This window comes from Trifolium pratense, linkage group LG7 (assembly GCF_020283565.1).
Source record: "Trifolium pratense cultivar HEN17-A07 linkage group LG7, ARS_RC_1.1, whole genome shotgun sequence".
NCBI classification, from domain to species: Eukaryota; Viridiplantae; Streptophyta; class Magnoliopsida; order Fabales; family Fabaceae; genus Trifolium; species Trifolium pratense.
This window is the reverse complement of record NC_060065.1, coordinates 28,959,184-29,240,090: the sequence shown is the minus strand read 5'-3', so window position 1 is coordinate 29,240,090 and position 280,907 is coordinate 28,959,184. Positions and strand designations below refer to the sequence as shown.

Sequence of the window (280,907 nt, the reverse complement as noted above, 5' to 3'; positions counted from 1 at the left end):
TGACACTTGTTAACTAAAATGTTTTTTTTTTCTTTTTTTACAACCTGTTAACTAAAACTTTAAGCCATCTTTGTCACAGATAAAAAAAAAAAAATGTTAAACACCGCTCCAATTTTGCATCCTAAAATCACCAGGATTGGAACATGAAAGATACTAAGTTGTATGATATCCAACAAAAGAAACACCACACACCAACCTATGAGAATGGAAATAAGCAACTTGAGGAATCAACTAATCTTCCCATACTCTTCATATAATAGACAGTGAGCTAAAACCATAAAAAAAATTTGGGATTCAGACTGCTATAATCGACAACTCTGCTAAGAGCAGGGATTCTTTTCATTTCTTAAAAGAAATGGAAACTACAATTACTAAAGTTTTGGTGTATAAATTTTCAAATGTCAACAATTCACGAAATACGTGCATTTATATCATTGGTTTATTTTAAAACTATAATAATAGAAAACATCATTTCTCTTTGGAAATGGAGAGAATCCCTACTCCTGGTGCTACAACTTGAAAATGCATTGTATTATTGGCTTTATTGCCAAGCACCATACTCGATGCTTCTCCCTCAACACCACTTATGTGTTGCTGTATTTAATTGCTATAATTTTCCATTTTATTATTTGGTTCAACAAATGCATACATCCTGGGTTAGGATTGTTGCCCAATTTCTATCTTAAAAACCTCAAACATGAATAGAGAAAAGTGAAAAAATAAAAATTGTTAATAAGAGGCATCAACTAACCATGAGAATTTTGGATCAATTTTGATCCAAAATCACCCCTCTTGATTATTTTTTAATTACGTTTTTATTTAAATAAGTGATTTTCACATATTCTTGAGTTCGTTTGAGATTTTCATCTCTGTGATTTATTTGTTGTTTGTTTTGAGTCCCGACTTGGTGCGGTGTTTGTTTTGAGTCCCGTCTTACTAAGGTGTTTGTCCCAAGGTTTTAAATTGCGGTTGCGGTCGTGGATGCGGTTGCGGTTGCAGGTATTGCGATTGCGGCTAATGCGGACACTGCGATGCAATTGCAGCCGTTGCGGCGTGAAATAATTTTTTATCCGCACAAACACAGAAAAAATACTATAATTATTGTAATTCCTTATATATCTTTTACTTATAATTCTATATAAATTTTAATTCATTTTTAAGTCATCGAGACATAAGAAGACAGAAACTCTAAAATGAAAGGACATAATGGAAAAAATAAAGGTGAGATTCTCTGAATTTTTACGAAAAGGAATATTGGATTGAACCGTTGCGGCCGTTGCAGTCAAAACTCCGTTGTGTTGCGGTGAAATGCTGTTGTGTTGCGGTTGCGTTGCGGCATCACGTGTGATTTGAGTTCACACCGCAATTGCGGTCCGATGCGGTTGCAGTGCCTACCGCATCCGCAATATTGCGGCCGCATCAGGTGATGCGGTCCGCAATTTAAAACCTTGGTTTGTCCTGTCTTAGTACGGTGTTTGTTTTGTTCTTTTTTGCAGATTTGTTTCGATCAAGATCCAATACAGATTCAATGACTCTAGCTTCTTCAACGTTGCAGATCCGGGAGCATGACTATTCCGGTCACTTGTATTTCGTCATATCAATTGTAGGCTTAAAGATAAAGCCGTTTTATGCTATTAACTCGGATGCTGCGAGATTGTTCGCAAATTCATCCTTTTTAGTTTTTAGAGATTTTGAATATGTAATAGTGATTTGTTTGTAAAAAAAAAAAAAAACTAACCATGAGAAGGATGATAAAAGAACCAGAGAAGATGAAGAAATACCACTATTAATTAGTCGTATGAATTTTAAGTGTTAAAGTAGAAATAGAAGGATTTCTATTTTTCATTTAACGACAACTTACAGTGGTTAACAAAAGGGAGGTTTATGTTATGTGATACTAATATAGAGGGGTGTTGGTTACATATAGATAGAGTTTAGAGAGGTGAGTGTATTTTTCCCTTTTCTAAAATTTATGTTTGTTTTACTTGTTAACGATGTGAAGGAGATTCTTAAAGTTTGAAGAATTGTATTGCATTAATTTCTATCTAATAATGAAAGTGACAACTACTTTTATTATTTTCAAAATCATATTATTTCTAACTATCATTTTATCTTCTCTTTAAAATTAGAATTGTAGATGGGTCGGACCAACTCAACTAACCCAGCCATATCGACTCGGATCAACCCACATAAATTGGGTAATCAAAACAAGAATGACATGTTGGTCACGAGTAAACTTGTATCTAAACCCAATCCACCCATCTAAAGAAGGAGTAAGTTTAAACCCAATCTACTTCTTCCTCTCTAAACCCAATCCACCCATCCAAACAATATTGATCTCTTTGTTGCGGCATTCACTAATGGAAATTAATAGTTTCTCAGCTAATATTTTGGTGCATTTTTTTAGATACTATTAGACACTAAATGTGAACAAAAGTATAATTTTGGCACGTTATTTTTTTTAGTAGAAAATAAAAATGCTATTGATAAATAATATAAATAGTTCATAATTATTAGATTTAGCAAAATAAACACGAGTCTCAAACAAAGTATAATTTAACAACCTAAAAATTTTATTTTTGTGACAACAACACACACACATATATAAAACAAGTAAAACACTTCAAATCCCCACGGCCCACGGGAAGAGTTTACACATAGAAACAGTTGAGCCACAACAATGCATATATAATACCAAATTCTCATCATTTGTATTAAGGATCCCTTCCATTTATTATAGATGTCTTCCTAACACGGCTCCAAATTCAAGTCAGGGAGTATTTGAGACTCTCTTTGGTGATTCTTGACCAATTTGAATCTCACTTTGAGCACCGCTCCCTCCTGCAACATTTTCCTCAACTATTGTTTAGTTCTTGATATGTTATTTAATCCTGATCTAACATTCAGATTTGTATTAGGTTCCACCATTTTAGTATTTTTCAGATCTGTATTAGGTTCCACCATGTCAGTCTTCATTGCTCATTAATCTACCTAAGTTGTGGTTTCGACAATCATCATTGCTTTTAGAATTAACACATCAGTTTCATTGCCAACAGTTGAATATGCTTTGGAGTTCTGCAAATTTGTTGACTCTACCAATTTATTTTCATTTTTTTTTGCATTGTCAAAATTCAAGTGCAAGTTAATTTCAAAATCACTTAACTCTTCGTAACATGTTCTTTGACTACAATCCCTAAGATTGTAGGCAATCTTCTTTGGTGTTGTCCCTAAAAGTGTATATCATACAATATGAATTTTATGTGTCAAAATATTTGTGACAAAATATTATATAAGTTGGTGTAAAAAATCATGTTTGTATTAGAAACATTTGCACAAACATTCATTACCATTTTGAAACTTGAATCAAATTCTCTACATAATTGTGTGATGCAATTATTCATTTCAATTGTCTGATCAAAACCAGTTGTCGAGATTATTTAAAATTAATTTGGTTAATGTATAATATGAATTTTTTCATCTCAAATTAATGGCCTAAAATATTTACTAGGCCATCTAATTGTAACAACAAATTTGAATCCTTTGAAATTAGAGTGAAAATACAACAAAATTCATTGGTGTTGTTACTAAGAAACATCATCTTAGTTATGAGTTCCCCATATAGTATTTGCCTACAACAATAAACAACATTGAATGTGTATGCCAATAATTTTCTCAAGAGCTCTACACTACAACATATACTAGCAGCTTCAACTTTTTAGTTGATTTCCATAGGATGCATGGTTCTTAAAAACAGGGAGGTCCATATCCATTTTGTAGACAATTCTCTAAGAATACTTTTCATTGATATAATATTAGACCCCAAGTGACACCTCCATTTTTTTATGTATCTATCACAAGACATAATGTTCAAATTATAAATATCATGTGAATAAATAAATCTTAAACACACAAATGTAATCTAGTATTTGCTGCACTTATCATAAAAACAACAATGAATACGTACCAATTTGCAATTTGGCTCCTAATATAATTCTAAACAGTTAATTATATTTGATTTACGAAATCTTTTTCATGAGCATGTAAACACTTCCAATGAACTACAAAATCATATGAAAAATAAAATTCAACTATGTCAATGGTTATCGTCATAAAAAAAAAGATGTTGGGGTGATAAGTTTCAATATATATAGTCAGATTTTTGCTGACAATATCAAAATTATTTCAAGTTGAGTTCGCAAATGTATAATCTGAGCCTGAAATCAAAACTATTTGAAATCAGACTCAGATTATACATTTGCGAACTCAATTTGAAATAGTTTTGATATTCGCAGCAAAAATCTGATTATATTGAAACTTATTCCTAATTCTTTTATTCTTTTATAACCATAACCCATTGACATGGCTGAATTTTGTTTTTCATATGATTTTGTAGTTCATTGGAAATGCTTAAGGGCTCATGAAAAAGATTTCGTAATCAAACGTTTCAAAATCATATTGTGAGCCAAATTGCAAACTGATATGTATTCATTGATGTTTTTATGATCAGTGCAACAAATACTTGATTTTATTTTTGTGTTTTTAAGATTAATTTGTTTATTCACATGATATTTATAATTTTGACACTAAGTCTTGTGAAAGATACTTAAAAAATGGTGTCACTTGGGGGCCAATATTATATTAATGAAAAGTATTCTTGGAGAGTTGTCTACAAAATGGATACCTCCCGCTTTCTAAGAATCATCCTATAACAATCAACTCAAAAGTTGAAGCTGCTAGAATGTTGTTGTATGTGGAGCTTTTGAGAAAATTATAGGCGTGCACACACTGGCATCAATGTTGTTTATAGTTGCGGGTAAGTACTATACGGGGAACTCATTAAGTAAGATGGTGTTTCTTAGTAACTACACCAATGAATTTTGCTATATTTTAACTCTAATTTGAAAGGATTTCAAATTTGTTGTAACAACCGCATGCAGTAGTAAAAGTTTCGACCATTAATTTGAGATAAAATAGTTAATATTATACATTAACCATCAATTTTAAATAATCTTTACCACTGACTTTGATCAGACAATCAAAATTAATAACTGCATCACATAGTCATGAGGAGAATCTGATTCCCAATTCAAAATGGTAATGAATGTTTGTGGAAATGTTTCTTATACAAACATGATATTTTACACTAGCATATATAATATTTTAAGATAAAATTGATATTGTATGATCCAAACTTTTCAGGCACAACACCAAAGAAGATTGCCTACAATCTTAGGGATTGTAGTCAAAGTACATGTTACGAAGATTTAATTGATTCTGAAATTGACTTGCAAGTGAGTTTTGACAATGCAAGAGAAAATGATAATAAATTGGTAGACTCAACAAACTTGTAGAACTCAAAAGCATATTCAACTGCTGGCAACAAAATTGTTGTATTAGATCTAAAAGCAATGACAGTCGCTCATAACACAACTTCGGTAAATCAAAGAGCAATGAAGACTGAAATGGTGGAACCAAGGTTTTAAATTGCGGACCGCATCACCTGATGCGGCCGCAATATTGCGGATGCGGTAGGCACTGCAACCGCATCGGACCGCAATTGCGGTGTGAACTCAAATCACACGTGATGCCGCAACGCAACCGCAACACAACAGCATTTCACCGCAACACAACGGAGTTTTGACTGCAACGGCCGCAACGGTTCAATCCAATATTCCTTTTCGTAAAAATTCAGAGAATCTCACCTTTATTTTTTCCATTATGTCCTTTCATTTTAGAGTTTCTGTCTTCTTATGTCTCGATGACTTAAAAATGAATTAAAATTTATATAGAATTATAAGTAAAAGATATATAAGGAATTACAATAATTATAGTATTTTTTCTGTGTTTGTGCGGATAAAAAATTATTTCACGCCGCAACGGCTGCAATTGCATCGCAGTGTCCGCATTAGCCGCAATCGCAATACCTGCAACCGCAACCGCATCCACGACCGCAACCGCAATTTAAAACCTTGGGTGGAACGTAACAGAAATAGACTGAAATTGTGGAACCTAATAAAGATATAATGAATACAAAAATGGTGGGTCCTAATACAATCTGAATGTTGGATCAGGATCAAGTAACATACCAAGTGGATACTCAACAACAGGTGAGGAAAATATTGACAACAGGTGAGGAAAATATTGGGAGGGGGAGGGGCGGTTGGGGAGCATTGCTCAAAGTGAGATTTAGATTGGTTAGGAAATTACCAAAGAGAGTCCCAATACTTTCTGACTTGAATTTGGAGCCACATCAAGGAAGACATCTAGAATAAATGGAAGTGATCCTTATTACAAAAATGGTGAATGTGAGTCTAGAATTTAGTATTATTTGGAGCCACGTCAATGTGTTTTTCCCGTTCCTTTTATAGAGATTTGAAGTGTCTTACTTGTTATGTTGTTGTTACAAAAATAAATTTCTTAGGTTGTTAAATTATACTTTGTTCAAGACTAGTATTTATTTTGCCGAATCGAATAATTATGAACTATTTATATTATATATCAGTAACATTTTTATTTTCTACTAAAAAAAACCGCGCCAAAATCATACTATGTTCACATTTAGTGTCCAATGGTGCATAAAAAAAACGCGGCAAAAACTTAGCTGAGAAATTACTAATTTCCATAGGTGAATGCTGCAACAAAGAGATCAATATGGTTTGATCGATGCAGCAACGACACAATTTGCTGCCTTTACATTATTTGTGCAACACAAACCTAGAAAATACAACTATTACAACAAGAACAAGCAAGCAAGCCTTATTGTAATAACCTCATTATATACTTGAAAATAAATCAGATTGATTCATGATACAATAATGAGATCAACCAAATTTCAGCACACAAACAAATCAAATTACAAGCTTATATACGGTCATTAAAATCAAAGTAACAGAAAATTGAAACCAAAATCTATGTACCTTTGTTAAAATTGAAGTCTACCAGCTTGCTTTGATGCTTCCTCAAATTTAATTAAATCCATAGTATGAATTTTACCTATGAAAGAGAAGTACAAATATATAAGTGGACATGAAATTCAAAATTGATGATGATGATGATGATGAGAATACATAGTGTTGGATGGTGCTTACTGATTACCGTTAGGTCTGGTGGCTGGTCTATCATGCAGAAACTTTGTAGCGGTGAAATTGCTGGAACATGGAAGAGCTGCAAGGAAGAGATGTGAGAACTACCACGTACGGTGCAAACACTTGGGTTAGAGAGGAGTAAAGGCAACTTTAGTGTGGGAGGAATAAATAGAGGCTTAGTGGATAACAAAAATTCAATTGAACCGATCATCCAAAATCAATTTAAATCGAAAAAAAAAATTGATTTTTACGGTTTGAATTCAAAACCGAACCGAACCAATCAAATCAAATCGAACCAAATAAAAATTGAACCAATATATTGTATAAAAAATAATACTCCCTCTGATCTTATATATAAGAAATATTTTATTTTTTAAGTTCATTGTAAAATTTATGTATTTAGACTATATTATTATCTGGATACATCAATTCTACAATGAATCTAAAAAGTCAAATATTTCTTATATATATGACCGGAGGGAGTAGTAGGGAATACAAAGCGCTGCAAATCGGTTAAAGTATCCGAATCAAACCAATTAGTTTGGTTCGATTTCATTTTTGAAAAATACTAAAAATTGAACCAAACCACACCAATCAATAATTCATTGATTCGGACATTGAATTCACCAAAAACCGATTCAAGCCGATCCAATTACACCCTTAGGAATAACACCGTAGAACCATGATTATTTGAATTTTATTTAATAAAGATTAAAATTAAAATAATGAGGTAGATATTGATAAGAATAAAGTGTTGACTCATTGACTGTTGTTTGCCACCTCAGCTTTTTTAAAAATGTCATCAGAGACCAAATGACCAAAAGTAAACAATTTTGACTTTGTCTAAAGTCGCAAAGCATAGAAAACTTAAGAGGGATTAAAACCAAATGTGGCTATATTTTTCAAGACTAAACATAGTTTAAAACCAAGTGTAAGTAAATAACGTTATATTTTAATATTTTCCAAAAAATTATTGTCTTTCAGACATCTCATTTGTTTCAAAAACTTAAAATACTAACCATCAGATTTGGCTAATTTACGCAGTTTATTTGATTCTTTTGACAGACATGGGTTTGACGTAAAAAAATTAATAAAGGACAAAATCGTTACTTGGAATAAAGTTAAATGACTAAAGATATAATTTGTCTAAATTTTACTAATCAAAACAAGATTATTGAAAATATAAAACATAATCCAATCACAAATTAGGCTTAAATTACAATGATGTATTATGGAGATCTGCCAAAACAGAATCTACAAAAACATAACAATTAACAATGCCAAAAAGACTAATTAAGAAGAAATATTATTCCAATAATCAAACTCTTATTTTCTTGCAACACTTAATCCTTGATCATCAATATGCTTTATCTTCATATATGAAGAAAAAGAGGCCAGAAGGACTACCATCAGGTAACAATACCAACCTAACAATCGGTTCGGCGCCTTCATAAGGTGTTAGAGAACCTGTACTACCATTTATATCTGATTTGATGTAGCCAGGACAAATAGCATTGATGCAAATTGATGTATACTTTGATAACTCCGTTATTACACACTAAAAGTGACATAATTCAAGAAATTTTAGAGGATGATTGGATGGTGTTTAAGGCATTAAATAAGAGGAAATTGCATGAATATAAGAGAGACTTGTCCTAAATGAAGGAGTATGTTTGATGTTTGAGGACTTAGTTTTGAGTGGCATGTATGCTATATTCATGTGGGTCTCTATAAAGGATATTATTTTGTTCATATTACTTGTTGGTTCCTGCGTGAAACATGAGAAAGCAAGAGTGGCACGCAGCTGCTTGTTTCTTTTCCATGTTTTGCTTCTGCCACTTGCGTATAATGCGTGAAATGTGAGGTATGAAGCGCAACATGCAGCAGGCTGCTTGTGCCCTGCATAGAACATGTGCCTAAGGTTTTAAATTGCGAACCGCATCACCTGTTGCATCCGCAACATGTGTCTAAGGTTTTAAATTACGAACCGCATCACCTGTTGCGGCCGCAATATTGCGGATGCGGTCGGCACCGCAACCGCATCGGACCGCAATTGCGGTGTGAACTTAAATCACATATAAAGCCGCAACGAAATCGCAATGCAACGGCGTTTTTCCGCAACGCAACGACGTTTTGACCGCAACACAACGGGTAGAAAATTAAAATCTAGATGAACATTTGAAGAAAAGAAGAAGATGAAACACATTGAACCATTGCAGCCTGCCTACTATATAAGCATGTTTTATCCCATTTTAGAGGGTTACGAAATTTTGGGAGCTAAATTGGTTCTTTGGAGCCGAGTTCCAGAGAAGGTGGATCCAAGCAAAGAATCAAGTGTGGAAACACATCGAATTCCTCTTGTCATAAAGCTTTTTCCCTGCATACATCACTGCTTATGTAATATGTTGTCTTATTTAGTTTGTGTTGTTTTAGATTTGCATCATTGCGAACGTGTGTATGAATACGAGTTCACTTATACTTTTTTTTATTAACCCTCTTTGGTTCTTAGATAAAAGACGTCCCGTAAATCCAGAGTTCGGTTGCAAGGTTAGAAAAATCTAATCAAGAATTATTTTCAGTAGAAAACGAACTCGAGTTCATCCGAATAATCTGACCTAGGAGGAGTTCACTTATACTTTATCGTAAGTAAAATTGATTTTAGAGATGCAGAATTAATTTTTGTATATATATAAAAAAGAAATGTAGAACTAATTTTTACATATTTAGTTTCTTAAATTGATTTTGCATCTAAATTAATTATTGAAGCTAAAACTTATAGCTTTCAATTCTATAATTGATTTTTATATTCAAATTTATTGTTCAAGTCACTTCTAATTTATACATTTGGTCCTTTATATTTATTTTCGGTTTCAATTTGGTCCCTTAAGTTTAGAAAGTTTCAAATTGGTCATTTTAGTCAAATTTTTGTTTAAATTGTCTACCTGGCTAATAGATTTGCATACGCGGATAACTTTAGGAGTGTACTATGTGAAAGTTTTAGAAAAAATTAACTAAAAATTTAATAAAAAGTTAGAATAAATTAACTCAAAATTTAACAAAAAGAATGAACTTACGTTGTGACTTCAATAACATAAGGGACCAATAATCTGAAACTTTTCAAACGTAAGAGACGAAATTGAAACTTAAAATAAACATAAATAACTAAATATGCAATTAAGCATAAATGTATCTATTAAGAATCATGAATCATGATATCAGAGAAGGATAGAAACACTTCACAAGTTTGTATTGAAATAGGAATGATACAAATGAAAGTGTGAGTGTAAAAATGAGTTCACCTTGTACCTTATTTATATACTAACTAACTAATTAGACTAATTATTTATATTTCACCGGTCTCCCACAAGCTATGGTGGTGGTGTTCACAACACTTCCAGTTTAGGATGAACATTACAGAAAATACAAACAAAGTAAAAAAATAATTAAAGAGGAATATCCAAATTGGTTGTAGTTGAGGTGCACGACTCATAAACGTCTTTGACCAACCATTGATCCTTGATCAAAATGGTTTCTCTTCTTTTCTAACGAAAAAGAGACCAGAAGGACTACCATCAGGTAACAATGTCAACCTCACGATCGATTCAGCGCCTTCATCAGGTGTTAAATAACCTATATTGTAGTTTAGATCCGTTTTCACAAAACCAGGACAAACCGCATTGATGCATATTAATGGATACTTTCTAGCCACAACCCTTGTGTAGGCATTTAGAGCAATTTTTGAGATATTGTATGTAGACGTTTCACTAATAGGCCAACCTTTGTTTTCTAATGAACCCTCTTTAAAATCCTTTAGATATTGATTCAAAACTTCATCAATTTTCTCCTCTGTAAGGTTTTCAACATCACTCAGTACTGCTTAGGCCATCCATCTGGAATTCCCTACAAACAAAATTGCATGAAAATAAGTATTATCTCACATTGCCTAATAGACCGCGAAGAGTAATAGCGTATACTTTAAATCCAATTCATGAGTTTTAAGAAGATGTTCAGAGTTCAAACCCACTCGGATGGTGACTGGTATCAACGAAAGAGTTTTCATTAGTTAAGTTTTCAAATAAGCTAGCAAAGAAACTAGCAAAAGTTATTAAGTGTTACATACCTCCAACTTTCCCATGGATGAAGAAACATTGACAACTTTTGGGGAGCTTGAAAGCTGGAGAAGGGGAATAAGTGCTTTGGTTAATTCCTTTGCTCCAAAGTAGTTTGTTTTAATACCTGCTTCAGTTTGTTCATCATTTTGAGAAATTAGTTTCCTCCAATCAATCTGGCCACCATTTGCCTACAACCAAAAAAAAAAAACTTTATTTCTTATGAATGAAGACACAAATGTCAGTGCATGAGTAATAAATTTGACTCATGTTAACAATCTGTTTCTTCTTAAAAGGGGGAAACAATTTTTAGTTTTCTTTTATTGTTTGCGTTGAGTATGGCTCATATGCAGTGTGAAGCGGGCAGGGATGAACGAGCAAAGTGAGCGAGACTGTTGTGAGGGGGTGATTGGGGTTGGAGGGCGATGGTAGGGTTGTCAATTTTGATCTGTAAATGGCGATTCTTGTGAGGATTGCCTCGTTTGGGGATCCGAAGGCAGAGAATTTTTCTCCGCAGGAATGAGGATGGGTAAGAAAGTCCTCCCGAGGAAGGTTAAGGGATGGGAACGAGATTTTATCCCCCACCCCGCAGATGTCCCACATCAAAAACCATGGTGTCCCGGTCCAAATTGCAATCACAGACCTTTTTTAATCACTCTCAAAATAAAGCCATCTTTGCTTGGACTACAAATACAATCAAACAAAACTTCAATTAAAATGTATTCATATATATAATTATTTTGAACTAAATGGACCATGCTTAAGTAATTAATCTTATTAAAGTAAAACTGCCTCAGCTTTTGGGGAAAAAAAATCATACCACTGTATTGGCAGCAGCCAGAGCCTCACCGTGGTCCACTTGTGCTGCAAAAATTCCAGCATTGTTTACCTAAAAAGAGTTTTGAGTTTCATATATTTGTAGTCATTCAAGATGAACCAGATAATATCCTATAACAATCCCATGTCTTGTTGTGATGTAACTATAATATCTATCTATGATTTATTAATTAACTGTCGATATTATTCATTTTACACTCTAAACTGAACCACTCACTTCGGAGGAGATGGATCCAAAAGTCAAACATGCCAAAACTATTTTAAGTCTTTAGTTCTCTCAAAATTGAAATTAAACATGCATTCAATTTAGTGTCTAAATTGATCTTTCTTACCAAGATATCTAGTTTTCCAAATTGGTTCTGAATAAAATCTGCAAATGATCTTATACTAACAAGATCTGTGACATCAAGTTGATGAAAAACCACAAGACCAGGCAAAGAAAGCTGTTTCAATTTCTCAATAGCTTCAAGACCTTTGTTTTCATCTCTTGCAGTAAGAACAACAGTGATCCCTTTAGAAGCCAATTGTTTGCATACTGCAAATCCTATTCCTTTGTTTGCTCCTGTCACAACTGCATACCTATGTAGAAAACCATCACAAGACATACATATGTGTACTTGATTAATGGATAGAGATCGCGGCGATCATTAAGGTGAATAAGTGCATGGTTTACAAAAATGTTCAAAACCATGACGAAAATGTCATATTACCTTTAAGTAAAAGTTCATGAATATTTTTAAGACCTAGATAATCAAAATTTGATGTGATCGACTAAAGTAAAAGAAAACGAACATATGTTTAATTTAGAGCACTGATATTCATTTCTCTTGTATTTTTACCAAACAACATCGATTCTGTCACTATCTCAATCATGATAGTGAATAACACTGAACTTTTTACATAAGGAGAACGACTTCGATTGCTTTTAGAATTTCAAACAATTTTCAAGCATTAGTTCGTCACAGAAGATATGCGACACTTCTCCACTAAAAGCCAATTCAACAAGGAAGTGCATTTTTTTCTTGTAATAAAAAAAAGAAAAAGACATCCACATTATGAAAGATGAAGAAACAATCACCTCTTTGTTGCCTCTGCCATTGGTTTTTAATTATTGGGGAGGGTGAAGAAATGATATAGATGATAATATGAAGTTTAATATTAAGACTTGATGAAAGGATTGAATTCCACTCTTTGGCTTTTATAGATAACTTGCTATTGAACATATTGCATTGATTTATTGTTATTTTCTCCAAATGGTTGGACTTTTGAATGGTGGATGGCCGGAACCCTATAAAATCGACTTTAAAGTTGAGGATTGTCCTCACTTTACAAACATATATTCAAATCATTGCAACCGATATGAAACTTCTTAACATAAAGTGACATGCATATGGAAAGAAATAGTTAGGAAGGGAGCTTGTTATATAGGATTAAAGCACCTGGACAAATAAAATAACATCCTAACGTAATCATATGTATCAAATAATCTTACATTGATTTAAATATTATGGAAGATATTATTATGCACTTTATAATAAAGTTTTTCCCCCTGCATACATCACTGCTCATGTAATATCTTGTCTTATTTAGTTTATGTTGTTTTAGATCTTGCATCATTGCAAGCGTCACTTATATTTCATAGTGATATTATGTTACAATCATCTATTCAACTAAATTAATCGCGTTTTTAAACGCTATTAACTAGCTACACAACAAAGCAAACTTTTTATTCTCTCAAGCGCCTAACAAGTAGAAATTTTAAATACAGTGTGATCGCTTTCAGCCCATGATTCGCTGTATATAATCCTTGATCAAAATGGTTTCTCTTCCTTTCTAATGAAAAAGAGACCAGATGGACCACCAATAGGTAACAATGCCAACCTCACGATCGATTCAGCGCCTTCATCAGGTGTTAGATAACCTATATTGTAGTTTAGATCCGTTTTCACAAAGCCAGGACAAACCGCATTGATGCATATTGATGGATACTTTCTAGCCACAACTCTTGTGTAGGCATTTAGAGCAATTTTTGAGATAATGTATGTAGACATTTCACTAATAGGCCAACCTTTGTTTTCTAATGAACCCTCTTTAAAATCCTTTAGATATTGATTCAAAACTTCATCAATTTTCTCCTCTGTAAGGTTTTCAACATCACTTAGTACTTCCTTAGGCCATCCATCTGGAATTCCCTACAAACAAAATTGCATGAAAAAAGTATTATCTCACATTCCCTAATAGATCGCGAAGAGTAATAGCGTATACTTTAAATCTAATTCATGAATTTTAAAGTGTCCAGAGTTCGAATTTTGGCTCGGTTGGTGAGCTATAGGACAACGGAAGACTTTTAAGAAGAATTTCCAAAGATCGGACCCTTTGACTTGGTTGGTGAACTAAGGGAAAATAAAGGAGTTTTAAGAAGATGTATCAAGCTCAAACTATGAAAACTAATTTACTATACATTTATTAAAAAAATATTAATGAACAATTGTCTATATAAAAAAAATTAATGAAGAATTGAGTTCACAGTTCAAATCATTGACTTGGTTGGTGAACTAAGAGACACCGAAAAAGTTTTAAGAACGATGTTCAGAGTTCAAACCCTAGAAACTAACATTGGGATAACCACGACTAACATTTGTTTATATAAAAGAACAAATCATTTATTAGATATTTTTCATTTGTTAAGTTTCCAAATAAGCTACCAAACAAAGAAGCAAAAGTTATTAAGTGTTACATACCTCCAACTTTCCCATGGATGAAGAAACATTGACAACTTTTGGGGAGCTTGAAAGCTGGAGAAGGGGAATAAGTGCTTTTGTTAATTCCTTTGGTCCATAGTAGTTTGTTTTAATACCTGCTTCAGTTTGTTCATAACTTTGAATTATTACTTTCCTCCAATCAATCTGGCCACCATTTGCCTGCAACCAAAAACAGGAAAACTTTATTTCTTATGAATGATGACACAAATGTCAATGCATGAGTAATAAATTTGACTCATGTTAACGATATGTTTCTCCATAAAAGGGGGAAACAATTTTCAGTTTTCTTTTGATGTTTGTGTTGAGTATGGCTCATTTGCAGTCAGGGACGGAGGGACATAGAAGGATATGGGGGCACCTGCCTACACTAATTTTTTAGATTTTTTTTTTATATTGTACAAGTTGACAATGAAAATGAAAATGATATGGGGGCACCACACACATAGCACACAATCACACATTAACCTACAATGAAAATAAAAAGTAAATAGTTTTTTGTTCTCATGTATATTCTTTCTTCACAAGAATTAGTAAATGTGAGTCTAATTTTTTTTTCCTAAGTCTAACCAGTACTGAACATTTATTTACAAATAAAAAGTTGGAAATTGGGATTATTACATATATGATGAGTTCAATAGTGTATGATATTTTAATTCTGTTTCTTTATTTATTTTATTTATAGTAAAAAGTAATAATAATTATTTTAAAATAAAGCCACGTGAGTTGGTCTGGTGATATTAACTTGAGACCTGAGAGTATGCTCCTTTTTAAGGTCCCGGGTTCAATTCTTTCTGATGTCAATTTGAGTATGCTAATTTAGCTTCTTCAAAAAAAAAAAATCTCAAGTGCTCGATGAATTTAGAAGTATAAAATTGGGTCCATCTATGAAATTTTTTTTTTGTGCATGATTGTTTTAGTTATATAGAAAGATGTTTTTATTGATATTCAAAATGAAAAATAATCATTAAACGTTTTCATATTATGAGTAAACATAATAACAATTAAAGTAAGTAATTGAGATAAAATGATTAATGAGTTTTCTCTAAGATGAATTTTTTAAGAAAACCTAAAATTCGATTTTTTGTTATGCCCTCACTGTTCAAAATTTCTGGCTCCGTCACTGTTTGCAGTGTCAAGTGGGCAGGGATGAATGAGAGAAGTGAGTGAGACTGTTTGTTGTGAGGGGTGATTGGGAGCGGAGGTCTATAGTAGGGATGTCAACTTGATCTGTAAATGGAGATATTGCCTTGTTTGGGGACCCGATGGGGGAGAAAGTCCCCCCGAGGAGGTTAAGGGATGGGGACGAGATTTTATCCCCAACCTCGCAGATGTCCCACGTCAAAAACCATGGTATCCCACTCCAAATTGCGAATACGGACCCTTTTTAAGACTTTGCTGATAATTATTCTAAAATTCATTTTTCAAATAGCAGTAATCACTCTCAAAATAAAGCCATTTTTGCTTGGACTACAAACACAATCAACCAAAAATTGAATTAAAATGTATTCATTTATATAATTATGTTTGAACTAAATGGACCATGCTTAATCATATTAAAGTAAAACTGTCACAGCTTTTGTGGGAAAGAAATCATACCGCAGTTTTAGCATCAGCCAGAGCCTCACCGTCAACATGTGCTCCAGAAATTCCAGCATTGTTTACCTAAACAAAGTTTTGAGTTTCATATATTTGTAGTCATTCTAGATGAATCAGATATTATCTCACACATCAAGAGCCATATAATATCCTATAACTTTTTTTTTTGTAAATTATTTAATGTAACTAGGTATCTATTAAGAATTCTATAGCGGTTGCGAGATAGCCTGAATATAAGTTTATAAGCGAGGGCAATCCTCACTTTACAAGTCGGTTTAGTAGGATTGAATAAGGTCGAACTCCAGATTCTAATATGGTACCAGAGTCTCCTTCACGATCCGTTGGCCACTTGTTATCAGGTTTCTGATCAGGCCACCCGCTATTTATATCCGTACACCAAACCCAATAGTGCCAAACATGAAGGGTGTGTTAAATGTCTCACATCAGTTGCAAGATGGTATAAATATATGTTTACAAGTGAGGGCAATCATCACCTTACAAAAATTGATTTTAATTGAATTGATTTTAAGCTTAAAGTGGAGCTGATGGTACAAACTTTGCCTTATAACCTTAAGAACTAGAGTTCAAATTCAATTGAAGAAAATCATAAAATGATTATCGGTGTCACTTTAGTTAACTATAATTTATGTTTGGAATTGTTCATGTGAAAATGAGTCAAACAATAAATCTTAGTGTAAAAATCATATTCAAAGACAAAAGCTATAAATCATAACTTCATGTTAATCAATTCCCAAGACAAAATCAAAATCAATATTAATCGAGAACCCCAATCAAACATACCAAAATTGAAATCAAACATTTATTCAATTCAGATATCTAAAAAATAAAAAATAAAAAAATAAAAGCACAAGACCAGAAAAATTTGAATTATCTTACCAAGATATCTAGTTTTCCAAATTGGTTGTGGATAAAATCTACAAATGATCTTATACTAACAAGATCTGTGACATCAAGTTGATGAAAAAGCACAAGACCAGGCAAAGAAAGCTGTTTCAATTTCTCAACAGCTTCAAGACCTTTGTTTTCATCTCTTGCAGTAAGCACAACAGTGATCCCTTTAGAAGCCAATTGTTTGGATACTGCAAATCCTATTCCTTTGTTTGCTCCTGTCACAACTGCATACCTATGCAGAAAACCATCACAAGACATACATACGTGTACTTGATTAGAAGTTGTATATAATGGATAGAGATCGCGGCGATTATTAAGGTGTATAAGTGCATGGTTTACAAAAATGTTCAAAACCATGACGACAATGTCATGCTACCTTTAAGTAAAAGTTCAGGAATGCTTTTAAGACCTAGATAATCAAAATTTGATGTGATCGACTAAAGTAAAAGAAAACGAATATATGTTAAATTTAGAGCACTGATATTCATTTCTCTTGTATTTGTACCAATGCTTTTAGAATTTCAAACAATTTTCAGGCGTTAGTTCGTCACAGAAGATCTGCGACACTTCTCCACTAAAAGCCAATTCAACAACGAAGTGCATTTTTTTCTTGTAATAAAAAAAAAGAAAGACATGCACCGTCATGAATATTGAGGCTTAACTCATTCTTACAAAACCGGCTTGTAAGGTGAGGATTGCCTCTCGATGTGGGACTAAATCCCACCGAGTGTTGGCCACTAAGATGCACATGATGAAAGATGGAGAAACAATCACCTCTTTGTTGCCTCTGCCATTGGTTTTTAATTATTGGGGAGGGTGAAGAAAGGATATAGATTATAATATGAAGTTAAATTTTAAGACTTGATGAAAAGATTGAATTCTCTTTGTGGCTTTTATAGATAACTTGCTATTGAACATTGCATTGATTTATTGTTATTTTCTCCAAAAGCTTGGACTTTTTGACCAGAAAAATAAGTTCATTATCAATAAAGTTTTGTAATCTACAGTTCAACCTAACTCATCATGGTCCGATCAGAAACCTGATAACAGGTGGCTCAGCAGATCGTAGAGGAGGCTCAGATATCATCATAAAATTGAGTATTGGGCCTAACTCAACACTACAAAACCGGCTTTTAAGGTGAAAATTTTCCTTATTTTATAAACATATATATATTCATGCTATCTCGCAACCAATCGATCCATGTTAGACTTCTTAACATAAGTGACATACACATATGGAAAGAAATAGTTAGGAATGGAGCCTGTTCTAGGAATAAAGCACCTGGACAAATAAAATAACATCCTAACGTAATCATATGTATGAAATAATCTTACATTGATTTAAATATTATGGAAGATATTAGTATGCACTTTATAATAAGGTTTTTCCCCCTGCATACATCACTGCTCATGTAATATCTTGTCTTATTTAGTTTATGTTGTTTTAGATCTTGCATCATTGCAAGCGTCACTTATATTTCATACTGATATTATGTTACAATCATCTTTTCTTTTTTGAACAATATGTTACAATCATCTATTCAACTAAATTAATCACGTTTTTAAACGCGATTAACTAGCTCACAACAAAGAAAACTTTTTATTCCCTCAAGCTCAGTACAAGTAGAATTTTTTCAATTCAAAGTGATTGCTTTCAGCCCATGATTCACCGTATATAATCCTTGATCAAAATGGTTTCTCTTCTTTTCTAATGAAAAAGAGACCAGAAGGACCACCATGAGGTAACAATGCCAGCCTCACTATTGATTCGGCGCCTTCATCAGGTGTTAGATAACCTGTATTGCAATTTATATCTGTTTTCACATAACCTGGACAAACAGCGTTGATGCAAATTGATGGATACTTTCTAGCCACAACCCTTGTGTAGGCATTTAGAGTAATTTTTGAGATAATGTATGTAGACATTTCACTAATAGGCCAACCTTTGTTTTCTAATGAACCCTCTTTAAAATCCTTTAGATATTGATTCAAAACTTCATCAATTTTCTCCTCTGTAAGGCTTTCAACATCACTTAGTACTTCCTTAGGCCATCCATCTGGAATTTTCTGCAAACAAAATTGCATGAAAATAAGTATTCAGAATTCGAACCCTTGGCTCGGTTGGTGAGCTAAGGGACAATGAATGAGTTAAAATGTCCAGATTTTAGACTCCGTAAACTAACATAACCACTGACTTATTAAATAACATTTGTCTGTATAGAAAAAATTAATGAACAATTGAGTTCATAGTTCAAATCATTGAATTGGTTGGTGAGCTAAGAGACAACGATGTTCAGAGTTCAAACCCTAGAAACTAACATAGGCATAACCACTAAAAGAACAAGTCATTTTTTAAATATTATTACTTATTAGTAAGTTGCAAAAGTAATTAGTAAGTGTTACGTACCTCCAACTTTCCCAAGGATGATGAAACATTGACAATTTTTGGTGAGCTTGAAAGCTGGAGAAGGGGAATAAGTGCTTTGGTTAATTCCTTGGCTCCATAGTAGTTTGTTTTAATACCTGCTTCAGTTTGTTCATAACTTTGAGTTATTAGTTTACTCCAATCAAACTTGCCACCATTTGCCTGCAACCAAAAACAAGAAAACTTTATTTCTTATGAATGTAGACACAAATGTCAATGCATGAGTAATAAATTTGATTGATGTTAACAATCTATTTCTTCATAAAAGGGGCAAACAATTTCCAGTTTTCTTTCATTGATTGTGTTGAGTATGGCTCATATGCAGTGTCAAATGGGCAGGGATGAATGAGCGAAGTGAGCGAGACTGTTTGTCGTGAGGGGTGATTGGGGGCGGAGGGCTATATTAGGGATGTCAAATTAATCGGTAAATAGGGATCCACAAAATGAGGATGGAGGAAGAATTTTAGATGGTGGGGCAGGGAATGGTAAAGTACTCCCCACTCATTCCCCTCCCTATTGACATCGCTAGGCGATAGTTCCCTGCAAGTACGGTTAAGTCGTATAGGTATACTTGGTTTTAGGTCCATAATATTTGCTATCAATAAGACTGAACTACAGTTGCTTTCATTGTTCGTGCTTTATCGTTTCTTTTATCTTCTGTTACAAATTGTTGTCCTAACAGTTTAGCATATATTTAATCGCAGTAAAAAGTCACAGTTGGATTGCAATTAAATGCAGGTACAGCAACTTCAGTCAGCCAGAGACCTTTTTTAATAGTTTGCTGATAAATATTCAAAATTTCATTTTTTAAATACCACAAATCACTCAGAAAATAAAGCCATTTTTGCTTGGACTACAAACACAATCAACCAAAACTTCAATTATATAATTATTTTTCGGGAAAGAAATGATACCGCAGCTTTAGCATCAGCCAGAGCCTCGCCGTCCACTTGTGCTCCAGAAATTCCAGCATTGTTTACCTAAACAAAGTTGAGTTTCATATATTTGTAGTCATTCAAGATGAACCAGATATTATCTCACACATCAACAACATATAATGTAACTAGGTATCATCAACTATCAATGATACTCGTAGATACAGATACAGAAAATGCTGAACTATTGATGACCTGTATTTATAGATCAACCTTAAGAAATAGACTTCAAATTTATTTGAAAACAATTTGAAAATGAGTCGAACAATAAATTTTAGTGTAAAAATTACATTTGGAGACATATGCTACAAATCATAACTTCCTGTTAGAAGCAATTCTCAATACAAAATCAATTTTATGTCTTTAGCTCTCTCAAAATTGAAATCAAACATGCATTCAATTTACTGTCTAAATTGCGTCACTGATTTTAGCTCAGGCAATAAAAAATTCAGATATCCTCAAACTACTTTTACAAAAGTTTGATGACTAGAAACAAAAAAAAAAAAAAAAAAAAAATTATGCAAAAGACAAGAAAAATTTGAATTATCTTACCAAGATATCTAGTTTTCCAAATTGGTTGTGGATAAAATCTACAAATGATCTTATACTAACAAGATCTGTGACATCAAGTTGATGAAAAAGCACAAGACCAGGCAAAGAAAGCTGTTTCAATTTCTGAACAGCTTCAAGACCTCTGTTTTGATCTCTTGCAGTAAGCACAACAGTGATTCCTTCAGAAGCCAATTGTTTGCATACTGCAAATCCTATTCCTTTGTTTGATCCTGTCACAACCAAGGTTTTAAATTGCGGACCGCATCACCTGATGCGGCCGCAATATTGCGGATGCGGTAGGCACTGCAACCGCATCGGACCGCAATTGCGGTGTGAACTCAAATCACACGTGATGCCGCAACGCAACCGCAACACAACAGCATTTCACCGCAACACAACGGAGTTTTGACTGCAACGGCCGCAACGGTTCAATCCAATATTCCTTTTCGTAAAAATTCAGAGAATCTCACCTTTATTTTTTCCATTATGTCCTTTCATTTTAGAGTTTCTGTCTTCTTATGTCTCGATGACTTAAAAATGAATTAAAATTTATATAGAATTATAAGTAAAAGATATATAAGGAATTACAATAATTATAGTATTTTTTCTGTGTTTGTGCGGATAAAAAATTATTTCACGCCGCAACGGCTGCAATTGCATCGCAGTGTCCGCATTAGCCGCAATCGCAATACCTGCAACCGCAACCGCATCCACGACCGCAACCGCAATTTAAAACCTTGGTCACAACTACATACCTACAGACAAGATTAACAAGGTCATTATGTGGTTGAAGAAAGATTTGGCTAATTAAAGAAAATTGTATACTATACCTTTTTGTTGCTTCTGCCATTGATATGGATAAAGATTGTTGGTAGTTTGCCTTTGATTTGATGCAGTTTTTGGTTTTGAAATCAGAGCACCACGCGGGACGTAGCTTTGGCTCACGTGGGGCGCAATTGATATGGATAAAGATGATATGCAAATTTGGGTTTGTAGTTTTTTTGTTGTTATGTTTATGTCAAATCAATAGCATTTGTCTTTAAATATTCATTGAAGACAAGAGTACCAATAACTAGAGCTCGGTATACGGACCAAGGTCCGCGGGCCGACCCGTTTAACCCGCAGTTCGCACGGACTTAAGACCAAATTTTTTTGGCTCGTTTACATTTTTGCCCGTGTGGGTTGGACCGTTAAAACCGCGGGTTATGCGGGTTAAATCCGCGGGTTCGCGGGTTAGCCCGTGGCCCGCCTGCTTTTTTTTATATAATTAATTACAAAATTTATCAGATATAAATAACTTGGTCCATGTCCAAATTCAACTTTTTTAACAGCAAAAAAAAAAGACTTAGTCTAAACCCTAATTATAAAAAGCAATAAGACACTCTAATTTTAATCAAGTAGACAACAACACAAAACATCAGGTTTCACTATCTTTTACTTTGTCTTAGCTGTATATACATTTGCTAGTATTTAAAAGATACATGTCCAAATGGGTAGTTATTTTTCTTGGGGGTATTTTCCGCTATTATATTTGAATAATTTGGTTACCTTGATGTGATTTAGTTAAGTTTAATCTGTTAATCTTTTTATGCTTTTTTGGGTACATGTAGAAAGTTTTTCTCACTAAAATGGACGGTAAAAAAATAACGATAAGAATCAGTTGAATTTGATTTTAGTTGCATTACTTACAAAGAGAAGATAGATAAACTCAATGATATCACAACCTTTATTTATTTTTATTTGTTAGTTACAATTTATATGTTATAACATAAAATTATTAATAATATATTTTTTTAAGCTTTCATTATATCAATATTTTACTAATTTAGTTTATTTTTTGAAAAAAATGATTTTTTATTTTTTTTGGTAATAGTCCGCGGGTTAACCGTTTAACCCGCGGGCTTATGCGGACCGGACTCGGACTTAATATTATAACTCGTTTATATTTGCCGACGGGCTTGTTCGCCCCGTTTAATATGCGGGTTTATGCGGGGCGGGTTAAACGGGGCGGGCTAGCCCACATACCCAGCTCTACCAATAACTATGTACCTTGTCGGTAAAAAATCAATGGTTACAATTTAAAAAAATTAACACGTCTTTGGTGGACCACTTACACTGTATCACATCCACAAACCAGTCAACAAAGACTAACATTTCTGTCAAAAAATTGACGGAAAGGACCTTTTTGCTATCAAATATGTTTTTAAGGGACTAAAATAGACTTTCTTTTTTTAATAGTTTGAATTATAACTTCACAATTCTTACCTCCTAGTTGATGTTAAAAAAATACTAGCAGATTGCATTGAGAGAAGATTGTGAAGTTAAGCATGTTGAATTATAACTTCACAATTCCTTAAAATTCTTACCTCCTATTTCTAAACTAATAGAAAATAGGGATAATTAAGAGTTGAGAGAAGATTGCAGCAAAGAATAGGGATAATTAAACTAACGGAAACATTAATTAAGTTAATAAGTAATTCTTTACAATTAACCTTAATTAAACTAACACTTACAATTACCCTTAATTAAATTAATAGAAACATCAACTAAGTTAATAAGTAATTAATTACAATATAAGATAAAAGGATAAATACTAGCATAAAGGGAGCACGACGGTGGATGAAATGAATGAATGAAACAAAACAACCCTAATTTTGACAGAAAAAGAAACGTGAAGTTTTATATGAGAGAAAAATATTACTGGATTGACATTTGGGCTCCTCATTCCAAGCCAAATTTTCAATAAAAGTAAAAAAAATATAAAAAATTAAAAAGCCTGTGGGCTAACCCGCCCCACCCCGTCCCGTTTTTTAGACGGGTTAGGCGGAGGCGGGCCACATTAAGGTAGCGAGCCGAAAACCTCAGCCCTGCCCGCCAAAAATGATGGGTCAAACGGGTCGGCTCGGCGGGTCCGGCCCGTTTTGCCACCCCTACTCTAAACTGAACCACTCACTTCGGAGGAGATGGATCCAAAAGTCAAACATGCCAAAACTATTTTAAGTCTTTAATTCTCTCAAAATTGAAATTAAACATGCATTCAATTTAGTGTCTAAATTGATCTTTCTTACCAAGATATCTAGTTTTCCAAATTGGTTCTGAATAAAATCTGCAAATGATCTTATACTAACAAGATCTGTGACATCAAGTTGATGAAAAACCACAAGACCAGGCAAAGAAAGCTGTTTCAATTTCTCAATAGCTTCAAGACCTTTGTTTTCATCTCTTGCAGTAAGAACAACAGTGATCCCTTTAGAAGCCAATTGTTTGCATACTGCAAATCCTATTCCTTTGTTTGCTCCTGTCACAACTGCATACCTATGTAGAAAACCATCACAAGACATACATATGTGTACTTGATTAATGGATAGAGATTGCGGCGATCATTAAGGTGAATAAGTGCATGGTTTACAAAAATGTTCAAAACCATGACGAAAATGTCATATTACCTTTAAGTAAAAGTTCATGAATATTTTTAAGACCTAGATAATCAAAATTTGATGTGATCGACTAAAGTAAAAGAAAACGAACATATGTTTAATTTAGAGCACTGATATTCATTTCTCTTGTATTTTTACCAAACAACATCGATTCTGTCACTATCTCAATCATGATAGTGAATAACACTGAACTTTTTACATAAGGAGAACGACTTCGATTGCTTTTAGAATTTCAAACAATTTTCAAGCATTAGTTCGTCACAGAAGATATGCGACACTTCTCCACTAAAAGCCAATTCAACAAGGAAGTGCATTTTTTTCTTGTAATAAAAAAAAAGAAAAAGACATCCACATTATGAAAGATGAAGAAACAATCTCCTCTTTGTTGCCTCTGCCATTGGTTTTTAATTATTGGGGAGGGTGAAGAAATGATATAGATGATAATATGAAGTTTAATATTAAGACTTGATGAAAGGATTGAATTCCACTCTTTGGCTTTTATAGATAACTTGCTATTGAACATATTGCATTGATTTATTGTTATTTTCTCCAAATGGTTGGACTTTTGAATGGTGGATGGCCGGAACCCTATAAAATCGACTTTAAAGTTGAGGATTGTCCTCACTTTACAAACATATATTCAAATCATTGCAACTGATATGAAACTTCTTAACATAAAGTGACATGCATATGGAAAGAAATAGTTAGGAAGGGAGCTTATTATATAGGATTAAAGCACCTGGACAAATAAAATAACATCCTAACGTAATCATATGTATCAAATAATCTTACATTGATTTAAATATTATGGAAGATATTATTATGCACTTTATAATAAAGTTTTTCCCCTGCATACATCACTGCTCATGTAATATCTTGTCTTATTTAGTTTATGTTGTTTTAGATCAAAATCATTGCAAGCGTCGCTTATATTTCATAGGGATATTATGTTACAATCATCTATTCAACTAAATTAATCGCGTTTTTAAACGCTATTAACTAGCTACACAACAAAGCAAACTTTTTATTCTCTCAAGCGCCTAACAAGTAGAAATTTTAAATACAGTGTGATCGCTTTCAGCCCATGATTCGCTGTATATAATCCTTGATCAAAATGGTTTCTCTTCCTTTCTAATGAAAAAGAGACCAGATGGACCACCAATAGGTAACAATGCCAACCTCACGATCGATTCAGCGCCTTCATCAGGTGTTAGATAACCTATATTGTAGTTTAGATCCGTTTTCACAAAGCCAGGACAAACCGCATTGATGCATATTGATGGATACTTTCTAGCCACAACTCTTGTGTAGGCATTTAGAGCAATTTTTGAGATAATGTATGTAGACATTTCACTAATAGGCCAACCTTTGTTTTCTAATGAACCCTCTTTAAAATCCTTTAGATATTGATTCAAAACTTCATCAATTTTCTCCTCTGTAAGGTTTTCAACATCACTTAGTACTTCCTTAGGCCATCCATCTGGAATTCCCTACAAACAAAATTGCATGAAAAAAGTATTATCTCACATTCCCTAATAGATCGCGAAGAGTAATAGCGTATACTTTAAATCTAATTCATGAATTTTAAAGTGTCCAGAGTTCGAATTTTGGCTCGGTTGGTGAGCTATAGGACAACGGAACACTTTTAAGAAGAATTTCCAAAGATCGGACCCTTTGACTTGGTTGGTGAACTAAGGGAAAAAAAAGGAGTTTTAAGAAGATGTATCAAGCTCAAACTATGAAAACTAATTTACTATACATTTATTAAAAAAATATTAATGAACAATTGTCTATATAAAAAAAATTAATGAAGAATTGAGTTCACAGTTCAAATCATTGACTTGGTTGGTGAACTAAGAGACACCGAAAAAGTTTTAAGAACGATGTTCAGAGTTCAAACCCTAGAAACTAACATTGGGATAACCACGACTAACATTTGTTTATATAAAAGAACAAATCATTTATTAGATATTTTTCATTTGTTAAGTTTCCAAATAAGCTACCAAACAAAGAAGCAAAAGTTATTAAGTGTTACATACCTCCAACTTTCCCATGGATGAAGAAACATTGACAACTTTTGGGGAGCTTGAAAGCTGGAGAAGGGGAATAAGTGCTTTTGTTAATTCCTTTGGTCCATAGTAGTTTGTTTTAATACCTGCTTCAGTTTGTTCATAACTTTGAATTATTACTTTCCTCCAATCAATCTGGCCACCATTTGCCTGCAACCAAAAACAGGAAAACTTTATTTCTTATGAATGATGACACAAATGTCAATGCATGAGTAATAAATTTGACTCATGTTAACGATATGTTTCTCCATAAAAGGGGGAAACAATTTTCAGAGCATCCATAATGGAGCACCCCATTTTTGAGTACTTAAATGGTCCCACATAGACACATCATCAATTTATTATTTTTTTTAATAATAGTACTTAATAGGTACTCAACCCCTTCAATGGAGCATTTCTTAAAAAGTTCTAAAATGAGTCCATCAATAACTCCACATCATTAAAATTTGAAATTTAATTTAAAATAATATTGCCAAATTAAATTTTTTTGAATATATTAAATAAAGTGGGTCCCATAAAAAAAAAGAGAGAGTTCTTATATTAGAAGTGGTACCTATTAGGTACTAAAATGTTTTGTGCTCCAATGGTAGTACCTAATAAGTACCATGAGTACCTAATAGGTACTACACCATTGGAGATGGTCTCAGTTTTCTTTTGATGTTTGTGTTGAGTATGGCTCATTTGCAGTGTCAAGTGGGCAGGGATGAATGAGAGAAGTGAGTGAGACTGTTTGTTGTGAGGGGTGATTGGGAGCGGAGGTCTATAGTAGGGATGTCAACTTGATCTGTAAATGGAGATATTGCCTTGTTTGGGGACCCGATGGGGGAGAAAGTCCCCCCGAGGAGGTTAAGGGATGGGGACGAGATTTTATCCCCAACCTCGCAGATGTCCCACGTCAAAAACCATGGTATCCCACTCCAAATTGCGAATACGGACCCTTTTTAAGACTTTGCTGATAATTATTCTAAAATTCATTTTTCAAATAGCAGTAATCACTCTCAAAATAAAGCCATTTTTGCTTGGACTACAAACACAATCAACCAAAAATTGAATTAAAATGTATTCATTTATATAATTATGTTTGAACTAAATGGACCATGCTTAATCCACTACAAGAAAATACGTGATTTGCTACCAAACGTTTGCTACGAAACGTTTTACTAGTTAATTTCAAGTATATTAGCCACCATTCGACTTAAATTAATTTTATATTACTTTTTTTAACAAATTATTACTATTCTTATTTATTTATGTTTTAAGGCTCTATCTCATTGTTATCTCAGAACACGACACCGCTTTTACTCTCTACGGTGAAACCGCTCCCGATCTCCTTCACACTGCGACCTCGCTCCGATCTCCTTCACACTGCGACCTCGCTCCGATCTCATTCTCGCTGCAATCTCGCTCCGGTCTTGCTCCGTTCACGATCTCGCTCCGATATGGACTCGATTCTCTTCGTTGTATTTCTCCTTCTCTCTATAAATTGTTGTTCGTTTTCTATCCCTCTCATGGTTGTTATTCTTCGTTGAAATTTGATGTTCTCCACTGTTTCTTCTCCGATTGTAGTGTATGTTAAATTTCGACACTCTAATTTAGTTCCTTTTCACTAATTGTGATTTGGATTTGAACCCTATGAATTTCATGTTTAGGTTTTGCATAAATTGAATTCATTAGGTTTTGCAAAAATTGAATTTAGGTTACTGAATTTGTTCACCAAATTGACAATTAGGTTTTGCAAAATTTGAATTCAGGTTACTGAATTCACTTTACTTTATGCGATAGAATTAGATGATACTTATTGGATTGATTCTATAATTCACATTTCCGGTGGCTGGTATTTAGATGATACATAATTCTTATTCTTACAAAAAAAATTTGTGTTGAGATAATAATCCCTCTGTATATTGATTGTCACTTTCTTTATATATGTTCATAATGATTGCCTTTTTTCTAGTGTAGGTGATTTGTGATATGGTTTAGTAAGTTAACAAATGCAGCTTTTTTTCATAGTTTATTCATATAAACCTTAGCAGCTATGTCTTTTGATAAAAAATGAATTGAAAGTTAGACGAAAGTCTTACATAGCTTAGAGGTATGCATGCCTTAGTATGAATATACTTATGTAGTTATAACTTATGACAGTATATAGATAGCTATCCAATGTATAATTTTCAGCGTTCAAAATAACACTTCTACAGTCAAGTCTTCATTGCAAACTACTTTATAGCTATACTTATTGTGAAGGGGTTATTTATATTTGATGGATTGTAATGAGTAGTGTACGGTGCCTGTAGTCTTTGATACTTTCAATTTAAAATTTGAGTTTCTTTTGTTTTTGTATGCTTAATTACTGTTTGGCAAATAAGCACGTGAAAATGCATTGCGGTGCATTGGTGATAATGATGTTCAAAAGCTTGGAAGAAGTGTTTTTCCTGAAAATTTGAAGGCTACTACTATCAGCGAGATTACTAGGCTCAGGAACGTTGCAATGACATCAATTACTTCACGCTTTGGTATATCTTCATCCGCTCCATTAAACATTCTTGCTAGTATTTTAGGTATTAATTCTACTAAATTAATTTCTCTAAAATCAAAAGGAATGCCTCTAATCACCATTCCTCTGACCAAACTTGACCTCAGTGGTTGATGAACGGACTATCCAGATGCCGGTAAGTCTACAACAAGAGACAGATACTTTACTTCAGTGGTCAGATACCAAAGTAGAGAAAGCTGGTAAGTTCATTTACTGGTGTTTCTTGATTGTGGATGCCACATTTATCTTCTGCTAATTTGCTTCCTTAATATGTTTAATCATTTTAAGATGTTTGTTGAAAGTTAACTGCTTCTAACTTCTAAATTTAGATTTAGGTGATGAAAGTTACTTTTGTTTTACTTGTTTGACCAGATTATTCCAAAATAACTTGTTTAGGATATCACAGTTTTTAATGGTGTTCTGTAGTTTTATTTAATGTACTTATTTCATATCGATCATCTGTGTATCTATGTGTGAAAGTTAACTCTGGAAATCAGTTTCTCCTTGATGTGTTGTGATTTTTCATAGTAGAAATTGATGTGTTGTGACTTTTAAGGTACTATGTGTCAAGATTTTATTGGATTAAGTTATATATGAACTTTCCTTCTCTTTGGATCTGTGATATATCTTGTGCAACCTTTGGATTACGCTAGTAATATTTGTCACACTTCATATATATGTAATGGTACTCGGTTGAATTGCTTGTTTCTTCTTTTATTTGTTTATGGTTTTGTGAATCTGTGCAACCACATAAAATGTCTAGTACCTAGGGAAGGATAGGTGTGATCAAGTACAATAGTGAATTTAGTTCTGTTTGTTTACTTCTGTTTACCTTAACACTACAACCTTGTCTTGTTTAGGTTCCTTGTATAAACGCAGTACACAATGCTATATTTTTGTGACTATTTTGAAATGCTTATAGGGAAGGTTAGTGTCTTATGCTTTTAATGTTTATGCTCAACTTGCCTACAAATATGGCTATAGAAGATATTGTGGCTTCAAGTTTTCCTTTACAATAACTCAAAATGGTGGCATAATTTTGTTGGAATGCGATCATATCAGATGCAGGTTGTTACTACCTTAATGTCACTATGATAATAATGTAGATTTTGTTGTTAGCATGACATATGCAATGTTATCCTTGTTAGAGAAACTAAATGTGGTCCATGGAGATATCTTAAAATTCTTGTTTTGTGATAGGTTGACCTTCTACTGGAGGTTCTTAATATTGTGTCTGGTTTTGGTCCAACTTCTGGTTCAGCTCTTACCAGTCATATGGATGTTGACAAGGTACTCCTTCAAACACATGCTTGGTCTTTATGAATTCATTATTAGTTAACCTTGAGATTCAGTTAGGCTTGTTGATTCCTATAATTGGAATTTGGTTTGTTCTGGTTGAATTATTGTGTGTGTGTGTGTGTGCACGCACGCGTGCGCTTTTAAAAGGAAAAAAACTCATGTGCTTTTAATTGTTTCTTGAACAGGGTAGGTTGCTTAATTTGTATCTGTTATTGATCCAGGTAATTAGTGTTTGCTTGCTTTGGTTTACTATTTAATTACTAATCTTCTCATTAATGTGTATATATTACTTATGAACCATCTTTGCATATTGTGTTTGTCAGCAAGGAATCCGTCAAGATTCTTCTCCAAAGACTCTGGATATTGTCAATCTACTGCATAATAATACTGAACCATTCTGCCTCCACGTCGCAGAAAGGTATGGTTTTAAATTTATTGAAAAAACTTGGAACTTGCATCTGCAAATATGGTTTACTTTCTTGAAGTAAGGTAGATTTAAGCATACAACCATGTTTATATTTGTTAGTTACCCAAGAAGAAGAGGTCATTATCATTCTTCATGGAGCTATAGGAAACAATTATTTTGATGTTCCACTCTTTTCTTATGAGGGAAAATTATATAGTCTCATTGAAATTTATATGAAACACGACACAATTTAAAAATACATAGTCTAGGGACTATACAACTATACATACTTGTATAGTTCTCAGATCTGTAATTATACTCAATTGAATTGAACGGATTTATCAAATCTGTAATTATACTCGATTGAATTGAACGAATTTATTACTTTTCGTTGATCTCGCACTATACATAGTTCATCATATGGTAACTATAGACTGGTCCCTAGCTTGAAAATCTTACATGCTACACAAAACTCAAAGGTTTAAGTTCTTTTCACAAAACTCGTCTGGTACTTGGTGTTTTAGTTTTTGTTGGATGATCATTGGATCCAACTGAATGATTTATTTTTTGTCTGGTACTTAGTGATTTAATTTTTTCTTTTCACTCTTATCTTTCTGCTAGTCTTTTTTATTACTTCACTCATGTTTTTGTTTGATGTGGTTGAGTTATCTTGGGATTTTCCTGTTAATAAATTCAAAGTAACACATCTTATCTTAACTTATGCTTCACAACTATATATTTGCACAATACTTGAGTTTCTTCTCTGTGCTTTTTCTGAAAATCTATTTAAACAATGCTTATATTCCTTGTTTTGATTTGCAGGAAGTTGACTTGGTTAAGGACGACATCAAAATCATAGACATCCCTGTGCACTTGGTTAAGGTATATTCAACAATGGAGTTTCTTTATGATGTTTCTGTGTGTGTCTGTATTCAGCAATGGAGTTCATTTATGACTTGGGTCAATTCATGGAAAGGGGGAAATATTGGTACTTCCTTTAACACTTAAAATCTTTGAAAATTTCCAAGTATAACATGCATATTTGCTTCATTTAATTTAGCTTTTTTCAAATTTGTAACGGATGATAATTAATTTATAATTAGCTCTGTTTTGGGCATGGCTTCATAATTAGCATTTTATAATTATAATTTTTTTTTTTCTAAAAAGCTTGAATTTAGCTTCGAAATCGCTAGGAAACATAAATTTTTTAACAATATTTAACTATGTATTTATTGGGAATTAGCTAGGATTCACAATATATTAGTTGCAAATTAGCTAGGAAATATTTTTATAGATGATTTGCCGCCCAATCCATGCTACGCCCATATGACAGCTAATTCACAACAAATCTGTAGCTAACTCTGTTTTACTAGAGATTAGCTACGCATTAGCTAAAAACGCCGTCGTAGCTAATCCCGTTTTTTCTTGTAGTGATCATATTAAAGTAAAACTGTCACAGCTTTTGTGGGAAAGAAATCATACCGCAGTTTTAGCATCAGCCAGAGCCTCACCGTCAACATGTGCTCCAGAAATTCCAGCATTGTTTACCTAAACAAAGTTTTGAGTTTCATATATTTGTAGTCATTCTAGATGAATCAGATATTATCTCACACATCAAGAGCCATATAATATCCTATAACTTTTTTTTTTGTAAATTATTTAATGTAACTAGGTATCTATTAAGAATTCTATAGCGGTTGCGAGATAGCCTGAATATAAGTTTATAAGCGAGGGCAATCCTCACTTTACAAGTCGGTTTAGTAGGATTGAATAAGGTCGAACTCCAGATTCTAACATGGTACCAGAGTCTCCTTCACGATCCGTTGGCCACTTATTATCAGGTTTCTGATCAGGCCACCCGCTATTTATATCCGTACACCAAACCCAATAGTGCCAAACATGAAGGGTGTGTTAAATGTCTCACATCAGTTGCAAGATGGTATAAATATATGTTTACAAGTGAGGGCAATCATCACCTTACAAAAATTGATTTTAATTGAATTGATTTTAAGCTTAAAGTGGAGCTGATGGTACAAACTTTGCCTTATAACCTTAAGAACTAGAGTTCAAATTCAATTGAAGAAAATCATAAAATGATTATCGGTGTCACTTTAGTTAACTATAATTTATGTTTGGAATTGTTCATGTGAAAATGAGTCAAACAATAAATCTTAGTGTAAAAATCATATTCAAAGACAAAAGCTATAAATCATAACTTCATGTTAATCAATTCCCAAGACAAAATCAAAATCAATATTAATCGAGAACCCCAATCAAACATACCAAAATTGAAATCAAACATTTATTCAATTCAGATATCTAAAAAATAAAAAAAAAAATAAAAGCACAAGACCAGAAAAATTTGAATTATCTTACCAAGATATCTAGTTTTCCAAATTGGTTGTGGATAAAATCTACAAATGATCTTATACTAACAAGATCTGTGACATCAAGTTGATGAAAAAGCACAAGACCAGGCAAAGAAAGCTGTTTCAATTTCTGAACAGCTTCAAGACCTCTGTTTTGATCTCTTGCAGTAAGCACAACAGTGATTCCTTCAGAGGCCAATTGTTTGCATACTGCAAATCCTATTCCTTTGTTTGATCCTGTCACAACTGCATACCTACAGACAATATTAACAAGGTCATTATGTGGTTTATTGCATGGTTGTTGAAAGATTTGGCTAATTAAAGAAAATTGTACTATACCTTTTTGTTGCTTCTGCAATTGATATGGATAAAGATGATATGCAAATTTGGGTTTGTAGTTTGTTTGTTGTTATGTTTAGTCAATATCATTTGTCTTTAAATATTCATTCAAGACAAGAGTACCAATAAGTAAAAACAATTCATTTTTGTCAAAATTGGTTTTTATTCGCCTTATTTTGTCATATTTTGTCAAAATTGTAATTTTATTCGCCTAATTTTTTATTGGCCAATTTTAATTCTCCATTTCTGAAATTTTGATCAAATAATGATTTTGATCATTCAGTTTGATACGTGAGAATACATTGCAACGATACATAGGAAATTAGCATGCCACTGCGCAAGGATGACAAAAACTAAATATAGGAGATTAAAACTATAATTAAACCAAATTTTTAATACTCTCTCTGTAATTTTCAAATTAATAAGGTTTTTTCTACACTACTCTTTGATAATTTGGAGATATTTACTAAATAATAAGGTTTTTTCTACATTACTCTTTGATAATTTAGAGATATTTACCCAACAATCAACGAGAACAAGTCATATGTAAACATTTGTTACAAATTAGTTGTGGGTACTACGTGCAATTAAACTTAAGTGGCATGTTCTCATTGGTAATTGCATAAATACCCCTAAATTATCAAGAGGAAGGGTATGTCTCACCAATTAATAATTGTTTACAATTTTCAATACAATATTAATTACTCTCTCTCACCTGTTATTATATGTACCAAGTGTAATTGATTTTTCTTCATTCTCAATGTTAAAATATAACTTTCGGAGTCGTGCATATCATGTCAAGAACATCACTAATCAATTAATTGCATAACACCACCAATATATTATGAAGTTTAAATTATAAAAAAAAAAAAACAAATTTTGGATATTAAGAAATCATACATATTGATTTTACCTCATTCTCATGTCTCAAATATGACTCTTAGAGTCATGCATTTCAACCACCATGAATACCACCAACCAACAACTACATGTATAACACCATCAACTCTCTTGGAGTATTGCATGTCATGTAATAATAAATATTATATATGTAAGAAATAGTAAAGTCTAACTCTATTACATTTATGTATATATTATATATCAAGGAATTGATTTTGTTTTTAATTTGTAAAAAAAAATGGATTTTGTTTTAAAAATTATTTGTTAAAGTAGCCTAGTAGCTAGAAATTCCACCCTTATAGGGTGAAGGGTGAAATTTCAATTGAGCTAAGTTCACGGGACATCACCACTTTAAACTTCAACAAAACTTAGATAAGAAATATTATAAACATTATTTATTTCTTTTATCTCTTAATTTTCTCCATGTATTCTTTTGTAGTTGTCTAATATTTTTCTATCTTTCATCAAACAAACTCTATTAGCAAAACACGCCAAAACAATATTAGCGAAAACGATAATTAGGCAAACCAACTCTATCTTTAAAGAAACCCTCTCTAAAACAATTTGGTAATTGATCCCATCAGACTAACCCATTAACAAAAAAACCTGCATTAACTAATCTGTCTGCACAAGTATTTTCTTCTCTATAAATATGAGAAAATCTAAAGCGGAAATTTTTAATGATATCAAGACAATTTTTCCATTTAACCTTAAGTTTCCAACGGACTAGATGTTTATTTGAGGTCACATGTCCCTTATTTGTAACTTGAGTGGTTTATTTTAAATGGTGATTGATCTGACACGCCAAATTCGACACCTATTGTTATGTCGTAGGAAAATTGAAAATAGTTGTATTATAGATCGGCTAAAGTCCAATAGACGTCAAGGCCCATTGTAATGAATAAGAACAGCGCGTGGCACGAACGACCACAGAGCCAATATACGAGCACAAATAAAAGACTCTATGTTCCTAACATATCCAAACATGCTGCCAAATAAAGGACAATTCAGACGTTATTATATGTGGCAGATCCTCTATACATGGGGAATTTCACTATACTGTAAACCCTAATATTCTACTGAAGATTAAGAAATCATCTCATCACCACTATTCATAACTTCTACCAGTTGAATCATCATCAACATCTAAGACATTCATTTCTGAACAACCAGTTTAAGTGGAATGTGAATTAAATTCAAAACATGTATATGGAGATATATTTTTCCGATAATAATAAACTCAAAACATTTCATTAACAAAGAATTTAGAGATATTAGAAAGTGATAATTGTAACGATTCAAATTGAAGCACTAATAACACTTGTTTATACAACAAAAATCTAGGAAACAAATTATAATAATTAAAGATGCGTGATAGCAAACTAAGCTAATCTTATGAAATAATTAAAGATACGTTTAAGATAAATATATCCGATAAATCAAACTAATAATGATTTATAAACAAAATAACTTAACTAAGCGATAAGGACTAACGTTCTCTTAAAAAAAGTGATAACCTTATAATTCTCTCTATGAGATAATTCAAAATATAAAGTGTTGAGATAATTCAAACAAATTTTCTAAGTCAACATGCAAATTTAAATTTGATCATTATGCAAAGAGGATCGTTTTGTTTTGAATGTTCATGGGTGTTACCGGCTTGATTAGGAGAAGTGATGATGGTCGTTGATTTGAGCAGCTTCTTATTAAGCAACACCTAAGGAGGACGAGCTCATGGCAATTTATATTCGTTTGCACACTTGTTGTGAATTCGATTAAATCACACCAATAATAATCTTGACGTGTGGAGAAAACACAGAAAATCACACCAATATATATATATAGGGCTGCGCAGGGCACATGCGCAGCACTAGCTGCGCAGGACGCAACCCACAACAACAATTCCCCAAATTCAGCTTTCAATTGCGCCATGCTCAGCCCCTATTGCGCCTTGTGCAGGGCACATGGACAGGACCAGTTTTCTGTTTTTCTGCATCATTGTTCAAGGCAATTCCAACAACAATAAGTCCAAATGTTACAATCATATTTGATTCTATTCGGATTCCAAGAGTGTGGTTGATCTTGTTTCCAAGATTATCAATAATTTTATGGGTATGCTTATGTTATTGTACGCTGCTTTCATTCAGGAGTTGTTACACTTGAGATTGGGTTGCGATTTTGCATCACTTGTTTAGGGATGAAATTTGTTTTATTTTTTCTGATTTAGCCGATGTTACAAAAAAAGAAGAGCATTTTAAAGAAGAAATTATTTCCTTGATTTACAAAATATGAATAAATGAAACACAAGAGATTGCAATGACCGAGTTTGCCAAAGTGAACTTTAATTTTCTCAAATGCAACTCTAAGTAGAAAATTTTCCATACAAACTAATTGTTTTAAAACCATAATTCACCTACATATATCTGCCACTTTTTGTTTTTCTAGCAACAATTAATCCTTGATCAAAACATCGTCTCTTCCTTTCTTATGAAAAAGAGACCAGAAGGACTACCAATAGGTAACAACGCCAACCTCGCAATCGATTCAGCACCTTCATCAGGTGTTAAATAACCTGTATTGCAGTTTATATCTGTTTTCACATAACCAGGACAAACAGCATTGATGCATATTAATGGATACTTTTTAGCCACAACCCTTGTATAGGCATTTAGAGCAATTTTTGAAATAATGTATGCAGACAAATTAATAGCCCAACCTCTGTTTTCTAGTGAACCCTCTTTAAAATCCTTTAGAAATTGATTCAAAACTTCATCAATCTTTTCCTCAGTAAGATTTTTAACATCACTCAATACTTCCTTAGGCCAGCCATTTGGAATTTTCTGCAAACAAATATATCAATGAGAATTGTAACGTACATATATACTCCCTTTGTAACATATATCAATGGAGCCGATGATCGAACCCAGAATCTTTAGCATATTATCTAAACCTCTCTCACCACTAGATCAAAGCTAGTGGCTTAATTTAATGTACTGTTTTATTTACATATTTTTCATTATAGTTAAGTTTTCAAATAAGCTTCCAAAGAAAGTAGCAAAAGTTATATTAAGTGTCACATACCTCCAATCTTCCACTAGATGATGAAACATTGACAATATTTGGTGAGGTTGAAAGTTGGAGAAGGGGAATAAGTGCTTTGGTTAATTCCTTGGCTCCATAGTAATTTGTTTTAATACCTGCTTCTGTTTGTTCATACGTCTCAGTTAGTATTTTACTCCAATCAATCTTGCCATAATTTTCCTGCAACCAAAAATAAAAAATAAAAAATATCTAATGAATGACTTGAAATTGTTAATAAATTTGACTCAAGCACTTTACAAGCACCACAATTTCTTCGACGGTAATAGAACGGCAAGCACCACAATTTCTAGAATACATTAGTAATTTATAGAATAGTTAAGTGATGATGCACATGTCTAGTTATTATTTTCTAGCAGCAGCCATAGCCTCACCGTCCATATATGCATGCCTCAGTTAGTATTTTCGGCGTTTATACCTCTCAAACTGTCTCAAAATATAGAAAAAGGAAAGAAATCAAATACCATAATATTAGCAGCAGCCATAGCCTCACCGTCCATATATGCACCAGGAATTCCAGCGTTGTTTACCTAAACAGAGTGTGTTTCGAATATTAGCAGTCATTCATAAAGAACTAGAAAATATCTCATATACAAAGAAAGAACCATATAATATCTTGTATATTCAGGTTTTGTTCTGTCTAAAAACATTAGGTTATGTTTTTGACAAATATAAATGGTTATGTTTAAGACACCTAGAGTGAGACAAAAAGAAAACGCGATCAAGCTCAATTACTTTCCGTTATGATCAATTGTAGTACCGATGGGTGTTTAATTTATGAAAGTGGAGCCATGGTGCAAGCAATCTTAATTCAACAAAAATGTGTAGATGCCTTGAAGCGTTAGACTTTGACGATAGTCACTCTAACACAATCAAAGAAGGCTGAGATGATAGATAAAATAGAGTGTTATTATCGTGTGCGTCAAATATAAAGTATTGAGGGAATTTTCAAGGGAGAAGACAGTAGAGGAGACGCCGATCAAACTAGAATCGTTGTATATAACAAAGTCACTGGTTCATAGGTTATGTATAAAACAACAACTCTACTCATTTAATTAAGGATGTACTTCTTTAAGTAAGAAATGCACTATCATCGTGTAGAAAGGTGCAATCTGCTATTAGGACCAATGAGTTTACCAAGTTTAACTACTTGAAGATTGAATCTAATGGTGAAGACTTTATTGCCTCAAGAGGAAGAGATATGAGAGTAGAGGAAACTTCAAAGGAACAAAATCTAGTCAAGTCCAAATCAAAGGGATTTGATAAACTGAAGTACGAATGCTTCATTTTGTTACAAAATTGGTCACATCAAGAAGGATTGTCCTGAAAGTGATTTCGTTCAAGGCTAAATCAAATTCAACACAAGGGGCGGTGACAAGTCAAAGTGTAAGTGCTTTAATTCTCAAAATTGAATCCAATTTTCAAATACATGGATGAAGTGTGAGTGTAGTTAAAATTTAAGAGCCGACAAAAATTTGTTTTGAATAAGTTTATCCTGCAAACTTTATTCTAGCTATACAAATGAGTTGAATGTAAAACAATTTATATTATGATATTTTCAATTAAAATGGACTAAACAATAAATTCAAGCTTAAAAACCAATTTTATACTCAAAAGCTCAGAAGATAAAATTGATCTTTCTTACCAAGATATCTAGTTTTCCAAATTGTTTCTGAATGAAATCTGCAAATGATCTTATACCAGCAAAATCTGTGACATCAAGTTGATGAAAAATCACAAGGCCAGGCAGAGAAAGCTGTTTCAATTTCTGAACAGCTTCAAGACCTCTGTTTTGATCTCTTGCAGTAAGCACAACCGTGATCCCTTTAGAAGCCAATTGTTTGCATACTGCAAATCCTATTCCTTTGTTGGCTCCTGTCACAACTGCATACCTACAAACAAGATTAACAATTTTGTTAAAAAAAAAAAATAGAAACAAGATTGAGAAAGTTAAATACTGAAATTATGAGTCATTATATATAGTGAAAATTGTAGTATACATTTTTGTTGCTTCTGCCATTGATCTATAATTTGAATGATATCAATTAAATGCTCTTGTACGTGGTTATGTTTATATCAATTCCGTTCAATATATCAATTGAGGTTTGTTTTTTGTTTTTGAAGTTTTGTTGGAATTTTACATAGTTAGTATCAACTTATCATTAAAATAATTTGCTGTTGGACCACTTTCTTGGTTGAAAATGTTTGAAATAGTCATAGATATACAAATTACTATATTATAACATATATCTACAATATGTACCTTTTTAGATTATAGAAACTGATGGATTATTTCGCAAGTGAACGAATTACCACGTAGTAATAAAAATATCGATCCACAGGGATTGTGTGATTAAACTAGTCGAACAGTGCTCATAGACATTATGCAAGAAAAACACATAAATTGGGGGTGTGTTGAGTAATGAATTGTTAGAAAACGTGCTTTGATATAATGGAAAGGCGAGGTAGAATCATCGGAATCGCCTAGTCTATAGCTAAACCACATGCAATCTACTATACCATAGGAATCTACTCAAGTGTTCACAACTAGATCGACAAATTAGTGAATCGCAATCTCTTGTCAAAATCCACTCTATTCGTTGTCGATACTCCCCCGATCTCTCGGGCGGAAGCTACCTACAACGAATGATATTAACGCGCGTCAATCGTTCGCTACACTCTATGCCTCAATCTCTCGACCGGAGACACTCGAGTGCTCAATGCAATTCAGTTCAGAAATTAAATCAATACTCTCGCACGTGACTTAACTCAAAATCATTACAACACTAATGAAGGATCATAAAGCATTAAGAGACGAATTGCATTAAGTAAACACTATGAAAAGAGTAGATTCTTACAATTAAGCAGATTACATGAGATTCATCTACATCCTAAGCTATCCTAGATCCTACCTCCAAAGAAGCTTAGCTCCTCATCTTCCTTCGTTCGCTTCCGAGCTTCAATGTCATGGCTTGTGAATCCATGCTATCGATGTGCTTGGAGCTATCCTCTGGAGTCTTGAATCCCAATCTTGAAGTTTCCAAACCCAGAATGTAGATCAAAGTTGCAGAATTTTCCAACCAAAACAGAATTATGCAGAAACTATATATACAGAATGCAACCACGCCGCGCGCCAGATCAACCACGCCGCGCGTGGTTGCAGATCCATCAACTACGCCGCGCGTGATAACGGTATCACGCGGCGCGTAATCAAGTCAGAGAGCAATCTTCTTCTTGAACAAGGCATCACGCCGCGCGTGGTCAGGCATCACGCCGTGCGTGGTCAGAGTGAAAATCTTGGCTCCCTGTGAGCTCCATCACGCGGCGCGTGATGGGCTACGCCCCCAGCGTAGTGAAAATCCTCCATTTCCTGCAATTTTTCCTGTTTTCTTGCAAAACAAGTAATCAAGCTTATGATTAGATTTCTCTTATATTTATTGCTAAAAACCTACTAAAATGCATCTAATGTTGCTAAAATAGGCATGGATTAGAGAGTGTGACGATTCGTCATCACAACCCCAAACTTAAACCTTTCCTTGTCCTCAAGGAAACAACTTTTACCTCAAGCTTTTGTGTCAAGACCTTGGCATTTTCCTTAAATTCACTCGAATCATACATACGTGAGAATCACCTGATGATCAATGATCCACCTGCAAACAATGCTCAATTGCACAATCGTTCCCGCAAGACATTTTCAAGTAGTTCACACTTTTCGACCACGGCTCTATGATTTCATCACACTACTCACATGCACTCTTCAGTTTGGGTAATTCACTCAAATCAACACATCAATGCAAGTCAACAATAATTTTGCAAGTAGTCTAAGAATTCATTCGGTTCACTTTGTGCACACACATTAGAGGTCTTTTAGGGTTATAACGTGGCTTGGCTAGGGTGGATGGTGATATTTTGGGATAAGTAGTAGAAAAACTTGGAGTTAGATCCCCCTATAAGTCAAAGAACATATTCATAAACCAAACCCCTTTTGAAATATAGTGGACTAGAGAACTTTTTCACATCATCAAACAAAGTTTTGCAATTCTTTTGAATTCAAGGCTATCACTTCTTTTCTATATTTTTTTTTGATTTTTCACATTCATTCATCTCTTTTTTTTTTTCATTTTCTTTCTTTTCTCTTCAAAACTTTTATAAGTTCTCTAGTACCCTCACCCCAAACTTTATTTGTTGCTAATTCCAAAGAGCAACCCCAAACTTAGTGGTGAGCAATGCGCATCAACCACTAATTAGGTGCCTAACCTCCAAGAAAGTCATTCCTTTTTTTCATCAAAAATTTCTTAAGGTTTTGCAAAAATAACATATTCTTTTTCAGCTCAAATTGGTTAAGCAAAGGATAATTATAAGTAAGGGTGGATAGAAAGGCTCAAAGGTACCAAGGAACATGCCTCGTGTGTGCTACAAAAGTACCAATCAAATAAAAAGACGACAAGCAAAATCGAGAGACAATACATGAGCGGATATCACACATAGAAGAAAAAGGAGTGTTTGGCTCAATACCTCTCGGTTGGGTCGAATCAAAGAACCGGTCAAAAAGTGTGCGTTCCCTTCCTTTGCCTCTTGATCACATGAGTGCAACAAGCTATTGCACTGCAAGTTTCACATATCACACACGGAGAAAATCAAGTAATTGATACTCAAGTAACTAGAAGGAACATGCCAAAGTATTGAAACAAACTCTAAAAGTAAAAACCATTCCACAATCAAACAAGAGAAGATTCAAATTCAGAGTACACAAATAAAACATCCAGCCAATATTCAAGCAACATCAAATATTATTACAAACCCAAGCAAATAAAAGACAATTAAGTAAAGATAGAGTAGTAGAGTAGTAGCAGCAGCAGCAGCAGCAAATCATCACCAACAATGTCAAACAGCGTCATCCGGTTGGCCAGTGAAGTAGTTTGTGAACGGGCTATTCAAGTTCAGATTCAGCCCATCCACATCCAGCATCTCCCTCTCCATAGCAGCAGCCTCATCCTGCTCAACCCGGCGTCGCCTCTCGATCTCGGCCAACTCAGAAGTTCTCAGACCCGAATTGTACGCTTGTCTGGCCTGAAAAGATGTCAGCTCCCTCGCCTGATGCGCCTCCCAATCAGTATCAACGGGATACAAAGTCCCAAAAGTAGGAGGAGGGAAAGTAGACCGGTAAGTCATCGCCTCGGTGTACATGGAAGAGGCGGTATCAAAGTAAAGATTAGGCAACCCGGAGTATTGTGAAATTTCCATCTGATGCAACATCGAAGCCAGCTGGTTAACATCATGAGAATAAGGAGGAGGAGTATGTGCCGGTATCTCTTGAGACTCAAATGCCGGATCCCCTTGTTGATCCGGATGATTACCTTCTTCAAACCGATTAATCTCTTCTTCTTCCCTCAACGCTTCCTCTCTTGCAGCATTCCCCTCACCACGGGGCACAATAGGACCTCTCTCAAACTTTTTGATGAAATACGATAATGACAAAGGACGAACAGGATGAAGATCGCCTTCTTGCACATTCATTGGAACATTATTCGCCCTACACAAGGCAGCGATGAGATTACAATGTGTAACACCCAAACCCATTATTTATATATTTCTTCCTTAGTAAAATCTTTTTCAAAATACGCAACGGAAAATCACATTTAATTTATTGAATGTCGGTTCGAGTATTACACTCCTCTACCAAAATAATACTAATGTTGTTAATTAGTAAAAATACTTGTTTATACAAATGTTAAATCAACTAATGTATTTATTAGCTATACAAAACAACCTTCTATATACATATAAAACCCCTTTTCCCGTGTCACAATCAGAGCAGAGCTTCACCGACGACTCGACATCGAATACCACAAAACCTGTAAATCTGGACCCCCAACGGTCCAGTACATAACACATAAAAGAGAGTTAGATAACATACTCAAAATATACAAGTGTAAGTAAATGGTACTTAAACACTTCTTCATAAAAACATGCATAATCATACATTATACATATACATCACCATCATTCATGCATATTCATATATCATGCATATACTTCATTTATCACCTAATCAAACATCCACAAAATACACCAAACATATAGTTTCACGTCGTCTCGGACAATACCAAAACATCAACAAATACATTGTTCAGATTATGGTCATGACGGACCCTGCGTTGTTCATTTTATAGTCATGACGGACTCTGCTCTTCACATACGGATTAACAATCAACATTTACCAAGTATGTGTCAAACATCATTTATTATAAAATGCACACATAATCCCTAATGCAATCTAATGCTTCACATTCATGTTATGTCCTCTAGACACCTCTAATGCATGTGGTACCATCGTCTTTATCAGAGTATTTCACCTCCGATATCCGTCTTTATCAAACAAATATAGTTCGATATCCTTCTTTATTGGACAAGCCAATATCCCTAAATATTCATGATGCATGCACTCAAAACTCATGAATATATTCATCAACAATTTTGGCATATAGCCCGTCAACAATAACGTGGAACACTATCCAACGTCCGTCTTTATTAAGATAATCAATACCTTAATATCCGTCTTTATTAGAATAACATAATTCTAATATCCTTCTTTATTAAGTTGATTAACACCTTAATATACTTCATTTATACTTCATACATGATTAACAATCGTTATAAGCATCAACAAGCATCAACAAGCATCAACAATCATGTAAGAATAAGACACTGATTGAAAATACATGCAAAGGAAGATATCAGATGAAAAATTGATGAAATCTGCAGCATTTTCGCCTGAGGCGCAAAAATTTACGTTTGAGGCGAAAGTTTCGCCTGAGGCGCAAAAATTTACGTTTGAGGCGCAGAAACATCTGAAAGGTTGGCTGCTCACTGTTTTTCCGTTTCAGGCGGAAATTATTGTGCCTGAGGCGGAAAAACATGCGTTTTCTACACAAAAACGCCCAAAAATCCCATTTTTCATGTTATAAATCCCAAAAGAGTTTGTATTCAAGTGCTACAAACATATCTAAACACAAAAGGACGGTTCATTTCACCGATCTACCATTTTTACTACGAAAAAGTAGAGATTTAACACTTTTACTCAAAACTCTCAAGAACACAAAGTTCTTGAGTTTAATCCATTAGAAAACTCGTTTTAACCATTATTTCCGTTCATTAATCATGTTAAAAGCATGTTAAACATATTAAGAACCTTAGGAACGATTTCCATCAAGAAAATCCATTCCAAACTAAAACGAAAATGGGGTGGAGGAAGTTCGGGTGAGGAGAAATCGACATTCTCCCCTTCCTCGAGTCACCCACGAATATGAAATCTACTCTCTTACCTGGATTCGAAGAAAACACGACGAAGATCTCGAATCCCTAGCTCTCCCCTTGCTCTAGCTCCCAAGCTCTCCTCTTCCTCTCTCAAGAACACAAAAGACATGAGAAATGAATTTCTCTCTCTCTTCCTTGCCCTTAATGGGCGCCCCCTCACACACACTCAAGGCCCATTGGGCCTCAAGTCCGATTGGCTTGGCCCAATTACACGTTAACTCTCACTACTCGCTTAATAACTAAAGTACTCGATAAATAACTCTAGTTATTAACTTAATTAAAATGCCACGTTAAATAAAATATTTTAACACATAAAAATAATAACATGAAAATTGGGTCGTTACAACTCTCCCTCACTTAAAAGATTTTCGCCCTCGAAAATTACGCAACTAAAACAACTCCGGATAACTCCTGTATCTGACCCTCCAACGAAACGTTCAAAACGCTACACATTACTAAGTTTGACAAAATTAGTTTATCCCATCCAACACAATTTTTGTCCATTTATCAACAAGAGATCAAGGACGGCCAGTTCCTCAATTTGTCGATAAATATTCAACAATCATGATATCGGCACAAAACAGTCTTATCAAACCGCTAAAACGTCCACTCCGCACGAAACATCCATAGATTCACATTCTACGGCCTCACAACGTTACCCTAAAACAGGTACAAACAATCGAACTCTCCGAAAGATACTTCCGTGGAATACTTCCACAACTCTATAATTCTCATAAATCTTTGATTCCCTCATGAATCACTTAACTGTGCTACATCACTTATTCATATTCGAATCTTATTCCAACTTATCACTCAATATTTCAATTCCAACAATCACTTGATGACCAACATTCTCAAACTTCATTGACACATGCTAAAAACTACCGTCTCTAACCGTCAAATTCCTTTTCTCACATTGAGTCGAATCCAATACGACTACTCTGTTCCCAAGTAATCTCTCAACCAATATTTGCATTCCTTAACGCAAACATTTTCCAATACCACTTCTCCTTAATCCCTTAGCAATTCGCTACTTCAAAATTAGGCTACCGCCTAAAATTGGTTCTCCAAACAATCATAACCTCTATCTCGTTGATTCCAAACGACATCTTCAATTTGCCCATAATCCATCTATCGATGTTCCTCATCATCTTGTATTGCAACAAGCACACTCTTCTCCGTTTATTCACTCATCGAATTAAATCCACAAAGCTCCAAATACTCGTCATACGATCTAATCCCATCCATTAAATTCTAATCAACCTTTGTCTTAGTATTCTTACTCATGACTCCTTGTCTAATCCCAATATGACATCTCTAGAGAATTTCCAAAATTCTCGTCCAAATACATTTTAAGTTATGCACCAAGTCACTACCGTTTCATCATCCATGATGAAACAATTTAAAATCCTTTACTTCATTGTCACCGATTACGACCATACTACATCAACATCCACGATGCATCTAACAAAACTAGTCTCTACCGACTCTTCCATTCCACAAATCCAAATTCCTTAGCAAATACTTACTCACTCTTATCTTGTGGGCACTACCAAATGCTCTCTGACACTTACCTTAGGCATCACCTTCAACTCCTTACTATATGTGCTCAAACACAACATCTACTCATATGTGCGGTAATCCTTTTCGCAAACTCTCACCTAACACAAGTCACTTCCAACATGACCTCCTACTACTCATTCTCAACACGTTCTCCAACGGCTAACTTTCTTATTCTTCATCATTCAAAAATGATACCTCTCTTTTAGCTTCATCTCCACCTCTAGGATCTCATTCAACTTCGACACAAATTGCCCTGTCATTATCCAAATCCAATTACCCTTTCTTTGGCAAGCCTCTCACAAAATCTTTCGAATTGTTATCCTACTTCCATCTTCGAATAAGCTCGACTACTCATACAATCCTCACTTCCAACGATTCAACAAACATACCAATCCTATTATGATATTTCTCAACTCCATTCTTATTTACTTTAAAACCTACTTCCCTTCATCGATTAATTAACACCAACGGTTCACTAATCTTCACATCTCTTTCTCTAAGCTTCTCAAATCTCTTCCGAAAGTCACTTCACACACTAGACTTAGAACTCCAAATTGTTCAACTAATTCATCCTACTACCATATGCACGACTCACATAAAGCTTCTTACTCAAGAATCCGGTACAACATCCGATCCACTTGGATGACAACTTACTTCGAAATCATCACCTCCTCAAGAATCTTAATCACTCCCTCTTCCTCATATTCGACTCCTTTCGATCAAACATGTACTTCAACTTTGGTCCACAAAACACGCCTCCATACTTTTAGTGCAACACACGATCTCCAACCGTTCTGAATACTCTTCATCTCACTTAACCAATCTCACTAACGCCTCACGGCGAAACACTTGGTCCGACAACTCCTCTTCTAATAGTTTCTCACAACTTGTTGCGCCCATTCATTCCACTTCGAACAACGTCGCCAATTCCTGAATATTCCGCTTCAAGAACATCTCTACTCATCTCCTCACGATCGAAACATCTCGGAGGGATATAACCTTCTCCCCCACTTATCTCAAACTCACTCGTACTCTTCCACTAGAACTTCCGGTGCTCACACCTAACGGTTCTATCGTCTCTAAACATATTCTTCCTAAGAAGAAACTAGTATCGACATCGTTTACACGCATGTCGCATACAAGGGACAAAACCTAACCCACGATACCTAAACACTTACACAAAATCATGCAAGCATCCAAGTAACCTATACTTCCCTCACTTCTCAAAGTTAGGAAATCAAAACAACATAAGAAAAATGAACATTGCATAGCAATAATTCATACTCACATTAAATCAACTCAGAACAAGACGTCAACAAAATAAATTTCTTGTCTGGCTCCCTCGCTTAGCAAAAGCTAGCGAGCTCCCGGCGAGACAAGTCAAAAACATTCACATGATTTAGCAAGACTTAGCGAGACTCAGCGAGGTTCATTCTTCGCCTAGCGAGCACATCCAAAAATCTGGGTGCTCTGCTACGGTTTTGAACTTACGCTCACTAAACTCTCGTTTTCTCGACTCACTAATCCACAAAATCCAAAACATCAAGCATATAACATCATTATAAACTTGAAAGTACAAATTAGAATCATGCATCACAATTACAACATAGGATTATGAGAGCTTCATGTTTTTACTCATAAAACGCATAGCAATTCAAATGCCTAGTAATCATCTAGCACATGTTATAAACAAACATATAACAAACACATACCAGGACACATTAATATCCTACTCTTCTCACCATTTTGAAAATTAATTTTCACTCACCCAAAAGAAAATAACTCTATATTTTCATCAAAATCTTCAAGAAATAATATTAGTTTTTAAAATTATTTCAAATCATTACCACATGCAGTTTTATATCATGCCGGATCGTCACATGCAGTTTTACATCATGCCGGATCATCAACAATTAGCAAATAAGCATCAATCCATCAAGTTTAAACTACAAAAAGGTTAAACTCTACGCATATACAACTATTATAAACATAGGAGTATAGCACTCACACCATTACTCACAAAAAGAACGAATAATTAATCCAATTCACATCACTCATAGTTCCTAAATAAACAACATGAATGATTTCACAAAACAAACACAACAATATTGTTAGACAAACACGACTGACACACAACACTCACTTGGTCTGACTGCACAGACCTGCTCTGATCGACACATAACCCACACAGTCCGAAGACAACGGGGCTCTGATACCAATTGTAACACCCAAACCCATTATTTATATATTTCTTCCTTAGTAAAATCTTTTTCAAAATACGCAACGGAAAATCACATTTAATTTATTGAATGTCGGTTCGAGTATTACACTCCTCTACCAAAATAATACTAATGTTGTTAATTAGTAAAAATACTTGTTTATACAAATGTTAAATCAACTAATGTATTTATTAGCTATACAAAACAACCTAGATAAGGAGATTCTATATACATATAAAACCCCTTTTCCCGTGTCACAATCAGAGCAGAGCTTCACCGACGACTCGACATCGAATACCACAAAACCTGTAAATCTGGACCCCCAACGGTCCAGCACATAACACATAAAAGAGAGTTAGATAACATACTCAAAATATACAAGTGTAAGTAAATGGTACTTAAACACTTCTTCATAAAAACATGCATAATCATACATTATACATATACATCACCATCATTCATGCATATTCATATATCATGCATATACTTCATTTATCACCTAATCAAACATCCACAAAATACACCAAACATATAGTTTCACGTCGTCTCGGACAATACCAAAACATCAACAAATACATTGTTCAGATTATGGTCATGACGGACCCTGCGTTGTTCATTTTATAGTCATGACGGACTCTGCTCCTCACATACGGATTAACAATCAACATTTACCAAGTATGTGTCAAACATCATTTATTATAAAATGCACACATAATCCCTAATGCAATCTAATGCTTCACATTCATGTTATGTCCTCTAGACACCTCTAATGCATGTGGTACCATCGTCTTTATCAGAGTATTTCACCTCCGATATCCGTCTTTATCAAACAAATATAGTTCGATATCCTTCTTTATTGGACAAGCCAATATCCCTAAATATTCATGATGCATGCACTCAAAACTCATGAATATATTCATCAACAATTTTGGCATATAGCCCGTCAACAATAACGTGGAACACTATCCAACGTCCGTCTTTATTAAGATAATCAATACCTTAATATCCGTCTTTATTAGAATAACATAATTCTAATTTCCTTCTTTATTAAGTTGATTAACACCTTAATATACTTCATTTATACTTCATACATGATTAACAATCGTTATAAGCATCAACAAGCATCAACAAGCATCAACAAGCATCAACAATCATGTAAGAATAAGACACTGATTGAAAATACATGCAAAGGAAGATATCAGATGAAAAATTGATGAAATCTGCAGCATTTTCGCCTGAGGCGCAAAAATTTACGTTTGAGGCGAAAGTTTCGCCTGAGGCGCAAAAATTTACGTTTGAGGCGCAGAAACATCTGAAAGGTTGGCTGCTCACTATTTTCCGTTTCAGGCGGAAATTATTGTGCCTGAGGCGGAAAAACATGCGTTTTCTACACAAAAACGCCCAAAAATCCCATTTTTCATGTTATAAATCCCAAAAGAGTTTGTATTCAAGTGCTACAAACATATCTAAACACAAAAGGACGGTTCATTTCACCGATCTACCATTTTTACTACGAAAAAGTAGAGATTTAACACTTTTACTCAAAACTCTCAAGAACACAAAGTTCTTGAGTTTAATCCATTAGAAAACTCGTTTTAACCATTATTTCCGTTCATTAATCATGTTAAAAGCATGTTAAACATATTAAGAACCTTAGGAACGATTTCCATCAAGAAAATCCATTCCAAACTAAAACGAAAATGGGGTGGAGGAAGTTCGGGTGAGGAGAAATCGACATTCTCCCCTTCCTCGAGTCACCCACGAATATGAAATCTACTCTCTTACCTGGATTCGAAGAAAACACGACGAAGATCTCGAATCCCTAGCTCTCCCCTTGCTCTAGCTCCCAAGCTCTCCTCTTCCTCTCTCAAGAACACAAAAGACATGAGAAATGAATTTCTCTCTCTCTTCCTTGCCCTTAATGGGCGCCCCCTCACACACACTCAAGGCCCATTGGGCCTCAAGCCCGATTGGCTTGGCCCAATTACACGTTAACTCTCACTACTCGCTTAATAACTAAAGTACTCGATAAATAACTCTAGTTATTAACTTAATTAAAATGCCACGTTAAATAAAATATTTTAACACATAAAAATAATAACATGAAAATTGGGTCGTTACACAATGTCCCAAAGTAAAAGTAGGATTCGGGTGATTGGCTATTTCATGAAGATCTTTTTGTAACCAATACCCCAGATTAATATACTTCCCTTCAACCAACAACCGGACCGCGTAAGCATTATCCAGCTGAATCTCTGAATTGTTACCAACAACCCTCACATTCTTCAACCAAAATTCACCCCAAGCTCGGTGAACCGGATTAAAACTTGTTAAGCTCAACCTTCGAGGGAGAGAAGCTGGTGAGTGGGCTAGCCACATTGCTCCCGGTCGACACACTATACTTTTCAGTTCTTCCCTAACTTCAATACCACTCTTGTCGATCCTCTCTCTATCACGCAAAAGTTCACACACACCTCCCGCAGCACAACCAAGCAGATTGTTTATAGTTTCAAAAGAATAACTCACCTTAACACCCCTAACCACCGAAGTATATTCCGGAAACATTGGTTGATCCGGCAAATAGGCATTTGCAAAGAACTCCCTAGCCCACATCTGATTGCCAGGATTCACTTCATCTTTAATCATCAATTTATTAAATTTCTCCCATCCCCTAGACTTTATCGCATTTCCTAACTCAGCTACACCATTCAGCAAATCCTCACCAAAACCCTTCTCTTGATTAATAGTAAAGGTTCGAATTTGTGAGTACCTTTTCTCATGAACTTCACTGATGAAGTGAGGGTGAACCTGTGGCCGAGTAACATTGCTCCGGCGAGGAGGAGATGCTTGAGCGGACCGCGAAGATTGCCCCTTGCTGGCACTCATCTTCGTCCTTGGTTTCTTGGGTGGCTCTTGTGTTGGATTAGCATCACTCTTCTTCTTTCCCTTTCCGGTTAGCCGTGTCAACATCTTGATATTGTGAAGATTGAAGTGGGTTAATTTGGAGAAATGGTGAAATGAGGAATTGGAAGTGGAATTGGAGTGGGTGATATGGGTGGTATGTGAATGTGAAGGAGTGGGATGATTGGAGGTGTTTAGAAATGAAATTGGAGAGGTTTAAAAGATGAAAATGGGTTAACAATGGAGTTTTTCGTGTGAGAGAACGTGTGAATTGATGATGGGACGGATGGAGTGGTTGAGAAGATGAAGAAATTCAAATTTTACACGCTTTCCTGTGCAGCCACGCCGCGCGTGACCATTCCTACGCCCCGCGTAGTACCAATTGTAACGGTCAAGAACTTCTTTCCTAAAGGCCACGCCGCGCGTAATCTCCATCACGCGGCGCGTAGCACTAGACAGAGAGCCCATACTTCTTCCAGGTTTCACGCAGCGCGTGATGCATCCCCACGCCGCGCGTAATAGATTCTGAAAAACCCCTTCCTCTGTGTTGAAGGATCACGCCGCGCGTGATTGTACTGCGCCCCCGGCGTAGTAGAACTCTGTTCTGCCCTGTTTTGCTTCCGTCCTTGCTTCTGCTGCACACCTACCTACATACTTCAAAACAAAACAAACTAAAACATTAGAAACCGTTGGGTTGCCTCCCAACCAGCGCTTGTTTAACGTCCCGATGCTTGACGTTCCATGCCCCTAAGGGTTACGGAGAAGAAGTGCCACCATGTGGCAAGTAGTGTGCATTCCAAGGTAACCTAAGAGCATCTTTAACAATATGATCATAAACCTGGATCTTAAGACATTGTGGGTCTCCATCATCACACTCCATCTTATCAAAGACATTGAATGTAACCTGCTGATCATCGGTCCTTAGCATGAGTTCGCCCATCTCCACATCGATTAGGGCTCGGCTAGTTGCTAAGAAGGGTCTACCAAGTAGCAAAGGTTCCCACTCCCTAGTTTCTTCTATGTCTAAGACCACAAAATCTGCGGGAAACACAAACCCAGCAACTTTAACCAACACATCATGGAGAATACCTTCCGGATGCACAATCGATCTATCCGCCAAAAAGAGACTCATCTTTGTCGGCTTTGCTACCGCTCCCGGTATCTTCTTCATCATTGATAACGGCATCAGATTAATGCTAGCACCCAAATCACATAAAGCCTTTTCAATAGTGAGATTTCCAATAGAACAAGGAATTGTAAAGCTCCCCGGATCTTTCTTTTTCTGAGGTAGCTTCCTTTGGATGAGAGCGCTGCACTCTTCCGTCATACTTACCATTTCATCATCTAGCGGTTTTCTTTTCTTTGTGAGCAGCTCCTTCAAAAACTTTGCATAACTTGGCATTTGCTCCAAAGCCTCCACTAATGGTATAGCCATCTCAAGCTTGTTCAACACCTTCATGAACTTCTTGAACTCCTTTTCTCGCTCAAGATTCTTAACTTTCTTTCTCCTAGGAAAAGGCATCCTAGCATATGGCGATTCATCAATTCCTTTACCTTTCTCAACCTTCTTGCTCTCTTTTTCTTTTATCTCCCTCTGTTTTTCAACTTCTTCTTTCTCATCCTCACTAATCTCAACTTCCTTAGACATATTTTCATTTTCTACTTCTCCTTCAAGTCTCTCCTTTTCGACTACAACCTCTTGCTTATTTTCAACTTCTCCCTCATTGACCTTCTTTTTCAAGGGCTTCTCCACAGCTGGCTTTTCCGGTATCTCTCTACTCCTCAAAGTGATTCCGTTGCAAGTTTCATTTTTCGGATTATCATGAGTGTTTCCACCGAAACCTCCTTGGTTTTGCAACATAGAAAACTGTCTTGACAGCTGACCCATTTGCACCTCAAGATTCTTTATAGAAGCTTCATGATTCTTGTTAGAGGTTGCTTGACTCGATTTCATCGCTTCAAAGTTGCTTTGGGTCATGAGCATGAACTGATTTAGAGTCTCTTCCATCCTTGATGGAGGCCTTTGCTGCTGTTGCGGTGCACCTTGACCTTGCATACCGTTCCCCCACCCGGAACCGTTGTTATTGTTGTTGTACGGCTTCCGGAAATTGGCTAAGTAGCGAGCCTCCTCTGAACCCTCCGGGAAGCATCCGCCATTTGGGTGGTCCTGCAAACAAAAATCACAGCGCACATTGTCAATTTTACCTATTGGAGAAGATTGAACTTGCGGATTGGACAGCAGCTTCATCATTGCTTCCATTTGGCTAGTCATGAGCTTTTGCTGTGCCAATAGTGCTGTTTGAGTATCCAATTCCAACACTCCGCCTTTCTTTTTGGCTCCTCTATCATTAGTAGCTCTATACTCGTTTTGAGCCATGCTTTCCACCAATTCTCTTGCTTCAGTTTCGTCACGGTTCTTCAACGAACCACCGGCTGATGCGTCAAGTATCATTCGCGTTTGAGCCCTCAAACCTTGGGTAAACATTTGCATCTGGTTGTGGCCATCGAAACCGTGATTCGGACACCTTTTAAGACAAACTTTGAACCTCTCCCAAGCATCATACAACGTTTCCCCATCTGCTTGCTCGAAGTTGCTAATTTCAGCCCTTCTTTCTAGAAACTTGTGAATGGGAAAGTAACGATCTAAGAACTTCCGCTCCAGCTGTCTCCAAGTCTCAATCGTTCCGGCGGGTATCGTGTCCAACCAATCTTTAGCACGGCCGGTGAGAGAATGCTTGAATAACCTCAGTCTTTTGTCCGATTCGCTCACCCCCGGTGGATCGGTATAGTCGCAGGCTTCATAGAAGTGAGACAAGTGTAAGTTCGGGCATTGAGCTTCCGAACCTGAATAAGGATTCTCTTTTAGGGCGGAAAGGACCGTGTTCTTGATGTCGAATGAGACAGGATTCGCCGGCTGAAACCCTTGATTTGCCAACGCGTCGTTGTTTCTTCTCCCATAATCACCGAGAGTACGTCTTGGTGGTTGAGGAACCGGTGGAACGTGGACCGGTGGAACCTGTTCTTCTTCCATAGTGGCTGAGATCTGTCCTTGACAGTCCGGTGTGCCACCTAGCAAAGCTTGTTCTCTTGACGCTTGAGCTTCCCTTGTTGCCTTCCGAATTGCGCGAGCTGTCTTTTCAATTTCGGGATCGAATTGTAGCTCAACTGGACCTGTTCTCCGCATGCACAAGGAAACACACAAGTAGAACGCTCCGATAGAAAAAATATCAAACAGAAAAATAAAGAAAACACAGAAAATATGAACACTATCGCCTTGTCGAATCAATCACAATCCCCGGCAACGGCGCCAAAAACTTGATGGATTATTTCGCAAGTGAACGAATTACCACGTAGTAATAAAAATATCGATCCACAGGGATTGTGTGATTAAACTAGTCGAACAGTGCTCATAGACATTATGCAAGAAAAACACATAAATTGGGGGTGTGTTGAGTAATGAATTGTTAGAAAACGTGCTTTGATATAATGGAAAGGCGAGGTAGAATCATCGGAATCGCCTAGTCTATAGCTAAACCACATGCAATCTACTATACCATAGGAATCTACTCAAGTGTTCACAACTAGATCGACAAATTAGTGAATCGCAATCTCTTGTCAAAATCCACTCTATTCGTTGTCGATACTCCCCCGATCTCTCGGGCGGAAGCTACCTACAACGAATGATATTAACGCGCGTCAATCGTTCGCTACACTCTATGCCTCAATCTCTCGACCGGAGACACTCGAGTGCTCAATGCAATTCAGTTCAGAAATTAAATCAATACTCTCGCACGTGACTTAACTCAAAATCATTACAACACTAATAAAGGATCATAAAGCATTAAGAGACGAATTGCATTAAGTAAACACTATGAAAAGAGTAGATTCTTACAATTAAGCAGATTACATGAGATTCATCTACATCCTAAGCTATCCTAGATCCTACCTCCAAAGAAGCTTAGCTCCTCATCTTCCTTCGTTCGCTTCCGAGCTTCAATGTCATGGCTTGTGAATCCATGCTATCGATGTGCTTGGAGCTATCCTCTGGAGTCTTGAATCCCAATCTTGAAGTTTCCAAACCCAGAATGTAGATCAAAGTTGCAGAATTTTCCAACCAAAACAGAATTATGCAGAAACTATATATACAGAATGCAACCACGCCGCGCGCCAGATCTACCACGCCGCGCGTGGTTGCAGATCCATCAACTACGCCGCGCGTGATAACGGTATCACGCGGCGCGTAATCAAGTCAGAGAGCAATCTTCTTCTTGAACAAGGCATCACGCCGCGCGTGGTCAGGCATCACGCCGCGCGTGGTCAGAGTGAAAATCTTGGCTCCCTGTGAGCTCCATCACGCGGCGCGTGATGGGCTACGCCCCCAGCGTAGTGAAAATCCTCCATTTCCTGCAATTTTTCCTGTTTTCTTGCAAAACAAGTAATCAAGCTTATGATTCTAATATTTATTGCTAAAAACCTACTAAAATGCATCTAATGTTGCTAAAATAGGCATGGATTAGAGAGTGTGACGATTCGTCATCAGAAACAATTGGTTAAATGGGAGAAAGATGAGAGGTTGAACCACCCTCATCGCCGTTAATGCTTGAGAGTGAGATTTTCACCGAATGTTAATTGTCTTTCTAATGAGATGACGTACAGTTATATAGCTATAATAGTTGAGGGCAGACAGACCTCTCACGAGGCTTGTGTGTCAAGAGTGGGACATTTCACTGAATAGTAATTAAAGGCGTGCGTAAAAGCTCAACTTGAAATTGGACACGAACACTCTTTCGTTCTCAGTGTAAACCCGTCTTAGAGATTGGACGGACATGCCTATCTGTGTACTGTTCTATTCTAAAACTAATACTTCATATCTAATGAAAAATCTTATCTTTAATTGTCACTTAACTCTCAATCGATATTTAATAGGAAATTGATAGTCTCTTATATTAGTTAAACAGTGTAGTTGCACAGTATAGTGCCACTTAATATATAGTTTGTGAAATTTAAAAATTATTTCACGCTGCAACAAACCTAATGCTTGTGGTAATAATTGTAATTAGCACACCGCAAATACATCTGTGACGGCAACAACAATTTAAAACCATGGTTGTTGATTTTTTATTTATTTATTTTTACGTAAGGGTTATTATAATGTGTAGAGTCCTTTTCTACTGGTTTATCTTGTTATTTTTTGTAGCAGCCAACTACTTGATTTATTCGGAGTAGTAAACTCAATTTATTCCTTCCTGCAAGTTCTCATAGAAATTGTCTGGTAGCTGTGCATCTGTATATTGCAAGTGGTGGGATTTATTTTTGTCCAAAATGTGTTGGTTGTGTTGTCCCTTATGTGGAAATGTACCATTTGTTTTGCTTTACTCTATTTTTTTGGACTGCAGCGTTTGAGTTTGTAATGTCCCTCCTCAGGGATTGGGATTAGATGACTTTGACCTGGGAAAGTCATCATGACTTTAGACTAATTTGATCCGTTCGATGAATCAAACTGTTTAGGACAGGCCACGTGTCTATTTTTCGTTGAGAAAAACAAATTTTAAAAGACAGTAACCTGTCCTTTCTAAAAAAACCAGTAACTTGCAAACAAGATGAAATCACTATGCTTTTGCCTTTTGGCTTTATTGGCTTGAGATGGTGGATTTTTTTTTTTTATTTATATTTTATAGTTTTCGATGCCTCTTTTGTATTTTAGTTTGTCTATCTTGTGAAGGAATAAAATTTGTACTACCAAACAATGAATTGGTCCACCAAATGTTGGTTCAGTGATGATTGATGTTGGACTTTGTATGGAGGACCACGGTTCGATCTCCCGCAACTGTATTTGGGAGGAGACTGGAGCCACTTGATGCTAGAACTCGCTCCGAACTCTGGACTACTAGGGCCCCTTTTTCGTAGGAATTAGATAGAGGGTGAAAACCAAAAACAATGAATTGGTCCAAATGATAAAGATGTTGGTCCCCTTAAATATGTGGTTAGTGGTTCGATTTCCTGCTCATATGTAAGGAGAAAATTTGGTTGCGAGGGAAAAATCCAATATTATGATAATAAAAAAAATTGTACTAATTCTTTAGAGCTCTTGTACGTAGTTGTCCTGTGATTTGAATTAGTGGGTCTTTTTTTTTTACTTGACACACTATTTATGGGATCTCAATTTTTTTTTGAAAGAAATAAGAAAAACCCCTTGGACTTGTACATGTCAACTTGATGAAAAATAAAAGTCTACGCCTTAATAGGTGACGCTCGGTGAACTGTGAATTGGTACATACTTGATGAAGAACTAACGCTTTAACATACTTGACGCTTGATGAAATAGGGACTAGTATAGGCCAACTTGATGAAAAACAAACATCTACGTCTTAACAGGCTTGATGGTTAGTTGACTGTGGACTGGTAAGGAGGACCGTATATCATATGAACTCTATTACACTTTGACTATCCATATCACATTGAGAGCTCCTCATGCAGTAAATCTAGCTCTTTTTGACCATGAATTCCACCTTCAACATGTCTATCTCGGCTTTACCATATATATAAACTTTACCTTCAGCGTGTTAATTAGCTCATATTGACCATGAGTTTCGCCTTCAACACGTCTAACTCAACTTGATCATAGACTCCACCAACATGCATAGCTAATTTGACCATCAGCTCCAGATTCAGCATGCCTAGCTCAGCTTGAACATCCGTGTCATGTTGAGCTCAATCTTCAGCACGCCAAGATCAACTTGACCATTCAGGTCATATTGAGTTTCACCCTTAGTTTAACTATGCAAGTCACTTGGACATCGAACTACTGTATAAGTGATAGTTTTGGTTCTTCGTCTTGGCTTGGCACACGTCTTGTACAAATATAGTGACATGTACTATGCTACTCCAATTCTATGTGATATGCATGGACAAGTCACGGGAGCTATGCGTGGTTGACCTCCACGTGTCTCTGTTATAACAAGGTTTGTTTCAAATATTATATAAAATATTAATTACTTTATCCATAATTTATCGTACATTGCACATGTAATATAATAATCATAATAATAATAATAATAATAATAATAATAATAATAATAATAATAATAATAATAATAATAATAATAATAAACAAATATTTCATTTTGAATGTATTTTTTTACGTCAAGCTCATTTTTTTTTTAAAGAATCACCTTTTTAAAATATCCACATTGCTTCAAGAAGAAAAAAATCCACATTATTATATTAATCTTTTAATTAATTTTGATTCTATTTTTCAATATTTTTATATTAAATATTAAACAAGTTTTTATGAAGAGCACTTTGAAGAATTCAATTATTTCCTTGATTTATCAAAAAGAAAATCGAATGAATTAATTTTATTGTTTTTTTCTAATATAATACAAATGAGTACAACAAATATACATAACCAGAAATTCAACATTCAAATAAAGCAAAACACAAAAAGCTATCAAAAACAACACACCAAAAAAACACAAGGAAAAAAACAAAGTAGGGACACCGAATCTAAAAAAATCAAAAACACCTCAACACCTCGCCACGAGAAGACCCCACTCTTGTTGAAGAGAAGAAAAGAATCTACCGTTGAGGCAAGATAGATACCAAGAAGACCTCCAACCAACCAAGACCACCGAGACCTAGATTCACACACAAATAACAAACTCTAACGATTCCAACACAAAATAGGGTGCATCCCCTACTCATTTATGGAACAAAGGGTGCAATCTAGAAACTATTTCTAAGAAATTTTACCCTATCCACCAGATACTCGACAGAAAAAATATCCGCTAAAAATATTACATTGTTTCAAAAATTTCAAATAATTCATACAATGACATGTCATATTAAGAGAGAGTGCCTCGTTATACAACACAAAGAAAATTTTCTCTAGTGTACTTTTATCATTTCTTGTGCAATATGTAACGACCCAAATTTATTATTCACTATTTAAGTGTTTAATTATTTGGTGACGTGTTTTTTTAAGTAAGATAGTAACTTTAAGTTATTTATCGAGAGTTTTAGTTAACGCGCGAGTTAGTGAGAGTTAACGCGAGTTGGGCCAAGTTAGTGGGCTTGAGGCCCAATGGGCCTTGTCTCATGAGAAGGGGGCGCTATATGAAGCCCATTGAGAGAGAAAGAGTTCATTTTTCATGTTCTTGTGAGAGAAGAGAGAAGGGAGAGCAAGAGGGGAGCTAGGGCAAGAGCTTGGAGGAGGGACTCGAGGAGCAATCGTGGAGCTTTCGTCGATCCAAGGTAAGAGAGTAGATTTCATATTCGTGGGTGACCCGAGGAAGGGGAGAATGTCGATTTCTCCTCACCCGAACTTCCTCCACCCCATTTTCGTTTTAGTTTGGATGGATTTTCTTAATGAAAATCGATTCTAAGGTTCATAACATGTTTAACATGCTCTTATCATGATGTATGAACGAATCTAATGGTTAAAAACGAGATTTATAAAGGATTAAACTCAAGAACTTGTGTTCTTGAGAGTTTTGAGTAAAAGTGTTAAATCTCTACTTTTTCGTAGTAAAAATGGTAGATCGGTGAAATGAACCGTCCTTTTGTGTTTAGATATGCTTGTTATGCTTGAATATAAACTTATTTGGGGTTTATAACATGAAAAATGGGATTTTTGGGTGAATTGGTGTGGAAAACGCAGGTTTTGAACTGTCCTGACAGGAGGCGTTCGCTAGGCCTTCGCTTAGCGAACGTGTGGCGAACAGCTCGCGACAGCTTCGCTACAGCTTCGCCACGAGCAGGTGATCCTCTGGTGAGCTTCGCTAAGCCTTCGCTTAGCGAACAGCTTCGCTAAGCCTTCGCTAAGCCTTCGCTTAGCGAACAGCACTGTGACAGCAACTTTTTGATAGTTGTTTTAAGTGCAATTAGGCACTTGTAACATGGATTTGAGGTATCCTAGCATGCAATTAAGTGTTTGTAACCATGATTGATTGCTTGTTGATGAATTGTTGTTGATTATGATGATGTTTATTTAAATGTCAAAGAAGTATATTAAGGTGTTAATCAACTTAATAAAGAAGTATATCGAATTATGTTATTCGATAAAGACGGATATTAAGGTATTGATTATCTTAATAAAGACGAACGTTGGATAGTGTTCCACGTTATTGTTGATGGGCTATATGCCATAATTGTTGATGAATATATTCATGAGTTTTGAGTGCATGCATCATGAATATTTAGGGATATTGGCTTGTCCAATAAAGAAGGATATCGAACTATATTTGTTTGGTGTTGTCCGAGACGACGTGAAACTATATGTTTGGTGTATTTTGTGAATGATTGATTATGTGATAAATGAAGTATATGCATGATATATGAATATGCATGAATGATGGTGAGGTATATGTATAATGTATGATTATGCATGTTTTTATGAAGAAGTGTCTAAGTACCATTTACTTACACTTATATTTTGAGTATGTTGTCTAACTCTCTTTTATGTGTTATGTGCTGGACCGTTGGGGGTCCAGATTTACAGGTTTTGTGGTATTCGATGTCGAGTCGTCGGTGAAGCTCTGCTCTGATTGTGACACGGGAAAAAGGGGGTTTTATATTGTATATAGAGTCTCCTTATCTAGGTTGTTTTGTATAGCTAATAAATACATTAGTTGATTCAACATTTGTATAAACAAGTATTTTTACTAATTAACTACATTAGTATTATTTTGATTGAAGAATGTATTACTCGAACCACAACTTCTATAATAACAAACTTTGATTTTCCGCCGCGTATTTTGAAAAAGATTTGTAATGGTAGAATTTCATTAAATAATGGGTTTGGGTGTTACAATTGGTATCAGAGCCCCGTTGTCTTCGGACTGTGTGGGTTATGTGTCGATCAGAGCAGGTCTGTGCAGTCAGACCAAGTGAGTATTGTGTGTCAGTCGCGTTTGTCTAACAATTTTGTGTTGTTTGTTTTCTGAAATCATTCATGTTGTTCGTTTAGGGACTATGAGTGATGTGAATTGGATTAATTGATCCACTCTTTTGTTGAGTGATTGTATGAGTGCTATGCTTCTATGTTTATAATAGTTGTATATGCTTAGAGTTTAACCTTTTTGTAGTTTAAACTTGATGGGTTGATGCTTATTGCTAATTGTTGATGATCCGGCATGATGTAAAACTGCATGTGACGATCCGGCATGATATAAAACTGCATGTGGTAATGATTTGAAATGATTTTAAAAACTAGTATTATTTCGTGAAGATTTTGGTGAAAATAAAGAGTTATTTTCTTTTGAATAAGTGAAAATTAAATTTTCAAGACAGTGAGAAGAGTAGGATGTTAGTGAATCCTAGTGTGTGTTGTTATATGTTTGTTTATAACATGTGCTAGATGATTACTAGGAATTTGAATTGCTATGCATTTTATGAGTAAAAACATGAAGATCTCATAATTCTATGTTGTGTTTGTTGATGCGTGATTTTAATTGTACCTTCAAGTCTATAATGATGTTATATGCTTGATGTTTTTGATTTTGTGGATTAGTGAGTCGAGAAAACGAGAGTTTAGTGAGCGTAAGTTCAAAACCGTAGCAGAGCACCCAGATTTTTGGATGTGCTCGCTAGGCGAAGAATGAACCTCGCTGAGTCTCGCTAAGTCTTGCTAAATCCTGTGAATGTTTTTGACTTGTCTCGCCGGGAGCTCACTAGCTTTTGCTAAACGAGGGAGCCAGACAAGAAATTTATTTTGTTGACGTCTTGTTCTGAGTTGATTGAATGTGAGTATGAATTATTGCTATGCAATGTTCATTTTTCTTGTGTTGTTTTGACTTCCTAACTTTGAGAAGTGAGGGAAGTATAGGTTACTTGAATGCTTGCATGAATTTGTGTTAGTGTTTAGGTATCGTGGGTTAGGTTTTGTCCCCTGTATGCGACATGCGTGTAAACGATGTCGATACTAGTTTCTTCTTTTGGGAAGAATGTGTTTAGAGACGATAGAACCGTTAGGTGTGAGCACCAGAAGTTCTAGTGGGAGAGTACGAGTGAGTTTGAGATAAGTGGGGGAGAAGGTTATATCCCTCCGAGATGTTTCGAACGTGAGAAGATGAGATGAGTAGAGATGTTCTTGAAGCGGAATATTCAGGAATTGGCGACGTTGTTCGAAGTGGAATGAATGGGAACAACAAGTTGTGAGAAACTACTAGAAGGGAAGTTGTCAGACCAAGTGTTTCGCCGTGGGGCGTTAGTGAGATTGGTTAAGTCAGATGAAGAGTATTCAGAATGATTGGAGATCGTGTGTTGCACTAAAAGTATGGAGGCGTGTTTTGTGGACCAAATTTGAAGTATTTGTTTGATCGAAATGAGTCGAATATGAAGAAGAGGGAGTGATTAAGATTCTTGAGGAGGTGATGATTTTGAAGTAAGTTGTCATCCAAGTGGATCGGATGTTGTACCGGATTCTTGAGTAAGAAGCTTTATGTGAGTCGTGCATTTGGTAGTAGGTTGAATTGGTTGAACAATTTGGAGTTCTAAGTCTAGTGTGTGAAGTAATTTTCATAAGAGATGTGAAGATTAGTGAACCGTTGGTGTTCATTAATCAATGAAGAGAAGTAGGCTTTAAAGTAGACGAGAATGGAATTGAGAAATATCATAATAGGATTGGTATGTTTGTTGAATCGTTGGAAGTAAGGATTGTATGAGTAGTCGAGTTTATTCGAAGATGGAAGTAGGATAACAATTCGAAAGATTTTGTGAGAGGCTTGTCGAAGAAAGAGTGATTGGATTTGGATAATGACCGGACAAATTGTGTCACATGTTGAACGAGAACGTAGAGTCTTAGAGGTTGAGACGAAGCTAAATGAGAGGTATCATTTTTGAATGATGAAGAATAAGGAAGTTAGCCGTTGAGGGACGTGAGAAAAATGAGTATATGAGGTCATGTTGGAAGTGACTTGTGTTAAGTGAGAATTTGCGAAAAGGATTATCGCACATGTGAGTAGATGTCGTGTTTTAGCACTTATAGTAAGGAGTTGAAGGCGATGCCTAAAGTAAGTGTCGGAGGGCATTTTGTAATGCCCAAAAGATAAAAGTGAGTAAGTATTTGCTAAGGAATTTGGATTTGTGGAATAGGAAAGTCAGTGGAGACTAGTGTTGTTAGATGCATCGTGGATGTTGGTGTAGTATGGTCATAATTGGTGATAATGGAGTAAAGGATTTTAAATTGTTTCATCATGGATGATGGAACGGTAGGGATTTGGTGTATAAACTTAAGATGTATTTTGGATGAGAATTTTTGGAAATTTTCGAGAAATGTCAAATTGGGAGTAGACAAGGAGTCATTAGTAAGAGTACTAAGACAAAAGTTGATTAGAATTCAATGGATAGAATTAGATCGTATGGCGAATATTGAAGCTTTGTAGATTAAATTCAAGAGTTTGATTTTGGTATCGAATGTACTAAGGAGCAGTTTAAAGATAGCTATCCAAAGAAAGATGATGATTGGTAGAGGTCGTAAGTGAATAAGAAACCGATGAGTGAATAAACGGAGAAGATTATGCTTGTTGCAATGCAAGATGATGAGGAACATTGATAGATGGATTATGGGCAAATTGAAGATGTCGTTTGGAATCAACGAGATAGAGGTTATGATTGTTCGGAGAACCAATTTTGGGCGGTAGCCTAATTTTGAAATAGCAAATTGCTAAGGGATTAAGGAGAAGTGGTATTGGGAATGTTTGCGTTAAGGAATGCAAAGGTTGGATGAGAGATTACTCGGGAACGGAGTAGTCGTATTGGGATTTGACTCAATGACTAGGGTTATGTGAGAAAATGAATTTGACGGTTAGAAACGATAATTTCTAGGATGTGTCGAGGAAGATTGAGAATGTTGGTCATCAAGTGATTGTTGGAATTGAAATATCGAGTGATAAGTTGGAATAAGATTCGAATATGAATAAGTGGTGTAGCACAGTTAAGTGATTCATGAGGGAATCAAAGATTTATGAGAATTATGGAGTTGTGGAAGTATCTTTCGGAGAGTGTTCGATTGGTTGTACCTGTTTTGGGGCAGAGTTGTGTGTACCGTAGAATGTGAGTCTATGGATGTTTCGTGCGGAGTGGACGTTTTAGCGGTTTGATAGGAATGGTTTATGTCGATATCATGATTGTTGACTATCTATCGACAAATTGAGGAACTGGCCGTCCTTGATCTCTTGTTGATAAATGGACAAAAATTGTGTTGGATGGGATAAACTAATTTTGTCAAACTTAGTAATGTGTAGTGTTTTGAACGTTTCGTTGGAGGGTCGGATACCGGAGTTATCCGGAGTTGTTTTAGTTGCGTAATTTTCGAGGGCGAAAATCTTCTAAGTAGGGGAGAGTTGTAACGACCCAAATTTATTATTCACTATTTAAGTGTTTAATTATTTGGTGACGTGTTTTTTTAAGTAAGATAGTAACTTTAAGTTATTTATCGAGAGTTTTAGTTAACGCGCGAGTTAGTGAGAGTTAACGCGAGTTGGGCCAAGTTAGTGGGCTTGAGGCCCAATGGGCCTTGTCTCATGAGAAGGGGGCGCTATATGAAGCCCATTGAGAGAGAAAGAGTTCATTTTTCATGTTCTTGTGAGAGAAGAGAGAAGGGAGAGCAAGAGGGGAGCTAGGGCAAGAGCTTGGAGGAGGGATTCGAGGAGCAATCGTGGAGCTTTCGTCGATCCAAGGTAAGAGAGTAGATTTCATATTCGTGGGTGACCCGAGGAAGGGGAGAATGTCGATTTCTCCTCACCCGAACTTCCTCCACCCCATTTTCGTTTTAGTTTGGATGGATTTTCTTAATGAAAATCGATTCTAAGGTTCATAACATGTTTAACATGCTCTTATCATGATGTATGAACGAATCTAATGGTTAAAAACGAGATTTATAAAGGATTAAACTCAAGAACTTGTGTTCTTGAGAGTTTTGAGTAAAAGTGTTAAATCTCTACTTTTTCGTAGTAAAAATGGTAGATCGGTGAAATGAACCGTCCTTTTGTGTTTAGATATGCTTGTTATGCTTGAATATAAACTTATTTGGGGTTTATAACATGAAAAATGGGATTTTTGGGTGAATTGGTGTGGAAAACGCAGGTTTTGAACTGTCCTGACAGGAGGCGTTCGCTAGGCCTTCGCTTAGCGAACGTGTGGCGAACAGCTCGCGACAGCTTCGCTACAGCTTCGCCACGAGCAGGTGATCCTCTGGTGAGCTTCGCTAAGCCTTCGCTTAGCGAACAGCTTCGCTAAGCCTTCGCTAAGCCTTCGCTTAGCGAACAGCACTGTGACAGCAACTTTTTGATAGTTGTTTTAAGTGCAATTAGGCACTTGTAACATGGATTTGAGGTATCCTAGCATGCAATTAAGTGTTTGTAACCATGATTGATTGCTTGTTGATGAATTGTTGTTGATTATGATGATGTTTATTTAAATGTCAAAGAAGTATATTAAGGTGTTAATCAACTTAATAAAGAAGTATATCGAATTATGTTATTCGATAAAGACGGATATTAAGGTATTGATTATCTTAATAAAGACGAACGTTGGATAGTGTTCCACGTTATTGTTGATGGGCTATATGCCATAATTGTTGATGAATATATTCATGAGTTTTGAGTGCATGCATCATGAATATTTAGGGATATTGGCTTGTCCAATAAAGAAGGATATCGAACTATATTTGTTTGGTGTTGTCCGAGACGACGTGAAACTATATGTTTGGTGTATTTTGTGAATGATTGATTATGTGATAAATGAAGTATATGCATGATATATGAATATGCATGAATGATGGTGAGGTATATGTATAATGTATGATTATGCATGTTTTTATGAAGAAGTGTCTAAGTACCATTTACTTACACTTATATTTTGAGTATGTTGTCTAACTCTCTTTTATGTGTTATGTGCTGGACCGTTGGGGGTCCAGATTTACAGGTTTTGTGGTATTCGATGTCGAGTCGTCGGTGAAGCTCTGCTCTGATTGTGACACGGGAAAAAGGGGGTTTTATATTGTATATAGAGTCTCCTTATCTAGGTTGTTTTGTATAGCTAATAAATACATTAGTTGATTCAACATTTGTATAAACAAGTATTTTTACTAATTAACTACATTAGTATTATTTTGATTGAAGAATGTAATACTCGAACCACAACTTCTATAATAACAAACTTTGATTTTCCGCCGCGTATTTTGAAAAAGATTTTACTAAATGTAGAAATATATAATTAATGGGTTTGGGTGTTACACAATACAAGTAGAGAACTTTAAATAAGTAATTGTTTCACAGTCAATAATTCCCCTTCAAATATGTATCATATATTTTGTTTCCTAACAACAAATAATCTTTGATCATCAAAATGGTTTCTCTTCATTTCTAATGAAAAAAAGACCAGAAGAACTACCATCAGATAGCAATGCCAATCTTACAATTGATTCAGCACCTTCATCAGGTGTTAAATAACCTGTATTGTTTGTATCTGTTTTCACATGACCAGGACAAACAGCATTGATGCATATTGATGGATACTTTTTAGCCATAACCCTTGTGCAGGCATTTAGAGCAATTTTTGAGATAATGTATGCAGACAAATGAATAGGCCAACCTTTGTTTTCTAGTGAACCCTCTTTAAAATCCTTTAGAAATTTATTCAAAACTTCATCAATTTTTTCTTCAGTAAGATTTTCAACATCACTTAATATTTCCTTAGGACATCCATTTGGAATTTTCTGCAACCAAATAGATCAAAGTAAAGTAACATATACGGCTTTAATTTCTCGTTCCCATTTTGTTTTTTTTTTGGGTTTTCACCACCAGTATCCGGTCGATTGGACCCCCCTAATCTAGTTCGGGGAGTCAGTTCTGGCATCAGGTGGTTTCAGTCCCCTCCCAATCGCAGTTGCGGGGGAACGAACCATGATCCTCCCTACCAAGTTCAGCGTCAATCACCACTGAACCATAATTTTGTTGCTTTTTATAGCTTAATAAAATATCAGAGGTTATGAAATTTCACATACCTCTAACTTTCCCATGGAAGCGGAGACATTGACAATTTTTGGTGAGTTTGAAAGCTGGAGATGGGGAATAAGTGCTTTGATTAATTCCTTTGCTCCATAGTAATTTGTTTTAATACCTGCTTCAGCTTGTTCATAGGTCTCAGTTAATACTTTACTCCAATCAATTTGGCCACCTTTTTCCTGTAACCCAAAAACAATGTTCATATAGTACTAAACACAAAATCAACCAAAACCTTGATTAAGATGTACTAATCAAATTGGTAATAGTATTATTTTGAACCTGGCTCAAAAAAAAAAAAATTATTTCGTGATAATATATGAGGAAATTCAACTTTTTAGGTTCATTGTATAATTAATATATATGGTCTATATAATATAGATCAAATACATTAATTATACAATGAATCTAAAAAATTGAAATTTTACTTATATTTTATCACAGAAAGAGTATATATTACTTTGAATTAATGGTCGGTGCTTAAACAAAATTTACCTCTAAAACTAACTTTAATTAAGGCTTTGTTTGCAAGTTTGGATAAATTATTTTGAAAAACAGAAGGAAACAAATGGAAGGAATTGAAGAATTTGAAACGTATAATAACTTTAGAAAATTCATATTTCTTCATAATACATATTTTTCCTCTCCCTTTCAAAGCTTAAGTAAAATAAATCATACCACAACATTAGCATCAGCCATAGCCTTACTGTCCACATGTGCTCCAGGAATTCCAGCATTGTTTACCTAAACAATGTGTCTTACAAATGTTAGTGGTCATTCAAGATGAACTACATAAAATATCTCCCACAAACAGAACCATTTAATAATAACCAATTCTTATAATTAAGAATTGGACATAATTCGAACTACAAAACTGGCTTATAAGGTGAGGATTGCCTCTTTATTATAAAAATATATTTAGGCTATCTCACAACCGACATGAGACTTCTTAACACATCCCCGCGCCCAACACCATTGATTTGGGACAAAGGATATAAATGGTGCACAAATATAAATGGTGGATGGCCTGATCATGATAGCAGACGTCTTAGCGGATCATGGAGAGAATAATATTGTCTCTTCTTTATAAAAATGCAGTCTCTTACAATGGTTGGTTCTTTAAAAACCAAATTGAATGTAATGTGGAACTTGATTGTCACGTATATGTTTTAGTGCATCCCTACTTTGTTTCTTGCTTCTCGATGATATCATATTCTCTCCAATAAGAACACAATATATCTAGAAAGTGAATCCAACCCAAGGTGATCCGACCCATCAGCATCAAAATAACAAGTGATTTTAGCATCGCTCTTACCTTCATATAATAGTCCTTTTCATGTATGAACTTTTATATATGCGAAAATACAAATAATTGTGTTTTGATATGTTCATGTAAAAGTACATTAAACAATAAATTCAAGCCTAAAAATTAGTAGTAGTGTCAAAAGCTCCAAATTGTAACTTCTTGGAGAACATCCAACTATGTCAAAATCAATATTACATCTCTCAAGAATCAAGTTTAGTACTCCTCTAAAATTGGAACCAAACATACACTAAATTGAATTACTTATCTTAAATAAAGAAAATTCAAAATTGAAACCAAACATACACTAAATTAAATTACTTATTTTAAAAATTTAAGGGAGAAAGAATGACAAGATAAATTTGAACTTTCATACCAAGATATCTAGTTTTCCAAATTGGTTATGAATAAAATCTACAAATGATCTTATACTTGCATGATCTGTGACATCAAGTTGATGAAAAACCACAAGGCCAGTTAGAGAAAGCTGTTTCAATTTCTGAACAGCTTCAAGACCTCTGTTTTGATCTCTTGCAGTAAGCACAACAGTGATCCCTTTAGAAGCCAATTGTTTGCATATTGCAAATCCTATTCCTTTGTTTGCTCCTGTAACAACTGCATACCTACAAACAAGATTAACAAGGTGATTTTATGATGAATCTTGTGTTGCAGTTAATTGTAGATATCCCTCTAGAACTAAGAAAAAAATTACTTTTTAGATTTATTGAATAACAGATGTATTATAGACCAAATACATCCGTTATAAATTAATCTAATAAATATAGACCAAATATATTTGTTATTTAATGGACCTACAAAATAATTTTTTTTCTTATAATAGAAAACGGGAGAGAGTATATATGTAAGTTAAACTAGCTTGAAGGAAAAAAAGGCTACGGAAAATTGTACTATACCTTTTAGTTGCTTGTGCCATTGAAATTTGATACTGTAAAAGAGAAATGCTAATAAATATGTGTGGAAGATGATATAAGTTAAAATGGGTATGTGGTTATGATTATATCAATTGATGTTTAAGCTTGATGCATGTATCTACAATTAAATATGTTAATTACCGGCCAAAGCAATACATTTTTGTTTTTATTTAATGTTTTGTTTTGAAGTTTTGCTGTTGGACACATTTTGTTGGTTAAAAATAAAACAAGTTGTCACATTTTATATGGGTGAACCTCATCATGTGGTAATTGGCATAACTCTGTCCTACAATATGCACTCTACCCAATCAAATAAAACGTTTATTTTCTTTAATATTTAATCCATAATTTTTTATTTGATTTAAATTTAAACAAAGTACTTTTTTTTTGACAAAAAATTTTAGACAAAGTACTTGCATAAGGCAAATGCTAATTAGCATAAAGAGGAGTCATAAGGTGGTTTGTTGGTTTGGAGGAGGAATATAAGGATATTGTGTTATAAGCAAACTATTGGTTCAAATTTTTGTTGACTAAATTTTTTATAATTTGTTTTTTTTTTTTTTTATAATCTTTTATGTGTGCAATCATCTATTTTGTCTCTACTTTTATGCAATCATTTGTTCTATTAAAAAAATTATTGACTAAATATATATGTTTGTCAAGGTTAGAAACGTCGCTAAAATAATCTCATTTTAATTTAAATTATATATGTTTGCCACGATTTTAACCGTGGATAAATTAATCTATCTCTTTCGAGAAAGAATACGCGCGATTTGTATTTTCATTCTTCCCCAATTTCTTACTCTGAGTTTTTTCCAAATTTCTTCTCTTAATTTCTAAACCTCGACTTTTTCTGTCAATTCTCTCAACATTTTTCATCTTCCGCCAAATTCTGATCTCAATTTCCAACAAGTCAATCCGCCACCGCTCTCTTTTCTCATAAACACTTTCGGGACCGCTATCTCTTCTCATATACACCTTCGGTGGCAACTATTTTGTTACCACGCTTTATATTGTCGTGGCAAAAACCAAAATTATCCGTGGGCCAAAATGCCGAAATTGTTAGGTGAACCGTGTTCGAACCTGGGATCTCACAATTATGTGAGTTTAATTTCAATGGATTATCACTTCATTTCATCTAAGACCAATAATAATAATAATAATAATAATAATAATACACTCAATAAACACCTGGTTAATTCAATAAGTCAAACAATAAAAATAGGTTAAAAATTTAATTAAAAAACTCTAAAAATAATGACTGAAGAGAAAAATATTAACATAATGAAAGAACTATTGAAAAACATAGGTTGTTGCAATATGCATGTTGATCACTACTTCAAGTGCAGCAGCTTCTTCTTCCACCCAAAGTAGGAGTTGGAAGCTTTTGATTTTTACCAACATATGATCGACCATATCCAATTTGTATTCCATGAGTTTCATCCAACACATTAAAATCTCCATCTTCAATCTTTTTATATATACTTCTAGCACTTTTTACAAACGCCTCTTCAACTTTCTCACCACTTTTCGCCGAAACTTCCATAAAGATCAAACCGTTCTCCTTCGCGAACCTCTCTCCTTCTTCGGTACTTACTTGGCGTTTCTTAGCAAGATCAGACTTGTTTCCGATTAACATAATGACCATATTTGAATTTGCCTGTTGTCTTGCATCTTCTAACCAAGAAGCCAAGTGATTAAATGTTTCTCTCCTTGTTATATCATAAACTAGCAATGCACATGCTGCTCCTCTATAATATGATCTTATTATTGATCTGAATAATTCTTGACCCGCGGTGTCCCATATTCGTAACTTGATTGGTGTATTATCGACGGTGATTGTTCTGACACCGTATTCGACACCTATTGTTATGTCGTGGACAGGTTGAAAGCGGTTGTCTGTGAATTGAAATAAGAGACATGATTTTCCGACTCCGCTGTCGCCTATTATTATGTATTTGAAGAGGTATGCGTATGACATATTTTTCCAGGAATTTTAAAATATATTAGAAACTGAGGGATTGTGATGACGTATTAAGTCAATCGGCTAATAAACCTATTTATAGGGATTATAAGATAATTAGTGATAACAAATTTGTTAAAAAAAATACTAACAAACTAGTTTTTTTTTTTTTTTTTTATCAAAAAATAACAAACTAGTTAATCTTATGAAATAATTCAAAAGATGACTCTTAAATAAAATATATCCAATAAATCAAACATAATAATGATTCAACAAAAAAAAGAAAAGAAAAAAATATTAATAACTACAAATGATAACAACTTTTTCTTTTCATATTTTTATCAAATAACATAGTGACTAAAATTGTCTCTACATATTACACGGTAGCGGAGCTAGGGGTGGCCTGGCTGGGCCATGGTCCACCCCAAAATAACTGGAAATTACTAAAATACCCATGATATTTTAATATAATTACACAAACTTACTAGATATATTAGTGTGACTCCTTACTAGATATATATAATCTAAAATTTATATTATAGGTTAAATTATATTTTTGTCACTTAATTAGTTAATCTTAAATTTCACTTTGATCCCTTAAATTATTATTTTTTTGGTTTTATTTTGTTTCTCTTAAATGTAAATATAAACGTTGCCTAATTTAGTCCCTTAAAAAAAATTCATTGCATTATGGTCCTTAAAGTTATAAATCTTGAATATTTTGGTCTATAGTAGAGGACTAAATTGTCTAAATTTTTTAATTTAAAGGATCAAAGTGTCAAACATTCATAAGTTGTGGGACTAAAATGAAACGAAAAAATTTCAAGTATCAAATACGTATGTTTGTAATTTAAGAGACTAAAATAAAACAAACAAAAACTTAAAGGATCAAAGTGAAACTTAAAATAAATTAAGGAACCAAAAGAGTAATTTAGCCTCAATTATATTATGCAATCACATTCAGAAATCTTTTGCAAGTACCATAAACAACAAATGCAATATGCCAAAAGCAAGGGCAGTCATATGGATTAAAAGGAAATAACTTCATCCCTTAAAAAAAAGAGACCAGATGGACCATCATCTGGCAACAATGCTAGCTTCACAGGAGATTCTGCACCTTCATCGACGCTTATAATGCCGGTATTCGCATTAATATCAGTCTTAACAAAGTCAGGGCATATACAATTTACGCGAAAATGAGGAAACTTCGTAGCTAGCATTCTTGTGTAAGAATTCAAAGCTGTTTTTGCCATTGTGTAACCAGAAAGAAAAGTTGGCCAATTTTTAGTTTCCAATGCTTCTTCTTTGTAATCTTTCAGAAATTCTCTAAGCACTTCATCGAGTTTTTGGTTTGTTAGGCTTTTGATGTCTTCAAACACTTCTCTTGCCTTGTCATTTGGCATATACTTATAGGACAAAAGAAGAAAAATAATAAAACTTTAGGTTAATTTCTCTAATGGGAAATATATAAATCTCTATTTCAATAGTTTAAAAAGTAGACTAGAGTTGAAAATGATGAGACTTTAGGTCATGGTTTAATTAGTTCAATGAGAGATGACATATAAATAGAATTGTAAAAATATTAAGAACTAAGAAAAAGAAAATCGGTTAAACCAACGACGATTTAATTAGTTCGACGTGATTTAATCCTAGTTCAATCAGACTATAATGTTACCAGGATCAAACTAATCAACAAATTGACTGGTTTTCAGTTTTGTGTTCACCCAAATTTCAATTCAAGCTTATCATTCAAAAAACAAATCAATTCGCGATAACACGAAAGCTATTCCCAGTTTTAAAAAGCAAAAGGTTGAGACGATTGCTCGAAATTTCGTGTAAGCTGCTGCAAAAATGCATTGACAGATACATTGCAATTGTGTGTGTCACAAAATTTCAAATTTCATGTAACGTTCGGTTCAATCTGTTGATTGAACCGTCCGTTTTTTTTAGCATCATTTTATTCATTTACAAGGAAAAAAATCATTTAATTGTTTACTTGTTTAAATTTGTGGAAATAGTTTTACCTTCAATTGTCCAGCTCTAGAGGAGACATTGACAATCCTTGGAGAAGTAGATAGTTGAAGCAGGGGAAGTAGAGCTTCAGTTACTCTTTTTGCACCAATGAAGTTTGTTTCAACACATTCTTTGGCTAATTCATAATTTTGAACCACTATTATATTCCAATCGGATATTTCACCCCTTTTCTACAAAACAAATCAACACCATTTAATCAAAATTTATGTTTTTTGTTTTATAATTTGACAAAAAAAAGACTACTCTAAGATTTAATAAATCAAACAATTAATCTTTATGTGGTTTCATGTATGTGTTCCATACTCCATTGGGAATTCTATTAATAAAGTAATATTAGAATTTGAGTTGCATCGAACTCAAATGGTGCGGGGATCTGGATTCCCTGTTATAGGAAATTACATAGTTTCACATTGTTTATCAGATCGAACGGATCAGAATAATTCATTTATAAAATTATGGAAAATGATCTTAGCTACACGATTGTGGTCGGACGGTTCATATCTGTTACAACGTCCTGCCGTAACAGTAGGATTAGGGGATTCAAAATAATAGGTGAAGTGAATTTGGTTCACAAAGGGGTTCAGTTGAATCCCCTCAATATACTCCAGCTAGCTTTGTTGCCGAAATTCAACCATATAAAATCGACTTATAAACTGAAAATGGTCCCCACTTCTAACCATAACTTATCCAATTGGAAGAAATCTTACTCTTCTAAGAAGATTCTCTCTATTCAGTATTCCTCCAGCAACACCAGCATTATTCACCTACATCAATGATCCCAAATGTGAAAATAAATTATTTTAATTAACTAAATATTTAAGAGAAATAAATTGGAAATGATCACATATACCCACCAAGATATCAAGTTTTCCAAATTGGGTTTTCATGAATTCAGCTAAAGAAGTAACACTTGTAGGGTCAGTGACATCAAGTTGATGAAAAACCACAAAGTCAGAGAGACCTAACTCTTTCAATTTTTCTACAGCATCCAAACCTCTTTTCTCATTTCTTGCTGTAAGCACCACCATAACACCACTTGAAGCTAATTTCTTACATATTCCATAACCAATTCCCTTGTTAGCTCCTGTTACTAGTGCATACCTAAGCAAGTAAACACATTGTTAATCAAAAAACAATTACGCAACGAATTTAGAAAAATGATGTGTCTCTAATAAAAATAACCGAAAACAATAATGCATATAGTAAGTTTTTGCTTTATTTGCAAAGATTTATATACAAATCTAATGGCTAAAGAATTTAGATTTTTTTTTCTTGTACAAATGTTTAAAATTAAACTCATATATACCTTAAGGAAGAGTTTCTGTAATGACCCATTATAAGCCTAAAAGAATAGAATATAAGGATAAAAATATATAGATAGATCCAATTTGATTAATCATGATTAGTTTGTTAGAATGCTAATGCTTTATATAAAACATTTAATGAATTTAAATTTTAATGGTTGTAAAAAAATTTTAATCAAGATGTTAATTTTAGTAGCGTAGTGTAGTTTTTAGTCTCTTTTAGATTATTATGGATCCACTAATGAACATCTAAATGATAGTTCATGACGTTATCCGTTGAGAGAACAACCTCTTAAATAGATATTAGTATTAGTTTCTAACTTTTGGAAAAAACACATCAAATTAAAATATGGGTTTTTTAGGTTCAAAATCAAACAATTTCAAGCCTTTATACTAATACTTCTTTCTTCAATAATGGATAAATAGCCAATAATGCCTTAAAAAAAATTAAAACTAGAGTATCATTTACCTGTACATTTTTGCTTCTTCTCCCATGTTGAAGATGTATGTTTTAAAGCTCTTCTTACTTTTTTTATCAGTTGTGAAATGAATGGTACAAGATATTTTTGATCTGTTTTCTTACTAGCTAGCCTATTTATATACAGAGTATAAGTATGTAAAATAAAATATTCATTCATAGTACTGTTACCGTTTTTACTTAATTTCATTATGTGCAATCTAAATCATTCGATTTCAAATTAACGACTGAAATTTTTTACTGCAACAAACTATGTGGTCCTGCTGATATACGCAGACAATAAAAATCCTGCTGATACGACTGAAATTTTTTACTGCAACAAACTATGTGGTCTTAGATTATTTGTAATTAATTTTGTCTGTGTTATTTGAGTTGTCCGATCTTAAAATCAATAGTTGCGATCTTAAACAGTGTGTTACTGCGTGATATGACAATTGCACAGAATTTTCATATCCATAGTCATGCTCCCTAATCTTTGATAAACAATCAACACATTGCCATATAGAAGTACACTTTTTTCAATGATATATATTCAGATCAGAAATGAAGTTTCCTCAATATAGAGGGAAGGTTTGACTTTAAAATAGAAGAATGCTTATAAAACATGGCATGTTCCCTCCATTGGCAGCATAGGATTCATGGGAATCTTAATGTAGACTCATTCCCACATTTTTTATAAGCATCATTGGTACTTTTTACCTATATTAATAGAATAACAATGGACAAATTACCAGTTCTCCAGAACTAGAAAATAAATAAATTTGAGAGGACTATTAAATGTTCTAAGATTGCTCAAGTCGAAGGATTCAGAAATATTATCATCGAATCATTCTAGCAGTTAATTTTGCTTCTCATGAAACTTCTCAACTTCATCCTTATGCACCGTTTGTCCAACAAACCCGCAATCTCCACAAGGGACATTCAAATGTCTCTTTTCAGCATACTCGTAGAGAGGATAATGAATGTGCTGATTATCTGTGGAGCTTCCTCCAATGATATTTTGAAGATTTGAAATAATTGTCTTCCTTAACTCAGTCTCTTTTGTTAATAGTTGATGTTGTGGACGTCGCTCGTCCACAAGCTTAGTTTATTTTTTTGTTCCTACGTTGTTTGTTTTATTTTCCATCTGATAAAACAAATTAATATTTAATTAAAAAATCACAATCCTACATAAAATTGATCTAAATCAAACCCCAATTAGACAAAATTTTAACCCCAACATCAATTCTACATAAAAGTTATAAGATATCTACCTTTTGAGTTAACAAAATCAATTGTAAAATTTCTTGAGTGGCAGTCATATACCTAAATAAAAGTTATTAGGATACCTTTTTACCTGTACATTAATTTATTTATTTATTTTATAATTTTACCTGTACATTAGTTGTCAGCTCAACGAGTGTAAAAATGCATCATTTTGATGAAAAAAAGAGAGAGCTCAGAGGTATATTTTTCATCCAATGTTTCAGATTTAGTGATGTTACCCAACACCATGAATATTTATCATCACATCACAGCTCACTCGAAATTGCACCAGCCGGGAATCGAACCCGGGTCTGTACCGTGGCAGGGTACTATTCTACCACTAGACCACTGGTGCTTTGTTGTTCTATATTAACGAAATATTAATATATAGTATGAAAGTTACTTCAACAATGTGGTTTTCATTTTCCTTCTTTGGTGGATTGATATATCCATTGTAAAACACCATTATCATTATGTTCTCTTTTGGTTAAAACTCTTCCAAATTTTTTTGAATCGAATAAAGCATAAAGATTAATCATGTTTTCATAAGATGATTTTTAAGATAAGAAAATTTATGCTATATTTAAATATGTTAGATTTTAAGTTTATAGTTTATCTTTAGTAACATTTTTTTGGTCACAAGCTTATAATTTATTTATAACTAATTCTATTAGCTTATAATTTATCATTTTTTTTCTCTCATTTTTATCTTTTTTATGTCATTTCATATTTATAAATTAGTTAATTTTATCAAACATTATTAATTTAATCATGAGTTTAATTGATATGCACCGACGGTGTAAAATAGTTTTACACAATCGTCCAATAAACAACCATTATTTAGTCATGTCATATCAAGAAAGTGGGGTGATGTGACGAAAAACATGGTTGGTATTAGTTGACAGTGTAAAATTATTTTATACCGTCGGTACATATCAATTAAATCCTTTAATCAATTAGCTTATAAATTATTCCTTATAAACGCATCCACTATAAACTACGGCTAATATTTCTCCTTAGGAAAGCAAGGTACATGAGACTATGCTCTATCTTTTGGATCATTGATCAAGGTTCCAACCAGAAATAATATTATATAAGCATGTGATATTTTAATACTCCTCCAATACAAGATTAAATTCAAAATTTGAATCCCAATTCAAAATGCAGACTTTAGACATAACCTGAAAATTTCAAGAATTCTTTGTTTTTGGTGTAAAAAAATTCAAGAATTCTATTATGATCGTCAATAGGAAATAGACAAATAAATGTCTTAAGTTATTATGCGATTGCATTTCTTGAAACCTAAACATAACATTACTAGTAATAGAGCAAATCAATAAGAAAAACTAAATTCCTTTCTGACCAACCTAATTAACTAATAAATCTAAAGTAATTAACAGACCAAAGCTCTATACATATTTAAAGAGCAATTCATAACTCAAACTATACATTGGTAGCAACAAGTTGAAACCATTGACTTTGAGGATCATCAAGACAAAGAGAATTATCATGTATGCAGATACATTTTGAAGTGACAATAACAGATGAATTTGAATCCTTATGCAAGCAAAGTTGTTTGCCATCTTGATCAATAGTAGCCAAATGAAGCCTAGAAATCGATGCAGTTTCCCATGAACTGTTCTTGCTATGGCAAGCATCAGTAACGGAAACCGGATGCCCTTCGCCGGAAGCAGTTAAGCACTTCTTACTGTCACTCAAAAGGATTTGAGAATCATCATATGTCCATCTCTTTTGATTTTCACAGCTTCCAAGTTCAAGTTGATTGTTTTTATTCACTTGTGCACATTTACCAGTAAGAGGATGGTACATGATATATGTTTTTGTTAGTTTGGAAGTAGGATCTGCATTAAGAAACATAAGGAAAATTCAAATGGATACTTAAATATCTTCATTTTCCTGCAAAACTAATATTAAATATGATGTTAGTCCCTGCTAATATAAATTTTTATGGTTTTAGTCGATGTAAGTTTTTTGTCTGAGTTCAGTCCCAATAAATTCAAAAATGATTGTTTTTAGTCCATGACGTCATATGTCGCCCAATATAATCACGCTACCTGGGCCACTCAGGTGGTGTTAGGGACTAAAATCAACCGTTTTTGAATTTGCATGACTAAATTCAAACAATAAAACCTACAGAGACTAAAACTAAAATGTGTTATATTTGCAGGGACTAACATCATATTTAACCGTGATCTAGGCCATGACACAATTGATTTTTGATATTGCCAAAACTGCAATGCAATCACGATTAAGGTTGCATCGGCTACATTTGACTGTGATTCTCAGCAATATCAAAGATCGCGTGCGACCACAACTTGGATGGAAACAGTTTTACTAATAATAAGAAATGGTCACCTTGATTTTTCCTTTGCAGAAGTTGGAACTTGTCAGTGAAATTGGGGTTTCTAAGATTATGCCAAGTAGCATCAACAAGACCAAAACTCTCATCAAGTTGAACTTGTTCTTCTCTAAAATAATAACTACCATGAAAAGCCCACAAACCCCAATCCAAGTCTCTTCCAACAAAATATGTTTGAAGACATGTCAAGAACCTATTATCTTCAACTGTAGAGCCTGATTGATCAAATCCAAACTCTGTAAAGATCAAAGGAAATGCACTCTCACCAATGGTAAGGAAACCAACTCTTTGATCTAACGCTTTAATGTTATTCTCGCAAATTCTATTCAACGGTTGCTTAGACCAAATCTCTTTCAATTTGAGTGTTCCAATTCCAGACCATGAGTATAAATGTTACTCAAACACCATTTTTCGTCCCAAGTCTATGTCCATTGGTTTGTTCCTTAAAAACTGCAATTCTGTGTCATAGTTTAAACCTGAGATAACCACAAGTACATTTGGATTTGCTTTATGGATTGCTAGTGCACCTTGGCTCATGTACTTGTACCAATCTTTTAGATTTTGTCTTGGTCCATGTAATTCATTCCTCAAACTCATTGCCACAATCTATTATTAATCAATAAAAACCAGTCAGATTGATTCTGTTCAAATTCGTAAGATTGTATTGATAGTTTGGTTCACAACAAAGAGTTGTATGATCTCTTATGTACTCAATGTGTGAGCCGCTATGCGGAGATTAATACTTGAGCCAGGTAGAACCACAATGGATGCCAAAACTCTTCCTTAAGAGACTTAACACTTCTGCATTCCCAGGCTGTATTCGAATCCAGGACCTCCGGTTAAGCAAGAAGAGATCTCTGACCATCTCATCCAAGTGCTCTTGGGTTCTTTTATAGACTAAAATTGAAGGACTAAACTAACAATTTATGACATTTATCTAAAACTCGAGAAAGAAAACCAAGACATTGGGCTCAAGGGGTTAATGAGCTCCCCTTAGGACGGAATGTTCGGGAGAACCCGAGTTCAATTTCTGATGGGAACAGTTTTTGGCCATACTACTTACCATGCGGCCGAACTCTGGACTACCGGGACCCCCTTCCCCTAAGAACGAGAGGGTTAATACAAAAAAAAAACTCAAGAAAGGAATAAAAAGAAAGAAGTGGAAAGCCAGTAATATACATACAGCATGATGTCCCTTAAAGTGTTCGGCTGCCAAAGTAAGTCCTTCAATCCATTCTTGAGGATCAAAATGTCTATCAAAAAAGAATCCATTCTCATCATCATCATTACAACACCATTTAGGTTCACTAACATGATTATCAAGCAAAACTTTAACATTCTGATTACCAAGTTCATTCACAACAGCATCAAAAGCTTCAATATGAGTCATTTTCAAAATTGAAGGATTATACTTAGTAATACCATACACAACTTCAGGTGCATCCAAATGACTAAAAGTAACATTCACAATCTCATGTTCATATCTTGTCCACATATAAATTGCATAAGTTAATCTAACACAATTGAATTTGTTTTTAACAAGCTCACCAACAAGTTCCTTTAAAGGTCTTCTATCAAGACCTTCAGGGATCATTGGTTGAAGATGACCTGCCCAATTTCCACACACAAGTTTCACTCTTTCATTTGTTGATTCATCTATGATCCATCTTGATTGTGTACATAAAGGATAAGCATTTGCATGTTGTGATGCTGAGATGAAAACGAGAAGAAGAAACAATGATTGAATGGTTTCTCTCAACATCTTGAATTTAAGTGGAAGAGAATTTCTTTTTTCTTTCATTTTTTGGTTGAAATTAAGCATGTAGACAGTGTTTATAAATAGAAAGAAAAATTAAAATTAGAATATAAATAAGGTGAATTCTTCAGTACACATATTATGTGAATATGTATCAGTACATTTGCTAAGATGGGTGGTTCTGATTGGTTTACAAATAATATTTATTAATTTTTCTATATTAAATAATATGTGTGAACCAATCACAATCATCCACCTAAGCCGTGTACCGGTACATATCCACATGTAGCAGAGTGTTAAATAAACTATCTTTTGTGATGTGTAAATCTCTATCCATAATTTTTTCTTTAATTAGACTAACACTTGTGTGATTGTTATATATATATTCCTATATTGAGAAAGACTTCAATGATCGCAAGCTCAAATCTAGAATGCTTAGGCACACTCACACAAATATAGAAAGTAAGAAAAAAGAAGAATCAATTTAATTGTTATTATTAAAATAATTAACTGTATTGTTTTCTTGTGCGCCAAAATAATTTATATTTGTGGTGTTTTTGTCAAAAAAATAATAATTTTTTTTTTTTGAAGAAGGTAAATTAGCCCACTCAAATTGACAAAAAAATAATAATTTATATTTGTGGTTGTCACCACTCACCACAAAAGAATTATCCTCTTATCTTTACCTGTTTCTTTGTTTAAAAAATATTATTTCTTTTTTTTTTACCCCTTTGTTAGATTTCCCCTTGCTATTTGATCCTGTATGTTCAACTTTTTTGAATTAGCAAACACTACACAACCGGGAGGTTTTGAGTTCAAACCTGGATGAAGGTGTAGTACAACCTAATAGAAGAGAGTGTGTTAGAGTGTGTTTGTTAAAGAGTGTGTTGCTAGCACTCCTCATATCAGTATTGTTAGTTGTGCTAGGACTTATGAACTCCCATTTGTTCAAATTTAACTTCATGTTTCAACAACCTTTTTTTTCGGTCAAGTAGCCTAGTGGCAAGACTCTCACCTATTTAATTGTGGAGAAATGTGGAATCCGGGGTTCGAACCCCAGCCACTCCAATAATGTCCCTGGGAGCTACCATTTGAGCTACACTCATGAGACTAATTTAATTATTTATTAATTCAACCATATTACAATACTTTTTTATTTATGAAAAAAATTTCATATTCAACCGTAGATTTTATAAAATTTATTTTTGTGTCTCAATAACATATCAAATTATCTTAAAATGGTGTAGAATTTTACATGGATAATCTACATAATGAATAAACTTTCAATTCAATGGTGAATTTTACAAAATTTATATTCGTTAAAATATTATTGAGCTATGTAATATTACTAAAATATTATGTAATTTTGTTCCTCTACTAGACAGTAGTTTCCTTAGCACCATCTCAACTGTGTTGAAACCATTGATTCCAGGTTCACCACTTCACCTGCACGTGAATTTGAAATCCTTAAAATTATTCATTCATGTAAAGAAAAAGTTGCCATGTCTCTGTGACAGGATTGTGGTCACATCATCCATGTTTGATAACAATTTTCGCAATATCAAGGACCCGAGTGCAACTATAATGTGGCAAATACACAAGCAGGGTTGATTGTTTCAAAGATTAATGAGATTACTGTCATCAATCTCAATGTGAATCCATATCAGGAAAAGCTGGACACAGTACTGGAAAAAAGGACTCAATCCACAGGTAGTGTTGATTGTTTCAAAGATTAGATTATGATAACAGATAAAAAATAAATTTAAGAGCACTGCCACAAGTCAACTGATCAGGCAGACATCCTAAAAACAAATGCAACTTTGCCTAGGGCAGATGAAACACAGACACAAAACACAACAGTGACACCGGTAATAATTTGATAAAATAGAATTAATTGAATGTAACCACATTGTTTCATTAAAATATCCATCTTCTATGAACCATACAAAACTCATCATTAGTTTTAGGCTAAATTGCATTTTTGGCCCCCTAACTTTCGCAAACATACGATTTATGCCCTTAAATTTAGCCCATTTTGCAAAAGGTTGGCCCCCACTGATTTTGACCAAGTCAACGCACATGCCACATCAACCTACGTGGCAAGACATGCTGACATGGCATGTGAGTAACCGTCCACATGTGCGTACACTTGGTCAAAATCAGTGGAGGGCCAACCTTTTGCAAAAAGGGACTAAAGTTATAGCGCCAAAATCGCAATTTTGTGAAAGTTAGGGGGTCAAAAGTGCAATCTTTTAGGATGAGGACATATTTCTCCATAGAAAAACATGGATCCAATCCAAGCCTAATTTATGCATGTCAAATTTTAACTTTCTTCAAATGCAAGATTAAATACAAAATTTTGAATCCCAACACAACTTGCAAATAATGCACACAAAATGAAAAATTTGATAGTTCTATTATAATCATCAATAAGAAATAGACAAAGAAAGAACTTAATTTATTAATTATTATATGTGATTTGTTTCCTGAAACCTATACATGATATTAAAAGCTCTATAGTGATAGGGAAATTCAATAAGAAAGAACTGAAAATATAAATTTTCTATACATTGGTAGCAACAAGTTGAAACCACTGGCTTTGAGGATCATCAAGACAAAGAGAATCATCATTGATGCATATACATTTTGAAGCGACAACAGACGAATTAAATGAATTAGAATCTTGTAAGCAAAGTTGTTTGCCATCTTGATCAACCGTAGCCAAATGAAGTTTAGAAAGTGATGCAGTTTGCCATGAACTGTTCTTGCTTTGGCAATTATCAGAAACTGAAACTGGAAACCCTTCACCAGCAGAAGTTAAGCACTTACTAGTGTTATTGAAAAGGATTTGAGAACCATTATAAGTCCATTTGTTTTGATTCGCACAGCTTCCAATTTCAAGTTCATTGTTATTATTTACCTGTGCACAGTTACCAGAAAGAGGGTGGTACAAGATATATGCATTGGGGAGTTTGGAAGTAGGATCTGCATTAAGAAACATAAGGGAAATTCAAATGGATATTGTTATTAGCATAATATATAAATAAATATCTACATTTTCTTGCAAAATTAATATTCATTTGTTTTAAACTTAATTGTATGTAAGAGTTTGGCTTTGTCACGTTAAGGGACAAAGTTCAAATCTCCTCTGGACAGCTGTAAAATGGTCATTAATGTAAAATTTCTCTCTTCCTCATTTTTTTTAGAAAAAAAGATTCAAACTATAAATAGAGGTCTACAGCTGCGACATAGTACGCGACATAATTGTTTTGATATTTTTCGGAAAATGTAACGCAACTGAGGTTAAAGGCGCATTGACCGCATTTGACTATGATTCTCTGCAATATCAAGGAACAGTCACCACGACTTCTATTTAAAACTCTGAGGGGTTTCTTTTCCTATATAAAAGATAGATAGAAACGTTGCGATGTACACAATGTGGATAATGTAACTTATGTTTTATTATTAATATTTAATAGTAAGAATGCTCACCTTGATTCTTCCTTTGTAAAAGTTGAAACTTGTTGGTGAAATTAGGGTATCTAAGCTTGAGCCAAGTATCATCTAAAACACCAAAAGTCTCATTAACTGGAACTTTATCGACATTAACATAATAGCCACCTTGAAAAGCCCACAAACCCCAATCCAAATCATTTCCAACAAGGTATGTTTGAAGACATGTCAAGAACCTATCATCTGCCACTGAAGAGCCTGTTTCATCAAATCCAAACTCAGTCATAATCAAAGGAACTGCATTCTCACCAGTAATAAGAAATCCAGCTCTTTCGTTTAACGTGCTAATGCTATTGGCACAAACTCTATTCAATGGTTGCTTAATCCAAACGTCTTTCAATCCAACAGACCATGAGTATAAATGTGTCTCGTACACCATTTTCTTACCCAAGTCTATGTTCAATGGTTTGTTCCTTAAAAACTGTAACTCAGTGTCATAGTTTAAACCTGAGATAACCACAAGTACATTTGGGTTTGACTTATGAATTGCTAGTGCTGCTTGGCTCATGTAATTGTACCAATCATTTACATTTTGGCGTGGACCACGTAATTCATTCCTCAAACTCATTGCCACAATCTGTTATTGAATAAAAACACATCAAAGTTATGTAATGAACTTACGTTGCATTAAATTTAGCATTATATCGATAAGAAAACAAACAAAAACGGGCTCTCGATTTAATCAATTTATCTTAGAACTAAACATGGATCTTAGCATGGATTATCGGGCCAGGGCTAATTTACATCGCGTCCTAACTGTGGATTACCGGGGGCCCCTTCCCCCGGAACCAGAGGGTTAAAAACCAAAAAACATGGATCTCAACAATTTTCATTTTATTAATTAGTCAAGTGAAAATAATAATAATATAATTAATTAATAAAGTAATAGTAATGATAATCTTTGAATTCTAAAACTCAAGAAAGGAACAAAAAAATTGAAATAGTAAGATAGTAATAGTAATACAATACATACAGGAGCATGTCCATTAAAGTGTTCGGCTGCCAAATTAAGTCCTTGAATCCATTCTTGAGGATCAAAATGTCTATCATTAAAGAATCCATTCTCATCATCACCATTACAACACCACTTAGGTTCACTAACATGATTATCAAGCAAAACTTTGATATTCTGATTACCAAGTTCATTCACAACAGCATCAAAAGCCTCAATGTGAGTCATTTTCAAAATTGAAGGATTATTCTTAGCAATACCAGCTACAACCGCATCAGGTGCATCCAAACCATTTAAAGTATCATTCACAGTGTGATTTCCATTTCTTGTCCACATGTAAATTGCATAGGTTAATCTAACACAATTGAAATTGTTTTTCACAAGCTCACCGACAATTTCCTGTAAAGGTATTCTATCAAGACCTTCAGGGATCATTGGTTCAAGGTGACCAGCCCAATTTCCACAAACAAGTTTCACACGTTCATTGGTTGAATCATCTATGATCCATCTTGATTGTGTTGATAAAGGATAAGCATTTGAATGTTGTGATGCTAAATTTAGTGAAGAGATCAAAATAAGGAGAAACAAGGATTGAAATTGAAAGGCTTTTCTCAACATCTTGAACTTGAGTGGAAGAGAATTTTTTTTAACTTGAAAATTTAAGGATGTGAAGATTGTTTATATGTAGAAAATTTAAATTTTAGAAAGATTTTTATGACATTATGATTATACAATTATTGTAATTGATATTCTACTACAAAAAAATTATTTTAAGTGATATTGCAATTATGTTAGGATTAATTTTAAATTTTAGAATATTTTGATATGAGCGTAATTACTTTCTTTGATTCTTTGTCTCCAATCTATAGGACCTACTCATTCTTGAAAAATACACAGAAAATATACACATATGCCTTTCCGTTCCATATTTTCCCGAGTTTCTACATGGTAGCTTAGGCTTTGTTTGGAACAGAGCTGTATGGGAAGGAATGAAATATGATTGCATTGTTTGTTTGGATAAATTAAAAATGGATGGTGAACGGAAGCTAGTGGTACCTATTATAATTATTAGACTACTTTCTGATCCGACATATCTTTTATCATATACAAGTATCTTCTGAGTTGAAAGTTTTAACCCTTAGCTAAAACCAGTTGAGCTACGTACCTACCTCTGCCATGAACAATATTGAACAGATAATTTCATGTAAAATGTAATATGCTATCCGGAAAGTTCTCAATAATAGTCTCCCTATCTACCACAGAAAACCTAATCAAAAGAGGGAGTTCATGTCCTATGCTTTGTCCAAGATGTAACCTATAGATCATATTTTTAAGGACTGCTCGTGGGCTCAGTAGTGTTGGTTTATTTCTCCTCTTGGGATTAAGTTTATCGAAATTAGTTCAAATTTCAAAGACCTGCTACATTACAATTCTTGATAGAGCTAATAATCAAATATTATTGATGATTTGATCAATTGAATAATAATGAATACAATGGATCCTATTTATACATATAAATCCATATGAAAATAAAGAACATACATAACAACTAACAATTGTAACTAACGTAACTAACTAACTCTAAACTGTTTGTCAAAAAACAAACATAAATTGAGTATCTAAAAGGTAAATGTTCTCTTATATTAAGGACTAGAGGGAGTAACTTTAAACTAAGGGTCTGTTTGGATTGACTTATTTGAGTTTATCTACAGGTATAAGTTTTGTGAGACTCTTTGGGAGAACTTATGAAAACAACTTATGACAATTTTAATAAGTTCTTTTCAGCTTATTTTCACAAATTCTCCAATATAGCTTATGAAAACATCTTGTACCATATATAGAACAATTTATCTTTATATTATCCTTTGCTATAAAAATAACTTATGTAAGCTTATACATCTATAAGTTGCAAATAAGTTGTTTATCCAAACAGACCTTAACTATTAACAAATTATTAACAAACTTATCTCTAATACAAATAGGCTAGAAGAAACTAACTTGTACTATAGTATCATCATATAGCACTATTTGCTGGACAAGGAATAAAATATGGTACCTGTCGACCATTTGCGGGCTTCTTTTCGCCATTGATCAATCATCGTTGGTATTCTTGAGGTATGATTGCCAGAACATTCATTTGGGTTCGTTGAAGAAGAAAAACTTCAGGGGTTTGGGATTCAATTTATGAATCTCAGTGATGAACAATCATTTGGTTCATTGAGTCTTTGATCTTTCAGCAGTTTTTCCTTTTCTCATGGTTTCTCATTCTACAAGAATTTATTAATTAGGAGAAATAGTCATTTTAGTCCATGTGCAATTTGCTGTCATTTTGGTTCTTCAGGAAAAATTATTAAATAGTTTCTGAATCTGTATTTCATTAGTCATTTTGGTCCCTGTTATTAAGTTTGGCCGTTAACTCGACAAAAAAGCTAACGTAACATTAAGGACCAACTTGACTAATAGATTGCAGGGTCAATGACTATTTTGTATTTTTTTTAGTCAATGACCATAATGATAGAGTTGCACATCCTAGTGCCAACTCAGCAAGCTGATGTGTGTCCAAAATAATGTCACGTCAGCTTTTTTGTTGAGTTAACGACCAAATGGAATGAAGATCCATGGACTATATATTTAGTACTTTTTCCTTAGTATGACAAGAATGACATCGAGTTACACATTAAGGGACCAAAATGATTATTTCTCCTTTATTATTTTATTGTATTTTATCTTTATAATATTAATAAAAAAATGTAATTTTTAATTTAAATATTTAAAAATCAGTCTCGTTGTGAGTTTAACTCGGTTAACAAGGATATATTGCATTGTATATGCAGGGGCCGTGTTCGAACCTTGATCATCTCACTTATCCACCTTAAAGCTAAAAATTCTAGCTGCTAAAATACTTAAAAACAAAATATTTAAAAATTAATTCAAATTAAACCAATTAAATTGGAACAAAACTTATAGGTTTTCTAAATTTGTCATATAAAATTGAATCTTGTATAACTTTTTCTTATATTAGATGCATTTTTTATTCAAACTAGTAACCGACCCGTGCGTTGCACGGGTTTGGCGGAACACCAAATATATTTCAAGCATGGATGATGTTAATCAAATGGGTTAAGCATCGCCATATATATGTCAATCATGGATGTTGTTAATCAAGCGGGTTAAGCATAAGCACAACGAAATTAGGATAAAGTATTCAAAAGACAATAGAAATCAAGTTGGATACAAACATAAACAACATAGAACTAAAAACAAACACATTTCATCGTAAAAATGATAGTTTGAACTCGAAACAAAGAATAGCCCACAACATAAAATGGCCACCATAATAAACTTAATCAAGTGAAGCATCACACTGAATTTTATAGTGGAGTCTTCAAAACCCGTGACATGTATAAAATTTAATTTTTGCATAAGAGCACACTCAATTTAATTTTATCATGGGGAAACAAACTTAAAACCAAATCATATTAAATATAAAAGTGAACCACCATATAATGGACAAATATCAATGTAGTTGACAATTTTTCCAAGATTATAAACCTTATATTAAGATTTATAATTTTGCTCATTATTTCAAGTGTTGGGTGTTATCACTATTTATTATACAAAGCTGAAAAAACTAATATGACATGTTGTATTGGATTGATATGCACCACCACCCAATTATATTCACACCAAGCATGCTCCATTTTTCTCCTTTAAATGGCCCTAAAATAACCAAATCAACAAATGTAATTTCTGATAGCCATTCTTTCTTTGTGACATTTCTAAATAAGACATCATTCACAATGCTTCATCACAAAAGACTATGAGATAATTTCTACTTACAATTCAATCAAATTGTGATGATCCAAAAGACTATGGTACAATTGAAGTTGTTCAAAATCTTTAGCATATAAGCTTTGATAACCTTTATATCAAAGAAAATGGATAATCATGATGATTTAGATATAGTGATACAACTTAGCATTATTAACAAATCCAAATTAGAGTTTACCTTTGTAAAATGCATCATATGATTATTATCAAGGTACTTATGGACACATGAATTGTTAGATTTAAAACCAAAAAATGAAATGATTAGGGAATTTAGATTCAGGAAAAAAAAAACCTTTAATATATAGGAAGAATGTTATTATTTGAGAATATATAGGTTACTATTCCTAATTTGGGACAAAGGAGTACTATTGAAAATATATGTTACTATTTGAAAGAAGGTTACTATTTATAATTTGGGACAAATGAGTGCTATTTGGGACATATGAGTACTATTCAAAATATAGGTATAGGTATGAGGAATGATTGCATGATAAGAATTTTGTGAAGGACATGATAGCAAGTTCCAAGAATACATGCAATCAATAGAATTGATAAAGAAGTCATGATTGCATATGTTGCCAATAGAATTCATAACAATGAAATCATTGCATCATGTGAATGACACATAAACAACTAACGTATGAAAGCTGAGAAAGTAAAGGAACAAAAGACAACATGTTTTCTACAAATTTTAGGGAATGAACATAGTGAAAAAAATTTAGTATAAATTGCTAAACATAAATTCAAATTTAAAAATGCTACATAAAAAAAATAGACTAATTACTTAAAAGAAAATTTAAAATATAATTTATTAATCATAAGTTACAATGATGGTAAAATTAGTGTGTGAATGTAGTTTTAGGAGGAGTTGGTTTACATAGGGTTGATGAATTCATCTATGAAGACACTTATTCATTGGCATACATGCATGAAGCCACTTGTCTCTTCACTTCTTTACACATGTCACATGAAGCAAGAAATAGAGATAATAGGTATAATCATGATATGATAGCTAGTAATAAGGATAATCATGATAGGAATAGCAAGTAATAGATATAATGATGATAGAGAAGCAATGATGGCATCATATGATCATGAAAGGAAGGTTGCATGTGATGTTAGAAAGATGTGGTAGATTAGTCACCTAATTATTGAATGAAGGATATCAAGATGGGATATTGAGAACATGTAAACTTGCTCACATTCTTTGTAGCTTCTCAATTAAGAAGCCTAAATTAGATAGTGTTTGGTTCACTTCATATTCATTATTTCAAAATTCATTAGTAAAACATACAAATACAAATGAAAATATGATTGGTACATTGATTGGGTTAATATATATATATATATATATGATTATAAACAAATTATTTCATCTTGCCATTTAAGAAAGTAAACAAAAAATTGGAATCAACACAATGAAGCTAAGTGAAAATATCAAAGTAAATTAAAACATTTCATATAATTGAAAACACTTTTGACAAAAGGAATCAAGATTATTCTTTTAAAATCAGTTTTTCTGCACAAACATAGCAACAACACCTTAACTTTCGCAGTTTAATTAAAATACCAAACGATATCCGTTTTGAGTAAACGACCACTCGTTGAACAGATTAGGATGTCAAGATTACAGATATAATTTTTGTTTTAAGTGTTAACCATCCAATTGGTCCAGTTTAACAAAAGATTGGGTATTGGTACAGAAACAGATTTTTCTGCACAAACATAGCAACAACACCTTAACTTTCGCAACTTAATTAAAATACCAAACGATATCCGTTTTGAGTAAACGACCACTCGTTTGAAAGCTTAGGATGTCAAGACTACAAATATAATTTTTGTTTTGAGTTTTAACCATCCAATTGGTCAAGTTTAACAAAAGATTGGGTATTGGTACAGAAACAGGACTGAAACTATTCTCAAACTTGTAGGTAGCTTTTCTCCTACTATACTTATGGGAATTTAACATTTTCGGTGACTAAATTGTAGGAAATTTTGTCTTCTTTGTAGTGGATTAAAAATATTTATCATATGACCTATATTCAGAGAGTTATACTAAATTTACCACATGTATGTCTACACAAATTTCGCATAAATATTTCTTCTTTTACATGAACTTGCAACCTAAACATATATTGTCCATTTTAACTTATAAAATCTCTTTTGTCCATCTTCTAGGGTCTTAGGGTTTGGTAGAAAAGAGAAAGAATAAAAAGAGAAGGTTGGTTTCTCTTACCTTAGTTTTTCCAACACCCAAAAGCTTGAATCTATTGAGAATTTCCTACATGCAAGAACTGAAGTTGAAGAATATAAATTTGAGAGATTGAAATTGGTTCATAAAACAAACACCAAACATAACAAAATAAGAGAAAAGGAAATTAGCACATTCTCAATCAAATTGATTTCTTTTACCTTAGTTTTTCCAACACTCAAAAACTTGAATCTAGGAGAATTTCATACATGCAAGAACTGAAGTTGAAAAATATAAATTTGAGAGACTGAAATTTGTTCATAAAACAAACACCAAACGTACCAAAATAAGAGAAAAAAATTAACACATTCTCAATCAAATCAAAGTAAAGAAAAAGTCTTCAACTCAATAAAATGCATATATATATAACATACAATTAAGAAAAGAATTAGCACAAATCAGATTCATCAAATGAACTTAAACAAATCAATCAAGAAAAACATATCAATCAATAAGAAATTGCATACCCAAAAAAATTATAAAAAAAAAAAGAATAAAAATTGACCTTGTTGTTGACTATAATCCATCAATGTTTCTTGTGATTGTGTTTAGCCAGATCCTCAAAGATTAAAGTCTTTGATGTTGAACCCATATTCTTTTACTACAAAATCATAATAATCATTATTGTTATTATTATTAATTAAATTAAAATTAATCATCACAAAATTAATCAAACAACCCATTCCCAAACCAAAACACAATCTTCAATCAATAGAATAAACACCAAACAGAACAACTAAAATAAAACAAACAAAGCAGAAAATTGATAGGGGAAGAACAGACAACAAAAAAAAAACGTAAAAAAATAAAGAAAGAAGCAAAACAGATCGAAGAAGGAGAAAGAAGCTCCGGCGGCGACGGTGGCCGGCGATGGCTCGCCGGAATCTGGGGATGGGTGGTGGTGTTCTTGTTGTTCTTCATGATGTTCATGAAGATGGTGAGAAAATAGAGAGAGATCGTAGGGAGAAAAGAGAGAGAAAGAAATTTGAGAAATAAAGAAAGTATGAGAAAAGGAAATATATATTAGTGATTTGCCAAACATATATGTGTCAAGAAGTGATTGGCTAGAAAATAGGATTAGGTGTCAAGAGGGACATGCCATGTGTAAGGAGTGTGTATGTGTGAAGGTTGAACCCTAAAAGGAAATAAAAACCTAAATATGAAAACCTAGAGGTGGCAATGTGTGGTTGGTGGATATGTAAAAATGTAGAAGATTGATTGGACAAGGATTTAGGGTTTCAAAATAGGGTTTGCAAAACCACTTATCCTTTATTATATTAAGATTAAGATTGCATTGAGATATTTTTATAAGACCCAAAAATTTGGATTTCTTTCTTGGTCACACACAAGAAAAAGTAAATGTAAAAAAAATAAGGTTGTGTCTATTATGCACCCCTTTTTTTTTCGGGTGTACCCATGCGCCCCTTCATTTTTAATGCATTTATTGTGGGCTCTGCATAATTTTTAAAGGGAAAAAATCTTACTCTTTTCCCTTTTGGATTCACTATCCATCTCCTTCTTCTCCTCAGAACAAGAACAAAGAATACACCTCTCAACTTCATCTTCTTCATCCATCATAATCCAGCAAATCTTAGGTTCACAAATAAATCAAAAAAATAATTTTTCTTCTTCCCCCTTATCTTCAACATCATTAACAACAAAACAAATTTTGGGTTCATCATCAATCAATAGCCACTACAAGAAAATTGTTAGTTAGCGAAATTGTTAGTTAGCTGCGGTTTGTGTCCATTGATTGATGATGAACCCAAAATTTGTTTTGTTGTTAATGATGTTGAAGATAAGAGGGGAGAAGAAAAAAAATAAAAATTTTTGATTTATTTGTGAACCCGAGATTGGCTGAATTATGATGGATGAAGCTAAGTTGAGAGGTGTTTTCTTTGTTCTTGTTTTGAGAAGGAGAAGGAGAGTGAATCCAAAAGAGCAAAAAAGTAATCATCATTTGTTCCTTAAAAAATTCAGATTTTTCTCTCTTTAAAAATTACGCGGGGCCCACGGTAAATGCAGTAAAATGAAGGGGTGCATCGGTACACCCCAAAAAAAAGGGTTCATAATAGACACAACCAAAAAATAATAATTAAATAATCTATATTTTTAAAATAATTATATGATTTGTTGTGTTATCAGTATGTGACCAAATGAGATTCCCTGACCATATAAGAATATTTCTGCTAATAGAGGTTTGAATAGGTCACACTGATTTAGGGCCTACAATATAGTCTATGTCAAGCTTATGATCAAACTTTTTAAATAGAGAAGAATAAAATGTTTCTAGAAATTTATTTAGCTAAAATGTCGGATCATGAATGAACATTTTAGGTATATTTAAGTAAATATGAATAATATTATTATTATATTAAATTTTGTATTTTTGATTAAATTATAAATTTGTTAATTAATTATTTTAGTAATTTAAATTATTAGTCTACGGTAAAAAAATTTGGGTTACCATTTTATAGATACAAAATTTTCACTATCATTTAACGATGATTAATTTTCGTCGAAAAACTTGTGAACAGGCAAGTGGATCCTCGCCTTCCAATTAAACGTTCTTCATGCATAAGAGCTTGAGATCGAAGTCATGACCACTTAGCGAAGAGGTCCAAACCCTTTACCACTTAACTAAATAGATCATTTAATCCTTCCTATGATAATTTTGAGGGACATTTTAGTCCACTGCCACGATGATTTGGTTTATGTTGCTCCCTTGAGTTGATAATCCATAGATGATTTGTTTGTCATTGAGAAAGCAAATATATCTTTCACCGATAAAAGTGATAATGCACCATAGCACCAAGAGGGCCAAAATGGGACCAATGATACCACAATGAAGAATTTCCAGAACCAGGTTCCAAACAAAAACAGCACTAAAAACATTTTTAGCCTTGGCGATTGAGTGGAACCTGGTTCTGAAGCATCGAGAAACATCCTATGTTGCATTTTTAGCGTAAAAGGGTGTCGCAAGAAAGGATGTGAGTGCTAGAGGTGTGCCTGTGGGAGAGGAGTCCAACCCAGAGTTTATCAGAATCTTGAAGCAAGTCCCAAACCAGCTTATCAAGAAGAGAAGTATTCATTTCTCGAGCTACACGAATACCAAAACCACCCTTTCTTTTGGGGCGAGCAATCTTTTGCCAACCAACTAAACTTATGCCTAAATTAGTTGAACCCTTCCAAATGAAGTAACAATGCAAAATAGGATGTTTCTCGATGCTTCAGCTAGAGGCACTACTAAAACTAAAACTGATGAAGAGGTTAAGATGTTAATAGAGCAAATGTGTCGGAATGAGTACAACAGCAACAACGAAAGAAGGCCAGGTATATTATACAAGAATCCCTTGATATATTATAGAAGATTGAATGTAAATAACCACCATTTGAAACACCAACAATGTTGTGAAGAAATGGGTAAAAAAAAATGCATCAAAAAAGACACATATCCTATAATTTCAACCTCCTTTAATATGCAAAGATTTTAACACAATGAAATTTATTCAAAAGCTAGACAAATCATGGCGAGCAAAGAAGTGACCAGAAGTCGAAGAACCACTAGAAACTAATGCTAATCTCACAACACTAGCAGCACCATTTTCAACAGATAAATCACCTGTGTTTCTATTCATATCTGTTTTAACAAAACCAGGACATACACAATTAATACACATATTTGGATGTCTATAAGCTAAAAGTCTTGTGTATGAATTCACAGCTGCTTTTGAGAGTTTATAGGAACATAGATAAGTTGGCCAACCATTGTTTTCAAGTGAATCTTGTTTGAAGTCTTTTAGAAACTCTTTTAGTACGTCATCTATTAGATCTTCAGTTAGATTTTCTGTATCATCTAACACATTATGTGCCCATTCATTTGATATGTACTGAAAATACAAAAAAAATAAAAATAAATTATGTTGTTTGAGTTGTATTGTGTCAAATGTAAAATTATATTCAAAGAGTAAATTCTCGAATTGGTACTCCCTCTGGTCTCATATATAAGCAGAGATTCTTTTTTCAAGTTCATGGAATAACTGATATATCTGGTTCATAATATAAACCAGATACATCAATTATTCAATGCACCTGAAAAAGGAATCTTTGTTTATATATGAAACAATGAAACCGGAGGGAGTACTTGAGAAAAAAAAAAAGAGGTCTATTTGGTCCCAAAATATTAAAAGTAGAAATTTGGTTATCAAAAGTCTCGAATATCAGCCAAATTAATCCTTTTTTGTGATAATTTTTAGGGGCATTTTAGTCATTATATGGGATTAATTTGACTGATAATTGAGACTTTTGAGGACTAAATCAAAACTTTTCATTTCTTAGGGACTAAATAGATAAAAAAAACTTCAAGCGGTTTCCATCTAAGCTGTTTTTATATAAGCAATCTTGAAGAACTTATGAAAATAAGCTGAAAACAACTTATAGAGGTATCAAAAGTTGTTTTCAGATGCTCTCTCAAACAATCTCACAAGTGTTTATGCCAACATATAAGCTCAAATAAGTCAATCCAAACAGACTTTAGATCTGTGAATTTGTTATCACGGACTAATATGGAATTTTACCTTTAATAGTCCTGCTGCAGAAGAAACATTAACAATGACAGGTGAATCAGATAATTGAAGGAGAGGAAGAAAAGCCTCAGTAGTTTCTTTAGCACCATAGTAATTTGTTATTATACATTTTTCAGCCATCTCATAAGTTTGACTTAATTCCCTCCAATTAATAATTGGTTCCACCTGAATATTCATGTACAAAAAAAATCAAAGGCTTATTAAGAGACTATATACATAGAAAACCAATATTATCATTCCAATGAGACATGAGTGTAAGAAAAACAAGAACACTTACAATCTCATCTGTGTTGAAACCATTGATTCCTGCATTATTAACCTGCACAGAGAAAAGTCCAAGTTGTTAAAACGAGTGATTCGTGTTAAGAAAAAGTCCAGGTTGTTATTATGGTCAGCAAAATCTGACTAAGAAACATAGAAAACAAAGAAGCCTAATTTGAAGCCAATTGACAAAATTTTGATTTTCAAATATACTATTAGTCAAGGTTTTAAATAAAAGTCCGCGATCACAATTATTGTCACAGCGTCAAAGTTTTTAATGTCTCTGAGCACAATTTTAGTAATATCACGGACCGAGTGCGACTGTGACGCGGTTATGATTTAATATCTGAAAATCTGGGCACAGTACTGGAAAAGAGGACTCAGTCCACAAACAGTATTGTCTACAAAAGTATAATAACTTAATTAAACTCTTAAACGTTTATAGCATAAGTGCTTATTATATAAGTGCTTATGTAAATAACCTTATGGAAATAAGCTGATAATAGTTGCTGAATATGGATCTGTTTGGATTGACTTATTTGAACACATCTACTGGAATAAGCACTTATCAGACTCTTTAAGAGAACTTATAAAAATAGCTTATGGACATGCTGATAAGGTATTTTCAGCTTATTTTCATAAGCTCCCCAAGACAGCTTATTTTATCTTTTATTTTATGAATAGCTTATACATAAGTGGCTAAGCGCTTATGCTATAAGCTACAAATTAAGTTGTTTATCCAAACACGACCCATGTCATAAGCTAATTCTATAAACTCTCTCAAACAGTCTCGGGAGTGCTTATATCGATCAGTACATAAGCTCAAATAAGTCAATCCAAACACGCCGAATTAAGAAAACAATTCCAAGATAAATAAAACTTAGTAAGGCATAGCATAACAAGTTTGCAAGATTAACATGCATTGTCTTACATCATAATGATTCATCAAATTAAATTTTAGAGAAAGAAGAAAAATGAAAACTAACAAAAAAAGTGAAAATCATTCTTACCAAGATATCAAGTCTTCCAAACTGAGTCTTAACAAACTCAACCAATGATGAAATACTAAAAGGATCAGTAACATCAAGTTGATGAAAAACAACAAAGTTACAAAAACTAAACTCTTTCTTCAATTTCTCAAAAGCTTGAATCCCTCTTTTTTCATTCCTAGATGTAAGAACAACTTTGATTCCATTTGAAGCTAATCTTTTAACAGTTTCCAATCCTATCCCTTTATTTGATCCTGTAACAACAGCATATCTAAAAAAAAGAAAAAAGATAAACAAATTAATTTAATCACTTTTGAAAAAAGGAATTAATTAAAAGGTTCTTTACTTCTTTTAACATTTATAGTACTATACTATGTACCTTTGTTTTGCATTTTCCATTGATGGTGAATAATTGAATTGAATTTGAGTGAATGGATGTGCACAAACTAAGGACATAATAATTAATTTATATAGTTCAGTTTTATTTTTTAGTTTTTGTTTGAAAGGTATGGTTCACTTTTATTATATAGAAGATGATAAAATGAGTTGTTATTAATTTAATATTATATGGTTTAGTCAAAAGAGTTAGGACAAGTTCGAGTACTATGTGTTGTATTTAGTTTGACAATTTTTTAATCATGTGATGTTGTCCTTTTTGTTTTTGTTACATGGTGTATTTTATCTTATTTTGTCACATGATTTGATTCTTCTTTTCAGAACAATTCTTCTTCTTCTTTTTTAGGTACAATAATCTTGACACGAGTTAGGAACATTACATTATGTTTGGTTGGGATTTGAATGTAGAATGATTGATCTTTTTCGAAGAATTTGTGGGATATAAGAGATGGATTCTATTTTTTCAACTGAATTTTGTTAGAAATAATATAAAATCTGACTCTATCCTAATAGATTAAGTTTTTGGGATAATCGGTTATGTGACATAGTATCAGAGCTTTTATGACTAAGTGGTCTAGAATTCGATCTCCGCTTCCCTCACTTTCTAATTAAAAAGTGAAATTTAAGCATACGGTAGGTGCGTCTATGCATTATCTACGCTTTAAGCCCAAGTGGGCTCTCTCATGAGGGAACATGTTAGAAATAGTATAAAATCATTGATGTGACTCTATCCTAACAACTTAAGCTTTTGCGATAATCGGTTATTTGACAAAAAAAATCAATAAAAAATGAACTCTAAGCACATACGTAAGAGGATTAAAACTATTACCACTTGAATTAGTTCATAATTATTTTATTTAATAACTCAACCAATTCATTGTTGACTTGTTTTTTATTAACATATTAATGTTACGAAGTTTAGAATTTTTTTTAATAAAGTAGTTTAGTGACTAAAAATTTCATGGTTTAAAATAAACAAGTGGAATGACCATACATATATAATGCAATATCTCTACCAACTGAACTAAACTCATAGTAACGCGAAGTTTACAAATCTATTTAGCTATATTAATTTTTCTTGACAAATCTATAAGATATGCATATAGATTTTTTTCATCTAATTGAATTCATACACAAAATTTAGAGATCCAACAAATTTTAACGTTTGTGCTGATTTATTGTTTTTTCCTTTTTTGAGAAAAATTCCATCTTCTAGATAAAATTCTATCTTCTAGATAACTTACCTATTGAAAAAAAAGATAGAGTAGACTAGAGACAATCGCACGCACGAGAACAACAATCAAACAAATTTGATTGAGAGGATTATTAGCTAACCTAATCATTAACAAAATTTCATAATTTTATTTTACTTTTACTAGCACACCTTATACGACTTTTTTGTGAAATAATACATATGCACAAAAATACTTATGTCAGAGCTTGTACAGTTGTCATTCTTTTATATTCTCTCTAACTATTTTTTATGTTTTTTTTCAAATAAAAACAAGTAAATTAGACAAGCTTAAGTTGCCTTTAAAGAATTAAGGCTATATAATTTACCTAACATCCAATAAAAAATAGTAAATTTAAGAGTGATCAACTAATTAAATTTTGCGAGGTAACTTAAAAAACAATAAATTATTACAAATTACAATGATATTTGACTTATTTTTTGGTACAGTAAAGAGGAATACTTGCATAATCACTGATATAGTAATATTAGATTACTTTATTTGATCACTCACATATAAGATATTATATAACAAAAAGAAACTTTATTTTCTATGTGTAAGAAAAATCCGTTTAACAAAAAGAAAGTATATAAACTAAAGTAATCAGTTAAATAAGTTTTTGATTCTTATAAATATTTTAAATTTTAGTTTTAATTCTTATAAGGGTAAGGCTTGAATGTTGAAAAAAAAGTTGGTTTGAATTCTTTTAAGGGTGTGTTTAGGTTTAGGATTCATGCATAATTGCAAAGCATTCAAGTCTCAACATTCAAGTCTTAATACTTGGTGAATTTCAAAGTTCAAGTCTAATAAGGGTAAGGCTTGAATCTGTTGTTTTTTTTCTTTTCTTTCCAACATTCAAGTCTTAATACTTGAAATTCACCAAGTTAAGACTTGAATGTTGGAACAAAAAACTTAGGAATAGATCACTTACTTTGATCATGCATAATTGCATATTATTGAATTTTTTTTTTATGATTCAACAAGCCCTCCCTTTCTCCTAACATCCTCCACCAACACTTCTTTAAAAGTGCGAAATTGAACTTCTTTAAGGGTAAGGCTCTATCTAAGGATTAATTGGTGGGGAGTATTAAAATGAGATCTTGGTGGTGGCTTAAGAAAAAAAACTTTAGTTATGATTGTTATCGGTGTTGGATGAGTTCCGCTGTTTGTATGAACATCTTATAGTTGGTTATTAATGTGCGGGGTATAGATGGTAGTGTTTCGGGGAATTTCTATCTTCTATACTCTTGATTTTGGTTCGAAGATATTGTTGCATTCTTTTTCTTCAAAAATATGATGTTTTGTGGCATGGCTAGAGATTTCTCATAGCCTTGAGCTTGTATGCTATATAGCCTTGTGTTCTGGTTTGAATTAAACTCATTTTATTTTTATTAGGCATCTCTTGTGCCTTTATTCTTTGGCTTCTTTATTTTTTTTCTTCATATTATCGTATGAAAAGTTTGGGATGCTAAAATTAGAGTTTAATTTCTTTTCATCTAGGGACCGAGTGCCTTATGTTATCATGAGTTTGTTAATAAAATATTTTTGTTACTAAAAAAAATATGTGTCTTATGTTATAGTCAGTTTGTTAATAAAAGATTATTGATGCTACTAAAAAAAATCAAGGGTATTATGAAAAGTCTACATCAAAACTCATGTATTCTCTTTATATATAATATAGATTATGAAAAGTTCACACCAAAACTCATGTATTCTCTTTATATATAGTATAGATATTGATAAATAAAACGTGTAAATATGTTTTTAGTCCCTATAAAATTGGGACCTTCTAAGTTTTGTCGTTACTTTATTTTTATAAATCCAAATGAAATCATGTTTGTAGTACAAAGACTTAACCTTACATTGGACCAATTGTACTGATAAGTTAGTCAACATGAATTTTTATTACAACAATGAGATTATTTAGTGGGATTCTTTGCAAAATTGCATTAGAAATAATTTTTTCCATAATAGAATTGAGCTCCCGAATTTGAGATTCTATTGATCTTTTATTGATGGGTTTGGTTTTGCCCCATCATTAATTTTTGTTTTTTATTTTTTTTTGGGTACCAATTTTTATTTTCTTTATTTATTATCAATGTTATCTTTGGAATGCTTTTGTTGGTTGTTGGTTGTTGGTTTGATGGAGTACCAACATATTAGTTGGGACGTAATCAAATCATTCTATTGATTCTGCTTTAAAAAGGAAAAACTCGCATGAGTGAATTGATATAAAAAACTTTTAGAATAAACAATATTCCATTAAGAATAAAGAGGATTCTCCTTCTGAAAGAAAGATCACATTCATATGTATGAGAAACCATGTGAGACGTAGCTTGTAGTCTAAGGACTAACCTCAAATACCTCAAATTAGTGTTTATAAGAATTGGTATAAAAGTTTCGATATGTCAAATTTACGACTATATGTATTGTAGTACATTAAGATGTTTAGTAAAAAACACTTTTTGAGCCAATTAAGTCTAATAATGTAAACACTAATTTTATATTTTACATTTATGTATAGGTCTAAATTTTAGTCTCTGTTTATTAACTTATAAAAGTTCCCCGTTAAAGTTCCCGTTGTATATTTTTAAAATAGGTTTAAATGCAGTTTTACCCTTTTATTTTGATTGAATTGAGATTTTATCCCCCTATTTTAAAATTCGGAATTTTAACCTTTTTATTTTGTAATTCTTTGGATTTTAGCCCCCTTTAATATTTGATTCATATTTTTTTGTATAAGCAATATTAGTTGTTATAGTATTACAATGTTATGTTAGTTTTTTCTCTTTTGCCAAGACTTGAACCTTGGACCTCCTGTTCCTTAACCCTTAGCTCAACTAGCTTGACCAGTTGATTCATATATTTTACGGTAATATTTGATTCTTATAAATGCCTATGATAAACACGTATTCAATACTTAATCTCATCCAAAAAGCAATCTTTACCCTAATTTCATTTTCCCTCTCTTATAATATGTACTGTTTATAGTAACTAGTCACCATACCTGTGCGTTTGCATGAGTCAAAAATTGTAGATCAATTATATTATATCTTTTTGGGCTAATAAATAAAGTAATTCACATGCGTAGAAACCAAAAATATTTATTGTCAAATTTATTTCCACCAACTTACATAAACATGAAAGTACAAACAATCCTACAAATTACGGAAAATTTCTTTAATTATAAACTACATTTGAAGTGATATTTGTAAGGTTGCCGTTATCATCAACGACTAAAATCTTCAAATCATTTTTCGATGTGACTCTTGACACAACAACGTATAACTGACCAACATCTTTCAGTGACTGACCCTGACTCTTGTTAATAGTCATGGCAAATGAAACAGCGATAGGAAACTGTCGACTTTGAAATTTGAAAGGAATTTTGACGTCAGATGGTGTTATGGATAACCTGAGAATAAAAACTTTGTCGCTTATATTGCTTCCTAATATTATCTTTCCTTCTATAATAAATTGTCTCATCCTTGTAACAATCAACCGAAATCCATTGCACAACCCCATGAGATTGATCCATATTTTATTAATAACATAGTTGAAACTCCAATTTTCAATTTTAACTTGTGATTTGGAAGGCTCGAACAGTCAATTGTATTTAAAAATTCGGGTGTGTATATCATCCACACCAGATTGATTCTGCCCAAATACTTAATTCTCCTGTGAAGTCTTTCTTATTTGATTGATGATAATTGATCAGGCAAGAAATATTGATCCACATTATAACCATTAACATGAGTCAAAGATTTGTTCCAAACTGTAATATTGTTATATGCTTAACACTTTGATGACATAATTTTAATCACAATTGATTGATATGTCAAAGTGGATGAAAGACTTTATTCTAAGCAAGTTATCCGGGTTTGATTCTTATGGTTGACAAATTTCTAATTTTTTTTTTAATAAAGCTACGTGAAAACAACCACTGCCAAGCAAACTTGACGCACGCAGGAGTCAACGGATGTACAACACCTAATTTTTATTTGTTTTAACTTAGGTTTTTTTTTTATAGAGCTAACTTAGGTTAAGCAACCTCCTAATCAATAGGTTTTTTTTGTTCAAAAAAGAAGAAAAGAAATCAATAGTTTTTTTTCAAGATTTGTGTTTTTTTCTTAGTGGCTGATAGAAAAATAAATCTACATAGGTTTAATAAATACGGGTCCGCACATATTTTCAAATCAATAAAGCACTGTCTACACGATTTTGTTTAATAATCCTGCTCTTTCAGTTCGTTTTTTTAATACTAATAATTTCATGTACAAAAAAAAAACTATAATAATTCTTCTTCTTTTTTTTGACGATAAAACTATAATAATTCTAATAGCTAAGAATTCCCTTTTTTTTTTTTATTATCATAAGCAAATTGACCCACTTAATTGTCCTTATATGAAATGTTGCGCAAAGGAAATTGATGGTGCTTAATTGTCATATGAAAACTTTCCTATTTGATTAATGATAATTGATTCCACAATATGGGTGTTTATTAACTTGGGGACAAAAATTTAACCACAATTGGTTTGCATATCATAGTGGTTGAGAGACTTTATTCACATCAACTGTTTCGGGTTAGATTCCTATGATAGACACATTCTATTTTTTTAATAATAAAGGTATTGAAAAAGTTCCCTCCAAAACTGCATATGCAAATTAGGGTTAACTTAGGTGCACGAGTCTAATTAGCCTAATATTTAACAAAAAAATTGTAATATTAAAAGGTATTTTAACAAAACTTTATTGTAAGTAAAAGATGTGGGTTTGACTCCCACTGTAGACAAATTTAATTTTTTTATATTTAAAACTGCAATAAAAAGATAGGGAAAATGAGCGGGAAAAAGATTAGGTTTAGTGTAAGCAAAGGATGCGGGTTCGATTCTCACTGTAGACAAATTAATTTTTTTTAATATAAAACTGCAATAAAAAGAGAGGGAAAATGATTAGGTTTAGGGTTAGCTTATCGGAATAATAAACTTAGAATATAAGAGAGATATATAAGAAGGATATAGCAATATATATATATATATATATATATATATATATATATATATATATATATATATATATATATAGTATAACAACAACAATAATAATAATAATATAGTAATGAAGGTAGATATTTAGGTTAAATAATTAAGGTTGATTGCATAACCAATACGATAGGGTTAAGCAATCGTTTCTTTTGCGATGGCTACTAATAAGAATCAAGGACAACCTCTTAATCATGTTGGGATATATTTTTCGTCGCCAGTATTTTCACATGGTCAGTTGTATGTAGAGATTTCAAGAATTACTTTTTGAGAATGATTAAAAATATTGATAATCGATGAAGACAGTGAAGATACGAATAAGACTTCAAATGTAGTCTACAAAGAAGTATTTCGTAATATTATCACATGAACATTTATTCAAATTTATTGTTGAACTAATATATGTTTATGACTAATTAGACATGTGCACCACACATGTCGAAGCTATAGTTGAGTACTTAATCTCAACATAAGTTTTAATGATTTCACCTAATAGAAGCAATAATTTCACTTGATAAGTGAACTGAAAATTTAAAAGTATATAATTTTGCCACTTGGAAACTCTACCGGTAACACTATGTTAAGCGTGTATTTGTCACTAGAGTTCCACATCGGTTACATATAATAAAATACGAGTTAAATATTATAAAGGGAGCAAAATTCAAAGAATTATAAAACAGGAGGGTTAAAATTCCAGATTTTAAAATAAGAGGGGTAAAATTTCAATTCAATCATAATAGGGGGTAAAACCGCATTTAAGCCTTTCAAATAATATTTTAATGATTAGTCATCGTTGAAATCTTAAAATATATTAACTTAATAATGTAACTATTTAATTTTTAATTTATCAATTAAATTTAAAGTTATAGATAAATTAATTAATATAAAATAATTAAATTATTAAACTAATATGAGTAATATTTTAAACTTTTGTAATGACATGTCATAAAACAATTATTTAAAACATGAGACGTGAATTTTTATTTTTAAGTCAAAAAAAAAAGAAACATGTGACCTGAATTTTTGTAAAAAAAGTAGAGAATAACATTGGTTACAAAGATATTAAAGGACCAAAATTTGGAAGAAAAAAAAATTTGAAGAGATTAAAAACAAAAATTGGACCTATAAAAAAATTGAAAAATTTAGTATATTTAAAGATAAAAACATATTTAACCTCAAATAAATTTATATTTGAGTGAAGTTTTTTTTTTATTGAGGAAGAGAAATGAAATATATTAACATCATCGGAAAGTCCTTACTAGCACAAAGTGTGCTAGAAATAACCTCAAAAATTTATGGTCAGCATGAAACCAAATACACTAAAAATAAAACACAAATTCCCTCACAATTTGAGTAAAGACTTATTCTAATCTCTCACAGTTTTCTTGCGGCTCACATCATCTCTTAACAAATTCCTTGACATTTTTAAATTGGAGACAAATTAGTTATCTATTATTATAACGAATCAAAGGACAATTAAATTAACTTGTCCCTAGTATAAAAATATCAAAGATTGTCCTGTGAGCTTATTTCAGTTGTTAGGACATTACATTATATATTAGGGAGGTTGGGGTTCGAACCCCGATCATCCTACTTATCCATCTTAAGGGTGAAATTTCTAGCCACTAAACTATTTGACGAAAAAATCAAAAGATTAACTTAAATTTTATTTTTTGACAAAGACCGAATTGAACGTCAAAATATTATAAGAGATGAGGCTGAGTCCTTTTAATTAGTCATATTTTTGGGAAACAGATTTCCTGCTGTCCATTATCACACAGTTTTCACGCAGTAGTTGATCAGGACCGTCCGATCTAAAATGAGTGGTTGAGACCTCAAACTGTTAAAAATCATAGAAATCTGTGCTGCATAATTACAGCCGTCTGATTAAAGATCAACAGTCGATATTTAAAACAGCGGCTAACTGTGTGATATTTTTACTGTAGGCAATCCAGATCCATATTTTTGTCTCTCCACCTGTCAAGTATGGGACTTACATTTTTGCTCTAAATAGAAAATTGATTTATTGTCCCCTCTCCATCTCTCCGTCCTATTTATTTTATGTGGTTAGTTAGGAGAGTAGACCAACTTGTAGTGGTGGGTTTAAATTTTAAATTTAGTCAGCCAAAAATGCGAGCTAAACAGGGACTTGGATTTGCTGTACGTTGTGATAAGAGACACAGCAGTACACAATAATTATTTTTATTTATTGATTTCATATCAGACAACTTACGATCACATGCATCAAAATAATTTGGACCGTTCATTAAAATCGGACCATTGATACTGTAACTGCGTTAACGCACTTACAACATATGATCCGTTTCCACTAAACAGGTCAATCTCATCAGTTAAATTTTTTTTTATGTTAATTCTCTGATTCTAAATAAAAATAAATTTATAATAGTGTAGAATTTAATTAAAAGATAAATAAAATATGATCGATAATTATAATTCCTCTCAATAATAATTTAACGAGTTTTTTGTTTTTTACAAATTTAACGAGCTTTCTTGAAAATGCATTTAAGTCACTTGTTAAATTTTTTGTTTTTTTGAATGGACTTTGTTAGATTTTTTTAGTTCTATAAGCTTGATTGAATTATTATTATCTATGATTATGATTGAGTTGTGAGTTCTAGAAGTGTAAAATTTCTTCTCCCTTGAAAAGTCATCAAGACACATTATGGTTGTGAAGTGCATGGGCCAGCTTGTAGTTGACTTAGATATTGGCCGGTTGTTACCCTAAATATGAACCCTCAAACCAAGTCTCTGCCGTTTTGTCAATCTTCCAGAATATTTTCATTCATCATCATAATCTAAAAATAATCCATGTTTCATTAATTTTTGTTCTAAACAAATTTGAGTATGCCTTAAAATATTCAAATTTTGTCCATAAATCCTATCTCAACTGGCAGAAATATCGAAATTGCTAGGTTGAACGTCATGATCGGGGTTCGAATCCGGTCACTCCACTTTATATTTGTGAGTTTCCAATATATGGCTTTGCCATTTTCTTCTATGCACCAAAAAAAAAATTTCAAATATTTAATCTACAAATTTTGGTTCTTCGAGAATATTTCTGAAAATCTTACTTTCGCTTAACGCATACTCATTCATCCTATTATGACTTATATTTGTCATATTTGATTAATTCAAACAAAATAACGATAATTTTTGCAACAGAAAATATGGACTAATAGGACTATGCGTCAGTTAATTCGAATTTTTTTTTTTTTATGATAAAAAATGTAAGATGAGGAAATAGTGTGTCGAAGTACAACGTAGGGAAAGATTAGCGCCAACGTGGATTATTTGGAGTTCCGTTTGAATATTACAAATCTATTCTTAATAAAAAAATATTAAAAAGTTAAAAAGAATCATTCTCTATTTAAATTCAGTTGGAAGGAGAGCAAATATATTATAGATCAGTCTCAAAATTAATCTATTGAGTCCATCTGTTATTTAATAAATACTTACAATATGTAATTATTATTATGGGATATCAAAATTTTGAGTTTTCCCTCAAAATTTTGAGAGCAGATGTTGTCGTTCACCCAGCACCCCATACAGTCGGGCTTAGGGAAGACTTTAAGACTCTTTTAGACCTTTCCAATCTAAAATCTATCTTTTTACCAATAGACCAAATCTTAAAGTTAGTCAATTCGAATTTTTAAAACAATATTTTAACAGTAAATATATTATTAATCAAATCACTATATTTTTAGTATATTTGTTTAACATTTTCCTTATTTTAAATCTATAAAAATATTCAGTTATAAAATAAAAATCATACAAATAGTCTAAACTTTAAACAATATTTTTTCTAGAAAATAAGAAAACAACATTTTTTTCTAGAAGGGAGGAGTATTTCTCTCACAGTCTCTAGAAAGATAAAATGTCAATGATTAATAGTTCTTCGATGTCAAGATTTGACATCAATTTCTCCGATAAATATAAAGTTCCACTTTTGGGGAGAATGGCTTTGTGAGACGCGGTTTTTCGTGGTTCAAATTTTCTTATTTTTATATGGTCTATAAAAAGTCCTTATCATTTTTAATTAATTATGACCATTAGGCATGACAATGGGACTGTAAAAAAAAAAATGCATGACAATGGAACGGGACGGGGACGGGTTTTGCCCTCCCCAAACTAAAACTCATAAAGTTCGGGTTTCCCCAAACTCATCCTAAATTCTAACGGGGATAAAAATAATAACCCCAAACCCATACCCAACGAGGATCGGGTATCCCCATCGGGTTTCGGGTATCCCCATTACGTCTCTTTCCACATGAATTTAAATTGTATTTTAGTATTTTTTTATTAAAAAAAAGTTAAATGTCCAAAATTATTTTCTCTCAACAATATTTTATTAAATAAAGAAGAAAAAAATAGAGAAAATGGTTTGTTTAATACTCAAATTAAAAATAAAAAATAAATATGTGAATGTAATTTAAGAGATTGTTTAAGCGTTTCTAATTTAAAAGAGATGAAATCTAATTTTTTGTATAAGCGGCGCGGGTTCGGGGACGGATTCGGGGTGGGTATCAATGTACCCATTACCCGCCCCAAACCCATCTTTCGAAATCGGGGAAAACCCAAACCCGAACCCAAACCCAGTCAAATCGGGTTTTCCCCGTCAAAGCGGGTATGATTTGGGCGGGTACCCGCGGGTATGAGATTTATTGCCATGCCTAATGACCATAGTTCTTGAAGGTTTTTTTTTCCTCTCTGATAACTAGAAATTTTATTTTAAAGGTGTGTTTGTTTCGGAGATTAAAATTATAATTTTAGAAATATTATTTTGAAAAATTTTATTACTATCACTGTGTTTGGTAAATAAATAAATTTCTCTAAAATATTTTTAAAATAACTTCAAAGTCACGTTCCTTAAAATAAATTTGTGATCCATGAAACAAAACACCCCTAATTAGATAGATAAGTGGGGTGTACGACATTTGAGCATCTGTCCTTGCATATATATATATATATATATATATATATATATATATATATATATATATATATATATATATATATATATATATATATATATATGTGTGTGTGTGTGTATGTGTGTGATGTCAATTTCAACTAAGTTAAATTCACAAGGACAAATCTTAAAATTCTATTTGAATAAAAAGTATACACCTATATATATCTATCATTTACGTGTAGCTGTAGATAGCGATCCTTCGAGCCGAATAGAGTTACAATATGTGTTGGCAAAATTTACTCTCTCTAGGATTAGATTAAAATCCACAATTCTCATTAAGAGTCTCTTTTAAGAGTCTTTTTGGCAAGGACTATATATAGTTTTATGTTCAGCTCATTTATTTAACGAACTTAATTTTTAACTTAAGTTCAGCTCATTTAGTTCATGAACTAAGTTCACGAGTCAATTATCGAATCGAGCTTCAAACTATTCACGAGTTGGCTTGGGTCATTGTCAGCCCTAGGCAATGTCAACAAATTGACTTATAACTTATGTCTTATAGCTTATAAGCTAAAAGATCTGTTTGGTAACAGCCATTTCATTATGAGCTTATAGCTTATTTTACTGACTTATAACTTATTATTACCCTTTTATGTCATTTTACAGTTATCATTTATTGAACCGCTAATTTTACCAAACACTTTAAATTAGCTTATCAGCTATCAGTCGTTAGCCATAAACTATCAACCATAAACTATCAACCATAAACCATAAACAAGCTTATCAGCTATACACTATTTTTGCCAAAGAGAGCGTAAGTTAAAACAAATCCTTTACTATCTATTTTTGTCAATTAAGAGCTCTCTTAGATTCATCTTTTATATTATATTATAAGCTTGTATACACAAGCAAACCCTAAACCTAATTTGTTTTCCCTCCACTTTTATCTTGCAATTTTTATTAAAAAATAATATAATTTTATCTTGACTAGGATTCGAACCCACGGTCTTTCGGTGCAAGGCAATATTTTTATCCATTATGAAAAGTATACAAATTGTAATTAAATTTATGTGCAATAATTGATAAGCACCATCGATTTTCATCTTATATTATAAGCTTGTATACACAAGCAAACCCTAAACCTAATTTGTTTTCCCTCCATTTTTATCTTGCAATTTTTATTAAAAAATAAAATAATTTTATCTTTACTAGGATTCGAACCCACAACCTTTCAGTGCAAGGCAATATTTTCAACCATTATGACAAGTATACAAATTGTGATTAAATTTATATGCAATAATTGATAAGCACCATCGATTTTCATAGGAAAGATTTCATACAACAATTAAACATCATCAAATTACATTGCACAATTTAAACAATTAAAAACCGATAATTAGAAATCTAGCAAATCATCAAATCATACATTTTCTTAGTGTTTTATTTTTCGAAAAAGTTTACATTTTTTAATCCTAATTCAATATTTTTTTACTAATTAACTAAACATGTTAACCATTTTCTTAGTGTTTTTTTTACGGAAAGAAAAAAATCATTGGACTTAAAAGTTACTTTTTTTTTAACTAAACATGCTAAGAAAAATATACTTTTTTTATGTCTTTCTGAACTTAAAAGTTTGTTAATGTTGAGGAGTAAGGTTGATCGTATTACTGCAAATATATATATATATATATATATATATATATATATATATATATATATATATATATATATATATATATCAAAGTGATATTTATGCAAATAGTAGTTGACTCCAGGTATATATCAACGTGACTATATTATTAATTATGAAAAAATCACTTATTCACATTTGTTTCTTTTGCTAACAATGTATCCTAACATTTCCGAATCAAAGAAGATTGTTTTCTGAATGGATTTTGGGTGTTGGCGATGAAGAAATTGAAGATGATGACGACGATGATTTAGAACTTGACATTCCATCAGATTTATTGATTCAAAATTCAAGTGATCCTCTTGCTTCTATCGTTGAAAGCACATATCCTCAACTTTTACAAAACATATGAACGATATAACGTGTTTTCAAAATAGAGCTATATTAGCTCCTAAAAATTCAATAGTCGACACAATAGATGATTATATGTTGGATTTAATTCATGGTGAAGAAAAAACATATTTGAGTTATGATACTCCACTTGCACAAAATGTAGATGATCAAATAGTGGATGATGTTCACACTCCCGAATTGTTTAACACGATTTCTACGCCGGGACTCCCAAATAACAAGTTGAGACTTAAAGTTTGAGTTCCTGTTATGCTATTAAGGAATTTGAATCAAAATTTAAGATGATTAATTGTCATATTAAAAAAAACACATAAACAGTCAATTTAAAAAGTATCTACATACTTTCAATCAATCATAATCAATCATAATCGTCATATTAAAATCACTTATAAAATCACACACATGATTAATTGTGATGTGCCGACAATATACAAAGTTTTATATTTATAATTCATAAAAATTAAGATTTTTATATTTTATTAAAATAGAACCATATAATTTGAAATAATATTTTTTTTATAGAAATAAATTATAATAAAAAATTAAAAATACAAATGAATTTAAAAAAATAATAAAAATTAACTACTCCAGAAATATATATATATATATATATATATATATATATATATATATACTAGATTTCCGACCCGTGCAACGCACGGGCAAGCATTTGTTATATATTTTAATTGATAGTACCATGATAAATAATTAGGCATAATATTAAGATATCAAACATTGACCTAAAAATAATAGAATAATACGAAATAGTATAATAATAATGACATAGGTTAATCAATAATACAACACATGATTTTTAAAGTAACTTGAAACTCATACTAATCAAAATATAATAAAACAACACATGGTTCAAACCATAATAAAACATCACATCGTTCTTAAAACATAAGCTAAACTGAACAAATGATAAATAGAGTTACTCATGTTGGTCGATGATTCCAACCTTCAAAATTTCTGGTGGATCTAAAAGAGTAATCCTAAGCCTGGAACCAATGTTGATATTAGCTTGTTTGACAAATGCAATCCACCCTTGACTTATATACTTCTCATTCATATTCCTTGGTGATGTATTAATCATGCAATTCACAGAAATGTTTGAGTTATCCAAAATCAGAAGAATCTGTCGTTGCTGAGGTAGCAAATAGTTAGACACGATTGTTCGGGGGAAATGCTGTCCAGTTGAATAATATATACGTGAATTAGTATACTGATAAAAAAGTATGTGAGGAGTTAAATATAAGTTCAAAACAAAATATGAATTGTCTATATTACCAAAACTGCTCTGCCCTGAACATGGTTAGCAGTGGTAACCATCTCCCAAAATCTTGGTGGTTCAACATTTTCTCCATGAATCACATTCATCTAACAATACAATATTTGTAAGATATAATGAGAAGACTAATACACCATGTAGATATATAAATTGGTAAAGTATACCCTAAAACCACTATAAAAATGCAGTATACAAATATCTGCATATTTTGGAGAATTTGCTTTGAATCTGTGCTTTTGATTTCATGAAAATAACTTTGTTAATGTAATATTTCACAATGAATCATAATTCGATGCATGTTAATTAGTGAGAGTATTGTTCGAATTAAAGATGGAATCTGGGATGATAAGCAACATACCTTTGTAAGAGTAGAAGCAAAGCCTTGTAATCTGATGCTTTTGGTTGGCGGCTGATGTTTGAAAATGCTTCCCAATCTTTCCTTGTTAAAACCCTAGCCGTGTTGTTATTTTGGAATGAGAAGCATGAGTTGTGATATGAGTTGGATATAGGCTCTGTCATGGGTCATGATTGATTTAGGCCCAAATATTTATCTTTGTTAATGGTCCATCATTGGGCTTGTAAATTATACTATAGTAGATAAAACCTTAACTACACAATTGAACCAAATTTGGGAAAAGTAAGCATATGGTTCATATAAATAACATAATAAAAGATGCAACATACAAATTTAATTGAACAAATTTATATTAATTTATTTGATATAGAAAATATTAAACAAATTGAGTAATTTTTACCTATATAAATAAATAATTATGGCAGGAACCATTAGTTCCATCAAAAAACATGCATCATCAAAATATAGCCAATTCAATCTTTTTTAAACCTGGACCAATATACAAACATTAAATATTATCATTATTTCGCAAAAAATAATAAACCACCAATACAATAATAATTTGTTAACAATGAAATGAAAAAAAATATTTAACTTACCATGTGTTGTCTATTGATTATGTTTAAACCTTCAAATGATGTAAAATTTCTGGAAATACGACATTGTTGGTTGTCGTGCAAGTCTCACCATCTTCATCTAATATAAGAAACTTTAGGCCTTTCTTTGTTGTCACTCTTGAAACTGCTACGTACAATTGACCATGTGTAAAAACCGGTCTAGGTAAATAAACCGCAACCTTCGAAAGAGATTGTCCTTGGCTTTTGTTGATGGTCATTGCAAAACACAAGGATATGGGAAATTGACGGCGACAAAATTTGAAAGGAAGCCCAGAATCCGAAGGAATTAGGTCCATCCTTGGAATATAGACAACTTCGCCGTCCATTTTTTCATTGATAACAACGGCTGTTATAATGTTTTTTCCCAATTCCTTGACCTGTAATCTTGTACCATTACAAAGTCCCCTAGCTTGATCAATATTGCGCAGCAGCATGACAGGGACACCCACTTTTAATGTTAACTGATGATGAGGTATCCCAGAACACTGGATATCATTTAAAAATTCAGACGTAAACCAGTCATTCTGAACCTCTTGATCCTCATCAGATTTACATGGTTGATCACAACTTAAATAATCTTGTGATTCACCTGGAATCATAGACAGCACAAAATCATTGACCTCTTTAACAGTCTCCAATGTTGGAGCAAGAATTGCTTCATCTTTAAAGAAATTATTTTTCCCAATATCGTTAACAATATTTGGGTAAACAAAATCAACCAAATCCATCAAAGGTTTGTCAGCTTGAACAACACACAATTCTTCTGGAACTTGAATTTCAGCCTCTCCATTTTCATCTCCATTCAATAGGCCATCTCCAATTTTCAAAATCCATTCAGCAAATTCTTTGAGGTCATTTTCTGAGTTGTCGGTAAAATCACCTCTCAACCTCATGTTTTTGGTCAGTTTCAAAACTTTGCAGTGCTTCCATAATCTTGATGAGCTAATTGTTGCCCGAACAACTTCACTTCTTGATCCTTTCCTAATTACAGGTAGTATTTGTCTAAAGTCTCCACCTAAGACAACAACCTTTCCACCAAATGGTTTATGTCGCAAATTTTTGTCAACCTTTCCCATCAAATCCTTCATTGTACGATCAAATGCTTCAAAGCAGTATCTATTCATCATCGGAGCTTCATCCCAAATGAATAGACTTGCTGCTCTTAAGAGTTCTGCTCTGTGACAATGTTGTTTAATATTGCAAGTAGATTTCTCATTTATTTCCAATGGGATGCAAAAAGTTGAGTGAGCTGTTTTTCCGTTAGGAAGCAATAAAGAAGCTATTCCGCTTGAAGCAACGTTGATTACAATCTTCCCTTCAGATCTAAGTGCGGCTGAAAGTGTTTTCCACAAGAAAGTCTTGCCAGTACCACCGTAACCATACAAAAAGAAGAATTGACCATTTCCAGATAAGACCGATGTCAAAATTTCTTGATAGACACCATGTTGCTCATCAGTTAACTTTTGAACCAAAGTTGCATGCATAGCAGCTAATTCAACTCTATCATAATTGAGTTCATCTGCTATGAGTTTATTATGAAACGTATTGACATCTTCAACTATAGGGACAGACATAGACGGGTAATCACCTAATGTTCTTCCATTTTCATTCAACAGTTTTCCAATCTCAATGAGACAAAGATTTTTCAACTCATCATCAGATAATTGTAAATCTACAATAAAATTTTCATTTAATAAGTACGAAGTTGTTTTATAATTTTAGATATAATATAAAAAATATTATAAGATTTCTAAGGTCAAATTAATTACCTGGAAGATTGAGTTCCCTTCGTTTTTTGTACAGAATACCATCAGACAACATTTTCCATGTACAGCACCAAACATCAAATGGATTAGTCATTGTATTCATGTTCAGTAATCTAACAAACAAACTCCTCATCTGACCTCCTGATGCTGTTTCATAAGCTTCCTTAATTGCATCTTTGAACTCTTGGTCATTTTTTAAAAGTCTTAATTCACTACATGCCTCTTGAAATGTATTGAGTACTTTGCCATTAACTGTTCTAATACTTTCAAAACTTGTGCATCCCTTTTGTTTTGTCAACAACACCCTTAAGTAGTATAACTGACCGGCTCCAACAGGCACATATGTTAATCTTCCAATGCTAAAACCTTTTTGCCTTGGTTGCCAACGATGTTCCTGAGATAGATAAACAAATTTTGTAGGAAATTGGGAATATGTTAAATCCCGACCTTCTTCATATTCCAAATTTGCTTTAAACCAAGCAGTAAACATTGTGTCAACCATTTCCCGGTAACGGACAACATTATGGAGTGAACTATTATCATTAAATTTGACTAATTGTTGATTTTCCAAGTGAATAGTCAATCTAATCACAGCTGGAAAATGTTGATGAATGTCAAATGCAAATGTCCTCCATACAGCCTCTGCCGGAGATAAATATCGGCAGTCATAAAATCGTTTTATCTCATCAACCGGCTGATTTGACTTGTCGCCATCGGAGATCTCAACATTAGAACGGTCAGGACCCTTATTCACATACTTGAATAAGTACTTGATGGCATTAGATTTATTGCAATACTCAACATTAATATGGGCTTGATACCTCATCAACAGAAAAGGATTGTAAGGAACAACATAGGCGTTGTCCAAGCTGGCTGCAGTCTTCTTGACAACAACTCCAGTATTACGTCTCCTGTAAGATGGGTAACCTTCATCATCAATGGTTGTGTTGGACTTGTACTTTTTTGGAAAGAACTTTGAGCAACGGTAAGAAACCATGCAAGGAGAATTGACATTTGCTTCACCACATGGGCCGTGCATCATAAACGATGATACAACACCGTAGAGTTTTGGATATAATTTAGGGTGAGGAAGCTCAGCAGATATGACCTTGTCAATGTCACGACCAGTCTTTATCTTGTTTTGCTCATCTAACCACAATAACATATGTGCATGCGGAAGTCCTCTTTTTTGAAACTCTACAGTATACATACCTATTATAATGCAAGTATATCAATATATCTAAAATTTTATGAGTTATTAAATAAGCTTCAATAAAATATAGGACAGATGAAATGAAGTAAAACTTGGATGATATTAATACTTGCATGCTATAACCTTGCCTCTCAAATTTTATGAGTTATTAAATAAGCTTCAATAAAATATAGGACAGATGAAATGAAGTAAAACAAATGAAAATTAATACTTGCCTGCTATAACCTTGCCAAATATTTGATCTTTTTTGAAATCTGCCATCATTTGATCCAGTTTCATTTTAAATACTCTACAAATAATGTCTGGTCGGTCGGAAGGTTGAAGTCGTCTTCCATCAATGAAATTACGGATTTCAGGCCAATTTGCATTACATGTAACAGTTATGAACAGATCAGGATAACCAAATCTCTTGCAGATTCCCATTGCATCTTGACAATTGTTAAACATATAGCGTGGACCTCCAGTAAAAGAATCAGGCAAAATAATGCGTTTTCCGACCGTTGATGCATCCACATCTCCTCTATCGACAGCTTCTTGTAGACCACTCAGAACATCACAACGAATTTTGTCTTGGTTCTCTCTTATGAATGACAACCGCTGGGCTTCAATCATAGTGTAACAATCTACCACGAATTGCTGAAACAATCTCTTTGAAAAAATAATGTTTCCAAATTCGTTATTTCTTTCTTGAATTCGAAAAGCCATGAATTCTCTTATTTTAACTCTGTCTTCCTTCTCATCACTTGGTACTTCAGTTGTCTTTCTATGTGGAATATCTGGTTCCCAACCATTTTCCCCCCAAGGAAACAACAATGGGTATTGCAGAGGCAAGAACAACACATGAGTTTCATGAATTCGAGTCAAGCCATATTTGCTATCATTGATAATAACATCTCTCCCAATCTCTGATTCATCGAAATCACCGACTATCAGACCAGCCACCTCATCAACTGTAGGTATATTATGCATTCTTGAATCTGCTGATCGTTTTCGATATAACTTTAAGGACAAATTATGAGTATGACCGGATTGAATAGCATCTCTGACCTTTCTAAAAGACTTAGCAAGAGGATTGCAATAATCTATCATTTCCTTCAAGTCTTTAACCAAAGATATATCAATGGGTTCCTTCTTGTTGTTCTCCGACCTGGAAAAAATAGAAATATCAATTATGTGTAATATACGTAAGTATAATAATATTTGAAGTAAACTTCATAAACTACTGACCTAAAGCATGCAGCTCGGTTCATGACTTCATTTTGAGTATCATGGATGTATAATTGTGCGAACTTAGGATTAGTTCCTGGTTCTGGCAATAAAGATCCAATTCTATGATAATTCTGGCCACTTAATATGAACTGAGGAGGTCCACCACCATTGTTAATGTTGTGGTTTATTTGTCCACCTAATGAAGTGAATGCAAACATACTGTTGTAAGCTCTATAGTTATCCTTAAAGTTCTTACTACGTCGATCATGGCCATTGATCAAAGCTAATAATAGATCAGGAGGTTTTTTAAGAAGAGGAAGTTGAACTTTTCCTTTTCCACAGCAAATTGAGAATCCTATATCAGGACCAGTCTTTGATTTATCCGCTCGTTCCTCAAACCATAATTCAGCGTGACACCACTTGCATGTAAATTCAGGCATGCCAAAGTTAATAAATCCTACATGTAATGTATTGTCTATTGTGACAATAAACGATACTTGAGAAATATATTAACTAATTCATTATTTCGATATATGAGTGAATTCAACACATACCTTCAATTTCAGAATTTGCATACAAAGTGGATTTACATTTATCAATGTCATTTTCCACATTAGAAGAATCTGGTTTGTCATGTAGCAATTAGTTTTTTCAATACAATGTATATCTAACACAATAGACAATTAAAACAGTGTTTAAAGTTAATACCATTGGTTTCATCCTCAAAATCTATTCTTTGAACACCAATGTATTTATTATGCATTCGAAACCTTTTTGAAGTATGGTTATTTGATCTTGATAATGTAGGATCAATAACTTTGGAATGAGCTGACTTTCTTCCTGTATATAACAAATGGGATAAAATAAGATTAAACATGAAAACAATTATAAAAAATAAAAAAACCAGATAATATAAAGTGTTGAGCAATAATCCATATTAACCTTGTTGTGTATTTCTGGACGATTTAGAACTGGACTCATTTGAAGAGTTAACTACACATGAGAGTGGAGAAAAATATTTAGGATTTGGAACTCTAATTCTTTTTGCTGGAATGTCAGGGTTGACATCACTTTCGATGTTTGTAGTCAATATGCTATCTGCACCAAATCAAAAATATACTGTGATATTATGGTACCATTTATCAACATCTTCAAAACATGTAAAATGAAATTTTAAATACCTTGAGTCAAAGGTGATAAAGGAGTCCTATTTGCTTTTCTCTTAAACACTCCTCCGGACGCTACATAGTTGGATTTTGATTTGGTCTCTGCTGGAGCGACATTTTCTGTTATTGAAAAAATACCTCCAAGTATTAAAAAGTATATCTAAATGAAATTTTCAGATTAAGATACAACTTAATGTAGTAAATTTATTCAAGGTAGTGATTATGGTGCTACCTGAAACATAGGGTGTAAAATTGCAAGAGCTTTCACCCAAATTTGGTTCAAAATTTTCTGTCATCAAGAACAAAAATTTTAGTGGTGAAGACTTAAGAAAAATCACAAAGATGAGAAGAGTAGAGAGCACAAACCTGAAGTAGACCCATTATTTTTGCTTGACAGTGTATGTAACCTTTGTTTTCTATTAAATCTGGCTATTTTTGCTTGGGAAATATCCATTGATTGAACTAAAACTTTTTTAAAAAAAACATGAGAATAAATTAAGTGACCAGCTTCATGATAACAAATGTTTGGAAATAATAGTTCATCATGGATTATTTTGTCACAAGATGATAATAAACCTCACCATTTCATGTACCTTTGGAAAATACCAGTTACCAAAACTTTGAACAAATATTTGTGAGACCAATGTAGTCAACGAAAAGGGAAAACTTTTTTATTCAACTTTTGAGCAAGCCATTCTTGGTTATCTTGTTTGTTCATCTAATAAGGTATTGGTGTAAGAAATATGAATCAAAAAGGCAATTGAAATATAGTGTTGTCTCTATCATAAACCTAGAATATCCAACTTTCAATGGCAATGTCTACTTTGTAGCATAAGTAACACATGCTATTGTCTTTGTCAACAAAATATTGTTAGACGAAAAAAGGAAAATACAAACCATAATAAGACAATGCAACTCATGTGCTTTGATCAGTCAACTTTTGATTTTGTTTTTATGCATTACATCCAATGGTTTATGATGGAATTCTTGTCCACTTATACTTGTTTTAAGGTCAATGTATTATATTTGATGGATAATATTATCTTAATGTAAAACATGTAAAAGTTAAGTTGTATCCATACCATACCCATTATACAATTATATACTAATAAAATTAATACAATAAAAAAGGAAGTAGTACTAAAATATTTTAAAAGAACTTGAAGAAAATAACAAATTAATATATTGCTTTAATATCACCCAAGTTTTTTTTTTAACGTCATTTGCTTACTTGGAATTATGTATTGGGTTTAAAGAATTCATGACCGGAGCTCTCTTTGCCGAAATTGCGATTATTTTTCGTATAAGTATATATATAAAAGTAATGGTTAAAAAAATAACATGATATATCTTTTGACAAAAATAGACTGCCGATTACTATATTAACATAATTTTGACAATGATAAAAAAAAATATTAAAATGAACATATAATATAATTTTAGGTGTGCTATTTATGAAATTTTTTGATATTAGTATTTGTTATTGAATGTCGTTAGAAAAAATAATCAATAATAAAATAAATATATGCATACAAAAGAGTGCATGCATAAGTTGTGTGTGGAATGTTCCAATTGGGAATTTATGCACACCATCCATCCATATATAATTGTAATATTGGTGCATATATATAGCAGTGGATGGTGATGCAATGACTATTATTTTCCAAACAACCAAACTAAGCAAATGACGTTAACCACTAAATAAAACTTAATACTTATAATGTAAGGGTGGGATCATAGTTAGAGTACATCAAATGGAAGGAATTCATAAGTTGTTCAAAGTACAAACCATTAAAAAACCTTAAACCAAAGGAACATTGACCAATTGTCTTTGAGAAGTCTGAATATAACAAAGCATGATTACGGAACGGCCTAAAACAAATTTTCAACATATCATTATATACTAAGCTATGGTGAAGCTGCACGGATAATCATGACATTCATGTTTTGCGGCGGGTTTTCAATTGAGCACTTCAAAACATCTCCAGGATTCAATTTCAACTCATCCTTGAATTGATACCAACCGTCACCAAGATATCTTTCATTTTTGTAGCGACTTGAAGTCATGATTGTGCAGCTAATCACTCTTCCTGTGCTGACATCCGTCATGGCAATGTTGTCCTGTTTTGCCGGAAGAACATGTTTTGATGTTTTGTTCGGAAAATGCTACAAAAAAATTAAACATAGAAAAAGTGAACTAAAATTAGTAAAATACAAATTCTTTAAAAACATTGCTAATTATAAATTGAACTTACCAAAACTTGCTTGGTATATGCCATAGACTCTGTGATCTTAATATCAAAGTTATAGTGACGAAGCGGATCGTCCTCATCAGCATACATTGAATTATTATTGCTAACATGTAAGAATTGTACCATATCATCATCATCATCCTCATTGTCATCCTCATCCTCATTATCATCATCATCATCATCATCATCATCGTCCTCATCATCATCATCATCCTCATCATCATCATCGTCATCTTCATGATCATCATCATCCTCATCCGAAGATAAAATTATTACCGGTGTTTTATCACCAACAGACTTAACAACAGGACTTGTTTTGCCACCTCTTTTTTGGATCATAACAAACTGATTGTCCTTAAACTGAAAATCCAGAAAAACATTTGTAGGTTTCTTAAATCCAAATATGTTGGCAACTTTGAAGCCACCGGTCAAATACCATAATCCTTTCCTACATTTAAGTAAGGCATCTGCTTGTCGATGCTTACTGTTTGTTATTGACACAGGCCTTGAGAAATCGATGATGCTTTCAAAATTTTTTACAAAAGTAGGACAAATGTCAATTCTCTCCTACATATGATATGATATAATATTAAAAAAAAATAAACAATGACATTCAATAAGAGTTGTTTTTATGTCTAAAATTAAAATACAATGTAATAACATATTTTGCCATATAATCAATACCTCATCAGGGGAAATAACAGTCTGGAAACGACTTTCCGGATTAAATGAGCAGTCATTAGGGCTGTTTTGATAAAAATAGCATGAAGATATACATCAATATTTAATTTAGAACTATTTCATTATTTTGATTAGCAATATGAAAAATTTAAAAAAAAATAAGTTACCTATTAGGATGGCTTGATGGAGAAGCTTTCGAAACTGAAGAACCGCCTTCAACTATTGGAGGCAACATGGTAAATCGGTTATCTTCTCCTTCGAAGTAGAGGGTGACAGAAGTTGGTTCCTTAAAGCCATTCCTCTTAGCAACTACTCTACCATCACTAATATAACACCGATCATTTTTACTCTTGAAAACAACCATAGTACGTCCTTTATTTTTACTTCTAATCCATCCATAGTATTTGAAGTTAATATTGGATGCATACTTCTTAGCAAAAACAGGACACATATAAATTTCCTCCTAATTTCAAAATGCAGTATACTTAGCATTAGCATGTGATGTCAAGGTTTTAAATAAATGAATTGAAATGAATTAAATAAACTCAACAAAGCATAATTGAAATATTTACCTTGTCAGGGTGTACTTCAGCTTTGAACCAACATGGAATTTTGGACTTGTTTCTTAAAAAATATGCATAAATCAATCAAAAAAAAAGTAACTTCATTAATTTCCTATTATGGCTTTTGCTAATTTTTAGACATCAAATAAGTACTTAAAATAGGAAATAGGAAATTCAAACCAAGATTAGCACACCTGTCTATGTGTTGAATTATAATTTTTTACTTGTTTCTTAAAAAATATGCATAAATCAATCATAAAAAAAGTAACTTCATTAATTTCCTATTATGGCTTGTGCTAATATTTAGACATCAAATAAGTATTTAAAATAGGAAATAGGAAATTCAAACCAAGATTAGTAGACCTGTCTATGTGTTGAATTATAATTTTTGACTTGTTTCTTAAAAAATATGCATAAATAAATCAAAAAAAAAAAATAACTTCATAAATTTCCTATTATGGTTTGTGCTAATATTTAGACATCAAATAAGTATTTAAAATAGGTACATGACTTTCAAAATTTTGAACATGCATAATATATATATACATCAAGTTTCAACTTTTGAGAATTTAAAAAAGAGATAAAGCACATATGCTGAATTTTTTCAATATTAATTTGGCAAACATTGAGAAAGCAAACTTTAACCCTAACCCTTGATATATATTGAAAACGACATTTCAATAGATAACAAAACAATCCTAATACTGACAAACAGGTATTAATTTATTTCCTTAAAGTAAATTATATTATCCACAATTAGATTCAGACATGAAAGCTGCATGTAATGGTCCCATATGTTGGCGGAAAGTACGCAAAAAAAACAACTGATAAGGACAGTACCTGACCACAGATGAAGAAGCCATAATGAACGGATAGGATTGGAGGAGATGATGGAGATGAATTGCCTGATTAGGCGACGACTTTGACGGAATTCCTCTCAATCGCGTGATTTTAGTTTGGAAAGGAGAGTATGTGCGGCTAGGGTTACACGATGCTTGAGGCAAGATACAATACCTTCTCACGTATGAAGAGATGGGCCAGGCAAACGGGTTGTCCTGCTCCAAAGCCCAATTGCTGAAATGCATCAGTTGGTTTTATATTCGAACCCCCCAAATTCTATCTATACAAATTCAATATATTTGAATGTTTTAATCATTCCATCCGGTCCGTAATATAAATCAAGATAGTTTTTAATTTATAAAAAGGTGTGAATTTAGTTTTTAAATTAAGATTAAGATATTAATGTATCTACATCATAATGTAGTCTAAATACACCTCTGACATTAATGTAGTTAAAATTTGCAGTCGATATTATATTAAGGATCAGAGAGAGTATACAATTATAATAAAATTCATTTGAGAAACAACATACATGACCACATACAAATATTGTTATAATATAAAAAAAAAAAATTATTATCTGTCAAAGTAATTTGAAACTCTTTGCGGTGTTTATGAGATTAAGACCAACAGTGATTTTTGGAAAATTCATATTCAGGTAGACCACTTGTACATGGTCTCCCAACCGTGAAGGTGGTCTATTGTAGCATTGGTCTACATAAAATCATACAGTCCCCGTGCATTTTTGGGAGATAGGAAATTTGAAATTTATTTATGGTAAAAGATACATCATGTTACACGCTGCCGTTTTGAAATTATAAATTAAATTAAAAAATGAATGTAATCTTGAATGGATAGACAAAAATGGATGTCCAAAACATAGACCGGATGATAACGTCTACATAAAATCATACAGTCCCCGTGCATTTTTGAGAGATAGGGAATTTGAAACATATTTATGGTAAAAGATATATCATGTTACACGGTACCGTCATGAAATTATAAATTAAATTAAAAAATTAATGTAATCTTGAATGACACGACAAAAATGGATGTCTAAAACATAGACCGGATGATAACCTCTACATAAAAGCATACAGTCCCCGTGCATTTTAGAGAGATATAAAATTTGAAATTTATTTATGGTAAAAGATATATCATGTTACACGGTACCGTCATGAAATTATAAATTAAATTAAAAAATTAATGTAATCTTGAACGGCACGACAAAAAATGGATGTCCAAAACATAGACCGGATGATAACCTCTACATAAAATCATACAGTCCCCGTGCATTTTTGAGAGATATGAATTTTGAAATTTATTTATGGTAAAAGATATATCATGTTACACGGATATCTTAATCATGAAATTATAAATTAAATTAAAAAATGAATGTAATCTTGAATGGATAGACAAAAATGGATGTCCAAAACATAGACCGGATGGTAACGTCTACATAAAATCATACAGTCCCCGTGCATTTTTGAGAGACAGGGAATTTGAAACATATTTATGGTAAAAGATATATCATGTTACACGGTACCGTCATGAAATTATAAATTAAATTAAAAAATTAATGTAATCTTGAACAACACGACAAAAATGGATGTCCAAAACATAGACCGGATGATAACCTCTACATAAAAGCATACAGTCCCCGTGCATTTTTGAGAGATATAAAATTTGAAATTTATTTATGGTAAAAGATATATCATGTTACACGGTACCGTCATGAAATTATAAATTAAATTAAAAAATTAATGTAATCTTGAACGGCACGACAAAAATGGATGTCCAAAACATAGACCGGATGATAACCTCTACATAAAAGCATACAGTCCCCGTGCATTTTTGAGAGATATAAAATTTGAAATTTATTTATGGTAAAAGATATATCATGTTACACGGTACCGTCATGAAATTATAAATTAAATTAAAAAATTAATGTAATCTTGAACGGCACGACAAAAAATGGATGTCCAAAACATAGACCAGATGATAACGTCACATAAAATCATACAGTCCCCGTGCATTTTTGAGAGATAGGGAATTCGAAATTTATTTATGGTAAAAGATATATCATGTTACACGGTACCATCATGAAATTATAAATTAAATTGAAAATGAGAAATATTACTTTTTTTTGATATTCACCTGTTTATGCGTATAATAATTAATTCGTAATTAGTCCAATTAAGCGTGAAATACTACTGAATTTCCTTGTGACATGAATTTAATTTAGTAATATTATTGGTAAATAGAAAACTAAACAAAAACTATTTGAAGACTAATTCATTAAAACAATATATTAAATGAAAAACTTACAATACGCATAAACATAAAATGGAATTACTTATTATACAACAACTGATTTTAGGCAAACCGATCACATGGTGGAGTAGTAATTATCATAGGACAAGATGAATCAGCAAAAACAATTATAACATATGCTTCAACACATCCTATTTTAGTTAATTCCTTACAACTCTATCAACATCAACATCAACTCTGTTGCTATTTTCAATATCAAAAAAAGTAAACTTGAGAAGGTCTCCAGCTGAGAAATAATTATCCATGTTGAATCTCAACCATTGTTGATACTCCAATTCTCGAAGTCCATTTCTCCTTGGTGTTTGAATAATTTCTACCAAATGAGGTTCAGCGACTGGTCCTTCAAGCACCAAATAATTATGAAAAGAAGTGATATAGTCACCTAACCACTTGTTGAAGACCTGTCAAAGATGGTTGAAGTAAAGCAACATGTGTAAGTAATAATGTGCAACAGTATAGATAAAGAAGTTAACTAACACGAAAATACTCAACTAATTCGTCTCTTGATCCATTTGAGTTATTTGATAAAACAATCTCAAATGTTAATGGTTCAGTGAGTTTAGTAGACAGGGAGTGAAATGAAGGAAAATCATTAGTTGGGACTGGTCCTGTCAAAGGAAGCAGCAGTTGGAACATACTATCACCGTAATACACCATATTAATTTCATGATACTGGAACTGCAAGTCAAAGTGTTCACGAAGTTCTGTCCATCCTTCTGTTATTAGAGGTTTTCCAAGAGATTGATTCCAAGTAAGCAAATGTAAGTGGTTGCCTGCATAAACTTTCCATTGTTGCTCCAACTCATCGGAGTGCTTATGAGCAAACACAGGATCAATCTCACCAAATTGCTGCAGTAATGAAAGAATAAACTGCTTTGAATTTCGTATAAATGTGCTTAAATAAGGAAAAAAATCAAAAACAAAGAAAACATGGAACTTACAACATCTTTGACATGTATTGTGGTGAAAAAGCATTTTTGCAACCTGCCACCAAGACTTGCATAGCTATCTGCATAAGAACCTCCAGCCATGTATGCTTTGCTAAAGTCAGTGCAAAACAATATAGAACAAATATTGAAATGAAATAAACTTGATATATAGATGAGTGGGTTAGTCCACCTACACTATGAGTAGTTGAAGGTTGGTCCAGCCAATTTAATGTTGCATTGTCTTTCCAATGAATGTGCTGCCAAACTATTTACCCATGCAATAACTTTCCAATAGGTACTTGCAGTAAAAAACAATAACATAAATACAAAACTACACAGCTTAATTAAAGCAAATATATATTAAAATTATGATAAAATGGCATGATAGTTCAAACTGAAAGCACCAAAGGACTGCAACAGTTGTAATTGATTACAAATTCATTCCCCTAATTAAAAACCATACTTAAAGGCACACTGCCATTAGGCCACAAAACAACAATATTTAAGCCCAATACTAATATATCAAAATGCAACTTAGACATAGTCCTAATTAAAGGCCCACTGCCACTGGGCATCAAAAAACATAACATAAAAATTACTAATTAAACATTCACTTATAGGATGACAACTTAATCTGAGGCTCAAATCTTCTCAATCTTGACCGCCCTTTTCAACAACTTGATAGGAGCATTATCATCTTCATCTCGATCTTCATGTTGAGGGGACACTCTCTTAGGAACAACTTTCTTTCGCTGTCCACATGGCCTAATAGAGGCTTTAGCTGTTAGGCTCAAATCCTCAACAGTAGTACAGTCAACTGGTTTCAGAACAGCAGCAGATTGTTGAGACTTCACAGCTCCAGCAGAGTTGATTTGATTGACGGATCCAGCAGAGTTGATTGGCTTTGCATTATCATCAGGTTTAATTGTCTTCACACCATCAACAACGGCCTTAGGGTTGACAACAGCAGCAGATGAAATTTGTTTCACAATGGATGTCTTTGGTTTAATACAAAGAGGAGTACTATCAAAGTCATCACCAAGATTAACAACAGCTGATGAAAACTTCGTCATCAAATCTTGGGAAACGTCAACAGTTGTCCGTCCAACAATCAAACCTTTTCCCTTGTCAGAATCTCCACTAAAGTTTTCAAACTCCTAATATAGATGCCACATGTTATTATTCTAAACTAACGTAATCAATATCAAAATATAGAACTATAAGTTATTAATCCTAAGTAAGTCAATCAAAACTAAAAAATCTAATTTAATGTGATTAATTTGCATACCATAAGTATTGTATCTTACTAACTACACTATTTTACCTCACAAAGGATGTTTGACGACCCAACGACATAATCATCTTTCCCTTTCTCCAGCAAAGTACTCAAAGATCCATCCTCCTACAAAAGTATAAATTAATAAATTATTACCCGTCTATTGCAGACCATGAAAGAAATAAAATTTTAAAATAGGATAACAGAATAAATGCATACATTTGTATTTTTAAGATACACAGCATCCTCATTATCCCACTTGTCCTTAAATTCCTTTATTATACTCTCATCGGTACAAATCTTCCTCACACGGAAAGATTGCTCAAACCTAGGATTCTGAAAAGGTTTAGCTTCAACCTTAAAAAGCCAGGTTTGATCAATCAGTGTTTCATCAATTTGAGGTGGAACAATTCTTTCACCAACATCCTACATAATAAAAAGTTGACATGGATTAAATTATCCAAACAGAAATTAATATTTAAAGTATAATAATATAAATTGAAACTAACATTTTCTCCATTTTGAATCATATCAGCACAAGTCATATTGAATATGGAACTTGCTTCCTTGTCAAAGATTACAAAAATGGCAGAATCAGTATCATCCATGACTCTAACCTTGACACAAAACCTGTGTAATAATCCAAAAGTAAGTATTATAAGTGCCTCATTAAATAATAAAATTGAATCAAGCAAACAAATTTCCCATTTTAATTTCCTTACCTAGGAACAACCTTTGAAACATGCCTGTTACACTTTTCACAATACCACATCTTTGAATCCGGCACAACAGCCTTGCCACACAAACATGATGTATACCAATAACTATTGGGATTTAAAGTCCTCTTAACAGTTGCAGCAACAACATGTGATGATTCCTATACAACAACAAATCAGAATCAGAGGCTTATAAACAAACAAAATATAGTTAATAAACAACTTCATTGCATGTTAAGTTTGTCAGAATGCTTACAGTTGTAGCATCCTTGAGACCTTGCAAGGTAATCCTTGGAGTATTGTGCAGAAACTCATCAAGTGGTTGAACACTTGACTCTGTACTAACTTGAGTAAATGTCAATGGAGACGGATTCTCATCAGAACCATTGAGACTAATAAAGAATATAACAGATAACCCAAGTTACCACAACTATTATAAATTATAAGATTATTAAAAATAAGCAAAAAATTAAAGATAATAAAGGATTGGGAAGTTGATGACACACCTTGCCCTTAAGGCTACACTTTCATCACAACTTGGGTTAAATATCAAAACAGAACAATTCATGCAATTCTGGATATGTATCTTGTCTACAATTTGCCAATCAATAACTTCAGATTTAAGAAGAAACAACATATATATACTTAGAAAACAAAAGTATTATTCTTATGAGCTACAAAATAAATAAAGTTATTGTTTATTATCACCTTGGAAGATCTTAGCCTTAGCAAGCTGAACAATAACCACAGCATTTGTCAGATCACCAGCTCCAACAAAGGTATTAAGTTCATCAACATATGGACCAAAAAGTGTACATTGAAGCTTATGCCTAATGAGAAAAAAATAAAATCCATTAAATAGAAACTTAATTAAATAAATGATATAGACACATTGAAACAGTTTATGAAAGTGAATCCTAAGGTAACATCATACCCATCAGCTTCCAATGCAATGACATTCAGCTTCGTTGTACTACCATTCTGATTAGTGATCTCACGTTCCTGCCCAATCTCAGTCAAGAAACCAATAACATCTGACATCAAGTATTTAAAAAAGTGTAGTGTTAATAGCTTAATAAACACTTCAAAACCTGAATTAAAATGTATAGAATGAAACTAACCAACTAAAAAATCAGTGTCATAACAACCCCCCAAAATATCAGCAATCGGAACAAAGGTAAATGGAGACTTCAAAATATCACAGTTGGAAAGCCTCTGAACCAAGGAGCCAAACTGAAAGTTCAGTTTGTAGGGATGATGTGTTGTCCTATAAGCTCCAGTATTAGATGCCACACCAAGATTTCAAAAGAATAAACTTTTCCCTCGATTATCTCATGTTTAAATTTGTAAATCAGAGTTTTTTTAATAGTGGCATGAATCTTAGCACCATCTTCATCCATTAACACCATTTCAACAGAAAAAGGAACATTAACTCGATTAAAATCACTCACTTGCCAAAGTTTTATGACCTTAGCCTTAAAATTCCAAGTTGCTCTATCAGAGTTGATTTCATCAATGTTTGAAAACATACTACGATTATCAACAGTCAAAGCCATTTCAAAAAATAAGAAGACAGTGCAGAATAAAGCAAATTTTTGAGATTAAAATTATTAAAAAAAAGAGAGGGAGGCACGTATGTTGGCTGCGGTGCAATTTCAACAATGAACAAACATCCATTTAAATAGGGAGAACACGGAAACCCTAAAAACATAAACAAATATTAAAACCCACAACATATTGAAGGCGGGGGATTTGAATTTCGTAATTACCTTAGGGTTGTGCCTTGAAATCAACACATTGGAGGGAAAATTGTTTTGCATAGAGATTTGAGTAGAAATCTGCATTAGGGTTTTTGATGAAGCACTGATATGGCAAGTTTTGAACATTGGAGAAAGGGTAAATGAAAAAGAGACAAACCTGAGAGCCAAGATTGGTGTAGTTTGAGAGATGAGGTGGAAGGATTTTGGTTTGAATTTCAAACCAGTGAGGACCAAGGATAGTATAAGCTTGCATCGATTTGGAATTTGATTTTGTTTTTGATTAATTTTTCTCACTGCTGCTAACCTAAAATGGGAGTGAACGGCACAGACGAGGAAAGCGACGCATCACTGATCCTCCTGCCAGCGATTTTTTTTTCCTTCCTTCGTATTGGGCCTAAATGAAACGGGCCTTGCAATTTCGACCCAATTGTGTGGCCCTTTGATCATTTCTTCACACATTTTTTCCCTCCATGATCAAATTTGAAAACTTTGCCTAAATGAGGATAAATTTTTGTCTAAACATGAAAGTTAAAATCCTATGTGGAGTTGCTTATAGGATGACACTTGTCTTTTTTTACTATTTGTTGGTTTGCATTTGTGTAGTTGTAGAGATATATATATATATACTCTATATTATTTTTTTCGCTTGACATGATAAATACAACTCACGTAGAATAAACGCAGACTACGATTGATATGATCAGGTTTATGGCTTTGTGTTAGGTTTCTTTGTTACCATTTTCAATCTTTCCAACTCCGAATTCAATTTCTTTCTAATTCTAACTGATCATCGAATCGATTCAACCCTAGTAAGAAACCCACATTGTCTCATTGCCTCCAATCTTTCGTTCGACCCAATTTTTTCTCTATTAGCGAAACTGATTCGTTCTTCCTGAATCTTGATTATTCGAACCCTAATTTTTTTTTTTGGAAGATCATGTATCGTCATTTTTGGGTTTCATGTTTCTGAACCCTAAAAATCTTGATTCGATTTGAAAGTGAAATGTAGAAATCGAAAAGAATTAAACGACGACGTTGGATTCACTTCACTCTCAACCCAAATTGTAAAGGTTCTAATTTTGTGGCTTTTTTCCTTAATCTATGTTTAATTGTTTGTTGTTGTTGTTGTTGTTGTTGTTGTTGTTGTATACTTATTACTATCCTGATGTGGAATTCGTAGGAACCTGTTGCTCTGAGACTCACATCCACTGGTAAAGTCACCTGATACTGGAAGACATTTATCTTCACTTGAGTTGCATTACCCTTCACAATGATAGTAAGTTGCTATAACTCACATGTAATTGATTTATGTATTTTTGGTTTGTAATGTTGATTTTATTTTATTCCCTGTTTTGATAAACAATTTTATCAAGAGTTTGTGCTATAAACCCTTATCATATTTCTATAACACAACATTCATATGGAATCAGGATGATATACATGGAAGTTTTGAAGTTCTAAATGCAATTTGAAATATGAATATTTATTCGATTTATTCGAAATGCAAGTTGAGACTTGATAACAATTTTCTTATTACGGTAGATTTGGAAAATGGTTGTGTGCCTTGGTGCCTTTGATGCAAAATTGAGTATATGTCCTTGGCTGTCCCTCAATGTCCCTAAATTGAGTATCTGTCCCTGGATGTCCCTAAGTCGATGCTTGAATGGAATTTCATATGCCCCTCAATGTCTCGAAATTGACTATATGTCCCTCGCTGTCCCTCAACGTCCCTAAATTGACTATATGTCAATGCTTATTCATAACTTCAAATGTAAGTGGAGAGGACACGTGGCACCATAGATGTGAAATAGTATATGTCCATGGATGTCTAAAAAATGAATGTCCCTCGATGTTCTGGAATTAAATATATGTCTCTCGATGTCTCTAAATTGTATTGGTTCTTCGATGTCCCTAAATTGATGACCTGAATGGAATTTCAATATGAATGTTTATTCATAATAACTTCAAATGTAAATGGAGATGACTTATGGTGCCATAGATGCGAAATTTGGAAGATGGTTGTGTGCCTTGGTGCCTTTGATGCAAAATTGAGTATATGTCACTCGATGTCCCGAAATTGACTATATGTCCCTCAATGTCCCTAAATTGAGTATTTGTCCCTCGATGTCCCTAAATTGAGTATTGGTTCTTCGATTTCCCTAAATTGATGGCCTGAATGGAATTTCAATGTGAATGTTTATTCATAACTTCAAATGTAAATGGAGATGACTTATGGTGCAATAGATGCAAAATTTGGAAGCTGGTTGTGTGCCTTGGTGCCTTTGATGCAAAATTGAGTATATGTCCCTCGATGTCCCGAAATTGACTATATGTCCCTCAATTTCCCAAAATTGACTAGATGTCCCTCGATTTCCCGAAATTGACTATATGTCCCCCAATGTCCCTAAATTGAGTATTTGTCCCTCGATGTCCCTAAATTGATGGCTTGAATGAAATTTCATATGTCAATGCTTATTCATATCTTCAAATGTAAGTGGAGAGGACCCGTGGCGCCATAGATGTGAAATAGTATATATGCCCATTGATGTCTCTAAAAGGAATATATGTCCCTCGATGTCCTGAAATTAAATATATGTCGCTCGATGTCTCTAAATTGAGTATTTGTTCTTTAATGTCCCTAAATTGATGGCCTGAATGGAATTTCAATGTGAATATTTATTCATAACTTCAAATGTAAGTGGAGATGACTTATGGTGCCATAGAAGCGAAATAGTATATATGTCCATCCATGTCCCTAAATTAAATATATGTCCCTCGATGTCCTAAAGTGAAATGTTTGTTTTCTGAACATTTTTTTTGAAGAATGCAATTGCATTTAAAATAATAATAAATTTATATACTAAAGAGTATTATGGTCTCTTTGCCAAGCATGTAACTGTTCGTAAATGGGACCAGAAAAAGGAAAGGCTAGTCAATGTGTATGAGGAAGAGGTATTCATTTATTTAAATTTTCTAAAACATATATGATACATGTCTAAGATGTGAAACCGTCGTGACTCATGATTGATATAATTTACATTATGTTAGTCAAGTTAGGTCTTGTTAGTATTTGGGAAAATTTTTCTGTAAGTTAGGTTCTGATCTGCCTCATCAGTTCAACCAAATCACTTTTTCCGATCTCCCTTTATCTAAATATTTTTGTATTTTCATGCAATGTAATTAATTTCACTTTATTGATTCTGTTCCTTTTTGTTATAGTGTTTGATATTGTTGAACAAAAGATAATATAGTGTTTGATATTCTTATTTGTATATTTCCTACATGATTTTACTTGCAACTTCTTTCTTTCTCCATTCACTTCTCTTCTTTGAGTTATTTCTATATTACTCTCTTTTTTTTGGCTTTCGAAGTTGCATTTAGTTCCATATGTGCTTCAGTCGGTAGAAAATTCACGATTAATCTAGAGCTAAATAAGAAATGTTGGCTTAAATGATTATATTTTATAGTCTATAGAGTTTTATGCCCTATTCTTCAATTTATGGTATATATTTATTTTCTTTGCTTTTCCTTTAGGAAGATATAGTCAAGCTGTTAAAAATATAGAATTTGACCAACATCTTGGGCCTTACAATCATAGTGACTATGAAGATTGGAAGCGATTATCTAATTTCGTTACAAAGAGCATCATCGAATGGCTTGGTATGCTATTTGCTTGAGTGAAGTGTCCTTTGTATTAAATTGGTTGTTGAATTTTATTATTAATTTGTGCGCAGAGCCCATCGGAGGAGAAGTCAGTGTTGATTGCGAAAATGATATGTTTAGAAACACTCCAAAACATCAATGGAAGAAGCACCAGACAAGCAAGCAGCAGCTAAAGGTTGGTAATTCTGAAACGTCTATTGGCACAAACCAGAGAAAAGGATGTTATTATACCTCGATTCCACGAGTTGTAAAACGCAAGGGGATCAGTGAACAGGAACTTCTTTGAATCATGACAAGGTACGCATACACATACTATTGAATATTTGGTTCGAAAAAGTCATTGTGAGAAAAGAGTTTTGAAATAAAAAATCTTACATCATTGAAACAAGTTATGACATGTCCATAAGTTGTTTTCAGTTTATTTTCATAAGCTCTCCATGATAACTTACGAAAACAACTTTAGCTCTTACGAAAACAATTTAACTTTATTTTATATTTTGTTAAAGAAATAGCTTACACACAAGCACTTATATGTAGTGCTTATGCTATAAGCGCTTAATTAATTATACTCTTTATCCAAACAGAGCCCTAGCATGTTGCTTTTTGTTGATATGTGCTCATGTTTTATGTTGGACTTCTCTGACACAATTGCTAGAAACTCTTGTGGAAAAAAATTATGGAGGTTCCGAAGACTTGCTCCTTGGAGAACTGCAGTTTGCATTAATTGCCTTTTTGGTATGGTCGAGAAAACACCGTTTCTTTATAATTTTGTTAGTCTTGTTGAATCCACTATGACATTTTGCAATGCTATATGGGTCAGTCGTTAGAAGCATTTCTCCGGTGGAAATCCTTGCTTAGCCTTCTGTTTGGCTGCACTGAAACAGTAAGTATATTTTTTCAGTTGTATTGGGTTTGAATAATGTATGCATAGATTATTAGATGTAAAAAAAGTTTCTTTTTGTATGCTGAAAATGGTTCATTTAGATGTGATAACATCGCTTTCTTATCAACATCTTTGGAGACGTTTATACGATGCACACATCATACACAACTGTAACATGATTAATATTATAATTTCCATGGATTAGCTATTCAATTTACTCAGAAGTGAGCCATTAGTATTCAGTTTTTTATGATTGTTGAACCAGTTCATGGGGGTAATGGGGTATTGATTAGCAATTAAGCATTAAGTAAAGTGGTTCTGTGGCATTTGCTTACAGTTCAATGGTTACTTGTGTTTTGTTAGACGCTGGTTTTGTCTATGCATCTGGCCTTTGTTCTTCTGCTGCTGTTTAAAGACGGTCAGTAGATTTTTAATGATAAGAGGCATAATTTTCTTCCTTTTTATGTAGAGTTTTGCAATATATTTTTTATATGAACAATTTTCACTTCTTAGGACATTTTATGGCGGTACGGCCTAGGTTATGATTCATATTGTGTTTTGTTAGACGCTGGTTTTGTCTATGCATCTGGCTTTTGTTCTTCTGCTGCTGTTTAAAGACGGTCAGTAGATTTTTAATGATAAGAGGCATAATTTTCTTCCTTTTTACGTAGAGTTTTGCGATATATTTTTTATATGAACAATTTTCACTTCTTAGGACATTTTATGGCGGTAGGGCCTAGGTTATGATTCATATGGACACAAGGCACTTATTGATTATGGTAAGGTGCATGATATTTAATAACTTAGGTTCTAATCAGCTTGAAGTTGTATTATTTCATTAATAAATATTGTTATTATATGTAAATGACTTTATGTAATCTTTAGCAGCCTTTCCACACGCGAACTCGGTTATTCACCAAGGTAAACTTTAAGAATGTTTTACTGTTTTTTTCTGTTATGTGCAAACAATGGAATTATTACATGTTTTGCTATTAATTCATCCTTCATTGTAATAATTGTGAATGTAGTATGGGTACAAAAGGTAGCTAAATCTGAATTAAAAGAATAAGCCACATTCTTATGGAGAATGCCAAGTCATTCATAAATTTTGTTTCAAACACAAAGTATTCCAATTATATTTAAAATATCCTATAATATTTTGATTGTATGATTTAGATTTTAGAGTATATATTTGGAGCTGTCAAACTCATTTAAATGATGAAAATTGGAACTTTGACCTTCACATACTTTTCTTGCCACGATTTAATATTTTTTACCTTAACTATTTGTAATGTAAGTTCAGTTAATGTTTTTATACGTGAATTTGATAGGCTCTTTATTAGGGGTGTACATGGGTTGGGCAAACCCACTTGACCCGGTCAAACCCACCCAACCCAACCCAAAAAAGTGGATTGGGCCGGGTAATTGGGTGGATATGGATCTCAAAACTAGAAAACCCACTAAAAAAATTGGGTTATGGGCAAACCCGGACCCGGACTCAAAAACCCACTTGACCCGGTTTTGATTTATTTTTTAAATGGAAACCCCAAAAGTTTTCCTACTTTTTAGCTCTTGTGCCGTTCTTTTCATTATTACTGATACAAAGAAAGAGAAACCCAAATTAATGTATTCCAACTTCCAAAATAAGAAGAGTAGATCGATGATGGCAATCAAAAAGGCAAAATCCCTAAATCAATTCTCTTTCTCTGACTATATAATAACAATACTCAGTCTCAGACTCTCACTCTCTCTAATTTCTGAAAACTTCAACGGATCACTATCTCTGAAGTTGATTGTCTCTCTCGCTCTCTGTTATAGTCTCCGTTCGATTCGATTCATCTTTCACAAATGGTAAGTATCTTATAATGTTTTGTTCTCAATATTTTGTTCTTACTCTCTGTTACTTTTTTTACTCTCAATGTTTTGTTGTAATATTTTACTCTGTTCGATTCGATGCATGTTTATAATGTTGTGTCTCTTTAGATTTGTTTTTCCTCAATAGGGTTTGATGATACTTAATGTCTTATAAACCTTCAGCACTGCTATATATAGCGAATGCAAAATCTCGCGATTTTCACGAACATAATTTTTTTGTTACTTTTTATATATGCAGACAGGGGCGGTGCTACATACACACCAGAGGGTGCATATGCACACCCTGACTTCTTAGCAATTACACCTACTATCCTATTGAAAACTAGGCTTGCACACCCTGATCTTTTGCTTTTGCACCCTGCACTTCTCATTTGATTTAAGTGGATGCATTACTTTCTCTGTCAGTAGTCCTATAATCCTATTCTATATTAATGTTTAAATTACAAAAATGATGACACTGATATTTAAATGAATTTTAAGTCTTCAAACTTGTTTACTAAACTAATTAATCAATTAGACTAATAAATCATTGGTTTTTAAATGACTATGGTACATAGAATTTAAATGACTGCTTATGGAATTGATGCCAAGTAGGTTATTCATTTTACTTATTTTTGTCATTGGCTTCTTTCAATTCAGTCTGTTAAAGAAAATGGTCAGCATTGTGTATTTCATAGTGAGTTGCCTTCAGTTCACACAACCCTCTAGCACTTTTTTACAATCTGTTAAAGAAAATGGTCAGCATTGTTAAAGAAAATGACATAGCATTGTGTATTACACCTACTATCCTATTGAAAACTAGGCTTTTGCACACCCTGATGTTTACAAACCGTGCTCTCTAATTAAATAGAGGGGATATGGTATAGAACAAGTGTATGTACAACATATATAATTGACAAATCAAATAAAAGTGAAGCTAACACATATTGCGTGGACAGAAATTCGTGGACAGAAATTCGTGAAACGCTCGTGAAAAAGAAATTCGCTATACTTAGCATTTTCCATAAACCTTTTGCATGAATCTTATAAGATATTCATGTTTTTAATGCTCATAATTTAAGATATAATGTTTAATATTGATGCTAAAATTAGCATAAAGTTCCTTTTGTTGATATAAGGTGAACCATTGTTAATGTAGGAGAATATGAATGTTGATGATGTTCCTAGAAATGTTGAGGAAAATCCAATTCCAATTGATGTTGATTCTGATGAAGACTCACAAGTTGAAGAGGCAGACAACGCTGGAAAACCTAGACGTTCTCATGCTTGGCTTCATTTTCAAAAACAAGGTAAAAGGGCAATGTGTAATTAATGTAAGAAGACATATGCTGCCGATGGTTAGGGGTGTACGTGGGCCGGATTGGGTTGGGTTTGGCCAAAACCAAAACCCGAACCACATAAGGTACTCCGGATTGGGTCCAAGAAAATAACCACCCGTTATAACATTGGGCCGGGTTGGGTAAACCCATTAATTTCCGGGTTGGATTGGGTTGGGTAGTGGGTTACCCAAATGATTTTTCTATTTTTTTTTAATATAAAATGATAGTATCAGAGTAATAAATTACTTGCAATTTGCAGAATTGCAGATGTTCATCATAAAATAATCATACCAAATGTTCAAGAGACTAAAATTGCACTAAGCAATTCAAAATTCATCAAAATCTTGCAAATATTCATCATAAAATGATAATAGCAAATGTTTAAGAGACTAAAATTGCAATAACCAAATTAAAATACATCAAATTACTAATATATAAAGAGTCCAAAACATAGTCCAAAATCCACTGGACTAAGCTCTGTTGCCCGTGAATCGAATATCTAAACAGCTTGAGCTTCGTTGCCATCTTGGTATTGTATGTATCTTGTCATTGATGTTGTGAATTTCTGCAGTAATGAGTGGAGGATCTGTGGACAAATCATAGTTCAATAAGTAAATGAGTGTGATAATTTGAAGAAATAAGGATGCAGAACTTGTTCAGAAAGTTGATAACACTATAAGCATAAATATAATACTAATACAATACTAAAGAACTACATGATAAAGGTAGAACCAAATTAGCTATATCAATATCTAAACTATTAGACAAGAAAGTATTACCTAGTTACTTTACTCATCAAGAGACTCAGCTGCAGGCTCCTTGTCCTCAAGACCAATAAAATCTGCCATTTCTTGTGACATAACAAAAGAAACAATGTTACAATAAAAATAAAAGATGAAATGAACAGCTAAAATTAAAAGCTAAGAAATAATTAATACATGTTTCAATTTCCACCACATCAAATGTTTTATTTTCATCTAAAACAAATCTGGTTACAGGTTTGATCCAACTTTGTGTGCATATCAAAGCCTCAATTGTTTCAGCTTTCAAAGAACTGCGATATGGATCAAGAACACGACCTCCAGTGCTAAAGGCAGATTCAGAAGACACAGTAGATATCGGAATGGCTAATATATCCCTAGCCATGAGAGAAAGAACAAAGTACTTCGTGGTCTTACTCCTCCACCATTTCAATAGATCAAATCCTTCATTATCATCTTCAACCTCATCTTCTTTGTATCTAACCAACTCACTTGATTTTTGTTCAATTTGCCTTTTTTTAACCCTTCTCTTGTGCAAAGCATCCATATCCACATTACCTCCAACACTCATAGTAACAACATCACTTTGAATGGTATTATTGGAGCTAGAGGTGACATCACTATCAACAAAACCAACAGGATGCAATGACTTATAATGATCAAACAATTTACTTATGAGTTCTTCAAGTTTAGCAACAATAGTTTTGGCCTTTTCAGCCCCATACATCCATTCAAAACATAAATCAAGATATTCAAGCTTGTATCTAGGATCAAGATAAACTGCTACAAACAATAGATAATTTATACTCTCATCACTCCAATACTTGTCAAATTTGGATTTCATAGTCACTGCCATGTTTTTCAACACAAGATCTCCACCTTGAATCCAAGAAGCCAATGCACTATGAATCTTCACCAACTTTCTAAAGAAGCAGATAGCACTTACATGCAAAGAAGAAGAAAAAGTTAGAGTGGCATCATAAAATATCTTCAAAAAATTGATAAACACGCGTGCACGGTTCCAATCATACGCATTTGGAGTTCCTCCTATGACCTGAAGTTCAGATACATATGAAGGATCCTCATCCTCTAAGCGGTTGAATGCCTCTGCATATTTAGAAGCTACCTCCAACATTAAATATGTGGAATTCCACCTTGTTGCTACATCAGTTATAACCTTTTTGGATCTAGAAATGTTTGCATCTTTCACACACACTTTAAACATAGCCAATCTTGCTGGAGAACCCTTAACATACTTGCAAGCAACCCTCAACACACTTTAAACATAGCCAATCTTGCTGGAGAACCCTTAACATACTTGCAAGCAGCCCTTATCTTAGATATAATCCATCAGACACAATCAAATTCAGGATGTGAGCGCATTAGCGTAAATGCATTAACTCACCTTTAAGCAAGGTATTTCCATTCTAAGCACTCATATTTCTAATCAAATAAGATAAAGCAACATTGTTAGAGCTAGCATTATCTACTGTAACTGTGCAAACTTTAGTAATGCCCCAATCTTTCAAACATTTTTCTAAGGTTTTACCGATGGTGTCACCCCTATGATTAGCAATCAACCCAAAGCCTAAGATCTTCTTTTGTAATTCCCAACTGTCATCAATGAAATGACCTGTCACACACATATAGTTCATATTCTGAATGGAGGTCCAAGTATCAGTGGTCAATGAAACCATTTGATGGTTGAGAGACAATAAAGATCTTAAGATCACTTTTTCTTCCTTATGCAATTGCATACAATCTCTAGCAATAGTAACACGACTAGGAATTTTAAAACGAGGTTGAGCACGACTCATAAAACCTTTAAATCCAACACCTTCAACATGTTTAAAGGGAAGCTCATCAATAATAATCATCTTAGCAAGCTCTAATCTACACTCTTGTTGATTAAATTCAACAAGCTTAAAAGACACATTATTATCACCCTCTACTTGCTTTCCAAGTACAATAGTTTTTTGTGCCTTGTCAATTACCCTATTTGGATTCTTTGGACAATTTTTAAAATGTTTGTTGAGATTTGTGGTTCCATGAGTATTACCATCGGTAGGGGTGTACATGGGTTGGGCAAACCCACTTGACCCGGTCAAACCCACCCAACCCAACCCAAAAAAGTGGATTGGGCCGGGTAATTGGGTGGATATGGATCTCAAAACTAGAAAACTCACTAAAAAAATCGGGTTATTGGCAAACCCGAACCCGGACTCAAAAACCCACTTGACCCGGTTTTGATTTATTTTTTAAATGGAAGCCAAGCATGAGAACGTCTAGGTTTTCCAGCGTTGTCTGCCTCTTCAACTTGTGAGTCTTCATCAGAATCAACATCAATTGGAATTGGATTTTCCTCAACATTTCTAGGAACATCATCAACATTCATATTCTCCTACATTAACAATGGTTCACCTTATATCAACAAAAGGAACTTTATGCTAATTTTAGCATCAATATTAAACATTATATCTTAAATTATGAGCATTAAAAACATGAATATCTTATAAGATTCATGCAAAAGGTTTATGGAAAATGCTAAGTATAGCGAATTTCTTTTTCACGAGCGTTTCACGAATTTCTGTCCACGAATTTCTGTCCACGCAATATGTGTTAGCTTCACTTTTATTTGATTTGTCAATTATATATGTTGTACATACACTTGTTCTATACCATATCCCCTCTATTTAATTAGAGAGCACGGTTTGTAAACATCAGGGTGTGCAAAAGCCTAGTTTTCAATAGGATAGTAGGTGTAATACACAATGCTATGTCATTTTCTTTAACAATGCTGACCATTTTCTTTAACAGATTGTAAAAAAGTGCTAGAGGGTTGTGTGAACTGAAGGCAACTCACTATGAAATACACAATGCTGACCATTTTCTTTAACAGACTGAATTGAAAGAAGCCAATGACAAAAATAAGTAAAATGAATAACCTACTTGGCATCAATTCCATAAGCAGTCATTTAAATTCTATGTACCATAGTCATTTAAAAACCAATAAGTATTATATTTATGACAGTTGGGAATTACAAAAGAAGATCTTAGGCTTTGGGTTGATTGCTAATCATAGGGGTGACACCATCGGTAAAACCTTAGAAAAATGTTTGAAAGATTGGGGCATTACTAAAGTTTGCACAGTTACAGTAGATAATGCTAGCTCTAACAATGTTGCTTTATCTTATTTGATTAGAAATATGAGTGCTTAGAATGGAAATACCTTGCTTAAAGGTGAGTTAATGCATTTACGCTGTTGCGCTCACATCCTGAATTTGATTGTGTCTGATGGATTATATCTAAGATAAGGGCTGCTTGCAAGTATGTTAAGGGTTCTCCAGCAAGATTGGCTATGTTTAAAGTGTGTTAAGGGCTGCTTGCAAGTATGTTAAGGGTTCTCCAGCAAGATTGGCTATGTTTAAAGTGTGTGTGAAAGATGCAAACATTTCTAGATCCAAAAAGGTTATAACTGATGTAGCAACAAGGTGGAATTCCACATATTTAATGTTGGAGGTAGCTTCTAAATATGCAGAGGCATTCAACCGCTTAGAGGATGAGGATCCTTCATATGTATCTGAACTTCAGGTCATAGGAGGAACTCCAAATGCGTATGATTGGAACCGTGCACGCGTGTTTATCAATTTTTTGAAGATATTTTATGATGCCACTCTAACTTTTTCTTCTTCTTTGCATGTAAGTGCTATCTGCTTCTTTAGAAAGTTGGTGAAGATTCATAGTGCATTGGCTTCTTGGATTCAAGGTGGAGATCTTGTGTTGAAAAACATGGCAGTGACTATGAAATCCAAATTTGACAAGTATTGGAGTGATGAGAGTATAAATTATCTATTGTTTGTAGCAGTTTATCTTGATCCTAGATACAAGCTTGAATATCTTGATTTATGTTTTGAATGGATGTATGGGGCTGAAAAGGCCAAAACTATTGTTGCTAAACTTGAAGAACTCATAAGTAAATTGTTTGATCATTATAAGTCATTGCATCCTGTTGGTTTTGTTGATAGTGATGTCACCTCTAGCTCCAATAATACCATTCAAAGTGATGTTGTTACTATGAGTGTTGGGGGTAATGTGGATATGGATGCTTTGCACAAGAGAAGGGTTAAAAAAAGGCAAATTGAACAAAAATCAAGTGAGTTGGTTAGATACAAAGAAGATGAGGTTGAAGATGATTATGAAGGATTTGATCTATTGAAATGGTGGAGGAGTAAGACCACGAAGTACTTTGTTCTTTCTCTCATGGCTAGGGATATATTAGCCATTCCGATATCTACTGTGTCTTCTGAATCTGCCTTTAGCACTGGAGGTCGTGTTCTTGATCCATATCGCAGTTCTTTGAAAGCTGAAACAGTTGAGGCTTTGATATGCACACAAAGTTGGATCAAGCCTGTAACCAGATTTGTTTTAGATGAAAATAAAACATTTGATGTGGTGGAAATTGAAACAGGTATTAATTATTTCTTAGCTTTTAATTTTAGCTGTTCATTTCATCTTTTATTTTTATTGTAACATTGTTTCTTTTGTTATGTCACAAGAAATGGCAGATTTTATTGGTCTTGAGGACGAGGAGCCTGCAGCTGAGTCTCTTGATGAGTAAAGTAACTAGGTAATACTTTCTTGTCTAATAGTTTAGATATTGATATAGCTAATTTGGTTCTACCTTTATCATGTAGTTCTTTAGTATTGTATTAGTATTATATTTATGCTTATAGTGTTATCAACTTTCCTTATTTCTTCAAATTATCACACTCATTTACTTATTGAACTATGATTTGTCCACAGACCCTCCACTCATTACTGCAGAAATTCACAACATCAATGACAAGATACATACAATACCAAGATGGCAACAAAGCTCAAGCTGTTTAGATATTCGATTCATGGGCAACAGAGCTTAGTCCAGTGGATTTTGGACTATGTTTTGGACTCTTTATATATTAGTAATTTGTTGTATTTTAATTTGGTTATTGCAATTTTAGTCTCTTAAACATTTGCTATTATCATTTTATGATGAATATTTGCAAGATTTTGATGAATTTTGATTTGCTTAGTGCAATTTTAGTCTCTTGAACATTTGGTATGATTATTTTATGATGAACATCTGCAATTCTGCAAATTGCAAGTAATTTATTACTCTGATACTATCATTTTATATTAAAAAAAAATAGAAAAATCATTTGGGTAACCCACTACCCAACCCAATCCAACCCGGAAATTAGTGGGTTTACTCAACCCGGCCCAATGTTATAACGGGTGGTTATTTTCTTGGACCCAATCCGGAGTACCTTATGTGGTTCGGGTTTTGGTTTTGGCCAAACCCAACCCAATCCGGCCCACGTACATCCCTGCTCTTTATATTGGGCAACAACAACTTCCTCTCTTGTTTGCTGTTCTTTTTGTCTCACCACCACCAAACTGATACTTAATATTTTGAGGATTCTTGTAGTTCATAAAAGTCATCTATTATCAACTAAAATATAGACTAGCTTTTTTTCAAGTTGTTTTGGAATTGCAGGACTTCTTTTCAAACAAGAAAATTTTAAATTGTAATCTTCCTCTTTTTGCAGACAAGGAGATTTAAGGAGCTATTAGAGAATTGTCTAAGGTGGGAGTCTGAGCAGAGCAGTGCTGTCGATGGTTTGTATTTTGATGAGAATGATAAGGTCAGTGTGTACTAGTTTAGAAAAAAAAATTAATAAAAAATTTGTATTGAAAATGACAAATTTTAAAATCATGAAAAAGTTGAATACATTATTGTTCAATTCAAGATTTCAATATTTGATTTCTTAATGTGTTCTAAAAATAATTTTTTAAGTTTTTAGCATTTTCTTTTAACAAATAATCTCTCTGTTATTTTTCACCTTTTTTTTTTTAAAACTTTTAACACATATAGAGACAATCAATAAATTTTGTTACTTTTAATACCATCATTTCCTAATTCCTATTGTCGAAAAAATTATAATAATTAAATATTATTCATCAAAAGTGTTAGGGAAACAAGATTACCAATTTTCATAATTTTTATTACACATAATAGTGATATTTTATTTGAATTTTTATTACACATAATAGTGAATATTGAATAATTTTTATGATAAAGTGTAAAAAAATGGTATAATGATTTTAAACAATGAAATAACTTTATTTTCTTTTGAAATGATCTTTCCTAAAATACAAAATCAATAAATAATGGTTTGTAAAAATAGGTGTTATAATTTATTGACATTTTTAGTTTTTTATATCCAATCGGAACATTGACATTTTCATTGAATAATTCTTAGAGCTTGAAATTGTTTTGAGTATGAATGTGGCAATCAAAGAAACTTTTTTTTATCAATATGTGAAAGCAAAAATCCGTGACCATAGAGAAATACCACATCGTGGGTCGGTGGGGGGGGGGGGGATTAGAAGAAATTAAAATCTTAATTAAAATCATATCTTTCTTATTTTAAGCAATAATTGTGTGTTTTATGGAACAAATTTGATTATTAAGTGAATAAACACAAATCTTTAGATTAAACAAATTAACGGATGTGATTTGGTGCCCCTGGTGTCAACGGATCCTGACTTTATATATATATATATATATAGATTGTTTTATGCATAGAAAAATAAGGATTAGAAGCAAACACTCAGACTATGGTTTATAGAGAATTCTCTTGGCAACAACACTAGGTTGGGATTGAATCACCATTGATTCACCTTGATCAAACACTATTGAATTGAGTTTCTTGGTGACAGAAATAGACTCGGGATAAAAAGTAGAATTAGGTTTGAAGACCGATTCTTGTAACTTTTGCAACTATTTTATTAGCTGAAAGAATAGCTGCTCTCTCCTCTACGGTAGTCCATTTAGGACCGAACTGGGTAACAATTTTCTGTGTGCTGTTCTCGCCGTTTATCTTTTCTTGTGATTATATTGCCTCTCTTGCTTTATTGGTTATTTTGCTCCACACATCAAGTTTCGTGCGATTCTTATCGAATTCACAACATCATATTAAATGGGTGATAAATGATGGCCACAAAACTCGCTTTTGGAAGGATTATTGGGTGCCAAATTGTGGTGTCTTGGAGGAGCAATACTCAGGTTCTATTTCCATGGGTGAAACTGAGTATTCTATATCAGTTATGTGATAGACGGGGACTGAAATTGAAATATGTTGGCCACTCAAGTCCATGAATCGATCTGCAACTTGATCTGTAGCTTGATCTGCAAAATTGAAAATATGAAGTTTTTTTTTTTGTTTTTGAAGGACAGACTTTCGTCATTGGATGGAACATGTTTTGTCATTGTTAGATATCTATGGTGTGACTTGTGCAATTACCGATGCCGAACCCGATGAAGCTGAAGTTGATCCCAAACTGGTCGAGCAATGGAAGCATGCCAATAAGGTTTGTCATTACACAATTATCGGTACTTTATTTAATGATCTATCTTTTCGATGTCTATTGTTTGTACAAGGCTGCAAAAGAAATTTGGGATAACATAACAACAAATACACTGCTGAGCATGCTACCAAACAAATCGTTTGTTGTTGGAAATGGCAAACGACAGATGACAAGGAAATCAACGAGTATCACAAACTCCTTGAAGAAGGACAAGGAAATCAACGAGTATCACAAACTTCTTGAAGAATTGAAGCGGAGAAAATCAATTTGCCAGAAGTGTTTGTTGCTGGCGCTTTAGTGGAAAAATTACCGAGCTCTTGAAATGATTACAAGCAGTAGCTGAAACATAAGCAGAGACAGATGTCCCTTGTTCATCTCATCAAGCCATCATCATTGAAGACACCAACAAAAAGGAATGTCTTTAAAGCAAACCAAGGTTGATGTTATGTGTGTGGAAAGCCAGGACATGAAGTGTATCACCGCAGATATTGAAAACAAACTAACATGCCTCCTAAGCCAATAGCAAATTTGACTAAAGGAGAAGATAAGAAAGATGGTTAGTGAGTGAAAAAATGGGTGGTAGACTCGGGCTATAAGACACAATTGTGCAAATAGAGATGCCTTTACCTCCTACACTTCTGTGGGAGACGATGAAGATCAAGTCTATCTTGATGAATCTAAAACTGCTGCAGTTAACTGCAAAGGCAAAGTAATTCTGAAGCTCACTTCCGGAGAGGAAGACATTGACTTTAAGTGATGCTACATGTGCCAACCTCAGGACCAATTTGATTTCGGTAGCACTGTTGAATAAAGTAGGGGTTAAAGTGTCATTCGAATCTGATAAGATAGTAATGACAAACAATGATATATTTGTTGGGAAGGGGTACTGTGATTAGGGACTCTTTGTTCTTAGTGTTTCACATTAGTTATGTTTTTTATTCTCTTCTGTTTGCGAGCATTATTTTGGATTAAATTTTCCGGTGACTCCAAAATCGTTGCTCATGCAGCATCACATTCCTTTTTGTTGGTGTCTTCAATGATTATGTGCTTGATGAGATCAGCAAGGGACATCTGTCCGTGCTTATGCTTTAGCTGCTGCTTGTAATCATTCCAAGAGCTCGGTAATTTTTCCACTAAAGTGCCAACAACAAACTCTGGCAGATTGATTTTCTTCGCCTTCAATTCTTCAAGGAGTTTGTGATACTCGTTGATTTGTGCCTTGATTTCCTTGTTCCCCGTCATTTGCCACCGTCGGAGATAGTTTCCACCAACAAACTTTTGTTTGGTAGCATCCTCAACAGTGTATTTGTTGTTCATGTTATCCCAAATTTCTTTCGCAACCTTGTACGAACAATAGACATCGAAAAATCATTAGATAAAGTACCGAGAATTGTGTAACGAAAAACCTTATTGGCATGCTTCCATTGCTCGACCAGTTTGGGATCAACTTCAACTTCATAGGGTTCAGCAGCGGTAAGTGCAGAAGTCACGTCATGGACGTATGAGAAAACACGTTCTGTCCAACAAAAAAAATTCTGCCCTTCAAAAACTTCAATTTTGGATACATCATGGAGTGGATGAAAATTTTAGTATTGACTCAGCCTATAAATTTTTAGTAAAAATGATAGATATTCTACTAATGTTCACCCTTTGTTTGATCAGGTTTGACATTGGGAAGGCCAGACTTGGATTCACGTAATTCTCTGGAAGCTAGCCCATGGATTGTTTGCTGACAAATGCAGTCAGGGCACACCACCAGATGACAACAGACGATACATGACCCAAATGTCAATCTCACTTGGATACCATCATACATAATTTTCGAGATTGGAAGGATGCTTAGAACTACTGGAAATCTGGAACCCATAAGTTAAGTGTGCCAAGTTTTTCGGTCTTGGATTGCACGCTTGGTTGGAGTGGAACATCACTATGACACATATTGGAGTTAACAACACATATTGGCTTACGTTTTTTGGTGTCTCGGTTTGGTCCCTTTGAAAAACCATAAATATTTATCGTATTGAGAAACAGATGAAGTTCCCTCTTGCCTTGGTCACTGACATACAATATTATACATTTTACACTGAGTCTTGTTATTACATCAAGAATAGGTAATATCACAACAACAACAATAACATTATTTGCATCTATTTGATTGTGTCAAAGGCTCCAAACTAACATCCAATCATGCTTCTCCCATTATTTCACAGAAGCTACAAAATCAAACTTCCATCATGATTTTGAATTAACATGCGAAATTCGCAGTTGAACTAAATGGAAACTTAGTATTGACAACCAATATAGAGTCATAACTGACAAGAAAAAGCAGCACAGTTTATCCTTAATCAATACAATGTTAGTACTAATCAAAAGGAAGACACTTCGTTCCGGAAAAAGAAGACGCCGGATGGACAACCATTAGGAAGTAGTGCTAGTCTCACAACACTAGTAGCACCTTCTTCAGCCGTAAATAATCCGGTATTGGCAGTCATATCTGTTATGACGTAACCAGGGCAAATACTATTGATGCATAAAGTAGGAAAATTCTTAGCAAGAATTCTTGTATATGCATTCATAGAAGCTTTAGAAATGATATAAGCACTAAAAGTCTTAGGCCAGCCATTGTCTTGATCTAATAAACCTTCTTTGAAATCTTTCAGAAATTTCTTCAATACTTCATCCACTTTCGCTTCTGTTAGGTTATCAGCATCACTGAAGAAGCTTTTTAGCCAGCCATTTGGTATACTCTGGATTTTACATGAATTAGTGTCAGTATTCTAGACCAGTATAAAAAATTTATCAGAAATTCTAATGAATGTTGACGATATTCCTAAGAAATAAAATCTCATGACCCTAATACTTTTTTTGGCTAAACGGTGACCTAATTGATGACGGTTCAATACTAGTTGCATATTTGTTTCCCGTTGTTTTACTCAAACCGATGTATGAATTAAGTCATTTTATCAATTATAAAAATTAAGAAGACTATTAACCTCTAGATCTAAGAGAACACATTTATTATCAATGATGTTTTGAACATTTTTACCGTGTGGACCATTTTTACCGTGTATAAAATAGTGTACCTCTAACTGCCCCAAATAGGATGATACATTCACAATTCTTGGTGAATCAGATAACTGAAGCAGGGGAAGAAGTGATTCAGAAGTTATTTTAGCACCATAATAATTTGTTTGCAAACATTCTTTAGCTAACTCATATGTTTGAGTCACTGCCTTTCTCCTATCATCTTCAGATAATACCTGCAAAGGATAACTCATGAATACTCAAATCCATATACAACTGTTGTCTAATGACAATCAGAGAATAACACTGTAAATTTTTTACAACACAGACTTTTCTCAAATACCTAACCCGGCAATACTTACCCCACGGTTGAGGATAGCTTGATTAAATAACTTTAAGTCATGAATTATAATTCCACCAATTCCTGCATTGTTAACCTGCATTGAACAACTTTTGTTAATTTAATATGCATATCAAAATGAGAAGTCATGAGATTCCCTTCAAAACTATCAAGAAATAGTTAAGGATATTATTGACAACTGTGACAAGTACGAAGCATGCATGTAAAACAACAAAACTAACAAGGAATATCAAATTTTGCAAGGAAAGCTCAAGAACCGCCGCAATTGACTATAGTCAAGATTTCTTGTACTTGTCGTAGTCATGCATTGCAGATCGTCCAATAATGATTAGGCAACTCACATTTCAACTATGTTATTTAACTCAAAATACACAGTTGAAATGAGCCGTTCAATATTTGATTGGACGGTCTGCAATCCTCATCTATGAAAAATGTCAAATCCTTAATCTCATTAACACACAATTAAATAAATCAAATGATTGTACTCATGTGGTTGATGAGCTCCACTTAAAGACAAATGATTCGAAAGAACCCGAGTCTGGATCGTAGGTTGGAACAATCCATGACTAGATTTTATTTACCGCCCAGTTGAACTCTGAATTACCAGAGCCCTTCTCTCGGAAACCAGAGTGTTAAGATAGAAAAAATCATGTGATAAACTTCTATTCACAACAAAAAACATGTTACCAGAATGTCAAGTTTGCCAAATTGGGATTTGACAAAATGTGCAAGAGAGGCTACACTTGCAGCATCAGCCACATCTAGTTGATGAAAAACAACAAAGTCAGAAAGACCAGAAGCTTTGAGTGTTTCCAATGCATGAAGACCTCTTTTCTCATCTCTTGCTGTAACCACCACTTTGATTCCAGCTGAAGCTAATTGCCTTACAATCTCAAACCCAATTCCTTTGTTTGCTCCAGTCACCACGGCATACCTAACAAACTCAAACCACCACCAGAAGAATCAATCTATGAAGAAGGGGCAAAAAGAGTGATAAAGGAAACAAGATTAGGAAAAATATATTTAACAAGATTTTATGGCATTGAAATATACGATTCTAATCATAGGTTTATAAATGTTGTTTTTCAGAGGATTAATTTTGTCATTCAAAAAGGGTTTGCGGCGCAGCTTGTGGCCTTTGCCTTTCATTCATGTAATTATCTTATATTTACTAATGAGAATGATTTGATATCATAGGTCTAAATTGAGTCATAAACTCAGAACTGCAATTTCAGTTGCATATAAAGATTTTATAGGTTTCTTCAACATCATTGCAACTGCAATTATGACCGCAACAGCTACATTTATTCGCAATTAGGCGCAATATCAAAGTTCATAGTGTAACTGCAACCGTGGCAGTAAGCACAATTTAGATTCATGATTGTAATGCTACCTTTGTGCAGTTTCTCCCATCTTAAGTCTCAACTATGAAGTTCCAAATGTGGTTGAAATGTTATTATGCAAGAAACACAACACGTAGTAATAGACTAAAATATTATTATGCATGTAATAATGTATTGTGGCACCCTTTTAGGAAATTTACCTGCTACTGCCAACTTGTTATTTGTCACTATGCAAATTTTGTCATTTGGCCTATCAGTCTATGGTCATGAATAGCATATATATTGTCTTTTAGGTAAGTAAAGTATGAACTGATCAGCATTACATTAAAGAAGATAATGTTAAATATTTGACTATACCATATATAATATTATTTTCTGAGGGAAAAGATTGTACATTTCATAAGCCAAGCTCTTGTACTCATTAGTATGAAAACTTTTTGTTATGGTCACTCTTAGAATAGAGAGCTAGGCCTAATATAATGCAATCTTGTAACCCCTCGCGCATAGCACTATTGAGTTTGGGGTCGGATATTAATGATGGATGGTGCGATCAGAAATCTGATAGCAGGCGGCCCAGTGGATCATGGAGGAGGCTCTAATACCATCTTAGAATTGAGATTTAGGCCTAACTCAATCCTACAAAACTGATTTTTAAGGTGACAATTAACTCTACTTTATAAGTATATATTCAGATCATCTCGTAACTGATGTGGAACTTCTTAGCGGTCACTTTGCTGATGAATGCTACAACAATAAAAGGCAGTAGAGAAAATCCAATAATGAAGCACATGTCAGTTGTCACATGATGATGATGGCTCAGATTCTGACAAGTTCTGTTGATTGTGGTGACAAGACATACCAATCAGAATTGGGCAATAACGAGGCTTGAGTACTATTTGGATAGTATAAGTGATTATGTATAAGTTTTTTATAATAAAAGATAAAAAAGACAAAGTATTTTTTATAAGTTATAGGTTGTTTTCATAAGCTATATATCTTAAAGAGTTAATGAAAATTAACCAAAAACAACTTATAAACGTAAGATATTTCTATAAGTTCTTCCAAACAGTCTCACGGTACCTTGATTCAGGCTGTTCCAACCACATAACTAGTCATAGAGAATGGCTAGTTGATCACGACAAAAGCAAGAACAAACGGGTTATATTTACTGTGGTGGAGGTGAATATATCTCGAGAATTTGAGGTGTATGTGCCCCTCCCTACAATAATGCTCGAAATGATTAAGAGCATGATGAAAGGGAAAATTCAGCCTCAGTTGTGATCCTTATTCCTTACAAATGATCAATTGATGAAACTATCAAACACAGTGGATGTGTGAAAAGAGAAACTCAATCACCATTGTTGGAGGAACAAGAAAAATCTATGCTAAAGCTTAGGCTCAATGTGAACCTTAAGCAAGAAGAAGAGAATTTGCATTAACACAAAACTTGAGTTTACACAATGTGCTTACACTTATTTATATTGCAAAATGTTAAACTAACTAGTCTAACTAACTAACCAATCTAAGCAACTAACTAACAACTACTTCTAACTAACTTTGTAACCAAATTAGTTAGAGAAGTTGAGTAACTTGTGTAGTAAGATAACTACTTCATTCCTTCTTGCCTTGAGTTTCAACATCCCACCTCAAGCTGGAATAGATATCAATCATTCCAAGCTTGGATTGCAGTGTATGAAAAGGACCAGGATGCAAGGATTTGGTTAGGATATCTGCCACCTGCTCTTTGGTATGAACAGATAACAAGTGAATTAGCCCAGATTGAACTTTCTCTCGAACAACATGACAGTCCATTTCAATATGCTTAGTTCTCTCGTGGAAGACAGGGTTTGCAGCAATATGAAGTGCATATTTGTTGTCACAGTAAATCACTATAGGAGTAGGGTGTGATATGTGAAGATCTTGCAGCAAGAACTTCAACCATTGACCTTCACAAGTAGTTTGAGCCAATGCCCTATATTCAGCTTCCGATGAGGACCTAGAAACAACATTTTGTTTCTTACTTTTCCAGCTTATGAGAGAGTTGCCAAGAAAGAAACAAAAACCAGTAGTAGATCTCCTAGTATCTGGGCATGCACCCCAATCAGAGTCAGAGAAGCCTTTAAGTGTTAATGGTGATTTAGAATCAAAGAATAGACCTTGTCCAGGACTATTTTTGACGTATCTGAGAACATGTAATCCTGCTAACATATGTTCATTGGTTGGTTTGTCTAGAAATTGACTTAGCTTGCTTACAGCATAAGCAATTTCAGGCCTAGAGTGTGTGAGATAAAGTAACCTTCCAATGAGTCGTCTGTAAGAAGTAGGTTCTGAGATAGCTTGACCAGAAGATTTATGCAATTGTAACTGAGGTTGCATAGGTGTGCTGCAAGGTTTGGCACCAAGTAAACCAGCATCTTGAATTAAGTCAAGTGCATATTTTCTTTGACATAGAGAGATACCAGCTTGTGTTCTTGCTACTTCAAATCCCAAAAAATATTTGAGATAACCAAGATCTTTGATACTAAACTTTTCATACCCACAGGTCCCTGGATCGGAACCAGGCTCTGATACCATGTGAAAAGAGAAACTCAATCTCCATTGTTGGAGGAACAAGAAAAATCTATGCTAAAGCTTAGGCTCAATGTGAATCTTAAGCAAGAAGAAGAGAATTTGCATTAACACAAAACTTGAGTTTACACAATGTGCTTACACTTATTTATAGTGCAAAATGTTAAACTAACTAGTCTAACTAACTAACCAATCTAAGCAACTAACTAACAACTACTTCTAACTAACTTTGTAACCAAATTAGTTAGAGAAGTTGAGTAACTTGTGTAGTAAGATAACTACTTCATTCCTTCTTGCCTTGAGTTTCAACAGGATGTGCAACTTAATAGTTCAAGACCTCAAAGAGCTAACATTTTGCGATCAAGGTTTGAAGATTATAAAATGTATCCTCACAATATGATTTCACCTGATAATAATTGGCTGTTTGGATGTTGAACTAGTGAAGCTGCCAATAAGCAAAAAGCCAATTACTATCAGATGAGTGTTAATGGTGAAACAAAAGGCTGATAAATCAATGTTTTAGTATAAATCAATATTAGTAGCAAATGATTTGTGCAAAGGCCAGACATATATTATTCAGAAGTATTTGCATCAGTAACCGTAATATAAACAATGAGATTAGTAATAACCCTTGCAAAATTTAAGGGATGGAAAATTTCCGATTTCGATGTCAAATTTGCCTTCCTCGATGTAAAGGTGAAGAAGAAAATGTGGTGATACTAAGAAAGACATTATCAGTGTGCGTATATGTGGGCGATATATTCATAAAAAGCAGTAATGTAAATGAGATTCAACAAATTGAAAAACAAGATAAAGTCATGAGTAATGTCGATTCTCTACTCTAGAGTTCATTTTATCAGGTAGAAGTTTAGAGTTCATTTTGTTGGAAGTTAATTAAAGGAGAAGTGTTTCGGAAATTCGGACTAGGTCAAGGCCCAATTCCGAGACATAAAAGCCCAATAAAGTACCTACTCCAGAAACCGATCACCAGAGCAAACAATTACACACCGGGTGAGGTGCAACTGTAAAACGACGCCCATTCCTACCTGGGAACTGCAACCGTCTATATGAAGAGTACATCACTGTAAAAAAGGTGTGCACACTCATTCTGAAAAATCCTCAATATACCTTGTGCACTCACTGACTTGAGCATTAAAGTGTCTTTGCACGGACACCACCCAGCTCCAGTGAAGAACAATCACATTCCGCCATGTGGCACCAACTCATGGCCATATCTCAGAAGAAATTAAGAGTTGAAATTTGTAATAATATTAAATAAGATTAGTTACAAGGTCTATGTGCATAACTCTCCATTAAGGCCTAAAAAAGGGATGGTGTTCTCATTTGTAAACAAATCCAAAGAACAGTCTTCTTCCAAATATCCTCTTTTGTTCTACTTCCAACAATCAATTAGTACTTTTATACATATTTTGAAATTTCATTACACAATAAAAGAAATTATAGTTTTGCAGATAATCACCTTTCTTGATCTAGAAAACTTGATGTAACAAAACAAACAACAATAGTAATATTAATATCAAATGCAACAATAATAACAATAATATTGTCCATATTAATATAACAGAAACTTTAACAATATAACAACAATAATATTGTCCTTAAACCACATAATTCCAATACTTATCAAAAGGAAGAAACCTTAGTCCTGATATAGAATTGGCCAGAAGGACTACCATTGGGAAGTAGTGCTAGCTTCACAACACTAGCAGCGCCTTCTTCGGCAGTTAACTTACCAGTATTGCCAGTTATATCTGTGATGACATAACCAGGGCAAATACTATTGGTGCATAAAGTCGGAAAATTCTTAGCAACAATTCTCGTATAAGCATTCATAGCAGCTTTAGATAAGACATAAGCACCACCAGTTTGTGGCCAGTCTTTGCTTTCCAATGAACCTTCTTTGAAATCTTCTAGAAACTTCTTCAATACTTCGTCCACTTTCTCTTCGGTTAGGTTATCAACATCACTAAAGACTTTTTTAGTCCATTCATTTTTTAGGCTCTGGATTTTACATGAAAAGCAATAGGCTTCATACATCATTCATATTATAGCCAAATTTTAAGAGACAATGATAAATTTAATAATATGAACTTTTTATAACCAAACTTATTTTTCTGTACTATAAATAACATATACTTTTTAGTATAATGGTAAGAGTAACACTCCACTTGTAACACTCTTTTAAACATTCTTTTTATCGGATGAAATTCCTGTAGGTCTGGTCGTGGCGAGACCTACCTGAATTCCACCCAATAAAAGAACGTTTAAAAGAGAGTTTTAAAGTGACGACATAACAAATTTTGACTTGTTGGCAAATTAGGCACAAACGTTTACGAAAAATCTAAGAATTCATTAACACAATAAGGAGTAAAACAGCTTACCCCTAACTTCCCTAAAGTGGATGAGACATTCACAACTCTTGGTGAATCAGATAACTTTAGGAGTGGCGAAAGTGATTCAGTAGTTATTTTAGTACCATAATAATTTATTTGCAAGCATTCTTCAGCTAACTCATATGTTTGAGTCACTGCCTTTTTCTTTTCATCTTCTGATAACACCTGCCATGGACACAAATCAAATAATATTATCAATATATTTTTCATAAGTCAGTTTCCATTAATTAAAGGTGAAAACACCTATAAACACTTACTCGATGGTTAGAGATAAGCGTAGTAGCTAAACCTGTGTCATTAATTACAGTTCCACTAATCCCTGCATTGTTAACCTGCATTCAACAAATTTTCTTAATGAAACATACTTATACTATACATGACAAAATGAGAAGCAAGAGTTTCCCTTCAAAATGTAACAAACTTTCATTTACACTATCATGCAATTTTTCATGTTACCAGAATATCAAGTTTGCCAAATTGGGATTTGATAAAATGTGCAAGAGAGGCTACATTTGAAGCATCAGCCACATCTAGTTGATGAAAAACAACGAATTCAGATAAACCAAAGGCTTTGAGTGTTTCCAAAGCTTGAAGACCTCTTTTTTCGTCTCTTGCAGTAAGCACTACTTTGATTCCGGCTGAAGCTAATTGCTTAACAATCTCAAACCCAATTCCTTTGTTTGATCCTGTCACCACTGCAATCCTGCAAATAAACATAACCTACATGGTTTGATAATTTGAAAAAAATCTATAAAAGAAAGTTTTCTGAACTTGGTATGTGACCATGATCTGAGTTGCAATTGCGACATCATTAATTTTGAGATATCATAGACTAGATTGACACATTTTCATATACTTTAAGATTAAATTGATGTTTGTGGCTGCAATGCAAAAGTTTGTGACACAATCGCAACCGTTACTGCACGAACGAATTCTAAAACTTTAGCAAAGAAAGTTTGTTACTATACCTTTCTGCAGCTTCTCCCATCTTTAGTTGGAATAATGCTTCACTTCAGCTAGTTCTGTGCTTCTCTGCTATGCATGTTGATTCGAAAGTACCGGTAGTATATAACAAGAGAAACGTTCTTGTTTTGGGAAATGGTGAAACTACACAGAAATTCTACTTTTCTGCGTGATTGATTATTGCCTCCTACCTCTCTATACATGTTTCTATGACTATTAATTTGAGGCAATTTTTTTTTATAAAAAATATTACTTATAATTAGAGTTAGATTATGGTATATAGAAATGGATGGAGAGTATCACAGTTGCACACTTTTAATTTCTGTCATTCTTAAATAGTCTTGTTACTTAATCAAGAATATATATGGTAATGTCACAATAACAATAGTTAATAATGAAATGATATTTTGACAACAATTTAAATAGTTAACATCGTTCAAATATGTGATAAATTACGTTCACTAAAGTTAATGAATGTAACAAGGTATGCACAACTTATAAACCATCCATTTAATCAAGATTTTTAGATGTTCAAATATACATGATATCTATTACAACTGTCCAATTTATGTTCAAATATATATGATTTGTGTTAAATATACACCTAAGAAAATTCTGATTAATCCTGTCAAAAAAAAAAGAAAATTCTGATTAAAGACATTCAAAATCGTGATTAATTTTGTTTTGTGAATGGTTAGATACCTTGTTATATTCATTAACCATCTATTGAACCAAATTAATTAACCATCAAAATTAGTTTGTCGAATTTTGTTGTCTCATTTTATATCAAAGCCTATGTTATGTTAACCTTGTTATGCATAGCCGGTCCCAAGCCCGGATAAAAGGAGAGTGTTGTGTTAGGCAGTCGACAGCTAAAGTAAAACTTAGTCGAATATTTATGACATGTTTCCAAATTTTATAATAAAATATACAGCTCATAATACTATTTGACAACCAATGTAGACTCATAACTAACAAGCAAAATCAGCAGTTTATCCTTATTTACTACTAATCAAAAGGAAGAAACTCCACTCCGGTAAAAGAATAGGCCAGATGGACTACTGTTGCGAAGTAGTGCGAGCCTCACAACACTAGAAGCACCTTCTTCAACTGTTAACAAACCGGTATTGGCAGTTATATCTGTTACAACATAACCAGGACAAACACTATTGATACATAAAGTAGGAAAATTCTTAGCAAGAATTCTTGTATATGCATTCATAGCAGCTTTAGAAATGATATAAGCACTAAAAGTCTTAGGCCAGCCATTTTCTTGATCTAATGAACCTTCTTTGAAATCTTTCAGAAATTTCTTCAATACTTTATCCACTTTCTCTTCTGTAAGGTTATCGACGTCATTGAAGAAACTTTTTGGCCATCCATTTGGTATACTCTGGATTTGACATGAATAAGCAATAAGGCCTCATGCAAATTAACAGAGAAAATTATGAGACCGTGACGCCTCAGATTACATATTCACTATATCAGTTTTAAATGATCTTGACCATTAATATAGATTAGACAGTCGAAATTAGTAACTGCGTGATGCGGCAGCGAGTCTGTTTCCTATTTTTAGGACTAAGCTTATTTTTCTATACTGAAAATAGCATTTGGTTATTGTTAAAAAGTCTCACATCGCCTGAATATATGTTTATAAGTGAGGGAAATCATCACCTTACAAACAGGTTTTGTAGGGTTGAGTTAGGCCCAACTCCCAATTCTAAAATGGTATCAGAGCCTCCTTCACGAGGCTCTACGATGGTATCATGTTTTTGATCGGACTATCGGTTGCAAGATAAGTGAGGGAAATCTTCACCTTACAAGCCGGGTTTTGTAGGGTGGTATTATTTCTCTTGTTTAACTTGTTGGAAAAGTCTGGTGCAACAATACTATCTTATCTATATACATATAGATACTAAAAGAGGGTTGATGGTAAATGTCACTACTTCTATTTATACTTAAGGTTACCTTACACATTGATTGCAAAATGACTCTATACCTAAACATTATGATGAGCAAGATTTCCTTTTAGTGTGTTTGATTCTGCAGTAAAAAAATAGATTTTGGCTAAAAGTGAGTTGAATGTAAGAGATTTGACTGTAAAAATTATGTTTGGAGGCCAAAACTCCAAATGATAGTTTCGAGTTAGAATCAATTCTATTCAGGAATTCCGAAACATGCCAAAATTAATTTTAAGTCTTCAGAATCAATTTTCACTCTCCTGAAATAATCTACGGATGCATTTATTAAGGCAAGGAGTAAAATAGTATACCTCTAACTGCCCTAAAGTTGATGATACATTCACAATTCTTGGTGAATCAGATAACTTTAGGAGTGGCAGAAATGATTCAGTAGTTATTTTAGCTCCATAATAATTTGTTTGCAAGCATTCTTCAGCTAACTCATATGTTTGAGTCACTGCCTTTCTTCTATTATCTTCTGATAATGCCTGCAAAGGATAACTCATGAATACTTATTGTTGAACGGTCGAAGCTCCAAGCAGAATTAATAGAAGTTTTCATTTCATTATCAAGGATAAAATATTGGAAAATTAGTAGAAATTTAGAGAGTATGTTAATAATCCATTTTCAGTGCATACTTACACCACGGTTCATGATAGCTAGATTAAATAACTCTTTGTCATGAATTATAGTTCCAATAATCCCTGCATTGAACAAATTTTGTTAATTTTATTAATTTAGCGCCAGTTTTGGAGTATGAGGTGCAGTTGCAGCAGGTGCTGCTGCCTTTTGCGCATGGTGCTCAAAATTCTGGGGTATGAGGCGCAAAAACCTGATAGTGTTGTCATGTTGTTGTGCAGCCGCCAGGAAGAGAGAGAAAGGGTTTTTCAAGGGTTTTTGCATCCAACATCAAGCTAGGTTTTTAAATATTCCTCCACCTCCCCTCCCCTCGCCTCCCCTCTCCTCCAAAACCCCCGAACCAAACAGACCCTAAGAGGGTTTCTCTTGGGTATAAATCTACCGTTGGGAAAGTGATTCTAACACCTTGTAAACACTTATTGATTGAATCTCTTGGTCACGGGGGGAGAGATTCGTAAAAAGGGTAGAATTTTGGAAAACTATAAATTCTTGCAACTTTTCGTATTGAATCTTTGTAATCAAGTTCTTTGATTGATAGTGGAACGGAGATCTCTTTCCCCCAGAGTAGGTTGGTTTTAACTGAACCGGGTAAACAATTATTCGTGTTCTTAATCGCTTTTACTTATTTTAGCTTTTGTGTGATTATTGTTCATTGATTTGTTTGGTTGCTTCAATTCATTTGTCCCACACACTAAAGGTTATTGATGTGGTTATCTTCGGATTCACAACAATTGGCGCCCACCGTGGGGCAAAGGGTTGATTGGATTAAGCACCATGGGTTCAAAATGGGAAATTGAGAAGTTCACCGGGGGTAACGACTTTGGGTTGTGGAAGGTGAAGATGAGGGCAATTTTGGTTCAACAAAAGTGTGTTGAAGCGTTAAAGGGATTTGCACATATGCCAGCGCATCTCTCAGCGGTAGAGAAGACCGAGATGAATGATATCTTGTGCCTCGGAACAACAATAAGTATGAAGCGTGCATGTAAAACAACGAATATTGCAAGGTACGAAAGCACAAGATTGCCATTACCTGCAGTCAAGATTTTTCAAATTTGTTGTAGTTGAGCTTTGCAGATCATCTCATCAAGATAAGACGCCTCACATTCCAACTATGTTATTTGACTTAAAATACTTAGTTGTAATATGATCCGTGCAATCTTTTTGATCAGATGGCCTGCTATCCGCAACGTCTGCAAATCCGAAAAATCTTGACTGCGGTACATCCAAATCCTTAAGCTAGTAACATGAAAAACTTATATTCACTACAAAAAAGTGGAAAGGAGAACCATTTTTTGCATGTTACCAGGATATCAAGTTTTCCAAATTCAGACTTGACAAAATTTGCAAGAGAGGCTATACTTGAAGCATCAGCAATATCTAATTGATGAAAGACAACAAAATCGGATAGACCAAAGGATTTGAGTGTTTCTAATGCTTGAAGACCCCTTTTCTCGTCTCTTGCTGTAAGCACCACATTAATTTCAGCTGAAGCTAACTGCCTTACTATCTCGAACCCAATTCCTTTGTTCGAACCAGTCACCACTGCATACCTGACAAATTCATCCCAAAAAACTAAAATGATCAAAACATGTAAGTTTATAGGGATGAGGAATACATAACAATAATTTAACGGCGTGAATTAAAATATATTATTCTAATCATAGGTCTAAATTGCCGTCTACAAATGCAATTACAGCCGCATCAGCCATATATTGCTGTAATACCAAGGATCACAGTGTAACTGCAACCGTGACCGCATAAGAACAATTTACGACATGTGATTCTAATATTACCTTTTAGTAGCTTTTCCCATCTTAAGTTTCAAGTTTAATGTTTGGAATGTGAATGGATGCTTATCATAACAATGAAACCAAAAACAATGTAGCTCCAAACATAATATACTAAATTACTATGCTGTTTAAGGTTATTTTCCTGCCAGCTTGTTATTTTTGTCACTATGCAATTTGTCATTTGGTCTTTTCCGTTGGTCTCTATGATTAGGTTCAGTTTATGTATATTGTCTTTTAGGTAAATAAAGTATGACCTGATCAACATTCCATTAAAGAAGATATTGATGATCCTGTTAAATTTGACTATGTCATATTTAAAATTACTTTGTGCATGTAAAAAATTGAGCATTTTTTTGGTTACCATGATATTGGTACGAAGTTTCTGCCGCCGTTAGCGATTAATAATTTTTGTCAGAAACCAGTGGAGCACACAAGGTGGGTTCTCCCCTCCCAGCTGAATGTTTTCCATATGCATGAGCTAAGAATCGCCCGACCACATACTTAAGGGTACCGAGACCCTTACCACTTGGAAAAAATTAAACATTTTATAAGCCAAGTTCTTGTACTCTTCAGTATAACTTTTTGTTATGGAAATTGTTTAATCACAAAATTTATAGAAGTTGCATTGTTTTAATTGTCATTGGTATGGTCCCAATGCTATCAAGAAAGGCCAATAGAGAAAATTCAATAATGAAGTTGTTGGTTATTAAAAGAAATGTACAAGGATGGAATAAGAATATTGAACCAAGAATTTTTTGAGATGTGGAAAGCACAATATTTTATTGAATATCAAAACATACATTTAAAGAGCAATAAGCAGACAAGACACACGTCCCTCCGAACTTAGCTCAGTTGGTAGAAACATTGCATTATATATGCATGAGTCGGGGTTCGAACCCCGGACATTCTACTTATTCACCAACAACAGAACCAAGAGTGAAGCAATAACCTGAGGTGCTTCAAATATATATCATCAACACAACACAACATGCCCAATCACTATCAGAAGACTGAAATTTTCCTTCACAGTGGACCCTAGTACACTGGAAGGTGAAGAACAAAATATACCAGTAAGGGACCCTATAATCCGGAGTCTTTCTGGATAAAGCCTAATCAATGATTGTTTCAACTAAAATTTAAGCTAAAGTTCTCCGAAACAATAGGTCCTTAATTTAATTACAGTAACCACTTGATTTAAACTCAAGCTCAAGTTTCTCCATCCAATAATATATATATATCAGCTTTATACATACTCTAAATTTGAAATTTCATTCCACAATATATACAATTATACTTTTGCAGATAAGCAACTTTCTTAATCTGACATACAACTTGGTACATCGCTTAATTAATAGTACAAGATGAATACACAGAATTAGCTAGTAATTTATCACGTGTTATTCATTAGATATATAATAAGTCTTGTTATTATATCTATAAAACATGATGCAACAAAAACAACAACAATAATAATAACAATGATAAAAAAGCAAAGTAACACACTTTGTCCTTAAATCACAAGTTCTAGTACTTATTAGAAGGTAGCGACTTCGGTCCGGTTATAGAATTGGCCAGACGGACCCCCATTGGGAAGTAGTGCTAGCGTCACAACACTTGCAGCACCTTCTTCAGCTGTTAACACACCAGTATTGCTGGTTATATCTGTGATGACATAACCAGGGCAAATACTATTGACGCTTATAGTCGGGAAACTCTTCGCAACAATTCTTGTATAAGCATTAATAGCAGCTTTAGATAAGACATAAGCACCACCAGTTTTAGGCCAGCCTTTGCTTTCCAACGAACCTACTTTGAAATCTTCGAGAAACTTCTTCAATACTTCATCGACTTTCTCTTCAGTTAGGTTATCCGCATCACTCAAGACGGTTTTAGCCTCTTCATTTAGTATGCTCTGGATTTGACATGAATAAGCAATAATATCTCGTCATTTTAGAAATAGATTCTACGAGAGTGTTAAAAAGTAGGTGCAAAAGGAGTAAAATTTCTTACCTCTAACTTCCCCAAACTTGATGAAACATTCACAATTCTCGGTGAATCAGATAATTTTAGGAGTGGCAGAAGTGATTCAGTAGTTATTTTAGTACCATAATAATTTATTTGTAAGCATTCTTCAGCTAACTCAAATGTTTGAGTCACTGCCTTGTTCTTTTCCTCTTCTGATAATGCCTGCAACGACGAATCAAATGCTCAATCTCAAAATATAAAACAATTACATCATTTTCTTCATAAGCAAAATCAGTTTCCATTATTTAAAGGTGAAAAAACATAGATACTTACTCCAGGGTTAGCGATAAGCAAAGTAGCTAAATCTTTGTCATTGATTACAGTTCCACTAATCCCTGCATTGTTAACCTGCATTGAACGAAAGTGGCAGGATGAGCACACAAACTTGTAAGTTAATTATTTAATTAATCAATTATTATGAATTATTATTAATATATGGTCAATTAATATTAACCACTAGTTATTTCATAAATATGTATTGGACTTCGATTTCGAATGGACCGTGATAGATCAGGGCATTCTATGCCCATTGAGAGGTTCATTCCCTCAGTTTAATCGTTGTTTCCTTAGACCGTTAACCTATATAACTGAAAACCTATACAAAGAACAATAAGGTAGTTTGCTCTCATACTGTCCTTTATGTCAACTACACAATTTTTTATAAGATCTAGAATGTGTGCAATCTCAACATTGTGACGGCATGCACACATTCACGCGCATATCTGCTGTCTGATCAAAATTGTGTGGTCTAGAATTCAAGTTCACTATTTTGAATAAAAAAAAAAATCAAAATCTGTTTTAAAATTTGGATCATTCAATCTTGATCAGACCGAAATGCATGCATCTCAATCACACTACACCTAATCCAAATCACTTGAATCCTTCAAGAATTTCATACAATTGATAGGTGCAAACTGTTAAAAAGGGCCATTTTTTTATGTTACCAGAATATCAAGTTTGCCAAATTGGGATTTGACAAACTCAGCAAGAGTAACTACACTTGCAGCATTAGCCACATCCACTTGATGAAAAACAACAAATTCAGATAAACCAGAGGCTTTGAGTGTTTCCAAAGCTTGAAGACCCCTTTTCTCATCTCTTGCAGTAAGCACCACTTTGATTCCAGCTGAAGCTAACTGCTTAACTATCTCAAACCCAATTCCTTTGTTTGCCCCTGTCACCACTGCATACCTGTAAATCAAACCAAATGACTTTCTTAAAAATGTTTGTGTTCCGATCTCAAATTCGTCATATCACCTTCTTACATATTGTCAGCTTTGAGTGTTAAGTCCTTCACGGATTTGTCCTTTATGAAAGAAGTCTCGTGTTGGGTTGAGGAGTGTGGGTGTTACTTGTATATGAACTACCCGTAGTCTCAACTACCAAGCATGAGAGACTTTTAGGTGTACCGAAACAATTTGTAACTGCAATCTGAGTTGGGACATTATTTTTTTTTACGTCTGTGCAATGCGACATCAGATTGATGATGTCGCATCCTATAAAGCATAGACACAGACACGAACACTAACACTTCAACATAGATAATAATTTGAGAAAAGAGAATAATTCAATGTGATCATATTTGTTGGTGTCGTGTCAGAAATGGATGGATGTCGGACAGTGGACAAGCCTAATCTGAAGAATGTCCGTGCTTGATAGGTTGCATCGGCCACATTTAGCCATAAATGTGACTATGTGAGCAATATTAAAGCTTGTTAAATTTTGTTACTACGTACCTTTCTGCTGCAACTTCTGATCCCATCTTTAGCTGGAACTGAAAATGGGAGAACAAGGCTTTACTTCAGCTAGCTTTGTGGTTCTGTGCTGTGCATGTTGATTTGAATGTACTGGTATTTAAGAAGAGGTGTTATCTTCTTTTTTGAAAGGGTGTACTACACACATTGTATTGTTCAACATTTACTAGTTATCATTAATTGCCTCCTAACTCTGTACCTGTTTGTATGACTATTAATTTGAGTAATTTTCTGGACTCTCGTTAAACAAAAAATGACATTCTTTTTTTGTCCTCTACACGGCACAGCAGAGACATTCGAAGTTACTATTATTTAATTTAAACTCATTATTTCGCTGAAGGATTTCTTATTATTTAAAGTCATTATTTGTTTTTTTTTTTAAAAAAAAACTCAATATTTTGTTGAAGAATGGATTAATTCGAGAGACCAGTCCCACCGTTCATTAGAGGGGTGTCCAATTCAAGTCATCACTCATCACAAAATTCTTAATGGACCGATCCCGATACATAAATTGGTACTGGAGAATTTGAATCTAAGATCTAGAGAGGAGTATACTAGGAGCATGATGTTCCAAATTTACACCATTAGACGAACTCCTGAATGTTACTATATTCACCTCTTTTGACATGTTTTTTCATATATACCTCGAAACTTGAACCAAATAGTTTTTTTTTTTTTTTTTTTTTTATGCAGAACCAAATAGTTAAAAAACTCGAATATTTATCATTTGTGTCACGTTATAATTTTACACTGTCAATTAATCACAACTATATTTAGAGACTCGTGCGCACGGGTCTATTGATTTTTATTGATATTTAAGTTTTTAATTATATTAAGTTGAAAAATTTATTTAGAATAAAATAATTAAAATATTGTCAATATAATTAAGTGAAGCTATTATTTTCTTTCTTGTAAAATTTATTTTTTAATAATTAAATCAATAATTTTATTTTAGTAAAACTATTTTTACTATTTATTTTATATTTTTTAGTAGGATAAATTAGTAAATTTGGTATCAATCAATTTTATTATATTAGAAGTAGATAAAGATGATCTCAACTATCTATTAACATCGTGAGCGTGAGTGTGTAACTCGAGTGAATAGATTGACGAGAGATGAAGGAAGGCAAGGATATAGAATTGAAAATCAATTTTATTTTATGGCAAAAAACATAAAATTTGGTAACATTATTTGATCATCATACACCACATACTTCACTTATGAATATTAGGATTTCTATATACCTATATTTTCGATTTATTATTACTACTATGACCATGTTTAAGGCCACCTCCCACCGAAAGTAACGTTTAATTTTAAGGCCATGTGAGTGATGACTAGCATGAACCTTCTTTCTATCTGTTTTCATAAATACAATAATTTTGGTAGTTGAAAAATAAGTGGGTGTCCTTCATAGCGATTACCAACTCTAGACACACAATAATGTTGTATGTGTTTCATTCTAGTTCTAGTGTGTAACTCTTCTACATATGGCGTAATGAACTTCTTAGTTCTTAGGAATGTTTTAAAAACCGGACCGGAGATCGAACCATTGAGATCATCGGTTCATGGTTCAATCGGTTCAATCGGTTGAACCGTTATTAAATCGGTTGAACCGTATAATAAATAAATAAATAAATATATACTTTTTTTTTGACTAAAAATAAATATATACTTATTAAGAATATATATGAGTAAAAAAAATTACATTACATCTCAATATATTATTTTTAAAGGCCCAATACTTATTTTTTAGCAAAATTTTAGAAGCCCAATACTCTAGCCCAATATGCTTAATATATATATATATATATATATCACTCATAAGTTGAGTAACCCTAATTCTTAATCTCTCTAATCTCACATCAGAAAAGCAGCAGCCACACAATATTATTATTTTCATTCTTTACCTTCTTTAACTTCAATTTCTCTAAATTAAGCAAACCAAGGTTCCTTTTCAAATGCACAGATCTATTTTCATTCTTCTCAAACTCATCTCTACCTCTCCTTCTTTCTTCTTAAATACCAACCTATTTTTCTACTTTTTCAAATACACAGATCTGTTGTTGTTCTTAAGTTGATAATAGTGTATTAAGGGAAAGAGGATTTAGATATTGTTACAATTGCAAGTTTTGCAAAAATAGAGAATAAAAATAAACTTGTATTTAACTGAGAAAAAAGAAAAGAAGTAAAAGATCTGTGTTTTTTCAAATCAAAATCACAACTATTGCAATTGTAATTGATATGGATACTTCCAACTAAAAATCAACAACACAACCATTTGAAATAATTGCTGCATAATTGTAAATATGTCAAAAAAAAAACGAAAAGTAAAAAAAAAAAGGTACGTTTTAAATACTGAAAAGAAAAAAAAATTAGTTTTTTTAATAAAAAATCTGGACCGGCCGGTTTTGTAAAACCGGGACCGGTTCTTCCGGTTTTCACCGGTTCAGACCTGTTCGTACCGGTTTTTTAACGGTTTTACGGACTAGCGGTTCTGTGATGTTGACCGGACCGGTACTAGGCCCGGTTCCCGGGCGAACCGGTCGAACCGGCCGGTCCGGTTTTTAAAACATTGGTTCTTAGTTATTTGAATGAACGTCTTCTCAAGGCTGGTAGGTCTGGCTAGTTTGTGTTATGGGCGCGCCTACTTGGGTGACAAGTATCAAGTTTTAGGCGCAGCTTAGGCTCCGGTTTGCTATAGCCAGGGATAATGATTTTACTTAATACAGTAGTCTAAATTACCAAAATAACATTTTATTCACCAAACATCATACAAGACAACAAGTTGTTCAATATCTTAAAAGTTTTGTGTATTGTTATCCGGTACTATTTACATTTTGCAAAGTAAATGGACCATTTAGGTTCGTATACTTCTAAATATATTTGGGGGTATTTGTGAACGAAATCTTAGAATTGAGAGTTGAGCCTAACTCAACCCTACAAAACCAGCTTGTAAGGTAAGGATTGCTCTCACTTATAAACACATTGTTAGGAGTCTGTAGTGCCTTTGGGCCTAGTGTGTGTGGGCTTGGCCCAATTAGCAGGTTACTTGTGCCTTAAGCTATGTTGGCTGGCCTTGTAACTGATACATGCCTTATAAACTCTATATAATAGGGACTTCCCATATTATATATGAATGCAAGCTAACACCATTACTCCTTACAAGTGGTATCAGAAGGGCCTTAATCCAAGGACCTATTGATTGTTGAAACGCAGTTTCAAGAGTTAGTTACGACGGTTACAAAAGTTTTTTCTTCATCTTTTTCGATTCAAGGATTCTGATTCTTGCTTATTCCTTAACTTTCTCCGATCAAAGGAGTTTTGGAGCGTTGTTGAAAATGGAGTCACTATTGCGCCATCAATGGCTACAGCTAGCAGAGCAACAACGTCTTGTAGACGAGAGTAAGCTTTGTGATCTCAAGGCTAAGAACTATTTGTTTCAATCCATTAATCGAACAATCATGGAAACGATTCTTGAGAAAGGAACTGCAAGAGATATTTGGGAATCAATGCGTGTAAAGTTTCAAGGCTCAGCCAAAGTGAAACGTGCTCAATTACATGCTCTGAAATGCGAGTTTGAGGTCCTTGCAATGAAAGAAAGTGAATAAATCAATGATTACTTTGCAAGAACACTTTCCATTGTCAACAAGATGACAGCTCAAGGTCAAAGAATGGAAGCTTTAGATGTAGTTGAAAAAATCTTGCGCTCACTTACACCAAGATTTAACTATGTAGTTTGTTCCATTGAGCAATCCAATGACGTGCTGGCTCTTTCAATTGATGAATTACAAATAGTTTGATTGTGCAAGAGCAGAGAATGAAATTTTAAAGTGACAAAGATGATGAACAAGTGTTGAAAGTCACTGGTGGTGGACGTGGTGAGCGTGGACGTAGCCGTGGGCATGGTGGTGCTCGTGGTAGGGGCAGAGGAAGGCAAAATAGTAGCAAGGAGAATGTTGAATTCTACAAGTGCCACAAGTTGGGTCACTACCAGAGTGAATGCCCCAGTTGGGGGGAACAAGATCCTAATGTCAACTATGCAGAGTTCAATGAGCCTGGGGAAATGTTTCTCATGACCAAACAAGATGCTACAATTCAAGCAAAAACTGAGGTATGGTATCTTGACGCAGGTTGTAGCAATCATATAATAGGAAATAAAGAGTGGCTGTTTAATTTTTATGGTGCTTTTAGAGAATCTGTGAAATTAGGAGATGATTCCAAAATGCATGTAATGGGGAAAGGAAAATTGAAACTGTATATTGGGGGAATCACTCAAGTTATGAGTGAAGTATACTACTTGTCTGGGCTTAAGAATAATTTGCTAAGTATAGGCCAATTGCAATAGAAGAATTTAACTATTGTCTTCAAAAATGATACTTGCAAAGTGTTTCATGAAGAAAGGGGCCTAATCATGTCAACACACATGTCTGCTAATAGAATGTATGTGATCAATGCAACTGTGTTTGTCCCTATGCGCCTGCAAACTACAGATGAAATAGATTCTCAACTGTGGCATAAGAGATATGGCCACTTGAGCTATAAAGGCTTGAGTCCTCTGGTTAAGAAAGAAATGGTAAAAGGCCTACCAGCATTGAAAGAAGCAATTGATGTTTGCTCTGATTGCTTATTTGGTAAACAACACAGAGAAGTGATACTTAAGAAAGTGAATTGGAGGGCAACACACAAGTTGGAATTGGTTCAAATACTGCACCTAAGAAAGTGAAATCTTGCATCTAATGGTGGTAACAAATACTTCATCACCTTCACAGATGACTTTACAAGAAAGACCTGGGTACACTTATTGTAGGATAAGGCAGGTGCTTTTGAAAGCTTCAAAAAGTTCAAAGCAGTAGCAGAAAAGGAATCAGGTTGTCAAATTCTTAGCTTAAGGACTGACAAAGGTGGAGAGTTTATGTCTGAAGCATTCAACAAGTTTTGCACTGAACAAGGCATCAAAAGACAACTCGCCACTACCTATACACCTCAACAAAATGGTGTCTCTGAAAGGAAGAACATGATTATCATGAATATGGTCAGGTGTATGTTGAATGACAAGAAAGTTCCAAAGAAGTTTTGGCCAGAATGTGTCAAATGGGCTGTGGCACCAGAAGAGGCATGAAGTGACATGAAACCTTCTGTGAAGCACTTCAAAATATTTGGATGCTTGGCATTTGTTCATATACCAGATGCACAAAGGAAGAAATTAGATAATAAAAGCATCAAATGTGTACATTTGGGAGTAGTGAGGAATCTAAAGTATATAAGCTGTATAATCCAATTGATATAAAGATAATAATCAGCAGAGATGTTGTCTTTGATGAATCAAAAGGCTGGAATTTGGGAGAGGCGGAGGCCTCTAAAACTCAGAAAACTCTCTATGACAATGATGGAGGTAAACATCAACAATGACAATGAAACTACAGAGACAACAGAAGAGGCAGGTACTGATGTGAATAATGAGGAAGATCCTCAAAATGTAATTGTGCTAGATAGTGAAAATGATGAACAGTATGAATCAGAAGATGAATTACCACCAAGGGTGATTAAAAGGCCTGGATATCTCAGTGACTATGTAACTGGTTAAGAATTAGAAGAAGAAGAACAACTACACAATCTAGCTGTGTTTTGTAATAACAGTGATCCTACAACATTTGATGAAGCAGTGAAGCATGAGGTTTGGAGAAAGGCAATGGATCATGAAATTGAATCCATAGAAAGCAATGACACATGGGAATTAACTGAGTTACCATCACGTAGTAAGAAAATTGGAGTCAAATGGATCTACAAGACAAAATTAAATGAAAAAGGAAAAGTAGAAAAATATAAGGCAAGACTTATAGCAAAGGGGTACTCTCAGCAATATGGAATATACTTTAAAGAAGTGTTTGCTCCTGTGGCTAGACGGGACACAATAAGAACTGTATTATCCATTGCAGCATCAAAAAGTTGGATTTTATATCAACTTGATGTCAAAAGTGCATTCCTACATGGAGAACTCAATGAAGATGTGTATGTTGATCAATCTCTGGGATATCAAAAGGGCAAGAAAAATCAAGTTTACAAGTTAAAGAAGGTCTTATATCGATTAAGGCAAGCCCCAAGAGCCTACTTCAGATTGAAGCATACTTCAGTGAAGAAAAGTTTGAAAAATGCTCACATGAGCATACTTTGTTTGTCAACCAGGTAGAAGGAAAGATACTTATAGTAAGCTTGTATGTTGATGACTTGATATACACTGGAAATGATGATGAATTGATCAGGGATTTCAAAAGATCCATGAAGAGAAACTTTGCCATGACGGATTTGGGAAAAATGAGATACTTTCTTGGTGTTGAAGTAACTCAAAATGACAGAGGAATCTTCATAAATCAACAGAAATATGCAGCAAAAATTCTAACCAGATTCAACATGGACTCATATAATTTTGTATGCAGTCCCATTGTACCTCGTACTAAACTGTCCAAAGATGAAAATGGAAAGTGTGTTGACTCTACTCAGTTTAAGCAGATGGAGTGATGCTTGATGTACCTCATAGAAACTAGGCCTGACTTGTGCTACTCAGTTTGCCTAATTGCAAGATACATGGAAAGGCCAACAGAAATTCATTTAGCTGCAGCTAAAAGAATTCTCAGATATCTCAAAGGAACTATCAATTATGGAGTTCTATATGATAAAGGAAGCTTGAATATGAAACTTGAAGGTTGGACTGACTCTGACTATGCAGGTGATAATGATGATCGCAAAAGTACATCAGGCTACGTTTTTAGGATTGGTTATGGAGAAATATCTTGGTCTTCAAAGAAACAACCAATTGTAACATTGTCCACCACTGAGGCAGAATATGTAGCTGCAGCATCAAGAGCTTGTCAAGGTGTATGGCTGGGGAAAATATTGCAGCAACTTGGGCAAAAGCAAGAGAAGTCAAGCACAATATACTGTGATAACAACTCTTCAATTAAACTGTCAAAAATCTAATCTTGCATGGCAGGTGCAAGCATATAGATGTCAGGTACAATTTTTTAAGGGATTTGACAAAACGAAGTGTGGTGGAGCTGGTACATTGCAACACAGATGAGCAAATTGCAGATATCATGACAAAACCTCTCAAGCTGGAATCATTTGTGAAGTTGAGGTCAAAACTTGGAGTGTGTGATGCTTTCAACTCCAACAATTAGTTTTGTTACATAGTTTTATGCTTTCTAGTTTTGAAATCTTGTATTGTTTGAGTCTTTGTACTGTGATTGTAATCTGTTGTGTCAGTGCTCAGATTAGGGGAGCATATCTTAGGAGTATCTAGTGTCTTTGGGCATAGTGTGTGTGGGCTTGTCCCAATTAGCAGGTTACTTGTGCCTTAAGCTATGTTGACTGGCCTTGTAACTGATACATGCCTTGTAAACTCTATATAATGGGGTCTTCCCATAGTATGAATGCAAGCTAACTCCATTACTCCTTACACACATGTGGCCCAATGGATCGAGAATTGCCCTCACTTATAAACACAAGTAGCCCAATGGATCGTGGAGATGTTCTGATACCATCAGAGAATTGAGAGTTGGGCCTAAGTCAACCCTATATAACCGACTTATAAGCTGATGATTGTTCTCACTTATAAACACACATTCAAACCATCTCAATCGATGTGAGACTTCTTAACATGAATAAGATAAAACATTGATGTAGTGAACATATGATAGATGAAAGATAAGTTCAGAAATAATTATGATCAAAGTCAAATGTTTTTACTCATCTTGTGATTACAATTTACACCCACAATATAGATGAATTAAATCATATCCATAATACATAAAATTACCAAATATTTAGGCTTAACTACACATTTGGTCCCTTACGTTTATTTTAGGTTTCAATTTGGTCCCTTACGTTTAAAAAGTATCAATTTGGTCCCTTACGTTTATTTTAGGTTTCAAGTTAGTCCTTTCCGTCAATTTTGTCACATGTGGCAGTCAATTTGCATATGTGGACTGACACGTGGCACTTGGACACAGTGACACGTGTACTGTTCAAACGTTGAAAGTGACAAAACTAACGGAAAGGACTAACTTGAAACCTAAAATAAACGTAAGGGACCAAATTGATACTTTTTAAACGTAAGGGACCAAATTGAAACCTAAAATAAACGTAAGAGACCAAATATGTAGTTAAGCCAAATATTTATAATATGATATCAATCACAATTAAGAGACTTCATTTCTGTTATAGAAGAGGCCAGATGGACTACCATTGGGAAGTAGTGCTAACCTAACAGGATGAGCAGCACCTTCTTCTGTTGTGTACAAACCAGTATTAGCAGTTATATCTGTTTTGACATAACCAGGACAAACACAATTGATGCAGAAAGTAGGATATTTCTTTGCAATAATTGTTGTATAGGCATTCATAGAAGCTTTAGCAACACTATAGGCAGCAAAAAACTTAGGCCAACCTTTTTTTTGTAAGGATCCTTCTTCAAAATCTTTCATAAACTCTTTCAATACTTCATCTATTTTCTCTTCTGAAAGGTTATCGACATCATTGAAGATTTCTTTGGCCCATTCATTTGATAAATTCTGATTTGACATTAATAACAGGTGTCATGATAATGCAAATTTAGTTAAAAAGTAGAGCGGGTAAAAACATTAACTAATTAACAAAGTATATTACCTATAAAAGCTTAAAATTACAAATTAGTTATATACATGTGACAAATAAATATACTTGTGCACATTTATAAAGCATTAACTTGTAATATAGTTAAATAACAAAGTACATATATATACCTAAAAATTACTATATCCCATTCCATTTAAATAAAAATCCGGAGTAAAACTCCTAAAAAAAATCTTAGAAATTTGGGGATTTGTTATAGCATTCATCTTCAATTGCTTTGCTCTTTGCATGGATTTTTGCTTTGTTCAGGTAGATTGTATGTTTCAAATATCAATTGACTAATGGAGATAGCATCACTCATGTATTGAGTAGGTCTATAGATGTATCAGCTAGCTTGTTTTATGTTTATAGTTTCTAGTCTTTTACTTGAATGATTATTTTTGTTTGTATTGTGTTTATCTATTTTAGTTTGATCTTCATGATTTGATTGATTCTCCATGTTTTTTATGATATTTGGTGTACCTAGCATATTTGAAAATTTCTTCATTCATGAAATCATTGTATGCATGATAACTTTTGGCTGTAGTAGCATAGGCTTTCTTCATTCACTTTTAAGTTTTTTTTTTTTTTTTAGTGTTACTAAAATATTCTAAGATATTACTAAAAACCTTTAGTAACATAGGCTTTTTTCCAAATGTTATTGAAGCTAAATAGTAACATTTTTTTTGGATTTAGTAACATTTTTTAAATGTTACTAAATTCCATATTTGTGGTAGTGTAATTAGGCTCATTAGATATAACATAGTCTATTTAAACTATTTAGTGATTGTACTCAAATAATGGATTCTAATGTTAGACATATTTTTATTCTACAATTTAATTAACATGATATCATGAGCTCCCGATTTTTGGGACGCGCTTCCGCATAAACTCTAGCCGCCATAGTTGTAATTTTTTTGTTCTTTCATTCTTTCTATATTGGGTTTCAAGTGTGAGTGGTTTAAGTTCCACATCGACTATGTATGGAAAGATAATGTTGGATTTATAAGAGAGGTGACCCATTAAACTAATGTAAGGTTTTCGGTGGAGATGTAGCGTCTTCCCCTCTTTGAGATCCTAGAGCATTGATCTCATTGTTTCTCCCCGAGCTCCCCTAGACAATCCAACGAGTGGTATCAGAGCCGTAGTTCGGCTTGGTGAACATATCAAAACTTCATCAACACCATCGTAACCGCCTCCAAATCCGAGTCTAACACCGTAAACATCACGGCCCTATTGGGCGCCGTTTTTTACGATTCAGGGGTCAGTTTTCTCGTCTCAACCTCCTTTTTCCGTTGGCGTGTTCAAAGAAGTTTTCTGAGATACTCAAAAATTATTTTCAACGGTTTCAATTAATTCGTCAAACACTAAAAGGTTGTGATACGATTGACCATCTTGAATGTGATTCTACTGTAGTAGTCACTGCTCCTAATTAATTTCCCTTCTTGGGATAAATATGATTATGTTATTATTACTTGGCTTTGGAACTCCATATCTCCAGAAATTAGTAGAAATTGTATGTTTCTCTCTACTACACGAGTAATTTGAGATTACCTCGGTTGCAGTTATGACTTAAAGAGGAAATCTTCTGGTCCCCAAATAAGGAAATCTTCTGGTCCCCAAATATTTTGGGGTTCTCAATGATCTTTAGATTAAAACTGACCAATACCAAAATTTGAAGATGGAGTGCAGTAAAGACACTGTCATTCTGAATGTTGTAGTTGAGAGGGGTAGGATATTTGATTTCTTGGAAGGTCTAAATGTTGAGTTTGACCCCATCCAGATCCGGGTACAGATTTTGGGAAAGGAAAAACTCCTTAACCCTTAGCTCAACTAGTTTAACCAGTTGAGTTATCCATCCCACAGACTCTGGTGCTACGAATCATATGACATTTGATTCCACCTTCATTTAAGTTGCAATCCGTGCTTCATGTTCCTAACTTTCCCCTAATTTAATTTCCATCCATCAGCTTACCGTGATCTAAATTGTAAAGTAACTTTCTTTGCTTTTCATTGTGTTTTTTAGGACTTGACCTCAGGACAGGGGTATACAGGGGTATACTACTTCTCTGATGAACCAGATGGTCCCAGGTTATTGTCTTCCTCTCTCCAGTCAGAATCTTCCTCTTGCCTCACAAATTTGGCTTCAACACAATCGTCTTGGTCATCCCCAATTTTCTATAATTAAGTCTATGTATCCGTTTTTGTTGAGTTGCTTAAGTGTGATGTTTGCGAGTTAGCAAAACACCATCATGTTTCTTTTTCTCCTAGTTTTAATACAAGTGATCAATGAACAATTTAATATTATTCACTCTCATGTTTGGGACCTGCCCCTACCTCTAATGCTTCTGGTGCAAAATGGTTTGTTTCTTTTATTGATGATTGTACTCCATTGGATAATTTATTTATTTTTTGGTGAAAATTAACTTGGGTAATTTTGATGAATACTAAATCGGAAGTACCACAATTATTTATTCAATTTTATAATATGGTAAAAACACAATTTGGTAAAGGTCTAAAAAGAATTAGTTCAGACAAAGGTATATAAAGAATTCGTTTCAAATACATATATTATTATGATCGGGGTTCGAATTCTGATACTCTCACGTGTTCACATTAAAAAGTAAAATTCTAGCTCTAATACACCAAAAAAAAATATTCTAGCTCTAATAGACTACTAGAAAAAAAAAAGTCTTCAGTTTTTATCGTTAAGTCATTTTTTTAATTATAATGGTTCGTTTTATTTTTTTGACAAAGATTGTAATGGTTCTTAATTTTTTTTGACAAAGTAACGGTTCTTAATTAAAAGCTATAATTACCAGCTTTTTAATCATATACTATCCTGTATTGAGAATACTTTGATTTTACGTTAAGAAAAGAATTTAGTAATGATGTCAAAATTAGCATACCTTGCTCAGTGCTGATGAAACATTGACTACTCTTGGTGAATCAGATAATTGAAGGAGGGGAAGAAGGTATTCAAATGTTGTTTTAGCACCATAATAATTTATTTGTATGCATTCTTTCGCTAACTCGTATGTTTCTGTCGCTGCCCTTCTCAACTCATCATCAGATACTGCCTACAAAGTAACAATAACTCAATGCTCAAAAGTCAAAACATTTATAGAAGTTTTTCTTTTTATTAATCATTTAATTATTAACCCGTAGTTAGAGTTCGACCGCGAGATAATAAAGTTTAATAAAAAATTATATCTATCAACAATTGAATTCAGAGTCTCCAAAAAAATTCAGTTGAAAAAAACTCAATAATCACTTAAGCTCAATTACTTAATATCCTAATTCTAAAATTCAGGACCGGTTGGTGATGGAATATCTTGAAATAACACAAAATTATTTGAGTACTTTTTTAAGTTAAGGGTTCCATTTCATGATTAGTGCATGGTCTCTAAATTATTTGAGATGTCCTTGCTAAAAATAACACAAAACTATTCAACATAATTAATATGATTAAATAAAATTTTGATCTTATAAATAATTGAATTTTATTTTTAGTCTCTATAAATAATTTCAGCAACTTTTAGTTTTTTAAATATTTTCTGTCACAATTTTTTGTCCTTACTTTTAATAAACTTTTATATACTTTTAAATATTTTAATGATTTTTTTATTCCCGTTGACAAGGCCTCTTCCATAAAAATTTAGAATTTTTTAACATATAAAAATTTAGAATTTTAAGTCAAAGCTTTGCTGTGAGAACCACTGAATCTCTGCAACTCACCGCCATGGGTTGCAAGAAGGTCTACGTGGACCACAGTTGGAGGCCACGACCGCTTTTACGAAATTTAAATATTTTTTAAAGTAATTGAAATTCTATTTTGAAAAAAAATCTACAAAAAAGTTTTATAAATTCTATTAAAAAAAAAACTATAATTTATTTTTACAGATGAATTGGATAAATATCCATCTATTAAAAATATGATAATGAATACATTAGATGCATGCATTTTATGTTCACAGATAGATCATTTTTTTTAATGAAAAATTTCAGTAAATTATGAACGATTTTTTATTATCTTTTTCGCTCCGGCTAAATTTCTCAAGCACTCCCTATGGATATGGACTGAGTGCATTCACTTTCACCATGCAGTCATGCATTCACACCATCTAATAGTCCAAATTTAATACTCATAAAATAAATAAAAAACATAAATAAAATGAGTGGTTGACATTCACCTGCAGTCACTTTTTGACGGCAGGGAATCCAAATCTCACTCCCTATACTTCCAATTTTACCTCTTTACACGTTAAATAGTGAGTGTGTAAATAATAAAAATAGGGAAATATGAAAATGTTGGTGCATTTGAAATGTAGGGTATTTTTGAAATTTTAACGCGAGAAAATTCAAAGGGTTTGGAAAAATATCAAGTGAAATAATAATGTTTGATGGGAAATATTAAAATTTGATGTTTTGGTTGGTAAAATTTCTTACTACAATTTTCAGTTTACGAGGAGTTTGGATCCTCTCCATTTTTTCTCCCAATTATCTCTCTCGATTACTATAATTTCGAATATGTTTCAAATATATATTAAATACTTGGACCCACAAAATGTCACATTATTGTATTTATATTTCCAAAACATTAATAATGGCAAAATGGAGAGGATAAAACATGGAGAAGATCTTGACTCGGATGTTCAAAATTGGATTTCATATCCTCTCTATTTTGGAGAGTAAATGACAATCTCATTTTCAATTCATAACCGGTCATGACATATTGCAAAATGAATATGAATGACAATCTTCTTTTTTATTCATCTCCAATTTGAGTCATTTATGCAAGTGTCTCTCCATTTTCTATTCTCATCATTTTTCAATATTGATCAAGAGAAAAAGAGAGATAGTAAATAAAAAGGATTCTAACTCCAAAGTCCAAACAGATGATTCATACGGTGTAGGATAGGATCAAGTTTAAAACGTTTAATGCATCTATATATTGACTAGATTCATATATAACATAACATGTGTTGATATATACTAACCCCGTTCGTAATGAGTATTTGGTTGACTAAATCACTGTCTTTAATTTCAACTCCGTTAATCCCAGCATTGTTAACCTACACAGTACAGTAAAGTACAACCTTAATTTGATGATGAAATTATATAAACAAACATCTATCACCTCTAAGAAATTTATCCAAAATAAAGTATAACAGTATGCATGTTTGGGAGAGAGAAATTTGGAGGGTAATGTGTATCTATATCTATATTGTAATATATTTGAGATTTTTTTAAAAATAGTCGAAAAAATACCATAATATAATATATGGATGATCTATATAATCCAACGATAGATTCTGTAAAATTCGTATTCGTTATAATTGTTTTTGATGACTTGTGCATCATATGCCACTTGAACCACTATTTTTTTTTTTTTTGGTAAAAGAGAGGGCAAAAAGCCCAAAAAAAAATTACAAAGCAATTGTTAGTCTATAGGGGTAGATATCACCAAACTATCATTAGCGACAATCTCATCAATTGGCCAAGACATCGACACACTTTTTAGCATCACGGTAAGTATGCAAAATTTCTATAGTCCAATCCATATCCAAAAGCTTCCAAATTTGTTTTGCCAAAGAATCACCTAGAGAACTATGAACATGTCTTTCCCTCGTCACTTGAACCATTCTTTCATTTTATACAAAGTCAAAATGATATAACAATTCATTAATTCTTAGAAAGAAAAAAAAAACTCTCCACTTTAAAATCCTCCTCCCCAAACAAACCTTAAGGAACTTATATTATGTGTAGGCTATTATGAAAAATGAATCATTTTTTTATAAATGATTTTATTGTTAAAAATGAAATAGTTATTTTGGTTAGCTATTGAAGAAAAATCATTTTAATAATAGATGGAAGATAAAAGCATTATTTATGTAATCTGAATTTATAATATATATATGTATTACACTCTCTCTCTCTCTCTATATATATATATATATATATATATTAGATACATCAATTGTTCGATAAATTTTAAAAAATGAACTTTTGCCTATAATAGAGAACAAAAGAAATAGGTAGGTTTTTTATGTCAAGTTAGTAACAAATGTGTCATACTACAATATATATATTTTTTTAGAATTATAATATATTTTTAGAATAATTATAAGATATACATGATTCATGTAACATGAATATAGAAAAATAGATTTTAAAAAGAAGAATTAATTTTGTGAGTGAGTAAATATAAGAAAATTAAAACAGAGTAAAATAAACTATATGAAAACAAATCAAGAGCTAGGAAACAAGAACAACCGTACAAAGTACCAAGCAAAAGTGTGCATGTAGAACAACAAAACTAACAAGAAATAACAAAAGTTGCATGGTAAGCATTTGTCGTAGTCCTAGATCGCAAATTGATCAAGATTAAACGACTCACATATCAAGTGCAAAATTTGATTCAAAATATATACTTGAAATATGATTCGTCTGTCTTAAACAAACGGTCGCAAAAGAAAATCAATTTTTGCATGTAACTACTTACAAGAATATCAAGTTTGCCAAACTGGGATTTGACAAAATGTGCAAGAGAGGCTACACTTGCAGCATCAGCTACATCTAGTTGATGAAAAACAACAAAGTCAGATAAACCAGAAGCTTTGAGTGTTTCCAAAGCTTGAAGACCTCTTTTCTCATCTCTTGCTGTAAGAACCACTTTGATCCCAGCTGAAGCTAACTGCCTTACAATCTCAAATCCAATTCCTTTGTTTGCTCCAGTCACCACTGCATTCCTGAGGAAAATGGATACAAAGGATTATGAAAATCTATGTGTTTAATGGACATAAGCAGATAAAGTAAAAAAACTTTACACACTCAATTAATGAGAATGCTTCAACCTTCGTTGTAATATCAAGAAAGTGTAAAGTTTATTTACTTTGTCTGCCAATATCCATTAAACTCGTATTAAGATTCAAAAACATGCATAGTTGGATATATGTTATTTTAAGGGAAGTTATTTGTTACTACGTACCTTTGTGTAGGTTCTTCCATGATTTTTAGTTTAATTTGAACTTAGCAACAACGTTTCAGTTATGGTATATACTAAACATGAGATATTTTCTTTTCTTGGAATTACTAGGCAACCACACATAAATTCTTCCTTCGACGGCACTTATGTTTCATTTGCGATAATGAAGATGTTGACTTCCGATAAAACTACACACACACACTCAAATTCCAATTTGTCCTCCGTTATCCTCCACACACGTGACTCGTACAAAACAAGATAAGGTTAATTAATTGTGACAATCCATCGGATAACATTAGTATCGTATTACTCACTCAGTTTGTTTTTAAGTGTTTTTTGATGTCGTATTCTGTTCTTATGATTTATCAATTATATTCATTGTTGATTAGTCTTTATCTTTTTCAATAAAACAATTTTTTTTTTGGTAGAGAAAATAAAATAACATTTGTTTAGTTATATAATTATTGTTATATATTGGAAAAACTAGATTGTTTTTTTTTTTTAAAGTGACAAGTCTAGCTAGCAATTATGCACCGGTTCAAAACATCATGCACCAGTGCATTTTTCTGTCGGGTTCCAATTTGAACTAGTTCATTATGGCTTGCACCGGTGCATCTTTCCCAGATTTTCTAAAACTACAATCAGGAAATGCACCGGTTCATGTAATAATGTACCGGTTCATCTGTGTCCAAAATGCATATTTTCCAAAACAAAGGAAATAATGCACCTTCGCTTCATCTATTAAATTTTTGTAGAAAATGGAAGAAAATCTCAAGTAAAACCAATTTCAACTTATGTGTCCGTTTCTCATATTAAATTCCACGAATTCCAATCAATATCAAAGTCCAAACAATGCAAGGGGCTTATATTAACATATAAGTTACTTAATTTCATGAATCCAAGTTTCATCAAAAGCTGCATAATTGACATCTTTATCTTCCCAGCTTGGACAATCACTTTGATAATGGCCCAATTTGTGACATTTGTTAAGAGTCCCACATCGGTTGAGATATGGCCTGACTAAGTGTTTATATACTAGAGGCAATCCTCACCTTACAAAAGATGGTATCAGAGCCTCTCCCCGATCCGTTGGACCACCTGTTATCAGGTTTCCGCTATCGGGCCACCTACCATTTATATCCACGCACCAAGCCCAATAGTGTTGGGCGTGAGGGGGTGTGTTAAGAGTCCCACATCGGTTGAGATATGGCCTGACTAAGTGTTTATATACTAGAGGCAATCCTCACCTTAAAAGCCGGTTTTGTAAGGATGAGTTAGGCCCAATATCCATTTCTAAGAACATTTAAAGCACTCAACTCAACATTCTCTCTGTTGATTCTTCCTCTCCCTCGACCACGATAACTACCACGTGTGCCTCCACCACGCCCAGAACTTGTGATCTTGAGAGCTTGTTCATCTTCTTTCTCAATCTGAGATTTGAACCTTTGTTCTTGAACTAAGAGTGAACTTTGCAATTCATCTATGGACATTGTTGTAAGTTGTAACATGGTTTGATTCTTCAATTGAGCAAACTACGTAATTGAGAATGGTTTCCATGATTTCATGGTCAATCGCATGGAAAAGATAATTCTTTACCTTCAAATCCTTCAATTTGCTATCCACCGCAGCTTTGCGTTGTTCTGCGTTTGCATTTGGTGCTGCAACTATATATGATTCCATCTTCAATTTGATTCCAATACTCTTTGGAACGAAACAAATTTTCCATTAACATGGCCCAATGATCATAGTAACCATTGAATTTGGGAATGGAAGGGTGCATGAAGTTATTGTTAGGTTCAGCCATGGTGAAGATGAGATCGAAAAAACCAAACAGAAAACGCAAGGTAGAAGATGAAGATAACGGTTTGTAACTTATTTTCGCGCCAAGAACTCAAACTGCATTTGAGAGCAGTTCAGGACCGTTACAGGACTTGATACCACTTGTAAAGGTAAAGAGTGTTCTCATTGATTATTATTCAATGGGGGCATGCCATATATATAGGCAACAACAATGAGTAACAAACGTAACAAGCTAGTCAAAAAACGAGACCAGATGTAACAGCATCGGTCCTAACATCTGTCCTAACAAGCAACTAGAAAACTAACTACAACATGATACTTAACAAAACTTAACAAAATGATCAAACTATTACAAATGCGAAACTTAAAGAACTCTGAATATATTTGGCCTAATTTATAATATTGAGGGGGTTCACCTGACTGAGTGAGATAGAGAGACAGAGAGAGAGATTGTCTAAAATGCACTTAACTCTCGAGTTACTTAAATATTAACACACAACTACTAATGATCAAACTTTGGGTTGTTACAATTTTGGTTTGTTACATTTGTCATCTTCATTTTCTAAATTAGTGACAAGATAAAACATTCATGTAGTTTGATTGAAAAAAAAAATTCATGTAGTGAAGAATTGTGATGGATAGAAGATGAGAGATAAGTTAAGAAATAATTATGATCAAACTTAAACGTTTTTAATGTGTACTTTTTTTTACACTAACAATGTAGATGGGACAATCATATCCATAATCCATACAATAGAAAAAACATTAGAATATTATAACAATATCAATCAAAATGAAGAGGCCTCATTCCGAATATAGAAGAGGCCAGATGGACTACCATTTGGAAGTAGTGCAAATCTAACAGGATGAGCAGCACCTTCTTCTGTTGTGTACAAACCAGTATTAGCAACTATATCTGTCTTGACATAACCAGGACAAACACAATTGATGCAGAAACTAGAATATTTCTTTGCAAGAATTCTTGTATAGGCATTCATATATAGAAGCTTTAGCAACAGTATAAGCAGCAAAAAACCTAGGCCAACGTTTTCTTTCTAAGGACCCTTCTTCATAATCTTTGATAAACTCCTTTATAACTTCATCTATTCTCTCTTCTGTAAGGTTATCAACATCACTGAAGACCCCTTTGGCCCATTCATTTGATACTTTCTGGTTTGACATCAATAACCATGATGCCAATTAGTTAAAGAAGATTGGGGAAAAACATTAACTAAATATCAAAATATTTACCAACATGTATATATTTATAATTATGTTACATTTTTTTTTGGAATACATAATAAATACTATGAATAAGAATAACTGGGTGTAGGGGATCAAATCCCGACCCTGCATATATAATATGATATTCCTACCGACTGAGTTAACCTCACCAGAACAACTCACATTTAATTAATACGTGAAAAAATTAGTTCACCAAATTTCTAAATTTTATTAATTACTTTTTATTCCTAAAGATATTTTTTTGTTTTTTTTACAATTTTTTTGTAACCATGTAAAAATGTAATAATGATGTAAAAATTTGCATACCTCTATCTTGCCCAATGCTGATGAAACATTGACAACTCTTGGTGAATCAGATAATTGAAGGAGGGGAAGAAGGTACTCAAATGTTGTTTTAGCACCATAATCTATTATTTATATATTTAGGAGTTTCTCTCTCATGATCTTATTCCTATGTGGCACCATTTCCTTGATCCATGTCTTATGTGGCATTCTAATATTTCTCCAATTCCTATGTGGCTAACTATGAAGGTCTTTGCAATTTCTCTAATACATGATGATATCATTTTACTTAGAATCTTTGGCTAATTTGGAAATTCAATCATTTTTCAATTATTGTTTATAAATCGAATTTAATGCACCTATTAAAAATAATTTTAAAAGGAAATATTTTACTTGGTTGAGACTTTGGTGGTTTCTTTATATTTGAAGTTGCATTACCACGTCCGTTGATGATCATGCATTCAATATATTCCAATTTTACGAGATTCCTAGCTTATTTAAAAAAAATTAATTATTAATTATTGTCTTACTATATAAGTTTTTGCATTAGCTAGATCAAAATGGTTAAAATAAAAAAAATAATTATAGATTATAATATATTATTTCAAAAAAAAAATCAATTTTTTATGAATTTCGAAAAATTACTAATTTCTATATTTTTTTTGTTTTCACCACCAATTTAATCTGGTTCGAGACAAGTTCAACGTCAATCACCACTGACCAACTAACGATTGGTCTAATTTCTATATTAATTAGTTATGCAAATTTAATATTTTTTTTATTCATGTACGTCCAAATAATTCATTTGTGTGAACTTTTTATTTTTATTTTGTGTAAAACATTGATATATTCCAAAAAAGGAATCAATATATTTTTAATTAATTTTTAGTAATGAATTTAACTACACATTTTGGGCAAATTACTTATATACCCATGTTTATTATTCTATATAAGAGGTCTTTTGATGAACATTACAAATCAGATTTCAGGTATGTCTCTTTGTTATGTCTCTTTGTTATTCTATAAGAGGTCTTTGGATGAACATTACACATGTTTATAATTTCGTGACTCTTCATTGTTTTATTTGTAGTAGTGAAGCCGACGATCCAAATTGCAATGTGTTGATATATATCTTTAATTTACATCTTTCTACTACATTTTTTTGTTGATATAAGTTTTGTACTTAAATGATGTTTATAAATAATTATAATCGTACTAATTTTGAGATATAATTTTTTATTTGCAGATCCATGTAGAAGAATGACAATATTCCTTATACAAATTAGAATTTAGTAGTATCAACTAATGTTATTGTTCTATTAATATAAGCAAAATAAATCTGTCTATTTTATATTTATATGCAAAATAAACCTGTTTATTATTCACATAGAAAAAACTTGATAAAAAAGAACATCGAAAAATGGCACGCTATGAGTCATCTATGGTTCTGAATTATTATTTATTTTGACTTTATGGTTCTGAAATTTTAAATTCAAAGTTAATGGAAAGAATGTTTTTTTGTTACAAGAATGAAAATTTTCAATTAATTAGAAAACATATTAATACCAATTTTGAAACACATACACTTAAATGAATTCAAATTAAATATCATAATGATTAAATATATTAATTATAAAACGTATCAATCTAATATTAACAGGGTCCATGATTTATTTCCTATTAGGTTTTTTCTTGGGTACAATGGCTATAAAAAAATTAAATACATTGAAGACATAACCAAAATGAATAATATTATATGTGAGAGAATATTTTATTTTAATAAAAAATATATTAGAGAATATTTTATTTTAATAAAAAATATATTAATGGCAATTTTGAAATATTTCTACTTAAATGAATTCAATTCTTTAGAAAATATAACATAATTTTTTTTGGAAAAGCAATTTTTTTAATTAAATAGAGAAAAGAGCACAAGAAGTGCTAAAACACGATACAAGCAAAGTCTGGTACATAAGAGCCTCAAAAAAACCAAAGCTCAACTTTAAGCATGGAGCTCATAAGCTCAGTCCTGCCCTTATATGATAGCAGAACATCAAAGAGATACAACATGTCCAGAATAAAACTAAAAAACACCAAAAAAACAATCTAGAAAAGATAACATTTTCGTTAATATTCATATTGTGTCAATAAAACATTAGTCAAAGCAAATATGAATTCACATAAAAGGAAAAAAAGAATGAAATAATTATCATTAAAATTATTGCACAAAATAATTAAGAGATCATTAAGATGGTCAATGAAAATTTGAATCCATCCAGAAAAATTCTTACAACAATTAATGGTTAGGCACATTCAATAAGATAATTACATGTAATAAAACCATAATAATAAACAAATATGTTAAAATTAAAAAGACAATAGACATAAATGCATTGTTTATCTTTTTTATCCAATAGCTCACTACTAACCACTCTTATTTTATTATTATTTGTTTCAAATTCAATTAAGCTCTTCTGTAATTTTTTTGTTCCAATTTTTTTTTAAATCATTAATTCTATATTTCTTAGCAGGCAATTCCAATCACACTTATATATTTGTTCTCTTTTTATACACAATTGAAAAAAATACCAAAAGAATATGTACCACGATGTTTTTTTTTTAGATAAAATAAAAATATATGCTTGACCAACAAAAAAAAAATATATGTTGAACTTAACCCAAAAAGAAAACAAGAAAAAAAAGAAAGAATAATATATGTATTGAACTTAACAAAAAAAAGAAAGAAAACAATAATATATGTATTAATTATTGAATTTCTAATTTTTTTAATCCTAAAATGAGTATGAGAGTCCATTTTTGATTTTAGTTTTACGGTCATCTTTTCTCATGAATGCATTACATATTATTAATATTTTTGGTAGAATTACACATTATATTAATAACAAATTAATAATAAATAATATGTTTAAAGGTCTAATTAAATCTAACCAATAAATAATATTTTTCAAGGTCTACATAAAATCCACACTCTATTAATACTAAATAATATGTTTGAAGGTATAGATAAAAGTTTCACAAACATTCTAACAAAAAAATATTGTATTTTTAAGCTCAACCTCCCTATAAAATAGGCTCATTGGTATTGTTGTAAGTTTGTCCTAGATTTCATCTATGATTTCATTACCCGTGATTATTTAGATTACACATTTATCTTTGTTTTATTTACATATTTAAAAATGTTCGATTTAGGTGTCTCAATTCTTTTCTCAAACGTGTATTTTTTCTCATTTTTTATTTAACTTATTACGAGTGATCAGAGGAGTAGCAACAAACTCATGCAAACGTGTCTTTGTTTTTTTATTAGTAAATATTTTCGTGATATTCATATTTTGTCAATAAACACATTAGTCAAAGCAAATATGAACTCATAAAAGGGAAAAAAAGAGTGAAATATTGTCATTAAAATTGCCACGCAATAATTAAGAGACCATTAAGATGGTCAATGAAAATTTGAATCCATAAAAAAATAGCAAATATTGTCACCAATGTCTTTGCTAGAAATATTTTAGGAAATATTTTGACATCTTATTCTATTTTTTTAACATGAATACATTTAAATTTTCAAAAGAAATAATTTTTATAAATATTATTAACTAAATATTTTAAACACTTTATGTATGGCGTTTAAATTTTTATTAGTAAATATTTTCGTTAATATTCATATTGTTGTCAATAAACACATTAGTCAATTATGAATTCATAAAAGGAAAAAAAGAGTGAAATATTGTCATTAAAATTGTTGCACAAAATAATTAAGAGACCATTAAGATGGGCAATGAAAATTCGAATCCACAAAAAAATAGGAAATATAGTCACCAATGACTTTGCTAGAAATATTTTAGGATGAAGGTTCATCCAAATTCTGATATATTTATGATGGGTGGAACATCCAAATTTTTATACATGAGATGAAATTTCTATAGGTTATATTAGTGACTAGACTCAATGTAGAGAAATAGAGAATTTAGGGTTTGAAGTTCGGTCCCCCTAATAATGTCAAAATTTACCAACTATATTCATAGACCACGGGGTTGAAACTTTTACAAGTATTTTTTTTTATTAAACTTTTACAAGTATATGAATGAATGACTGTTTAATATAAATTACTTATATGTTTAAAATTTAAAAAATTTAATTTTGAACGTAGAAAAATAAAATTTCAAGATTTTGTCCTTTGATCCTTGGTTAGGGTGTATAGAGATTAATATACACTTTCAATTTTTTGGTGGAACAATTATTTTATTTCTCATATGAACTAGAAGATTAACACACAAAATAAATATTATATACACTTTCAAAAATAGGATAAACAAATGTAGATTTAAATTTATTACTAAAAAATGTTATATTTTAATCTAATTATTATTAAAATACTATAAAAAATTGATATCATAATATAAAATAATTTATATTTTTATAAGTAAAAACTAACCCGTGCAATGCACGTGCAATGCACGGGTAATTTATACTAGTAATTTATTTGTATGCATTCTTTAGCTAACTCGTATGTTTCTGTCGCTGCCCTTCTCAACTCATCATCAGATAGTGCCTACAAAGTAACAATAACTCAATGCTCAATAAAGTCAAAACATTTATAGAAGTTATATAATTTTTTCAGTCACGGCCGAACTCTAAATTATCAAGCTCCTTTCTTGTTAAAACCAGATGATTAATACAAATTATTATATATTTGTTGTCTTAGGGCGGGTTAAGTTGATTGAAATTATCAAAACTAGAATCCAACTCATGGGAGATGGGTTGATTAAAATGAAATTAAAGTCATGCTTAACCGATGTTTTCTCTTTAGGCCCCTCATAGTTCTTTTTCGCCTCCTGGATTTTACTTTTTTGCCCTTCAATAAAAACTTCGGTTGCTATGAACCGAATTATTTTTGCCTTGAAAAAACAATTCGGTTTCTGTTAACCGAATTTTCCCTGAATTTGAACTAGAAAAAACTTCGGTTTCTGCGAACCGAAGTTTTTATTAGCAAGGGAAAAATTGGAATATTTGGGGTATAAAAGATACATGGAAAGTCTAGAGAGAAAACATCTGCTTACCCTGTTACCCAAACCGGTGTTACCCAAACCGGTGTTTGTGGGTTGAATTAGTTTGGTCAATTGGATTAAATGGGTTGACCCAAATTATGTACACTGTTAAGAGATTTATTTTTGCCAATTGCCACCCTACCAGTTAGTTGCGCGTCCTACGTCTTTCTCATTTTACCCTTCTGATACTTAAGTAGCAGATGTTATAACCATGAGAAATTTTTATATATGTCGTACGCTGAGAAATTTTTATATATGTCGTCCGCTACTTAAGTAGCGGACATTATAAAAATAGAATTTTTTGGGGTGTCCTCAACCTAAATAGCGGATGGTGGTAATTTTGTATCACGCGTGAGAAATGGATTAGGGTGGCAAAAATAAATCTCCACTTCTAATTGTCCTTTTTGTGATTGTGATTCAAGTAGAAACTACTTCCCCAACCACAATTATAAACAAAGTTTCTCTTTTTAAATTATTGAATAATAAAGTATTAAATAAGAAACCAGAGCACCGAAAATCGTTTTCTTTTTCTTTGTGTAAAAAAAAATGGACTACTTGATATTTTTATTGGTTATTGAAAAAGCCCAACGCAGAAACAAAAAAAAATGTCGGGTATTATAAACAATTCAAATCATTTTGATAATAATAGTTTGATTTGTTTTACCGTGAAGGTCTACATTTCGAATCCGTATAGCCCTAATATTACTATCGATACTACTTAGATTTCTATTTAGTATCTATTCGATTCGATATAGTACTATATACTGTTTACTACTTAAATTTTTACTTTTCAGATTTATTTAATATCTCATATATATTATTCACTTATATATTCACTTAATCTTAATCTTAAAAGTGAAGTTTTATTTTTAATTGTAGCCCTAGTAGTAGTTGTTTGGAAAATATTAAATAAAAAATAATGGAAAATGCTAATTAAACGGTGCCCCCGTAGTTAAGGAAACAAAAGTGGTAGGATCTAGGATTTTTTTAATGTACAAAATCCAAATTCGAGGAACCATCATGCAGGGTAGGATAAAGTTTCAAACTTTTTATGAATCTGATCTTAACTGTTGATCAGAACAGGTAGAAGGCCAGCTGGAAGTCCGTTGAGCAGGTGGTAGGCAGCAGGTCCGAGCAGATGATCCACGAAGGGGGGGGTTGTACCTGCAGGTGCTCCGATGCCTAAGTCAGTAAGGGTAGAGAGCAAAAGAGATACTAGAGAGAAGTTAGAGAGAGAGAGTAATTGCAATAATGAATTGTGTCTACCTTGCTCTCCCATGAGGGAGAGTATTTATAGCCCCCAGCTCTGGGCCAAAGGTCCTCTTAGTGGGCTGGACTAGCCAAGGCCCATTAAGAGGGACTGCCAAGATATTACCCTTAGATAGTGGGTAGAGTAGTAATTTTACCCTATCTTGGTGGAGAGGTTGTGCCATGCTGACATGGAGGTGGTTGGGCAAGCCATGTGGACTTTGTGAGGGTCTAGGTGGACTAGCATTAGTCTGGTCCAGAACAGGAGCCCCCCAAGTTGTTGCTCCTAGGCATAGGAGTGATGACTTTAGATATGTGCCCAAGTGCAGAAGGAAATCTCCTTGCAACCTCTCTTGAACAAAAGTGGACGAGGAAGTTGCTCGTCAAAGCCTTGCTCGTAGCAAGCATCTGCAATGTTTTGCTCGAATCGATTTTTCGAGGATGTTTAATATCTTGCTCGTAATTATGATTACGAGGAAGTATGTGTTGCTCGTATCTCCTGCGAGGAGATATTGCACAAGATGGAATAGTTGCTCGTTGCTATAGCGAAGAGATAACGACGAGAAGTATTGTTGCTCGCAACGATGACGAGGAGATGATTTTCAAGAAAGAATTGTTACTTGTTGATATGTTGCTCGTTGCTCTGGCGAAGAGATAGCAGCGAGGAAGTTTTATCGCTCGTTGCTATGACGAAGAGGCTAGCAACGGGGAGGCTTTATTGCTCGTTACTATGACGAGGAGGTTAGTAACGAGGAGGACCGTTTGTTGGGAATGTGAAAGGGCGCATTTACTGCTTTGATTTTTACGAGGGAGTGTAAGGACCATTGGATCAAAGCGTCTCTTCACTTGGCTTGATCTATATAATAGAGGAGAGTGAATTTCATTTTCACTTTTCACTCTCTCTCTTCAATTGTGATTCTGAATATTCTCTCTAAAGTTTCAACTTGCTTGTCAGATCGTTCTTCAGATTTTCTTCATATTCAAGGTAATTCTTCCAAATTTTGCTATTTAGATCCATTTTTTGTTGTTCCTGCCCAGTTTTGGGCGTTTTTATATGAAGAATGTTATGAATTTATGAACATTAGGATGAATGTGCCGGGCACCGTATGAATTTAGTGCCGGGGAGCTTTCCTCCCTTTTGAAACTCTAGGTTAGACAACTAGTGACGGGGAGCCTATCTCCTCGTTTCAAACTTTGGATAGTTTATTAAGTGACGGGGAGCCTATCTTCCCCGTTTCAAACTTTAGATAGTTTACATGCCGGGGAGCTTTCCTCCCCTTTTTAACTTGGGGAATTTTGCTGAAAATTTGTTGTTTAAATTTCATGCCGGGGAGCTTACCTCCCCGTCTTTGACTTAGAGAATTTTGCACGAAATTTCGTTGTAAAATTTAGTGCCGGGGAGCTTACCTCCCCGTTTTGCCTGCCTTACCCTCCTCGGTTTGATTTTGATTGCCATTTGAAAAGGGCTTTGGTCGGGGACAGCGTCCTCGTCCTATTTTGCGCCCTTTCACTTGAATTGCGGTGAAATGGTGGATTTGATCATCGAATTCACTTTGTTTTTACTGCATTTCAGGTTTTAAAATGTCAGATTCCGAGGAGGTTGTAGAAGTGCAGGGTACGGAGAAGTTTACGCTGGTCGACTGTATAACTGATCCTGCACTGGATTGGGTTGCTCCTGAGCCCCGAGGAATAGCTTCGGTGCTCACTCCCAAGGATCCTAAGTTGCACACAGTCGTCGAACAGAGGAAAGCGAATGAACCTGTTAACTGGTCGACCCGTCTACCCAGGGAGGATGAACGGGTGTGCTCGTCTTTTGACGGGCAGGATTTTGCTATGTATGAGTTCGTCTTTAAAGAGATGGGACTTAGACTGCCGTTCAGCCCTTTTGCGGCAAGTGTTCTCAAAGCCTTGCAAGTGGCTCCGTCACAGCTGCACCCTAACTCCTGGTCGTTTATAATGGCGTTCGAGCATCTCTGCGTGTATAAAGATGTTCGTCCCAGCCTTCCCCTCTTTTTTAGGATCTTCAAAATTCAACGCAAGCCGACGAAGGAAGTAGGACGAGCACCTCGTCAAAACTGGGTTTCGTTGAAGCATCACGAGGATGTCAAACTTTTTAAGATGTTCGTGGACTCCATTAAGGATTTTAAGGAGAGGTATTATATCGTCCGGCCAGAGTCTCCTTCTGCCCGGGAGAGTTTATTGGAACTTGAGGAGGATACAGACGAGCAGGGTGTGGCTCGTAAAGATGCCAGCGGGCAAGTCATACTTCAGGCAGTTCCTAAGTTCCCGTTGAGCTGGTCGTACACCCACTTCCATAAGGAGCCTAAGGAGTATACAACCGGGGATGCAGATTTGTCTCCCGAGGACCAGGCTGCCTTTGAAAGTTTGAAGGCCTTTGTGGCCGGTTTTACTCCAGGGGTCTGGACGACTCGTAAGGGATTTACAATAAGGGACGAACACGGGGAGCCGAGGACCTCTCCTCGATTTATTAATACTAGGACCCTCCTCAAGTGCAAGAATGTCGGGGAGGTTAAATTGTGTTTGGGTATTGTTTCCTTTCTTTTTAACTTAGAAAAATTTCTGTTATTGTTGTATGTATTCCTCGTCCTTTATTTAACTTGCTCGTCATGTGTTTGCAGACAAAATGGAGACCATTGCTGAGCGGATGTTGAAGGCTAAGCAAAATGAGGAGGCGAGCAAGTCTGGCCGGTCGAAGAAGAAAACTGTTGCTAAGACTTCTCCGCAGGTGAGGCCGGGGACCCCTTCCGTGCAGATTGTTGGGACCTCGTTGGGTGGTTCGGGCACTCCTACCTCAGCTGCCCGGCCTCCTCCAGTGAAGAGGATGAGAGAAGAAGACCCCCCGGTTGAGGAGACGAGCATGGGAGGATGCAGCAAGTTTCCAGTTCCCCGGTGCTATACGGTGGAAATTTTTTTTGAAAAATATCCTCCTAAAGTCTTTGATGCCGAGCGGTCAGCAATTCTTGATCAGGAGCCAGAGGTTCGTAAGCAGCAGCATGCTCGTGACATGGCTGCTGTGGTGCGAATGATCTCGAGCTCCCTTGTCCTTGGTGACGAGCGGGAATCTTTACTCGAGCAGCTGAACAATGCTCAGGCCAGGCACGAGCGGGCCAAAAGTCGGATCAACCAGCTCAAGATTGATGTGGATGACCTCAAGGAGAAGCAGAAACGCTGGGGTGACCAGGTGGAGGAGCACCGTAAAAGGAGGGAGGAGTTGGATGCTGCTCGGGCTGAGATTGAAAGGCTTACTGCTGCTATGGCGCCGGACGAGAACGAGCACAAGGCTGCCGAGGGCTTGACTACCCGAGCAGACTTGGTCAAGGTGATTGCTCAGTTGTCCCATGACTTTGTAGAGGGCACTGAGTACGCCTTTGAGAATGCCGTGCAGCAGATTAAGTGTCTTAATCCTGATGTGGAATTGGTGACCCGGGGAATGCATGTGAACGGGGAAGTCAAAGATGGCCAGATTGTTATCCCTGCTGGCCTAGACGTCTCTGATGACGAGGAGGATGATGCTGAAGTGGTGCACGAGGAGGATCATGAAGACGAGCAGGAAGATAGGTGCGAGGAGTAGATGTCCCTGGTTTTTCTATTTGTAATTTATTTTGTCTTTTTGAATTTTGGGGCCTTTGAGCCATGGTTTGTAATATTGGAACAAGTGGGCTTTTGTCCCCGTCTTTTATTTTATGACAATTCCGGGCAGGTGCCCGTTTATTTATCTATGCTTGTTTATAACTGCTCGTCTATACCTGCTCGCATGTATGTTTCCCCGTCTAATAACTTAGAAAATTTTGAGGAAATTTCGTTGTTTAAAATTTCAACCGGGGAGCCTCCCCGTCTAATAACTTAGAAAATTTTGAGGAAATTTCGTTGTTTAAAATTTCAACCGGGGAGCCTCCCCGTCTAATAACTTAGAAAATTTTGAGGAAATTTCGTTGTTTAAAATTTCAACCGGGGAGGTCTGGTCCCTACTTTTAACTTAGCAAAATTTTATGCTAATTTCTTGCTCAAAATCTGAGCCGGGGAGCTTTGTCCCCATTTTAAACTTAACGAAATTTGCTGTTTAAACTTCGTGGTGGGGAGCTTCTCTCCCCGTTATTGAGGTGCTCGTCTGGGCATGCTGGTATGCTCATTCGAGCAAGTTGGTGTGCTAAGTTTTGCCTGTTTATTTTTATGCATGTTTTGTATGCTTATCATATTTTTGCATGTATGAATGCTGCGCTCGTTGTTATTTTGCCGGGGAGGTTTCCCATGCTTGATACTGAGCATGTTTTATTGAGGGTAGTTTCCTCTGTTTTGACTTAAACAGTTTAGGGAACTGTATAAGCACTTAGAGTTGTTTCTAAGTTACGCGAATACGAGCACGCTAGTGTACCTTTCTTCGCAACCTGAACCTCCCATCGCGAGCTGGGTGCTAGGTCGTGGCACGGGGACGATGGGCTCGTTTCGAGAGTTATCCTCGTCTAGCAGGAGTTCCATTTCCCTTATGGTGAATTAGTTCCCCTGCTATGGTTTTAGATGAGCACGTGTGCCATGGTGCCCTCCGTTGTTTAAGGTGCTCGATTCGTTGTGTTCTGAAGTGCGAGCAGCCTTTTTTGGTGTGGCAATAACTTAGCTGTAATATTGTTTCAATTTCTGGGCATTCCAAGGTCGAGGAAGTTTCTTTCCTCGAAGGTCCTCGAGATAGTATGCACCATTTTCTGTTTTGTCAATGACGCGGTATGGTCCTTCCCAATTGGGTGCAAGTTTGCCATCCTGGGAGTCTGCATTGCGTCTTAGGACGAGGCTGCCCACCTCGAATTCTCTTTTGATGACTTTGGTGTCATGACGGGCAGCTATTTTCTGCTTCAGGGTGGCCTCTTTTAAGGAAGCTCCCGTTCGAATTTCTTCGACGAGGTCCAGCTCCTCTCGAAGTGCTTCGTCATTTTGCTCCTCGTCTAGAGGTTGCTCAGTCCGACGAGATGGTTCCCCAATCTCTACGGGGATAACTGCCTCCGTTCCATATACCATTCGGAAGGGGGTCTCTCCGGTTGTGGAGTGTGGGGTTGTTCGATAGGCCCAGAGTACATTGTCAAGCTCTTCGACCCATTTCTTTTTGTTTTGGTCGAGTCTTCTTCGTAACCCTCTCAGGATTACTCTGTTGGCTGCTTCAGCTTGCCCGTTGGTTTGGGGGTGCTCGACCGATGTGAAGTGCTGCTTGGTGCCCAGGGCAACAAGGAATGCTTGAAAATCTTTGTCTGTAAACTGTGTTCCGTTGTCTGTGACTACCACCTGTGGTATTCCGAATCTAGCTAGCACATTTCTTTTGAAGAAGCGCAGGATTCTGAGTGATGTGATGTCGGAGAGGGGTTCGGCTTCCACCCACTTTGTGAAGTAGTCTACTGCTACTGTTAGGTAGTGATTTTGATAAAGTCCTTTGGTAAAAGGACCAAGTAAGTCCATGCCCCACCAGGCGAAGGGCCAGGGGGAAGACAAAGATTTTAGTTCTCGAGGGGGAGCCAAGTGCATATCCCCATGCCTTTGGCATTTGTCACATTTTTTTACATGGTCTTTGGCGTCCTGTTGCATAGTAGGCCAATAGTACCCTGCTCGTAGAGCTTTCCTGGCAAGTGACCTTCCTCCTAGGTGTTGGGCGTTAATGCCCTCGTGGACTTCGCGTAGGATGTAATCTGCTGTGTCCTCGTCCACACATTTTAGGAGAGGAATGGAAAATCCTCTCCTGTATAATTTTCCATCAAGGATGACATAGGAGCAGGCTCTTCGTCTGACTATAGCTGCTTGTTTCTGGTCGTCAGGGAGAGTTCCGTGCTCGAGGAAGTTGTATACTGGAGTCATAGTCATCCAACAGTCTTTGTCGCCAATGACGTTTATGTCCACAACCTTGCTTGGTTTTTCTATGCTTGGACGAGGGAGTATCTCTTGGATGACCGATTTGTTTCCGCCCTTCCTTTTTGTGCTTGCCAGCTTGGACAGGATATCCGCCCTTTTGTTATGCTCGCGGGGAACATGTAATACTTCAACAGAGTTAAACTTGGTGATCTTTTCCTTTACTAGCACTAGATATTCAGAGAGGTTATCATTCTTGGTCTGGTACTCTTCTAGCACCTGTGAGGCGACCAGTTGTGAATCTGTGTAGATTTTTATCTCCTTGGCTTGTACGTCCTCGGCCAAACGTAGTTCAGCGAGGAATGCTTCATATTCTGCTTGGTTGTTTGAAGTTGGGAAGGATAGTGCTAGGGACACCTCGATTAGTAAGCCATTCTCATTTTCAAGAATGATGCCTGCACCTGCTCCTGTGGCGCTTGATGCTCCGTCCACAAAGATTGTCCATTTATCTGCTCCGTCCACTGTAGGGGAGGAGCTCGTCATCTCTGCGACGAAGTCAGCTAGGACTTGGGCTTTTAGAGCTTTTCTGCTTTCGTAACGAATGTCGAATTCTGAGAGTTCGAGGGACCATTTGAGCATCCTGCCCGCCATATCTGGTCGGCCAAGCAAAGATTTGATTGGTTGGTCTGTTCGGACCACAATTGTATGAGCCAAGAAATAATGTCTTAGTCTCCTCGCAGCATAAACTAGTGCAAGGGCTATTTTTTCAATTTGTTGGTATCTTAGTTCAGGACCTTGCAAGGCTTTGCTCGTAAAGTATACTGGTTTCTGTCCTTCGTTTGTCTCACGAATAAGAGCTGCACTTACAGCCTCTGAGGCGACGGAAAGGTACAGGTATAATACCTCCTCGTCATTTGGTCGTGAGAGGACAGGTGGCTCTGATAAGGCCTTTTTCAAATGTTGGAGAGCTTGCTCGCACTCATCTGTCCATTCGAAGACTGCTTCTTTCTTTAGTAATTTGAAAAAGGGAAGTGCATGTTGTGCTGATTTGGATACAAATCTGGAAAGCGATGTCAACATTCCATTTAGAGTTTGTATGGACTTCTTATCGCTCGGAGTGGGGAGCTCGGCAAAAGCTCTGCACTTGTCAGGGTTGGCTTCAATTCCTCGCTCGGTTAGGTAAAACCCCAGAAATTTTCCTGCTCGGACCCCGAAGGTGCACTTCTCTGGATTAAATCTCATGTTGTATTTCCTGGCCTGCTCGAACACCTTTCGAAGGTGCACGACATGGTCGAGTTCCTCGGGGGATTTTACGATCATGTCGTCCATGTATACCTCGAGCATGTCTCCTATTTGTCCTCGGAAGACTTTGTTCATCATTCGCTGGTATGTGGCTCCTGCATTTTTGAGACCGAAGGGCATTACGTTGTAGTAATAGTTGCCCGACTCAGTCATGAAAGCTGTTTTTCCTCTATCTGCCACTGCCATTGGAATTTGGTTATAACCTGAATAAGCATCCATAAAAGACAATAATTTAAAGCCAGAAGAATTATCAACAAGTCTATCGATGCAAGGTAAGGGATAAGAGTCTTTAGGGCAAGCCCTGTTAAGATCGGTATAGTCACAACACATCCTCCACTTTCCATTAGATTTTTTGACGAGTACAACGTTGGACAGCCAGGTTGTATACCTGGCCTCCGAAATGAAATTTGCCTCTAGGAGGTCTTTTACACATTTTTCTGCAGCCTCCGATTTCTCAGGAGACTGCCTACGCCTACGTTGTACAATGGGAAGTGCAGTAGGATCAATAGTCAGCTGGTGACATGCTATGTTGGGGTCCAAGCCGGGCATCTCGGAAGCGTGCCAGGCGAACAGATCAGCATTTTCCTTCAAGCAGGCTTCAAGTTGCTTCCTAGCAAGTTCGGGAAGCCCAGTCCCAATCTTCACTGCCCTGCTCGGGTCTTCTCCGAAGGGCATCAGCTCGAACTCCCCGTCTGGAACTGGACGACGGTGCTCTTGGCTTGCCTCGTCGTCTTCCTTCTTCTCTTTGCGGAGCTTCTTCTCATCCTTGTTTTCCTGCTTGGAGAAGCGGCTGTCGAGGTCGATGGAGCTGATTTCTGGCAAGGGCAAGGAAGTTTCTGCCTTGGACTTCTTGGACTCGGGGAGCTGCCCGATATATTCATTTCCTTTGGAGGACGCATTGAAGACTCTCCTTGCAGCTTCAATGTCTCCATGCAGTGTCGCAACTTGGCCTTTGTGAGTATAATACTTCATCTTGAGGTGGGCAGTTGAAGGGACAGCCATTAAGTCAGCAATAGCTGTTCGGCCCAGGATGCACTGGTAGAGAGACGGGCAGTCTACTACCAGGAATTTCACTTTGATGGTTTTTGAAGTTTCTTCAGAGCCAACGGTGACTAGCAGGTCTACATAGCCCCATGGCTTAGTTGTTGCTCCATTAAATCCGGAGAGATCAGATCCAAAGTAAGGAGTGAGGTAGGTCTCATCTAGTTGCAGAGTCTTGAAAAGTTGGGAATACATGATATCACAGGAGCTTCCTTGGTCGACCAGTACCCTGCGGACGTCCATATTTGCCATGTCCACTCTGATGAGCAGGGGTATCTGGGAGTTTGCAGTTCCACCGGGCAGCTCTTCCATATAGAAGGCTAAGGGCTTTGATTGCCCTTTCGGTTTATCCAAAGTTGCATTCAGGTTGGAGGAGCCATCTATCAATTCTTCAAATTTTCTCTTGATGGATCCCACAGTTTGTTTGTCAAAACCTCCACCAGAGATAACCATAGCTTGGGCAAGTGCGTCCCATTTGTTCAGTGTGGGAGCAACATAGGTGTCGTCCAAGTAATCAGGGACAAAGAAGTCTTCAGGTCTGAAGATGGCAAGGGCAACTGGCTTGTGCCCGGATTTTTCTGGTGCAGCTTCTTCAGTGTTGCTGGTCTCAGCAGCTTCTGCCCGGGGAGCATTGCCCCTCTTCACGTATTGTTTGATTTGCCCATTTCTAATCAAAATTTCAATGGCGTCTTTTAATTGGATGCAGTCGTCAGTCAGATGGCCGTAGCCTTTGTGGTACTTGCAGTATTTGCTCTTGTCTTGGCCAGGCTTTGAGGGTTGTTGTCTTGGAAATTTAATTCCTGCATTAGTGAACTCAGCTGAGTTGCACTCTTTCCAAATTTCTTCCCGAGTTTTACTAAGGGGAGTATAGTTGCTGAATGTGCTGGGAGGTCCACGGGGTTCTCTAGGCCTTTCGCCTCTTCGTCTTCCTCCTCCTCGGCTGGACTGTTCAGCATTTGAACGAGGAGCAGGCTGGTTGTTTCCTGCTCGCCCATAACGGGCAGCATCTGCAGCTTGTTGCTCCTCATATTGGATGTAGGCTTGAGATTTAAGGAGGAGGTCGCTAAAGGTGCGCGGTTTTTCAATTCCCACGGCTCTTGCAAAGTCACTGTTTGGCCTAAGGCCCCTTTGTAGCAGGTACTTCTTCATGTCATCAGTTGTTTCTACCTGGACGGCTTCTCTGTTGAACCTCTCTATGAAACTGCGGAGAGATTCATTATCAGCTTGGAAGATGGCGTCTAGGACTGCCTCAGTCTTTGGTTGCTTGCGGGAAGCAGTGAAGTGCCTGCAGAATTGGTCGGTCAGATCCATCCATGAGATAACGGAGCGAGGAGCTAGGCTGTGGTACCAGGCCATAGCTCCCTTTCTTAGTGTAGTTGGGAAGATTCTGCATCTAATTGCTCCGCTGACCCTTAAGAAGTTCAGGGTAGCATTGACTGATGCGATGTGTTCATCTGGGTCAGTAAGTCCATCATAAGCTGGGAGAGCAGGTGGTCGCTCAAATCCCTTTGGAACGGGTGCTTGAAGGATGTCGTGAGATAAAGGGCAGCGGGGATCCTCCTCGTCGCTCTCTTGTGAGTTTAGGGGAGGTGAGTCCTCACGATTAGGAGTTGGGCTCCTGGAGAATTGGTCAGTGTGATGGCTTCGGCTTACTGGCTGCCCTTGTTTGGTCATCAAGCTGAGTCCCTGGGGAGAATGACGACGAGGATGTGTTCGGTCCACAATTTTTCCTTTTTTCACATTTGGAGAAGATATACCCTCGCGGGGAGGGGAGACATGGTCTCTTTTCTTGCCAGGTTGCTCAATCCTCTCGAGGGCAGGTCGTCGTTGTCTGACAGTTTCTTGACGAGGAGGGGATTGAGAAGTAGGAGTTCTCCTCGGGGGAGAGTTGTTCCTTGAGAGTCGCTGATTCCTTTCCAAGCGATCGAGTCTCAGATTCTGCTCGTCCATTCGACGATTCTGGCCTTGGAGAGCTTCGGTGGTTTGTTTCAGGGCAGCTATGAGTGTTGCTAGTTCAGCATTGGTAACTGAAGCAGCGGACAAGTCGGTCTCTGCTGATTTGCCCTGCTCGGACTGAAGGCGTTTGCCTGCCTGCTTCTCAGTCAAGACGACCAAGTCGCCATCCTCAGAAGTCCAGGAAGTGGCCTGCCCGTCTCTAGGGTCTGACTCGGGGAGGGCCTGGAGGTCAGTGATGAGAGCAGGAGACAGACGGGGAGAAGATGGAGGAGCAGCGTCCTCAACGTCATTGTTGAAATGAGATGAACTGGCCATGATGAAAAAGTGATTGATTGGTTTTGTTCTTTGGTTTTCTTGTTCGAAATAAAGAAGGGGAGAACTCAGATCCCCACAGTCGGCGCCACTGATCTTAACTGTTGATCAGAACAGGTAGAAGGCCAGCTGGAAGTCCGTTGAGCAGGTGGTAGGCAGCAGGTCCGAGCAGATGATCCACGGAGGGGGGGGGGGTTGTACCTGCAGGTGCTCCGATGCCTAAGTCAGTAAGGGTAGAGAGCAAAAGAGATACTAGAGAGAAGTTAGAGAGAGAGAGTAATTGCAATAATGAATTGTGTCTACCTTGCTCTCCCATGAGGGAGAGTATTTATAGCCCCAAGCTCTGGGCCAAAGGTCCTCTTAGTGGGCTGGACTAGCCAAGGCCCATTAAGAGGGACTGCCAAGATATTACCCTTAGATAGTGGGTAGAGTAGTAATTTTACCCTATCTTGGTGGAGAGGTTGTGCCATGCTGACATGGAGGTGGTTGGGCAAGCCATGTGGACTTTGTGAGGGTCTAGGTGGACTAGCATTAGTCTGGTCCAGAACAGAATCTATTAACTAGATTCATATATAAACATGTATGATATATACTAACCCCGTTCGTAATGATTGATTGGCTGAATAAGTCATTGTCTTTAATTTCAATTCCGTTAATCCCAGCATTGTTAACCTACACAGTACAATACAACCTTAATTTGTTGATGATCAACAAGTGCAACTGCAGAAAGTACAAATCAAGTGTGCATATATATAAAACTAACTAACAAAAGTTGCAAGGTATAGATGTCTCCGACATCGACATGACACCGACACTTATGAATTATGATTACATTGAATGGAATTATCTAATTTTCTTAAATTATTTTTAATGTCGGCGCGTCAGTGTCTGCATCGTGTATGTGTCCATGTTTCAGAGTTTCCCACATTGAAATGGTCCCAAATTGCAGTTCGATCAAGATTAGACGACTCATATTTCAACTACATTATTTTAGTTGAAATATGATTCACCTGATCTTGAACAAACGAACACAAAAGAGAATCAATATTTTCATGTAATTACTTACTAGAATATCGAGTTTGCCAAATTGGGATTTGACAAAATCTGCAAGATTAGCTACACTTGCAGAATTAGCTACATCTAGTTGATGAAACACAACAAAATCAAACAAACCATTGGATTTGAGTGTTTCCAAAGCTTGAAGACCTCTTTTCTCATCTCTTGCTGTAAGCACCACTTTGATTCCAGCTGAAGCTAATTGCCTTACAATCTCTAATCCAATTCCTTTGTTTGATCCAGTCACCACTGCATACCTGAGAAAGAGAGACACAAGGATTAGGAAAATCTACAAGATTAAAAAAACATGCATGGTTGGAAATGTCATGTTAATTTAAAGAAGGTTAATTTGTTACTACCTTTCTGTTGGTTCAACCATGATCATGGAACTTAACTAAACTTAGACACAATGTTGCACATAAATTTGGAGGTGGTTGTATTAAACAAAGAGATATTTTCTTCTCTTGAGAATTACTAGTCAACTACACATAAATTCTTGAGGAGTGTTATCTAAACACAAAATTTGGGGACACAAAATTGACACATCTTTTTACCACTCACATGCAAAAAAATCGATGCATGCAAATAATATTAAAAAAACAAAAAATGTATATTTGTTGTATTTTTATTTAAAAATTGTGTCGGGATAACATTTTCCTAAATTCTTATTCGACTATAATGTGCTCCCAAGATGTTGACTTTCAAAAAAATTACACACCACAAATTTATTATCTATTATCCTGAAACACGTACAGCACTACTTATCATATTTTCCTTTGTTCACATTATAGTTGGTCTACAAAAATAAGAGGGACCAGTCTCATCATGGTAATTATTTTATGCGTTTTTTTTTCTTCTTTACCACCAGTTTTGACATCAAGTGGTTTTAGCCTTTCCTGATCGCTTTTGTTGTTGCTTTTGTTTGAGGTCTTTTTTTAAATAAAATAATTATTTTTTATTAAGGAAAATATTTTAATCATTTTTTTTTGTCAAAGTAGCCTAGTCCCTAACAGTAAAGACCAAAATATTGTGGGCATGTATGATAATTTTCTAGTGTCAAAAAAATATAGGTAATAAAAATCAAGTAAGAATTAAACTTAGGAGATTACCATTTCTTAGCGACAAAAAAATATATTTAACTTAAAAAATTTTAAAAAATTGTTTTTAACCTTAAAATGAAAAATTATCTTACAATAGCTTTTCTAAAATCTATATCTTAAATTTATTGTTCCTTAAAACGCAGCCTATATTTCCCTCCGATCCCTTTTATTTTTAAAATTTATTGTATAATTAATGTATCTAGTCTATATATTATAAACCAAATACTCGATAATGAAACACAACAGTAACAGATGAGGTATATTATTATTGATATTAGTCATTTCCATTTACATATTGTTCATTAAAAATTAGTCAGTAGTTTTTTTGTATAGTTGTAATTCATTAGTTTTTTTTTTTTTTTTTTGGTTTTTAACTCTATGTTTCTCCGGACAAGGGGATCCGGTAAATTAGAATTCGACCGCGAGGTAAGTAAAATTTGGCTAAGAGTGAACTGTACATGTTTGTTCAATTTATAACTTAGATCCTAATATTTCATTGATTAAACAGAATATAGGAGGAAAATTATGCAGAAGCTAGAAATCCATTATTATCTCAGTACATAATTGGTATACTAAAGTTCAAGGTATTAGGATGGAGAAAGTGAAATATGAACACACATAAAGTGATGAGAGTCAAAAAAATTATTCATTTAATTGATTACAATTTACATTGAGTAACTACTTATATAGCAAGTAATTCAACCATCAAACTCAACACAAAACTAACTATCAAACTGATTACTTGTTACACAAGTTACTCAACAAATAAGCAACCAACTAATCTCAACACCATCTAACTAACACGTGGACGGTGGATTACTTGTCAAGCAAGTAACTCAACCAATATGGATTACTTCACAACAGTTTGGCAGTGGAACTTTACTTGGAAGAGGTTACTTTTCCGATGGGATTTGAAGCATTTGGAAGATCTTATGTTAGTTATAAAAGAGGCAATCCCAAGAAAATCAACTTTGGACAAAGCATCCTCTAAAGCATGGTATGAAATGGCTCATCATGCTAGGAGAGGTTGGAGAGGACTTTTACCACCAAATGATGAAAATATTCATGTAGTTTATTATGCATGATAAATTGAACAAAAGAAGTAGATTAAAGAGGTTAAAGGTTCGGAGTGAAGAAGCTACTGTCATGTGCCCTTTATGTGAAAATGAGGAAGAAACAATTAGCCATGTAATTCTACACATTGCATACAGTCGAAACCTTCACCTCTCGACTCTGCAGCTTTATTCCTTTTAAGGTTTCGCCATGTTTCTAACATTTGTTCTTTATCATTTTGACAAAGTTAAATTAATGTATCTCTTATACTCAACCTGCTATATAATTTCTTTTCTATCAATTAAAAACTACAATGAAATGATAAATATGAAGTGATTTTAAGGGGTTCCAATGCAGTTTATTCATAATCCATAAAATTGAACATCATATATAATACAATCAAAATGAAGAGACTTCATTCCGGATATAGTAAACGCCAGATGGACCATCATTAGGAACTAGTGCTAACCTAACTGGATGTGAAGCACCTTCTTCTACCGTGAAGAAACCAGTATTAGCAGTTATGTCCGTTATGACATAACCAGGACAAACACAATTGATGTGGAAAGTAGGATATTTCTTCGCAATAATTCTTGTATACGCATTCATCGAAGCTTTAGCAACAGTATAAGCAACCAAAAACCTAGGCCAACCTTTTCTTTCTAAGGACCCTTCTTCATAATCTTTGATAAACTCCTTTATAACTTCATCTATTCTCTCTTCTGTAAGGTTATCAACATCGCCGAATACGCCTTTAGCCCATTCATTTGATACACACTGATTGACATCAATAATTAATATTAGAGATAATGCAAATTTAGCGAAAATCATAGAGTAAATAACATATAATTGCTTTTAGTTCGCCAAATTTCTAAATTTTATTAATTACTTTTTATTCCTAAAGATATTTTTTTGTTTTTTTTACAATTTTTTTGTAACCATGTAAAAATGTAATAATGATGTAAAAATTTGCATACCTCTATCTTGCCCAATGCTGATGAAACATTGACAACTCTTGGTGAATCAGATAATTGAAGGAGGGGAAGAAGGTACTCAAATGTTGTTTTAGCACCATAATAATTTATTTGTATGCATTCTTTAGCTAACTCGTATGTTTCTGTCGCTGCCCTTCTCAACTCATCATCAGATAGTGCCTACAAAGTAACAATTACTAAATGCTCAAAAGTTAAACAAGTTTTTCGGCAGATTTTATTTATCTCGCGGCCGAACTCTCAATTATCAAGCTTCTTTCTTGTAAAAACCAGAGGATTTTAATACAAATTATTAGATATTTGTTGTCTTAGGCCGGGTTAAGTTTAAGTTGAGTGAAATTATCAAAACTAGAATCCAACTCAGGGGAGATGGGTTGATTAAAATGAAATTAAAGTCATGCGTACCCATTAGCGGATGTTATAATTATGAGAAATTTTTATATATGTCATCCGCTACTTCGTTATAAAAGTAGGGTGTTTTTGGGGTTGTCCGCTATCTAAGTAACAGACGGGGGTATTTTGGTAATTTTGTAGGGTGTGTGATAAATGGATTAGGGTGACAAAAGTAAATCTCCACTTCTAATTGTCCTTTTTGCGATTGTGATTCAAATAGAAACTACTTCCCCAACCACAATTATAAACAAAGTTTTTCTTTTTAAATTTATTGAATAATAAAGTACTAAATAAAAAACCAGAGCACATAAAGTCGTTTTCTTTTTCTTTGTGTAAAAAAAAAAATGGACTACTTGATATTTTTATTGGTTATTGAAAAAGCCCCAACCCAAAAACAAACAAAAAAATGTCGGGTATTTTAAACAATTCAAATCATTTTTAATTGTAGCCGTAGTAGTAGTTGTTTGGAAAATATTAAATAAAAAATAATTGAAAATGCTAATTAAACGGTGCCCCCAGAACAGCAGTTAAGGAAACAAAAGTGGTAGATCTAGTATTTTTTTAATGTACAAAATCCAAATTCGAGGAACCATCATGCAGGGTAGGATAAAGTTTCAAACTTTTTATGCATCTATTAACTAGATTCATATATAAACATGTATGATATATACTAACCCCGTTCGTAATGATTGCTTGACTGTATAATTCACTGTCTTTAATTTCAACTCCGTTAATCCCAGCATTGTTAACCTACACAGTACAATACAACCTTAATTTGTTGATGATCAACAAGTGCAACTGCAGAAAGTACAAATCAAGTGTGCATATATATAAAAATAACTAACAAAAGTTGCAAGGTATAGATAAAGGAACGCAATTAGGCGTGTTCCGATATCGAACATGTGTCGGTGTCTCTGACATCGACATGACACCGACACTTATGAATTATGATTACATTGAATGGAATTATCTAATTTTCTTAAATTATTTTTAACTAGTCCCACACCCGTGCGATGCACAGGTGTTATGTAATATTTTATATTCTAATGTTGAAAAATTATTCGTATAAATTGTAACAATAAGTATTATAAAATGAAAATTATAATAATAATAATAATATAAAAGTGATGTACTTATCACTTCCTTCAACCAATATATATATATACCTATATGTATAGAGAATGAGTACAGACCATCAAAATTGAATGAAATATGATAATGCTAATAGTTATTATATATTTCAATCTCATAACCTAACTTTTTGCATAACCTTCACTCTTCTCTAAAATTATAATGTAATTAAGTCAATAATGTATACACTCTTCGTATTTTTTTTTTGTGACTAAATTATAAACTCTTTGTTGTTTCTATGAAAACGGTTGACATTTAAATGTGATAAATATTGAAAGAGAATCCAACTATGTTCATCTTCATTGTCACTAAGAAATGTTATAATAATGTAGAAGAGTGTAACATCTTGTGACATCAATTTTTGGATAATTGGAGAGGTAGAATTCAATAATAATGTAGAAAATTGTAACATCTTGTGACATCAATTTTTGGATAATTGGAGAATCATAATTCTTTATTATTTATTATGAGATTGATATAATATAAAAAAAAATAGAGATGAGAATGATATAATATAAGGAAGTGATGTGAAAAAAAAAAGAGATAAAAATGATATAATATAAGAAAGTGATGTGGCATTATTGTGTGATTTAATTGGATGTAAATGGGTGATGTGGATTAGGGTTAAGATGGATAGTAGGAGAACTATCTAGGAATTATATATATAGATGTCGGCGCGTCAGTGTCTGCATCGTGTATGTGTCCATGTTTCAGAGTTTCCCACATTGAAATGGTCCCAAATTGCAGTTCGATCAAGATTAGACGACTCATATTTCAACTACATTATTTTAGTTGAAATATGATTCACCTGATCTTGAACAAACGAACGCAAAAGAGAATCAATATTTTCATGTAATTACTTACTAGAATATCGAGTTTGCCAAATTGGGATTTGACAAAATCTGCAAGATTAGCTACACTTGCAGCATTAGCTACATCTAGTTGATGAAACACAACAAAATCAGACAAACCATAGGATTTGAGTTTTTCCAGAGCTTGAAGACCTCTTTTCTCATCTCTTGCTGTAAGCACCACTTTGACTCCAGCTGAAGCTAATTGCCTTACAATCTCTAATCCAATTCCTTTGTTTGATCCAGTCACCACTGCATACCTGATGAGAAAGAGAGAGACACAAGGATTAGGAAAATCTACAAGATTAAAAAAACATGCATGGTTGGAAATGTTATGTTAATTTAAAGAAGGTTAATTTGTTACTACCTTTCTGTTGGTTCAACCATGATCATGGAACTTAACTCAACTTAGACACAATGTTGCACATAAATTTGGAGGTGGTTGTATTGTATTAAACAAAGAGATATTTTCTTCTCTTGGGAATTACTAGTCAACTACACATAAATTCTTATTCGACTATATAATGTGTTCCCAAGATGTTGACTTTCAAAAAAATTACACACCACAAATTTTAAGATCTGTTATCCTGAAGTACAGCACAACTTATCATATTTTCCTTTGTTCACATTATAGTTAGTCTACAAAAATAAAAGAGGGACCAGCCTCATCATGGTAATTATCGTTGCCTTTTTTTTTTTTTTTTTACCACCAGTTTAATCTGGTTCGAGAATCAGTTCTGACATCAAGTGATTTTAGCCCCTCTCGATCGCTTTTATCGTTGCTTTTGTTTGAGGTCTTTTTTTAAAATAAAATAATTATTTTTTATTAAGGAAAATATTTGAACTTTTTTTTTCAAAGTAGTCTGGTTCCTAACTGTAGAGACCAAAATATTGTGGGCATGTATGATAATTTTCTAGTGTAAAAAAAAATAGGTAATAAAAATTAAGTAAGAATTTAACTTAGGAGATTACCATTTCTTAGGGACAAAAAATATATTTAACTTCAAAAAATTTAAAAAGTTGTTTTTAACCTTAAAATGAAAAGTTATCTTACAATAGCTTTTCCAAAATCTATATCTTAAATTTATTGTTCCTTAAAACGCAGCCTATATTTCCCTCCAATCCTTTTTATTTTTTAAATTTATTGTATAATTAATGTATCTAATCTATATATTATAAACTAAATATATTAGTTATTTGTTAATGAAACACAACAGTAATAGATGAGGTATATTATTATTGATTTTATAACATTAGTCATTTCCATTTACATATTGTTCATTAAAAATTAGTCAGTAGTTTTTTGTTTTTTTTTTTGGTTTTTAACTTTATCGTTCTCGGGACAAGGGGCTCCGGTAAATTAGAATTCGGCCGCGAGGTAAGTAAAATTTGGCTAAGAGTGAACTGTTTGTTCAATTTATAACTTAGATCCTAATATTTCATTGATTAAACAGAATAGGAGGAAAATTATGCAGAAGCACTACAAGAAATTTGTCATTTAGCGACGGTTCTGCAAGGGTGTAGCGGCGGTTTTGAACCGTCGCAAGCGTATATTACGACGGTTGTTGAAATGTCGGGAATCCTGGCGTCGCTAGTACTATATAGCGACGGTTTTCTGAACTGTCGCACAAACCGTCGCAATTTGTTTGGCGACCGGTTGAAACCGTCGCAAGATTAGTTTAAACCGTCGCGAAATCGTAGGTGTTGGCGATTTATTTCACCCTTTTGCAGCAGTTTAGAACCGTCGCTAGTGTGTTCGATATTGATTTACCGACGGTTTTGAACCGTCGCAACTCCTTTTTTTTATAAAAAAAAAATTATGGTCTTTTTTTTTTAGCTTATAGCTTTTCCTGATTTTTTAATTCTTCTTTTTTCATACTCAAAACTACTAAATTAATTCAAAAAAATCCAAAAGTATAATCAACAAAGAAAACATAATTTTAATTAAAATATTGCTTAAACATATAGTAATTAGAATTATACAACCAAAGTTTTAACTAAGATAAAATTTCAATACATAAGGATTGAGCCATCAGCTGCCACTATTTGCTGCTTAAGCTGCAATTAGTATCCACAAAAAAAAAAAAAAATTGCAAATCCAAATCCAAATCCAGCACATAAACTTCTCATAGGCCCTCCATCAGCACCTCTCATCTCCAAATATCTCCTTAGCCTGACCTGGAAAGAGTAATAATGTTTATGTCAATAGTAACACACTGCAAAAATGCGGCAAAACAATTGAAAAAGTAATAATTACCAGTCAAATTGTAAAACCAATAAAAACAAGGCTGTAAGCTAATTAAGATGACAAAAATATTAAGATAGAGAGAAACCTTGAAGCTCATGCCAGTACAGTCGATATATTTCTATTTTCGATTGACAAAATACATTGGAACTTCAAGAGCACAATCAACATACTGCTCAAACCTGCAATAACAGAGTTTGAAAACAAAATAAGTGGAGAAAGATTTACCAAATCACTGCATGAAATAAAATTGATCAAACTTTGTTTTTAAAAATGATGCAACATAATTCATCATGTAAGAAAAAAATAATTTGAAAAAAATTAGGATCAGAAAAAAATAATTTGATCTTTCCCGAAAGTATCATAAAAAACAAAAGGCAGCATGCTTGTGCGATCCTTATCAGTATCTGTCCAAAAATGACTTTTTCAAGTTTAAGAAAATGGGATAAGACACCTTAATAAAGAAAAGTTACAAGTACCCGTCTAACAGCTTACCAGTACCTCTTGTTAAGCTGTGGAGCAATAAACTCAAGTATAGCCATATTTATGGTGTAATCAGAAGTATATCAAGTTTAAGACTCCAACCAAAATAACTAAAAATTAGTTTTAATATATAACTGGTATTGGTATATGCGGATAAATTGACACCAGGATTCATCTGTCTGTTGCGCGTTGCAATTGATACTATGTTATCATGCTGCAATGCTTAACCAGTTCAAGGATGTCATGTAACAATGAAGAGAAATAAAAACTACCATTGGCATCATAGGCATGTCTTTGAGTTTAGACTTTGGCTGGAACCCTATCCCCAAAAATCCAATTCCCATTTCCTCAGCAACTGCTTTAACCTATAAATAGAAAATAGTATATAAGGAAATAATTAACATATCTAGAAGAAATATATAATGAATTAAAATTGTGAGTCTACGTCGATGAAGCATATTTACTTGTGAACATGATTTTAAAATGCGGATGCGGTCATTGCAATTACGGCCATCGTGGTTATTGTGACACGCATCGCATCTTTTGTGGCGTAAAATAATTTTAAATTTTCACAAAATTTATAAAGTGGCACCACACCATGCTACTCCACTATTTACCTATCATAGCAGAGCCTTAGTTTTCTCTATAAATACCGATTGGGAAGTGTTTGCAATAAACTAGTTGATGACAAATCGTCACACTCTCTAATCCATGCCTATTTTAGCAACATTAGATACATTTTAGTAGGTGTTTAGCAATAAATATAAGAGAAATCTAATCATGAGCTTGATTACTTGTTTTGCAAGAAAACAGGAAAAATTGCAGGATATGAATGATTTTCACTACGCTGGGGGCGTAGCCCATCACGCGCCGCGTGATGGAGCTAACAGAGAGCCAAGATTTTCACTCTGATCACGCGCCGCGTGATACCTGACCACGCGCGGCGTGATGCTCTGATCAAAAGAAGATTGCCCTCTGACTTGATCACGCGCCGCGTGATTCTGTTATCACGCGCGGCGTAGTTGATGGATTTGCAACCACGCGCGGCGTGATAGATCTGGCGCGCGGCGTGGTTGCCTTCTGTATATATATTTTCTGCATAATTCTGTTTTGGGGTTGGAAAAAATTGGAGGAATCTGATCTTGATCTCGGGAATTGGTTTCCAGGCACGATTGAAGGCTGATCCTGCGTTCCAGAGGCGAAAGGTGGCTAGATTGGAAGCATTCAACATCATGGGAGTGGAATCCTTGAAGTTGGAGCAAGAATCGAGCTACTTCACGATGAGAGGCTAGACCTCCATTGAGGTTGGATCATGATGAGGAACTAAACCAATGTATTTCATGTAATCAATTGTATCTGTACTGAATCTCACTTTTATGAATGTTATTCAATGAAATTCTATCCTTAATGCTTTACAATTTCTGATCAATCTTGCAATGAACTTAGATTTTAATTATGTACGAGAGTATGAGTTGAAATCAGAACTGAATTCATTGTGCATTTGAGTGTTTCCGGTCGAGAGATTGAAACATAGAATGTAGCATACGATCAACGCGTTTTCAAATACTCCGCTACCGGTAGCTTCCATCCAAGAGATTGGAGAAGTATCGGTAGAGGATAGGGTGGATTTTGACAAGAGATTGCGATTCACCATATTGTTGATCTAGTTGTAACATTCGAGTGATTCATTACGATACAATTGAAGTGCATGTGAATACTAGTGTTTAGGGAATTGTCGACGATCCAACCTCATTGTTAATCAATTGATTTCTCAACAATTTCGTACAAGCACATCTTTCAAACTAAACCCCCAAATTATGTGTATTCTCTGTATAATGTCTATGAACACGATTCGACTAGTTTGATCACACAATCCCTGTGGATCGATATTTTTATTACTTCGTGATTTTCGTGCACTTGCGAAATAAGTCATCAAGTTTTTGGCGCCGTTGCCGGGGATTGTGATTGATTCAACTAGGCAATAGTGTTCATATTTTCTGTGTTTCCTTTAATTTTCTGTTTTTACGTTTTTCTGTCGAGAGCATTCTACTTGTTTGTTTAATTGTGCATGCGGAGAACAGGTCCTCAAGAGCTGCAATTTGATCCAGAGATTGAAAAGACAGCTCGCGCAATTCGAAAGGCAACAAGGGAAGCTCATGCTTCAAGGGGAACAGCTTTGCTAAGGGATACACCGGACTGTCAAGGACGGACTGCAGCAACAATGGAGGAAGAACAGGTTCCACCGGTCCATGTTCCACCGGTTCCTCAACCGCCAAGGCGTACCCTTGGTGATTATGGGAGGAGAGACAATGACGCGTTGGCAAATCAAGGATTTCAGCCGGCGAATCCTGTCTCATTCGACATCAAGAACACGGTCCTTTCCGCCTTAAAAGAGAATCCTTATTCAGGTTCGGAAGCTCAATGCCCGAACTTACACTTGTCTCATTTCTATGAAGCCTGCGACTATACCGATCCACCGGGGGTGAGCGAATCGGACAAAAGACTGAGGTTATTCAAGCATTCTCTCACCGGCCGTGCTAAAGATTGGTTAGACACGATACCCGCCGGAACGATTGCAACTTGGAGACAGCTGGAGCGGAAGTTCTTAGATCGTTACTTCCCTATTCATAAGTTCCTAGAAAGAAGGGCTGAAATCAGCAACTTCGAACAAGCGGATGGTGAGACGTTGTATGATGCTTGGGAGAGGTTCAAAGTTTGTCTTAAAAGGTGTCCGAATCACGGTTTCGATGGCCACAATCAGATGCAAATGTTTACCCAAGGTTTGAGGGCTCAAACGCGAATGATACTTGACGCATCAGCCGGTGGTTCGTTGAAGAACCGTGACGAAACTGAAGCAAGAGAATTGGTGGAAAGCATGGCTCAAAACGAGTATAGAGCTACTAATGATAGGGGAGCCAAAAAGAAAGGCGGAGTGTTGGAATTGGATACTCAAACAGCCCTATTAGCACAGCAAAAACTCATGACTAGCCAAATGGAAGCAATGATGAAGCTGCTGTCCAATCCGCAAGTCCAAACTTCTCCAATAGGTAAAATTGACAATGTGCGCTGTGATTTTTGTTTGCAGGACCACCCAAATGGCGGATGCTTCCCGGAGGGTTCAGAGGAGGCTCGCTACTTGGCCAATTTTCGGAAGCCGTACAACAATAACAACGGTTCCGGATGGGGGAACGGTATGCAAAGTCAAGGTGCACCGCAACAGCAGCAAAGGCCTCCATCAAGGATGGAAGAGACTCTAAATCAGTTCATGCTCATGACCCAAAGCAACTTTGAAGCGATGAAATCAAGTCAAGCAACCTCTAACAAGAATCATGAAGCTTCTATAAAGAATCTTGAGGTGCAAATGGGCCAGCTGTCAAGACAGTTTTCTATGTTGCAAAACCAAGGAGGTTTCGGCGGAAACACTCATGACAATCCGAAAAATGAAACTTGCAATGGAATCACCTTGAGGAGTAGAGAGATACCGGAAAGGCCAGCTGTGGAGAAGCCCTTGAAGAAGAAGGTCATTGAAAGAGAAGTGGAAAATAAGCAAGAAGTTGTAGTTGAAAATGAGAGATATGAGGGAGAAGTAGAAAAGGAAAATATGCCTAAGGAAGTGGAGATTAGTGAGGATGAAGTAGAAGAAGTTGAAAAACAGAGGGAGATAAAAGAAAAAGAGAGTAAGAAGGTCGAGAAAGGTAAAGGAGTTGATGAATCGCCATATGCTAGGATGCCTTTTCCTAGGAGAAAGAAAGTTAAGAATCTTGAGCGGGAGAAGGAGTTCAAGAAGTTCATGAAGGTGTTGAACAAGCTTGAGATGGCTATACCGTTAGTGGAGGCATTGGAGCAAATGCCAAGTTATGCAAAGTTTTTGAAGGAGCTGCTCACAAAGAAAAGAAAACCATTAGATGATGAAATGGTAAGTATGACGGAAGAGTGCAGCGCCCTCATTCAACGGAAGCTACTGCAGAAAAAGAAAGATCCGGGGAGCTTTACAATTCCTTGTTCTATTGGGAATCTCACTATTGAAAAAGCTTTGTGTGATTTGGGTGCTAGCATTAATCTGATGCCGTTATCAATGATGAAGAAGATACCGGGAGCGGTAGCAAAGCCGACAAAGATGAGTCTCTCTTTGGCGGATAGATCGATCGTGCATCCGGAAGGTATTCTCCATGATGTGTTGGTTAAAGTTGCTGGGTTCGTGTTTCCCGCAGATTTTGTGGTCTTAGACATAGAAGAAACTAGGGAGTGGGAACCTTTGCTACTTGGTAGACCCTTCTTAGCAACCAGCCGTGCCCTAATCGATGTGGAGATGGGGGAACTCATGCTAAGGACCGATGATCAGCAGGTTACATTCAATGTCTTTGATAAGATGGAGTGTGATGATGGAGACCCACAATGTTTTAAAATCCAGGTTTATGATCATATTGTTAAAGATGCTCTTAAGTTACCTTGGAATGCACACTACCTGCCACATGGTGGCACTTCTTTTCCTTAACCCCTAGGGGTATGGAACGTCAAGCATCGGGACGTTAAACAAGCGCTGGTTGGGAGGCAACCCAACGGTTTCTAATGTTTTAGTTTGTGTTGTTTTGAAGTATGTAGGTAGGTGTGCAGCAGAAGCAAGGGCGGAAGCAAAACAGGGCAGAACAGAATTCTACTACGCCGGGGGCGCAGTACAATCACGCGCGGCGTGATCCTTCATCACAGAGGAAGAAGTTCTCAGAAGGCGTTACGCGCGGCGTAGGGGTATATCACGCGCTGCGTGAAAACTGGAGAAATATGGAGTCTCTGACTAAGTGATTACGCGCCGCGTGATGGTGATTACGCGCGGCGTGGCCTTGAGGAAAGAAGTTCTTGACCGTTACAATTGGTACTACGCGCGGCGTAGCAGGGGCCACGCGCGGCGTGGTTACACAGGAAAGCGTGTAAAATTTGAATTTCTTCATCTTCCCAACCACTCCATCCATCCCATCATCAATTCACACGGTCTCCCACACGAAAAACTCCATTGATAACCCATTTTCACTTTTCAAACCTCTCCAATTTCATCTCTAATCACTTCTAATCATCCCACTCCTTCACATTCACATACAACCCATTTCAATCCTTCCAAATTCCACTTCCAATTCCTCATTTCACCATTTTCCCAAATTAACCCATTTAAATCTTTACAATATCAAGATGTTGACACGGCTAACCGGGAAGGGAAAGAAGAAGAGTGATGCTAATCCACCACAAGAGCCTCCAAAGAAACCAAGAACAAAGATGAGTGCAAGCAAGGGCCAATCTTCTCGGTCCGCGGAAGCATCTCCTCCTCGCCGGAGCAATGTGACTCAACCACAGGTCCACCCCCACTTCATCAGTACAGTTCATGAAAAAAGGTACACAAAAATCCAAACCTTTACTATTAATCAAGAAAAAGGTTTTGGAGAGGACTTGTTGAAGGGTGTTGCTGAGTTAGGAAATGAGGTCAAGTCTAGGAAATGGGGGAAGTTTAATAAGTTGATGATTAAAGATGAAGCTAATCCGGGTAATCAGATGTGGGTAAGGGAGTTTCTCGCGAACGCTTATTTGCCTGACCAGTCGTCGGTTCCGGAGTTCTATTCGACAGTTAGGGGAATAAGAGTGTACTATTCCGCAGCTCACATTAATACATTATTGGGTTGTCGTGTGAGAGGTGCTTGTGAGTTGGTATCCGAGAAGGAACGAATTTCTAACGGTGGCCTTGCGGTAAGAGAAGAGTTAAAGGCGATTGTTTGTAGGCCTGGAGCTAGATGGCTGCCACACTCAGCCTCATCCCTTCCTACTAGGTTGAGTTTGACGAGTTTTAACCCTATTCACCGTGCTTGGGGAGAATTCTGGCTTAAGAATGTCCGAGTGGTTGGTAATAACTCTGAAATTCAGATTGATAATGTTGCTGCTGTTCGATTATTAGCTGAGGGTCGCTATATCGACCTTGGTCTTTGGTTACAAAGGGATTTACATGAAATGGCAAATAATAATAATCCGACTTTTACTTTGGGGCATTGCAACTTAATTGCTGCTTTGTGTAGAGCAAGCAATGTCCCTATGTGTGTGCAAGAAGGTGACTTACATCCCGTCCGTCCACTATCTTTATCATACTTTGAGAAGAGGTTTGAGAGAGGACCTATTGTGCCCCGTGGTGAGGCGAATGCTGCAAGGGAGGAAGCCTTGAGGGAAGAAGAAGAAATTAACCGGTTTGAAGAGGGTAACCATCCGGATCAACAGGGGGATCCGGCATATGAGTCTCAAGAAATACCGGCACATGACCCTCCTCGTTATTCTCATGATGTTAATCAGCTTGCTTCCATGTTGCATCAAATGGAAATTTCTCAATATTCCGGGCTGCCGAATCTTTACTTTGATACCGCCTCTTCCATGTACACCGAGGCGATGACTTACTGGTCTACCTTCCCTCCTCCTACTTTTGGGACTTTGTATCCCGTTGATACTGATTGGGAGGCGCATCAGGCGAGGGAGCTGAACTCATTTCAGACCAGACAAGCATACAATTCTGGTTTGAGAGCTTCTGAGTTGGCGGAGATCGAAAGGCGACGCCGGGTTGAGCAGGATGAGGCTGCTGCGATGGAGAGGGAAATGCTGGATGTGGATGGGCTGAATTTGAATTTGAATAGCCCGTTCACAAACTACTTCACTGGCCAGCCGGATGACGCGGTTTGACGTTGTTGGTGATGATGTTCTACTGCTGCTGCTGCTACTATTCTACTACTCTATCTCTATCTTTAATTCATTGTCTTTTATTTGCTTGGTTTGTAATAATATTCTGATGTTGCTTGGATATTGGCTGGATGTTTTAATTGTGTACTCTGAATTTGAATCTTCTTTTGTTTAATTGTGGAATGATTTTCACCTTTAGAGTTTGTTTCAATATTTTGGCATGTTCCTTCTAGCTACTTGAGTATCAATTACTTGATTTTCTCCGTGTGTGATTTGTGAAACTTGCAGTGCAATAGCTTGTTGCACTCATGTGATCAAGAGGCAAAGGAAGGGAACGCACACTTTTTGACCGGTTCTTTGATTCGACCCAACCGAGAGGTATTGAGCCAAACACTCCTTTTTCTTCTATGTGTGATATCCACTCATGTATTGTCTCTCAATTTTGCTTGTCGTCTTTGTATTTGATTGGTACTTTTGTAGCACACACGAGGCATGTTCCTTGGTACCTTTGAGCCTTTCTATCCACCCTTACTTATAATTATCCTTTGCTTAACCAATTTGAGCTGAAAAAGAAAATGTTATTTTTGCAAAACCTTAAGAAATTTTTGATGAAAAAAGGAATGACTTTCTTGGAGGTTAGGCACCTAATTAGTGGTTGATGCGCATTGCTCACTACTAAGTTTGGGGTTGCTCTTTGGAATTAGCAACAAATAAAGTTTGGGGTGAGGGTACTAGAGAACTTACAAAAAGTTTTGATTTGAAAAATTGAGAAAAATTTCAAAAGTTGCAAGGCTTTAGTCTTTATGAAGAAAGAAAAGTAAGAAAGAAAAAGAAGAGAATAAAAAATAAAAAAAAATAAAAAAACCAAAGATGAATGGATGTGAAAAATAATAAAAAAAAATATATAGAAAAGAAGTGATAGCCTTGAATTCAAAAGAATTGCAAAACGTTGTTTGATGTTTTGAAAAAGTTCTCTAGTCCACTATATTTCAAAAGGGGTTTGGTTTATGAAATTTTTGACCATAGGGGGATCTAACTCCAAGTTTTTCTACTACTTATCCAAATATGTCACCATCCACCCTAGCCAAGCCACGTTATAACCCTAAAAGACCTCTAATGTGTGTGCACAAAGTGAACCGAATGAATTCTTAGACTACTTGCAAAATTATTGTTGACTTGCATTGATGTGTTGATTTGAGTGTATTGCCAAAAACTGAAGAGTGCATGTGAGTAGTGTGATGAAATCATAGAGCCTTGGTCGAAAAGTGTGAATTACTTGAAAATGTCTTGCGGGAACGATTGTGCAATTGAGCATTGTTTGCAGGCGGATCATTGATCATCAGGTGATTCTCACGTATGTATGATTCGAGTGAATTTAAGGAAAATGCCAAGGTCTTGACACAAAAGCTTGAGGTAAAAGTTGTTTCCTTGAGGACAAGGAAAGGTTTAAGTTTGGGGTTGTGATGACAAATCGTCACACTCTAATCCATGCCTATTTTAGCAACATTAGATACATTTTAGTAGGTTTTTAGCAATAAATATAAGAGAAATCTAATCATGAGCTTGATTACTTGTTTTGCAAGAAAACAGGAAAAATTGCAGGATATGAATGATTTTCACTACGCTGGGGGCGTAGCCCATCACGCGCCGCGTGATGGAGCTAACAGAGAGCCAAGATTTTCACTCTGATCACGCGCCGCGTGATACCTGACCACGCGCGGCGTGATGCTCTGATCAAAAGAAGATTGCCCTCTGACTTGATCACGCGCCGCGTGATTCTGTTATCACGCGCGGCGTAGTTGATGGATTTGCAACCACGCGCGGCGTGATAGATCTGGCGCGCGGCGTGGTTGCCTTCTGTATATATATTTTCTGCATAATTCTGTTTTGGGGTTGGAAAAAATTGGAGGAATCTGATCTTGATCTCGGGAATTGGTTTCCAGGCACGATTGAAGGCTGATCCTGCGTTCCAGAGGCGAAAGGTGGCTAGATTGGAAGCATTCAACATCATGGGAGTGGAATCCTTGAAGTTGGAGCAAGAATCGAGCTACTTCACGATGAGAGGCTAGACCTCCATTGAGGTTGGATCATGATGAGGAACTAAACCAATGTATTTCATGTAATCAATTGTATCTGTACTGAATCTCACTTTTATGAATGTTATTCAATGAAATTCTATCCTTAATGCTTTACAATTTCTGATCAATCTTGCAATGAACTTAGATTTTAATTATGTACGAGAGTATGAGTTGAAATCAGAACTGAATTCATTGTGCATTTGAGTGTTTCCGGTCGAGAGATTGAAACATAGAATGTAGCATACGATCAACGCGTTTTCAAATACTCCGCTACCGGTAGCTTCCATCCAAGAGATTGGAGAAGTATCGGTAGAGGATAGGGTGGATTTTGACAAGAGATTGCGATTCACCATATTGTTGATCTAGTTGTAACATTCGAGTGATTCATTACGATACAATTGAAGTGCATGTGAATACTAGTGTTTAGGGAATTGTCGACGATCCAACCTCATTGTTAATCAATTGATTTCTCAACAATTTCGTACAAGCACATCTTTCAAACTAAACCCCCAAATTATGTGTATTCTCTGTATAATGTCTATGAACACGATTCGACTAGTTTGATCACACAATCCCTGTGGATCGATATTTTTATTACTTCGTGATTTTCGTGCACTTGCGAAATAAGTCATCACTAGTAACACGAGTTTGTTGTATGGTTTAGAAGCTTTGATGTATGGTTCATCATCATCATGTTCTCCGGTATGTATTAATCTTGCAAAGTTAATAGAAGTAAAGCTCAACTTATCCTTCTTCATGCCTCTTAAGGTTAGTTGTATTAGCCCATTCACATTTGAACATGACAATGGAAAAGCCACAATAGAAAAGCTAAAACATCATAAAAGGTTAAGGAAATGCTTCAGTAACCAGCTACAATAGTTATCTCAATAAGGTTAGCAAGAACCCGAAGCCGATTCAGATATCACATACAACTGAAGTACTTAGGGGATTAACTTAAGATTAATAACAGTCAATAAAATACAGAGGCACATTGACAATATTCACACACAATAGTTCTACTCGGGCACACAATAATCAGAGGTCAAACCACATACACACACAACTGGCTCATCTGGTCATATAATATGGGTAACCACGTCTACCTATACTATACTCATCTGGTCATATAATACACTTTAAACAGAATCAACAGGACTGTAAATTTGAACAGACAAAGTGTAAAATTTGTGATGCCTCTTTATTTCAAGACCTGTCACTAAAACATTTTGCATGAAAGCAACAATGATCAGATCAACTATGCACAACAGTTACAAAGCTACACTATAATTCAATTAAGCTTAGGCTATTTGACAAGCGTGTGCTTAATGAAAGTGGTGATGTCAAGAAACTTCAACAAGCAATGAACATATATCAATACTAAGACAACAAGTGATGACCACTAAGATCAGCTTTAACAATTCATGTCTTTTAGAAATTGCAACCATTATGTTCAATGAAACACAATTGTCATATGAGTTCTCATGATTCATGAACAATCAAAACCAGAACATGAACATAAAAAGATTGATATCTTAAGCTTCACATTCACAACATATTTATATCCACAAGAACACAAACAGTTATAATTCTCAAGAGAACTCATAAGGAATCCAAAGTTGAACATAGTAAACAATGTAAACTTTTTGAAATAGCATGGCAGCAATATAATAAAAAAATAATTAACCTTCAAGTTCAAAGAAAACAATCCCTGATTTATGTGCTCAAAGAAAACAGTGAGTTCTAAGTTTTGATCAATAAAATTCAAGAATCACATTCTAAAACAATTAAATCACCACTAATGCAAGTTAATGCAAAAAAAATTAACACATAAATGCATAGGCTCTAGACATTTCATATTTCTAGTGCATAAGTTAATGCAAGTTCTTTTCATTTTCAAGGCAGAGACATTTTCTCTGAAGATAACAAAAAGAAAGAAACCAAACAAATTTCAAATCAAAACAAAAAAAGATACCTTCTAAGTGCTGAGGTAACTTCAGACTCCTCAAAACTAGTTTTAGCAACTTTGTCTTGTTCAAGTATGAATTGGTAACAATCCTGTATATATCCAATATCAACAAAACAAAGTAGGACAAAGGGGTGAAAAATATATGCATATGCAACGCATAATTCATAACTGCAGCAATAAAAGATGCATCTTGCCTGTCACAGTTTTACAATACTCACCTCAAATCTAAACTAACTCTGTCACGAGATAAGAATTTGTACCTCAGGGATATTTTGTAGAGCAATAGCCAATGCAAGGTTAAGACCGGCATGAAGACCCTATTCAAAGAAACATAACACTGTCAATGCTAACTATAAACTAGTTTCAAATGCCTAAGTACCTATTTTCAAGTTTAGTTTTGCATCATCTTATAAATATATATATATATATATATATATATATATATATATATATATATATATATATATATATATATAACTATCTGAAATAGTCATTGCATCACATTAGGAATCTCAGTTTTTTTTTTTTTTTTTGGAACTACATTAGAGAAGCTCTTCAATAATTTCCCTCTTTCTCTAAATTTCAGTAAGCATAATAGATTGTAAATCAATAAACTAATTTCAAATACCTAATTATCAAATATATAAACAATAAACTAAATTCAAATACCTAATTACCAATTTATGAAACAAAATGATGAAAAAATTGGGAAAAATAACTAAAAAGTTTAACAAAATTAGAAATTGAACCTGGATCGATGGATGAACAAAACTGAATTAAAGCTATAGAGATTCTGAATCGAAGCTTTGCTTGAGAAGATGAGAAGGATTTCGTGGCTTTGCTGAGAAACTGAATCGAAGCTTGAGAGAACGATTCTGAAGTTGAACGAGAGTTGAACCGAATCAAAGTTGAAAGATTCAGAAGTTGAACGATCTTCAGAATCAGAGAACGATTCTGAATCGCTCTAAGCTTTGCTGAAGTTGAACGAGGGTTGAACGATACAGAGAATGATTTTCAGAAATTACAAATAGGAGATTTCATTGTTCTACGAAAATGAAACTAGTGTATCAAAACTTGAAATGTTTGGGTGGAAAATAAGAAGAGGTAAAAAAAGAAATGGGAAGCGCGCTTTTTCCAGATCTGAGCCGCGACGGTTTACATAGAACAGCCGCAATGTCCTAGAATTCAAATAGCGACGACTGTTTCAAGGAACCGCCGCTATCATTCCGCCGTTATTTCCAAATTATCTTGTAGTGAAGCTAGAAATCCATTATCTCAGTACATAATTGGAATACTAAAGTTCAAGGTATTAGGATGGAGAAAGTGAAATATGAACACACATAAAGTGATGAGAGTCAAAAATATTATTCATTTAATTGATTACAATTTACATTGAGTAACTACTTATATAGCAAGTAATTCAACCATCAAACTCAACACAAAACTAACTAACAAACTGATTACTTGTTACACAAGTTACTCAACAAATAAGCAACCAACTAATCTCAACACCATCTAACTAACACGTGGATGGTGGATTACTTGTCAAGCAAGTAACTCAACCAATATGGATTACTTCACAACAGTTTGGCAGTGGAACTTTACTTGGAAGAGGTTACTTTTCCGATGGGATTTGAAGCATTTGGAAGATCTTATGTTAGTGATAAAAGAGGCAATCCCAAGAAAATCAACTTTGGACAAAGCATCCTCTAAAGCATGGTATGAAATGGCTCATCATTGCTAGGAGAGGTTGGAGAGGACTTTTACACCAAATGATGAAAATATTCAAGTAGTTTATTATGCATGATAAATTGAACAAAAGAAGTAGATTAAAGAGGTTAAAGGTTCGGAGTGAAGAAGCTACTGTCATGTGCCCTTTATGTGAAAATGAGGAAGAAACAATTAGCCATGTAATTCTACATTGCATACAGTCGAAACCTTCACCTCTCGACTCTGCAGCTTTATTCCTTTTAAGGTTTCCATGCCCGGTTTTGGGCCAGGGCAAGCAGGGCCCGAGCCCAGGGCCTCCAAAAAACTGGGGCCTCAATTTTTTTTGCCCATCATGTTAAAATTAATTGGTTAAGTATTTGTGCTGAGATTTTGTTCATGTGAAGTGATGTAGCTCAGTTGGTTAGCACATGGCTTTTTTGTATTGTCCGAATCTGGTGGGAGTGGGTTCAATTCCCAGCTTTGGCAGTTTTTGGTTGGCAATTTTTTGTTTGTTTTATTTAAATAGACCAGCTTTCAACAAATCACAATCAATACCACCATAAAAATTATAAATCAAACTAATTCAAAAATTATTTCATGATTTTTTCTATAAATAAAATAACTTTATAACTCATAAATAACTTTACTACTTTATCTATATAAAAAAAAAAACACATTTTGTTATTTCTTTGAAAAATTTCTATGAAAATAGAGAATTAATTTATAAAATTAAATTGTAATTTTTATGAAAAAACACTATCAATTTTTTTTAGATCATCAAAACACTGTCAATTTTTTTAGATCATCAAGACACTATCAATTTTGTTATTTATTTTATTTGTTGTGTAAATGTTAATTTTATTTATTAATAATCGGTTAATCTTTTATTTATCGTTTCAATTTCAATGTTGCTGAATATAACTTTTTTTTTATGTCAGTTACACATATAAATAACTATTTTTGATGTTATTAATATTATTTACAATTTAAACAAATGATGTTCTTTTTATAAAAAAAAAAATTGCATTTTTTATTAGGATCCATTTTTATTATTTGCCCCGGAGCTCCAAAATTTCGGAGCCGGCCCTGAAGGTTTCGCCATGTTTCTAACATTTGTTCTTTATCATTTTGACAAAGTTAAATGTATCTCTTATACTCAACCTGCTATATAATTTATTTTCTATCAATTAAAAACTACAATGAAACGATAAATATAAAGTGATTTTAAGGGGTTCCAGTGGAGTTTATTCATAATCCATAAAATTGAACAACATATATAATATAATACAATCAAAATGAAGAGACTTCATTCCGGATATAGTAAACGCCAGATGGACCATCATTAGGAACTAGTGCTATCCTAACAGGATGTGAAGCACCTTCTTCTACCGTGAAGAAACCAGTATTAGCAGTTATGTCAGTTATGACATAACCAGGACAAACACAATTGATGCGGAAAGTAGGATATTTCTTTGCAATAATTCTTGTATACGCATTCATCGAAGCTTTAGCAACAGTATAGGCAGCCAAAAACCTCGGCCAACCATTTCTCTCTAAGGACCCTTCTTCATAATCTTTGATAAACTCCTTTATAACTTCATCTATTCTCTCTTCTGTAAGGTTATGAACATCGCTGAATACGCCTTTAGCCCATTCATTTGATACACACTGGTTTAATGACATCAATAATTAATACTAGAGATAATGCAAATTTAGCAAAAATCATAGAGTAAATAACATATAATTTCAAGCTTATTCAATTATTAAGAATTTATTGATGTAAAAATTATGTTACCTCAATCTTTCCCAATGCTGATGAAACATTGACAACTCTTGGTGAATCAGATAATTGAAGGAGGGGAAGAAGGTATTCAAATGTTGTTTTAGCACCATAATAATTTATTTGTATGCATTCTTTAGCTAAATCATATGTATGTGTCATTGTCCTTTTCAATTCCTCGTCAGATAGTGCCTGCAATTTAAGAACAACGTGTTTCAATCAGTGCAGGGTTGCATCAAGTTTCAATCTTTCTCTGCATCTAAGAACATGTTTTGATATATACTAACCCCGTTCGTAATGAGTACTTGACTGTATAATTCACTGTCTTTAATTTCAACTCCGTTAATCCCAGCATTGTTAACCTACACAATACATTACAACCTTAATTTGTTGATGAAAATATATACAAACAACACGTATCAACTCCAAGAAAGATAGCCCTGCCAGATTATCTATCATAAAGAAAAGAGACGGTCACAGAAACCACCAAGCGTATTTGGGAGCAAACATATGGAAGGATCCTCTATCCACTCAATAAAGATGCACGATTGTCCCGACGACTTAGCCAAAAAACACTTTCAAGAGGAAAACAGAATCTAATTCATCACATGTGCAACTTGCCGTTGTATATGACTAGGGAGGACAATTGGGGTGAGGACTACCAGTACTCCCCACTCCGGGTCGTCTACCTCATGTCATCCTGATTTCATTTTCTGTTGACCCCTCAGAATTTATTTTGATACCCAAAAAATTTATATAACATAGTAATTAATTGGAACTAAATAAATAATGAAATATCCTTAATTACAAGAACCAAAGAAAATCCAAAAAACAGAACATTGGAACTCTAGTTTCCCTGACTTAAGTACATTCATTACTAACAAAACAAAATATAATTGTTTTAAAGAATTTGGATATAGATTGAACAAACACAGAATTTCCGTGGAGAATGATAAAAATAACTAGTCTTAATTGCAACTTTACTATAGATGCAGAACAACAAATTGAAATTAATCTAAACTATGTTAAATTCAATTCTTTTATTTTTATAATAAGTTAACTTCAATTCTATAAGCTAAGTAACATGCAATGAAACATGTGACAAAAAAAAAGAAGGAAAAGCAGATTCAATTTTTGGATGTTACCAGAATATCAAGTTTGCCAAATTGGGATCTGACAAAATCAGCAAGAGAGGCTACACTTGAAGCATCAGCAACATCAAGTTGATGAAAGATAACAAAATCAGATAAAGGAGAGGATTTGAATGTTTCCAAAGCTTGAAGGCCTCTTTTCTCATCTCTTGCAGTAAGTACCACTTTGATTCCAGCTGAAGCTAACTGCCTTACAATCTCAAATCCAATTCCTTTGTTTGATCCAGTCACAACTGCATACCTGAGAAAGAGAGACACAAAAATTAGGGAAATCTATAAGATTCAAAAACATGCATGGTTGAATGTTAATTACTACCTACCTATCTGTATGGTCTCCCATGATCTTTAGTTGGAACTTAGCAAAAATGTTAAATTTGGAAATTCCAAGGTGCTATTAAACAAGAGATTTTTTCATCCTTTGGCAAATTCCAAGAGATAAATATCATTCTCCTCAGATGGACAAATTTTATGAACTCTAAATATTATATTATTTTCTTGACAGCTGGATTTTGAGTGCACTTGACTGAACTGAGAAAAATTACTCGAGGGTCCTTATTGAAAAATTGATACATGATGACGTTTCGTCACACTATCATAATCCATGCTTATTTGAGGAACATTAGACTTATTTTAGAGGTTTTTAAGCAATAAACCAAGAGAAATCAACTCAGAAGCAAGGTTACTTGGAATACAAGAAAGCAGGAAATTATGCAGGAAATGATGCATTTCAACTACGCTGGGGGCGTAAAGCATCACGCGCCGCGTAATGCACCTCACAGAGAAGAGTTCATCCTGCTTTAATTACGCGCGGCGTGGGGACCTGTCCACGCTGTCGCGGTGAATTTTGGACGCCAAGCTATTGGTTAGCTTTGGTTCTCAAAAAATGATTCACCACCGAACTTTAATTTATCCAAGGGAAGGGAAAAAGATCGAATAAACCCAAAATTAAATATTTAGAGATTAAAAGGTTCGGGGGTTAGTTATACAAAGGGAAGGTATTAGCACCCTTTGTATCCGTAGTACTCTACGGGAACCTCTTGTGCTACGTGTATTTTGTGCTAAAAAGGATTTGCTTGTAAATAATTGTTTATAAATAATTGGGATAATGAGAAGAAAAAGAAAATATATATTTTATTAATTTTGATTTGGGAAGACGCAAGGTCTCTTGCACTACGTACCCGTTAAGGATCAAAATCCCGTAGTTCGGGGTAAAAATTGTAAAATGGTTTGTTTGGTTGTTTTTTAGGAGGAAAGACGAGTTGTCATCTTAAATTTTAAACTCCTTTTAATCCACCACAAACATGCTAAAAAAAGGGGATTTTTGCTTCATAATAGGGAAGTGCTCTTGCTCGGGATTCATCATCGAGTATGCCACTAACTCTCCTAAATGAAGAAGAAATCACATTTTCCATTGTTTTAATGTTATGGGGAATATTAGAATTCTCGACCATAGAGATGACTCACGTCTAAACTCTTTTGAGAAAAGGTTTAAAAAAATTAAAAGCCAAGCGGCAAAAAAAGTTTGAATTTGTTTTTATATTTTTTTATTATTTCTTTAAAAAAATATTTAAATATGCTTAAGTGTATTAAGGCATTTATTTGGAAAAAAGAAGTTGAAAAAAGTCTCTCGACGAAAGTCGAGGTTTATTAGAAAAAGATTCTTTTTTGAAAGTATTTTTGATTTATTTGAAATTTTTTGTTTTGTTATATAAAAAAGGGTATTATCATTATTTAAAAGGGTATTATTTTTTAGCGTCCATTACTCAGACCGCAAGCCATCCGGCAAGAAATCCAAAGTAACCGGGGAGTGGAAAGTCATCCGTCCAACCACTCCATTTCAAATCCTCTTTAGAACAAAACTTTTTATTTTGGAGGGACAAGTAAAAAAATGTACCGCGAGGTTAACGAAAAATATTTATTCCCTTGGATAAAAGATAATCATACAACACACATATTTTTTGCATTTTTGTAATTGAATAACAAGTTAAAAACAAAGGCATGTATTTTTTGCATCTTTCATGTTCAAACAAACTAATAAAACAATAAAAATAAAAACATGGCATATATTCTTTGACATTTTGGTATATTAAACATAGCATATAGTATGTAAATAATTGACAAATAAATAAAATCAAATGACATAAAAATGAAATAGAATAAATAAAATTTGAATAAAACAGGGAGGGATAAACAGCAACCTAGGGGTGTGCTGATAGCAGATCTGGGCTTAAGCCCAAGATCCAAAAGAAAAAAAAGGCAAAAAGAAGTAAAAAAATGGTGGAAACATTTGTTTTTTTTTAGTTTTTTTTTTAAAACCTGCTATAAATAGCAATTTGTTAACAGAGAAACATTTGTTCAAATCATTTCCTTTCATTCCTCTCTTCTCTCTTGCGCTCTGCTATGGTTCCGTTCTTGGCACGTCGCCGTCGCCCAAACCACCCCAAAAAGAAAAAAATTTACATCAAACCCCCCTTTATTCAACCCCTAGAACACGAAATGAGCATGAAAAATTCGAAAATCTCACCCAAACGTAGATCGGAGAAGGCAGTTTTCAAAGTTTTTTCTTCTTCTTTTCGCTCCTTCCTTCTTCTCTTTTGTTTCGGTTTCTGTTTTGTTGTTTTTTTTTAGATTTTTCTTTTGGTTTTGATGATTTGAGGATATGGTTGAAACTGGATGGAGGTTGAAGATTAGTTGGTGGTTTCTGTGTGGTTTTTGGCTTTTTCTGTGGTTTTGAAGTTTGGTTTCTGTGATGAAAAATTTTAGGGTTTTGTTGTGGTTGTACTGTTGGGTTTGTTGTTGATTGTTTCTTTGCAGGTGCGGCTGTGGCTTTTTTTTTCTTTTTTTCCCCTCCCTTTTCTGAGTTTCGGTTGCTTTATTTATACCCAAAAATTAGGGTTTATGTTCGATGGAAAAGGGAAAAAGTTGACTTTCAAATTTTTTCTTGTTGGAAGTAATGGTCCGAATGGGAAAGAGGACAATCCTTTGAGTTGGCTGTGCAGGTGTTGCAGTGGTGGTTTTAACATTTTGTTCTTGTCTCTGTTGTGTTGCAGGAAAAAGAAAGAAGGGAAAGGAAAATCCTTTCTGGGTTCAAGGATCATGTGCCTGACCTTGCTGTTCTTGGACAATTTGATTTTTTTGATTTTTTTAATAAAAAAGATAAATAAAATAAAGTGAATAAAAAAAAGCAAAGAAAAACGTAAAGAAAGAAAAAGGAAGAGAAAGGGTTTAGAAAAATAAAAAAAATAAAATAAAAAAAAAATAAAAAATAAAAATAATTAAAAATAATAATAATAATAATAATAATAATAATAATAATAATAATGTTAATAATATTGATAATAATAAAAAAAAATAAGAATAAATAATAAAATTAAACAAAAAGAGTACTTGAACAAAAAATGAGGTATTTTAAAATACCTCTCTGCCGAAATTTCGTTTGAAAAGACAAAGACTATCCCGGACAAAAATGTGGATGACGTGGGATCTTAGGTCAATAATTGGGGTATGACACACGCGCGGCGTAATACCCTGATCAGAAGAAGGTTCGCCACTGACATCATCACGCGCGGCGTGAGAAGGACCACGCGCGGCGTGATGGAGGAGTTGAACTACGCCGGGGGCGTGGAACCAATAACGCGCGGCGTAATAACTTTACTGAAGATCAGTTCTCCTCTGACTTAATCACGCGCGGCGTGGAGCAGTTACACGCGCGGCGTAGTGTGAAGAAGAGCAACCACGCGCGGCGTGATGGATCTGACGCGCGGCATGGTTGCAATCACTATATATTGAAAAGTCAGTTTTCTGTGAAAGGGTTCGAAAATTCTGAGTTCATCACCACATTTCAGAGATTCTGGGCAAGAATTGAGGTCCGATCCTGCAATCAAGTGGATAGCTTCAAGGGATTCAGCTGCATGGAAGCATTTACCATGAAGTTGGAGCTTGGAGTGAATCAAGAAACTATGTATAACGCCCCAAAAATTAAAATTATTTTATTTAAGTATTTAGGGCCCGTTTGGTGCACAGGATAAGAGACAGGATAAGATAACAGTATCATATCCTGCCGCAATCCAGTGTTTGATGATACAACAAGATATGATAAGTTAATCCTGAAGCTTATCCTATCCTGTCTCTCTAGTTATAATTCTTATCCTGAATTTGAGCTGGGTTACCAGCAGGATAGGATAAGAAGAAAAAAAAAATTACTGATTTATTTTATAAAATATATTTTAAAATACATAAAATAAAATTAATAAAATATAAATAATAAAATAATTAATTTTTAAATATATATGTGATTTTCTCACAGGGATAATTTTGTAATTTATATATTCTAAAAAATCAAAATTTTACTAAAATTACAATATTTTAAAGTAAAATGATTATTAAAAAATTGACAAATAGGGATATTAATTTAAATTTTATAAAAAATTAAATATAATTCTTTTGCGATAGTAGTTTTATTATTTACGTATGAGATATATCATATATTTATTTGGCTTATCTAACATGTATATATTATTGAGTTATTTATTTGATCATGATTCATATAAAAAATTAAACTTGATTATTTTCTCATGATTTTTTATTTTAAATTATATAAAGTTATTTGATTACTTATTTATATTTTTTATTTATAAAATTCAAAGTATTACAAAATAATTTTTAAAAAATAATAATTGTTTTACAAGAGTAATTTTGTCAATTAAATATGTTATATATCTTATCATATTATTATGAGCAAGTATGTATTAAAAACAAAATATAATAGTTATCATGTTTGTTATCCTGTGTGCACCAAACATAGGATATGATAACTGAGTATAATTGTTATCCTGCTGTTATCCTATCCTATCCTTATCCTGTTTTATATCCTATCCTGTTACTATGCTATCCTGCGCATCAAACAGGCCCTTAGTGATTTATAATATACTGTTTATTCTATCCTATGTTAATTAATTATTAGTGAGTTATATTGTGAGCATGATAATAATCAAGATTAGGCACTATTACTAATTAAATTTCTATTAAGGATATGCGACATCTCAATCAATGCTCATCAATTCTCTCCAAATTGCCAAAATTACTATATTGTAACTCCACTCTTCAATTGATAATAATAGAGGTTCATGTCAATCCTTTATTCTCACACGGTTTTGACCTCCCAATATTCATGCTCCAAATTCCAAATCCATGGAAATTAATGGTCTCTCACTTGCCAATCATTATGCTGATCCCATATTCTACATTGCCTCATATGTGCTAAACGATAAATCATGAAATGCCTTTCACAATCTACATCCCAAGTGAATACATCCTTTATCACCGTCGTCATTCCTTTTGTTCAAAGAATATATTTACTTTGTCATTTCAAGTGATCATCATGATTTATTATAAGCTTCATTCTCCTTAGTTCAATTTGTGTAAGTTCTCTTTGACGAGTCTCTCTATTTTATTTTCTATTTGTTCCATGAAAACTCCAAAAATAATCCATTTTCGTTTTCCTTAATGTTGTCACGATAAAATATCGACTGCGCTTTCGTTAACCGTCGGATCATGCTCAATTTTGGACGGTGGGTTCACGGCATTTGGCTTTCCATTTCCAACCGTTGGATCGTCGAAACGAATTTTGAAGCATGAGATATCATGTGTGCACGGTAGCTGCGAATTTAGGCTAGTTTTGTGCTCGGAAGGAAGCGGTCAAGGTAAGGGCTTTTTCTCCATACATTCATACTACGTAAGGATTGTGTTGTGAAGTGGTAATAGGGCCTTTATCTTTTAAAAGAAAATAATTAAAATAATAGAAAGAAACTAGTTTTGCTTGAAGTGTGTTTGTTGTTGTTTGAGAAGTGAATTGGTGATGAATTGGTAACTTATAAAAGTAAATAAATAATTAAAAAGAGAAAACAAATAAAAGTATAGAGAGGATTAAGTTTTTTGTTCTAGTCGCTAGTTATATTGGTTTTGTGTAAAAAAGGACTATACTCAAAATATTTGATTTTGAATTAACATACTTGAATCAAATTTAATTGAGTTGATGCTTACAAGGTGTGTGATTATGTCGTTGTGTTAATAATAAATTGTCATTGTTACTGTTGATTGTTATGGTGGTCGTTGTGTTGCCATTTGTCGTGTTGCCGATGTCGTTATAAACTGTTGTTTATAAGCCGTTGTTATAAGTTGTTGTCTTTAAGCCGTTGTTATAGTTGTTGTCTTTAAGCCGTTGACTATTGATGTTGTTTCGTGATTAAGCCGTTGACTATTGATGTTGTTTTCGTGATTAAGCCGTTGATTATTGAGATTGTTATAATGATGATGAAGTTGTTAAATGATGTTGCCTATTGACGTTGCTTATTATAACATGACATGCATTCATTCACGTGTCCAATGACGTTGCCTATTGAAGTTGTATAAATGACGTTGCTTAATGATGTTGTTATTGGTGTTTCTCAATGAAGTTGAAAATAATGACGTTGATCCACCATGATGTAAAACTGGAAATGACGTTGATCTAAACTAGAAATGACGTTGCTATTGGTACCAAATGCATTTAGCGAGTCTAGGCGCATTGCATGCATTTATTTATTGAAGTTGTATCATATTTGGAATGATGAAATTGTGCTTTACCTATTGGGTGTGTTTCCTCGTTGTGTGTTGTTGCTATTCGTTGATGTTCTGATGATAGTGTGTTTCTTTATATGATTGATGACGAGTTATCCACTTACTTTTTGGAAAATAAATAATTATATATATATTTTTGAAAATCTTTTGATTGGTGAAGTGTTTTGTTATTATTTTATGATATTTTTCTTATGGTGAATATGATTCAATTTGGATAAGGAAATTGACCCTTACATGATTATTGTTGTAGGTACTAAAGATGATATGTGAAGTTGATATGTTGCTTGAAGTGTGTGCGGGGCAAAAATGAGTTTTTATAAATTTAAAACTTTATGTAGTGAATAGTCCGTTGAGAAACCTATTTTATTTTAATTATTTTGTAAATTAAGTTTTTCTTAAATAATTTCTTTATTTGAAATTTGGGCTGTTACACTATGAGGAGCTAAATCCCTCATAGAGGTTGGATCTAGGATGATACTTAGGCTGTAATCTAATGTAATCTTACTTATTGAATTGAAACTCTCTTGTAAGTGTTATTTCATGAATGACTTTACTTAATGCATTTCAAATTCTGATCAACTTTGCAATGAACTTAGATTCTAATTATGTATGAGAATATGAGTTACGATCCGAACTGTATTCATGAAGCATTTGAGTGTTTCCGGTCGAGAGATTGAAACATAGAGTGTAGCACACGATCAACGCGTTTTCAAACACTCTGTTGTCGGTAGCTTTCATCCGAGAGATCGGAGGAGTATCGACAAAGGATATGGTGAATTTATCAAGAGATTGAGTTTCACCATATTGTTGATCTAGTTGTAACGCTTGAGTGATTCAATTCGATATAATTGATTGCATATGATTACTATAGCTTAAGTGGTTCCGATGATCCAACCTCGCTTGTTTACTATTTGAACTAGAAACGTTTTCTTACAATCCAAACTACTCAAACAAACCCCCAAAATGTGTGTTAATGTTAGTATGTTTATAGACACAATTACTTTGTTACAATCGCGCAATCCCTGAGGATCGATATCTTTTTTATTACTCAATTGACGAAGTTGTACACTTGCAAATAGTCAATCAAGTTTTTGGCGCCGTTGCCTGGGATTGTTGATTGATTCGACAAGGCAATTGTGTCTATTTTTCTGTGTTTTCTTTACTTTTTCTGGTTTTTATTTTTCTGTCAAGAGATTTCTACTTGTTTGCTTTCTTGTGCATACGGAGAACAGGTCCTAGTGAGCTGCACTTTGATCCCGAGATAGAAAAGACAGCTCGTGCTAATCAGAAGGCAGCAAGGGAAGCTCTAGCTTCAAGAGACAAAGCTACATCAAGTGGTGATCAAGACTGTCCACCACAGAATTTTGTTGATATGGATTACGAACAATACCCACCGGTCGATGTCCAACCACCTCCTCCACCACGAAGACGTACCTTAGGTGATTACGGAAGAAGGGACAATGATGCATTGGCAAACCAAGGCTTCCAGCTAGCCAATCCAGTATCATTTGACATCAAGAACACGGTGTTGTTCGCATTGAAGGAGAATCCATACTCCGGTTCAGAATCGCAGTGTCCGAACTTGCACTTATCTCACTTCTACGAGGCGTGTGACTACACGGATCCTCCAGGGGTAAGTGAGTCCGACAAGAGGTTACGGTTGTTTAAGCATTCTCTGTCCGGAAGAGCCAAAGATTGGTTAGATACGATCCCAGCTGGTACAATAGAAACTTGGAGGCAACTCGAGAGGAAATTCCTTGACCGTTACTTTCCAATTCATAAATTTATGGAAAGGACAGCGGAGATAAGCAATTTCGAACAAGCGGATGGTGAAACATTATATGATGCTTGGGAAAGATTCAAGGTGTGCCTCAAGAGGTGTCCAAACCATGGGTTCGATGGACATAACCAAATGCAGATGTTTACGCAAGGTCTTAGAGCTCAAACCCGCATGATCTTAGATGCATCAGCTGGAGGTTCTTTGAAAAACAGAGATGAAGCCGAAGCGAGAGAGCTGGTGGAGAGTATAGCACAAAATGAGTACCGTGCAACCAATGATAGAGGAGCAAAGAAGAGAGGAGGAGTGTTAGAGCTTGACACACAAACTGCACTCTTGGCCCAACAAAAACTGATGACAAGTCAAATGGAGGCCATGATGAAATTTCTGTCCAATCCTCAAGCTCAAGCTTCTTTGGTAGGTAAAGTTGACAATGTGAGATGTGATTTTTGTTTGCAAGACCATCCCAATGGCGGCTGTTTTCCGGAAGGTTCAGAGGAAGCCAAGTACTTGGCTAACTTCCGGAAACCATATCCCAACAATAACAACGGTTCCGGATGGGGAAACATGCAAGCTCAAGGATCTGCTCAACAACAACAAAGACCTCCCTCAAGAATGGAGAAGACATTAAATCAATTTATGATGATGACTCAAATCAATTTTGAAGGTATGAAGTCAAGCCAAGAAACCTCCAACAAAAACCATGAAGCATCAATCAAGAATCTTGAGGTACAAATGGGCCAACTTTCAAGGCAGTTCTCTATGTTGCAAAACCAAGGAGGGTTTGGTGGAAACACTCAAGACAACCTAAAGAATGAAACGTGCAACGGAATTACCTTGAGGAGCCGCGAAGTTCCGGAAAGACAAGTTGTTGAAAAGCCTAGTAGGAAGAAGGTGAATGAGGGAGGTGTTGAAAAAGAGATAGATGATGATGTAGTTGAAAAAATGAGAAAAGAGGGAGAAGTTGAAAATGAAAATTTGCCTAGGAAAGTAGAGGTGAGTGATGATGAAGAAGGAGAAGTCGAAAAACAGAGGGAGATGAGAGAAAAAGAGAAAAAGAAGATTGAAAAAGGTAAGGGTGTAGATGAATCACCGTATGCTAGGGTACCATACCCTAGAAAGAAGAGAGTGAAGAACCTAGAGCAGGAGAACGAATTTAAAGAAGTTCATGAAGGTGCTGAACAAACTTGAAATGGCGATCCTATTAGTTGAAGCATTGGAGCAAATGCCAAGCTATGCCAAATTCTTAAAAGAACTTCTTACAAAGAAAAGGAAGCCGTTAGATGATGAGATGGTTAGCATGACTGTATAATGCAGCGCTCTCATTCAAATGAAGTTACCCCAAAAGAAGAAAGATCTGGGAAGCTTCACTATACCATGCTCCATTGGTAATCTAACCATCGGTAAGGCCTTATGTGATTTGGGAGCAAGTATTAATCTGATGCCTTTGTCTATGATGAAGAAGATACCAGAGCGGTTGCTAAGCCAATTGTGCATCCGAAGGGGATTCTACATGATGTGCTTGTAAGAGTGGCTGGTTTTGTGTTCCCGGCAGATTTTGTGGTGCTTGATATAGAAGAAACTAGTGATTGGGAACCATTACTTCTTGGAAGACCATTCTTGGCTACAAGTCGAGCCCTAATTGATGTGGAGTTGGGTGAACTTATGTTGAGAACCGAGGACCAACAAATTGTTTTCAATGTCCTCGAAACTATGAAGTGTTATGATGGAGACCCATAATGTTTCAAAGTTCAGGTGTATGATGACATTATCAAAGAAGCTCTCAAATTACCTTGGAATGAACATTACTTGCCACAAGGTGGCATTCTTTCTCCATAACCCTTAGGGGTATTGGACGTAAAGCATCGGGACGTTAAACAAGCGCTGGTTGGGAGGCAACCCAACGTGCTACTGATGGTTTAATTTTTCTTTCTTGATGTGTGTAGGTAAGGTATGCAGCAGGAGCAAAGACTGAGACGAAAACAGGGGAAAACAGGGTTCTATTACGCCAGGGGCGCAATACAATCACGCGCCGCGTGATGCTACAGCCAAGAAAGGAGTTCTTCAACTTACAATTACGCGCGGCGTGGACTACATCACGCGCAGCGTAATTACTAGAGAAAATGAAAGGAGCTCACTGACTTAGTCACGCGCGGCGTGATGGATATCACGCGCGGAGTGACATCTGGAAATTTTTTTGACCGTTACAAATTTTGTACTACGCGCTGCGTGGAAGGGTATCAAGCGCGGCGTAGGTGCACAGGAAAACGTGTAATTTCGAATTTCTTCATCTTCCCCAATACATTCAATCACATTTTCACTACTACCACTCGTTCTTCACGCGTCCTCCACCATTATCAACCCCTATTTCATCATAAACCTTCTCCAATCTCATCTAAAACCTTCACAAATCATCCCAATCTTCCATATATACATAACCCACATCACAACTACTCCAATTTCCATTTCCATTACTATTTTCATCTTATCCCAAATTCTACCCAAATCCAACCTTCATCCATCAATCCTTCATCCAAAAATTCGAAATTACAATGTCTTCCATGTTGACAAGACTCACCGGAAAGTCCAAGAAGAATGACAACACTCCACCACAAGTGCCACCCAAGAAGAAGAGGTTAATGAAGATGGGTGCTAGGAAGGGTTCATCGTCGAATTCCCAACAAGTTCTACCGGAAGTTTCTCCTCCACGTCCAAGCAATTCTTCTCAACCACCGATTAACAACCGCTTCTTGAGTGAGGTTCATCAACAAAGGTATACCAAAATCCGAACTTTTACTATTAATCAAGAAAAGGGTTTTGGGGAGGATTTGCTTAAGGGGGTGGCTGAGTTAGGAGATGCCATTAAGTCTAGAAAGTGGGGAAAATTTAATAGATTGATGACTAAAGATGAAGATAATCCGGGTAATCAAATATGGGTGAGGCAATTCCTCGCCAATGCTTATCTTCCGGACAAACCACTTCATCCGGAATATGTTTCGATGGTGCGAGGTGTTAGAGTCAATTATTCTGCTGAACATATCAATACTTTATTGGGCTGTCGTGTTAGAGTTGCTTGTGAGTTCTATCCGGAAAAAGAAAGACTTGATAATGGTAATCTAGCGGTTAGGGAAGAGTTGAAGAACATTGTGTGTAGGCCGGGTGCTAGGTGGTTACCACACTCGGCTGCTTCTTTCCCTACAAGGTTGAGCTTGACTAGTTTTAATCCTATTCACCGTGCTTGGGGTGAATTTTGGTTGAAGAATGTAAGAGTTGTTGGTAATAATTCAGAGATTCAACTTGACAATGTTGGTGCTGTTCGTTTTCTGGCTGAAGGAAGATTCATTGATCTTGGGTTGTGGTTGTCTAAGGATCTTCATGAAATGGCAAACAATCTGCATCCTACTTTTACTTTGGGGCATTGCAATCTGATTGCTGCTTTGTGTAAAGCAAGCAATGTCCCTATGGCTGTGCAAGAGGGTGATCTTCATCCCATCCGTCCTTTTTCTTTATCTTTTTTCAATAAAAAGTTTGAAAGAGTTCCTATTGTGCCTCGTGGTGAGGGCAATGCGGCAAAAGAAGAAGCGGCAAGAGAAGAGGAAGATATTAATCAGTTTGAAGATAGTATTCATCCGGACCAACATGGTGTACCGGTGAATGAACCACAAGGGGTGCCGGAGCAGCCCCCTCCTCTTTACACTCATGATATTAATCAGTTGGCTTCGATGTTGCATCAGATGGAGATCTCTCAATACTCCGGTCTCCCGAATTTATATTTTGATACTTCCTCTCTCATGTACTCCGAGGCGATGTCCTACCGGTCCACCTTCCCTCCTCCCACATTTGGCACTTTGTATCCGGTTGATACTGAGTGGGAGGCGGCGAGGCGCATCAGGCGAGGGAGATGACTGATGACGGATCGTCACACTCTCATAATCCATGCTATTTGAGGAACATTAGACTCATTTTAGGAAGTTTTAAGCAATAAAATCAAGAGAAATCAACTCAGAAGCAAGGTAGCTTGATACACAAGAAAGCAGGAAATTATGCAGGAAAAAGTGCAAATGAACTACGCTGGGGGCGTGACTGACCACGCGCCGCGTAATTACACACCAGAGAGACAAGAAAACCTGTTTCTATTACGCGCGGCGTGGGGACCTGTCCACGCGCGGCGTAATACCTGGACCAGAGAAGGGTTCTTCACAGTTATCATCACGCGCGGCGTGAGAAGGACCACGCGCGGCGTGATGGAGGTTTTGTACTACGCCGGGGGCGTGGAAGCCATCACGCGCAGCGTAATTAAGTGTTGATGAAGACCAGTGGCCTCTGTTGTGATCACGCGCCGCGTGATGCAGTTACACGTGCGGCGTAGCATGAAGATGAGCAACCACGCGCGGCGTGATAGATCTGACGTACGACGTGGTTGCGATTATTATATAAGAAAAAGCCATTTTTCTGGTTCTGGGTTGGAAAATTCTGCAGTTCATCACATTTTCTGAGATTTGGAGCGATCAAGAAGTTCCGATCCTGGAATTAAAGTGGAAGCTTCGAGATATTCAGCAAGATGGAAGCAATAGTGTAACACCCTTAATTTACCCCTTTATTTTATTTTTCGAAAAAGTTAATTTCATTTATTTAATAAGGATGTCACACTTACTCCAATTAACTAATTTCTCAAATGATTCAAAATCATGCAGCGGAAAATACAAAAATAATATAAGTTTCAAAGTCCGAATTGAAAATACTGAATCAAGTGACATAGTTCAATTGTTATAAAAATTTAACAACATAATTAAATAAAAGTTTCTCCCAACAACATCCTAACAGAGCGACTCCAAATAAATAGCAAAGCAACAGCGATCCGAACACATCATCTATGATTCGTATCCTACCTGAAAATCTACGGTTGCACACCGTAGGGCCAAGCCATAAGGGGGAATGTAAAGGTGAGTCAAAATACATCAAGAAAGTAACTGAATTAAAACAACGCAATAACTAACAACATCATAAACAACAACAACAAGACCACCTAAGCGGATGGCCACACACATTCATCAGTCAACCACAATCATCAATCGTTAATTAACTAAAGAGAAATAACAACAATATTTAAATAAATAAATATAATTAAAATGTATGCAATGCGCCTAGACTCGCTACATGCATGTGGTACCAATATCAACGTCATTTCTAGTTTTACATCATAGAGGATCAACATCATTATAAGCAACGTCATTTTCAACTTCATTAGGCAACGTCATTTTCAACATCATTTATACAACTTCAATAAGCAACGTCATTAGACATATGAATGAATGCATGTCATGTTATAATAAGCAACGTCAATAGGCATCATCATTTGACAACTTCGATAGACAACTTCATCATCATTATAACAACATCAATAAACAATGTCCATAACCAACTACAACAATAACAATTACAACATCATAATTTCGGCACAACTCCAACATCATTAAAATAGATAATTCAACATCGTTATAACCACGTAACTCAACATCATTATTCAACGAAACGGCAATTCAAACAACACAATTACTATCAACGAGCAACGACTTAAAACAACACCGATACACAACAATTATTAGCAACTTCGATTACAACACCAACTAAAACTTCATAACTCAATTAATCATTCACTCCTCTCCAAAACAACAACCTATTACTCCTTTTTAACAGTACTCATAACCCAAATCATCTTGATTTAGTTTACCGACGAAACGTATGAATTTTAAGTCAATTTAATTAATAAAAATTAAGAAATAAATTCAAATCTTAATAGCATATAAAACCAGGGAGAGTGAGGTATACCAGAGGGTTCCAAAATATTTAAAATACCCTTCATAAAATTTTGGGAAATTTTCACAAGATTATAATATTTTTAATCACCTTTTTACTCCAAATAATTAATTAAAAATAGCTACGAGTGTCCAAAAATTACCAAAGAGGTACCAAAATTTCAAGAAAAATATTTAATATTTTATGGAAAAAGAATAAAAATATTTCGAACTCTCCTGAGCTCTCACGCGCCCTCACGCGCCGGTGCTGCGAGCGGGCGAGGCCACTCGCGCACTGTTCATCATCTCTTTAACCCGTTTTTCTGCAGAACGGGTCGTGCAACCCGCGGTTTGACCCGACTCGTTCTCCCTCAATATTCATCGAAACTCGACGTATTATATATCGTTTTGATCGTCATTCGATTTAGAAAGGATATATGGTATTAGTTTTAATATTCGGTCATCGAAACGAACGTTTTAAATACGACAAAGGTTCATACTGGTTCTTGGTAAAAACTCCATTGAAGTTGTTTGAAAGCTTCGATATTTGATATTCTTTTGACTCATAAACATTCCAAAAAAATCCGTCCTAATTATCCTAGGACCTTACAACATCATAACAACATCTCTTTTAATCTATTAGAGTTAAAAAAAATCATTTTATTTACTTTTATTTCAAAAAGAAAAACTCCAAACTACTCATTGATGAATTCAGAAATTCATCTATCCTCAATGACAATCACGAATTTAGTTTAACAACGTCACACCAATTCAACCACTTAATAATAAGGCACAAGAATTCTGATTTAATCAAACAAACAACACACCACAACATCCACAACAATAACAACACGTAAAACAACATAGGAAAAAGGAAGTATCAAACCAACAACTTAAAACACAACAAGTATGCCTATTGAATTCAGAGTTTCAAGAGTATAAAGCTCCCTTACATGGATTGCAGTGAACTCCCTAAATTGAGGTTAAGCTTTTCCTTCCTTTGCTTCTCTTCACTCTCCCATGAGCTATTTCTCTTTTCTCTCACCCACTAGCACTATATATTTTTTATGTTTGTTTTCTTTTGTTTGTATGAGTATGCCAACTCTTCTCAACTTCACCACCCTTTAAACCATTTAATTACAAGGGACAATAGCATTATTATTTTTAAAATGATTTAATGGGAATTAAAATTGTGTTTCTTCTTCTTTATTCCTTTCTCTATCATTTTCCTATCTACACACCCTCTATGTTCTCAACACCTCTATATACAACTTTCTACTTCTTTTTCTTCTTTTAATTTTTATTTAACAACATCATTATTTTTATTTATCAATTATTTAATTATTCGCCACAAAATAATTAAATAAACATCGTCAATCAACAGTACATAAACATCGTCAATCAACACCACAACAACTAAATAATTAAATAAAATGAATCCTAATTTTTGGGGTGTTACAAATAGCCATGGAGTTGGAGCTTGAGGTTCAACTAGGAGCTATGAGGAACTAACTTCCTCATAGAGGTAGGATCTAGGATGAACTAGGATATAGTTTGATCATGTAACCTTGCTTATTGATTTGTAATTACTCTTTTAAGTGATTATTCAATGCAGTTCTTTACTTAATGCTTTATAATTTCTGATCAACTTTATAATGATCTTAGTTTTTAATCACGTATGAGAATATTTATTGAAAATCTGAACTGAATGCATTGAGCACTTGAGTGTTTCCGGTCGAGAGATTGAAGCATAGAGTGTAGCGAACGATCAACGCGTTTTCAAATACTTCGGTGTCGGTAGCTTTCATCTGAGAGATCGGAGGAGTATCGACAACGGATAGGGTGAATTTGTCAAGAGATTGAGATTCACCATATTGTTGATCTAGTTGTAACACTTGAGTGATTCAAATTGATATAATTGGTTGCATGTGATATCTATAGACTAAGTGATTCCGACAATCCTACCTCTCTTTTCCATCATTGAATTAGCACGTTTTCTTACTAAATCCCTCATAGAGGTTGGATCTAGGATGATACTTAGGCTGTAATCTAATGTAATCTTACTTATTGAATTGAAACTCTCTTGTAAGTGTTATTTCATGAATGACTTTACTTAATGCATTTCAAATTCTGATCAACTTTGCAATGATCTTAGATTCTAATTATGTATGAGAATATGAGTTACGATCCGAACTGTATTCATGAAGCATTTGAGTGTTTCCGGTCGAGAGATTGAAACATAGAGTGTAGCACACGATCAACGCGTTTTCAAACACTCCGTTGTCGGTAGCTTTCATCCGAGAGATCGGAGGAGTATCGACAAAGGATATGGTGAATTTATCAAGAGATTGAGTTTCACCATATTGTTGATCTAGTTGTAACGCTTGAGTGATTCAATTCGATATAATTGTGAAGGAAAATTGATACGATAAAAGCAGCGGAATTTTAAAATTTTCCTTTTGTGATCCTTACGAATGGTCATGAATTGTGTTTAGAGTTTTACCTTTTGGTTCGAAAACTCCCTTTAAATCACGAACGGCTATCGAACACTTCGAATCACGAACAAGGTCACGAACAAGAACCTCGAACCGTCACGAACAAGGTCACCACCAAGTCACCAACGAATTTGATCACAAGCGTTAAAGGTATAACGCCTCTAGCCAGTCCACACGAACAACAACCTTCAATGGAGTGCTAGCTCCAATGGTTTGAAGGGTTAGGAGAAAGGAGGCACAAAATAAAGATTAGGGTTTTTCACAAAAACTCTAGAAAGGTGATTAGGGTTTCTCAAGAGAGGAGAGAACAAAGGCTCATGAGAATGAGTAACAAAAGTGTGTAACTTTTTCTCCTTACCACAAGGGTTCTATTTATAGAACCACTTGCCATGGCAAAATTACACTAAAGCCCTTTTAACTAAATGGGCTATAGTGGGTGCCATTCTCATGTAAATATGTCTAGTACATATTTGCACCCCCTTCTTGCTACATCATACCATATGATGTAATGCTCATTTTAATTACCATAATACCCTTATCATATTTCCTTATTTCTCCAAGGTGCACCGTACCTTACGGTGTTCCAATCTCACTAGATTGTTCTTATGTGTGTGACCCTGTAGGTTTCCGTAACATTGACAATTATAATAAATCACTATTTATTACAATAAACAGTGAGCGGTATCTAGCAACACATCACTGCTACTCAAGTTACGAGAAATTAACATGTGATCTAAACATAACCTCTTGTGATAATATCAGTGTGTATAATTACCCCTTTGCCCTTTATGTCTATATTGAACACAAAACATACTTGGTGTCATCTTTGTCCAGTTCAATATTGGGCCCATGACATTTATCCTGTTATGCAGGATTGGCAAATTCCATCTAGGTCACTACTGTCCCTCAGCATGCTTTGTGAAGTACCCATCAACTGCCTTTATGGTTATCCTGTTACGGACAACGTTAGATCAGCAACAAAGTACTTGACTCCACATCTAGGGTACAAAGTGGTTTCAGGTCCAAGGGCGGTTTACACCATTATCACCATGAGAGTAACTTATGACACTTTGCATAACTTTGCATGTAGTACTCTCATAGCGGGTCAATCCAGTATAAATATTACTCCTAATATTTATACCTACGTCAAGACTTGATAACTCCTTATCCCATGATCCATGAGATGTGATCATCAGTCTATCTTCATAATAGTCTTTATGCTTTAAGGTTATCCCCTTTACCTTAAAGCTCGACTACGGATACTTTAAGAATAGTGTCCTTATGTTTAATATTATCTCATGATTAAGTCACACTTAATTATTAAACGGACTTTCTATTCTAGGGATTTCATTATTTTGCAACCTTACAAATATAATAAAGAAATGCCATATTTATATTCAAACTCCTAAAGCAAATACTATGAAAATAGATTGGCTCTTAGGGCTTACTCCAACAATCTCCCACTAGCACTAAAGCCAATCTAGGTTTCTCTTAATACCTATAGACTTAGTATGCCCATCACGCTTCAACTGCGCAAGAGGCTTTGTTAGTGGATAAGGAACTATTTCCTATGTTGGTATCTTACGTATCTTCCAACGTTCTATTTCGATCTCTATCGAAATATATAAGTGTCTAAGTATATTCATGAATCGTCGGTGAGATCTATTTTTCAAGTGTTCTTGCAAGATTAAACTATTACCATCACTAATGTGATTAATGTGACTTGTAACACCGGAAACATATCTTTAGCTCAATCATGAGCCAAACGATCCAATCTTAAATACTCAACTTATTTAACTGAAACAAACATATTACGAAGCTTATCTTATAGCTTTCAATGCTTGTATTCAGCCATGATATACAATACATTGGTATGGAAACTTCCTTCATTATAACTTCCTTATAATGATCCTTCCCATACCTATCTATTTCAAGAAATAGGCCTTAGTTCCTTTAAGGTCCTTAGGGATATTCTTGAAGGTAAGTTAGTGTCAAACACTAATTTCAATTTTGGTACATAGGTTATTCCTAACTCTTTAGGAATTCTTGCCTAAGTGTTTCATCAAGAGTTATTTTCCTAGTCATGTCTCACATGTATAAGAAAAATGTCTTGATGATTAATATGATATCAGATATTATCACTCCCACTAAAACTTTGTATGCACAAGATTTATATTTGTCCTTCATTTGTTTTCCACAAAACTTTCAAAAGGAACAAATATTCAAATTTATTCGATCTAATCAAAGTTAGATAGGTTTGTCCTTGTTAATTTGTTTTCATAAAACTTCATAAAAGGAACAAACAATAATTTAATTTTCTGAGAACTCTATCTAATCAAAATTAGATAGCTACAAGTTATATACCTTTCTAGCATCATTTGGATCAACAAAACCCTTACGTATATGTCCAACGCATATATATGAGGTCATTCCAATTAAGGAATGCAACTTTGTTATCCATCTACCAAAACATGTAGTACAACATTTAGCAGAAGCAATCAAATATTATAAGGTATTCTTAATACCATCCATATCAGTGTTCAAAAAGAATACTCACTTTCATCGTATGAGTCTTACTCATCTTGAAGACATAACCATTATCTACATAAGGTTAGTGTATATGGATTCTGTATGAGATTTCATGGCATTTAGCCACTTCTCATAATCTAGATCGTCTTACGACCTTTTAGAAAGTCAAAGACTCATCTTCCATGAGAATCATATCACATTGCTGAGTCATGATAAAACCATACCTTGTAGCCATATGTGATATGTTAGACTTATCTTGGATTTGTGCAACTTTAAAACAATGGTTCTTCAACAACCTTGAGGAACCGGTTTGCATTCCCTTTTAAATAAATATGTTTTGTGGTACTTGAATTTATTCAAGTTCTATATCACTCCCACTGTCTCTTTTAGAGACACACTCCCACTAGAGGAATGTTTCAAACCTAGCAACAAAACAACCTTTTGTCCTTAAGAGTGATATAGGACCAATATCCCTTTCTTTAGGATATTTCCACTTATTCATTCATTCATTTGGAATTAGATTTATCTAATAAATTTTAATCCAAAATTCTCATAAAGACAAACTTGGTACTCTTACCTCCATATCGCATATGGTGTCTTTATGATCATTTTAAAAGGGAACTAATTGTGGGTGAAGATTAATTATAAGTAAAGAGATTTATAGAAAGAGTCAATATATAATTAAACTATCCTTAAATCATGTCAAACATGATGTGATAAAATAGTTATTATAGTCTTTTAATTAAGTATTTACTGATATGACTCATTCATATAACTTAAATACTTTTGTCGAGTTCTATTTTCTTCATTGTTGAATTTCTTTGACAAATTCAAAGATTTCTAATTGGTGTCATACACCTACCAACATCTAATGATTTTAATCATCAATGTTAATGAAGTAAAATAAACTCAATATACAAAATATGTTTAGTGGTCGACATACATCTCATGTATATTGTTCAAATAGGTCATGCGTTATTTTATTGACACATCGAATATTTGTACTAAACAACAATGCTCTTGATATATTTAAGGTCCAAATCATATTTGGCTCTTATCACGATTGTTATAGATAACCCTATCAAGACCATGGAACCCTAGTCCATTACTTGACTTGGAGTAATAGTATAGAAAACTTTGCTTAAATGATAGGACCATTACTTGTCTTATCATTTAAGGCTACAATTCATATATTGTCAATACAAGATATACAATTGCTACTTCTATTACTAGATGGAATTCAATAACAATTATTGTGTTCCATTTCAAACTCGATTTTAAGTCATTGCATAAGCTCTCATTATCAATGAAACAATTTTCATTCTAGATATGGGTTGACTTAAAATTATAGCCAATGTTCTAATTCTTTAAGCATCTCTATTTTCGAAAAATTGAGATTCAACATCTTGTATCATATACTTTTGATGTAGAAATAGAAATTTTGACTTTCTATAACAATATGTGCATTATTGAAGTCTCACTTCATGCTTTTGGTTTGACTCTTCCAAGAACTATTTACGTCATTTTTATTTAATGGTCTAACCATAGCCGTTCTACTTTGACAACCATTTTGTACTATTCAAATAAGAGGAATATAAATCTTATTTATATTATATCTCAAATCTTTGATAGTGCAAATTATTTCTCATTCAACTCAACAAATTCCGGTAGATATTCAAAACAATTTTGTCTATATCTATTCCATTATAATTTGTTAGATTGATCCTATGACCAACTTTTTGATCCATTGAGAAATTTATCATACTCTAAAGTTCTTTCAAAAGGATCTTACTTGAGATTAAATGATCACATCATTTATTATATATTCTATATCTAGACGTCAACTTGATGCTTCTAACAAGTATCCCTTTTCCAATCTAGTTATGGTAGGTTGTTCACAGTTTATAGTTCAAGACTTATAGTTTTCTCGCATTTGAGAACAATTCTCAATTTGTACCAATACAGAAACTCCTTTCTGAAAATCTTGTCCTTCATAAGGACAACTTAATATGTATTGTATTTCGAAATTCTAATTACAAAGATATGTAAGATATTATGACTAAATCATATTTAATTTGGTCTTTAATTAAATACGCTCCCACTATTTTACTCAAAACAAATGACCCTCGACATTTGATTCGGAAAATCCCGTTGAAAATTTTCTAGTGAGAATGAGATCCATATTTCACTTTGTTTTAAGTCAGCGTTGGGCTGATTACACAAAACGTAGTTATTTAGGTAGGAAACTGTTTCCAATTGTATCTCATACAACTCTCATATCCTTTCCGTTGGGTGAATAACACTTATTTTAATCCATCATATGGAATAACCCAACATTTGCTTCTAAAGTCATATAATCATATTATATTTTTCTTTAGTTAAGTTAAACCCAATAAATAGCAATCGGATAAACTGGTTATCTCACCGCAACTTATCAATATTGACAATGCACTTTACGTTGGCAAAACCTACATTAATCGATATTGATCTTGAAGGGTGCTATTCTTTGGAAAACATAAAACTTAATATAGACACATCTTACTAGTATAGAAAATGCACCTTGCGTTGGCAAAACCTACATCTTCAATATTAGTCTTTATGAGTACTTGAGGGATTTTATTTAATTTGATCTCACCGGCTTATTTATCATATAAATCGTCACTCACATGCATCAACATACATAAATAAATAAAATGAAACAGTTATGGCCCATAGCGCATTTGTTCTCCCAAGCCAATGAGAGAACCTAATCTAACCTAAAACGATCTATACTTCTCCAAGCATGATCTCCAAGGTTGACCTCCATTGTTCTTCTTCTTCATAATATTACATAATAATATAAAAGAATACTCGTTTTACATACGAGGGAGTGGATGAGAAGAGAATATAGAGAATAGAGATAAGGCACGACACGCAGGCCGTATTTAAAAACCAAATGCAATAAAATAAATAAACTAAGGCCATAACCGATCATCAAATATAATAATAACAAACAAACTTTATTATTATTAAAGTCTCATAATTAATTAAATCCGGCGATTGATCAAATCAGGTAAGTTTGATTCAAATATTTAATTCACAATTAAATATTTCGAATCAAAATTTGCTAAAATAAATAACATTATTTTAAAGTAGAATTAAATCTTTTGACAATTCTCCAAATATGGAAAATTATTTAATCAAAACCTTTTGAATAAAATATTTCCAAAATTGGTAATATTATCTTTTAAAACAATTTTAAAAGATATTTCTAGAGATTTGAAACGATTTCATAATTAAATATATTTGTCAAATATGGAAAATTATTTAATCAAAACCCTTTTGAATAAAATATTTCCAAAATTGATGATATTATCTTTTAAAACAATTTTAAAAGATATTTCTAGAGATTTGAAACGATTTCATAATTAAATATATTTGTCAAATATGAAAAATTATTTAATCAAAACCCTTTTGAATAAAATATTTCCAAAATTGATGATATTATCTTTTAAAACAATTTTAAAAGATATTTCTAGAATTTTGAAACGATTTCAAAATTAAATATATTTATCATCTACTTTTCGCATCAACACTTGATACGTTTTGCAAATCCTAATTTTAATGACACAACATTTGTGCAACCCTTTCATGCCGTCAAAATTCCTTATGACCAAATTCAATCCAATTGATCAACATGTCATTGTTTCACCATACAAATGTCGGATTCCGAAACAAATGAACACGGCTCGCTTTAATTGAATAACTTTCATAATAATTTTAACGAAATTACTAACGGTATATCACATACACCATTTTGCATTACGGTTACTTATATCATATATAAGTTTATGGCCGTTCTTGATTGTGTAACCTTAGGACAATTAACATATCGCATGCTTCACCATACAAGTGTCGGATTCCGAAGCCGTTTCAATGTTAATTACCCAATTCATACACAAAACTTACATCACATGTAAGTATTGACCGTTCTTGTTCGTGTAACCTTAGGACAATCAACATATCGCATGCTCCACCATACAAGTGTCGGATTCCGGAGCCGTTTCAATGTTAATCATCCAATTTATACACAAACAACCGTCAAATTTTAATTACTCGATTTTAATCTTTTATTAACTGTTTTAATCATATTAAAACTGAATTCATGAATTTAAACAAACATCAATTCATGGTTTCGTAAGTGGCTCTGATACCACTGAAGGAAAATTGATACGATAAAAGCAGCGGAATTTTAAAATTTTCCTTTTGTGATCCTTACGAATGGTCATGAATTGTGTTTAGAGTTTTACCTTTTGGTTCGAAAACTCCCTTTAAATCACGAACGGCTATCGAACACTTCGAATCACGAACAAGGTCACGAACAAGAACCTCGAACCGTCACGAACAAGGTCACCACCAAGTCACCAACGAATTTGATCACAAGCGTTAAAGGTATAACGCCTCTAGCCAGTCCACACGAACAACAACCTTCAATGGAGTGCTAGCTCCAATGGTTTGAAGGGTTAGGAGAAAGGAGGCACAAAATAAGGATTAGGGTTTTTCACAAAAACTCTAGAAAGGTGATTAGGGTTTCTCAAGAGAGGTGAGAACAAAGGCTCATGAGAATGAGTAACAAAAGTGTGTAACTTTTTCTCCTTACCACAAGGGTTCTATTTATAGAACCACTTGCCATGGCAAAATTACACTAAAGCCCTTTTAACTAAATGGGCTATAGTGGGTGCCATTCTCATGTAAATATGTCTAGTACATATTTGCACCCCCTTCTTGCTACATCATACCATATGATGTAATGCTCATTTTAATTACCATAATACCCTTATCATATTTCCTTATTTCTCCAAGGTGCACCGTACCTTACGGTGTTCCAATCTCACTAGATTGTTCTTATGTGTGTGACCCTGTAGGTTTCCGTAACATTGACAATTATAATAAATCACTATTTATTACAATAAACAGTGAGCGGTATCTAGCAACACATCACTGCTACTCAAGTTACGAGAAATTAACATGTGATCTAAACATAACCTCTTGTGATAATATCAGTGTGTATAATTACCCCTTTGCCCTTTATGTCTATATTGAACACAAAACATACTTGGTGTCATCTTTGTCCAGTTCAATATTGGGCCCATGACATTTATCCTGTTATGCAGGATTGGCAAATTCCATCTAGGTCACTACTGTCCCTCAGCATGCTTTGTGAAGTACCCATCAACTGCCTTTATGGTTATCCTGTTACGGACAACGTTAGATCAGCAACAAAGTACTTGACTCCACATCTAGGGTACAAAGTGGTTTCAGGTCTAAGGGCGGTTTACACCATTATCACCATGAGAGTAACTTATGACACTTTGCATAACTTTGCATGTAGTACTCTCATAGCGGGTCAATCCAGTATAAATATTACTCCTAATATTTATACCTACGTCAAGACTTGATAACTCCTTATCCCATGATCCATGAGATGTGATCATCAGTCTATCTTCATAATAGTCTTTATGCTTTAAGGTTATCCCCTTTACCTTAAAGCTCGACTACGGATACTTTAAGAATAGTGTCCTTATGTTTAATATTATCTCATGATTAAGTCACACTTAATTATTAAACGGACTTTCTATTCTAGGGATTTCATTATTTTGCAACCTTACAAATATAATAAAGAAATGCCATATTTATATTCAAACTCCTAAAGCAAATACTATGAAAATAGATTGGCTCTTAGGGCTTACTCCAACAAATTGATTGCATATGATTACTATAGCTTAAGTGGTTCCGATGATCCAACCTCGCTTGTTTACTATTTGAACTAGAAACGTTTTCTTACAATCCAAACTACTCAAACAAACCCCCAAAATGTGTGTTAATGTTAGTATGTTTATAGACACAATTACTTTGTTACAATTGCGCAATCCCTGAGGATCGATATCTTTTTTATTACTCAATTGACGAAGTTGTACACTTGCAAATAGTCAATCAACACACATAAATTTTATGGTCAATTTAAGGAACTGTGCACCAATATTTTATTAAATAACAATTCTTTATTACTTCTATATTGATTGTATGTTATTTTTTTATAGTAGTAATTTTTATGGGAGTCTATCCTATTTCTAATTATATAGTAGTTTGTATGAGATTCTAAGATTATTTGAATTATAGTGGTGAAGGACTCAATTTATGGGCTTGGATCTGCGCGCCCATCTGAAGTGTGTCAAAATTTGAGCACAAATTTAACTTGAAATTTTTTATCAAAATTTGTATCTTAAAAATTATGAAGTCTGTAGAGTCGTTCATTTTATTGTATTGTATTGCTTACACCTCTGATTGTATAAGTGTAAAAACAATTCTTTCTTTATTTGATTAAGATAGAGTGTGAAATCTCTTGCTTGTGTACTTGAACATTGAGAAATCTCTTGTGTGATGGTGGAAATCATTTGGAAGTGCATAGGGACCGAACTACTCTCGGTTTGCGAGAGAAAACAGTATAAATTACTTTGTGTCCCACTCTTTATCTCTTCTCTTTGTGTTTTGTCTTTATCCGCTGCAAACTCTTTTCTTAACTTGCTCAGACTCTTCTCTTAGTTCAGAGTTTGACTTAACCAAAACACGCATATTTTAGAAAAAACTAACATAGTTCAACCCAACTTTCTTGTATTTTTCTTATCTTCATATTCCATATGATTTGCATTAATCTAGCAAATAGTGAAATATTTTCAAAGAAGTTGAATATCATAGTTTGTTTTTTATGACTTCTCGTCACACTCTTAAATCCATTCTTATTTGAGGTACATTAGACTCGTTTTAGAGGTTTTCTAGTCAATAAACAAGAGAAATCAGCTCAGAAGCAAGATTACTTGGATTACAAGAAAAGCAGGGAATTATCACTAGTGGAAAATACACATTTTAAATCAGGGATTTTAAATCAGGTACAGAAAAGCCGATTTAAACACAAAACGCGGTGGCAATTTTGTAAATAAGGGACCAATTCTCAATTGATGTAGTCAATTTAAATCGGCCTAAACGATTTAGGAGGGTGTATTGGATTGAGATTTCATGGGATTTTAAAAGACTTTTTTATGACAAAAAAATCTTGAGGTATTCAATCAAGACTTTTACAAAAGTTAAATAAATCTTGTGGTATTCAATTAAGACAAACATGATTTTTTTTTCAGGGCAATAAAATTCGTTGGTATTCAATTGAGATTTGGTACTACTTTTAAAATGTCTACTGGTATTCAAAAGTCTACCGATTTTGATGGATTCTTCTATTGAATGGATTTTGAGAGACTTTTTAGTTGAAAATACACTTGATAGACTTTTTCAACAATCTCACCAAAAGCCTTGAGACTTTTTTGAAATCTCCAAGACTTTTTATTTTCATCATCACTGTATCAAATTTTTTTTTCTTTATTTTTTCATAGTTCATCATCACTGCACTCCTTCTTCTTTTCTTTGTTCACTTGTTCAAGAATCTCACCAAAAGACTTGGGAGGGTGTATTGGATTGAGATTTCATGGGATTTTAAAAGACTTTTTTATGACAAAAAAATCTTGAGGTATTCAATCAAGACTTTTACAAAAGTTAAATAAATCTTGTGGTATTCAATTAAGACAAACATGATTTTTTTTTCAGGGCAATAAAATTCGTTGGTATTCAATTGAGATTTGGTACTACTTTTAAAATGTCTACTGGTATTCAAAAGTCTACCGATTTTGATGGATTCTTCTATTGAATGGATTTTGAGAGACTTTTTAGTTGAAAATACACTTGATAGACTTTTTCAACAATCTCACCAAAAGCCTTGAGACTTTTTTGAAATCTCCAAGACTTTTTATTTTCATCATCACTGTATCAAATTTTTTTTTCTTTATTTTTTCATAGTTCATCATCACTGCACTCCTTCTTCTTTTCTTTGTTCACTTGTTCAAGAATCTCACCAAAAGACTTGAGACTTTTTCAAACTCTCCAAGATTTTTTACTTTCATCATCATTATATCAGTTCTTCTTCTTCTTCTTCTTCTTCTTCTTCTTCTTCTTCTTCTTCTTCTTCTTCTTCTTCTATCAAATATGTTTTTTTGCAAAAAAATATTTTAACAAGTTCTACATCTTTTTTACAAACTTTTGATTCAATACAACTTTTTACGGCAAATTTTTTTTCGTTACCTTCATCTGCTTCTTTTCCCATCAATGGTGATAATGGTTTTTATTTGTGATTAGAAACATATACGTGAAAAAAATGTAAGGCTTTTTTTTTTGTTTAAAAATTTGGATTCCCAAAAAAATATAATTTCTTTTATTAAAATTTATTGATTCTTTTAAAATTTGCCTAATATACAAAAGTTTCTTAATATATAAAGTATTATGAAATCTTGATTGTAAAAAGTTTTTTGAAAAAAATCTCTCAAAATCCATTCAAATCATGTGTTAAAAATCTTGATTGTAAAAAAGTCTCTGTAAAAAAGTCTTTAAAATCTCACAAAATTAATATAGTCCAACAAAATCTCATAAAATCATCAAGATTTTTTTTGCCAAAATTGTCTCATGAAATCCCAATCCAATACACCCCCCTTGAGACTTTTTCAAACTCTCCAAGATTTTTTACTTTCATCATCATTATATCAGTTCTTCTTCTTCTTCTTCTTCTTCTTCTTCTTCTTCTTCTTCTTCTTCTATCAAATATGTTTTTTTGCAAAAAAATATTTTAACAAGTTCTACATCTTTTTTACAAACTTTTGATTCAATACAACTTTTTACGGCAAATTTTTTTTCGTTACCTTCATCTGCTTCTTTTCCCATCAATGGTGATAATGGTTTTTATTTGTGATTAGAAACATATACGTGAAAAAAATGTAAGGCTTTTTTTTTTGTTTAAAAATTTGGATTCCCAAAAAAATATAATTTCTTTTATTAAAATTTATTGATTCTTTTAAAATTTGCCTAATATACAAAAGTTTCTTAATATATAAAGTATTATGAAATCTTGATTGTAAAAAGTTTTTTGAAAAAAATCTCTCAAAATCCATTCAAATCATGTGTTAAAAATCTTGATTGTAAAAAAGTCTCTGTAAAAAAGTCTTTAAAATCTCACAAAATTAATATAGTCCAACAAAATCTCATAAAATCATCAAGATTTTTTTTGCCAAAATTGTCTCATGAAATCCCAATCCAATACACCCCCCTTAAACTTTAGTTATTAATTTATAATATTTTTTTTAATAAAAGAAAAAAACTGTATTGAAATTTGAAACCCTAGCGTGCCTCTTTTCCTTCACACTCCCTCCTCACGATGCTCTACAGCGCCTCCCTCTTCATCTCCGCCACCATAAACCTCCATCTTCTCCTCCTTGATTAGGCATCGAGACTCTATTTTCCCCTATAGCCTCTTACCATTCATGACCTTTTTCCCTTTTTGCAACAGCCCCGGCGTTCGTTTTTCACATCACAAGTGAGAACCAGTCACCACACACAATCTCTATATCGTCCCTCACCGTTATCTTCTTACAGCCTTCTCTTCCGTTGTGGCATCTCACTTTTCAGGTTCGCTATTTTATCCTCGAACCCTACGAAATTGTGTTATGCTATTTTCTTTTGTTTTTTCCTAAGATCTAAAGTCGATTTTCATCCTTGAAACCTATAATTGCTTCTGTTGTGTTCGGATCTATGGTTTATTTCCCCTTTCTTTCTTGTTAATTTGACAGTTGAAGTTCATTCAGAGAACCTCTAATTCATGTTAAACTGATGCTAATTTGAAAATATGTCTAATGCTTAGTTCAGATTTATTGTTGATTGCTCTCTAATCAAATGATTCAATCTTAAGATTGTATGTGTGAAGAAAAAATGAAACTTGAGAGGTGATTTTATCCAATTTTTGTTGATTCGGGTGGATTCTTATTTGACAATTCTTATTGTTTTGTTTATGTTGTTTTGTAGCTACTGAACAAATAAAGGGGACAACAAATGAATGAGGTTTTAACCATTAACAATAGTTATATCCTTTAAGTTGTATGATAAGGTAATTTTCTGCTGAATTGGAACTGGATTTTTCGATAATTTACAGTGTTTTAAGGTTTGCTTAGACCTATTTTGGGTTTAGCTGATGTTGTAGTTCAAGTTTGTTGAACTGGTGCAGGTTTGTGTTTTGTTTTGGTTTGTGGGTTGCTGTTCTGTAGTAGAATTTTCTGGTTTTGGGGTACGGCAGCTGCAGATGAGTCGGATTACTAGCCTCGTATCAGGTGTTTCTCTCATTGTGTACACATTTTAGGTGACTTTGTTGATTATGTGGAATTGCATATCCCTGACTCTTAAGCATCAATTATAAATATTATAGTATGTGACCAAACCTTCTAAATTAGTAATTGTCCTTTTTACCTCTTTTTTTTCCCTACAATGTTGAACTGTGTGTTTGATTTTGATGCAGGGTGGTGGAAAGGTACAGTGGTCCTATGAAAACTTCCTAATTTTTCTTATCGTTTATCTTTTGTTTGGTTTGTGGTGTATTATAGGCATGCTTATGCAACAACTTTTCTTCTTTTGTTTAAATGAGAATAGGTTGCAGGTGACAGCATAAACTTACTGAGGATTCAATTGATGTACTTCATGGGATATTTGGTTGGTAGAGGAGTGGAGTTAAAGCCATTACTTTATTATTTATTATTTTCCTCTGCAGGAGTAACTGGACTGATTACCTTTGGTATTTAATTTAGATTTGAATCCCTTGAATAGAGTTGATGCATGTAGAAGTTTATTGGGTAGATGAAAAAGGGAAAAGGAGTGTTGCGTGAACGTCAAACGTTGAAACTCGCTCTGAAAGATGAAAAAGGGCAAAGGCTGTAAGATTGATTGTAAGTATTCTGATCTATGAAACTAAAATTGACTTGTGGTTCTGCTTTATCAATTTGATTAAAATTATGAAATTGAAACAGATCTATGTGAACAGAACTGCAATGTGAAATTAATGGATTAGTTTTTAATGTGTTCATAATTAAAACCTTTACTAGAAAAAACTAGCATAATTTGTATTGGTTAATACACAATCTACTAAGCATAATTCACCAAAATCTGTTTGTTAGTTCACATGCTAATAGATTAATTTTGTGCATGCCATTCACATGGTATTAGAATAAAAATCACATGCTTTCACTTGTTATTAGAATTATGTGCTTTTAATTTGTATTACTTGCAGTTTGGTAATAGAATAGAAATCATTTGGTTTCACTTGTTCTTTAAATTATGTGTTTTCACTTGGTATAGTCTGTACTTTGACACGTGCAATGTATGGGCTAGTTAATTGTGTTCTTTAATGATGATACAATATTCTAATATTATTTAATATTTATTTAGGTATTTGGAGATTCAACACCATTTCATGAGGACGAAGTTTCGAATGTTCAAGAAAGTTTAGCAAATTCGATTCTTGAATTTATATGAAGTAGCCTAAGATTGTTTAGATTTAATTTGGTTAGGCGTGTTTTGGTAGTAGTCTAAGATTGTGTAGCTTTGCTTAGGCTTGTTTGTGCTTTTGTTTGGAGCATAAGATTGTTTAGTTTTAGTAGGAGATATTTAGATCCGATGGTACTTTCGGAATAGTATTTCATGAATATTTTGTAACTTAATTTAAGTACAATTTGGTGGTATGATATTTGGTTTTATGATATTTTTTATTGAAGGTAGTGATGAAGTTTCGATTTATTATTTATAATTTGGTGGTGTGTATATATATATATATATATATATATATATATATATATATATATATATCTGTGTGTGCGGGCGCGCAATATTGTAGGAGAATCTGGGATTAAAAAAGAAAGAAATAGTATATGCTTTTAAATCGGTTGAACTGACTTAAAATAAGTTACTGAGTCGGTTAAACCGATTTAAATTTGATATTTTAAATCGGGTACACCCGATTTAAAAAGGTAACAGATTTTTTGAATTTTTTTAAATTGGTCTAACCGATTTAAATAAAACTAAATAAATCGTGCTACCCGATTTAAAAACTTTTTTTAAATCGGATTGACAACTGATTTAAAACAAAAAAACTTACTAAATCGATCGATTTTAAATCGGTTGTTGAACCGATTTAAAAAGCCTCCAGGAACCGATTTAAAAAGTGTTTTTTCCACTAGTGTATGCAGTAAAAATGCATTTATACTACGCTGGGGGCGTGGAGTATCACGCGCAGCGTAATGGCCTTAACAGAAGAAGTTTTTCCCTGCTCCTATTACGCGCGGCGGGGGGACCTGTCCACGCGCGGCGTAATACCCTGATCAGAAGATGGATTTGCCACTGCCTATATCACGCGCGGCGTGAAGGAAGAAAACAACTACGCCGGGGGTGTGAAGTAACCTACGCGCGACGTAATAACGTGTGCTGAAGATCAGTTCTCCTCTGCCTTGATCACACGCGGCGTGATGCAGTTTCATGCGCGGCGTAGTGGAAAAGGAGCAACCACGCGCGACGTGATAGATCTGACGCGCGGCGTGGTTGTGATCTGTATATATTGAAATCTCATTTTCTGAAAAAGGGTTCGAAATTTGGGAGTTCATACTTGATTTTCTGAGATCTTGTGGTGGAGTCTGATCCTGCATTCCAGTGGCTAGATTCAAGTAGTTCAACAGCATGGGAGCCATTCTTGTGAAGTTGAAGCTTGGATTTGTGCACATCACCATGAGGAGCTAAACTCCTCATAGAGGTTGGATCTAGAGATGAACTGAACTATGTAATTGCTTGTAATCTATCTTATCTGTATTGAATCTCTCTGTAACAGTGTTATTTCATGAATATCAATGCTTAATGCTTTTCAATTTCTGATCAACTTTGCAATGATTTTAGATTCTGATTATGTATGAGAATATGAGTTAGAATCCGACATGAATTCATGGAGCACTTGAGTGTTTCCGGTCGAGAGATTGAAACATAGAGTGTAACACACGATCAACGCGTTTTCAATTACTCTGTTGCCGGTAGGTTCCATCAAAGATATTGGAGAAGTATCGGTAAAGGATAGGGTGAATTTATCAAGAGATTGAGATTCACCAATTTGTTGATCTAGTTGTGACACTTGAATGATTCAAATACGATATGATTGATTGTATGCGATTGCTATAGTTTAGGGAGTTTCGATGATCCAACCTCACTCGTTTATCATTTGATTTCCAAACGTTTTCTTACAAACCAATTACTCAAACAAACCCCCAAAAATGTGTTTTAATTTTAGTATGTTCATAGACACAATCACCTTGATTGAGCAACGCAATCCTTGAGGATCGATATCTTTTTATTACTCAATTGACAAAGTTTGTACACTTGCAAAGAGTCAATCAATTTTGATTGAACACTTAAAACATTTGTAATGAATTCAGTTCTGTAATGAGTTCAATTTATTTGGTATGAACATCACAATTTAAATATAAGAGTCGGGGTTTAAACCCAAACATTTCATTTATTCAATTTAAAAAAGTGGAATTCTGATTGTCAAAAAAAAAGGTGGAATTCTAATATTATACTTGACCCAAAAAAATATAACTAAAACCATAATAATTTTGATATTTTAGACGAGTTTCAAGATATCTTCACCATTAAGGGGTCATTGTTAACAAGCAATGCAATTTATTCATAATCCATCAAATTGAACATCATATACATTATTAATCAAAATGAAGAGACTTCATTCCGGATATAGAAAATACCGGATGGACCATCATTTGGAAGTAGCGCTAACCTAACAGGATGAGCAGCACTTTCTTCTGTTTTGGAGAAACCAGTATTGCCAGTTAGATCTGTTTTGACATAACCAGGACAAACACAATTGATGCGTAAAGTAGGATACTTCTTCGCAATAATTCTTGTATACGCATTCATCGAAGCTTTAGCAACAATATAGGCAGCAAGAAACCTAGGCCAACCTTTTCTTTCTAAGGACCCTTCTTCATATATAATCTTTGAGAAACTCCTTTAAAACTTCATCAATTCTCTCTTCTGTAAGGTTATCAACATCACTCAAGACTCCTTTGGCCCATTCATTTGATACTTTCTGACATGTCATCAATAAAATCATAACTTTTAAAAACATATCAAATTTAAGCCTGGAAAAAAATTACTTTCAAGCAATCTATTTTTACTGCCGTTTAGTAGTGACTAACTACTCTTTGTCAGGAAAACCTTGGGGCACAATATGGTAGGTTTTCCCCTACCAATAGAATTTTTTCCATGCGCAAGATTAAGAGATTGGACCCGTAACCTATTGCTTAAGAGGTCAAGTCTCGCACAACATCTAACTAATCCATTGTCGGTATCTATTTCTAATTTTACTAATTATTAATAGTATACTAATCAAAGCATGCTCAATATTTAAGTAATTTGTGCTAATACATGTTTATTCATTAGTCAGTAAGAATTTATTGATATACAAATTATGTTACCTCTATCTTGCCCCCTAGTGATGAAACATTGACAACTCTTGGTGAATCAGATAATTGAAGGAGGGGAAGAAGGTATTCAAATGTTGTTTTAGCTCCATGATAATTTATTTGTATGCATTCTTTACCTAACTCATATGTTTCTGTCATTGCCCTTTTCAATTCATCATTAGATACTGCCTGTTGCAAGGTATGAACAACTCAATACTAAACCATTACAGAAGTTCTTCATACAAAACTAATCATTTAACATAGAAAAGCTTTCAACATAGTTTCAACTTCACAAGAAAACTTAATGGACTAGTACTTCACATATATCATGACATTTTTAGCGCAGATTGAATCAAGTTCAAACTTTTTCTCCGCCGATAATTGACAAGATTCAAACTTATACGTACTAACCCCGTTTGTAATCATTACTTGACTGTATAAATCACTGTCTTTAATTTCAACTCCGCCAATCCCAGCATTGTTAACCTACACAAAACACAATAATTGTTCATGAGTTATATACAAACAAATCACATACTAAAAATGAAGTTTTAAACGCTGAATTAAATTTTTGGATGTTACCAGAATATCAAGTTTGCCAAACTGGGATTTGACAAAATGTGCAAGAGTGTAGGATATTTTATATGTAATTTATTTTTAAGTTTAAGAATCATTATTTTTTAATTATTAATAATAATGCACGTTTCATAATTGGTTATTCAAGTTAGCCGTTTCTATTTAATTGGTTGTATTACTCATTAATCCATATTAATAAGATTTATTGGTTGGCAAGTGAATGCAAGAGGTATCCTATAAATTCTTATTATATAAGGGACAGGATGGTTGAAATGATATAGGAGTATAAAGAATAAGGTAGACAACAAGAGTTATATTAGAAAAATATAATAATAATAATACTACAAGTTCCCTTGAGTATCCAAAAAGTAGTTCTATGAGACCTTGTTAATTCACGTGCAGTGCTAGCAAGATGTGACTGTTGTATCCTGGAGGGTATTAGCTATGAGACCAACTGCACCGGGTAATTTACCTGTGGTGGCGAAATACTCTTAAGCCCATCTATAATTAATTGCACCGGGCATTGCACGCCTCAGTCAATAATGCGATAAGTTATTCTTGTTCTATAATTTTTATTTTATTATGTATCTTATTTTATTTCTTCTTGTTCAATAATTCGATACTGTTATTTTATTTATTTTAATATTTTTTTGATTTATATTAATGAAATAATTCTATGTCTCATATTTTTCCAACAAGGCTACACTTGAAGCATCAGCAACATCTAGTTGATGAAAGACAACAAAGTCAGATAAACCAGAAGCTTTTAGTGTTTCCAAAGCTTGAAGACCTCTTTTCTCGTCTCTTGCTGTAAGAACCACTTTGATCCCAGCAGAAGCTAACTGCCTTACAATCTCAAACCCAATTCCTTTGTTTGCTCCAGTCACAACTGCATACCTGAGGAAGAGAGACACACAACAAGGATTCAAAAACATGCATGGTTGGATATGTTATGTTAAAGAAGGTTAATTTGTTAGTTACTACCTTTCTGTTGGTTCTACCATGATCTTGGAACTTAACTTAGACACAATATATTGCACCTGGGAAAATTTGGGAACTACCAGTCAACCACACATAATTTTCCCAACCTTCGACTATATAATGTTCCCAAATTTTACACACCACAAATTTTAAGATCTTGTTGACTTTCAAAAAAAAATTACACACCACAAATTTTAAGATCTGTTATCCTCAAACACGATCCTCAACCACGTACAACACAACTAATCATTTTCCTCTGTTTGGGGTCTTTTTTTGAATTAAAATTAATATTTTTATTAAGGAAAATATTTTAACTATTTTTTTTTGGGAGCTTCTACGGAATCTACCGGTATATCAAGTCAGTAAATTGATAAATTAACGATTATTTTTATGAATTAAAAAACTATTAACTGATTATTTTTTTGAAAACTTGGTATCCGGCCTTAGGACCGACTAATTCAAGGGGACCAATCCCACCGCTCACTTGCGGGGCCCCATTTAAAGCCAGAGTTTTTTTTGCTCTGTATGGACTTAGCCCACCGAAATTGGCACCCGTGAGAATCGAACCTGAGACCTTGAAAGGAGCATACTCCAAGGGCCCAAGCCAACACCACTCAACCAACCCCAAGTGGGTTAACTATTATCTAATTATATTATTTTAAAAATAATAATATCATAAGAAAAAGCACAATATATTGTTTATAAGCATGATACTAATTTTTCTAATATTTTCTTAGAAAAAAAAATTAATATTGACTATAATGATGAATAAAAATTCAAAAAATATCAAATTTTATATTTTTGACAATTTTGATGAATAATATTTAGTTACTATAATCATTTTAATGATAAGAAAAATGATTTCCTTTAAAAAATATTCATTTACATATTAATTTAATTACATGATATACCAGTACATTAAGAATTATCACATGTACCATAAAATTTGCCTTTTTTTTGTCAAATCCAGTTCGTACGTAGTCTCTAACAACTGAGCTATATGTTCACAGGACAATCATTTTTATAATTTTAATAGTGTCTGTCATAGATTTTTGAGTTAAATATCATGTTAATAGTTTCATAATATTTTCCTATTATCAATTCCTATGTTCCGGCATATTCAACAACATGAATATAAAGATGCTTGAAGAAAAATACGCCTATCCAACAAACAATCAACACAAATCAGACATGAGGATATCCAGAATAAAATCATTAAAAAAATTCAGTTTGTTGGGAATTGCCTTGAAAATGTGGAAAAACAGCAAAAGCTGCTGTTTTGGTGCCCCGGGCGAAATTCTGGTATCCAGGCGAAATTTCAGTAGAAATGGAGCTTACATTCTGTTTTCGTGCCTCAGGCGAAACATTTCGCCCCAGGCGTGAAAATTGGTGCCTCGGGCGAAAATTGCTGCAAGGTATTTAAAGGGTCACGTTTTCTGTTTTTTAACAGCAAGTTTTGAGGGTTTCTTTCACCAAAACGGCAGTTAGGGTTAAGAGGGTTACTCTTGGTTCATCTCTAGGTTTTGGGTGTTGATTCTTTCATCTTGTAATCACTTATCATTGAAATCTCTTGGTCACGGGAAGAGATTTGGGAAAAGGGTAGAATTAGGGTTGAAGTCTAATTCTTGCAACTCTTTTGTATTGAATCTCGTTGTAATCAAGCTTTTCATTGATAGTGGAACGGAGAGTGGCTCTCTCCCCCAGAGTAGGTCGGTTTTGACTGAACTAGGTAAACAATTGCTTCGTTTTCTTTACAGTTTTATTGCTTATCTTTTGTTCGTGATTATTATGGCTATTTCCACGTTTTGATTGCTTATTCGATTTGCTCCACACATCAAGATTATTGGTGTGATTCAATCCGAATTAACAACAATTGGCGCCCACCGTGGGGCAAAGGATCAAACGAATTAAGTATCATGGGTTCTAAGTGGGAGATAGAGAAGTTCACCGGTAAAAATGACTTCGGTTTGTGGAAGGTGAAGGTACGGGCAATATTAACACAACAAAAGTGTGTTGAAGCATTGTTGGGCATATCGAATATGCCAAATACTCTCTCGAATGCAGAAAAGAGCGAGATGAATGATAAGGTTTTGAGCGCCATTATCTTGTGCCTCGCGGATAATGTGTTGAGGGAAGTAGCTAAGGAAAAAACTGCGGCGGCTATGTGGACCAAGTTGGATGCGTTGTATATGACGAAGTCTTTGGCACATAAGCAGTGTTTGAAAGAACGGTTGTTTTTCTTTCGAATGGTGGAGAAAAAGCCTGTGGTAGAGCAACTTTCGGAGTTCAACAAGATCACTGACGACTTGGCGAACATTGACGTGAATTTGGAAGACAAAGACAAGGCCTTTAATTTGTTGTGTGCTTTACCCAAGTCACTTGAAAATCTCAAGGATGCGTTGCTTTATGGCAAAGAAGGTACTATCACCTTGGATGAAGTTTAATCGGCTTTGAGGACCAAGGAGTTGACAAAGTTGAGAGACTTGAGGGTTGATGATAGTGCAGAAGGGTTGAATGTGACGAGGGATATAAGTGAGAATGAAGGTAGAGGAAAGGGGAAGAAATATGGGTCCAAGTCTAGGCCAAAAGGTGATAATGGTGGCAGGTTTAGATGCTTCTAATGTCAGGATCCAGGTCACTTCAAGAAGGACTGTCCTCAGAGAAGGGGCGGTGGTAGTTTGTCAGCTCATGTTGCCGTTGATGAGGAGGAAGGCTATGAGAGTGTGGGAGCACTCATAGTCACAGTTGACACCCATAGTTTGCTGACCAGCCTGGAGAGGCGGTGGCAATAATAATCAACATCAGCCTGGAGAGTCGGTGGTAATAATACTCAACATCAGCCTGGAGAGGCGGTGATAATAATACTTAACATTGGCCTGGAGAGGCGGTGGAACAATACTCGGGTTACTTGTGAAACAACAACTTCATTGTGAGAATGTGGAAGTGCTAGTGTGGTGAAGTTGAGAATCAGTGGAGTTTAAGTCGTGGACTTTTGAATGCTCCGATCACATGTGTTTTTGAAGAAGGAGTACTTTTGAATCCTAGAGCTAGTTGGAGGTGGAGTTTGTTCATCTTGGAGACGGGAAAGCTTAAGGTTCAAGGTATAGTTTTCAATTTGTCTTACAAGGTTTGACAATTGTGGTTGTTTCTTTGTTACATGATGTGAGGTATATTCTTGAACTTAAATGCAAAGATAGTTGGTTCTACTATTGGTTATGCATTTATTACTAGTTGTGATTCTCATGGTGTGGATAAGTTGTGAAACTTCGGTTGGTTGTTAGTGACATTGGTTGGTTTTAGTTGTACTAGTGAAATGAAGTTTACTAGCTGGTGGAACTAAACCGGGAAGTGTTGGAGACTAACAATGACTTGATGTGTGTTTCGGAGTAGTTGAAAAGTTTTACGTTACAAGGTGGAGGACATAGTGGATATACCGGTTTGAGGCTTTGGTGGATGAAACTCGGTTTGAGGTGGAGGTACACCAAAGTGGTATGACTATGGAGACCTTGTGTGGAAGCAACGGTGATCAAGCTTGGTAACTTGTTAGACTACTGGAGGTAGTTGAACACAAGGAGAGTTTAAGGTTGTAGCTTGTGAAACCACCTAAAAATTTCAAGGTTGGTTGGAGGCAAGCATATCTTCAAGAGTACGGAAAGCTACAATCCGGGGTTTGAAGAGGGTACGGTGTAGCTTGTGGATTGCCCTAAAAATCCAAGGGCAATTGGAGGCAAGCATTTTTCGGGAGTACGGAGAGGTAGACTCCGGGGGCCGAAGAAGGTGTGGTGTAAACAAGTGGAGAGAGCAGCACGGTGGTTGATGGGAAGTTGACATCACCATCGTTTTAAAAGCAAGGTGGAGATTGTTGGGAATTGCCTTGAAAACGTGGAAAAACAGCAAAAGTTGTTGTTTTGGTGCCCCGGGAGAAATTCTGGTGCCCTGGGCGAAATTTCAGTAGAAATGGAGCTGACATTCTGTTTTCGTGCCTCAGACGAAAAAACTGATGCCTCAGGCGAAAAATTTCGCCCCAGGCGTGAAAATTGGTGCCTCGGGCGAAAATTGCTGCAGGGTATTTAAAGGGTCACATTTTCTGTTTTTTGACAGCAAGTTTTGAGGGTTTCTTTCACCAAAACGGCGGTTAGGGTTAAGAGGGTTACTCTTGGTTCATCTCTATGTTTTGGGTGTTGATTCTTTCATCTTGTAATCACTTATCATTGAAATCTCTTGGTCACAGAAAGAGATTTGGGGAAAGGGTAGAATTAGGGTTGAAGTCTAATTCTTGCAACTCTTTTGTATTGAATCTCGTTGTAATCAAGCTTTTCATCGATCGTGGAACGGAGAGTGGCTCTCTCCCCAGAGTAGGTCGGTTTTGACTGAACTGGGTAAACAATTGCTTCGTTTTCTTTACAGTTTTATTGCTTATCTTTTGTTCGTGATTATTATTGCTATTTCCACGTTTTGATTGCTTATTCGATTTGCTCCACACGTCAAGATTATTGGTGTGATTCAATCTGAATTCACAACACAGTTCAGAGTAATAAACCTTTGACTTTGCTTGAATATTTTTTGAAAGCATAATCTTATACTAATATGGTTTGAAAGCTATAAAGCACGGACACCAGACACTGATGACATAATTCAGTTTAATCAAAAGTGTTGGTGTCATGTCCAACATCGGGACACACTTAATCTAAGGAGTGTCCGTGCTTCATAGTTTGTAAAAAAAAAATTCATAAAAGTGAGTCTTTTTACTGTGCCACGTGGCCTATATTGATTGGGCCATGTGGCACTCCGTTTATTTCTAACATTTTTTTAACATTTTGAGTAACAGAGGGACCAAAAGAAAACTACTATCAAATTGCAGGGACCAAAAACAAACAAAAAAAAGTGCAGGGACTAATACCAAAAGTTGATATAATTGCAGGGACTGATCACATATTTAAGCCTTCAGTTTAATCAAAAGTGTTGGTGTCATGTCCAATATCGAGACACACTTAATCTAAGGAGTGTCCGTGCTTCATAGTTTGAAAGAGATGAAACATAAGATCTACAAATGAAATAGTGTGTGTGGTCAAGATAGTAATGATAATGATATAGTACAGACGAGTTTAGGATACACATTTAAGGTAAATGAAAGAAAGTTTGTTGCTACCTTTCTATATGTTCTCCCATCTTTAGTTAGATTGGAACTTAGCAGCAGTCAGATGATTAATGAAGATGTTGACTTTCAAAAACAAACAAACAGACACACAATAAGCAAGGTCAACGATGTCTTTTTCTTTTAAGGGTCACACTCACCTCCTTATTTTCTATTTTTTTTCTTCTCCTTAAAAATAGTAAAGAGGTAAAAATTTGTGTTGGACCCAATTTCTCCTTATTTTCTATTTCTTTACTTTATTTTTCTAATTTTTTTAAAGAGAAATAGCGTCAAATACAATTTTCCACTTCTTTATTTCTTTTAAGGAGTAGATAAATAGAAAATAAATAGGTCAAACGGGGCTAAGTACAAAATCAACTATGTCTTAAAGAATATCCTAATATATATTAGGAATGTAATTAAAAGTTATACCCTCCGTCGTAAAATAACTGAATGTTGATTAATTCACAGGAGGCTTGTTCTTGTGTTGTTGGATGATGTGGTTGTTGATGAGTCGTTATCTCATCCATTTTTTTATTGTTCTTGTTTCATAATTTTTTGAGGTTTTTTTTTTACTTTACTCTTTGATAATTTGAGGTATTCAACCATCAACCAACGAGAACAAGCTATATGGAGTAAACAGTTACTTTGGTCCCTGAAAGTGACACTCGTTGTCATTGTAGTCCCTAGATCATCAAAAAAACATTTTAAAATTCCTGAATATAACTTCCGTTAGTCAGAATAGTCCCCGACGTTAATTTTTAACAAAGAACCGTTTGATAGTGTTGACGTGGACGGTTTGTTGACTTTGTTGACCAATACATGTTGAAGGTGTGAAAACACAAGAAGGGGGGGGTTGAATTGTGTTTTAGCTAAGTTAAAACTTTTTCAAGTTCTTAACTCAACTACGTTAGCAGCGGAAAAATAACACAATAAATAACAAGATAGAGAGAGAGAGATCACACAAGCAATTTATACTGGTTCCTCTCACAAAACGAGAGTAGTCCAGTCCCCTTGCACTTCCAAGGGATTTCACTATAATCACACAAGATTACACCTGCTCAAGCACACAAGCAAGAGACTTCTCAAACAATGCTCAAGCACACAAGCTTAAGACTTCACACTTAAGCACACAAGCTTAAGTCTCACACTTAAGCACACAAGCTTAAGTTTCCTCAAGAATAATAAAGTATATAAAAATATACAAATGCTCTTAGATGAACCTAAAGAGAGCAAATACAAATAGTACAGAGTATTTGGCTGAAGTGCAAAAACACTTTGAAAGGTTCAGAGCTTGTATATCAGAGTTCAGAGTTTGTTCAGCGCACGTTCAATTCTTGATAATTGTTATATTTGTTGTAGCTGAATCTTCTAGTATATATACTACTAGAAAAGAGTCGTTGCAAAAAGAACCGTTGGAGATGATAACCTTTTGTCTTCAAGCAACCTGTCTTGATGCAGTTTGGTTGTATCCAAAACTAAGAAAGAGTTTCAGGTACTTTGACTACTGCAGAGTGGACTTTCCTTATTCAGCTAACAAAACTGAAAACCCACGTTCTCAAGTTAGGACAGACAGAACAGAGGTAGCTGAACTGATCAGGCTTGAAAGGTCCTTTTCTTCATTGGTAGAAGAGTTGACTAGCAAAGGGAATCTTCACAGCTTTCAAAGAGATCTTCAGAGTTTGATGAAGCTTGTAGACAGACAAGAAGTTCTGAAGTCTTCATCCTCTGAACGTTGTAACCTCTGAAGTCCAACATCTTCTGAGCGCTTGTGAACTTCTGAGTTCACATCCTCTGAACTTCACTCAGGACTTATATGATGCTTATATCTGCGCACTTAAAATAAATTTTTAGTCCTTCCAATTGTTTATTAATACTTTGTTATCATCAAAACCTTTATAGATTTAGGGGCAAACATTTTTAAATCAATTTTGTTCCAACAATCTCCCCCTTTTTGATGATGACAAACATAAGTATTAATTGACAATTGTTGTTAAATTAACTTATCATGTTTCTCTTAGGTTTATGAGGTTTGCAAGCTCCCCCTAAGATTGATACTCCATAAAGTCTGAACTTTATGTTTTATCCATGATATTTTAATTTAGTATAAGATTAAGATGTTTTGAAATAAAACAAATTTCATATCTTTCTTCAGAGTGAGAGGTTTGCAAGCTCTCCCCCTAAGTCTCATAAGGCTAAGTTAAAATTGCACTCTTAACTTATCCTTACTTATGAAATTTATTTCAGTTTCAACTAACTTAGTCTCCACCTTGAAATACGTAAAACAACTTAAAAGTAACAACTTTTAACTTAACAGATAAAAGCGAGATAAAAGGCGTGGTTTCAGTTTTGGAGCATATCAATTAATGCGTAACTACTCCCCCTTTTGTCATTATCAAAAAGTAAAACAAAGTGATATAACCAAGACAGTCAAAGAAAGAAGAGTGGTTGTTACAAAGGTGAATTAATATCAAAAACAAAAACCAACGCGCTCAAGAGTTTATAAAAGGTGAACGAATAACATGCCTGCTTCACGTAAAAACAAGAAGAAACAAGTGAAGCAAGAGAAAGTTGGAATAATGAAAAGATTTAGTTTACGCATCGCAGAGTTTAAGAGAAAGAAGAACGAGGAGAAACGCGAAGACGAAGAGAAGGATAAAAAGGACAACAAGAAACCACAAGATGCTGAGATAATAATCATCTCATCAGACTCTGAAGCTGAAGAGAATGAAGATGATGCTGACTATGTTGAGTTCTTGGCTAGCTATGTTCCAGAAGAGGAACAAGAAGAAGAAGAACAAGAGCAAAACCCAGATCCCATTGAAATTTCATCAGAGGATGCTGAGGAGAAATCAGAGATTTCTTCTGAGTTTTATCCATCTGATTAGGATTAGGTTGTCTTTTTCTTTTTCTTTTTACCAATGTACTCAACATTATCAGATCATTAATAAAAAATTTGTTTTAGAAAGCATCTTGTGTTCTTATGTTCTAATTTAACAAAGAAAATAATCACAAGCAAAACAAACAGAATATAAAACAAACCACATAATTAAGAAAACAAATATAGCTTAAAAAGAAAATTGTTCAGAGGATAAACAGAGAATAAAGAAAGAAAGCATAAAACATGTGCAGAGAATCCTAGGGTTTCTTAAGAAAGGCTAAGAGTTGGTCGAATTTATCATTCAAAGATCCCACATTGGAAACTAAACCATCCACCTTGGTTTCCAATGTCTCTTGAGCAGCTCTTTGACGCTCTAAACCTTCTTGCTGTTCCCTCAGGGCTTCTTGAAATATTCTCAACTGATCTGCCATAACCGGAGCTTGATCTTCAATCACAGGTTCTGGTTCTTCAACTAAAGGTGCCTTGCCTTTATCAGAGGGTTCACCTTCCTCTGGATAGTCTATCATCAGCACATCCTCTTGATTCTGAGAAGCAAGCACATCCAGTACATCCTCTTCTGTGGCATCTTCATTCTGTAGCTCATTTGCCAACTCAGCAACTCTAGCAGCAGCTTCTTCCAGACGTTCATTCTCAGTCCGTTGATCCTCAAGACGTTGCAGAAGTGTAGAATCAACCCAGCAATCTTTGAATTCAGACATACGCCTTACAGCAGCAGCTATAGCAACAAGCTTAGCACGCTCATGCTCTTCATGATTGAACGGCGTTAATCTTTTCAACTCAGCCCTAGCCAAACTGTTCCTCATGAAACTTATACCGTCCAGATCCCGCTTACCAATAACAGCCTTAACCTTTGCAGCAGCAACATCCAAAGCATTGCAAATCCTTGCCTTAATGCTTGATACTTCGAGGTCCACATCAGAAGGACAAACTAAGAACCTGTCCTTTATTGTAGATAATCTAAGCAAATCTTCATGAAATTGAGTGGATAGATTACTAAAAGGGTTGGATGATGAGGGTGAGGGATTGGGAATGGTAGAGAGAGTAGATGTTTCAGTAGCAGGCTTGGGAGCACAAGTGTGAATACGCTCAGGAGAAGCATGTTCAGCACTTGGGTTAGGATGGGGTTCAGGGGTTGGTTCAGGTGATGAGATGTCAGAAGTTGATTCAGGGTAAATATGGTCAGGAGATGGTGCAGGAGATTTATGTTCAGGTGTTGGTTCAGGAGCAATTTGTTCAGGGGTTGGGTCAGGAGATTTGTGTGTAGAAGGTTGTTTTGTGGGAGAGGTTGGTTTAGTGACAGGAATATCTGGTTGAGGTTCAGAAGATGGAATGTCAGGTTGAGGTTCAGGTTGAGGTGATGTAGGTTTAGGAGGTGAGCTAGATTTGTGTTGAGTTTCATGAGAAGGAGGGTGATTATTTAGAGGGTCAGGACTTAGATGTTTTTCTAGTTCAGATAGGGGGTTATCAGAGGTTGGAATATCAGAGGTTGGTAAGATGGTGTTGAGAGGTTTGGTGTAACCTATTCCAATCTCATTTTCATTAAAGACAAACTTAGTAGACTTACCTTTATCTTTGGAAATAGGAGCAGGTCTTCTACGAAGTCTTTCAGCAATTGTCTCTTCATCAGACTCAGTTTCATCTTCAGAGTCAGATTCCTCAGATGAACTTTCAACTTCAACAACCATAGGCTTTTTGGAAGCTCCTTCAGCAGCCTTGTTTGCAGTTTCTTCATGCTTCCTCTTAGTTCTTTGCTCAGCCATAGATTGCTCAACCTTAACCTTCTTTTGAGCCAAAAGATCTGGCTTGGGTAGATCATCTTGAGCTTCAGCCTTTCTCTTTGGTTTCCTCTTAGGATTATACAGATTTACAGGAGCAGGAGGAACCATACTCCTATCAACAACAAAACCTTCTTGTCTGAGCACTTCTAAATAGTCCTGAATTACATGCTCAGCATCAGCTTCAGAAATAACAGGGTAGCCTTCAACATACAGACGATTTTCAAGCCTAACAGACAATTCTTTAGGAGGAGCAACAGGCTTAGATGCAATCAAACGCATCTTGGATAGAAAACTAGCATTCAGAATCTCTGGATAAAACTTCTTCTGAACTAGTTCTGGGTGGAACTTCTGCAGATTCTGAATCACGTGACCTTGATATAGAAGATCTGACAACAGCCTGGGATAAACTATAGTAGTTTTCCTCTGAGATTTACTGGCGAAAATTGCTTCACAGATTCGTTCAAAAAAGTAATCACCAAGATTAACTTTCTTCCTTGTCAGAAGGAAATATAACAAGTGACGATGCGTCCAGGAGATTGTATCAGTCCCTCCAACTCTTGGACTGATAGAAGCAAGAATTATCTTGAACAAAACTCTGCACTCGTCAGTCAATCCTTTGACTTTCCCTTTCAGCTTAAAGTCAGTGCAGATGAGATGCAGAAGATCATCTCTATATCTTGTATCTTTTTCAAAAACATCTAACTCTATCCCAGAGTTAGGTAGACCAAGAAGAGCATTAAAATGAATTGGTGAGAAGGCCATATTCATCCCACAGATGTTAGACCTAATCTGAACACCTGTAAATTCCAGCAAGCCCATTTCCTTCCTAGTTTTACCCTTCAGACTAGGATTCCTCTCAATAGCAGCAATTTCTTCCTTCTTTGCTTCATGTTTATCAAACACTCTTGCTTTCATCCAAAATTTCTTAAGCAAGTCTGGGTAGATAGGACCGTTAAGCATGTCGAAGTACTTATCCCATCCTTGTGATGTAAAGTACTGCTTAACTTCAAAGCCGTTTGCAGAAAGACTACCAAAGTCCACAATCTTCTCAGACAGATATGTGAGTTCAGATTCTGGAAACTCCATCTCGTTCCCAACAATCTGAAGATTCTTGAACATAAAAGGAGGAATCTTTGTTGAAGAAGATGACGAAGGTCCAGCCATGTTGGAGATTAGGGTAGGGTTTGGAAAACTAGCGAGAGAGAAAGAAATTGTGTTGGAGGTTTAGAGAGAATATGAAAGTGTAGGTTGTGAAAGTGAATAGTGTGCAAGTGTATTGTGTAAGTTTTATTTAAATGCACACAGTTAACACGAAAATAGCAAATTTGGGAAGTTACGCTAATTGACAGAAAGTTGAATACCAAAAATCATCATTAACCACCCACTACCTGACACACGTAGACCACGTGCAGAAATTTACTCGGTAACTGCTATTTTAATGGACAACTGTTCAGCACTTGAATACTAAACGTTTCCCACTTAAATAGTTCAGAGCCTCTGAGTTATTTAAAATTCTCTATCAGAGTTATGTACTTCAGAGCTTGTGTTTCAGATGTTCTGAATCATAAGTTCTGATATACATAACCTCTTACACTTTAATTGCCAAAAAAAATTTTCATTCAGAGATTGAAAACATGTTCAGATGTTTCTTTATAAAATCAAATCTTTCAACAGATAAGGCTTTAGTAAATATGTCAGCCCATTGATTTTCAGTATCAACAAACTTGATATCTATAATGCCTCTCTGAACATAATCTCTGATAAAATGGTGTTTAATTTCAATATGTTTGGCTCTAGAGTGTAGAATAGGATTTTTAGATAAATGAATGGCTGCAGTATTATCACAATATAAAGGAATATTGTTACTGCTTACCTGATAATCTTCTAACTGATATTTTAGCCAGAGTAGTTGTGTGCAACACTTAGCTGCTGAAATGTATTCTGCTTCTGCTGTAGACAAAGCTATAGTAGTTTGCCTCTTACTAGCCCAGGAGATAAGGTTTTCACCAACAAATTGACAATTGCCACTTGTGGATTTTCTTTCAATTTTATCTCCAGCATAGTCAGCATCACAGAATCCATTTGGCACATAATCATTGGATTTCTTATAGAGAAGTCCAAGATTAGTTGTTCCTTTCAGATACCTAAAGATTCTCTTTACAGCTGTAAGATGAGATTCTCTAGGATCTGACTGGAATCTTGCACATAAGCAAACACTGAATAAAATATCTGGTCTAGAGGCTGTCAGATAGAGTAAGGAACCAATCATACCTCTGTAGACCTTTTGATCTACCTTTCCTTCATCATCTGACTTGCCCATGTTGGTAGTTGGATGCATAGGAGTATTCATAATCTTGCAGTCATCTAGATTGAATTTCTTCAGAAGTTCTTTAGTGTATTTTGATTGATGAACATAAGTTCCTTCCTTCTTCTGATTGATTTGAATTCCAAGAAAGAACTTTAACTCTCCCATCATGCTCATTTCAAATTCATCCTGCATTATCTTAGAAAAATTCTTGCACAAAGCAGCATTAGTTGAACCAAAAATAATATCATCAACATAAATTTGAATAATTAAAATGTCTTCTTTGGTTGTTTTTCTAAAGAGTGTGCAGTCAACCTTTCCTTTTTCAAAACCTTTTTCAAGAAGGAAATTACTGAGTCTATCATACCAAGCTCTTGGAGCTTGTTTCAGACCATACAGTGATTTCTTCAGTTTAAAAACATGTTCTGGGTTTGAGATATCTTCAAAACCAGGAGGTTGCTTAACATACACTTCTTCAGAAATGAAACCATTTAAGAAGGCACTTTTAACATCCATCTGATACAAGGTTATTCCATGATTAACAGCATAGGATAGAAGTAACCTGATTGCTTCAAGTCTAGCAACTGGTGCAAAGGTTTCAGTATAGTCAATCCCCTCTTGTTGACTATAACCTTGTGCAACCAATCTAGCCTTGTTCCTTACCACTTCACCTTGTTCATTCAGCTTGTTTCTGAATACCCATTTTGTTCCAATAATGTTCTTGTGTGAAGGTTTAGGCACTAGAGTCCATACATCATTCCTTTGGAATTGATTCAGCTCTTCTTGCATTGCTACAATCCAAGCATTATCCTTCAGAGCTTCATCAATCTTTGAAGGTTCCATCATTGAGATAAGACCAACTAATGATTCCTCATTTCTCAGTTGAGATCTTGTCTTCCTTGGACTATCCTTGTTGCCTAATATCAGTTCCTCTGGATGTGATGACTTGTATTTGAAGGTATTTCTTGGGGGCTCATCATCTTCAGACTCATCAACTTCAGGTTCAGCAGATGCTTCAGTTCTTGGTTGTTCAGAGTCTGTAGGAACTATTGTATTCAGGGGTTCTTCAGAGAATGGATGTTCTGAGTAGTTTGGAATATCTGAATATTGATCCTCTGATACCTGAAATCTAGACAAACCTTCCACAAGCTCTGACACTTGGTCAGGCTCTTTGTCATCAAATTTGACATGCATACTTTCTTTCACAGTGTGTGTTTCAGAAATATACAGTCTGTATGCTTTTGAGCGTTCAGAGTATCCTATAAAGATACCCTTATAGCCTCTAGCATCAAATTTCTTTAGATGGACTTTGTTGTTCAAGATATAACATGTACATCCAAACTGATGAAAATAAGAAATATCAGGCTTTCTTCCTTTGAACAATTCATAAGCAGTTTTGTTCAACTTAGATCTGATATAGATTCTATTTTGAACATAACATGCTGTGTTTACAGCTTCTGCCCATAAAAACTTTGCTACATTTGTTTCGTGCATCATGGTTCTGGCCATTTCTTGCAGAGTTCTATTCTTCCTTTCTACAACCCCATTTTGTTGAGGAGTTCTAGGAGAAGAGAATTCATGCAGAATGCCATATTTTTCACAAAAGTTTTCAAAAGGTTCATTTTCAAATTCTCCACCATGATCACTTCTGACTTTTAAAATAGTGTAGCCTTTTTCATTTTGAATTTGTTTGCAGAAGATGCTAAACTCATCATAAGCTTCATCTTTTGTTCTTAGGAATTTTACCCAAGTCCATCTACTGTAATCATCAACAATTACTAATCCATACTTCTTTCCATTGATGGAGGCAGTTTGAACTGGCCCAAAAAGATCAATATGAAGAAGTTCCAATGGTCTTGAGGTAGATACAATGCTCTTAGGTTTAAAAGAAGATTTTGTAATCTTTCCTTTTTGACATGAACCACAAAGTGTGTTTGAGTGATATTTGATTTTAGGTAAACCTCTGACCAGGTCAAGCTTACTAAGCTTAGAGATTAACCTCCAGTTAGCATGGCCTAACCTCTTATGCCAGATCCATTTTTCTTCACTCAAGGTCAAAAGACACATCACTTTTTGTTCATTCAAATCAGAAAGATTAATTTTATAAACATTGTTCTTTCTCAGACCTTTGAATATAATGGAATTATCAGATTGTTTGGTTACAGTACATGATTCCTTATTGAAGACAACTACATAACCATTGTCGCAAAATTGACTTATGCTCAATAGATTATGCTTAAGTCCATCAACTAACCAAACATCATTAATAGATAGAGAAGAATTACCTACTGTACCTGTACCTATTATCTTTCCTTTTTGATTACCACCAAATCCAACAGATCCTCCTTCTTTCATAGTCAGCTTAGAGAATAGTTGTTTGTCACCAGTCATATGCCTTGAACATCCACTATCCAGATACCATGAGTGTTTCATGATATTTCTTTGAGTGGCAGGCTGTATGAGAAACAACTTTAATCATTGCGATAGAACTCTTCATCACAGTTAATGATAAAGTCATCCCAATATTCTTCCTCTTCATTTATCAAGTTCTGATTGTTAACTTGAGAACTTGTCAGCCATTGGTCTAGGACATAAGCCCTTCTTCCTTTGCACAAGACTTGTTTCCACACATTAGGTAGGACATATCCTTTCCTAGTTGGTAAATCTGAATGGTACATAATTTCAGCTTTTGGTACCCATCTTCTGGGTCCACGCTTGTTAGTCCACAAATGTTTTCTGTGTTGTTGAGTGTGAGAGAAAGATTTTGGTTTGGAATAATAACTCTTTTGAAAATGTTTCTTAGTTTGAGTTCTGTTATTATTCCAGGACTTGGATTGTTTATGCTTCCAGAGTTTGTATTTATCACCAGTCCATTGATTTGACTGGTTATATTTACTGACTCTAGAATCATAAATAACCTTAGTCCTATGTTGCCTCTGAGGTTTGAGGTTTGACTTTCTTTTAAGAGCTTCTGAGCCTTTAGGTTGACTTTTCTCATGAACCAGAATTCCTCTGGTTCCAGAAGTTGAAGCCTCAGATTTTGAAACTTTCAGAACATCTGAACTAATACTGTCAAGTTCTGAAAAGCTTTTATCTTCTGAGCTTTTCTTCCCAGATCCTGAGGAACTTGGTTCCTCTGAGTTGTCACTTCCCAAATCTCTCAGATTATTGTCCTCATCTTCCAGAGTACCAAAATTCTTTCCTTCTTCACTCTGAGGTACAACATAGTAAACCCAAGATTTTCCAACCTTTTTGGGATAGGTCTTTAGCTTTGAATATGTTCTACCATATTCATAGCCAAGTCCCTCTCCTCTATGTCTCATGACATTATAAACAAGATTAGCAGCTTTGCTCTTACCAAGGTTGAGATGCACAAACTGTTGGAGAGCTATTTCCTGCTCATCAATAGGTTTGTGACAAACAGCACAACCTTTTTCAAAGTCATTTACTCTATTCAGAGTTTCTTGATATAGACTTTGAAAATGTTCTGCTTGTTCAGTCAGAGTGTTAAGCTTTTCTTGAAAAACTTTTTGTTTACCTAACACTCTGAGATGTTTCTCAATGACCTTGTTAAGTGCAGTTATAAGTTGAGATTTAGAGCAGTCAGAAAATACCTCATCAGTTACTTCTGAATCTGATTCTGATTCTGATTCATCGTCTGAGTCTGCATCTGAGTCAGTTGAAGCCATCAGGGCTAGATTTGCCTCTTCTTCTTCCTCAACTTCTTCCTCAGATGATAGCTCCTCAAAGGTAGCCATCAGACTCTTTCTCAATTTACTCTTGAATTGTTGCTTCTTTGAGCTGTATCTTTTGCTTTTGTCTTTAGCAGACATTTCTGGACAATCAGCAATAAAGTGTCCAGGCTTCTTACAGTTGAAGCAATTCTTCTGATCATCCTTTTTGCTGACAAAATTTCTGGAGCTGTTACCTCCTCTGAAATTTCTTTTGTTAAATCTGTTCCATTGCTGAAACTTGGTGAATAAAGCAAACTCATCCTCATTCATCTCATCCTCTTGACCATCAGCAGAAGATTCTTCTTCAATATCAAGAAGCTGAGTCTTAAGAGCCTTAGAAGTAGTCTTAGTTGACTGTAAAGCCACTGACTTAGACTTCTTCTTAGTTTCTGAGTCAGCATCCAGAACCATCTCATGGCTTCTGAGATTGCTTATCAGAGCTTCAAGACTCAGAGTCTTGAGATTTTGAGCTTCCTCTATTGCAGTGACCTTAGGTCTCCAAGCAATAGGAAGACTTCTCAGAATCTTCTGAACATGGTCATAGGTTGAATAACTTCTCTTAAGAGCTTTAAGACCAGATACAAGGATTTGAAACCTTGTAAACATAGTCTCAATGTTTTCATCTTGTTGCATAGTGAAAAGTTCATATTGCCTTATCAAAAGACTAGCTTTAGCCTCTTGAACCTTTTCATTACCATCATAGGTAGCACACATAGAATCAAAGATAGATTTAGCAGTAGACTTGTTCTCTATTCTGACATAATCCTCATGTCTAATAGCGCCAACAACAATGTCCTTTACTCTGTGATGCTTAGTGTAGGTTTTTAAGTTAGCTGGTGTGAGTAACTTTCTATGCTCAATGGACAATCTTCCATGTTCATTTAAGTTTTCAAAAGTTACTCCCAGCTCAACCAAATCCCACAACTCATGATCAATAGCAGTAATATTGCTATACAGTCTTTCCTTCCACCACTCAAATAATGATGCATCACCATTGAATATAGGGGCTTTTCTATTGCCACTATGTTCATGTGATTCATTACTCAAGTAGTCATAACCAAAAGCATTTCTAGGACCACCACCAGCTCCACTGGCATCACCGGCCTCACCGGTTGTTCTAGTGCTACTATCGTCTCCTCCAGACATAGTGTTCTCACAAGATCTTTACTGTCTCACTGTTAAGTGAAAGTAACAGACCAGTGCTCTAGATACCAATTGAAGGTGTGAAAACACAAGAAGGGGGGGGGTTGAATTGTGTTTTAGCTAAGTTAAAACTTTTTCAAGTTCTTAACTCAACTACGTTAGCAGCGGAAAAATAACACAATAAATAACAAGATAGAGAGAGAGAGATCACACAAGCAATTTATACTGGTTCTGAAGGAAAATTGCATTTAAAACAGAGTAAAACGCAGCGGAAATTTAAGATTTTCCTTCGGTGGATCCTTGCGAATGGACATGATCAGGGTTTCGATTATTACCTTTGAAGAACAATTCCTCGATTCTGAATTGATCACAAGAACCGCACGATCGCAGCACCTCTAGCCGGTCCACACGAACAGTTTCCGTTCACCTCTTAGTGCTAGCTTCAAGACGACGGTAGAGGGAGATTTAGTGCGGTTAGGGTTTTAGAGAATTTTAGGGTTACTCTAAAATTCAGATTATGTGTATCACTCTTGACTGAATTACATAAAGCTCTATTTATAGAGCTTATTATGTTGTCTTCAGGCCAAAGTGGTTATTGGACTTCATAAGCCCAATAACCTACTGTAACTAATCGCACCCCACTGATAAGTCATACTTATTTCTCCCGTCATTAACTGTCCTTATGTGTGTGACCCTGTAGGTTCCTATGACGTTGGCAATAATATTAATCTCAATATTATAAACAGTGAGCGGTATCTAGCAACACATCACTGCTACCCAAGTCACAAGAATGTCACGTGATCTGACAAACCTTTCCGTGATAAAACTCGTGTGTATAATTACCCTTTTACCCTTATGTCTATATTGAACACAAGGCATAGTACGTCACCCTTGTTAAGTTCAATATTGGGCCCGTAGACATATCTCCCGTTATGTAGGAGGGGTAAATTCCATCTAGGTCACTCATGTCCCTCAGCATGATTCATGGAATACCCATCAACCAACCTTATAGTCATCCTGTTACGGATAACTTTGAATGGCGACAAAGTACTACACTCCTACACCTAGGGAACATAGTGGTTTCAGGTCGAAGGGTGGAATACACCACTTATCACTATGAGAATATCTTATGACATTTCATAACATACTATGTAGTATTCTCATGGTGGGTCAATCCGATATAAATATTACTCTTAATATTTATATCTATGTGAAGACTTGATAACTCTTTATCCATGATCCGTGAGATGTGATCATCAGTCTACCAACATAATAGTCTCTACGTTTTGATGTTATCCCAATTCACATTAAAGCTCGACTACGGATGTTTTAAGAATAGTGTTCTCATGTGTAATGGATTCTCACGATTAAGTCACACTTAACGTTCCATTCAATGAACTTACTATTCTAGGGACTCTATTATTATTTAACACATAAACATAATAAGGAAAAGCCTTTATTTAATAAGTAAATTATCCAATACAAGTATCATGCAATTATAAATAATTGGCCTCTAGGGCTTACACCAACAATCTCCCACTAGCACTAGAGCCAATCAGGGATACTCCTAATACCTATGCCCCTAGTGTGGCCCTCATGCTTCGGCTGAGCAAGAGGCTTTGTAAGTGGATCAGCAGCATTGTCAAGTGTTGGTACTCTGCATATTTTCACATCTCCTCTATCAATTATCTCTCGAATAAGATGATAGCGCCTGAGTATGTGTTTGGACTTTTGGTGAGATCTAGGCTCCTTAGCTTGTGCGATTGCACCATTGTTGTCACAAAATAATTCAATGGGATCCACAATGCTAGGGAATATGCCAAGTTCAGTAATGAACTTCTTTATCCAAACAGCTTCCTTTGCTGCATTTGATGCAGCGATGTACTCAGCTTCGGTTGTAGAATCAGCAACTGTATCTTGCTTTGAACTCTTCCAGCTCACAGCGCCACCATTTATGCAAAACACATAGCCTGATTGCGACCTAAAGTCATCCCTATCTGTTTGGAAGCTAGCATCAGTGTAACCAATTACATTTAGCTCTTCTTGGCCTCCATATATTAGGAATGAGTCTTTAGTCCTCCTTAAGTATTTAAGGATGTTCTTGACAGCCACCCAGTGAGCCTCACCAGGATCAGACTGATAACGGCTTGTTGCGCTTAAGGCATATGAAACATCTGGTCGAGTACATATCATGGCATACATGATAGATCCTATAGCCGATGCATAAGGGATCTTACTCATGCGGTCCCTTTCTTCCTTAGATGAAGGAGACTGTGTCTTTGAAAGACACAGGCCATGTTGCATAGGAATGAATCCCTTTTTGGAATCATGCATATTAAAGCGTCTTAACACTTTATCTATGTATGTACTCTGGCTTAGGCCAAGCAGTTTTTGTGATCTATCTCTATAGATTCTTATTCCTAATATATAGGCTGCTTCACCCAGATCTTTCATAGAAAAGCAATTCCCTAACCAAGTTTTAATTTGTTGCAAGGTAGGGATGTCGTTTCCTATCAGTAATATGTCATCTACATATAATACTAGGAATGCGACTATGCTCCCACTAACCTTCTTGTAAACACAAGGCTCATCTTCATTTTGAATGAATCCGTACTGTTTTACAGTTTCATCAAAACGAAGATTCCAACTTCTGGAAGCTTGCTTCAATCCGTAGATTGATCGCTGTAATTTGCATATCCTTTTGGCTTCTCCTGGAATGCAAAAGCCTTCAGGTTGTGTCATATACACATCCTCAAGGAGACTCCCATTGAGGAAGGCAGTTTTTACATCCATCTGCCAGATTTCATAATCATAGTATGCAGCGATGGCAAGTAAGATCCGAATGGATTTGATCATCGCAACTAGTGAAAAAGTTTCATCATAGTCTACCCCATGAATTTGTTTGAAACCTTTAGCAACCAATCGCGCTTTGTAGGTCTGTACCTTTCCATCCATGTCAGTCTTCTTCTTGAAGACCCACTTGCATCCTATGGGTTTAATCCCATCAGGAGCTTCCACCAAGTTCCAAACTTGATTTGTGTACATGGAATCCATTTCAGATTTCATGGCTTCAAGCCACTTCTCAGATTCAGGGCCAGTAATGGCCTCTTGGTAAGTCACAGGCTCATCTTGATCCATGAGTAATACATCACCTTGTTCCGATATGAGATATCCATATCTTTCAGGTTCTTGACGTATCCTGTTGGACCTACGTGGTTCTTGTGTTACATGAGCAGGGTTCTCTGTCACAACATCTTGGGCATCCTGCTCTTGTTCCTCCATTGGTGTGTCACTACTTTGTGGATCGTGAATTTCTTCAAGATCTACTTTCCTCCCACTGATTCCTTTGGAAATAAAATCCTTTTCTAGGAATACTCCTGTTCGAGCGACAAACACTTTGCCCTCAGAAGGATTGTAGAAGTGATATCCTTTTGTCTCTTTTGGATATCCCACAAAGAAGCACTTGTCAGATTTAGGTTCAAGTTTAGTAGAAATT

At 34.4% G+C, this 280,907-nt stretch overlaps 21 protein-coding genes, 6 long non-coding RNA genes, 2 other non-coding genes and 4 pseudogenes across 80 annotated transcripts; 5 read left to right on the top strand and 28 right to left on the bottom strand.

Annotated features, from left to right (window-relative positions):
- Positions 1–10,280: 10,280 nt before the first annotated feature.
- On the bottom strand, positions 10,281–13,503 carry LOC123894375 (annotated as a pseudogene).
- A 127-nt stretch (positions 13,504–13,630) lies between these two features.
- On the bottom strand, positions 13,631–18,261 carry LOC123894373 ((+)-neomenthol dehydrogenase-like). Of its 2 annotated transcripts, XM_045944356.1 has the most exons (5): positions 18,076–18,261; positions 17,287–17,533; positions 16,390–16,455; positions 14,773–14,952; positions 13,631–14,223 (listed from the first exon to the last, which is right to left on the bottom strand). In XM_045944356.1, the coding sequence occupies exons 1-5, from the start codon at positions 18,093–18,095 to the stop codon at positions 13,843–13,845; spliced, it is 894 nt and encodes a 297-aa protein (XP_045800312.1). In that variant the 5' UTR covers positions 18,096–18,261; the 3' UTR covers positions 13,631–13,842. The 2 variants fall into 2 exon arrangements, with proteins under 2 accessions (XP_045800312.1, XP_045800311.1); XM_045944355.1 differs by lacking the exon at positions 18,076–18,261 and having other exon boundaries at positions 17,287–18,019.
- A 336-nt stretch (positions 18,262–18,597) lies between these two features.
- Positions 18,598–24,567, bottom strand: LOC123894374 ((+)-neomenthol dehydrogenase-like). 2 transcript variants are annotated; one of them, XM_045944357.1, is made up of 5 exons: positions 21,962–22,203; positions 21,214–21,453; positions 20,641–20,706; positions 19,709–19,888; positions 18,598–19,368 (listed from the first exon to the last, which is right to left on the bottom strand). In XM_045944357.1, the coding sequence occupies exons 1-5, from the start codon at positions 22,061–22,063 to the stop codon at positions 18,988–18,990; spliced, it is 969 nt and encodes a 322-aa protein (XP_045800313.1). In that variant the 5' UTR covers positions 22,064–22,203; the 3' UTR covers positions 18,598–18,987. The 2 variants fall into 2 exon arrangements, with proteins under 2 accessions (XP_045800313.1, XP_045800314.1); XM_045944358.1 differs by lacking the exons at positions 21,214–21,453; positions 21,962–22,203 and adding an exon at positions 24,282–24,567.
- Positions 24,568–25,426: 859 nt separating this feature from the next.
- On the bottom strand, positions 25,427–33,739 carry LOC123896201 ((+)-neomenthol dehydrogenase-like; the record flags this gene model as incomplete). Its single annotated transcript, XM_045946618.1, has 5 exons — positions 25,427–26,140; positions 26,690–26,869; positions 32,440–32,505; positions 33,334–33,580; positions 33,666–33,739. Coding segments are annotated over 5 exons (948 nt in total), but the record flags the coding sequence as incomplete, so codon positions are not given.
- On the top strand, positions 27,996–32,082 carry LOC123894377. 6 transcript variants are annotated; one of them, XM_045944364.1, is made up of 7 exons: positions 29,072–29,232; positions 29,360–29,452; positions 30,240–30,320; positions 30,453–30,542; positions 30,737–30,772; positions 30,875–30,969; positions 31,780–32,072. In XM_045944364.1, exons 3-7 carry the CDS (start codon positions 30,300–30,302, stop codon positions 31,814–31,816), a joined length of 279 nt encoding a protein of 92 aa, XP_045800320.1. In that variant the 5' UTR covers positions 29,072–29,232; positions 29,360–29,452; positions 30,240–30,299; the 3' UTR covers positions 31,817–32,072. The 6 variants fall into 6 exon arrangements, 5 of the variants coding, with proteins under 5 accessions (XP_045800316.1, XP_045800317.1, XP_045800318.1 ...); XR_006803757.1 differs by lacking the exon at positions 30,240–30,320 and having other exon boundaries at positions 27,996–29,232; positions 31,780–32,082; XM_045944360.1 differs by lacking the exon at positions 30,875–30,969 and having other exon boundaries at positions 29,067–29,277.
- A 200-nt stretch (positions 33,740–33,939) lies between the features above and the next one.
- On the top strand, positions 33,940–34,043 carry LOC123900254. Its single transcript, XR_006805902.1, has one exon. It is a non-coding gene; the product is annotated as a U6 spliceosomal RNA (small nuclear RNA).
- A 2,541-nt stretch (positions 34,044–36,584) lies between these two features.
- Positions 36,585–39,792, bottom strand: LOC123894371 ((+)-neomenthol dehydrogenase-like). Of its 2 annotated transcripts, XM_045944352.1 has the most exons (6): positions 39,665–39,792; positions 39,310–39,556; positions 38,129–38,194; positions 37,647–37,826; positions 37,282–37,405; positions 36,585–37,155 (listed from the first exon to the last, which is right to left on the bottom strand). In XM_045944352.1, exons 1-6 carry the CDS (start codon positions 39,682–39,684, stop codon positions 37,028–37,030), a joined length of 765 nt encoding a protein of 254 aa, XP_045800308.1. In that variant the 5' UTR covers positions 39,685–39,792; the 3' UTR covers positions 36,585–37,027. The 2 variants fall into 2 exon arrangements, with proteins under 2 accessions (XP_045800308.1, XP_045800307.1); XM_045944351.1 differs by having other exon boundaries at positions 36,590–37,405.
- Positions 39,793–59,092: 19,300 nt separating this feature from the next.
- Positions 59,093–69,987, bottom strand: LOC123894372 ((+)-neomenthol dehydrogenase-like). 2 transcript variants are annotated; one of them, XM_045944354.1, is made up of 6 exons: positions 69,886–69,987; positions 69,348–69,594; positions 68,347–68,412; positions 67,671–67,850; positions 67,259–67,382; positions 59,093–59,301 (listed from the first exon to the last, which is right to left on the bottom strand). In XM_045944354.1, the coding sequence occupies exons 1-6, from the start codon at positions 69,903–69,905 to the stop codon at positions 59,243–59,245; spliced, it is 696 nt and encodes a 231-aa protein (XP_045800310.1). In that variant the 5' UTR covers positions 69,906–69,987; the 3' UTR covers positions 59,093–59,242. The 2 variants fall into 2 exon arrangements, with proteins under 2 accessions (XP_045800310.1, XP_045800309.1); XM_045944353.1 differs by lacking the exon at positions 59,093–59,301 and adding an exon at positions 59,322–59,577 and having other exon boundaries at positions 66,902–67,382.
- A 1,255-nt stretch (positions 69,988–71,242) lies between these two features.
- Positions 71,243–71,884, bottom strand: LOC123896200 (ras-related protein RABB1c-like). Its single transcript, XM_045946617.1, has one exon. It carries the CDS (start codon positions 71,882–71,884, stop codon positions 71,243–71,245), a length of 642 nt encoding a protein of 213 aa, XP_045802573.1.
- Positions 71,885–72,778: 894 nt separating this feature from the next.
- On the bottom strand, positions 72,779–75,778 carry LOC123894367 ((+)-neomenthol dehydrogenase-like). Its single transcript, XM_045944347.1, has 5 exons — positions 75,674–75,778; positions 74,755–75,001; positions 74,608–74,664; positions 73,891–74,070; positions 72,779–73,272 (listed from the first exon to the last, which is right to left on the bottom strand). The coding sequence occupies exons 1-5, from the start codon at positions 75,697–75,699 to the stop codon at positions 72,895–72,897; spliced, it is 888 nt and encodes a 295-aa protein (XP_045800303.1). The 5' UTR covers positions 75,700–75,778; the 3' UTR covers positions 72,779–72,894.
- Positions 75,779–77,211: 1,433 nt separating this feature from the next.
- TRNAG-GCC lies at positions 77,212–77,282 on the bottom strand. The gene has a single exon. It is a non-coding gene; the product is annotated as a tRNA-Gly (tRNA).
- An 845-nt stretch (positions 77,283–78,127) lies between these two features.
- Positions 78,128–81,111, bottom strand: LOC123894368 (glycosyl hydrolase 5 family protein-like). Of its 2 annotated transcripts, XM_045944349.1 has the most exons (3): positions 80,491–81,096; positions 79,304–79,913; positions 78,221–78,789 (listed from the first exon to the last, which is right to left on the bottom strand). In XM_045944349.1, the coding sequence occupies exons 1-2, from the start codon at positions 81,067–81,069 to the stop codon at positions 79,701–79,703; spliced, it is 792 nt and encodes a 263-aa protein (XP_045800305.1). In that variant the 5' UTR covers positions 81,070–81,096; the 3' UTR covers positions 78,221–78,789; positions 79,304–79,700. The 2 variants fall into 2 exon arrangements, with proteins under 2 accessions (XP_045800304.1, XP_045800305.1); XM_045944348.1 differs by having other exon boundaries at positions 78,128–78,789; positions 79,304–81,111.
- Positions 81,112–83,500: 2,389 nt separating this feature from the next.
- LOC123894365 (glycosyl hydrolase 5 family protein-like) lies at positions 83,501–87,821 on the bottom strand. 3 transcript variants are annotated; one of them, XM_045944345.1, is made up of 5 exons: positions 87,585–87,821; positions 85,550–85,619; positions 84,964–85,153; positions 84,556–84,774; positions 83,501–84,048 (listed from the first exon to the last, which is right to left on the bottom strand). In XM_045944345.1, the coding sequence occupies exons 1-5, from the start codon at positions 87,614–87,616 to the stop codon at positions 83,627–83,629; spliced, it is 933 nt and encodes a 310-aa protein (XP_045800301.1). In that variant the 5' UTR covers positions 87,617–87,821; the 3' UTR covers positions 83,501–83,626. The 3 variants fall into 3 exon arrangements, with proteins under 3 accessions (XP_045800301.1, XP_045800299.1, XP_045800300.1); XM_045944343.1 differs by having other exon boundaries at positions 84,556–85,153; XM_045944344.1 differs by lacking the exon at positions 85,550–85,619 and having other exon boundaries at positions 84,556–85,153.
- Positions 87,822–88,993: 1,172 nt separating this feature from the next.
- On the bottom strand, positions 88,994–92,140 carry LOC123894370. 5 transcript variants are annotated; one of them, XR_006803754.1, is made up of 4 exons: positions 92,116–92,140; positions 91,596–91,653; positions 89,369–89,450; positions 88,994–89,248 (listed from the first exon to the last, which is right to left on the bottom strand). It is a non-coding gene; the product is annotated as an uncharacterized LOC123894370 (long non-coding RNA). The 5 variants fall into 5 exon arrangements; XR_006803753.1 differs by lacking the exon at positions 92,116–92,140 and adding an exon at positions 91,772–91,814; XR_006803755.1 differs by lacking the exon at positions 92,116–92,140 and adding an exon at positions 91,772–91,790 and having other exon boundaries at positions 91,596–91,640.
- A 2,897-nt stretch (positions 92,141–95,037) lies between these two features.
- Positions 95,038–97,959, bottom strand: LOC123894366 ((+)-neomenthol dehydrogenase-like). The gene is made up of 5 exons (XM_045944346.1): positions 97,826–97,959; positions 97,468–97,717; positions 96,474–96,515; positions 96,188–96,361; positions 95,038–95,500 (listed from the first exon to the last, which is right to left on the bottom strand). Exons 1-5 carry the CDS (start codon positions 97,900–97,902, stop codon positions 95,120–95,122), a joined length of 924 nt encoding a protein of 307 aa, XP_045800302.1. The 5' UTR covers positions 97,903–97,959; the 3' UTR covers positions 95,038–95,119.
- Positions 97,960–112,042: 14,083 nt separating this feature from the next.
- On the bottom strand, positions 112,043–112,841 carry LOC123894364. The gene is made up of 3 exons (XR_006803751.1): positions 112,740–112,841; positions 112,381–112,470; positions 112,043–112,279 (listed from the first exon to the last, which is right to left on the bottom strand). It is a non-coding gene; the product is annotated as an uncharacterized LOC123894364 (long non-coding RNA).
- Positions 112,842–113,358: 517 nt separating this feature from the next.
- On the bottom strand, positions 113,359–119,088 carry LOC123896199. Its single transcript, XM_045946616.1, has 10 exons — positions 119,074–119,088; positions 118,723–118,867; positions 118,484–118,639; positions 118,250–118,381; positions 118,096–118,164; positions 117,556–117,998; positions 116,548–117,472; positions 116,291–116,331; positions 115,123–116,212; positions 113,359–115,025 (listed from the first exon to the last, which is right to left on the bottom strand). Exons 1-10 carry the CDS (start codon positions 119,086–119,088, stop codon positions 113,359–113,361), a joined length of 4,683 nt encoding a protein of 1,560 aa, XP_045802572.1.
- A 7,859-nt stretch (positions 119,089–126,947) lies between these two features.
- LOC123896198 lies at positions 126,948–129,854 on the bottom strand (annotated as a pseudogene).
- Positions 129,855–130,737: 883 nt separating this feature from the next.
- On the top strand, positions 130,738–144,595 carry LOC123894363. 28 transcript variants are annotated; one of them, XR_006803748.1, is made up of 10 exons: positions 130,738–131,128; positions 131,239–131,334; positions 132,948–133,010; positions 133,593–133,718; positions 133,793–134,018; positions 134,377–135,022; positions 135,118–135,224; positions 135,338–135,383; positions 135,493–135,525; positions 144,148–144,545. XR_006803748.1 is itself a non-coding variant. In XM_045944342.1 (9 exons), exons 5-9 carry the CDS (start codon positions 134,011–134,013, stop codon positions 144,256–144,258), a joined length of 366 nt encoding a protein of 121 aa, XP_045800298.1. In that variant the 5' UTR covers positions 130,738–131,128; positions 131,239–131,334; positions 132,948–133,010; positions 133,593–133,718; positions 133,793–134,010; the 3' UTR covers positions 144,259–144,595. The 28 variants fall into 28 exon arrangements, 7 of the variants coding, with proteins under 7 accessions (XP_045800298.1, XP_045800296.1, XP_045800294.1 ...); XR_006803746.1 differs by having other exon boundaries at positions 135,320–135,383; XR_006803737.1 differs by lacking the exon at positions 144,148–144,545 and adding an exon at positions 137,618–137,909 and having other exon boundaries at positions 134,377–134,456; positions 134,542–134,604; positions 134,968–135,022; positions 135,118–136,455.
- A 3,337-nt stretch (positions 144,596–147,932) lies between these two features.
- Positions 147,933–150,890, bottom strand: LOC123894355 ((+)-neomenthol dehydrogenase-like). The gene is made up of 5 exons (XM_045944332.1): positions 150,748–150,890; positions 150,042–150,288; positions 149,356–149,430; positions 149,053–149,229; positions 147,933–148,716 (listed from the first exon to the last, which is right to left on the bottom strand). The coding sequence occupies exons 1-5, from the start codon at positions 150,765–150,767 to the stop codon at positions 148,336–148,338; spliced, it is 900 nt and encodes a 299-aa protein (XP_045800288.1). The 5' UTR covers positions 150,768–150,890; the 3' UTR covers positions 147,933–148,335.
- A 3,928-nt stretch (positions 150,891–154,818) lies between these two features.
- On the bottom strand, positions 154,819–157,482 carry LOC123894357 ((+)-neomenthol dehydrogenase-like). Its single transcript, XM_045944334.1, has 5 exons — positions 156,648–157,482; positions 156,136–156,382; positions 155,937–156,011; positions 155,668–155,844; positions 154,819–155,287 (listed from the first exon to the last, which is right to left on the bottom strand). The coding sequence occupies exons 1-5, from the start codon at positions 156,665–156,667 to the stop codon at positions 154,910–154,912; spliced, it is 897 nt and encodes a 298-aa protein (XP_045800290.1). The 5' UTR covers positions 156,668–157,482; the 3' UTR covers positions 154,819–154,909.
- A 134-nt stretch (positions 157,483–157,616) lies between these two features.
- LOC123894354 ((+)-neomenthol dehydrogenase-like) lies at positions 157,617–180,588 on the bottom strand. 3 transcript variants are annotated; one of them, XM_045944330.1, is made up of 5 exons: positions 180,453–180,588; positions 160,542–160,792; positions 159,246–159,316; positions 158,915–159,091; positions 157,617–158,035 (listed from the first exon to the last, which is right to left on the bottom strand). In XM_045944330.1, the coding sequence occupies exons 1-5, from the start codon at positions 180,470–180,472 to the stop codon at positions 157,655–157,657; spliced, it is 900 nt and encodes a 299-aa protein (XP_045800286.1). In that variant the 5' UTR covers positions 180,473–180,588; the 3' UTR covers positions 157,617–157,654. The 3 variants fall into 3 exon arrangements, with proteins under 3 accessions (XP_045800286.1, XP_045800285.1, XP_045800287.1); XM_045944329.1 differs by lacking the exon at positions 180,453–180,588 and adding an exon at positions 161,036–161,345 and having other exon boundaries at positions 159,246–159,315; positions 160,541–160,792; XM_045944331.1 differs by lacking the exons at positions 159,246–159,316; positions 180,453–180,588 and adding an exon at positions 161,036–161,346 and having other exon boundaries at positions 160,546–160,792.
- Positions 162,292–165,094, bottom strand: LOC123894351 ((+)-neomenthol dehydrogenase-like). Its single transcript, XM_045944326.1, has 5 exons — positions 164,794–165,094; positions 164,002–164,248; positions 163,331–163,405; positions 163,043–163,219; positions 162,292–162,944 (listed from the first exon to the last, which is right to left on the bottom strand). Exons 1-5 carry the CDS (start codon positions 164,817–164,819, stop codon positions 162,567–162,569), a joined length of 903 nt encoding a protein of 300 aa, XP_045800282.1. The 5' UTR covers positions 164,820–165,094; the 3' UTR covers positions 162,292–162,566.
- LOC123894358 ((+)-neomenthol dehydrogenase-like) lies at positions 172,493–180,589 on the bottom strand. Its single transcript, XM_045944335.1, has 6 exons — positions 180,453–180,589; positions 179,967–180,213; positions 178,462–178,536; positions 176,371–176,541; positions 172,988–173,382; positions 172,493–172,635 (listed from the first exon to the last, which is right to left on the bottom strand). Exons 1-5 carry the CDS (start codon positions 180,470–180,472, stop codon positions 173,011–173,013), a joined length of 885 nt encoding a protein of 294 aa, XP_045800291.1. The 5' UTR covers positions 180,473–180,589; the 3' UTR covers positions 172,493–172,635; positions 172,988–173,010.
- Positions 180,590–182,906: 2,317 nt separating this feature from the next.
- LOC123894350 lies at positions 182,907–202,089 on the bottom strand (annotated as a pseudogene).
- Positions 202,090–204,068: 1,979 nt separating this feature from the next.
- Positions 204,069–207,670, bottom strand: LOC123894352 ((+)-neomenthol dehydrogenase-like). 2 transcript variants are annotated; one of them, XM_045944327.1, is made up of 5 exons: positions 207,489–207,670; positions 207,135–207,381; positions 205,815–205,889; positions 204,732–204,908; positions 204,069–204,531 (listed from the first exon to the last, which is right to left on the bottom strand). In XM_045944327.1, the coding sequence occupies exons 1-5, from the start codon at positions 207,512–207,514 to the stop codon at positions 204,154–204,156; spliced, it is 903 nt and encodes a 300-aa protein (XP_045800283.1). In that variant the 5' UTR covers positions 207,515–207,670; the 3' UTR covers positions 204,069–204,153. The 2 variants fall into 2 exon arrangements, with proteins under 2 accessions (XP_045800283.1, XP_045800284.1); XM_045944328.1 differs by lacking the exon at positions 205,815–205,889 and having other exon boundaries at positions 207,489–207,669.
- Positions 207,671–209,038: 1,368 nt separating this feature from the next.
- On the bottom strand, positions 209,039–209,554 carry LOC123894360. The gene is made up of 2 exons (XR_006803727.1): positions 209,455–209,554; positions 209,039–209,299 (listed from the first exon to the last, which is right to left on the bottom strand). It is a non-coding gene; the product is annotated as an uncharacterized LOC123894360 (long non-coding RNA).
- Positions 209,555–219,265: 9,711 nt separating this feature from the next.
- Positions 219,266–221,965, bottom strand: LOC123894361. Its single transcript, XR_006803728.1, has 3 exons — positions 221,342–221,965; positions 220,599–220,909; positions 219,266–219,842 (listed from the first exon to the last, which is right to left on the bottom strand). It is a non-coding gene; the product is annotated as an uncharacterized LOC123894361 (long non-coding RNA).
- Positions 221,966–223,502: 1,537 nt separating this feature from the next.
- Positions 223,503–226,032, bottom strand: LOC123894356 ((+)-neomenthol dehydrogenase-like). The gene is made up of 5 exons (XM_045944333.1): positions 225,554–226,032; positions 225,228–225,474; positions 224,370–224,444; positions 224,098–224,274; positions 223,503–223,970 (listed from the first exon to the last, which is right to left on the bottom strand). Exons 1-5 carry the CDS (start codon positions 225,571–225,573, stop codon positions 223,593–223,595), a joined length of 897 nt encoding a protein of 298 aa, XP_045800289.1. The 5' UTR covers positions 225,574–226,032; the 3' UTR covers positions 223,503–223,592.
- A 5,720-nt stretch (positions 226,033–231,752) lies between these two features.
- Positions 231,753–235,368, top strand: LOC123896196. The gene is made up of 4 exons (XM_045946615.1): positions 231,753–231,864; positions 233,084–234,624; positions 234,965–235,031; positions 235,091–235,368. Exons 1-4 carry the CDS (start codon positions 231,753–231,755, stop codon positions 235,366–235,368), a joined length of 1,998 nt encoding a protein of 665 aa, XP_045802571.1.
- A 2,974-nt stretch (positions 235,369–238,342) lies between these two features.
- LOC123894362 lies at positions 238,343–240,581 on the bottom strand. Its single transcript, XR_006803729.1, has 2 exons — positions 240,377–240,581; positions 238,343–238,525 (listed from the first exon to the last, which is right to left on the bottom strand). It is a non-coding gene; the product is annotated as an uncharacterized LOC123894362 (long non-coding RNA).
- A 13,077-nt stretch (positions 240,582–253,658) lies between these two features.
- Positions 253,659–256,135, top strand: LOC123894359. 6 transcript variants are annotated; one of them, XR_006803723.1, is made up of 5 exons: positions 253,661–253,984; positions 254,378–254,459; positions 254,577–254,773; positions 254,865–255,288; positions 255,788–256,135. It is a non-coding gene; the product is annotated as an uncharacterized LOC123894359 (long non-coding RNA). The 6 variants fall into 6 exon arrangements; XR_006803722.1 differs by having other exon boundaries at positions 253,663–253,984; positions 254,577–254,679; XR_006803726.1 differs by lacking the exon at positions 253,661–253,984 and adding an exon at positions 253,993–254,267 and having other exon boundaries at positions 254,577–254,679.
- Positions 256,136–257,971: 1,836 nt separating this feature from the next.
- LOC123894353 lies at positions 257,972–260,590 on the bottom strand (annotated as a pseudogene).
- Between the last annotated feature and the right edge of the window lie 20,317 nt (positions 260,591–280,907).

Excerpts from the sequence above, each read along its gene's own strand:
- LOC123896200 (XM_045946617.1), bottom strand. The coding sequence starts at position 71,884 with ATGTCATACGCATACCTCTTCAAATACATAATAATAGGCGACAGCGGA.
- LOC123894352 (XM_045944327.1), bottom strand. The coding sequence starts at position 207,514 with ATGATCATGGTTGAACCAACAGAAAG. Across the intron at positions 207,382-207,488 it reads ATGGTTGAACCAACAGAAAG|GTATGCAGTGGTGACTGGAT; the intron begins GTAGTAACAAAT and ends CTTTCTCATCAG. Across the intron at positions 204,532-204,731 it reads CAGCATTGGGCAAGATAGAG|TGTGTATCAAATGAATGGGC; the intron begins GTATGCAAATTT and ends GATGTCAATCAG.
- LOC123894366 (XM_045944346.1), bottom strand. The coding sequence starts at position 97,902 with ATGTCCTTAGTTTGTGCACATCCATTCACTCAAATTCAATTCAATTAT. Across the intron at positions 97,718-97,825 it reads ATGGAAAATGCAAAACAAAG|ATATGCTGTTGTTACAGGAT; the intron begins GTACATAGTATA and ends TCTTTTTTTTAG. Across the intron at positions 95,501-96,187 it reads CTGCAGCAGGACTATTAAAG|TACATATCAAATGAATGGGC; the intron begins GTAAAATTCCAT and ends TTGTATTTTCAG.
- LOC123894367 (XM_045944347.1), bottom strand. The coding sequence starts at position 75,699 with ATGGGAGAAGAAGCAAAAATGTACAG. Across the intron at positions 75,002-75,673 it reads GAAGAAGCAAAAATGTACAG|GTATGCACTAGTAACAGGAG; the intron begins GTAAATGATACT and ends TTACTTGCTTAG. Across the intron at positions 74,071-74,607 it reads GAGAGAATCTTCTTAGAAGA|AAAAGGGGTGAAATATCCGA; the intron begins GTAAGATTTCTT and ends TTTGTTTTGTAG.
- LOC123896199 (XM_045946616.1), bottom strand. Across the intron at positions 118,640-118,722 it reads TTTATCACCTTTGACTCAAG|ATAGCATATTGACTACAAAC; the intron begins GTATTTAAAATT and ends GATTTGGTGCAG. Across the intron at positions 117,473-117,555 it reads GAGCTGCATGCTTTAGGTCA|AACAACAAGAAGGAACCCAT; the intron begins GTAGTTTATGAA and ends TCCAGGTCGGAG.
- LOC123894368 (XM_045944348.1), bottom strand. The coding sequence starts at position 81,108 with ATGAAAGAAAAAAGAAATTCTCTTCCACTTAAATTCAAGATGTTGAGA.
- LOC123894373 (XM_045944355.1), bottom strand. The coding sequence starts at position 17,658 with ATGGTTTTGAACATTTTTGTAAACCATGCACTTATACACCTTAATAAT. Across the intron at positions 16,456-17,286 it reads TTGGAAAACTAGATATCTTG|GTAAACAATGCTGGAATTTC; the intron begins GTAAGATAATTC and ends AACTTTGTTTAG. Across the intron at positions 14,224-14,772 it reads CATCCATGGGAAAGTTGGAG|GGAATTCCAGATGGATGGCC; the intron begins GTATGTAACACT and ends TTTTGTTTGTAG.
- LOC123894354 (XM_045944330.1), bottom strand. The coding sequence starts at position 180,472 with ATGGAAGAACCTACACAAAG. Across the intron at positions 160,793-180,452 it reads ATGGAAGAACCTACACAAAG|GTATGCAGTGGTGACTGGTT; the intron begins GTACGTAGTAAC and ends TGAATTTGTCAG. Across the intron at positions 159,317-160,541 it reads AAAACTTGATATCCTGGTAA|TCAATGCAGGGATTATTGGA; the intron begins CATGCAAAAAAT and ends AACAAAATTTGT.
- LOC123894358 (XM_045944335.1), bottom strand. The coding sequence starts at position 180,472 with ATGGAAGAACCTACACAAAG. Across the intron at positions 180,214-180,452 it reads ATGGAAGAACCTACACAAAG|GAATGCAGTGGTGACTGGAG; the intron begins GTACGTAGTAAC and ends CATTTTCCTCAG. Across the intron at positions 176,542-178,461 it reads AAATACTCATTACGAACGGG|GCAGTATCTGATGATGAGTT; the intron begins GTTAGTATATAT and ends GTTACTTTGTAG.
- LOC123894357 (XM_045944334.1), bottom strand. The coding sequence starts at position 156,667 with ATGGGAGAAGCTGCAGAAAG. Across the intron at positions 156,383-156,647 it reads ATGGGAGAAGCTGCAGAAAG|GATTGCAGTGGTGACAGGAT; the intron begins GTATAGTAACAA and ends GTTTATTTGCAG. Across the intron at positions 155,845-155,936 it reads CGCTTATCTCTAACCATCGA|GTGTTATCAGAAGATGAAAA; the intron begins GTAAGTGTTTAT and ends TGTCCATGGCAG.
- LOC123894356 (XM_045944333.1), bottom strand. The coding sequence starts at position 225,573 with ATGGGAGACCATACAGATAG. Across the intron at positions 225,475-225,553 it reads ATGGGAGACCATACAGATAG|GTATGCAGTTGTGACTGGAT; the intron begins GTAGGTAGTAAT and ends TCTCTTTCTCAG. Across the intron at positions 224,445-225,227 it reads TTGGCAAACTTGATATTCTG|GTTAACAATGCTGGGATTAA; the intron begins GTAACATCCAAA and ends TGTATTGTGTAG.
- LOC123894365 (XM_045944343.1), bottom strand. The coding sequence starts at position 87,616 with ATGGCGAAAAGAAGCCCGCAAATGGTCGACAG. Across the intron at positions 85,154-85,549 it reads ACTTTAATGGACATGCTCCT|ATTGTGGCAATGAGTTTGAG; the intron begins GTATGTATTGTA and ends ATTCAATAACAG. Across the intron at positions 84,049-84,555 it reads TTTACAAAGGAAGAATCAAG|ATCCTACTTCCAAACTCCCC; the intron begins GTGAGCATTCTT and ends TTCTTAATGCAG.
- LOC123894372 (XM_045944353.1), bottom strand. The coding sequence starts at position 69,905 with ATGGCACAAGCAACTAAAAG. Across the intron at positions 68,413-69,347 it reads TTGGAAAACTAGATATCTTG|GTAAACAATGCTGGAATTCC; the intron begins GTATGAAAGTTC and ends CACATTGTTTAG. Across the intron at positions 67,383-67,670 it reads CTTCCATGGGAAAGTTAGAG|AAAATTCCAAATGGATGTCC; the intron begins GTATGTGAAATT and ends ATTTGGTTGCAG.
- LOC123894371 (XM_045944351.1), bottom strand. The coding sequence starts at position 39,684 with ATGGCAGAAGCAACAAAAAT. Across the intron at positions 39,557-39,664 it reads ATGGCAGAAGCAACAAAAAT|GTATGCAGTTGTGACAGGAG; the intron begins GTATACTACAAT and ends TCTTGTTTGTAG. Across the intron at positions 37,827-38,128 it reads TGGCTGCTGCTAATATTATG|GAAAATTATGGCAAGATTGA; the intron begins GTATTTGATTTC and ends TTTTGGTTGCAG.
- LOC123894351 (XM_045944326.1), bottom strand. The coding sequence starts at position 164,819 with ATGGGATCAGAAGTTGCAGCAGAAAG. Across the intron at positions 164,249-164,793 it reads TCAGAAGTTGCAGCAGAAAG|GTATGCAGTGGTGACAGGGG; the intron begins GTACGTAGTAAC and ends TTTGATTTACAG. Across the intron at positions 163,406-164,001 it reads TTGGCAAACTTGATATTCTG|GTTAACAATGCAGGGATTAG; the intron begins GTAACATAAAAA and ends CGTTCAATGCAG.
- LOC123894374 (XM_045944357.1), bottom strand. The coding sequence starts at position 22,063 with ATGGCAGAAGCAACAAAAAGGTATAGTATACAATTTTCTTTAATTAGC. Across the intron at positions 21,454-21,961 it reads ATCTTGTCTGTAGGTATGTA|GTTGTGACAGGATCAAACAA; the intron begins GTTGTGACCAAG and ends TTTAAAACCTTG. Across the intron at positions 19,889-20,640 it reads TGGCTGATGCTAAAGCTGCG|GCAAATGGTGGCAAGTTTGA; the intron begins GTATCATTTCTT and ends TTTTGGTTGCAG.
- LOC123894377 (XM_045944361.1), top strand. The coding sequence starts at position 30,300 with ATGCGATCATATCAGATGCAG. Across the intron at positions 30,321-30,452 it reads TGCGATCATATCAGATGCAG|GTTGACCTTCTACTGGAGGT; the intron begins GTTGTTACTACC and ends GTTTTGTGATAG. Across the intron at positions 30,543-30,736 it reads GTCATATGGATGTTGACAAG|GGTAGGTTGCTTAATTTGTA; the intron begins GTACTCCTTCAA and ends TTTCTTGAACAG.
- LOC123896196 (XM_045946615.1), top strand. The coding sequence starts at position 231,753 with ATGACGTTGCTATTGGTACCAAATGCATTTAGCGAGTCTAGGCGCATT. Across the intron at positions 234,625-234,964 it reads ATTTGCCTAGGAAAGTAGAG|TTACCCCAAAAGAAGAAAGA; the intron begins GTGAGTGATGAT and ends ATTCAAATGAAG. Across the intron at positions 235,032-235,090 it reads CATTGGTAATCTAACCATCG|AAGATACCAGAGCGGTTGCT; the intron begins GTAAGGCCTTAT and ends TCTATGATGAAG.
- LOC123894363 (XM_045944341.1), top strand. Across the intron at positions 134,605-135,492 it reads TGTTTGGCTGCACTGAAACA|CCTTTCCACACGCGAACTCG; the intron begins GTAAGTATATTT and ends AATCTTTAGCAG. Across the intron at positions 135,526-144,147 it reads GAACTCGGTTATTCACCAAG|ACAAGGAGATTTAAGGAGCT; the intron begins GTAAACTTTAAG and ends CTCTTTTTGCAG.
- LOC123894355 (XM_045944332.1), bottom strand. The coding sequence starts at position 150,767 with ATGGGAGAAACTGCACAAAG. Across the intron at positions 149,230-149,355 it reads AAGCTATCCTCAACCGTGGG|GTATTATCTGAAGATGATAG; the intron begins GTAAGTATTGCC and ends TATCCTTTGCAG. Across the intron at positions 148,717-149,052 it reads CCTATTTGGGGCAGTTAGAG|AGTATACCAAATGGCTGGCT; the intron begins GTACACTATTTT and ends TGTAAAATCCAG.